The sequence below is a fragment of the Giraffa tippelskirchi genome, chromosome 6, assembly GCF_054371585.1.
Source record: "Giraffa tippelskirchi isolate mGirTip1 chromosome 6, T2T-mGirTip1v1.2.pri, whole genome shotgun sequence".
NCBI classification, from domain to species: domain Eukaryota; kingdom Metazoa; phylum Chordata; class Mammalia; order Artiodactyla; family Giraffidae; genus Giraffa; species Giraffa tippelskirchi.
Window position 1 is genome coordinate 93,921,630 of NC_137280.1, and position 285,506 is coordinate 94,207,135.

The window sequence follows — 285,506 nt, forward strand, 5'->3', positions numbered from 1 at the left end:
CACTATAGAGTAGGTCCTATTGTTTGCCTATTTTATATAGTCTGTAGATGTTAATCTCATACTCCTAATTTATCTCACCCTCCCCCCTTCCCCCTTTGGTAACCACAGGTTTTTTAAATCTATGAGTCTGTTTCTATTTTGTACATAAATAATTGTATATTTTTAGTTTCCACCGATAAGTGATATCATACAGTATTTGTCTTTTTCTGATTCACTTTGCTTAGTATGATAATCTTTAAGTCCATCCATGTTGCTGTAGATGACAAGATTTCATTCGTATTATGGCTGAGTAGTATTCCAGGGTGTGTGTGTGTGTGTGTGTGTGTACACATCTTTAGCCATTCATCTGTTGATGGTATTGATGGTGCGTCCCAATCCTTAGAAGGACACTACTCACATTGACTTAGGGTCCACCCTAATGACATCACTTTAACTTAATTAGCTCTTTAAAGAACCCATCTTCAAATATAGTCAGTGTCATGGATTCCTTCTTATCACAAAAGTGAGTGAATAAATCAATGAATTAATGAATGAATGATAGAAAGGGCTTTCTGGCAGGTTCTGATTTTATTCCAAGTATTCACTGCTTCTCCCTGGTTGAGGAGTAAACCTTTGCCAACTGATGTTTCTCTGGCCAATGAGATGTCTTCTTTTCATTCCCAAGAAGAAATATGAGGAAACCACTGAGTGGTCCAGTCATTTCTCTTTTACTCCTGCCGCAAGCCTGGCACATCCCAAGCCTGCAGTGCCTTCTCCTTCCAGAAGCTTCTTCTTCAGCAGAGTTGAGGCCGGTGGATGAAAGAATTATGCGATGTTGAGATGAGAAGTCATTTGTTACAGCAGCAATACTCAGCCTAAGGTGACAGATTTTTTTCTCCTAAGCGTTATTCCTTCAGGAAATCTACCAAAGATGTGACTTCCGGGCTTTCAAAAGCCTAAGGAAAGATTCTGGTGCTCACTTTGGCAGCACAAATATTAAAATTGGAACAGTTTCCCTGCGCAAGGATGACAGCAAATTTGTCAAGTGTCCCACATTTTTGACGTGGATGGACCTCGAGCCCTTCACTCAGTGAAGTAAGTCAGACAGAGAAAAACAAATATTGTGTATTAACACATGTATGTGGGGTCCAGAAAAATGGTATAGATGATCATACTCACAAGACAGAAACAAAGACACAGATGCAGAGAAGAGATGTCTGGACACCAGGGGGGAAAGGAGGGAGGGTGGAGTGAACTGGGAGATCAGGACTCACATAAACACACTATCAGTACTGTGTATAAAATAGGCAACTAATGGGAACCTGCTGTACAGCACAAGGAACTCTACTCAATGCTCTGTGGTGACATAAATGGGAAGGAAATCCAAAAAAGAGGGGATGTATGTATACACATAGCTGATGCACTTGGCTGTACAGTAGAAATTAACATAACATTGTAAAGCAACCTTGGCCGACAAAGATCCGTATAGTCAAAGCTACGGTTTTTCCAGTAGTCACGTACAGATGTGAGAGTTGGACCATAAAGAAGGCTGAGCGTCGAGGAATTTTTGCTTCCAAATGGTGGTGCTTGAGAAGATTCTTGAGCAAGAGTCTTGGACTCTGGACAGCAAGGAGATCAAACCAGTCAATCCTAAAGGAAATCAACCGTGAATAGTCATTGGAAGGACTGATACTGAAGCTGGAGCTCCGATACCTTGCCCTTCTGTCACGAAGATCTGACTCATTGGAAAAGCCCCTTATGCTGTAAAGATTGAGGGCAGGAGAAGAAGGGGTCAACAGAGCAGGAGATGGTTGGGTAGCATCACCGACTCAATGGATATGAATTTGAGCAAACTCCAGGAGATAGTGAAGGACAGGGAAGCCTGGCATACTGCAGTCCATGGGGTCACAAAGAGTCGGACACGACTTAGTGACTGAACAACAACAATCTGCGAGTGTAAAATTCTTTCCTGCCACATAGGAGTCCCATTTCCATATTTCAGGCCTTATTTGTTTTAATATTCTAAACTTTTTATTTTATATTTGGGTATAGCCAATTAACAAACAATGTTGTGATAGTTTCAAGTGAGTAGTGAAGGGACCCAGCCATATATATACATGTGTCCATTCTCCCCCAAACTCCCTTCCCATCCAGGCTGCCACATAACCTTTTGTAGAGTTCCATGTGCTATACACAGTAGGTCCCTGTTGGTTATCCATTTTAAATATAGCAGTGTGTACATATCCATCCCAAACTCCCTAACTATCCCTTCCTCCCATCCTCCCCCCACCATCCCACACCACTGGTAACCATAAGTTCATTCTCTAAGTCGTCAAAGTCTTATTTTAAATGACAGGGAAGGGTGACAGAGCTGGAAAGCAGGAATCAGTGAAGGGGCTTCTGTCTGTCCCAACCCCTTCTCCCATCATTCCCCTTGCAGGTCTGACACAGTCCATCCATTCATCATTTTATTGAAAGTGGTTGCCTGGAGGCCCACCTTCTCAAGGGGACCCAACAGGAAATCTATGTGTTATAAATTAACCATGGCAGGGCATCATCCCTGGAGCCCTGCCAGCTGGACGCTAGCCCTCCACAGTCCATCGCGGACTCTCAGCCTGCCAGGATCTGTCCCAGCTCCTGGCCCCACTGCCTGTTCATCCTGGCCTTGGAGCCTGGAATCTCTCATCTCTCTGCCAATGTGCCAAGGCTCAGCAGTACTCAGAATAGTCCTCTTCCACATAGTTGGAGGGGAACCAGCCAACCTGGAAAGAGACAGGAAAGCGATCAGGGTGGCCTCTCTGCACATTCTCCCCCTGTTTCTTGACACACCAGCCAGATTTCCTCCTAATTCGGGGCCTTTGCACCTGCTACAACTTCTACTCCAGAAAGTACCTCCCCCAGATACACCCTCAGCTGACCACCTGTACCTCCTCCTGTCCTTTACGCATGTGTCATCTTATCCATAAGGACTTCTAACCATCCTATTTAAGAACTGCAAACCTCACCCACCCCGACACTCTTTACCCCACTTACTACTTTTCCATAACACTTTTCACCATCTAGTTGATTATATATGTTACTTATTTATGGACTTGTTCTCTGTTCCCCCTCCCCTCACTACAACAGGGCAGGGATTTTTGTCTGTCTTATCCATCACTGAGTTCCAAAAACCTAGAATAGTTCCTGGAACACAGTAGATACTTAATAAATATTTGTTGAAAAGATAGATGGATGGATGATGGGTGGATGTATGAACAATGGATGGATGAATGGAGTGATGGATAGATGATGGAATGATGGATGGATGTTAGAAAGATGGATGGATGGATGGATGGATGGGTGGGTGGATGGATGGATGGATGGAAAGAACAATGGATGGATGGATGGGTGGATGAATTCTTTATAGCCCAGACCTTCCTAAACACCCCCAGAAGGCTTCCTCACACCCTATTTGTCCTCCACTGCACAATAAATTTACCCTCTATGGTTCCTAAAACTGTTCTCCTAAGCAATTATCCAGAGGTCACTTTTCATGTTTCCCTCTGGTAGAATTTAAGCTCCTAACTGCTATTACTATCTCCATTCAACAAGCAGTTTTTGAGAAACTGATACAAGCAAGGCAATATTCTGGAGACTAGAAATGCATCAGCAGATGAAATAAAGAAGACTCTCTGCCTTTGTGAGACAAAAATAAGAAGCAAAGAGAAGCAAAGTTTTCTGAGAAAATTTGAGTTCCCTCCTGAAAGTCCAAATTCAGGCAAAGAACACAGAAGGCAAAAGTAGTTGGTCTGCCTCTTCATTCATTCAATAAATGTTGAGCAACTACTATGTGACAGTCACTGTTCCAGGCACTGGTGACACTGAAGTGAATAAGACAGAGAAACTCCTCCCTTCAGGTTCCCCCAAACATGCCACTCACTCTCTCACCCCAGGGCCTTTGCACATGATGGTTTGTTTGCAACAGTTTCCCACGCTGGTCCCCCTCCCCCTCCCACTGTGACCTTTTTACCTGGCTGACTTTACTCATCCCTCAGTGATCAGCTTGCCTCTCAGAAGGTGTCCTGACCTCATCCAGGGTGAGTCAGGGGTTCCCTGGGGCTCCCAAGGTGCCTTACAATTCCCCATCTCATTCTTGACCACTCACTCTTATGAGGGTATGCTCACAGTTCTACACTTCCCACTAAACTATGAGTTTCATAGGGCAGTGATGGTACTGTGTTCCTTTGTGCCTCCTCGGCACCCAGCAGAATGGCACATAGTAAGTGCTCAATAAATAAATGCAAGATGCATACATGAAATCTCTGTCTCTTTCTCCCTTCCAACCAGGGACGCCCCCCTGCCCACCCTCTCCAGTCCACCATCCAGGACAGCCCCCTTGTAACTGCCGAGCCCCGCCCCAACTCACCCGGCCGTAGATCTCCCCTCGCCACCAGCCCTGCTGCCCCTTCTTGTTAAGGATCTTGATAATGTCACCCTCTTTGAGGGACAGCTCTGATCGGTCCCGGGCGCAGAAGTCATAGCGGGCTTTGGCCGTGCCAAAGTACTTGGTGCTCCCAGCTGTATGGCAGAGAGCAGACATGGGAAACAGCCCCCAGCAGACCCCTCCCACCCACCCACCACCTGCAGAGGACAATGCTCTCAGGAGAATGCGCTGGGATAAAGGACCCCTCAATGCTTCTTTCCACTGAGTGTTGGGCACCCTGTGTTCTGAGGGAATACAGCTGTCTTCCCAGAATCATTCTTCCAGCCCAACTAGCGTGCAAATTTAGAAGATATTACCATATATGATCTTTTAAATGTTTTGTATCTATTCATGCTTTCCTGTTGGCTCAGATGGTAAAGAACTGTTTGCAATGCAGGAGACCCTGGGTCAGGAAGATCCCCTGGAGGACGAAATGGCAATCCACCAGTATTCTTGCCTGGAAAATTCCATGGACAGAGGAGCCTGGTGGACTAGAGTCCATGGGGTCACAAAGAGCTGGACATGACTGAGCAACTAACAAACACACATATATATTCATAGTAAGAGAAACAGGAGAAAGATGTGGAAATTTTCATTCTAGATAATATTAATAGCATTAAGGAAGTCTAAGGGTTAAAAGGGAGAAGGCAATAGCACCCCACTCCAGTACTCTTGCCTGGAAAATCCCATGGACAGAAGAGCCTGGTAGGCTGCAGTCCATGGGGTCGCGAAGAGTTGGACACGACTGAGCGACTTCACTTTCACTTTTCACTTTTATGCATTGGAGAAGGAAATGGCAACCCACTCCAGTGTTCTTGCCTGGAGAATCCCAGGGACAGAGGAGCCTGGTGGGCTTCCGTCTATGGGATCGCACAGAGTCGGACACGACTGAAGTGACGCAGCAGCAGCAGCAGCAAGGGTTAAAAAAGAGAAGGAGAAGGGCTTCCTCTGGTGACCCAGTGGCTAAGATTCTATGCTCCCAATGCAGGGGGCCCAGGTTCAATCCTTGGGCAGGGAACTGGATCTCACATGTCACAACTAAGTGTTCACATGCCACAACTCAAGATCCCACATGTCACAACTAAAATGATCCTGGATGCCACAATGAAGATGGAAGAACCCATGTGCAGCCAAATAAATAAACAAATAGTATTTTTATTTAGAAACAACAAAAGAAAAAGAGAGAGAAAGGTAAGCAAGGGGGAAAGGGACACAGGAAAACTTCTCAAAGTACAATATTAAGTGATGTTGTAGAAAATTAGTTTGTAGTATTTCTGCATATAGGCTGATTGAATATATTTTCCAATAAGAAACATGTGGACAGAAACATTTATTTGATTGGGTGATGAGAACAAGGACAATTCTCATCTTAGAATCCTGATGTTGTGCTGGTGTTGCTTTCTCAAAAATATAGCTTTTTCAATGGGGAATTGTTATTTTATTGGCAAACATTTGAACAATAATTGATTTTTAAATCCCTCTTAAAATTTTTTTTGGACAGGTAAGAATTCAGATAATCACGATGGTGTGATCATTCACCTAGAGCCAGACATCCTGGAATGTGAAGTCAAGTGGGCCTTGGAAAGCATCACTATGAACAAAGCTAGCGAGGGTGATGGAATTCCAGTTGAGCTATTTCAAATCCTCAAAGATGATGCTGTGAAAGTGCTGCACTCAATATGCCAGCTAATCTGGAAAACTCAGAAGTGGCCACAGGACTGGAAAAGGTCAGTTTTCATTCCAATCCCAAAGAAAGGCAATGCCAAAGAATGCTCAAACTACCGCACAATTGCACTCATCTCACACGCTAGTAAACTAATGCTCAAAATTCTCCAAGCCAGGCTTCAGCAATACGTGAACCGTGAACTTCCAGACGTTCAAAGCTGGTTTTAGAAAAGGCAGAGGAACCAGAGATCAAATTGCCAACATCCACTGAATCATCGAAAAAGCAAGAGAGTTCCAGAAAAACATCTATTTCTTCTTTATTGACTATGCCAAAGCCTTTGACTGTATGGATCACAATAAACTGTGGAAAATTCTGAAAGAGATGGGAATACCAGACCATCTGACCTGTTTCTTGAGAAACCTGTATGCAGGTCAGGAAGCAACAGTTAGAATTGGGCATGGAACAACAGACTGGTTCCAAATAGGAAAAGGAGTACATCAAAGCTGTATATTGTCACCCTGCTTATTTAACTTATATGCAGAGTACATCATGAGAAATGCTGGGCTGGAAGAAACACAAGCTGGAATCAAGATCGCCGGGAGAAATATCAATAACCTCAGATATGCAGATGACATCATCCTTCTGGCAGAAAGCGGAGAAGAACTAAAGAGCCTCTTGATGAAAGTGAAAGAGGAGAGTGAAAAAGTTGGCTTAAAGCTCAATATTCAGAAAACTAAGATCATGGCATCTGGTCCCATCACTTCATGGCAAATAGATGGGGAAACAGTGGAAACAGTGTCAGACTTTATTTTTGGCGGCTCCAAAATCACTGCTGATGGTGATTGCAGCCATGAAATTAGAAGATGCTTACTCCTTGGAAGGAAAGTTATGACCAACCTAGATAGCATATTGAAAAGCAGAGACAGTAGTCTGCCAACAAAGGTCCATCTAGTCAAGGCTATGGTTTTTCCAACAGTCACGGAGAAGGCAGTGGCACCCCACTCCAGTACTCTTGCCTGGAAAATTCCATGGACGGAGGAGCCTGGTAGGCTGCAGTCCATGGGGTCGCTAAGAGTCGGACACGACTGAGCGACTTCACTTTCACTTTTCACTTTCATGCATTGGAGAAGGAAATGGCAACCCACTCCAGTATTCTTGCCTGGAGAATCCCAGGGACAGGGGAGCCTGGTGGGCTGCCGTCTATGGGGTCGCACAGAGTCGGACACGACTGAAGCGACTTAGCAGCAGCAGCATGTATGGATGTGAGAGTTGGACGGTGAAGAAAGCTGAGCACCGAAGAATTGATGCTTTTGAACTGTGGTGTTGGAGAAGACTCTTGAGAGTCCCTTGGACTGCAAGAAGATCCAACCAGTCCATCCTAAAGGAGATCAGTCCTGGATGTTCATTGGAAGGACTGATGTTGAAGCTGAAACTCCAATACTTCGGCCACCTCATGTGAAGAGTTGACTCATTGGAAAAGACCCTAATGCTGGGAAGGATTGGGGGCAGTAGGAGAAGGGGATGACAGAGGATGAGATGGCTGGATGGCATCACCGACTCGATGGACATGGGTTTGGGTAGGCTCCAGGAGTTGGTGATGGACAGGGAGGCCTGGCGTGCTTCGATTCATGGGATCGCAAAGAGTTGGACACGACTGAGTGACTGAACTGAACTGACTGAAGAATTCAGAAACTCCACCACCCATGTGACTTTTCCACTAAACGTACTCCAGAATGCACTTCAGCAAAATAAAATTTGAATCATAATAAGGAATTTTAAAAATAAAGGAAAGCATGGAAAATAAGAAATGTAGACAGTTTAAACGATGCTTGATAACAACTTTGCAAACTGAAATGCAATGGTGAAGAAAGAATTCCTAAAATGTAAGGCATGATTGTTTTCATTCACACAGAAAACCATAGCCAACATTCCAGAAAATTTCAACAAACCAGGTGAGTAAGCTATACAAAGGAAAACAGAAGTGAAAGAGTGCTAAAGATGTTGCCTTTCTGTGGGAGAAAGATTATTGTTGTTTTAGTCACTCAGTCGTGTGTGACTCTCTATGACCCCATGGACTGTAGCCTGCCAGGCTCCTCTATCCATGGGATTATCCCAACAAGAATACTAGAGTGGGTAACCATTCCCTTCTCCAGGGGCTCTTCCCGACCCAGGGGTGGAACCCGTGTCTCCTGCATTGCAGGCAGATTCTTTACCATCTGAGCCACCAGGGAAGCCCAGCAGAAGGTTATCGATACTGATTGATGCCTGATATTAATACAAAATTAAAGGCATAAAAGATACAGATGAACACCCTCCTGGTTTCTTGTCTCCTCATTTTCCCAAATAACGAAAGTAACCCCTTTCATCCAAGCAAATGGATATGCAGATCTCTCAGGAGCAAAGGGACAAACTGGAAGTGGGAAGGAGTTCAGACTCTTTCACAGATAGGACTTCTCCACGCCCACTGGAAGGAATGTCCTCAGCATTCCTGAACGTTCCCACCCACAACAGGAAGGAGCTGGCACTATAGGCCCCTCTCTGGAGGCCTCCTACCTGGTGGTTTGCTGATGGCTCTCCTCTCAGGCTCCTTGAAGGGGAACTGCAGGGTGGTGTCCAGCGACTTGAAGCAATCCTTCAGAGAGTTCTGTTGGTAGAATTCCACCAGCTCCTAGAAAGAGAACAGCAGGACACATGCTCTTCCAGAGGGTCAGCCCACAAGGGAGGGAGGCAGAGCTGGAAGGAACCACATCCAACTCCTTGTGTGAAACAGACCCCTCTTCTGCGCTCCCTGGCAACAGACTCCTTGAAAGCTCCCCATGACAGGGAGCTCACTCCCTTCCCAGACGCCAGGACCATTTTATGGGTAAGAAATCACATTGTCTCAAGACAGTTCTCCTAATATCCAGTTTGTTTCATGATAAACTTACCAAATAATCAACTTGCTTGACGATCAGTTCACCAAAACCAACACCACCCCCGCCCCGCTCCACCCTCTGGGTGTCAAGAGCTCTATTTTTACAAATATTTGTAATAATAATAAATGCTGTTTATTAAGCAACTACTGTGTGCTGGTCAGTGTGCAACCACACATCATCAAAATCTCTTAATAACCTAGAGGGGTGGAAGGGAGGCTCAAGGGGGAGGAGATATATGTATATTTATGGCTGATTCACATTATTGTATGGCAGAAACCAATATAACATTGTAAAGCAATTATGCTAATTAAAAATAAATATTTAGGGGCTTCTCTGGTGGCTCAGTGGTAAAGAGTCTGCTTGCCAGTGCAGGAGACATGGGTTCAATCCCTGATCCAGGAGGATCCCAAATGCCACGGAGCAACTAAACCTCTGTGCCACAACTACTGAGCCTGTGCTCTAGAGTCCAGGAGCTGCAAGAGCTGAGCCCACATGCCACAACTACTGAAGCCCAGGAGCCTCAGAGACCATGCTCTGCAACAAGAGAAGCCACCACAATGAGAAGCCTGCGCACCTCAACTAGAGTCTAACTCCTGTCTGCTGCAAGTAGAGAAAAGCCCGCACAGTAATGAAGATCCAGCCCCAATTTTTTTTTTTTAGTTTTAAAAAATAAATATTTTTAAAACTCTCTTAATAATCATGGGAGGTAAATACATTGATGAGTCCCCTATTTTATAGATGGAGAAACTGAGTCACAGAGAAGGCTCATCCAGGGTCATACAGCTAGAAAAGGACAGATCCAGAATTCAGTCCTAGGACAAGTGATAGAGTGTGGTAGCCAAAAGCTGGTCTCTATGCGAATGTGTGAAAGTTGCTCAGTTGTGTCTGACTTTTTGCAACCCAATGGACTGTACAGTTCATGGAATTCTCCAGGCCAGAATACTGGAGTGGGTAGCCTTTCCTTTCTCCAAGGGATCTTCCCAACCCAGGGATTGAACCCAGGTCTCCCAAATTGCAGCTGAATTCTTTACCAGTTGAGCCACAAGGGAAGCCCAGTCTCTATAATAAGACTCATCTGAAGTCAAGAGTCAGATGTGTGTCATTTATGACTATTTCTCCCACAAATGTTCAAGCTCATCCTAAGAGTAGGGGAGAAGGCAAGTCAAAATTAAGGGACATTTTGCAAAACAAAATATTTTATATGTTTAGGAGTTCTAGACTTCAAAAATGCCAGTGTCCTGATTCATGTTGATGTTTGGCAGTTAAAGTGAAAGTGAAAGTTGCTCAGTTATGTCCGACTCTTTGCAACCCCATGGACTATAGAGTCCATGGAATTCTCCAGGCCAGAATACTGGAGTGAGTAGCCTTTCCCTTCTCCAGGGGATCTTCCCAACCCAGGGATCAAACCCAGGTCCCCCACATTGCAGGTGGATTCTTTACCAGCTGAGGCACCAGGGAAGCCCAAGAATACTGGAGTGGGTAGCCTATCCCTTCTCCAGCAAATCTTCCCGAGCCAGGAATCAAACTGGGGCCTTCTGCATTGCAGGCGGATTCTTTACCAATTGAGCTATCAGGGAAGCCAGATGTTTGGCAGAAACCAATACAATATTATAAAGCAATTATCCTTCAATTAAAAATAAATACATTTAATTATTTTTAAAAATGCCAATGTCATGGGTGATGGGAGTGGCTTTCATTTTTTTTACAGAATATGGTCGGTTTATGTAATTGAAACATTTTTCCAGTTCACTACAAGTGTGAAAAAACACTCAAAACTCTGGTTGTTTATTTCATTTTTGTTGGATTAACACATTCTCTCACTTGGAAAACAAGCAGACAAAAAACACCGACGTAATGAAAGATCAAAGAAATACATAAAAGACTGGGGAGCTCTTGCAAATTAAGAGAGACACTAAGGAGATGAATGCATGCGTGATTCCCTTGATTACATCCTGGGGACGAAAAGGCTATAATAAACGTAACTGGGGCCATCAGGGAGCTTGGAAAATGCACTGTATTAGGTAATAATTTTGTATTAATGTTCAACTCCCTGACTGTGATAATGATACGGTGGTGAGGGGAAAAAAATTGTCTTGGCTCTTCAGATATGCAAGTACTTATAGGAAGAATTTTTAAAGTTTATTTTTAATTGGAGGATAATTGTTTACAATATTGCGCTGGTTTCTGCCATACAACAATGTGAGTCTGCTCTAAGGGTACATATGTCCCCTCCCTCTTGAATCTCCCTGCCACCTTCTACCCCTTCCCGCCTCTCTAGCCCATCAAAGTACCAGGTTGATCTCCCTGTGTTATACAGCGACTTCCCATTAGCTATCTATTTTGCACATGGTTCTGGAAGAGGGTATGCCAACCCACTCCAGTATTCTTGCCTGGAGAATCCCATGGACAGAGGAGCCTGGCGGGCTACAGTCCATGGGGTTGTAAAGAGCTGGACACAACTGAAGCAACTTGTTTCAATGCTCCTCTCTCAATTTGTCCCACCCTCTCCTTCCCCCACTGTGTCCACAAGTCTGTTCTCTATATCTTCGTCTCTAATACCACCCTGCAAATAGGTTCATCAGTACCATTTTTCTAAATTATATGAAGGATCTTGATATCTGCAAATTACTCCTAAATAGTGCAAAATAAATGTGTGTGTGTGTGTGTGTGTGTGTGTGTAGAGGCAGAGAGGGAGAGAAAGAAAGCAAAAGAGGAAGAATATTAACAACCAATCACTAAAACCAGGTGAAAGGCCCACAGATATTCATGATACTATTCCAGTAACATCTCAGTAATTTTTCAGAAATAAAAAAAATGGGGGGAGGAAAAATTTGAAGAATAAAAAGTCTGGGGGAGAAAACGATATGTGGAATGAATGAATAGTCCCTAACCTTTGGGGGGGGTTAAGGATCTGTTTGAAGCTCAAATGAAATTTGAGACACCTTCCTCAAAAAAAAAAAATGCAGATATATGCAAAATTCTAGATTTTTTTTCCAAACAATTCAAAGCTCCTCAAGGATCCACAGACTACGGGTAGGATCCATGAGCCTTATCAATGGGCTTAAGAGGTCTAAAAGATAGCCCAAAATTGCACATCACCAAATAGAAGCAAAAACACTTGAAAGGCCTCTGGATTCTCCATGAAATGGTCATTAAACAGATTAAGGAGAGCTAAATCTTTTTAAATTGGGGTATAGTTGCTTTACAATGTTGTGCTCATTTCTGCTATATAGCAATGTAAATCAGCTCTGTGTATACATACATCCCCTCTTTTTTGGATTTCCTTCCCGTTTAGGTCACCACAGAGCATTAAGTAGAGTTCCCTGTGCTATACAGCAGGCTCTCATTAGTTTTCTGTTTCACACATATTAGTGTATATATGTCAGTCCCAATCTCCCAATCCATCCCACTCCCCCTTTCCCACCTTGGTGTCAAAACATTGGTTCTCTATATCTGTGTCTCTATTTCTGCCTTGCAAAAAGAACTAACTCTTGATGTCTGACAAAAACAGAGACTCTGCCATTCTATGATACCAGATGAGAACAAAACCTCAGTTTCCCCCATCTGTGAAATGGGAACTCAGAGCTGAGCAAATGACCTGCAGTCCTAGTGATAATATGTCTGGCACTCAACAAGTGCTTTGCAAATGATCACTGCAGCTACTGTTGTTATTATTATTATTCTCATTGTTGGTGATTAGAAAAACAAGTTTAAAGCCAGTTGCTCCATAGTGCCTCTTGGAGTGGTTATTCTGGATGGAGGAAAAGAGATCCTAAGGTGGAGCCTCAGAGAGGGTCCAACTTAGTCTCTGAAAGACTGGGGTTAGGGATAGATTGACCCTTACCGTAAGCCCCCTGAAAGCTTTCTTCTCTGTAATCCGGTACAGTCCTTCTGCTGTCATGATTTTAATATGCTTGACTTCAACATTATACCTGCAAGCAGGGAAAGAAAGCAAGATGTCACTGAGACCTGAGTCGGGGAATTCAGGCCCATTTCCTGTCGAGTCTCAGCCCCAGGCTATAACCACCCCCCCAACCATGGAAGAAGGGTACTTGACTACTGGAGGGAAGGAGCAACCACTGGAACCCAACAGAATCCCTTCCCTGGAGACTTTGCTGTTCTAAGCCTTCATTTCTTCTTCTGTGTAATAGGAATCATCTTCCTTAACTCAGGGTTATTGAGAAGTCAAATAGACTCTGTAAGCAAGGCATCCTTCTAGAATAGATTGATTGAAATCTCCACTTCCACCAATATGAAGGACCATAGAATCTAAAGGATGTAGAGGAAGGGAATTCATTTCCACCAATATGGTGGACTACAGACTAGTAAGGACCCGGAAGAGACTTGAATTGGCAGGAGTGGTTCTGTCTACATGAAGAACTAGATAACCAAAAAAAAAATCTCCTACTTCATAAAACCCCTAGAAATGTTGAGAAAAGAATGCTGAACTCTTAAAAAAAAAAAAAGTAAGGGAAATCCCCCAAAGGACAAAATGAGGATGCAGCTTAAAAGTATGTGTCAATTCAATTTTGGCTGTGCAATGCAGCTTGCAGGATCTCAGTTCCCCAGCCAGGGATCAAACTCAGGCCCTCAGTAGTCCTAATCGTTGGAAAGTAAAAGTGTTAGTTACTCAGTCGTGTCCAACTCTTTGTGACCCCATGGACTGTAGCCCACCAGGCTCCTCTGTCCATGGAATTCTCCAGGCAAGAATACTGGAGTGAGTTGCCACTTCCTTCTCCAGGGGATCTTTCTGACCAAGGGATCAAACCTGGGTCTCCCGCATTGCAGGCAGGGCAGCCCCCACTGAACCACCAGGGAATTCCCTAGAGTGTACGTCTTGATCACATAGAAATACGAGATGACTTATTGTGTCCTTGTTGGGTAGAGAGTTGGCACTGAGACCCACCCTCATCCCAAAAGGCTGGACTGTCAAAAACCTACATCCTCAGGGGGAAAAAAGTGCTCTAGAAAAACTCCACCCATCAGCACAGCAGGGGCTATGTTAAAGCTTATTTGTCTCAGGCTCACAATAGAAAAGTCACATTTAAGAATTCATCACCTTAACCTCACCTTCTTATGGGTTTAGCGTTTATACTTAAACCACCTGTATAGACTGGGAAACTAAGGAATTAAACAAAACTATTTTAATCTGAAAAAGAAGTAAACTTGTTGGTGATTCCCAATGGAAGCAAACGCAAAATCTCTAGAGACCCAAGCAGCAAAGATACCCATGGGGAAAGCCCCACTTATCATCACAAGACAAAATGAAAAAACCAACAGGGAAACGAGTCACCGCAAGAAAGAAGCTGCACCCAAAACAAACAGAAAGGTAGGACAGCCAGGGTCTGCAAGACTTGGGTCCAGACTGCATTTCTGCCCCTTATGGCATCACCGATCAATGGACATGAGTTGGAGCAAACTCTGGGAGATGGTGAAGGACAGGGAAGCCTGGTGTGCTGCAGTCCACGGGGTCACAAAGAGACAGACACTACATAGCGACTGAACAACACCAAAGGGTATGCTTAATGTCCCCTCAGAGCCTTGCTTAAGAAGCATATCTTTTTTCTGTGGGTTACCAAACAATGAAAAGAAATAAAAAAAAAAAATTAAAAATACACAGGACCCTACAGGAACTCAATAAAAAGTGACTATTGTTAACGTGCAATAGTCAATCGTCTTGACAGGGACAGAGTAAAGGTACAAAATAGGTGATTAAACAGTCAATCCCACTAGGGGATTGTAAATAGAAAAATATGGGAGACCCCTGTAAGTAAGTTAATGATTACTCAAGAAAGCAGATTCGCTTAACCGCAAAACCAAGCAGGCTTGCTTAGCCACACAACCATGTAACAGAGGCTCAGGACATGCCCCAAAACAATAAAACAATGGTGGCATGAGCCCCACCCCCTGCCCAGTGAGCTCAGTAAGTTAATGAATCCTAGGACACGCTCTCTGCACACAAGAAGAACAATAATTTGCAGACCACATAGGGACAAGAAAACTCCCCTACTCAACCTGGGGGAGGAGGAGCTGATGCTGGAAGCAGGACATCTACTCAAGAAAGACAAAGAAGTTCTCTTCCCCCTCCCCACTTTTCCTTTGTTTATGAAATTGTAGCCCAGTGAGTTCTTAGGGCACAGCATTTCTGGCCTACCCATTTGTAAACCTCACAAGCATCCTATCCTAATAAGTCTTATCTATCACTTTGCTTCTCGCTGAATTCTTTTCCTGCGCTGAGACATAAAGGACTGGTCCTGGAGCTCTTCGGAGCCCCCGCAAACAATACCCAAATGGTTCATCCTTCCTAAGCACCTGAAGTGCTCAGCTCACAAAGGGAAACGAGCCAGGAAAGAAGAAATTACTTAATGCTGATGGCAAATTCTGCGGCATCCTTCACTCTCTGCCGCACCAAGAACGTCCCATCCGAGCGGTTGGTAAGAATGCTTTCCGCCCCGGCTCGCTCCATGGGGCCAGCGTACCTGTCAAGACATACCAAGAAGAGAGGTTTACATAACTCTGATAGGTAAACCTGGGGGAGACAGTGGCCATTAGACACCTGTAAGTCACACCCAAGCTTTCACAACTGGATTGCAGGAAACAACACAATCCTTCGGGTGTAGCTGTCTCAGTGTGATACAGGAAGAAATATATTTGTTCTCTATGTCCTCCACCCTCTCCTGGAATATAACTCCTAAAACCGTTGGAATCTCCAAAGTAATGTGTCTTTTTAAAATTTTTATTTATTTTTTATTTTTGGCTGCGTTGGGTCTTTGTTGCTGTGTAGGCTTTTCTCTAGTTGTGGCACACGGGCTCAGTAGTTGCAGCTCCCGGGCTCTAGAGCACAGGCTCAATAGTTGTGGCACATGAGCTTAGTTGCTCCACAGCATGTGGGATCTTCCCAGATCAGGGATCGAACCGTTTCTCTTTCCCTGGCAGGCAGATTCTTTATCTCTGAGCCACCAGGGAAGCCCAAAAAGTGTCTTTTTGTGTGCTAATAAGCTGCTTGGGGCTCTTTTTTTTTAATATTTACTTTTATTTACTTGGCTACCCTGGGTCTTAGTTGAGGCATATAGGATCATCCATCTTTGTCGCAGCTTGCAAACTATTTAGCTGCATGTGGGATCTAGTTCCCTGACCAGGGATCGAACTCAGGCTCTCTGCATGGGGAGCTTGGAGTCTTAGCCACTAGACCAGGGAAGCCCCCGGTGGCTCTTTAATAGCCTCAGGATGAGGGTTAGTAATCAGAAGAACCATGTGATTAGAGGCTTGAAATTTTCAGCCCCGCCCCACCTCCACATCTGCCGAGATGGAGGTTGAGTTCATCACTAACAACCCATAATTTAATCAATCTTGCCTGTATAAAGATGCTTCAACCGAACTCCAACCAAATAGTTTTGATTTTTTTTTTTTGCGGGGTTGAGGGGGCGGGATTCACAACCACCACCACTCCTCATGTGGGATCCTACTTCCTGACCAGGGATGGAACCTGTGCCCTCTGCATGGGAAGTGCAAAGTCTTAACCACTGGACTACCAGGGAAGTCCCAACCAAAGTGCTTGGAGAGATTCCAGGTTGGTGAACACAGAGAGATACCGGGGGTGGGGTGGGTGGGTGCAAGCCCAGAGAGGGCATGGAAGCCCTGTCCCATTTCCCCATACCTTGCCCCAAGCAACTCTTCCATCTGACTGTTCCTGATTTGAATCCTTTGATAATAAACAGGTAGTCTAGTAAGGAAACTGTTTCTACAAGTTCTGGGAGTTTGTGTTAGCAAATTACCAACCCTAAGGAGGGGGCTATGGGAAGCCCCCGTTTGTAGTTGGTGGGTCAGAAGTCTGGGTGACCCAGGCTTGTGATTGTGATCTAAAGTGGAGGGCTATCTCTTGAAGTGTGTTAGTCACTCAGTCGTGTCTGACTCTTTGCAACTCTATGGATTGTAGCCCGCCAGGCTCCTCTGTCCATGGGATTCTCAGGCAAGAATACTGGAGTGGGTTGCCATTTCCTTCTCCAGGTGATCTTCCCAATCCAGGGATTGAACCCAGGTCTCCTGCACTGCACATGGATTTTTTTTTACCATGTGAGCTAGGTAAACCAAGCTAGAAATCGAGCCCTTAATCTGTGGGATTTGTCACTAACTCCAGACAAATCATGTCAGAATCTAATTGAATCGTAGCACACCCAAGCTGGTGTCTGTAGAATTAGAGATTTGTTAGGTGTGGAGAAAAACACACACACACACACACACACACACATTTGGTTTCAGAACTGTTGAGAGTATGAGTATAGAAAAACAGGTGTGGGTTTTTTTTTTCCTTTTACTCTGAAATTTGGCATTTCTGGAAAGGTATTTACTGAGTATCCACTGTCTGCCCATCTTTGTGGTCACCAGGATGGAAATAGGATGAGGAGAGTGAGACACAGCCTCAGGTACAAAAGTTAAAGGGCAAGCCAAAAAACTCAGTCATCAGGATAAATAACAACAAGGAAAATAAGTAGCACTTTAATGCAATATTTTCTAAATTGCAAAAGCAGCCATACAAAGGAATGAAGTCCTGATTAAGTGCTACAAGGTGAATGAACCTTGAAAACATGGTGCTGAGTGGGAGAAGCCAGTCACAAAGGGCACACAGTGTAGAACTGCATTTACATGGAACACCCAGAACTGGCAAATGCATAGGGACAGAAAGTGTGTGCATGGTTGTCAGGGCTCGGGGAAGGAGAGGAGGGGTCACTGTTAACAAGGAGGGCATTTCTTTGGGGGGTAATGAAAATGTTTCAGAGCTAGAGAGAGGTGCTGGTTGCATACCATTGTGAATGTACTAAATATCGTTTAATATAAATGTGAAAAATAAATAGAGATATGACTATGAATATATTTATGCTGCAAGAGCAAATATACAACAGAAATAATATATATTAATTATAGATAATATATAATTATATATGATGCATCAGCAAGAATATGAATATATTAATAGCATAAATTTAAGTATATAACATAAAAATATACATTAACTATAGATAACACATAATTATAAGTGATATATAAATATGATGTCAATGTGTTTATGCTATAAGTATAAACATTATAATATATATTAACTATATACTATATAATTATAGACAGTATGTATGGAATTAGTATATAACATAAATAATATACACTAACTATAGATAATGCATTTATGATATAAATATGAATTATTTATTATATATAAAATGAATGTGTATGTAAATATATAACAATTTATATTATATACCATATAATTACAGATAATATATGTGTGAATATGCCTATATGCTCCAAGTGTGAATATAACATAAATAATATATGTTAATCATACATTTTTGTTGTTAAGTCGCTAAATCATATTTGACTCTTTGCAATCCCATGCACTACAGCTGGACAGGCTTCTTTGTCCATGGGATTTCCCAGGCAAGAATACTGAAGTGGGTTGCCATTTCCTTCTCCAGGGAACCTTCCCGACCCAGGGATCAAACCCGTATCTCCTGCATTGTCAAATATTGGCAGGCAGATTCTTTACTGCTGAGCCACCAGGGCTTCCCATATTATAAACATATAACCTAATATGTGTTAATTACATATATATAATTACATTGTATATTTTAATATATAACTAACTACATTATGCAATATATAATTATATTGATAAATGTGAATATGTAATATAAGTGTAAATAATAACATAAATGCCACTTTAAATGGTTAGTTTTATGTCATGTGAATTTTACCTCAATTTTAAAACTAAATTGAAAAAAAATCCATGATGAATAAAATGTCAAAACTTTAAATAAGGACAAGATCTGCCTCTGCACGTGCCTGGCTGACCACAGTTCACCTTTCCCTACTCTCAGCCCTGTCATATCCTGCCTTGATTTACAGTTTTGATAGTTTGCCCATCATAGTTGGTTTTTTCCCCCTTGCTTTTGTTTTTTTAAGACATCACATTAAAAGAGTATGGCTCTCAAAAATAAAAAAAGAGTATGGTTCTCAAAGTCTGAGTTTTTGACACCCCTTAAATCCTTGTTGCACCCAAAGCCAGGGTCTCTCTCTCTCCTCACCCCAGTTCCAGCCGTAGTGGCCTCTTTTTATCACATCTGACAGGGCAGGGATAGAGTGAGAACCCTGCCTCAGGTGAACACAGTTTAAACCCTGGATCTGCCACCCAGTTGCTCTGTGACCTGGGGAACTGAGTATGCTCCTCTCAGGCCTAATTTCCTTCTCTGAAAAGAGGAGATAAAACTGCCCATCACAGAGGAACAGTTTTGACAAAAGGCAAAGATGTAGTTGAAGCTCCTCATACGTGGTGGGTGTTCACCAGACAGGAGCGTTATTAGGCCCTTTGTGTAATAAGGTTGGGCTTTGAAGTCCGGCAGACTGGGGTTCGAATCCCACCTCTTTCACTTCCTTGCTTTGTGACACTGAACAAGTTACTTGCTGCTCTCTGAGTCTTGGTTTCCTCCACTGCAGAAAGAGATTAAGAAGAGCATGCTCTCAAAGCATTATTACAAGAATTGCCCTTAAAATGCTGACACAGTGGTCATAAAAACAATACCACAGTGCATCAAGTCTAAGATACCAATCATTGTAAAATACACCATGCTTTCATGGACAATTACGAAATAAAAATTACTGGCTTCCCTGGCTCAGATGGTAAAGAATCTGCCCAGGGAAGGGAATGGCTACCCACTCCAGTATTCTTGCCTGGACAGAGGAGCCTGGCAGATTACAGTCCGTGAGGTCACGGAGTCTGACACGACTGAGCGACTTAGCGTGCACACGCACCCATAAAATTAGGCAGAAGAACTGAGACACCACTAATTGTAAGAGCCATTCCTATGCCAGAGGCGTTAAACAGTGAGAGGGAAAAAATATGCATTTTACAATGGATGAAATGTGGTCATAACAGCTAATGCTAATAAGAACAGATAATAAAGTGCTTTTTGCATGTCAGGAATAGAGCTAAGCACTTTACAGGCTCGTGGAAACTTCTTAACAGCCCTATGAATCAGATATTATTACCAATCTGTTTTCCAGGGAGGAAAGCTGAAGCACAGAGAAGCTGAGTTACTGGCTAAAGGTCTAACCGGATAATGTTAGAGTCAGGATTGGAACCGAAGTCAGTGGGCTCCGAAGCAACTGTATAAACCTCCATCCCTCACTGTACTCTAAGCAGTAGGTTCTCAAAAAAAGGCAGGGGGAGAGGGAGAAGAAGCTCCCATTATATTGTCACCATCATTTTCTTTCCATTAGAACCTAATATCCCAAAGTCAAGGACCCTCTTTTGTCTGTGCTCTCTCCACAGCAGCCCCCAGTGTAGGGCTGGACCCAGTAGTTAATGCTCAAAGTTTGAAGAATGAATAACTGACTTGTTTGCAGCCCCTTGTGGCACCCCAATGTCCAGCCCAAACATCCACCCCAAAGCACCACAAGTTGAAAATAAGAAAGATGGTTCTACTCACCAGAGATGAACGGACAGGTCCTGAGGGGGACCCTGGGGACACAGACAGAGACCCAAGACTTAGGGAAAAGGGTTCAGCATGGCAACAGACTTCAGGACACTGCATTCATTCATTCCACTATCAAGTATTGGGTGTCTATTATGTGCCAGGCACTGTGCTCTTCTCTGGAAATACAGCCCCAGAATCCAATGCGAGAGATCAGTCCACCCCTCCCAAATGAATCAGCTTTAAAGGGGCAGCTACATGTGTAGGCAGAAACTGGAAAGACGTTCAGATCTTGACGTGTGAATGCCAAGTCCCACTGAAAGGATCCTGGCTCCTTGGGAAAATGGTTGATTCCAAGATTGGGGCAGAAAGAGTACAAGAGCAGTCTGCTCTTGTGCTAAAAAGTAAGGAAGGGCTCAGAGAACAATGAAGTTATGTCAAAAGGACAGAGGAGCCAGCCTGAAGGAGCTCCCACTGGTCCAGTGAACCAGTGAAGTTGCCCAGTCGTGTCCAACTCTTTGCAACTCCATAGACTGTAGCCAACCAGGCTCCTCCATCCATGGAATTTTCCAGGCAAGAGTACTGGAGTGGGTTGCCATTTCCTTCTCCAGGGGATCTTCCCCACCCAGGGATCGAACCCAAGTCTCCCGCATTACAGGCAGACGCTTTACTGTCTGAGCCACCAGGGAAGCCCTAAGCCCACTGGTCTAGGCCGGGACAATATTAAAATAAAAATCCAGGAACATTTCCTGAGATAGATAACACACAGATACACAGATAGACACATAGATGATTGATAGATATACAGATAAATACAAAGATGATAATTAGATACATAGATGATTGATACAGAGATGGATATATAGATAGATACATAAATAATGGATGGATACACAAGTACATAGATACACAGATGATTGATTGGTACATACATAGATACACAGATAAGTACATAGATGATTATTAGATAGAGCCATAGATAATTGATATATAGATGCAAATGGATACATGGATAGACACACAGATACATAGATACGCAGGTGACTGACAGATTCATAGATACAAAGATGATGGATTGATTGATTGATTGATAGATACATTCATACATAATACACAAATACATAGAAGAGACAGTTCTTTACAATAGAATATCAGCTAATAACTTAGGAGGAATGATGGAGTTAGAAATTCATAATGCAACTCCACAGTGGAGAAAGGACCCCAAGCCAAAAAAAAAGCAAAAGATATTTTTTGGGAAATTGGCAAAGTGTAAATACATACTCTGAATTATGTAATATATAATTTATATATTATAATTTCTAATTTGTGATAATTTATAATAATAGAATGTCCATGCTGAATTTCATGTTTTCAAAAATCATGTTATGAATATACAAGAGAAGGTTCCTGTTCTTGGCAGGTATTCAGAGATGAAAGGGGAAATGTGTCTGTAAACTTACTTTGAAGTGTCTCAAGAAAAAATAAATAATAGACATTTTCTAAATAATGTGTTCAGAGAAAGATGACAGAGCCAATGAGACAAAATGTTAACAATTGGTAATCTGACCAAAAGATATATGGGAGTTCTTTGCATTATTCTTATGACTTTTCTGGAAGTCTGAAATGACATAAAATGAAAGCAAAAAAAATGGGAGAGACTTTCTCTCTGCGGGCTCCTATGAGGGCTACAGAGCAGGCAGTGGAGGGGTGAGGAAGAATGAGGTTTGGGGAGAGTGGGGAAGATTTGCAGTCCTTCTCAAGATGAGGAAATCAAGAGAGTGGGAAACAGGTGAAGAAAGACAAGCGCTGGGCAGAGTGGTGGGCAGGTCTGCTCCCTGCGCAAGGAAGCACAGGGGACCTGGCCCCATAGAGGACTCTGTTTGGTGCCTCTGAAGGAATGCAGGGGTTGGCCAGCCTTCTGAACCCCTGTTCCTTCCCCAAGTGATGGAGAAGACCTTCATACAAGAAGAATCAAGGATGGAGGTTCTTTAAAAAACTAAAAATAGAGCTACCATATGACTCTGAAATCCCACTCCTAGGCACATATACAGAGAAAAACATGGTCCAAAAGGATACATGTACCCCAATGTTCGTTGCTGCATTGTTTACAATAGCCAAGACATGGAAGCAGCCTAAATGTCCATTGTCAGAGGAATGGACAGAGAAGATGTGGTACATACATAAAATGAAATATTACCCAGCCATTAAAAAGAACAAAATAATGCCATTTGCAGCAATACAGATGGAACTAGAGGTTGGCTTCTCTGGTGGCTCAGATGGTTAAGAATCCACCTCTAATGTGGGAGACCTAGGTTCGATTCCTGGGTCGGGAAGATCCCCTGGAGGAGGGCATGGCAACCCACTCCAGTATTCTTGCCTGGAGAATCCCCATGGACGGAGGAGCCTGTGGGCTAACAGTCCATGGGGTCACAAAGAGTCAGACATGACTGAACAACTAAGCACAGAGATTGTCATACTGAGTGAAATAAGTCAGACAGAGAAGCAGAGACATCATATGACATCCATTTTATGCTAAATCTAAAGGGACATGATACAAATGAACTTACTTACAAAACAGAAACAGACTCACAGGAACTTAGAGAATAAACTTATGGTTGCTGAGGAAAGGATGGGAGAAAGGGAGAGTTGGGAAGTTTGGGATGGACATGTACACCTTGCTATATTTAAAACAGATAACCAACAAGGATCTGCTGTATGCCACAGGGAACTCTGCTCAATGTTATGTGGCAGCCTGGATGGAAGCAGGGTTTGGGGGAGAATCGATACATGTATATGTATGACTGAGTCCCTTTTCTGTCCATCTGAAACTATCACAACATTGTTCACTGGTTATACTCCAAAACAAAATTAAAGGTTAACTTTAAAAAGTCATATGTTCATGTGTATGTAATAAAAACTAAAATGTGAAAAATAAAAATAAAAAGAAGAACCAAGGAGAAAAGGACTGGTCATCCTTCCCAGGGTGAACCCCTCTCTGGGCTCAGTCAGCAAGGTAGGGAGTGACATGCCATGTTGGGCAGCCCCTCCTGATCTCAGGAGCATTCCCCTCAATGCTGCCTGCCCTCATAGGACCCTCTCTGCACCCCCGGGCCCTCACTCCAACCAGACTGGGGCACTCACATGCACATAGGGCTTGACCCTATTGCAGGGAAACCAGCCAACTTCATTGGTAGACGTATTCCTCCCCTAAAAAGGTGGAAGGGAGAGACGGACAGAGAGGTTACAGGCAGCCACAATGCTTGTGTGTATCCATCTTTCACCCAACAGCCACTTTGCTTGGCCATCTATCTCTCCATCACCTGGAATGACCCAGAGAGGGACCAACCAGTATCAACTTCTGGGGATACCACCAGCCCAGAAGGGCCAGGTCAGCCCCAGAAATCCCCATAGACATCACCCTGTCCAGAGCAAACTTCTATTGCCGGAGTCCAGTGGGAGCATGACCCCATTCCCAAGGCCACCTACACCCTGACCCCACGTTCAGGTCTTCCCCATCATTCCCATGGCCCCAGCCTATACCTCCCACCAGTTCTGTTCGGCTTCAGCCTTAGTGAGCTCCACGATGTCTCCTGGGCTGAGGCGTAGAAAAGGTCCAATGGCTCCAGGGGGTGGGGGCAGCCCATAGTATTCCTGGTACACCTCCATCTTGGGCAGGCCTGAAGGGGAGAAGAGGTGATGATACAGTGAAAGTCTAGGACTTTCAAACCCAAGTCTCACCACCCAGCAGGATGGCAAAAGTTAAAAGGACAGACAATACCAAGTGGCGGCAAGGATGTGGTGCAACTGAAGTCACCTGGATTCCTGGATTCTTTTTTTTTTTTAATTTGAAGAAGTTTTTAATATGAAAAACATCTAAAATTTTTTTTTTGCATAAATGGGAAGGGTGACCACGACTCCACAGCTCATTCCTGCATGACTAGTAGGAACACACTTTGGAAAACTGCTGGGCAGTATTCACTAAAGCTAATTCCACTCATGAATACACCACCAAGACAAATGAAACACAGGTACCCAGAGAGTCATAGATGAAGAATGTTCACAGCAGCTCTATTCACAAGAGCCAAAAAATTGGCAACATACCCAATGTCTTTAAGAAGATGGATAAACACAGCATGAAATAACCATATCGTGGAATACAATACAGGAATAAAAAAGAACAAGTGACTGCTTCAAGCAGATACACTAATATGCTGTGAGAGTCCATGCTATACAACTTCATTTGTATGAAGTTAAAGGGCAGGCAAAACGAATCTATGCTGATAGAGGTCAGAAAATGGTTCCCTCTGGGAGACAGGACAGACTAGCAGCGAGTATGACAAGCACCATCCAATAAAACTTTCTCTGATGATGGAAGTGTTCTATAAATTGATCTGAGTGGTGGGTACATGAGATTCAGTGAGCCATACTCTTACAATTTATTCATTTTACACACCTTATGGTATGTATTTTCTATCTCAATAGAAATATTTCTGTCTCATAGAAAATTACATATATATTATGTATATTTCAATAGGAAATTATAGAAAATTACATATTTCTGTCTCAATAGAAAATGATAATTATATATATCCATATAAAATGGATATGAGCAAGAGTATGTATATATATATGCAAACATATATGTGAACATATACATATTGTTTAAGTATCTATGTGGTGGATATATATGCACATGCACACATTCATATATATTTTCTCCTATTGAGGACATCTGGGCTGTTTCTGGTTTTTGACCAATAAAGCTAATATATACTTTTTTTATAAAGCTGATTTTATACATATACATTATTACATTATATACATATATAGTATATATCATATATGTATTCCCACTGTTGACCATATTTGAGTTGTTTCTAATTTTTAACTATTACAAATAAAGCTGAAGTACCTATAGCTATAGATATAGAACTATAGCTATCTATAGATATTTATCTATCAAGATAGACAGATAGGTAGATAGAATGACAGATATGAAACTGAATCTTTACATTGATTCTGAGCAAAGAGTTTATTTTTCTTGGCCACACCAAGTTCTTTTTTTTTACTCTGTGGCCGCACTGTGCAGCATGCAGGATCTTTGCTCCCCGGCCAGGAATCAAATCCGCACCTCCTTCATTGCAAGGCAAATTCTTAACCACTGGACCACCTAGGAGGTCCCCCCTAGTTCTTGAATAAAGTCTTGCCCTACTCACCTCCTGCTTCCTAGGCTTTGCACATGCTGTTCCCTCTGCCTGGACCACTCCTGCCTCCTCATCCGTCTAACTCCACCTCATTTTTCAAGTGTCCACTTTAATGCCTCCTCCTCTGAGCAGCCTTCCCTGATGGCTCAGACTCATCAGGTCTCCCACTGTGATGCTCCGGAAAACCCTCTACTCTTACCACCTCAACTGGAATAACTTAGCCAAACCCTGTCTCCCACTATCCACCTGGGAGCTTTGGGAGGACAGGAAGTATCCTGTTTTTAGTCACCAATTTACCACAGAGGATATATACAATAGATGTTGAATAAAAATTACTCATCATGACTGTGATCCCACAGACACTGTTAACATATACATGAATCCATCCTTTCCACCACCACCCCCACCCCAGGCTAAAAAGAATTCTGGCTTGGTCAAACTGCATCTCCTGCTCCCTACCTTTCAGGTGGACTATGCTTTGCTGAAACCACCCTATTATGATAAGATTCTGTGACAGAATCAATGGGAGAGGGCATGAGGTATGCCCAGCCGGCTAAGACTGCAGATGGAGTTTGTCAGCAGACAAAAGGGGAGGGGGGCAGTGAATAATAAAGGTGAATGGGAGGGGGTGGAGGGATAAACTGGGAATTTGAGATGGACAGATGCACACTACTATATATAAAGAGATAAACAACAAGGACCTACTTATAATACAGGGAACTATATTCAATATCTTATAATAACCTACAATGGAAAAGAATCTGAAAAATATCTCTATAACTAAATCACTTTGCAGTATACCTGAATCACTGTAAATCAACTAAACTTCCATTTAAAAAAACACCTGTATACATAAAAAAGTGAATGGGAGGAAAGTGCATGGTAACAAGGATTGCCATGTTCCAAGCACCCCCTTCACAGTGTTTAAGCAAAGCTAATAACAAATTGACTTCACTATTTAAAAATTCCTTTCAAGTTTCCGGGACTAGAATTTGCTTTGTAAGTAGGATGTTATGTGGTCATTAACATAATTGTTGAGATCTCTCCCTGGGTCAGCATCACTGAGGCAAAGAAGAGATTTCTGCCCTGCACAGCGTCCCCTGCTGACTCACCCAGCTCATTCCTCTTTTTGTCTTGTGCCCGCCGATGTGGCTTATCCTGGAGGGAGAGACCAAAAAAGCAAGCATGACTATCTGTACCCAGTCTGGGGGTTCCTCGATCCTCATTTGCCTGCGTGTGTACCTGCTCAGCCACTCAGCTGTGTCAGACTCTTTGCAGCCCCAGGGACTGCAGCCTGCCAGGCTCCTCTGTCCATGGGATTTCCCAGGCAAGAATAGAGGAGTGGGTTGCCATTTCCTACTCCAGGGGATCTTCTAGACCCAGGGATCGACTGGGCATCCAGCCAAGAGCCACACCCACTGATAGAGTCTCCCAGGTCCTTCCTTCCCAACTCCTGCCCCAATTTTCCATGCACAGAAAGGAACATGGGGGTCTTACCTTCTTCATAGTTCCTGAATAATCTATGAGAGGGTAAAGGATATACTGGTTAGAATGGGGGGGACCCTCATGCAGAAACCCACCTCCCACCTCAGTCCCCTAGTACCTTGTCCATGTCGACCACACGGAGGGACCCTCCCAAGACACTCCTTGTGTGCAGGTGCTCGGCACCGTTGACAACGGTACCCCTGATAGAAAGTGCCTCTGAGATGCAAGGAGGAGGTAAAGGAAGGAGTCAGTGATGCTGAACAAACACAGACAATCATTTTGCCAACAACTTAAAGGGCCCCTTTGGGTTTTCTTTAGAGCAGAAGAGAGTCGGAGAAGCTGAAGATCAAAGGAGAGCCTCCCCCCTCCCAACTCAGGGGCATGATGGCCAGGGGAGCCCCTCATCTCAAAGAGGAAGGGACAGTCCACCCCAGCATCCAGGTCCATCCTCCCAGACTCCCACCTCAGCAGCATCTGGCAAGCCTTGCAGGATGTGGTCTCCTCAAAGGAAAACATCTGGAAGTCATGACCATTGGCAGTGGCATTCTCGGGGTAGATGTTGGAGCTGGTGAGGGAAGAGAATTCCATGCAGTGGAACAGGATTCAGCCATTAAATGGAATGAGGTACCAGTCCATGCTGCAACCTGGATGGATCAAGACCTCTTTCCTTTTTTATGGCTAAATACTATTCCATTGCATGGATATGCCCTATTGTGTTTCTCCATCCACCCACTGATGGACATTTGGATTGTGACCACCATTTTGCTATTATGAATAGTGCTGCAGTGAACATAGGTGGAGACAGAAAGTGAGTGAGTGGGTGCCAGGGACTGGGAGCAGGGAAAACAGGAAGTGATCACTGCTTGAGTGCAGGGTCTCATCTGGGGTTTGAAGATGTTTTGGAACTAGATAGAGGTGATGGTCGCACAGTATGAATTTTCTAAATACCACTAAATTGCGCATTTTTTAAAAAAAATTTTTTTAATGTGGATCATTTTAAAAGTCTTTATTGAATGTGTTACAATATTGCTTCTATTTTTTATATTTTGGTTTTTTGGCCACAAGGCATGTAGGATCTTAGTTCCCTGACCAGGGATTGAACTCACACACCCCTGCACTGAAAGGGGGAGTTTCAACCATTGAACCGCCAGGGAAGTCCCAGAATTGTGCACTTTAAAATGGCTAAGTTTTTGTTATGTGAATTTCATCTCAAGAAAGAGAAGGAGGAAGAAGACAAGGAGGAAGGCTTTCCAGGCTGGTGATGGAAAATCATGAACACTTGGCATTCTGGGGTTGCAGACTGTCTTTAAATCCTGTCCCTCCCATTTCCCAGAGGAAGAAACTGAGGTTCTGAGTGACCCCATGGCAGGGTGAGACTAAAGCCCAAAACTGCCTAAAGTCCTCTGAGGATGGAAAGATGGAGGAGGAAGGGGTCTCACATGGCCATCTCAAACTGCTCCATCCACTTCTTCTTTAGTTCCCGTGTCTTGAAGAACAGCTCATAGCCTTGGGCACCTTGGTCCTCAATCAGGAGGAACATGTGAGTCCACTGCAGAGAAGCAGGGTTCAAAATGAAGGCCCCCGCCCTGCGGAGGGTGGGACCACATGCCCATTGACCCTACTGCTCTGGGGAGGAAGGGGTCAAGCCAACTATAGCCTGTCTGCCTGCAGGATAGCCGTGTAAAGGGCTGCCCAGGAGAAGCAAATACACAGCCACAAATCTAGATTCATACACACGCATACTTATGCCTATGGCTGATTCATGTTGATGTACGGCAGAAACCAACACAATATTGTAAAGCAATTATCCTCCAATTAAAAATAAATTTAAATAAAACTTTTTAAAAATTAAAAAACAAAATCACACTTGGGACTTCTGTGGCTGTCTGGTGGTTAAGACTCTGCACTTCCACTGCAGGGGGCGTGAGTCTGATCCTTGATGGGGGAACTAAGATCCCACATGCCACGTGGCCAAAATAAATTAAAAAATTTTTTTTAATTTATTTATTTCTTTTAATTGGAGGCCAATTACTTTACAACATTGTAGTGATATTTGCCATACATTGACATGAATCAGCCATGGGTGTACACGTGTCCCCCATCCTGAACCCCCCTCCCACCTCCCTCCCCATTCCATCCCTCAGGGTTGTCCCAGTTCACCAGCTTTGAGTGCCCTGTTTCACGCATCGAACTTGGACTGGTGATCTAGTTCACATATGGTAATATACATGTTTCAGTGCTAAATCTCTCTCTCTCTCTCTCACACACACACACACACACACTGGCATTCCAAGGGCCAAGCAGAGAGCCCAAGTGGCATTGAGGGTCCCCAGCATTGGACTCCCCCAGTTACCACCTCCGAGCCTTACCTTCTTGTTGTCCCTCTCTCCGGAGGAGTCATCTCGAACCTGGAAGCTGTGCAGATTCACAAAGTCCTTGAGGTCGTAGGAGTCCCCTCGGCGCTTACAGATGAGCAGAGCTTTGTCAAGCAGGAAGGCATACCTGGAAGCAGTCAAGTGTCCCTGTCTGGCTCCTCCCTAAGTTCCCACCAGCTCTCCACCTGATCCCCTCCCACTTTCCGGGTCCACTCTGCTGTCAATCTAGGATTCTGGCTCTTCTTCTGCTGAGTGGCCAACTTGGCCACGCCTACCTGTCTATCTTGACCTCATCTATTTGATTCTTGCTGTTTCTGCTACCTGTCCTTCTTGGCTCTACCTACACAACCATGCTGAATCTGCCTCTCCTCTCAGTCTAGGCTCCACCCACTGGTCCATATGGCCCCACCCACCTACCTCAGATGGTAAAGAATCCGCCTGCAATGCGGGAAACCCAGGTTCGATCCCTAGGTTGGGAAGATCCCCTGGAGAAGGGAATGGCAACCCACTCCAGTATTCTTGCCTGGAGATTCCCGTGAACAGAGGAGCCTGGCGGGCTAAGGTCTATGGGATCGCAAAGAGTCGGACACGCCTGGGCAACTGACTTTTTTTTTTTTAACTTGTCTATCTAGAAATAGCACTAATCCCTTGCCCAGACTCCATACTAGATCTGTGTTGGCTCCACCCACCTGCCTAACCACTAGCCTGGCCCCGCCCCTGTCCAGGCTCCGCCCCAGATCCGAATTGGCTCCGCCCACCTGTCCATCTTGGAGCGCCTCTCCACCGAAGTTATCTTCAGCTCACCATCAATCTTGGGTCGGCCATAGTGGGCCAGAGACTGGTCCTACACAGCAGACAAGATGTCTGGCAAGGGGCCCCCAGGAAGACATGACACTCCCTCCCCATGTGGCCACACCCCGGCCCTCCCCGCCCACCCCCTCACCAGGTTCTCGATGGACAGCTGGAAGTTGGTAATCTGCCGCAGCGTCTCATTGTCCCGCTTCACCTCATTTACGCACTGTGCCAGGTCCTGGGGGTGGGGCAAGGGTGAGCCTGGGTGCCCCACCCCCAGCCCTATCCCCCACCTGGCAGGAGATAGAGGGTCAACCTCCAGCAGGGGGCAGCAGGAGAATGTCACTGTCCCCAAGGGGGATGCTGGGAATAAGTCATTTGAGGTACAGGTGTGTCCCCTGCTGTGGAGGGAGGGGGTGGCCGGTGGGTGTGGCAGTGCCTGGGTGGTATTCCCTGACTTAAACCCATGTGTGTCTGTGTGGCATCGCCATCCCTGTGTGTGACCACTCACCCTCATGGCATCTAGAGCCAACCGCAAGTTGTCCTTCTCCGTTGCATCCTGTGTGTGTTTCACCAGCTCCTGTGTGACCCACAGAGATGCATATTGCCTGGGCCTGCCACCTCCTCCTGGGGGGCCTTCCAAACAAGCCTGGCCCACCAGCTCCTTCTTCCTCCCTCTGCTGTCCCTAGAGGCTGGGGCACAGCCCGAGTGATCCCCTCCCAGAGACAGAAGCCCAGCCCCCAGGAGCCCTTGCAGGGAGACCTATGTGCCCCTAGAAGCCCATGCCTTCCCCTCTTTGTGCACCTGGAGAAGGAGGTGATATTTGAGCACTCGCTGCATGGGCACCATCAACAGGTCCCTTAAGGTGAACCTCCCGTTGTTTGCGCGCTGAGAACATTCCTAGGAGGTGGAGAAAGGGGTGAGTGAGAAGAGGTGGAGGCAGGTGGGGATTGTTCTAGAACCTGAAGCCTCTTCTCCCTGCTCCCCACGGAAATAAGGAAGAATGCCACGGGGTGAGGGGTGACCGGCTGGAGGCTTCCTGGGGTAGAGTTCCAGGATTCTTTGGCTGAGGGGGGCTCCAGAGAGGGAGGTAGACAGGCCTGGAGGGTCTCCATGATGGAGACCAAAGGAACTGAATGGACAGCAGACACTGGCCATCCCTCATCATCCCTGCTCCGTCTACGCTTCCACTAGACAAACGGATCCAGGTTGGAGTTCAGTCCAGGATCCATGCTCTCTCCAGGATCAGGGCTTGGCTGGGTGGGATCAGGGCTCTGTGTGAAGTTGGAACCCAGCCCAGAACTGGGGTTTGGCCCAGCCTTGGTGCGCAGCCATGGTTGGGTCTCTGGCTGGGGTTCAGTATGCCCTCTGAGGTTAGGTCAGTGTCAGGATCTCAGGCTGGTTCCAGGGCTCCATCCAGAGTGCAGGGTTCAGCTGGGGTCAGGGCTCAGCACTCTGGTCTATCTCCTCCTGCTCAGTTTCTTCCACTTGGCTTATCAGTACCTCCCTCCCCAAACCTTCAGCAGGCAGACCCCCGGCTGGGCTGCAGCTCAGTCTGCAGCTCAGTCTCTCTCCAGCTCAGTCTCCCCCTACTGCCCCCCAGAGAGTGGAAAGGAGTGAGAGAGCTTCCCCCTGCAAAGATGGAGCCCATCCCCTACCTCCAGCTTCATTTGTACATCCTCCCGGGCTGTGGCCACGCGGTCCAGGTGCTTGCTGGCCGACTCCACCTGGCTGCAGTAGCGGCCATAGATGAGGAACCTGCAGGAAGAGGACAGGCAGCCGGGGAATGACACTGGCACCAAGGTCAGGCAGATCTGGGTGTCAATCCTGGCCCTGTCTCTTCCCAGTTGGATGATGCTGAGCCTCATTCTCCCTGTCTGTAAAATGGGCATAACAATAGCACCTCCCACATATGGGTTATTGTAGCATTAAATGAGATAATGCACAAGAAGCTCTTAGTGGAGCACATGGCATATCATCTCTGCTTAATGTTCATTTATTTAATAAGAATTTATTGAACATGTATTGTGTGCCAAGATCCACATTAAGCTCTGTAGGATTCCCTGGTAGCCCAGCTGGTAAAGAATCCACCTGAAGTGCAGGAGACCCCTGTTCAATTCCTGGGTGGGAAATATCCACTGCAGAAGGGATAGGTTACCCACTCTAGTATTCTTGGGCTTCCCTAGTGGCTCAGCTGGTAAAGAATATGCCTGCAATGCAGGAGACCTGGGTTTGATCCCTTGATTAGAAAGATCCCCTGGAGAAGGGAATGGCTACGCACTCCAGTATTCTGGCCTGGAGAATTCCATGGACTGTATAGTCCATGGGGTCACAAAGAGTCGGACATGACTGAGAGACTTTAAAAAAAAAAAGCATCAATTTATTCGATCCTCACCACAACCCCAAAGAGGTACATTCTTGGATCACACTGATTTTAGAGATGTAGAAATAGAAGCACAGAAAGGTTAAGTGACTTTCCAGTGCCATACAGCTCACAAGAGGAAGAGCTAGGAATTTAACCAGAGATGAGCAGCCCTGTGCCCACAAGCAAAGAAAGAAAAGCCTTCTCTGTTTGGTGGTCTATGAGAGCAATGTCTCCCAAATGCCCAGCCTGGGCAGGGCAGGGTGACCTCCAGAGGTCTGGGCTGGCTGACTGGGTCTCACCTCTCCTTGTATTTGATGAAGACCTGGTAGAGGGTGGGTGCACTGGGGTTGGCTAGGGCTTCCTTCATCTCCTTTAGGAAATGGGTGTGCACACGAAGCAGGTCCTACTTGGAGGGAAGGGGTGAGGGTTGAGGTGGGAGCCTGGAGTTGGGGATGCTGGCTGGGAGAAGGATCATCCGCCCACCCTACTTGGTTCATCTCCCAACCCCCACACCTCAGGGACAGGTGAAGCCAGCAAACTATCCCCACTGGACAGAAGCCCAGGAAGGCAGGGATCAGTCAGCTCACCTCGATGTTGATGAAGATAATCTCGATGTCTTGGGGTTTAAGGAACCGCTGCAAGGGCTTCATAAAATGCTGTGGGGGAGTGGGGAGAGAAGGATGGAAAAGGGGAAGACTCCTCCTTCCAGGCCAGTCCCAGAGAGACAGAGAGGAGGAGACAGAGATGGAAAGGGACAAATAGAAACATAAGAGACTGGGAGAGAGAGATGTGTAGAGAGAAAGAGACAGAGGCAAGGAAACAGAGAAAAATGGAGAAAGTCCACACAAAATCCTGTCCAGGACTGTTCCACAAGGAATTTATCATCATAAATTCCCAGAGTGGAAACAACCCACGTGTCCATCGACAGATGAATGAATAACAAAATGTGGTCCATCCAGAAAAAGGAGTGAAGCACTGACACTCACTACAGTTCGGATGAACCTTGAAAACACGATGTTCAGCAAGAGAAGCCAGGCACAGAAGGCCACACAGTGAATGAGTTCATTTAGATGAAATATCCAGAATAAGTAAAGCCATAGAGACAGAAAGTAGGTTAGTGGTTGCCAGGGAGGGGCTGGGGGGAAATCGGAGTTTAAGGGGTGATGGTTATGGGGTATGGGGTTTCTTTGAGGGATGATGAAAATGTTCTAAAATTGGGAATTTCCTCTTTGTCCAGTGGTTAGGACTCTGTGCTCTCACTGCTGAGAGCCTGGGTTCGGTTCCTGGCCCAGGAACTAAAATCTCACAAGCTGCAAGGCCAAAACAACAGAAAAAGAAAGAAAATGTTCTAAAATTAAACAGTGGTACACAACTTTGTAGGGTTCCCAGGTGGTGCTAGTAGCAAAGAACCCGCCTGCCAACGCAGGAGACACAGGTTCAATCCTTGGGGCAGGAAGATCCCCTGGAGGAGGGCATGGCAACCCACTCCAGTATTCTGGTGTGGAGAATCCTATGGACAGAGGAGCCTAGCAGGCTGCAGTCAGTGCAGTCACAAAGAGTTGGACATGACTGAGCACCCATACAACACTGTAAATCAACTATACTCCAATAAATTTTTTTTAAATAAACAGTGGTGATGGTGGCAAACCCTTGTGAATATACCAGAAAATATTAAATTGTAGATGTTCAATGTCTGAATTGTATGGCATTTTGATTAAATCTCAATAAAATGGTTAAAAAAAGAGATAGCCAGGGACTTCCCTGGTGGTCCAGTGCTTAAGACTCCATGCTTCCACTGCAGGGGGCATGGGTTAGATCCCTGATTCAGGGAACTGAGATCTCACATGCCACATAGTGCAGCAAAAAGAAAAAAAAAGCGGAAGATGGCCAAAGGAAAAAGAGGAAGCAGAAAGTGAGAGGCAGTAATAGAGATAGATGGACAAATGAGGATACAGGAGAAGAGGGAGACAGGGATAAAGAGACACAGAAGGAGAGAAATTCCAACAGAGGAAGAAGTAGGGAGCAACACCGAGGGGACCAGAGACTATGAGACACGAAGAAATATGGAGCAGTGAGGACAGGAAAGATCCCCAAGCCCGTGTGTGGTGGATGATGCCTCTCCACTCTGCGCATGCGCCTGGCAAGGGCCAGGTCGGAGCATCACACCTGTTGGATGGAGCCCAGCGTGTCCGTGTACTTCTCCTCCGTCTGCTGGATCTCCCGCAGACAACAGCACCGCTTGTCATACTCTGTCATCTTGGGCTGAGAGCGGGGAGGAGAGGCTGATGTTGGGGTGTTCAGGGACACGCCCCACCCATGAGACTGCCCAACCCGATCCTGTGTCCCCCACACACCGGCATGGGTACCGGCTCCGAGCGCATGAGGTCCTCGTAGACCTCGTCACCCTCCGCCTCCTCGTTCTCCACGCAGTCGTACAGGTCCTCATCCTCCTCCACTGTGTCGCTGCAGGACGCGGAGTCAGGCGGAGCCAGGGAAGCCCCAGACCAGGGGCCCTCCGACACCCCAGGGAGAGGCCATATCCCCTCAGACCCCCACCCCCCATGGCGGGGCCTTGTCTCCTCAGACCATCAGGGCAGGATCATGGTCTCAGACACTCACTCGATCTGGTCGGACAGTCCACTGTAAATGTCTTCATCACCCACACTCTCCTCAGTGGGGAAGGGCCTGGGGGAGCCGAGATGGTGTGAGCAGAGACCCAGGGGGCCCAGGTGGGCAGGGGGCTTCAAGGAGGAAGATTAGGGCCAACGGGGTCCAGAGCTGTCGGCTCATGTAGTTACTCACATGATCCCCTTGTTCTGGGCAATCGGGGTCCAGGACAGAGCAGACAGGGTGTAGATGACCTGTGATGAGGGCCAAGGCTGCTCAGCAAGCCCCTTGCCCACCCACGTGCCAGAACACAGCCTCCAAGCACTTGACCTTGAGGTTAGACTTCATGTCCCTGGGAGACCAATTCAGAATTTTCCCACCTTCCCATGTCCCCACGTCAGCATGTCCACGTTCCCTTAACTGAGCATCCACCACTTGAACTCTTTGTTCTAGTCAATCGTCAACCACTCAGACAGAATGGGATGATCTTATTTCCAAGTTACAAAGGACCTAGGGCTCAGAGACGCACGGCCACATATCTGAGGTCACACAGCAAGTGATGGGACAGGGACTCAAACTGGGTTCCACGTGTTCCAAGCAAGGCTCTTTGCACCTGGGGTACAACTTGTTCTAGCCCAGCAACCCTGACAACCCTTGGTTTGTCCAGTGTAGACATTCATGGAAATGAATGAAATCCAGTCTTTGGGCTCTAGGTGTCCAGCTCACAGGCAGCTCAGTCCCATCTTACCTTGCCAAAATCCTGCACATCGAAGAGGTCGAAGGCCTCAAAGAGTTCACTCCGCTTGAGGCCAAACTTCTCGTAGCAGGTAGACAGGAAGGTGCGGATATTCTTAAGGCAGAGGAACTGTGGAAAGTGAAACGAGGTTGGAGGAAACAAAATGGGACAGGGGAGAAGTTGACTCCTGGCCATTGGGCTTGAGGTCTGGCACAGAAGAGGAAAAAGAAGGCACAGCCCCCTCTCAGGAAAGATCAAGCTGTACCTGAAGCCAGATCTACCCCTGCATTTTTTTTACGGAGGTAAAACTCATAAGATACAAAGTTAACCATTAACAGATAACCATCTGATGTATATAAACAATGGAATGTTACGCAGCCATTGAAAAGTAATGAAATTTTGATTTATGCTGCATCACAGATAAACCTTGAAAACATTATGCTAAGTGAAATAAGCCAAACACAGAAAGATGAAAGTTGTATGATACCACCTATACAAGGTCCCTAGAAAAGGCACATCCATAGAGACAGAAATTAGGATGGGGGCGTACCAGAGGCTGGGGGAGGGGATGGGGAGTCTGTGTTTAATGGGCACAGAGTTTCTATTGGGGATGATGAAAAAGTTTTGGATATAGTGGTGATGGTGACACAACATGATGAATGTATTAAATGCCACTGAATTGTATACTTACAAGTGGTTAAAATGGCAAGTGTTACTGTTTTATTTTATATATATATAATTTGTATATTTTCATATAAAATTTTATTTATATTTATAAAATATACTTATTTTATTTATATATAATGATAAATATGTATAGTTTACCACAATAAAAAGTTTAACCATTAACCACTTTATTCATTTTTTAATTAATTTTTATTGGGACATATTTGATTTACAATGTTGTGTTAGTTTCTGCTCTCCAACAAAGTTTTTCCGTTTTACATATACATATATCCACTCTTTTTTAGATTCTTTTCCCATTTAGGTCATTACAGAGTCTTTTTTTAGAGCAATGTAAAAATATTTTTATTTTCAAAAATAGTAGATGCAAGATTTAAGGTTGTCTAATACTATTGTACAATTGATCTTCAGGTTGTATACAAAATAACTGACACAGGGATACCCTATTTTTTTTTTATTGGAGGATAGATGCTTTACAATGTTTTGGCTATCTCTGCCATTACAGAGTACTGAGCAGAGTTCCCTGTGCTATACAGTAGGTTCTTATTAGTTATCTATTTTATAACCATTGAGTGGTGGTGGTTTAGTTGCTAAGTCATGTGAAACTCTTTGCAACGCCAAGGACTGTAGCCCTCCAGGCTCCTCTGTCCATGGAATTTCCCAGACAAGAATACTGGAGTGGCTGGCCATTTTCTTCTTCAGGGGGTCTTCCCAACCCAGGGATCAAACCTGTATCTCCTGCATTGCAGGTGGATTCCTTACCGCTGAGCCACCATGGTAGCCCATTATAACCATTAACCATTTTAAAATGTCCACCTCAGTGGCATTTAATGCATTCACAGTATTGTGCCATCATCACTCCACCTAGTTCCAAGACAATCTGTCACCCAAAAGGAAATCCTGCACCCACAAAGCACACACTTTGCATTCCTCTCTCCCTTCCCTTCTCCCTGGCAATCACTAGTGTGCTTTCTGTCTCTATGCTTTTATTTATCTATCTCCATCAATTGATACTGGGTACACAAAATGAGGCATAGCTAAGCAATAGAATACAACTCAGACACAAAAAGGGGTGAAGGACTGATGCATGCTACAAATAATCAAAAACATGTTCTGTAAAAGCTGCCAGACAGAAGGTCACATATTTTGTGGTTCCATTTATATGAAACATCCCTGATAACATTTATATGAAATATCCCTGATATTCCACTTATATGAAATATCCCTGCTACTGTATAGCACAGGAAATTATATTTAATATTTTATAGATAGAGTGCCTGATGTACTATGGACAGAGGTTCGTGACATTGTACAGGAGACAGGGATCAAGCCCATCCCCATGGAAAAGAAATGCAAAAAAGCAAAATGGCTGTCTGAGGAGGCCTTACAAATAGCTGGGAAAAGAAGAGAAGCCAAAAGCAAAGGAGAAAAGGAAAGATATTCCCATCTGAATGCAGAGTTCCAAAGAATAGCAAGGAGAGATAAGAAAGCCTTCCTCAGCGATCAATGCAAAGAAATAGAGGAAAACAACAGAATAGGAAAGACTAGAGATCTCTTCAAGAAAATTAGAGATACCAAGGGAACATTTCGTGCAAAGATGGGCTCAATAAAGGACAGAAATGGTATGGACCTAACAGAAGCAGAAGATATTAAGAAGAGGTGGCAAGAATGCACAGAAGAACTGTACAAAAAAGATCTTCACGACCCAGATAATCACGATGGTGTGATCACTCACCTAGAGCCAGACATCCTGGAACGTGAAGTCAAGTGGGCCTTAGAAAGCATCACTACGAACAAAGCTAGTGGAGGTGATGGAATTCCAGTTGAGCTATTTCAAATCCTGAAAGATGATGCTGTGAAAATACTGCACTCAATATGCCAGGAAATCTGGAAAACTCAGCAGTGGCCACAGGACTGGAAAAGGTCAGTTTTCATTCCAATCCCAAAGAAAGGCAATGCCAAAGAATGCTCAAACTACCACACAATTGCACTCATCTCACACGCTGGTAAAGCAGTCCTCAAAATTCTCCAAGCCAGGCTTCAACAATACGTGAACCGTGAACTTCCAGATGTTCAAGCTGGTTTTAGAAAAGGCAGAGGAACCAGAGATCAAATTGCCAATATCCGCTGGATCATCAAAAAAGCAAGAGTTCCAGAAAAACATCTATTTCTTCTTTACTGACTATGCCAAAGCCTTTGACTGTGTGGATCACAATAAACTGTGGAAAATTCTGAAAGAGATGGGAATACCAGACCATCTGACCTGTCTCTTGAGAAACCTGTATGCAGGTCAGGAAGCAACAATTAGAACTGGACATGGAACAACAGACTGGTTCCAAATAGGAAAAGGAGTACATCAAGGCTGTATATTGTCACCCTGCTTATTTAACTTCTATGCAGAGTACATCATGAGAAACACTGGGCTGGAAGAAACACAAGCTGGAATCAAGATTGCCGGGAGAAATATCAATAACCTCAGATATGCGGATGACACCACCCTTATGGCAGAAAGCGAAGAGGAACTAAAGAGCCTCTTGATGAAAGTGAAAGAGGAGAGTGAAAAAGTTGGCTTAAAGCTCAACGTTCAGAAAACTAAGATCATGGCATCTGGTCCCATCACTTCATGGCAAATAGATGGGGAAACAGTGCAAAGAATATCAGACTTTTTCTGGGCTCCAAAATCACTGCTGATGGTGATTGTAGCCATGAAATTAAAAGATGCTTACTCCTTGGAAGGAAGGTTATGACCAACCTAGGTAGCATATTTAAAAGCAGAGACATTACTCTGCCAACAAAGGTCCATCTAGTCAAGGCTATGGTTTTTCCAGTGGTCATGTATGGATGTGAGAGTTGGATGGTGAAGAACGCTGAGCCCCGAAGAATTGATGCTTTTGAACTGTGGTGTTGGAGAAGACTCTTGAGAGTCCCTTGGACTGCAAGAAGATCCAACCAGTCCATCCTAAAGGAGATCAGTCCTGGGTGTTGATTGGAAGGACTAATGTTGAAGCTGAAACTCCAATACTTTGGCCACTTGATGCGAAGAGTTGACTCATTGGAAAAGACCCTGATGCTGGGAAGGATTGGGGGCAGGAGGAGAAGGGGACGACAGAGTATGAAATGGTTGGATGGCATCACCGACTCAATGGACATGAGTTTGGGTAAACTCCAGGCGTTGGTGATGGACAGGGAGGCCTGGCATGCTGCGATTCATGGGGTCGCAAATAGTTGGACACGACTGAGCGACTGAAATGAACTGAACTGAACTGAACTGATAATGGGCTTCCCTAGTGGCTCAGTGGTAAAGCATCCACCTGCAATGCAGGAGACACAGGTTCAATACTTAGGTCAGGAAGATCCCTTGCAGAAGGAAATGGCAACCCACTCCAGCAGTCTTGCCTGGGAAAATCCTATGGACAGAGGAGTCTGGGGGGCTACAGTCTATGGGATCACAAAAGAGTCAGACATGACTTAGCAACTAAACAACAACAGCAACAACTCTGTGATTCTACAATATTTGTATTTGGGGATGCCTACTCTATGTGGTTGGGCACTCAGACTTGTTCCAGTCTCTTGGTAACCCTGTGGGGTTTTAATGCCCATTTTACCTAAAAGGAAGCAGGCTCAAAGAGGGAAGGAAAGTTGCCCAAGATTATTAACAGCAAGAGTGACTCTGTGGCTGGGAATTCCCTGGTGGTCTAGTGGTTAAGACTCTGTGCTTCCAGTGCAGGGGGCACAGGTTTGATCCCTGGTTGGAGAATTAAGATCCCACAAGTTGCAGAGGTGTGGCCAAAAAAAAAAATTCTATGCACAGGGAACTCTGCTCAATATTGTGTAACAACTTAAATGGGACAAGAATTTGAAAAAGAACAGATACAGGAATATGTATCACTGAATCACCTGACTATACACCTGAAATTAACACAACATTGTTAATCAACTATACTTCAATATAAAATGAGAAGTTAAAAAAGGAAAAAGAGTAAGCATGTGGCATAGAAAACACACTTCTGGTTATCAAAGGGGAAAGGCCGAGAGGGTGATAAATTAGGAGATGGGGATTTACAGATACACACTCTTGACTATAAAATAAATAAACAACAGGGACCTACTGAATAGCACAGGCAACTATACTCAATAACTTACAATGGAAAACTTGAAATAATGGAAAAAAATCTAAAAAAGAATATATGGCAACCCACTTCCATATTCTTGCCTGAAGAATCCCCATGGACAGCAGGTTACAGTTCATGGGTTCGCAAAGAGTCAGACACAACTGAGCAACTAAGCACAGCACATACATATATATATAACTATCATATTTGCTATGTACTTGAAACTAACAACACCGTAAAATTCTTGCCTGGAGAATCCCCATGGACAGAGAAGCCTGGCGGGCTACAGTCCATAGGGTCACAAAGATATGACCTAAGTGACTTAGCACGCACAAATCAACTATACTTCAATTTTTTAAAATCCAAATAAAAACAAACAAACAAAAGTAAGTCCATGGAAGAGCTGAAATTTAATTCCAAGATGGGGTGAATCTGGAGTCGATTTTCTTGACTATAACTTCATTGCTTTGCATGCAGTGGAAGTCACCATGAGCACCTGCCATGTGTTCCATTCTCAGAACTTTCTATATATTGTTCTAAATTTATGTATCTTCAAATAAATATATATATATATATATAAGGTAAGCAACAGGATGGTTTGATATACTTATTCATAGTGAAAGCATTACTACAGTCAAGCTAATTATCACTTCTCGCAGTCAACATGTTTTTGTGTGTAATGAATGCATTTGAAATCTACTCTTATAGCATATTTATGGTGTTCAATATAGTGTCACCAAGTACAGTCAAACAGTACCCTAGAGCTCCAGACTGACTCATCCTATGTTAACTTCAACTTAATAGCCTTTAACCAATATCTGCCCATTGATTTCCCCACCCCTACCCCCAGCTCCTTGTACTCATGGTTCTTCTCTGCTTCTGTAAGTTTTACTCTGTGTAGAGAGGTCAGCTCATCAAAATGAATTTAAAAATTAAACAGGAATGCTGCTACTGTGTGTGTCCCCATTAATTATAATGTTCGCTGTTGGTTCCTAACAGAAATTATGTTTTTCTTTTTCTTTTTTTTTAAATTGAAGTGTTGGTTGATTTACAATGTTGTCTTAGTTTCAGGTGTAAAACAAAGTCATTCAGATATAGATAGATAATTCTTTTTCAGATTATTTTCCATTATAAGTTTTTGCAAGGTCTTCTCTGGTGGTCCAGTGGTGAAGAATCTGCCTGCCTATGTAGGCGGCACGGGTTCAATCCCTGATCAGGGAAGATCACACATGCTGTGGAGCAACAAAGCCCCTGCACCAAAACTATTGAGCCCACATGCTGCAACTGCTGAAGTCCATGAGCCTAGAGCCTGTGCTCTGTGACAAGAGAAGCCACTGTAATGCAAAGCCCACATATCACAACTACAGTAGTCCCCATGGGATGCACCTAGAGAAAGCCAGCACAACAATGAAGACCCAGTGCAGCCCCCCCAAAAAAAATTAATAAAAAATAAGTTGTTATAAGATAATGAATATGGTTCCCTGTGCTATATAGCAGGTCCTTGTTGGTCATTTATTTTATATATAGCAGAGTATATATGTTAATCCCAAACTTCTAATTTATAGAAACATTTTTATCCATTTAAATAAGTTTATTTGTATTCCTAGCTTCTTGGAAAGTCTTTGTATTTGCTTATTTCATTGAATCAGGAATGGATGTTGACTTTAATTAAGTGATTTCAAACACCTGTACTAGACAAGCAAGTGTATTTTGTTCTTGATTCTATTAGAATAGTGAGTTATATTAATCGAATCCCCGATACTGAATCTTTGGTTCTTTTGAAGTAACTCTCAATTTTTCTCTGCATTTGAAAAAGGTAAAAATGAGTCACACAACATCTATGGGCTCTAAAATGTCAGTGTAAGACCCTGATTATAATTTCAGTGTCATTAATTCTTATGTACCTAAAAATTATAGATTTTTGGAGGCTATTCCACCTCAATATTTGTGAATATTTTGGCTTGCATGCATGTGGTCACATTTAAGTCAGATCAGAAATGATTAAAATAGTGAAAAGGGGAATTTATTTAAAATTTTTAAATATATATAATCATATTTATATGAGAGATACCATGGAATCCTTGCAATAATTACAAAATAATTATAATTATTATACTCATTTTGTAGATAAGAAAACTCAGGCAGGGACAGACACAGCTGGAGTACAAACTTAGCTGCATTTATGAATCAATTCAATACACAGTGTTCTCTGTATCTTTGTATCTCACACTTTCATCTTCAGATTGTATCTTCTTCTGAATTATTTCCACATCCACAGCCTACTTAAGCCATTCTATGTGGAACATGAACTTTAACATAAATGAATGTATTTAAGGCGAGAACATCCTACTCTCAAAGAAAACCAGGATCAAATGCTATAAACAGAAGTCAGTGTAAAACAAATATGATGTAAATAGTGTTATAAAATTTTAGCTGAAGGACTTCCTTGGCAGTCCAGTGGTTAGAACTCTGCACTCCCAATGCAGAGGGCTGGAGTTCGATCCCTGGTCAGGGAACTAGATCCCACATGCCACAACTAAAGATCCTGTGTGTCACAACTAAGATCCAGTGCTGCCACATAAACAAATACTTTTTTAAAAATTTAAACCTTTGTCTTAGGTAAAAAGCAAAACATTACACTTAAGAGCGAAATGCTGCAGAAATTTTCTTTGACATCAGAACTAAGGCAAGAGTGCCCACTGTTCATTCTTATTCATATTGCATGAAAGATCTTAGCCTGCGTTGTAAGACAAGACAAAGAAAGAAAAGGAAATTAGAAAAGACAGACATTAATGCTTAGTTTTGCAGATGATATGATTGTCAACATAGAAAGCCCCAAAGAACACACACATAAATAACTGGAATCAATAAAATAGCAATGTCACTGAATACAAACCCAACTTAGTGCATCACATATCAGCACGTCAACAACAATCAATCAGAAAATACGTTTTTTTTTTAAGATAACATTTGTGAAATATTCGAATAAGCCAAACTAAACTATGGTGATAGAAATCAAATCAGTGGTTGCTTCTGGGGTAGGGAGGGTAGAAGAGATTGACTCAGAAAGGCTGCAAGTGATGGAAAAGTTCCGTGTCTTGATAAGGGTGTGGGTTGCACAAGGGTACATGTTTGCTAGAACTGATTGAACAATAAGTTGAAGAACCGAGCGTTTCCCTGTATGAAAACTGGATTCGATTTTAAAAGGATAGCATCTCCCATCACCTAAAAAATGTAAAGGCTCACCGCCTGCCAGTTCAGGGACATGGGTTTAATCCCTGGGTCAGGAATATCCCCTGGAGTAGGTAATATATTCTCCAGTATTCTTGCCTGGGAAATAAACGGACAGAGGAGCCTGATGGGCTAGAGTTCATAGGGTCGCAAAAGAATCAGACACAACTTTGTAACTAAACAACAACAAAATGTAAAACAAACAACAAAGTTGGTTAATATCTAACACACCTAACAAAAGAAGTACAAATCCTTTATGAAGTAAATTATAAAATTTTATGGAAAGGTGTTAAGGAACATCTAAATAACTAGAGTGAAATATGTACTAATTCTTATCTAGAAAAACTCAATATTTTAAAATTTTCAGCCTTCACCAAAACTGAGCTATAGATTCGAGGCAAATACTATTAAAATCCCAGAATGACTTTTCATTGAACATCTTTTGTGTGACCATCACTGAACTCCAGGGCTCTCTTTAAAACTTACAATCTTTAATCCCTGGAGCCAGGACAGAGATCCTGGGATGGTAAGGTAGGGAACAGTATGGAGAATAAACTCCCACAGTGCCCTTAATCCAAAAGGATACAAGAAGGAAATTCTGTGGCAGTCCAGTGATTAGGACTCTGTGTTCTCACTGCTAAGGGCCCAGGCTCAATTCCTGGTTGGAGAACTAAGATCTCACACAACTCGAGGTGTGGCCAAAAGAAGGATAAGAGAAGATTCTCCTATTTGCTGTGTGTCTTTGGGAAAATCACCTCCCCTCTCTGAACTTGTTTCCTCACCTATAAAATGGGCCATCATAATGCCCACTGTGGCATGTTGTTGTAATTCAATAGAATAATCCATGTAAAGGGTTCAGCATGGTATGAGACCTCAATATCTGGAAATAATCATTATCATCCTTACTATCACCGTTGTTATCACCATCATGATTATCACATCATCAGTATTATGATTACCACCACCATAATCATCTTTATAATCATCACCATCAATATCATCACCATCTTCATCATCGTGACCAACGTCACCATTATAATCACCATTACCACCATCATCATCATTACCATCACCATCATCATCATTAACATCTTCATCTTCATGATCAATGTCTCCATCATAATCACTACTATTACCACCACCATCATCTTCATCATCACCATCAGCATCAACATCATCACCATCAACATCTTCATCATCATGATCAATGTCCCCATCATAATCACTTCTATTACCACCATCAACATCTTCATCATCATGACCAGTGTCACCATTATAATTACCACTACCACCATCATCATCATTACCATCACTATCACCATCATCACCATTAACATCTTCATCTTCATGATCAATGTCACCATCTTAATCAATACTACCACCACCATCATCATCATTGCCATCATCATCATCACCATCATCACATCAACATAGTCATCATGATCAATGTCCCCATCATAATCACTACTACTACCACCACCATCAACTTCATCATCACTATCAGCATCAACATCATCATCATCATCTTCATCATCATGATCAATATCCCCATCATAATCACTATTACTACCACCATCATCATATTCATCTTCATCATCACCATCAGCAGCAGCAATATCACCATCATAATCACCACTGTCACCACCACCACAATCACCAGCATCACCACAATCACTACCACTGCCATCATCATCACCACCATCATCATCACTATGATTGTATTCACCATCATCTTCTTAGCTCCAGCTGGAAAGCCCAAGAGCATTCACCGACCCATCAATTCTCAGAACTGGAAAAGACCTCAGGTATCCACTAGTCTCCAATGTTCATCACCCAGAAAGAGGAAAAAAATCCAGAGAGGAAGAACTTATTCAAGGTCACAAAGCAAGCTGGGTATCTCATAGCACCTCCCAGGTTTTAGTTCTATTCCTGCTGCCTACTTGTGCAGAGACCACTGGAAGTCCACGAGAATTCATGCTTTCTCTTCTATAATATGGAATTGCTGCTGGAAAGTTGACTGCCCAGCCAAAGGCTACATTTCTATCCCCTCCTGCAAGTGGGTGTGGCCATATGACTAGTTCCAGCCAATGGAATGTGAGTATTCACTATATGCATCATTTTCAGGGCAATGTATTTAAGAAGTGGAATTGCATTCTGCATACTTTCTTTTCTCCCGTTGTCTACAGACAGAAATGATGCTGAGACTTTGAGGGACAGCAAAGCCACAAATGAAAATAGTCTCTGAATCACGCCATCAGAAAAAACCTCCCTCCTGATACCAGGAGGAACATTGGACTACTAGGTGAACAGGAAATAAATTTCTATTGAATTAAGTCACTGAAAAGGCTTATTTGTTACAGCAGCTAGTGTTATCTCAATACAATAGCCTTAAGAGCCAGAGCCAGCTGTGGTCTGAATGATTCTCAGAGGCCCCATGACTGCCCACTCTAACTCTTCTTGTAATTGTTCCACTAATTACTCACATGGCAATAAACCAACAGCTGGAACCTGAGCTAAGAGCTCCTCTCACATCTGCTTAGTGGACTTCTGCTCATCCTTCAAGGCTCATCTCCAATATCTCTTCTTCCAGGAAGCCTCCCTCAATTTCTTCACCCAAGTGGAGTCCTCACCCTCATTCCCCTACCCTGGGATCTCTTAGTATGATGTCCCTCCCCACTCCTAAATGTTACGTATTTTATGTTTTACACCTTGTTCCTATTTTCCCTCTGCCTTAATGCCCCTTGTGATCATCAACAAATATTTTTCAGCTCCTACCATCTAGAAGGGGTTTCCAGATGGTACTAGTGGTAAAGGACCTGCCTGCCAATGCAGGAGATGTAAGAGATGCAGGTTCGATCCCTGAGTCAGGAAGATCCCCTGGAGGGGGGCATGGCAACCCACTCCAGTATTCTTGCCTGGAGAATCCCCATGGACAGAGGAGCCTGGCGGGCTACAGTCCAGAGGGTCACAAAGAGTTGGACACAACTGAAGCAACTTAGCACACACGCACCTAGAACAACCTGAGTAAGATGGTCAGAACCCTCCAAGACAATACACCTGGATGCAAACCCAAGTCTTCTCTGCAGCTCACCTGGGCAACCTTCCGCCATCACCTCCCTCCACTCAGCTCCTCCCCATCCTCCCCTCACCCACTTGGCCCTCCTCACTATTCCTAGAACAGTCAGGCAAGATTCAGCCCTAGGACTTTTGCACGGGGTTTCTCTCTTCCTAGAAGACTGTTCATCCCCTCAATTAATTTGATGCCTCCCTTCCTTGTCGCTTTCGGACCTCTGATGAAATGTCATTTCTCACGGTGACCTTCCCAACCACTCGATTTAAACTTGTAGGGAATTCCCTGGTGGTCCAATGGTTAGGACTTGGCGCTTTCACTGCCCTGAGTCCCGATTCGATCCCTAGTTGGGGAACTAAGACCCCACAAGCCGAGAAGCACGGCCAAAAAATAAAATAAAATTGTAACATACATGTATTTCACTTTTGCAATTTTTTAAAAATTGTATTTATTTATTTTTGGCTGCACTGGGTCTCTGTTGCTGCTCGTGGGCTTTCTCTAGTTGTGGCAAGTGAGGGCTAGGCTCCAGTTGCAGTGTGCAGGCTTCCCATCGCAGTAGCTTCTCTTGTTGTGCAGCACAGGCTCTAGGGCTCAAGGGCTTCAGTAGTTGCAACTTTCAGGCTTAGTTGCACTGCAGCATGTGGGATCTTCCTGGACCTGGGATCAAACTTGTGTCCCCTGCATTGGCAGACAGATTCTTAGCCACTTAGCAGATTCTTAACCACTGGACCACCAGGGAAGTCCTCACTTATTTATTTTGTGATTGTCTGTATTGTCTGTATTCCCCCACTCAAGTCCTTAGTGGTGGACATCAGCACCACGAAGGCAGGATTCTCTGTGTATTTAGTTCACTGCTGTGGCCTCAACAGCTAGTACAATGCCCAGCACACAGTCAGTGCTCAAAAAAAAAGTTGATGAAAGAATGGATCTCCATTTGACCAGTGGGAAAACTGAAGCTCAGAAAGGAGCTAGCCCCTTCCCAAGCCCACACAGGTAGAAGTGGGGAACCAGATACCAGCTCTGCAGGTCCAGAGGCGGCACTCCTCTCCCAACCTCTTCAAACCACACCAGGTTGCCTCGCGTTTCATGGTGCCACACTGCAGGCTGAACTACCTGGAAACCAGGGTGCAAAGGCACTTGGGAAATGTAGTTCCCTTTGATACAGAGCAAAGCAAAGAAGTGCAGGTAGGATCTGAGAGCAAGCAGGCTAATAACCCTCATAGAGCCTGAACAAGTGACTGCCTTCTTGAACTCAGTATGTTATCTCAGCTCCAATCCTTTGGCCACCTGATGCGAAGAGCCGACTCACTGGAAAAGACCCTGACGCTGGGAAAGACCACGGAGCAGTTAGAGGGGCTCAGAAGGCAATGGCACCCCACTCCAGTACTCTTGCCTGGAAAATCCCATGGACGGAGGGGCCTGGTGGGCTGCAGTCCAGGGGGTCGCTAAGAGTCGGACACTGAGCGACTTCACTTTCACTTTTCACTTTCATGCATTGGAGAAGGAAATGGCAACCCACTCCAGTATTCTTGCCTGGAGAATCCCAGGGACGGGGGAGCCTGGTGGGCTGCCGTCTACGGGGTCGCACAGAGTCGGACACGACTGAAGCGACTTAGCAGCATGTGACAGGAACCACATGTACCACTCTGCAGCCTGGCAGCCTTTGTGGGATGAGTCCAGACAGGACCTACAACAGAACAGATGGCCCCGTCTGGCCTGAGGGAGGAAGTTCTCTGCTGACCTCAGGAAGATCAGCTGAGCCTTAAGCCTCCCCACTCCCCACCCAGTCATGTGACATCTCAAAAGGGGAAAGGGGTTATGACTCATCAGCCCTCTGGGCTGGAGTAGGGCTAGATGAAGAACCGGGTTCCCTCCGACAGCAGGAGTGACTGAGGTTAGACCACTAGAAGGACTTCCTGGTAGCCGGAAGTGTGGGCAAAGGTAGCAAAGGACAGGAGGCCCTTTGAATAAATGGAGAAGGGGCCTGGGAGACTTATTTCCTCCCTGCTGGGGGAAGGGAGGCAACCCCCTCAGTTCCCCTCCTCCCTCCACCAGAACCTCAGAGCTGGGCTGGCATCTCGCCCATATGCAAATCAGCACCCAGACACTTCCCCTTTGCTTGCAGGTCCCCCACCATCACAGCCCTGCGCCGGACAAAGAAAGAGCTGGAAAGGTCCGCCAGTTCACCACCCTTTTTCGGGGAACTGGTGTGCAGCGATAGAGGTCCCTTGGGGTGTTGGATATGGGGGCGACGGGATGTAGGGGACATGGAGCAGGAGAGTCAGAAGCCAGAGTCGAGCCCACAAACAAGCAGAAACCAGCTCCCCCACCCCCACCCCAACCCCAGGGAGCCGACCGGAAACAGGAAATGCCTGTTACCAGGGCTTGCTCGGGGGAGACCGAGAAAGGGAGGCCCCGCTGCATTCAGCCCTTGCAGCCCCTTAATCTTGAGCTCGCAAGACTTCTTCCTGCAGACCAGAGAGGGTGGGCGTGCTGTGCATCCTTTTCGAAGCCTGCAAGCAGAGGTGCTGAGTATAAACGCCTCTTCCTGGCATTCAAAACCCTCCCTACTCCAGCCCACCTCTCTCTCCATCCCCTCCCCTCCCACTCTAGCACTCACTCAACATCTCACTACCAGTACAGGGGATCAGACAAACAGGATTTGACTCTCACCCAAGCCAACTGCAACCTGAAGGACCTTGGATGGGTCACTGCACCTCCCCGGTACCTCTGTTTCCTCATCGTCACCATGGAAATAAAAATACCAGTGAAATCTACACTCTATCCCCTACCCAACAGTCAGGGCCACACTTTCATTCAGCAAGCATGTGTTGAATGCCTACTGTATGCCAAATCCTGGGACTGGGCGGTGGCTAAGACAGACAGAACCTTGTCCCTACAGAGCTTACAGTCTAGTAGCGAGGCAGACACGGAGCAGTGGTCATTGTTTAGCTGCTCAGTCTTGTCCGATTCTTTGAGACCCCCTGGACTGTAGCCCACCAGGCTCCTCTGTCCATGGGATTTCCCAGGCAAGAACATTGGAGTGGATTACCACTCCTTTCTCCAGGGTATCTTCCCTGACTCAGGGATCGAATCCGCATCTCCTGTGGCTCCCACGTTGGCAGGCAGATTCTTTATCACTGTGCCACCTGGGAAGCCCCACTGCTTGTGTAAAAAGTATTATAAACCTATTACAGTACAGCACTATATAACAAATTGTGTCAGTTTTGGGTACCTGGTCTAACTTTGTTGGACTTTTGAAAAAATTAGACTTACAGGGAATGGAGCTTGTGTGTAGGGGACTTACTCTAAATATTATTTTAGAGTGTGTGTGGGGGGGAAAGTGTTCCAGGCAAAGGAAATAGCATGCAAGGGGTCTCTGATCATTCAGCCACTCATTCACTGATTAAGGAAATATTTATTGAGCAACTATTACGTTCCAAACACTGGTTTAAATGCCAGGGGAAAAAAAAAAAAAAGATTTACATCCCTGCCTGCATGAGGCTGACATTCTGGTAGGAGACAGACAACAAATATGTTACATGAGTGTGTATATAGCTTGTGTGTGTGTGTGTGCACGCACATGCACACTCAGTCATGTCCTACTCTTTGCAGCCCCATGGACTGTAGCCTACCAGGCTCCTCTGTCCATGGGGATTCTCCAGGCAAGAATACTCGAGTGGGTTGCCACTCCCTTCTCCAGGGGATCTTCCCAACCCAGGGATAGAACCCATATCTCTTGTGTCTCCTGCACTGGCAGGTGGATTCTTTACCAGTGCACGACCTGGGAAGTTCATATAGCTTATTAGGAGGTGGTAAATATCAAGCGAGAAAAGTAAGTAGGATAACGGGATGGGGCATGCCAGGAAGGGGTGCCATTCTAAATGAAGGGGCCAGAGAAGGCTCACTGAGAGAGTGACATTTGAATAAAGACTTGTAGGAGGACTTCCCTGGTGGTCCAGTGTTTAAGAATACACTTGCCAATGTAGGGAACATGGGTCTGATCCCTGGTCCAGGAGAATCCCACATGCCTCGGAGCAACCACAACTACTGAGCCTGTGTGCCTAGAGCCCGTGCTCCGCAACAAGAGAAGCCACTGCAGTGAGAAACCCGCACGCCACAATGAAAAGCAGCCCCTGCTTGCTGCAACTAGAGAAAGCCAGCGCACAGCAACAAAGACCCAGAGCAGCCAAAAAATAATAAGAATTTTTTAAAGTAAAAAAAAAAAAAGACTCGAAGGAGGGAATAATCTGGTTAGGTGTCCGGAAGAAAACCCTTCCAGGCAGAGGGAACAGCCAGTGCAAAGACCCTGAGACTGGACCCTGCCTGGTGCTTTGAAGGAAGAGGTTGGAGACCAGAGTGGCTGGAGCAGAGTAAGAAAGGGGGAGTGGGAGGGAGTGAGCCACGGGTGGTATCCGATGCTGATTTACAAAAACTGGGGCCATGTGAGGGAAATGGGGCAAGTGTTGCCATGGGAGCATCCCACCATCCTGCCGTTATCTCCCAGAGTCCCTGTGAGGGAAGCACAAATGATTTTTTTTAACATTTTAAAAAGATTTTCTTGATACGGGCCATTTTTAAGTCTTTACTGAATCTGTTACAACACTGCTTCTATGTCTTGGTTTCTCAGCCATGAGGCATGTGGGATCTTAGTTCCCCGAGCAGGGATCAAACCCACACCCCCTGCATTGGAAGGTGAAGCCTTAACCATTGGACCACCAGGGAAGTCCCAAGTACAAATGACTGATGTCTTTTGAAGCATTTTCTCCAACTCTCCCCTGGTCCCCCACTCAATCACAGCTAAGATTGAAGGCAACAGCCCCACATCTCTTGGGATGCTCAGATGCTGCAAACATCTGAGTGGGGGACCCCACTCAGAGTGGGGGTCACTCTGGGTCCCCGAAGCAAATAAGCACAAGACAGCCACCCCCAGGGAGAAGTTCTGGAAACCCCATCCTTTAAGGAGGCATGAAACCACTGTGGGTGTTCTTCCTCGATGAGAGGGAACTTGGAGGAAGCTGAAGAAGTAATCACAGAGGCAGATCTCTGATGGGTTATCTGAAGGAAAAAGATTAGCTGGGGGCATGTGACAAGGAGAGTCCTAAGAAACGAGATCTGGGTTTGATCTAAGAGTGAACAAGAGTCCAAAAGCAGCGGAGCCATTAAAGCTTAGGAGGACCCTGCCACTGGAAAGAAAACCATTGCTTATCATTGATTCTCAGGCAAAGAGCAAGAAAAGGAGCTTTCTTTAACTAAGATACCTGGTTGCTGGTCAGTCGCTAAGTCATGTCTCTTTTATGACCCCCATGGACTGCAGTAAACCAGGCTCCTCTGCCCTCCACTATCTCCCAGAGTTTGCTCAAGTTCATGTCCATTGAGTTGGCGATGCTATCTAACCGTCTCATCCTCTGCCACCCCTTTCTCCTTTTGCCTTCAACCTTCCCCAGCATCAGGGTCTTTTCCAGTGAGTCAGCTCTTTGCATCAGGTGGCCAAAGGATTGGAGCTGAGATAACACTCTGAGCTCAAAGAGACAGTCACTTGCTCAGGGTCTATGAGAGTTATTAGCCTGCTTGCTCTCAGATCCTGCCTGTCCTTCCTTTGCTTGGCTCTGTATCAAAGGGAACTGCATTTCCCAGGTGCCTTTGCACCCTGCCCTCCACGTAATTCTAGCCAATGGGAGGCCCAGGCAGGAGACCAGAGGGTGGAAGGAAGAGAGAAACCAGGGTATTTCTCCCTCTCTTGTTCTGCCTCTCTAGCAGCAAATATACCTCCTCCATGGTCTCGGCTCCCTGAAGACAGCTTTAGCATGAAGGTCTAGCTCCTGTTAAATGGTTCTGACCCCAGAGTCCCGGTGCTAACTACCTCCTTCTATTTTTTTCTTCAGTTTATGACTACTCTCTGGGTTACCTTAGTAGCAGGCATCCCTGGTGGTTCAGACAGTAAAAGAAGCTGCCTGTAATGCAGGAAACCTGGGTCAGGAAGATCCCCTGGAGAAAAGAATGTCTACCTACTCCAGTATTCTTGCCTGGAGAATCCCATGGAGAGAGGAGCCGGGCGGGCTACAGTCCATGGGGTCGCAAGAGTCGGACACGACTCAGCGAAATTAATAACTGTGCTTTCCAAAGATGGCAACAAAAATGCCACCATCCAGCATGTTCTTATGCAGTGTGACTTGTCAAATCCCCCTCAAGAGGTGGAGTTTGTTTCCCCACCCCTTGAATCTAGGCTGGTCTCAGCTACTTGCTTGTCACTGAGAATACAGCCAAGCGGCACCATATGATTCCTAATTAGGTCAGAAGAAACCTTCCAGCTTCTGCCTTGGTTTCTTAAGAAACACTTGCTCTCTCTCCACACTCCTTCTTGAAAGCCCAGTCACCATGTTGTGAGGAACCCCAAGTCACATGGAGAGACCACATGCCAGTTTTCCAGGTAAGATCTCCAGCTGAGCAGAGCTTCAAGTCATCCTAGCCTAGGCACTCCCACAAGAGAGTGAAGAAAGCTCCAGGTGCTTCCAGCTGCCAAATATTCAAGGTTTCTCCTCACAGAGCTGACAAACCATCATTACCATGCCCTATCTGAACCCCAGACTCACTAAATCTGTGAGAAGGATAACATAGTTATTGACATACATCACTTAGTTTGGGCTAGTCTGTTTCACAGTAACAGATAACTGAAATGGAGGTACCTAAGTCATAAGTACTTAGAACAACACTTGCAGGTAAGTAAGTGCTCAGTTAGTGAGAACTGTTTCTGTTGTTATTCATTATACTTTCTGAATCTTTTCCCATCCACTTCATTAAAATTATTGTTTTCAAACTACCAAAATCTGGGGAGTTCCCTGGTGGTCCAGTGGTTAGGATTCTGTGCTCTCACTGCTAGTGGCCTGGGTTCAATCCTTGGTCAGGGAACTAAGATCCCACAAGCCACATGGTGCTGCCAAAATAAATCATTAATTAATTAATTTACAACAGGGTTTCAGTTTCCAAGGAAGATACAGGTTCTCCTGGAAAAAGGAATTTATGACTACCAGTCATTCACACTTTAGTGAGAATTAACAAACTATCAAAGTGACAGGTGATGGAGATTTACAAAAAAAAAATTCCAAGTACCAAGACCTGGATGTGGATACACTTTCCTCTCTATGTCTCTTGACATTACATCCTTCTGGCCACTTGACACTACAACCTTATAAGGTAGGTACTATCCTTACCCTCAATTCAAAGGGGGGAAACCAAGTCACAGAGAGGTTCAGCAACTTATCCAAGATCGCAAAGTCAGGATTGGCACCCAGACACCCAGGCAACCAGAGTCCATGGCCCTCAAACAGGGTTTCTAGGTCTTAGCACGACTGATAATTGGGCAGCTATCTTGGGCATTCTTGCTGTTGATCAGTTGCAAAGTTGCATCCAATTCTTTGTGACCCCATGGATTGTAGCATGCCAGGCTTCCCTGTCCTTCACTATCTCCCGGTGTTTCCTTAAATTCATGTCCCCTGAGTCAGTGATGCTATCTAACCATCTCATCCTCTGCCACCCCTTCTCCTTTTGCCATCAATCTTTTCCAGCATCGGTGTCTTTCCCGATGAGGCTGCTCTTCACATCAGGTGGCCAAAGTTTTGGAGCTTCAGCTTCAGCATCAGTCCTTCCAATGACTATTCAGGGTTGATTTCCTTTAGGATTGACTGGTTTCATCTCCTTGCAATCCAAGGGACTCTGAAGAGTCTTCTCCAGCACCACAATTTAAGAGCATCAATTCTTCACCACTCAGCCTTCTTTATGGTCCAGCTCTCATGTCCGTACATGACCACTAGAAAAACCATAGTTTTGACTACACGGACCTTTGCCTTGGGCACAAGAGGACAAATAGCTACACCTCTGTTCTCTACCCACTCGTCACAGAACCACACCACTCCCTCCAGTGGTCACAGCCCAGAACATATCCAGGCATTGCCACATGTCTCCTGGTAGGACAGAGCTGCTTCCCCCCTACCCCTAGTTAAGAACAACTGCACTGTGACTCAGGTTCAATCCCTAGTCAAGATTGAAAAAAAAAAAAGGAACCACTGCACTAACCAGCATGCTGGGCTGCCTCCCATCTCTAGGGTCAGATGGCCCAATCAGAACTCCCCAAAAGCTATATCTCCCCCAGCCTTCCCATCTCAGCAAATGATACCCCATTTGTGTGGGTCCCTAAGCTACAAACTTTGCCTGACATCATCTGGCCTCCTCCTTTCAGTTATTTCCAGCCCTCCTCCATCCAATCTGTCAGCAAGTCTGATGAACCCAACCCCCCAAAATGGAAGGCAGATGCATTGTCCTCAGCTCCTTGCCCAAGCCCCCATCACGTCTCCCTGGAACCCCTCCATCAACTTCCCCCTCCCAGGTTCCCTTGCTGCCACCTCTATTGCCTTTAGAGTCCGGTCACCATAGAGCAGCTTAAAACCCTTCAAAGATTTCCGATCCCATTTAAATTCCATACACAGTTCCAAAGCATTTTCCAGTGAAGGGCCTTCCTCCCAAACATCATTTCCTTCCACCCCCTCCTTCACTGGCTCACCTTCTTCAGTCAGCAGATTCTTCATTCTCATCTGCCTGCTATAGGGCCATTGCACAGGCCTTCTCCTCCCTGTCCTCATGCTTCCTAGAGCTGGCTCCTCATTCTTCAGCTCTCAGCTTTCCTTGACCACCCTGCCCTATTTGCTCTTCAGCATCCTGAACCTTGATTTATTCCATCTGCAACACTTACTACTGTGTTTTATTGATTTTCAGGGGGTTGAAAGGAAGCCCCCAGATACATCCACATCAGGTCCTTGGCACCAGTGAATGTGATGTTATTTGGAAGAGGGCCGGGACAGGGGGTGGTCTTCCCCGGTTGCTCAGTGGTAAAGAATCAGCCTGCCAGTGCAGGAGACACAAGTTCGAGCCCTGACCTGGGAAGATCCTACATGCCACGGAGCAATTAAGCCCGTGCCCCATAACTACTTAAGCCTGTGCTCTAGAGCCTGGAAGCCGCAACTACTGAGCCCACATGCTGCAACTACTGAAGCCCATGCACCCTAGAGCCCATGCTCCACAACAAGAGAAGCCATTGCAATGAGGAGACCGTGTACCCCAACTAGAGAGCAGCCTCTGCTCGCCACAACTAGAGAAAAGCCTGCGCAGCAACAAAGACCCAGCATAGCCAAAAAAAAAAAAAGACCCTGTGCTTCCAATGCAGAGGGTGTGGATTCGATTTTTCTAAAAATGACTTTGCAAAACATCATAAAGGATATCAAGGTGAGGAGATTATTCCAGATTATGAGATGGACAGACAGACAGGCATAAAGGACACAGTCACGTGAAGATGGAGGCAGAGGCTGGAATAACACAGCTGCAAGCCAAGGAATGCCTGGAGCCAGTCGAAGCTTGAAGATGCAAATAAGGGATTCTCCCCTATAGCCTGGAGTTGGAACAAGATGCTGCTGACGCCTTGATTTCCAACCACTGCCCTCCAGAGCTCTGAGACAATATAGATGTTGTTTCAAGCCACCCAGTTTTTGTGACTTTGTTACAGTGGCCACAGAAAATGGAACACAGGCGGCCTTCTCTCCCATGAGGCCACCAACTCAGGAGAGCAGAAAGGAAATCTGTGGTGTTTTTTCCCATCGCCCCAGTCATCAGCACCATGCTGGTTGCCCGGTAATAAAATAAAGGAATATCTAACTTGAAGAAACTCTCAATCTCATCTTTATGCCAGCCGGTAATTAATTGTTCATTTCTCTTTAGATTCTGTGCCACCCACCTCCCCCTACTCACCTCCCTCTCCCACCCACCTCCCACCTCTCTGACACAGGAAGCTCACTCCCTCCAAAACAGTGGTTCTCCCAGGGGCAATTTTGCCCCCCAGGGTATATTTTGAAATGCCCAGGGACATTTTGTTGATCCCACCCTAGGAGGGAAGAGTGGGTGAAGGTCAGGGATGCTACTCAACTTCCCACAGTGCACAGGCAGCTCCCAGGACAGAGAATGAAATGCCAGTTTCAGCACTACTGATACTGAGAAACTCTGGACTCAGTTTAGCACTTGATACCAAGATAAACATCGATGGATCAACTGTCTCTTGACTTCTCCCTGCTTTTCTGGTAACCATCCCTCAATTTCCCTGGGATGAAACAGCCCCTCCCCTAGTCTAGTTCCTTTGGGTAGAGTTGACTCCCTCACCAGTGCCAGGAATGGGCATGTGATCTGGCCTGATCAATCAGACCATGCATTCTCCCAGCAATGGGTTAAGGATTGGACATGTTACCCCCTCCCCCAAATGATCATGTCCAATGAAAGAGAGATCTGGGGTTCGGGGGCGATTAAATTGACCCTCTCATTTTCCACTGGACACAGAATTGTGGGAATAAAAATTCAGAACATCTGGACACTCATATCTACCTCCATGAGGGCAAAGAATGACTAAGATGGAGGAAAACACTTCAAAGAAAACAGAGTTAAGAGATGGAGGGCAATGGGTAGAGAGAGGAGGGTTCCCGAGATATTGTCGAGACCCTGGATCCAGCTGGACCTAAAGGCCTTCTCTCCCAAGCTTTTCAGTTATGTGAGGTAATAAATATTATTTTTGACTAAGCCAGTTTCGGTTGGGTTTTCTGTCACAAGATCTAAGACTCTTGCTCGAAACTTCTGCAGATTAAGCTCAGAATTTCCTCAAACCTTAAACTTCTCCAACTGAACATCCCTTATTTCTTCAAGAACACTGTTCCCCCAAGGGACCTGACTTTCATGTTCCTCTTAAAGTCCAGGTCTCAGAACACTGCCCTTGATATCAAAGGAGGGCAGTCCATCTCTGCAAGGTAGTCAGATCGTTAGAATGTAATATAGTGAGATTGTTAGAAACCCAAATATGCGCATCCAACATACCCTCGGGTCCTGCCCACTTCCTGGCACCATTAGTTTTAGCAAGAGAGAAACAGAACTCCTTTTGGCCCCTGAAATATACCCTGACTTCCCACAGTCAGTTGGCATATCACCTCTTCCAGGAAGCCTACCCTGATTGTTTCTGGGACTTCTCTTCTCTCTGGTGCCACAGTGCCCTGGGTGCCACCCACCCATCACTGAGTGTGTTACTCTGTGTCTTAACTGCCTACTTCCTCATCTGTTTCCATAAGCTGCAAATGGTCTGTGTCTCATCCATTGTGGGACTCTCCATTGCCTAGTGAGTGGATCAAGTACAAAGAAATGTCTCTGAGGTGGGTGGCAGTCTCATCACCATTACTATTTTTGTTATTATTGCTATTATCATTGGCTTCATTTGCCCCATTTTACAGACAAGAAAACCAAACATGAGAAAGCCGAGGCAACTGCTTGAAGTCATGTAGCCTGGAACTAGTATAGGCAGGATGATCTCAGGTAATTCATTCTCAATCATCGGTTACCAACTACCACTAACTAGTCATAAGCACTCAACAAATACCTACTAAATCAGAGATGGATCAGCAAACTCTGTAAAGAGGCAGACAGTAATTTAGTTTTTTTGGCTTTGCAGGTCATAGTCTTTGTCTAGGTCACAGAGAGCAGCCACAATGTAATGACAAGTGGGCAAGACTTTGTATCAGTTAAACTCTGCTTACAAAAAGAGGCAGACAGCTGACGGTTTATAGGGTGCTGACCCCTGTATTGAATGACTGAATGAATGAGTATCTGATCAATGTTTTATTGAGTGGGGGTTCCCCGGTGGCTCAGGGTAAAGAATCCGCCTGCCAGTGTGAGAGATGAGAATTCAATCCCTGGATCAGGAGAAGGATCCCTGGAGAAGGAAATGGCAACCCACTCCAATATTCTTTGCCTGAGAAATCCCATGGACAGAGGAGCCTGGCAGGTTATACAGTCCATGGGGTCATAAATCAGTCAGACATGACTCAGCAACTGAACACCAATAACAATTTTATTAAGCACCTACAATGCGCTGTCCTAGGAACTGAGGACACAATTGTGAACCAAACAGACAAAAAGCTTTCCCCTGATATTCCAATGGGGGAAGCAGATTATAACCAAATAAGCTAAAAAACTATGGTAAGCCTGGGGCTTCCCTGGTGGTCCAATGGTTAAGAATCTGCCTTCTAACACAGGGGTCACAAGTGTGATCCCTCATCCAGGAAGATCCTACATGCCGCAGGGCAACGAACCCCCTGCCCCAAAACTACTGAGCCCACAGTGCCCTGGGTTACCCCATGCATCACAACGCATGCCACAACTAAGACTCAACACAGCCAAATAAGTAAATAATTCTTTAAAGTTAAAAAAAAAATCAATGGTAAGTCAGCAAGTGCTAAGTACTACTTTGTTGTTGTTTGGTCACTAAGTCACGTCCAACTCTTTTGTAACCACAAGGACTATAGCCTGCCAGGCTCCTCTGTCCATAGGATTTTCCAGGCAAGAATACTGGAGTGGGTTGCCATTTCCTCCTCCAGGGGATTTTCCCAACCTAAGGATCGAGCTTGCATTTCCTGCATTGGCAGGCAGATTCTTTTACCATTGAGCCACTTGGGAAGACCCACTAAGTATTACAGAGGAAAATTTAAAAAGGGAAGAGAATAGAAGGTGTTGTGACAGGGGTTGGGGGGTGGCAGACAGGGCAGGGGATGCAATTTCATATAGAGAAATCAGCAGAAATCTCTCTGATAAGAAACCTTCAGGAGATAGGAGAACAACCAGGGTATATATCTGAGTGGAAGAGTGATTTGTGGAGAAAGACAGAAAGTGCAAAGGCCCTGGGGCTGAATTGTATCTGGTGAGTTCTAAGAACAGTTAGGGGGACCATGTGGCTGCAGTAGGGTGAGGGAGATGAGAGCTGAGAGGCGGGCAGAGACCAAATGCATAGGCTCTTATGGATTATGCTGAAGATTTTGCCTTTTGCTCCCAGGGGATCCATGCATGGGAGGGCTGAGAGCAAGGGAAGGGCTAGGGGTTTCCAGCATCCTCCATGAAGTCCTGAAGGGTGACATTTCCTGGTACTGGGCCCAGAGAGGAAGTCAGTGAACAGAACAGAATGGAATGGGAGAGAAGGCATGGCACCAAATATTGACGCTCTCAGGCTTCCATCCCCATCAGCCCTAATGGGCATGTTTAGATGAGGTCTTCCACTCAACCCAAGCCAACCCACTGGGCTGAGATTTCCTTGTACCCAGGCCCCACTCTGTCCCCAGCTGAATCCCTCCCCGTGGCTCTGGTCCATGTCCTCCTTCTTCCTCATCTCACAGAGGTTTCCTCAAAGCCAGCCCCCTCCAAACCTACATCACTGAAGTCAGCTAGGCATCACCCAGGGGTCCTCTGTCACTGCCTTCTCTATATCCACCCAATCCATTTCCTTGTCCTCCCTGGCACAGAGCTAAACTACATTCCCAGCCTGTCTTGCAGTTGGATGGGACCACATAAGCAAGTTCTGGCCAACAGAACAAGGATGGAGGTGATGGTGCCACTTCTGGGTGTGGTCCATGAAAACCTCCCAGGGTTTCCCTCCTTATCACTCTCTCCTTGCCTTCTGACTCCAAGGGTTTCAGGGAGGGTGGGGCCATGAGGCAGAAGGAGCCCAGGTCCTGTAGGGACTTTGTAAAGAATGGCTGGGCTTCCCGGGTACCTCAGTGGTAAAGAATCCACCTGCAGATTCAGAAGACATGGGTTCGATCTCTAGTCCGGGAAGATCCCACATGTCTTGAAGCAACTAAGCTGGTATACCACAACTACTGACCCTGTGTTCTAGAGCCTGAGAACCACAACTACTGAGCGTGCGAGCCCCAGAGCTTGAGTTCTGCAGCAACAGAGGCCACAGCAATGAGAAGCCCTTGCACCACAACTAGAGAGTAGCCCCTGCTCACTGAAACAAGAGAAAAAGCCTGCGCAGAAACTAAGACCCAGTACAGCCAAAACATAAATAAATAAAAGAAATATATATAAAGAAGGAATATTTTATTAATCCCCCAGTTAACCCAAACCAGATTGTGATATAAGCCAGAAGGAAATTCTTTAAGCTCACTGAAGAAATATAGTTACTACAGCAACTAACATTTTGCACCCTGACCTGCACCACATCCTACAGGCAAGCTCAGACCCACTGAAATCAAATTAGCAAAAAGAATGACTCTCACTAATTTACATGCTATATATCAATCATATGTCAATCACCGTGATAAGAATTTAGCCTACATTATCATTCTGAACCTTCACACAACCCTGAGATAAAAATGCTGTCCACACCCCCATTTTGTAGATAAGGCTCAGGTAGATTAAGTCATCTTTTTCTCCAAGATCACAAGGCTACTAAGTACCTGACTTGAAATTCAGAACAGCTCAATATATAAAGAGTTCCTAAAAATCAATAAAAAAAAAGGGGGGCAATAGTCCTAGAAGGGAAAAACATGGGCAGATGAAATGAACAAATATTAGTTTGCAGAAAGAAAATAAAAATAATTCTTATAAGAAAGGATGCTCAGTCTTAGACTAAGAGAAATGTAAACTGAGTCATAATGAGCTTCATTTATCACCCAAGTTGGCAAGACTCCAAAAGCTTAACAACTGTTGGCAAGGCAATGAAGAAACCAGCATTCTCACTGTTAGAGGTAATGTAATTGGAACAATGCATATGGGAACAACCCCATACAGAGAACAATTTGGCAAGATATACCAAAAGGACAGACTCACCTGCTTTGAACCAAGAAACCCTTCGGAGAATTCATCCCATGGATATACTTGCTCATGTATCTGGCTGCAATAACAGCATTTATATATAACTAGATACTTTTCTTGTTCTTGATAGTAACTCATTTATCCTTCACAACAATACTTTCACATAAGGACTTATTATCTCCACTTTAGAGATGAGGAAACGGAAGCACAGAGAGGTTAAGTAACATGCCCAAGGTCACACAGTAGAGAAGCCGAAAAACAGTTCATTGACAGGGTTACTGATCACAGTAAATGTGTCAGAACAAAAGAAGTGCCCAGCAATTGGAGTGATGGTAAAATAAACCATTGTCCAGCTGGGCCATGGAATTGAGTTTAGAGTAAGTTAACAGTAAAGATTCTAAAAAAGAGAGAGAGAGTAGGGATACTGAGGGACTTCCCTGGTGGTCCAGTGGTTGAGTCCATGCAGGGGGCATGGATCCAATCCCTGACTGGGGAAGTTCCACATGCCAACATAGGGTGGCCAAAAAGGAAAGAAAAAAGAGTAAGGATCCTGAGGCCAGGCTGCCTAGGTTCAAATCTCTGACTTTGTCACTTTCAAGCTGGCTACCCTGGGGCTAGGGACTTAACTTCTGTGTCTCAGTTTTTGCAGATGCAGTGTCCGGATTAAGTCAGTGTGTAAAAAGTGTTTAAACCAAGGATCAGCTCACTTTTTCTACAAACATCTAGATAATAAATGTCTTCAGCACCATAGGCCAGATACTCTCTTCGTCAGTTATTCAACTGTAGAATTGTAAGTGGAAATTGGCCATAGATAATACATAAACAAATGGGCATGGGTGTGTGCCAATAAAACTTTATTTATAAAGCATCCTGTGGTCCAGATTCAGCCTTCTTGTTGTAGTTTGCCAGCCCCTAGTTCAGAGGAATGCTTGACATATGGTTAGCCCAACACAAGTAGTTTGTTTAGTAAATGGACAATCTAGAATATCCTGCAGTCAATTTTTTACACATGATCTTGGCCAAAAGGCCGAGAAGCAATGTTGCAGTCATTTTTTTTAAAGAATGGGAACACTGTATGAATTGATTTAGAAAGACAACCAAGGTGATGATTAAAGAGACGAAAGCAGGGTATAAAGATAGTATGTTCTGTCTTTCACAGAAAGAGAGGAGTGTAGTTAATAAGAACCTAAATTTCTATGTGCATAAGAAAATTCTGTAAGGATATATAGTCAGCTTAAAAAAAAGTAGTCACTTATGGGCGAAAGTAGGACTTGGGTATCTGAGGAAGATGGCCAGAAGTTACATGTTTCTCTGCGCACCTTTTACGTGTTTTGATCTTTGAACGATACACACATATTATTTAACTAAAGAATCAAATATTTTAAAGATTCTACCAGGCTCTCTGTCTCCCAGCACAGGGTTTCTCAAAGTCAGCCCTGTTGACATTGGGTGCACGTGTGTTCAGGCTTGTCCAACTCTTTGAGACCCCATGGGCTGTAGCCTGCCAGGCTCCTATGTCCATGGAGTTTTCCAGGCAAGAATTCTGGAGTGGGTTGCCATTTCCTCCTCCAGGGGATCTTCCCAACCCAGGGATGGAACCCGCGTCTCCTGTACTGGCAGGCAGATTCTTTACCACTGCACCACCTAGGAATCCCACTGTTGACACTGGGGCTGGATAATTCTCTGTTGTATGTGAAATCGTCAGATGTTGTGCAGCATCACCAGTCTCTATCCACTGGATATCGGTAGCAGCTCCCAGAAGTGACAACCCAGACTGACGCTGCCGAAGGTCCCCTGCTAGGGGAGCAAAACCACCCCAGTTGAGAACCACTGCCCTAACCCAAACTGCTACAAGCTATGCCATGTTACCAACCCTCCCATTTTCCCTCATCTTTCCTAAGAAGACTTTTTAGCGAGAGTGTATTGTGGATTTGATCCCTGGGTTGGGAAGATCCCCTGGAGAAGGGCATGGCAACCCACTCCAGTATTCTTTCCCGGAGAATCCCATGGACAGAGGAGCCTGGCGGGTTGCAGTCCATGGGGTCACAGAGTCGGACCCAGTTGAAGCGAAGCGACTGAGCACAGCACAGCACATCAGGTGTTGACACTATGCCGAGCGGTATTGAAATGTTACAGCAGTCCTCCCCTCAAAGGTGCCATTTTTAGCCACAGTTCACAGATGGGGAAACTGAGGTTCAGAGAGGTGAAACCAGGAAGTGGTGCAGCCGGGATCTGAGCCCAGATCTGGCGCCTCTGAGCCACCACCACCACCTCCAGCTTCAGCCCACCCCTCCTGTTCTAACCCTCTCACCCTCTCCCTTCCCTGCCTCTACAGTCTGGGTTGTCACTTCTGGGAGCTGCTACCGATATCCAGTGGATAGAGACTGGTGATGCTGCACAACATCTGACAATTTCACATACAACAGAGAATTATCCAGCCCCAGTGTCAACAGTGGGATTCCTAGGTGGTGCAGTGGTAAAGAATCTGCCTGCCAGTACAGGAGACGCGGGTTCCATCCCTGGGTTGGGAAGATCCCCTGGAGGAGGAAATGGCAACCCACTCCAGAATTCTTGCCTGGAAAACTCCATGGACATAGGAGCCTGGCAGGCTACAGCCCATGGGGTCTCAAAGAGTTGGACAAGCCTGAACACACGTGCACCCAATGTCAACAGGGCTGACTTTGAGAAACCCTGTGCTGGGAGACAGAGAGCCTGGTAGAATCTTTAAAATATTTGATTCTTTAGTTAAATGCCAGGACTTATTGGCTGGGGATGGAAGCACAGAGAGGTTAAGTAACATGCCTAAAGTCACACAGCGGAGGAACTGAAAAAAATATTCATCATCTTGGCTCCAGTGATCACCCCCATTCCCAGTATAATCAGCTCTCCTGTCCTGGTGGGATCTTTCCCACAATGACGGTCACATTCATCTCTTCCTCTCTACTTCCTCAGCTTTAAGGTTTCATGTCTGCCACCCAGAATTTGGGCTCCCAGAGACAGCAAAGAGTGTCTGGCCACCCCTGTGGCCATCTGTGATGACATCGTCCTCTCTCTGGGTCTCAGATCTCAGAGGGACCATCCAGTGTGGAGACCCACTTCAATCTGACCTCACCCATGAACTATGCCCACACAGCCAGCCCATTCACTGCCCCGTAGCACAACTATGTGGCCACTGATCTGCTCCTACCTTGGGGCCTTTGCCAGGAGCTCTGTTTCCTTAGACTCACCCAGCTCTTCCCTCACTTTGCCCAGGTCTCTGCTCAAATGTTACCTCGTCAGGGAAGCCTCCCAGACCTCATATGTGAAACTACAGCCCCACACTCCCAAGCCCCCTTTTCCCCAGACCACCTACCACTCCTGACAATGTATATGTTGCCTTATTTGCCCACTGTCAGTGTTTCCCATTAGAATGCCAGCTCTTTGACAATGGGGGGGTTTTTTTTGGAGGGGCGGGGAGTACTTTATTTATTTTTGATCATGCTGCACAGCATGTGGGATCTTAGTTCCCGGACCAGGGATTGAACTCATGTCCCCTGCAGTAGAAATATGGAGTTTTAACCACTGGACCACCAGGGAAGTCCTGACAACAGGGGTTTGTGTGTATCTTTGTCCCACTGTCTCAGCACCATGGATGAATGAATGAACGAATATGCTCTTCCCACTCTACCCAGGAAAGAGTGGAGCAAAAGCAGAGGAACTCTAAAGAGGAAAAGAGAAACTGAGAAGCATTCCAATTCCAGACTCCACACCTTTATTTATGGCATTGTGTGTCCCCCACCCCATCCCACCCCCATCAGGAGCCCTCCTTTTTCTCTCTCTGCCCTTCCATACCTCACTGGCAGTTCATAGCCCTGGCTTAAATCTGTTGTTGGACAGGAACTTGCAAACTTAAAGAGGCTGTTCTTGGGGCACCTCCCTTTGGTTTAAAATGACCACACTTTAGCTTCCCGCACATGGCCCCACTGTGAACAGGGCACAGGACTGTGCTTCGAAAGAAGATAAAATGCACAGGGCAGGAAGGCCCAGAGCTCCCAGATGGGGAGGATCATGGAACACCCTTGCCCAGTGCAGGGTCTGACAAAGCTAGGCACCAGAGTCAGAGCAATAAGAAAACTCCTACTCACTCTTCAAAACCCAGCACAAATGTCCCCTCTTGTATCAAGCCCAACTCCCCCAGGCAATGTTTTGCCTTTGCTCCAGGGCCCTCAGCCCAGAATTTTTTCCCTCTGTCTCAGTCCTGACAACACAGGGCTAGGGAATGTCTGTCTCCCCCAGTCTGGGAACTCTTTGAGGGCCAGACTGAGACCTGGGTCCTTGGCATTGACCAGCACAGAAAATCAGGATTCATTAGTCCCTGCAGCTGCCCTCCTAGAGGTTAATGCCACACCCCGCTGCCCTTTATCAGAAACCAGCTGTAGGGAAGATGCAGGCAAGGATGGAAGTTCATCTTTAGGTCTAACCACTTTCCCATTAGTGGCTATTGAAGCCACACTGGGTCTCGATTGCCCACAGGTCAGAGGCCTGACTGATCCGAGGGCTACTTCCTTCTGTGTGCAAACACATGTAGGCATAATTGGGATGTCCTGTGGCCACAACAGCTGGCCGGGGTGGGGGGCTCTCTGGGGTTCCCTCATTCTTTCAGGAAGCCTGCCTGCACTCAGGGAGGTTGAGCCACCCACCTCTCCCACGCGTGGGCCTGTCACCAGGAAACACCCCCAGGGACCCCTCCCTGATCACTTTCTGCCCCTCCCCCCATCTGCACGTGGCATCTCAACCCAGAAAAGAGGCAGTGCCCCAGGCTGCCCTCCCATCTATCCCCAGAAAGGGCCCCCCCACCAGCCAACTGCGGCTCCAGACAAGGCTTTCATCCTGGGGTGGGACCTGAGGGCTGGATGGCTAGTGTCCCCTCAGATTCCCAGGGCAGGCAGGGCACCCCCAACCACCAGCCATTAGCAGACATTACTTTTCATCCAGTGCTCAAGAGGCCAGAGGGAACCAGAGAAGGTACAACAGAGAGAGAATCCAGTCCAGTGACCTCCCCCACCCAACCGCATTCAAATAGGGATTTGAATATATTTCCTGAGCCGGGGAGGTTGAAGTCAAATCCACCACCCCCTGAACCCCGGAGCCCTTGTAGAAATCCCTACAGAGAAAAAGCAGCTATTTCTAGGTTCCCCCAAACCCCAGGAACCCAGTCTCAGGGCTCTTTGGGACTGGGTCCTGCCTCAATGTACCTCTTGGGATGGACAGAACTAGGAAGACCAGAGTCCCAGACCTATAGTCCCCCCACCCTCCCCATGCTGCCCCAGGCCCCGGCAGGAAGCCAAGGGGAAGATGTGAGGGGAAGGAAGGGGCCCAGGGCCCAGGAGGAGGCGACGCATGTGGGGGAAGGAATAGGAGGAGGCCCTTCCCCCATAGCCAGAATCTTAGGGGGTTGCGGGGTCAAGGGAGTCCAAAACCTCAGGTGCCCTATCTGCCACCCAGGAGATTCCTAGGGCCCCCTCTGGACCCTTAGCAAGTCTCTTTTGGGATCTAGATCTCCAGCGGAGTCAGCCTGAGGTTTTGGACTTGGCTTAACCCCAAGTTTGCCAGTTTTCAGCCTAGACGTGGGAACCCATTCCTGTTAACCTTGGGGGGGCCCACCCCTGAATCTTCAGTGTTAGGATCCCCACATATCCCCCATGCCAGGCCCAGAGTGGGGGCCAGCCTCCTCTCTTCACTGCTGGTCCAGAGGTGCAGTGCATCAGTCTCCTGGGTACCAGCCTGGGGTGCCTCCCGCCACCCACCCTCCGGCAGGCCTGCCTGTGTCCTGTCTCACCTGGGACATCTGGGGACGCAGGTTGACTTCCCGAAGGTTGATAGCATGGGGCAGCAGGTTGTTGAGCAGCTGGCACAGAAGGACGCCATCCCGGAGGGCCTGCGCCAGCTCGCACACCTGGGCTCCATCCCAGGTCACACGGTGGCTGGGCGGTAGCACCCGGCACTGGATGAGCCAGTGGGTGCACTGGCGCCACAGCTCCATGGCCGCTGCCTTCCCAGGCCAGTCCGCGCACCCTCGAGGCCTCCTCCGCCCGCCCGCCCGCCCGTCTGCCTGCTTGCCTCTGCTAGCTAGCTACCACTTCCTCTTTTTTGCCTGTAACTGTCGCCCTGAGAGGGGGTGGAGGAGGAGGAGCCGTGGGGTGGGGGCGGGGGGAGCACCTGCAGGCTAGCCCCAGCCCAGCCCCCTTTCAAGCAGGACCCGGCCTCTCTTTCGTCCACAAGCTAGCACCAGGGCATCTGGGCGTGGGGACAGGGTAATTAGGCGGAGGCCCGCTGCCTTCCTCTGCACGCAACCCAAGAGCGGTACCACCTCAGGAACATACTCAAAATCCGCCCTCTTCTCACCCCTCCCTCCTTCACCTCCTTGCTTGGCCAGCCCTGCTCCTTACTAACCTGGACCAGTCTCCTCCACCTCATCCCCAGGCTCCCATTCTCACCCACCGCAGTCTGTACCCACCCCCCATGAGAGGGTGCCTGTGAACACCCCAGTCAAGCCACTGTGTCCCACAGCCCCCCTCGTTGGGAGTAAAAGTCCTGCCTGTACACCACAAGGCTCTTCCCTTATCTCTTCCACTCTCTCCTTCATTTGCTCTCTTCCACTCAAACAGGTCTTCCTTAATGTTCCCCCAACCCACGAGGTCACCCCAAAATCTTGCCCTAGAGTCCTGCCACAGGGCCTTTGCACATGCTGGTCCTCTGCCTCAGACAGCTCCATGGCTCCCTCATCTTCCGCAAATCTTAGCTCCAGGCCACCTTCTCATGAAGTCTTCCAAACCTCTCCATTTCAAATCACAGTCTTTATTCCCCACTCCATCACACCCTGTCCCACTCCCTCCCCCCACATTAATCCCTGATTACCAGTATTCTTGCCTGGAGAATTCATAGACAGAGGAGCCTGGTGGGCTGCAGTCCATGGATTACAAAGAGTTGGACACGATTGAGTGACTTTCACTTTTCACAACACTACTGTCCCAGAAACCTGATATTTTATTATGCTTACTTTTTTCATTGTGTATTTGGAAATTTGTGTCTATGTTAAAACCAGCACCTGGCACATATATATATGTTCCACAAGTATTTGTTGAATGAATGAATGAATAGTTAAAAGCTCTATTGGCTCTATCTTTGACATTTATCCCATGGCTCTGGCCACCATCATCTTATAGACTTCCATAATGTCGTTCATTCATTTAGCAAATATTTGCATCCCAAAGAAAGGCAATGCCGAAGAATGCTCAAACTACCGCACAATTGCACTCATCTCACACGCTAGTAAAGTAATGCTCAAAATTCTCCAAGCCAGGCTTCAAGGCTTCAACAGTACGTGAACCGTGAACTTCCAGATTTCAAGCTGGATTTAGAAAAGGCAGAGAAACCAGAGATCAAATTGCCAACATCTGTAAGATCGTTGAAAAAGCGAGAGTGTTCCAGAAAAACATCTACTTCAGTTTTATTGACTACGCCAAAGCCTTTCACTGTGTGGTCACAGAAAACTGTGAAAAAATCTTAGAGAGATGGGAATACCAGACCACCTGATCTGACTCCTGAGAAATCTGTATGCAGGTCAAGAAGCAACAGTTAGAACTGGACATGGAACAATGGACTGGTTCCAAATCAGGAAAGGAGTATGTCAAGGCTGTATATTGTCACCCTGCTTATTTAATTTCTATGCAGAGTACATCATGAGAAATGCTGGACTGGATGAAGCACAAGCTGGAATCAAGATTGCCAGGAGAATTATCAATAACCTCAGATATGCAGATGACACTACCCTTATGGCAGAAAGTGAAGAACTAAAGAGCCTCTTGATGAAAGTGAGAGGAGAGTGAAAAAGTTGGCTTAAAACTCAACATTCAGAAAACTAAGATCATGGCATCCAGTCCCATCACTTCATGGCAAGTAGATGCAGAAATAGTGAGAACAGTGGCTGACTTTATTTTGCTGCTACTGCTGCTAAGTTGCTTCAGTCGTGTCCGACTCTTTGCGACCCTATAGACGGCAGCCCACCAGGCTCCGCCGTCCCTAGGATTCTCCAGGCAAGAATACTGGAGTGGGTTGCCATTTCCTTCTCCAGTGCATGAAAGGGAAAAGTAAAAGTGAAGTCGCTCAGTCGTGTCTGACTCTTAGCGATCCCATGGACTGTAGCCTACCAGGCTCCTCCATCTATGGGATTTTCCAGGCAAGAGTACTGGAGTGGGGTGCCATTGCCTTCTCCGGACTTTATTTTGGGGGGCTCCAAAATCACTGCAGATGGTGACTGCAGCCATGAAATTAAAAGACGCTTGCTCCTTGGAAGAAAAGTTATGACCAACCTAGACAGCATATTAAAAAGCAGAGACATTACTTTGCCAACAAAGGTCTGTCTAGTCTAAGCTATGGTTTTTCCAGTAGTCATGTATGGATGTGAGAGTTGGACGGTGAAGAAAGCTGAGTGCCGAAGAATTGATGCTTTTGAACTGTGTTGGAGGAGACTCTTGAGAGCCCCTTGGATTGCAAGGAGATCCAATCAGTCCATCCTAAAGGAGATCAGTCCTGGATGTTCATTGGAAGGACTGATGTTAAGCTGAAACTCCAATACTTTGGCCATCTGATGCGAAGAACTGACTCATTTGAAAAGACCCTGATGCTGGGAAAGATTGAAGGTGGGAGGAGAAGGGGACAACAGAGGATGAGATGGTTGGATGGCATCACCGACTCAATGGACATGAGTTTAAGTAAGCTCCAGTAGTTGGTGAGTGACAGGGAGGCCTGGCGTGCTGCAGTCCATGGGGTAGCTCAGAGTCGGACAAGACTGAGCGACTGAACTGAACTTCTGTCTTGTAGCCCTTATCATTACCTGAAATCATGTGGTCTACGAGGTCTCTCTCCCGACCTCCTCCCCACTAGACTGGGAATATTCATTCTCCTCAGCCCCCTCTATCTCACAAGCCCCCACTCAACCTCACCACTCCTGGGATTTTAAAATTATTGTAACCACCAGGGTGCGCTAGAAACCTTCATTGGACATAACCGAGTTGTGCACCAAAACCAGGCTGGTCAAGGAAAAGACACTCCTCAGCCTATCCTGAGACTGAAGTCTCTTCCCCATTGGCAGGTGGGAAAGCCCAGCCTGGAAATTCCCAGATTTATGATTCTACAGACACCAAAACTTTCTTCCCCAGGCATCCGTGACTCTCTATGCGTCAATTTCCTCATCTGTAAAATGAGTGACAGTAAACTTCACTGTTTAGAAATATGGTAGGGATCAGAGATGGTGGGGCTGCAAAGATCAGAGGAAGACAGGATAGAGTTCCAGGGCTCCAGGCTTGAATCCCACCTCGGCCAATCACAAGCTGAGTCAACCTTGGGCAAACGGGCTTAGTTGCCCCACGCCTCAGTTTCTGCATCTAGAAAATGAGGTGATGAAAATAGGACCCATCTCATTGAGAGGTCTGTGTAAAAGTAGAATTGTGGAGGCAGGGCAAACAAGTATACAGTAAGCACTTAATGAATGTTAGCTGCAGCTACTGCTTTCAGTTCTGTTGCTATTACTACGCACCCTCAAAAAACTTGGCCAGAGGGTCCTATTTCTGGTTCCAGATCCCCCCCACACACACACCTTCCTCACGCTTGTCTCCAGGCAACAGAATGGAAGCCGCCTTCCCCTCCTTCCCTCCACCTAGGAAACCACCTGAATGTTTGCCCCCCACGTCCCGCTAGATTCTAGATCAAGTCCTACGGTCTGTTACTGGGAAAGACTGTCGTGTTTTCCCGCATCTCTCTCCACAAACCCGACACCCAATGTGCGGTTCCTTCCGAGAAACCCAGGGGGGCAGTCTGGAGGAAGCGCACTCTGCCACGTCACAGCCAGCACCACTCCCGGTCGTGTGAGATAGCCCGTAAAGGCCGCCCCGCCCCTGCCCGGAACAGAGGGGCTAGGAGACATCCCTTGCCCCGTCTCAAGGGGTCAGGGGCTCTTAAGACCAGCCTGTGGCCTTAAGCGGAAACAAGGGACAGGGCTCTAAGGGCGGGACTAAAAGAGGGGTGACTAGATGAGTGGGCGTGGTCAGTCTGAGGGGGCGGGGCAAGTTTAAGGGGGCGGGTCCACTAGTAGGAACTAAAGGAGTTCCCCAGGGAGCGTGACCTACGGGAAGAAGGTTCATCCAAGGGGGCGTGGTTAGCGAAAAGAAAGTTTATAAGGGGCGGGGCGATAACAAGGGGCGGGGCGAGAAGTTACAGTAGGAGAAAGGGCGGGGCCTGGAGGGGAGGAGTTTAAAGTGGGCGGGACCAGGTGATGGCGCTCGGTTCCCTACAGGCGCTGCCGGGGAAGGCTGGACCTGGCTGGGGCGGGGAGGGAGGGGTCGGGAGACGCAGAGCCTCAGGCCTCCGCCCGGCCCCAAGTTCTTGCGAGCTCCGCGGGTCCCGGCCCAGGTGAGTGAGGGGCCCCAAGCACAGCCAGGACAGGGAGATTTGGTGGGGGTAGGGAGTTCTCTTTTCCAGGTGGGGCCACCTGCTCTCTGGAAGAATCTAGGTGTCTGTCCACGCGCGTCCGCGAACGTAAAAGGGGTCACCTGATTGGGTCGCTGTGCATCATGCGTATCCGTGTACCTGGGCGCCCTCCTCCAAGCGTATTTTCTCTGCAACATGGACAGCCTCCCTGCTTCCATGCCTGAGCAATCTTTTTAAACCACAAACCAGATCGTGCCCCTCTCTCACTTCATACCTTTCCGTAGCTCCTCTTCCATCCCACCGAAACGAAAATTCGAGGTCCACCAGTTTCTGCATCGTCTCTACCTAACCTCACTGCTCTCCACTTCGCTCGTGGCTCACAGCATTGTCATACCTGCCTCCTTGACGATGTAAAATATAAAAAGCAAGCTCTGCACCTTTGCCCTCCCTGTATACCCCTCACCTGTACTGCTCTTTCTTCACATCTTTGCTTAACTGTTCCTTACCCCTGGTAAGGAACATGAGCTGACATGAGATCTCAGCTCCCATGTCACTTCGTGGAAGACAGCCTTCTGACTACCTATTCATATTTAAGATAGCCTCCCCTGGCCAGCCTCTCTTTACATCTCCCTGTCTTATCACCTTCGTTGTTCACCCTTAGACATTATCTTCTTCATTCATCGTGCAGTTATTTGTTTTGTGTGTCTCCTCCACCGGAGGGGCCTTGGTCTCATTCATCACTGTTTCTCCTTGGCACACAGTAACCAGTCAGTGTTTTGCTCACGTTTGAGTCTCCGTGTCCATCTATGTCCCTGTCTCATGCAGGTGGTTGCCCCCTACAGGAGTATATGGTCGATAGAAGATGAATAATCCCTTCCCTTCTTTCCCCAAACTTGCCTCTCACCCACCTCCTCTCTTGATTTCTGCTGCCTTCCTCTCTCTCCTGCCCAGATACCCAGAAATTATTCCAAACGATGAAGGACAGGTGGATGACTTAATTGGCCTGTAGCTGTCCTGTGACCACTCTGAGCTCCCCCTGAACAAACCAGTCAGTGATGCACCTTCACACCCACTAAGGGGCACGTAAGACAGAGGACGCTGGAGTCAGGGGACTCTTAAAACCAAGGCCAGACCAGGCCCAGCTGACAAACAGGAAGTGCACAGGTATCCGGGAGACACACCTGGTATTCAGGTATGTGGCGCTTGGAGCCAAAGCTCTGCTCAGCTCTCCCGCCCCTTAAGCCACCTCAGACCAGTCTGGGAACCTCCTAGCCCTTTCAGGCCCTCAGCCCAGCTGACTCACGTCCTAAAAATCCTCGTGCTGTTTCCCTGCAGACCTGCCAGGCCCAGAAGGCCCTGGGGGTAGGGGAAGCAAGACACTTTCCCCACCACCACCTCCCACTCCCTCTCCCCCTCTTCCTTCTCATCCAGAGCAGTTTTTTCACCAGATACTTGAGAGACAAGGGGCCTGAGGCATGCGCGATGATCAAGGGGTCCTAAGTTTGATCACAGTAATAAGGAAGTGGATCAGCTCCAAAATATGAAAACCTGCAGATGTCTATTTGCTGTTTGCTGACCTGTCTACAAAAATGTGACCTTTTAATGGTCTTTTAAAATGGGTTTCCCCACTGGCTCAGTGGTAAAGAATTCACTTGCAACCCAGGATTTGGCTGGAGACACAGTTTGATCCCTGGGCAGGGAAGATCCCCTGGAGGAGGAAATGGCAACCCACTCCAGTATTCTTGCCTGGAGAATCCCATAGACAAAGAAGCCTGCCGGGCTACAGTCCATGGGATCGCAAAGAGTCAGACACCACTGAGCGACTGAGCACACAAAATGACCTTATTGGAAAGCCACGCATGGGTTAGATTTTTTTGTACAATCTAAGAATCCTTGAGTGTGCCTACAGTCCAATGAGATGCTATGGGTTTTAGTAGATTTAATTCTCCCCAGCCTGGAGTTTATTTCACCCCAAGAACCACCCAGCTTGAGACTTCCCTGGTGCTCCAGTGGCTCTGCTCTCCCAAAGCAGGAGGCCTGGGTTCCATCCCTGGTCAGGGAACTAGATCCCACATGCTGGAACTAAGAATCAATGGAGCCAAATAAATAATTTTTTTTTTTTTTAAAGAACCACCTGAATTGGTCCCTTAAAATCCTCCCAACCTTTACCCACCCCCCACCCCGAAGACCTTCCCAGGTCACCCTATAGAAAAATCTTAACTCCACCGCTTGAATTTTCCTATCAGATCCCTGGTTTCATTTTTCCTCTTAGTTCTCTCTGATCTATCTTAGGCTTCCTTTTCTACTCACTTATTTTCCTAATCTCTGTCTTCTCAGCTAGAAGATGCCTAAGGGCAGGAATCTTGGTCTGCGTTGTTCATTGCTAGGTCTCTAGGGCCTAGAAGGGGCTCCCGGCACAGAGTGGGTACCTCATATTCTTTTGAGTCAATTTGTTAATTAAATTCCAGAAAACATAGCACTATGTCATCTGCATTAAAAATTGCATTACATTTGAGATCATTGTCTTCTTCCTTTGCAAGAATCCCAGTGAATTTACATGACTGTTTTCATGAAATCACAGCCTATTCTAAATTAAAGTTAGGGACTTCCCTAGGGGGTCTAGTGGTTAAGACTCAGCAATTCCAAAGCAGGGGGTCCGGTTTGATCCCTGATTGGGGAACTAAGACCCCAGATGCTGCATGCTGCTGCTGCTGCTAAGTCGCTTCAGTCGTGTCCGACTCTGTGCGACCCCATAGACGGCAGCCCACCAGGCTGCTCTGTCCCCAGGATTCTCCAGGCAAGAATACTGGAGTGGGTTGCCATTTCCTTCTCCAATGCATGAAAGTGAAAAGTGAAAGTGAAGTCGCTCAGTTGTGTCCGTCTCTCCGCGACCCCATGGACTGCAGCCATGGCATAACCAAAAAATAAATTAATTAAAAATAATAAATTAAATTTATTCACTTCATGCTTAGTCGCTCAGTCATGTCTGACTCTTTGCAACCCTTTGGACTGTAGTCTTCCTGGCTCCTCTGTCAATGGGATTTTTCAGACAAGAATACCGGAATGGGTTGCCATTTCCTACTTCAGGGGATCTTCATGACCCAGGGATCGAACCCACATCTCCTGTGTCTCCTGCATTGCAGGTGGCTGCTTTACCCACTGAGCCATCCAGGAAGCCCCAAAGTTACTCATAGCTTGAATTTAATCTGATATATGTATCAAATATAACTCATATAATTTATAATTAAAAATATATAATCTGACTATGGGTAACTTCTTTAACTTAATATAAATATATATTAACATATATTTTAAATATATTTATATTTAGAATATAAAATACACAAATATTATATGTAAATATTTCAATACATTTATATATAATTATATAAACATGCTGTATATTAAAATATAATATATATATACATATACAGAGAGCATTGCATTTTATGGCTTGATAAGATGTGGGCTGTTGTTTTCAAACTATGAGGAACATGAAAGGGCTGACCAAGCCATTCAGGAAGCAAGAATATTATTCCTGTTTTACAGATGAGGAAGACTGAGGCCTGTTGGAAGTACAAAGCACAGCCCCTGTACCCTCTGCCCCCGAGAGCTCCATGCAGGTGCCACAAGATGGAGAGGACTTTGTGGGCCAACCCTGGTACCACGGCCCCCTGTCCCGCCAGGTACCACTGCCTCCCACAGGACCACATACCATCTGATGGGGAGTCTCACTCATCTTTGACTTATTGGGGACTCCTGGGTCCCAGATAAGGGCCTTAGGGTCAAAATCTATCAGAAAGAGTGTCTTAAGGGCTGAGGATTGTTTTGCACTTGTTGGTCTATGTGGGATGTCACTTCTTAGCTTTAAATTATCACTTCCTTTGGGATGGTGTTGAAGAAGGTGACAGGAGTTGAAGAGGGTACTAATGACTCCTCAAACCACCCTTTGACCCTACTTGTCTCTCTCTCTCTCTCTCTGGATTCCAGGCCACCTGTGGCCGCCAGGGTCCCATCTCCCTCTCAATTCAAAGCACCTCACTCTCATCTCCAACTTAGGAGTCACCTTCAGGAATCCCAGGACTTGAGACATCTAATCAAATCATGGGAGGCAGTGTAGCTTAATGGTGAAAATCCCACACTTTAGCCACAAACAGCCTGAGTTCAAATCCTATCCCTACAACTTATATTGGATGTAAACTAGAGCAAGGTAGTTGATGTCTCTGGACCTCTGTTTCCCCATCTGTAAAATGGGCATAATAGTACCTACCTCTTATCCTTGGTAAAGGATGAAGTGAGTTCATACATTTTACACTTAAAACAGTGCCTGGCATATAATAAGGGCCAAACAAGTGTCCTTTGCACATATTGTACAGTCCCCAGCCTCCATCAGCAGCTCTGCTTTGTCCCTCTATGATGTTGTGGCCCTCAGGCCCTGTTTTCAGCCACCATAGCTGGCATGATAGTGCTCCATTTTTATAAAGGTGAATTTCAAGGCCATGGTCTGTTTGGAAGAACCTAGCAAATGGCTTTTCTGAAAGCCATATTTGCATAACAAGCTTGGCACATGTCACCAGGTTGGAAGTTGCATGAGTCAGCGTCATCTAGTGGCTGTAACAAACATTCCCACACTGTCAACAACTCCATCAACATTTAAGGACTAGTTCACGTCACAGTCTAAGAGGATGCAGAGCTTCAAAAGGAGTCAGACCCAAGCCCTTTCAGTCTTCTGCCTCCACTATCCCCCAGGGCTCTGGGGGCATCAACTGACAGATTCAGGACGAAACCTGTAGGATTCTGCTAGACTATTTCATGGGCCAAGTCTGACCATTCCCCACAGTACTCCTCCCACATCCCATTGGTCAGATCTTGTCATACAATGGTTAACCGCAAGGGAGCCTGGGAAATATAGTGCGGAAGTATGCCCACTAGAAAAGAAGACCTTGTTTGGCTCAAAACTACCCAGTCTCTGGGGTGGCTTTTCTTGGGCGGGGGCGCGGTCGGGAGTCTCCATTAATTACTGATATGTGCTCATGCGTAAACCCCTTGCCCCCCCGATCCTCCATCCCTAGAAGGCCGAAGACCTTCTCCAGCAAGATGGTGACTTCTTAGTTCGTGCGTCCAAGTCCCGTAGGGGCCAGCCTGTGATCTCCTGCCGCTGGCGGGGCTCAGCCCTGCACTTCGAGGTGTTCCGTGTGGCCCTGAGGCCCCGGCCAGGCCGGCCCGCAGCCCTCTTTCAGCTAGAGGATGAGCGTTTCCCCAGCCTGCCTTCCCTGGTTCGCAGCTATGTGATTGGCCAGCGTCCACTGTCCCAAGCCACAGGGGCTGTGGCCTCCAGGCCAGTGCCACGGCAAGGACCAATTCGACGCAGCTTTAGTGAGGACACCCTTCCAGACAGCCTGGCTCACACAGAGCCACTCAGGTATTCACAGGCTCTCTACATCCCAAAGACACCCAACACCCCCCAGGGTTCTCCACCTCGACTCTGTCCACTGTTGACATTTGTAGCCAGATTATTCTTGGTTGTGGGGGGCCATTCTTTGCATTGCAGACTGTTGAACAGCATCCCTGGTCTCTATCTACTAGATGCCAGTAGAATGCTCTGCACCCCACACCTTAGTTGTGACAACCAAAAAATATCTCCTGACATTGCCAAGTGTTCCCTGGGGTTAGCAAGCACCCTGGGGGATCCCCTGGTTCTGAATGATGGGATTTTCTGGGATTGGTGGAGGCTATATGTTATCTAACTATCTGCTTGGAGTAGGACAACATATCTCCCTCATCTCTGTCCCCCAGGGATAGGAAGCGGAGCGATAGTCAGCCTGCAGGTTTGGAGCATATGTGGCGGCCACCAGAAGACCCCCCTGGACCAGGTAAAGGGTATTCCAGGACAGGACATAGCTCAGAAATTCCTCTGCTATGCACTATCCAAGTGACACTGGGCAGGTGACAACCTGCTGGGAAAAAAGGATGGTGATGCTCTCAATGTTGTCACAGTGACTAAAACACACACAGGAACTTTGTAGGTGCTTAAAACTATGGGTTTACAATGATTCCAAGAAACCCGCCATGCTCTAACCATAGCTAACCTCTCTAATAATTCCATCCCTCATCCCCTCTTCCCTCCGGCCACACAGACTTCCTTTCAATTGCTGGTTGTTGTTGTTGTTCAGTCTGCTGGAACCTTGTACATTTGTTCCTGCCTCAAGGCCTTTGCACTTGCTGTTTTCATCATTGGAAAGCTCATTCCCTAACCTTTACCTGACTGACTGTTTCTCATCTAACAGGAGTTCCTCAAAGCAGCTAACCCTGACCATCCGACATAAAGGAGGAGCTCCCCTTGTGCCCTGACTGCCCTGTCGTCTCCCATTCAACATGAGCCCTCACTGTGTGTGTCAGACACTATACTAAGTGCTGAGATACATCAATGAACAAGAAAGACAAAGATCCCTGCTCAAGTGGAGCCAACATCCTATTAGAGAATGAAGGACCATGAACAACAGAAATGAGTCAATTTGTTGTTCAGTTGCCAAGTCGTGTCCACTCTGTGATCGCATTGACACAGCACACCAGGCTTTTCTGTCCTTCACTGTCTCCCAGAGTTTGCTCAAATTCTTGTCCATTGACTCAGTGATGCTCTCTAACCATCTCATCCTCTGTTACCCCCTTCTCCTTTTGCTTTCAATCTTTACCAGCACCAAGGTTTTTTCCAATGAGTTGGCTCTTCCCATTAAGTGGCGAAAGCATTGGAGCTTCAGCTTTAGCATCAGTCCTTCCAATGATCATTCAGGGTTGATTTCATTTAGGATTGACTGGTTTGCTCTTCTTTGCTGTCCAAGGGACTCTCGAGTCTTCTCCAACACCACAATTTGAAAGCATCAATTATTTGACACTCAGCCTTCTTTATGATCCAACTCTCACATCCATACATGACTACTGGAAAAATCATAGCTTTGACAATACAGACCTTTGTCAGCAGAGTGATGTCTCTGCTTTTTAATATACTGTCTAGATTTGTCATAGCTTTCCTTCCAAGGAGCAAGCTTTTAATTTCATAGCTGCAGTCACCATCCGCAGTGATTTTGGAGTCCAAGAAAATAAAATCTGTCACTCCTTCTACTTTTTCCCCTTCTGTTTGCCATGAAGTGATGGAGCCAGATGCCATGATGTTTGTTTTTTGAATGTTGAATTTTAAGCCAGCTTTTTTATCCTCCTCTTTCACCCTCATCAAGAGGCTCTTTAGTTCCTCTTCACTTTCTGCCATTAGAATGGCATCATCTACATATCTGAGGTTGTTGATATTTTGCCTGGCAATCTTGATTCCAGCCTGTAATTCATCCAGCCTAGCATTTCACATGATGTACTATGCATATAAGTTAAATAAACAGGCTGACAATATACAGCCTTATGTCACTCCTTTCCCAGTTTTGAACCACTTACAGTAAGATTCTAACTGTTGCTTCTTGTCCAGCATACAGGTTTTTCAGGAGACAGGTAAGGTGGTCTAGTATTCCTGTTTTTTTAAGAGCTTTCCACAATTTGTTGTGTTCCACACAGTCAAAGGCTTTAGCATAGTCAATAAAGCAGAAGTAGATGTTTTTCTGGAATTCCCTTGCTTTCTCTATGACCCAACAAATGTTGGCGATTTAATCTCTGGTTCCTCTGCCTTTTCTAAACTCAGATTTTATATCTAGAAGTTCTCGGTTCACGCACTGCTGAAACCTAGCTTGAAGGATTTTGAGCATAACCTTACTACCATGAGAAATGAGTGCAATTGTATTGTAGTTTGAACATTCTTGGAGAAGGAAATAACAACCCACTCTAGTATTCTTGCCTGGAGAATCCCATGGACGGAGGAGCCTGGCAGGCTACAGTCCATGGTGTCACAAAGAGTCAGACACGACTGAGTGACTTCACTTTTGAACATTCTTTGGCATTGCCCTTCTTTGGGACTGGAATGAAAACTAACCTTTTCCAGTCCTGTGGCCACTGCTAAGTTTTTCAAATCTGCTAATATATTGAGTACAGCACTTTAACAGCATCATCTTTTAGGATTTGAAATAGCTCAGTTGGAATTCCATCACCTCCACCAGCTTTGTTTGTAGTAATGCTTCCTAAAGCCCGTTTGACTTCACACTCCAGGATGTCTGGCTCTAGGTGAGTGACCACACCATCATGGTTATCCATGTCATTAAGAACTTTTTTTGTACACTTCTTCTGTGTATTCTTACCACCTCTTCTTAATAGCTTCTGTTTCGCTTAGGTCCTTACCATTTCTGTCCTTTATTGAGCCCATTCTTGCATGAAATGTTCCCTTGATATCTCCAATTTTCTTGAAAAGATCTCTAGTCTTTCCCATCCTATTGTTTTCCTCTATTTCTTTGCATTGTGTTCATTGAAGCAGGCCTTCTTATCTCTCCTTGCTATTCTCTGGAACTCTGCATTCATTTGGGTATACTTTTCCCTTTCTCCCTTGCTTTTCACTTTTCTTCTTTCCTCAGTATTTGTAAATCCTCCTCAGACAACCATTTTGCCTTCTTGCATTTCTTTTTCTTTGAGATGGTTAGGGTCACTGCCTCCTGTACAATGTTACAAATCTCTGTCCATAGCTCTTCAGGTACTCTGTCTATCAGATTTAATCCCTTGAATCTGTTTGTCACTTCCACTGTATAATCATAAGGGATTTGATCTAGGTCATACCTGAATGGCCTAGTGTTTTTCCCCTACTTTCTCCAATTTAAGCTTGAATTCTGCAATAAGGAGCTGATGATTTGAGCCACAGTGAGGTCTAGGTCTTGTTTTTGCTGACTGTATAGAGTTTCTTCATCTTCTGCTGCAAAGGATATAATCAGTCTCATTTCCATATTGACCATTTGGTGATGCCATGTGTAGAGTCGTCTCTTGTGTAGTTGGGAAAAGGTGTTTGCTGTGACCAGCACATTCTTCTGACAAATCTCTGTTAGCCTTTGCCCTGCTTCATTTTGTACTCCAAGGCCAGACTTTCTTGTTACTCCAGGTATCTCTTGACTTCCTACTTTTGCAACCCCCTATGATGAAAGAGCATCTTTTTTGGTGTTAGTTCTAGAAGGTCTTGTAGGTCTTCATAGAACGGTTCAACTTCATCTTCTCTGGCATTAGAGGTTGGGGCATAGATTTGAATTACTGTGATGTTGAATAATTTGCCTTGGAAACAAACCAAGATCATTCTGTCATTTTTGTGATTGCACTCAAGTGCTGTGTTTCAAACTGTTTTGTTGGCTGTGAGGGCTACTCCATTTCTTCTAAGGGATTCTTGCCCACAGTAGTAGATATAATGGTCATATGAATTAAATTTGCCCATTCCTGTCCATTCTAGTTCACTGATCCCTAAAATGTCGATGTTTACTCTCTCCATCTCCTGCTTGACCACATCCAATTTACCTTGACTCATGGTGTGCTGCAGTTCTTAGGGTCACAAAGAGTTGGACACACCCTAGCGACTGAACAGCAACAACAAATGGATCTAACATTCCAGGTTCTTATGCAATATTGTTCTTTACACCACTGAAGTTTACTTTCACCACCAGGCACATCCACAACTGAGCACCATTTCCCCTTTGGCCTAGCTGTTTCATTCTTTCTAGAGCTATTAGCGATTGCCCTCCCCTCTTCCCCAGTAGCATATTGGATACCTTCTGCCCTGAGGGACTCATCTTCTGGTGTCATATCTTTTTGCCTTTTCATACTGTTCATGGGGTTCTCACGGCAAGAATACTGGAGTTGTTTGCCATTCCCTCCTCCAGTGGACCACTTTTTGTGATAACTCTTCACTGCGACCCATCTATCTTGGGTGGCCCTGCATGGCATGGCTCATAACTTCATTGAGTTATGCAAGCCCCTTTGCCATGATAAGGCTGTGATCCATGAAGGGGAATCAATTATGCTTTGGGTTAAAAATGAAAAGTAGGACAGAGCAAGGAGTATTACAGTTTTTCGTAGTAGTCAGGAAAGGTCTCATGGAGAAATACTTGAAGGGGATGATGGAGGGAACAATGTGAATAATAGGGTGAGAGTGGCCCAGACAGAGAGAACAGTCAGTGCAAAGGCACTAGAACCAGAACAAGAGTTTGAACTGTTCATTGAACCAAAAAGAAGTGAGTGTAGCAGAAACAGTAAATGTTTAGTAGATACAGTCTCCCAAAAGTCTGTGTGCAGTTTTAAGTTAATAACCTCAGAAGTAAATATACCACAAACTTAACAGATGACATCATTCGAAAGTTTGATAAATTCAGTTTCTTTGAGGCATATGTAACTTTGTGAATTTTGAGTGACATATTTTTTTCATTTTAATTTTGTGTGGTCAATGCTTACCGTCTTCAATCAGAGGAGCAAAAAGGAAGAGTTCAGACTTAAAATGTAGTATTCAGAATTGGCAGAACTACACCCATGTCAGAGAAAGTTCATTCTCAGACCATTGGTAGGTGTCTAGCATTGATGTTGGTGAAGCTGTTCAGCTTCAAAGCTGCACCAAGCTAATTTAGGACACCTGGTTATTGGCTGAATGAGTGCAGGAACCAGGAGGTTGGTAGCTTAGGAAGCCATCACCCCAGCCAGCTATCTTCTCTATGTACCTCTTTCTCCCCCTCTTGTATGACCCCCAGGAGCCTCCACTGTACCTGCATCTGGCCTACCTCGGACAGGTAGTGACCCCGTGATACTAAAGACCCCAGTTCCCTTGGGGTCCGTTGCTGACAGTCTCAGGGCCTCTGATGGTCAGCTTCATGCCAAGGCTCCAACCAAGCCACCTCGAACACCCTCACTGATGCTGCCTGATGCCTCTGGACGCCCCCCGACGTACTGTGAGCTGGTGCCCCGAGTGCTCAGGGTCCAGGGACCGCCCCCTGGCCACAGCTGCCCAGAGTCAGAGGTGCCCTGGTGGGAAGCCGAGGAGGAGGAAGAGGAGGACAGATGTTTTGCAAGACCGCAGGCTGAGGTCTCTTTCTGTCTCCCTGACACCCCCTCCTGCCTGCTGGGCTCCCAGAATCGGCCTCTGGAACCCAAAGTCCTGCATACTCTCCATGGCCTGTTCCTGGAACACCATCCTGGGAGCACAGCTCTCCACCTGCTATTAGTGGACTCTCAGGTGGGTCCCCTACCAGGTTTTCCCTCCCCGGGTAGGGCCTGAAGCCAGGGCATGACCCAAACCCACCTCACACCCATAGACTCACTCTGCTCCTTTAACGTCCCTACTCTTAACCCGCCCCCATCGCCAGGCAACAGGCGTCCTGGGAGTGACCAAGACTCAGAGGGGCGCCATGGGGGTCGCCTCTGGTCTGGAGCTGCTCACACTTCCCCACGGGCATCGCTTGAGGCTGGAATTGCTGGAGAGGTGAGCCAGCCACCTGAAATCCCCAGGGTCTTCAAACCTCCTCCCATTCGCGGTTCCCCAGGGAGGAGGGGAATGGGCAATGCCGCCGACTGTCCCTCCTCACCCCCGCATCGCAAACCTCCCCACTGCCCCCAGACCCTTGCCCTCCGCCTCTACAGGCTCGAGACGCTGGCGTTGGCGGGGGCGCTGGCAGTGCTGGGCTGCGCAGGGCCGCTGGAAGAACGCGCGGCCGCCCTGAGGGGCCTGGTGGAGCTGGCCGTGGCGCTGCGGCCAGGGGCGGTGGGGGACCTGCCCGGACTGGCCGCGGTGATGGGCGCCTTGCTCATGCCCCAGGTGCGTGGGAAGCAAGGGAGGAGGCCGGGGCGCAAGTGATGGGGAAGAATGAAGGGAAGGAGGGCTCAGGTCTCTTCCTCCAGGTGTCGCGTTTGGAACGCACATGGCGCCACCTGCGAAGGAGCCACACGGAGGCTGCGCTGGCCTTTGAGCAGGAGCTGAAGCCGCTGATGCAATCGCTGAATGAGGGCGCAGGTGAGTGGCGGCTTTCGAGGAGTGATAACCCTAACCAGAATCTGGATTCACCCCTAAGCCCCGCCCCTGGGTCTCTCCTAGGCCACGCCCCCTGCCTAGGCCCGGCCCCTGACTCACATCCAGCAATGCGCTAGGCTCTGGCCTCCCGGTCTCGCGCCGAACCCTTGCTTCTGTCCCGGGCTCCCCCTCGGCTGTACGAGCCGCCTGCATTTTCGATCCTAGGCTCCGCCCCTTAATCGAGGCTCCGCCCCCCGCGCCCTTGCCCCCGCCCTCTACGAGAGACTCTGCCCTGGACCCAATCCCTAGGCCTGTTCTAGGCTCCGCCCTGGCTCTAGGCCACACCCTTGTCCTCCTCTGGTCCAGGCTCGAGCCTCCGTGTCTGACCCAAACCCCGCCCGCTGCCCTGTCCTAGGGTGCCCTGGCCCCAGTGTATGTCGCATCCTCTTCACCCTAGGACCCGCACCCCGCCCCTAGCCCAGCCCAGACCCTTCCAACAGGACCCAGCGATCCCGGCGAGGTGGCGCTGCCGCACGTGGCACCCGCGGCGCGCCTGCTGGAGGGTGAGGAACTCCCGGGGCCCTTGGACGAGAGCTGCGAACGGCTGCTGCGCACCCTGCACCGGGCGCGTCAGACAGCCCGGGACGCGCCCAGATTTCGGGAGGCGGCGGCGCAGCGCCTGCGAGGTGAGCGCCTCCCCTTCGAGGGGTTGCCAGAGGATCCCCACTTTAGGAACAACCTGCATGCTCCAGCGCGGTGCCCCCAAACCCACCGGACCAGAGACTAGACTCCTGTCTAGTCAAACTGGGCGGGCCCCGGTCCCAGGGATGTTCTCACCCCCACACACGCCACCGCCACCTGCAGCGTTGACGGGCACAGCGCCCTCTGCCCCTCGAAGCCACGCCCACAGGGCCACACCCCCCACTCTCCCACCTGGGAAGGCCCTACCCCCAGAGGGTCTCAATTCCCCGCAGGAATGCGCAGCTCCCTCCAAAATGGCTCAGACCATCACTCTGGCAGAATAGCGGCCCCACTGTACTCAGAACCACACTTCTCTCCTGTCCTGGGGCAGCCCTGCCACCGGAATCCCCCACCTGGATGGTTCCTTAAGACCCTTCTCCTTCCAACATGGCCCAACCTCCTCCTCCCAAGTTTGTCGCGCAGGGTGGCCCCAAATTCCACCCTCAAGGCAGCTCCATCTCCAGGTTCTACCCCTAAAGTAGGGGGCACCCTGATGTGGCCCCTGGAACAGACTGGCCCCCATGCACCCTGGCAGAGCCCTCATCGATCAAGCCCTTCAGCCACCCCCCCACCCCCACTCCTGCAGACCCCTCCCCAGCTAACCCTGTCTGGTTGTTCAGATAATCTGGGGCAGAGTCCCTCCTGGGTCAAAGTCCAGAGGGAACCAGGCAGATGTGGGAGGAGCAAGGCAGGTGCCTGGGCCCTGCCCCGGGTTCACCTGGCCTCGCCCCCAGGATTCCGGCCCAACCCGGAGCTGACAGAGGCCCTGACCACTGGCTTCTTGAGGAGGTTGCTCTGGGGGAGCCGAGGGGCTGGGGCGCCATGGGCCACACGACTCGAGAAGTTCCAACGCGTCCTCAGCATCCTCTCACAGCGCCTGGAGCCTGACCCTTGAAAGCACAAACCCCCTTCTCACGCTGGGATACCCAAGAATCTGGGGACCCCTAATGGAGACCAAGGAAGCCGCCCAAGTTTCTTAACCCAGCCAAATGCAGCGGGGACCTGCACCCTGCCACACAGAAGGAGTGGACCGGTTTGCAAGAACCCACCTTGCACCCTAAAAAGGCATGTGGATCCTGGGAGTGGGCAGCTCTTGCCTTATACTAGAAGACCCAGATGTCTGGAGGCTCTGCACACCCCACCCCACCCCTACCCCACAAGTGGTGAATGTGGGTCTCTTAATGTTAAAGATAACTTGAAGATCTGTCTGTAAGAGGCCAGAGTTCAAGTGTTTTAAAACCTGTGTGACTTCTATCAGATCACTTGACCTCTCTGTGCCCAGTTTCAATATAAAAGTGAGACTGTATTTTCTAGGGGTTATCATGGGGATGAAAACTCAACGTTTGAATGAGCTTCTGGGTGGAAAATGGTTGGCACACAGTAGGTCCTAAGCAGATGTGAGCTGCAGGGAACACCAAAGGGGTGACATCCAGCACCCCCTTCCATACCGGAATCAGACAAGCACTCGACTCCCAGCAAGGAGCAGTTTGTCCAAGGTGTACCCAGGTTCATTGCCACTTCCTCATTCCCCGCGTGGCCCTTAAGGAGGGTGGTGTTTGAATATCCAGCCCCAGTATTCAAACCTCCTAATAAGCCACATACTCCAAGAGTTTTTCATCACTTTTTATATAAAACAAAATGACCCTAGCCGAGCGGCAGGAAGAAAAAAGATTCGAAACATGAGTATGTACATCAATGGTAGAAGGCACAGCGGGTCCATCTGGGGAGAGGAGTGAGGGGGTGGGGGTGGGGGGCAGCAGGTTACACAGGTCTCAGCCAAAGCCACGGGGGCAGAAATAAAGTGCGTAGGTCCTGGGGCCCCCCGTGGCCCAGAAGCAGCAGCCAACAGCCCCCCTCTTCCCGCTTCCAGCAGGGTTCAGTTGAGCATGACGCGGAGGTAAGAGGTGGGCACATAGCCCTCACCTCCCTGTTTCCGCCTGACCCGGGTCCACCCGTCGCCTTTGTCTTCTTCCATGAGACTGAGGTCCTCGCCCTCAGCCATGGAGATGGTGCCCTCGCTGGACCCTGTCACGGAGCGGCAGTGGGCTCAGGTCTGCTGGAGGCGGATCTTAACAGAGCCCAGCCCCAAATGCCACCTTCCCCTACCCCCCCGCCAAAGTCATCAATGTACCACCCAGGCTGTCCATACCTTCAAAGTGGTAGATGGCCACACAGTGACCAATGGGGGAGGCAGGCTCCTCCTCAAATTCTTCATCAAACTCCGTGTAGATGGGGGCGTCCTGACCCTCCTCAGAGGGGTGCTCTTCAGAGCTGGTTGGAGAAGGCAAAGCAGTGAGAACAGGTACCCCTTACCAGGGTCCAGGGTCTGGGGACAGACCCACCCTGGCCTCCCTGCTCACCTCTCCTTGTTCTCTTGCAATCCATTGTTGCTGTTGCTGCTGCTGTCTGGCGGCGCGCTGGCTGGGGGGTCTGGAGGCCGGGTGTGCCGGCCCAGGGTGTCTCCCCGGTTGCTTAGGACCCGGCTCTCAGCTTCTGCCAGCCAAGCCTGAGAGGAGGGGACCGCACACTCAGCTCCAGGGCCAGGCTCTGGGGTCAGCCCACTCTGGGCCTGGAGGTTTCCTGAGATCACCCATGTACACCAGAGGCAGTGATGAGAAACAGCTGGAGCCCCCACCACCTACACCTCCCTTTCCCTCATTCTCCCCCCTCCCCACCAGGCAGTGACTCAGCCAGGCCTGCCGGCCCCGCCTCTCCCCAGGGTCTGCCCTGACCTCATACTTCTGTACTTCCAGTTTCAGCCGTTCGATGTTGTTCAGGGTTTCCGTGATCCGGGGTTCCAAGCTGGCTGGGTCTCCCATCTGGGGTGTCTTTTCATACACATCCTTCATTTTCTTCAGGGCCTCCCTAGGGTGAGACAGATGGAGGAGAAAGAAATCCATGTGATTTAACAAACAAAAAAAGACGGGCTTTGCTTCAGGGAGCTCAGCCAATGTGTCATAGCCTGGATTCAAATCCCAGAGCGGGCATTTCCTAGTTGTTCCAAAACTGTGTCTCAGTAGGCTTGTCTGTGAAAGGAGAATAATGGTATCTATATGTGTTGTGAAGATGAGAGCAGTGCCTTTACTGGAATATAACTATACTGGAGTATAGTTGCTGTACAATGTTGCGTTAGTAAAGTGAATCAGCTCACATGTATACATATATCCCCTCTTTTTTTTGGATTTCTTTCCCATTTAGTCCACCACAGTGCATTGAGTAGAAGTCCCTGTGCTATATACAGCAGGTTCTCATTAGTCATCTATGTTATACGTAGTAGTGTATATAGGGGGCTTCCCAGATGGCGCTAGTGGTAAAGAACCACCCATGCAAGAGATGCAGGACATGCGGGTTTGATCCCTGGGTCAGGAAGATCCCCTGCAGAAGGAAATGGCAACCCACTCCAGTATTCTTGCCTGGAAAATTCTATGGACAGAGGAGTCTGGAGGGCTACAGTTCATGGGGTTGCAAAGAGTCTGACATAACTGAGCAACTAACACTTTCACATTTTCACACTGAGTGCATATGGCATACCAGAAACCCATTCTAGGCATTAGAAATACAGCACTAAACAGAATTATGTGGATTCTACCTCTCTCAGGTAGGATACACATTGTCTCCTATGTGTATCACAGTCTCTCAGGCAAACAGGAATTCTAATGATCCATGTAAGGAGTTAGAAACTCTATAAACGCTAGGTATTATTATTTTCATTAGTCTCCTGTCCCTGCTTCCTCCATGCTATATATACAGGCGATAATTGTTACATGCATAGACCTCTGGAAGATGACAAACCTGGGTTAAACTTCTTCTCAGTCCTAATACCTGATGCACATTACAGATGAGGAAACTGGAAAGAGCTAGAATAAAGGCCAGTCCATTTGAACTCCAGAGCATGCACCTGTAACCCCAACATCATAAAAATCTCAGGAATGGGGACTTCTCTGTTGGTCTAGTGGTTAAGAGTCTGCACTTCCCCTGCAGGGGGCGCGGGTTCCATCTCTGGTTGGGAACGAAGACCAAGGATGCTGCCCAGGATGCTGCTTGAGGTGCAGCCAAAAATTTAAAAAAAAAACAAAAAAACGAAACACTCGGGAACAATAATCAAATGGAACTTTACACCAATAAAAGCCATTTTGTACAAGGAGTTCTGTGCAAAACAGCAAAATATCATTTGGCTGCCTATCTGCAAGTGGCAAACGTCATTCTTATTATGTAAGAGGACTGGGAAGAGAATCTTGCTGCTTGGAAAGTGTGAGTAAAGATTTTCTTTTTTTTTTAATCTGGCAGGTTTTTTTATTGTTAATATTTTAAATGTTTTGAGTTATTAAATGAAAAAACCATGTGCTTTTTTTTCTTTTTGCCAATTAATGGAGTGAATAAGACACATAGATGTTATTGATATTGAACCATCTTTGCATTACTAGGCTAACCCCACTGATCATGGGGGTTTTTTTGGTTTTTTATTATTATTCTTTATTATGCCATATACATAATATAAAATTTGCCATTTGTGCTATTTTTAGGTATACAGTTTCATGGCATTAAATTCATTCATGGAGTTGGACAATCACCATCACCACATGATGTAATACTGTTTTTAATACATTGCTGGACTTGGATTGGCTAGGATTTTGCAATCTAAGATTGTTAAGTTAATTAAATAAATCCATAATTTTATTTTCTTGAGTTCTTGCTAACTCAGTTTTGGAACTGAGATTCCACCAGCCTCCTAAATGAGCTGGCAGCTTTCACTCTTTTTTTCTTTCTCAATCTTTTTGGCAGCATGTGGGATCTTCATTCTCTGACCAGGGATTGAACCTGTGCTCCCTGCATTGGCAGCACAGAGTCTTAACCACTGGACCTCCAGGGAAGTCCCTTTCACTCTTTTTCTGTTTCCTGGAATGACTTGTACAAGGTGGGAAGTAACTATTTCTTCTACCTGCAGTTCACCTATAAGCCCATTGGGGCCTGGGGTTTGTTAGAGAGATCTTTGGGTGCCATTTCAATGTGATTCATTTATCCTTTCACCTTGTTCCTTACCTGCTCAGCCCCTCACCTTACCTCTGGTCCATCTCCTTCTGTAGTTCACGGTTCCGTTCTTCCAGCTGCTGCTGCAGTCGCTTTCTCTGCTGCTCTGGGGGCAAGTGGCTGAAATCCTCAGTCACCACTGTCTGCAAGGTGGAAGAGAACTGAGTTCCGGAACACAGAGTTTGAGCTCCCAGATCTAAGATAGGCCTAAGATACACCGAGTCCACCTTCCTCCCTGCCCAAGGTTCTTGGGGGGCAAGGCCATGCACAGAGCGAAGCAGGTCCGGGTGGGGCCTTGGAAGGAGGGGGCCCAGCCAGCGGCAGGAAGCGAGCCCAGGGTCCCGCCACCCGGCCGCTGGGCGGGCTGGGGCCGCCCCCTCCTCCTCCCCCGGAGGCCTCACTTACCCCACGGCTGCCTCGAAGGCTGCGGAAGGATGCTAGCCGCGGTTTGACCGACTTACTGATCTCGCTCAGTATGGCCAAGGGGTCGAGGCCGGAGCGGGGGGACGGGGGTCCGTTAGGTAATGCCGAGGGCAGGGGGCCCCCCAGGGGGGAGAGAGGTGGGGGGCACAGCTACCGGCAGGGGCCAGAGAGGGCATGGGTCAGAAGGGTCGGGAGGATGTAGAGAACAAAGACGGATGGACGGACGGGTGGACGGCGGATGGACGCAATAAAGAAAAAGAAAAAAAAAAAAAACCAAATGGAGAAAAGAAAAAAAAAAGTAAGAAAACCACAACTCAAGATGCACAATCACACACACAGAAAATGCATGCAAAGAGCAACACAAAAATCTGGGAGGTGGCGGGAGGGCATTAGATTGTGAGCCAGAAGGCCAGACCCCTCCATCTCTATCCCCCAACACTTCCCACTTCCCTTGTATTCTATGTCCAGTTTCTAGAATGGAGCCTGGGGGCACAGGGAGGCCCATGTTTCTCTACCCCATCCCCACCCCCAGCTTTCTGGGCTCACAGTCTAGAAGGTGGAAGGAGAGGCATGCAGAAATCAAGGTCTCAGACAAAAATGGGGCCATAGATGTCAAGGGCAAGCTAAGAGAAGGGTCAAAGGCATGAAATACCAAAAGGGCTACAGCCAGGGTTTAAGCTAGAGGATTCAAAGTATACATCGACAGGGATCGAAAGTATGAAACAGGAGTCAAAGGTATAAATTGGGCAGAGGAGGCGGTTGTCAAAGGTATAAACCAGAGGTGTCCAGGTATGTGCCTGACATTGAAAACCAAAAATCCCCAAAAAAACCAGCCTGAGGGTAGGGCGCCCAAAGACTCATCAGAGAGTTGAAGAGATTCAAGGGGAGTCCCTAGGGATGGTGTCCCAAGCCCTCACCTAGCCCTGAGCCCCAAAGCAGGTCTCTTTTCTCAGCCTCCTGAGAAGCAGCAGACAGACGCCACAGGCCCTCCCCCCTCAATCCGCACCCCCCCCCAGCCTCGGGGGACTCCCAGACCAATGGCCCAGCAGCCTTCCTTCCCTCCAGCCCGGGCCAGCAGCCAAGAGGAAAATTCCTGCCCGGGACTCAGCGTTCCGGCGGCTGGGGCTGACTCAGTGTGGGCCCCCGCTGTCCCCACTCACACCCAGCCCTCCACCCTGAGGGCCCCGGCCCCCACCTTGTTCTTCTTGCCGAATGGCCAGCGCTTAGCCCGGCTGCGGCTCGTGCCTCGGAGCTCTGGCCGTCCATCAGAGGGGGTACCCAGACTGCTGTCCGAGGGCACGCGGTTCATGGGCTGGCTAAAGTCTTCGAATTCCACGTCACCCGGGCGGGCAAAGCCTGACTTGTGCAGCTCAATTAGGACCTGGGAATCCTGGGGATGGTGAGGGGCAATCAGGGGCAAGCCTAGGGGCCCAGCCTTCCGACTCCTACTTCTGCACACCACCCCCAAACACTGCTTGTCCCCCGTGGTCCACTGCCAGGACCAGGCACCCACGTTCTTGGCATTCACAGCATCTGCGGCCACCTTCATGCCCTCCAAACACTTGGCGATGATGGGCACCACCTCTAGCTCGGTCTCTGACAGGAGTCCGTAACCAGCCCCCAGGTGGGTGGCCCGCCGCTCGTCCATGTCCTGCAGCTTCTGTAGAGATGGGGGGCACAGTTCTCAGGGGCATTGATCGAGGGGCTGGTGGCAGAGTGATTCCCTCCCGAGCATAATGGAGCCCCACACTGACCACAGCCCCAAACCCAGTTTAGCAGGGAAAACACAGAATTGAACACAGAGACTTCCAGCTCAGTGTGGTCAGGGGAGAAATTTCAGAGGCCAGGGAGATGTCAGAGAGGGATTTAAGGCCCTCCCCTTGCCTAGGGAGTCAGGAAAGTCTTCTCAAAGGAGGTGAAAATGGAGCCAGGAAGGGACTTCCCTGGTGGTCCAATGGCTAAGGTACTGCATTCCCAATGCAAGGGTCCAGGTTCAATCCCTGGTCAGGGAACTAGATCCCACATGCTGCAACTAAGACAAGGTGCAGCCTAATTAATTAATTTAAAACATATACAAAGAAAAAAACAGAGCCAGGAATTTCAAGAAAAAAGCTGACCCAACACAGATACTGCCAGTCTCAGGGTTGGGATAGAAAGTAGAGTACAAGGCTGAAACAGAAGAAGAGAAATTTGAGATCTTTCAGAGGATTTGTTAGAACTGGAGCTTGGAAGAATGTAGGAATTACAAAAGGAAAGAATGACATTCCTGGCAGAAAGAACAGCTTGAATAAAATCAGAGAACACTTTGACTATTTGATTCTAACTCCTTTTCAATTTAGAGATTAGGGCATTACAGTTGGGGTTTTGACAAATGTGTAGGAGTTGGTTAACTCTGGGGTTCTCTAGGGAAGGTGGGACTGGGGGGTTGTAGCACTCACATCAAATATCTGGGGCATCTGGGAAAAATAGAAGTGAGACTGGTCACGGTTGAAGCGCTGTAGTTGGGCTGCATACTCATTTTTGCTTTCTTCTGCCATGTGACTCCGAAGGTGGGCTTGTTGTTTGGCCTGAGGAATATAGAGGTGGGGGGAGGGTCATAGCCCAGATCTGGCCTTGCCTAACCCTGACCCCCAAGCCTGTCTCAGACCCCACAGGCACCTTCTCCACATCTGCCTTGGTGGCGTTGATATCCTGGTCAAGCCTCTCAGCGGTCTGGGCTGCCTTCTCAGCCTCCCGGCAGTCCCGTTCAAATTTACGTTTACTCTGTGTTGGGGACAGAATCGGAATGACGGAGCTGCCTGCCACGGTTTCAGGGACTGGGGAGATGCCACGCAGCAACCGGGAGTCGGAGTGGTGACAATAGGCAGGTTGGAAACCCACAGGAGAGGAGGGGTCCAGGCCAGCCGAAGTGGATCGACAACCCTCACCCAGCTGCTCGGGGCCAGAGCCACGCTTCTCCACACCCACAGACTCACATTCTCCAGCTGCTTGAAGCCACTTTCCAGCTGCTGCTGGGCCCGACGACCTTCTTGGAAGTGCTATGGGACGAGGGGGCGATAAGGCTCACCCTGATGTCAGGGGACCCTCGGGAAGCCCCAGAGAAGGGATCACCCACCATCTTTCTCTCCTGTTTCATCTCCTGCGAGTACTTGGCCAGCTCGAGACATACACGCACGCTGAGGTTCTCGGCCACCAGCTCCCGCTGGCCAGCAAAATCATTCACCTCCTGCAGAATCTGCACGAAGGACTGTTGCTGGCTGAACCTGGGGTGGGGTGGAGGGGGGGACAGGGGCTGGGGGTCAGGACCCCTGGGAGCCACATGCCCCCAGACCCACCTCCATATGAGAAAGCGTGAGCCCCAAGACATTCACCCCAGAAGCAACGATTAATTCTGGCCCACACCCCCAACCCTCAAGGGGGACACAGAAACTCAGAATTCTCAGAACTTGGGGAGGTCTTAGAAAGGGGATGCGATGCTTACACCATCTTTTTGTATCACCCTTGTGGTGTCAGTAGCAGCATCGTATAATCAAATACTATAAATGCTTTTGTAAGAAGCATTAGTATTCACATAAGTGAGATAAAATCCAAGAAGACCCTAATGAACTTAATTAACTTCATGTCAATTCAGGTCTTGAGATTGCCTCCAAACAAGCGACCAGAAAATCTTTTGGGGGTTTCTGGAACTGGAATAAAATGAAACGGGCCAGGCACTGTTTTAACACATTATCTTAATCTTCATATGAGCCTCTACAAGGACATCGTCATCCCCAATTCACAGGAGAGGAAAACCGAGGCTCACACCATGAGTCACTTGCCCAGAGTCACTCATTTAATAACTGTGGGAGCCTCTCCCATTTAATAGCTGAGGGAAAAGGAGGCTGAGAACTGAAGTCAAGTGTCCAAAGCAGTTCGGCTGGAAAGTAGTGGATTTAGAATTCCAAGCCAGGTAATTCGGTTCCTGCATCCAAGCTCACACCTCTAGGTGGAACTGGGGTGAAAAGTGAGGGATCTGTTTGCGGGAAGCCCAGCTTGAGAGAGAGAGAAGTGGGTCCCATACCCCCCTGCTCTCCCAAATCTAGCCCTGTATCCATCCGGTGTTCGTTCTTACTTGGATTCAGGGTCATCTTTGGCAGGTCTTTTGGGCATGTATTTTTTCACCAGGCTCCTACGGAGAGAGGCAGGAAGGCTGAGCCCCCAGTCCTCCAACCGCTCCCCTGAACCCCAGGGCGCGGCCACCCTAGGGTCTCACCGCAGCTGCTTTGCATAAGCCTGCTCCACCTCTGTCCGCTCTTTCACAAACTTCACGTATCTGTCCAACAGGTCCAGACCCCACTGCGTGTGCCGCTCGAGCACCTCAAACTGATCCTAGCAGGGGGATTGGGAGGACCGAGGTCAGGACCCGGGGACCCCACAGCCGCCGACCCAGCGGCAAGGGAGCCTCCCAGCTCCGAGCTCCAAGAAGGAGTGGCTTCCCGGCCCCGCCCCGGAGCGGCGCGGGGGGAGGCAGGAAACCGGCGGGAACCCCCTCCCCTTCCCAGGAAGGGCCAGGGAACTGAGGCGGGGCCCCAGCCGGACTACAGGGTCCCCTCTCCCGGCGTCCAAGAGGGGTGTGGAATGGGACAAGGCCACTCCCCCTGCCCCGGGTCCCCTAATCCCCCCCAGATTCCGGAAAATCCGGCCGGCCTGGCGTGAGTCAGGGCCAGAGGGGCAGGGTTCCCTGCAGCTTGGGGGGGGGCCCAGGATGGTCGAGCGCGGGCATCAGGTTCCCCCAGTAGCCACGCTTCCCAGGGTCCCCCCAGGGGCGACTCAGTTTTCTTCACTGACTCCACTTTACGTCCAAAAGAAATCCCAGAGTTGGTGTGGGAGGGACGATCTAGTTAACCCAGGGCGCCCAGGAACCCAGGAGTGCCACCGCCCCCAGAAAGAGGAGGGATCAGAGGTTCCGGTTAGGAAAGGGGGAAAAAATTCTGGGGCTTCCAGGGCATAGGTTCGAGGCGATTGGTGGCGGCCCCTCCCAGTGCCTAAGGAGGGCTGGGGGAGGGGGCTGAGGCCGAGGATCGCAGCCCCCTCCCCCTACAGTGTCCCAAGCCCTAATTGTAGATTAGAGGCGACGTGAGGGCGGTCTGGACTTCCAGGTCCCACGTGGGGTTGTAAGTGGCCAGAGGGCCCCCTCCCCCGCCCCAGCTGGACAGGCGGACGGCGGGCAGGGACCCAGGGGCCGTAAGATAAGCCGCCGGCCCAGTCAGGGCGCTCAAAATAGGTGACCTCTCCCGGCTGCTCAGGCCTGGTCCCAGGACTTCTGCCCTCCTCACTATGAACCCCGTACCTCAGTTTCCCTACGCGGCTCCTGAAAGGTCCCCCTCCGCTCCGGGGCGTCCTGAACCGCCCTGGGAAACTCCGCGGAGAGAGGGGATTCCAGGGGTCGGTGGAAGGGAACGCGCAGAGATCCCGCTGGGGTACTGCAGGGGCAAATCGTGGGTCTGGACCCCAGGAAGGGAGGAACTTGGAGTCAAGCGGAACGGACTCACCCACAGTTCGGTGCCCCAATCCATGCTGCTCCCGCCGCGGCCGACGCCTCCGCCGCACCCGGTCCCTGCCGCCGCCGCTGCCGGGAGACTCAGCCCAGGGCGAGGAGCCCGACCCCGCCCCGCTAAGGCTCCGCCTACTCCAGGCTCTGCCACGCCCCATACACTCTGCCACGCCCCCGCACTCTCGGAGCCCTGGCACGGCCCCCTGAAAGAGAGACCCCCCCAAGGAGGCGGAACCCAACGGACGCCCCGCCCCTTCTTAAAGGAATGCGCGCCACCCGACGCCACTGGACAGACCCCTTAAAGGACCCCCATCCATTTTCCAAATCCCCTGGGACCCTTTTGTCCACCCCATCCCTGACCTGCCCTGGACGGTTTTTCTTTTCCTCTTTCCTTTCAATCATTCATTAAACGGCCAAGACACTAAAACCCCAACCCAAGAGGTTTTCTCCCCACTCCATCGCAGGCAGAACTGAGGTCACCCCGCTCTTGCGGGCCAGCCTGGCTCCAGATGTCTACGTTCGTCCCACTAATGGTCTGGTCCCTCCGGCCACAGGGCGGATGGAAGGACTTCGATCCTGTCCAGGACGCGCCTCCGCCAAGGCCGGGTCCATTAGCGCCCCCAACCGCATCCTGCCTCCCTCCCTAAAGTCTACGCCGGGAAACTGAGGACGGGCTGTCCTTGGGGCGCCAGGCCCAGGCCTTTCCTCGGCTCCCGTACAACTTGAGGTTGCACCTGCCCATTTCCCAGTCTCATCCATTAAGGCCCAATCAGGTTTAATAGTTTGCACAGACCCTAGGATTCCTACTCCACCACTCCCCCGCTCCTCGAACCCTTGGGCTTGGAAGTCTGTCACCTCTCTCATAAAAGTCAGTTCACACACTGTTAATCCCTTTGAGGTACTGGGATGAAAGGGGAGAGATCCAAGCAGCAACCTCCCCCCACTCCCATCCTCTCCTGCCTTTGGTGCTTTCTCTCTGGTTACAGAGGTGACAGTCGCCCTGCTGGGGCTCAGGGCTTTAGACCCCCTGGGACAAGTCAGGCTCTGAGCCCCGTCTTCCAGAACACAAGAAGTACACAATACGCCTAGGAGGATAGATAGCTCCAGTAACCCACACTGGGATCGACAGCTCTGCGGGGACCTGGCCCCACCTGCTGGTGGCTTCCGAGTTAGGAAACTGCAAACTGCAAAATAGACTTGGGCTCCCGAGGTTAGATGAAGAAGGAAATGGCAACCCACCCCAGTACTCTTGCCTGGGAAATCCCATGGACAGGGGAGCCTGGCAGGCTACAGTCCATAGGGTCACAAAGAGACACGACTAAGTTACTGAGCATGCATGCCAGAGGTTAGAGGGTCAGATCGAGTCAGAAACTCAACCTGGGGTCTGGAACTCAGCGGCTCAACCTGGGAGTTAGAGTCTCAATTGAAATTGGGATTCATCCCAGGTGGGCACCACAGTTGGGATGGGACCTGACTGGGATCAGAGGCTTAGGAGATGGGTGAGCCACCAGTCGAAGGCCTGGGACTCAAACGAAGGTCCACAGGTCTGTCCTAATCTGAGGTCAGGGCTCAGTCTTTATCTGAGATCCGTCTAGGTGTAAACTCAGCCAGAGATTAAGGCTCAGTATAGGCTGAGAGTAGAAGGGGATGGGAGAGCTCCGTTTCAGCTGAGGTCAGGGCTCAGCTGCAGGTAGGCGCTCAACCTGGTGTTGGGGTTCAGCCTGAATCAAGATTGTCCTGGGTTCTGGGTATGGGAATCCAACCAGTGGCCTCACTCCAGGATAGAAGCTTTCGCCTAAGCCTGGTAACTCAGTCTGGGATCACTGGTCATTCCAGGGTCATGATTTAGCTTGGAGCCAGGTTTTGGCCACTCGATGGATCAGCCAGATTAGGAAAACAAGACAAGCTTTAGCAAATGCAAGTGTTTACCAAAAGCCTGAGCTTTGGCTGGGAGCCACATCCCCAGGGGAAAAAGGGGAAGTCTGTTCTTAGGGATACTGGCAGATGTAGTTTATTGAATGCCCCCAGTGAGTCGTTTGCTGCCCCACCCCCTCCATCCTTGCATTCTGGGTAATGTAGTTCTGAACGGATCTGTCAGTTAAGAGTGGGTGGAGGAATTCCTCTTCAGGGAAGGATATCAGATCCATCACAATTGGTTGGATGAACTGTTTATCAACTTACATCCGGGACAATCTTTCTAGTGATTGGTGGGCGTGAAGGCGGGGTTAAGCAATATTAGCATTCCCATTCGGGATCGGTGCTGTCTATTTGGTGTCTTACAGGGGGCGGGCACGAGAGGAGACAATCGGTGATTGGCTGGGAGGGCTCAAAAAGCAGAAGGGTCGGCCCCCACCATGCGGCGATTGGCTCATCGGTAGGCGGGCCTGGGGGCGTCAGAGGCGGTGTCAAGGGAGGCGGTAGCTCCAGAGATGGCAGTGAGCGAGAGGAGGGGGCTCGGCCGTGGGAGCTCCGCGGAATCGGGGCCGTGGCTACTTCTGCTGCTGCTGTTAGGCGGTTCCTCTGGACGCATTCACCGGCTGACGCTGACGGTGAGTCCTGCCGCCTGGCGGTCTGGGGTGCGGGGCGCAGCTTTGGCCCGGAGAAGCCCCTATCTTGGAGTGGTCTCGTCCTACCTCCCCCGCTCCTTATGCGGGATGGAGAGGTCCAGCGCCCCCTACTTCAGGCCAGGAGTGGTCTCGCCGGAGGATCCCCCTCAGTGGTTCTTTTGAAGTTGCTTGGCAACTTGCTTGGCAAGTTGCTGCGCTGGGGTTGTCCCTTGCCCACAGCGGGTGGGGCTTCACCCCTGGGGACCTAGGACTCTGAGGCCTTTAAATTCTTGGGATCGGTTTGGGGCTGCTAGGGACCCTTGACACCGCCCAGGGAAGTCCCCGGGGGTCCTAGAATGGGGGTACTAATTGGGATCTTGGGGACTTAGTTGGAATCTAAAAGTTTTCCGAGAAGTGAGAGGCAGGCTCCCCAAGATGCGTAACTCTGCTTTATGGGTGATGCTCACCTCGTAGGGAGAATTCCACGTATCCCAGACCTTCTCTTCCTGGACTCTCCGAATGGTGGCCAGAGGATCCGGAGCCATTCTGTGCTTACCTGGAATTGGTCTGGGGTCATGACCTACAGGGGTGGCCTTCTCTTCCTCTCCCGTCACCCTCTGAACCTGTCCTAAATACAGCGATACCGGGAGAGGCCGAAGCCCTTGGCGGAACCTCGTGCCAGAGCCCTGGGGCTGGGCTGGTGGGAAATCTGAATTGTCTCTATTTCCTTGGTCTCCGGCAGGGGGAGAAGCGAGCAGACATCCAACTGAACAGCTTTGGTTTCTACACCAACGGCTCCCTGGAAGTGGATCTGAGCCTCCTGAGGCTAGGCCGCCAGAATACAGAAGAGAAGGCCCCGCTGGTGAGGGGCTTTGGGGAGTTTGCTGGAGGAGGGAGAGGTGCACGAGTTTCTGAGCCCACCCTCTCCCCCCGCCAGTTCTGGATTCACATCCTAACTCTGCCTCACCCTTGTGATCGTGGGCAAGTCTCTGAGTTTCTATTTGCTCATCTGGTAGGCTGCAGCCCATGGGGTCACGAAGAGTCAGACACGACTGAGCGACTTCACTTTCACTTTTCACTTTCATACACTGGAGAAGGAAATGGCAACCCACTCTAGTATTCTTGCCTGGAGAATCCCAGGGCCGGAGGAGCCTGGTGGGCTGCCGTCTATGGGGTCGCACAGAGTCGGACACGACTGATGCGACTTAGCAGCAGCAGCAGCAGCAGCAACTGAGGAATAATTTCTCAGGCTATATGTGCTAGGCACTGAGCTGGTGAGAGGGGAGCCTACCAGTGAACAGGACAGCCCCAGTTCCTGCAGTCAAAATAAGAGGCTAGTGTTATTGAACACCCGCTGGGTACCCATACACTGCAAATCAATTTCCACGAGTCTGTTCCATCATAGCCACCTTTCAGGGTTGTTGTGAAAATATTAGACCTGTAAACCGAATTTTACAGGCGTTTGTACAGACTCAGAGGTATGTGACTTACTCAGACTCCTAAAGCTTGGTTATAGATCCAAGTGTGTTAGATTCCAGAGCCCAAGGCAGGAAGCTGTAAACATTCTATTTATTTTTTACATCATCATTTTAAATGGGGGTGGGGGGCAGAGGAACCAGCAAAGGTGTCCTGGAGGAAATGACATCCCAGTCGAGTGGTTAGGAGTTAAAGGAAGAGGATTGGGGTGCTGGGAGCAAGTGGGAAAGGTCAATGAATGCAGGATCTCCCCCTTACTAGGTATTAAGGAAATTCAAGGTTATGTGTCTATTGCCACTGATAGAGGTCCCTGCTGGCATCCCTCATCTCACAGTCCCTTTTCTTTCCACTTGCCAGGTGGGGTTCAGTCTGACCCGGGTGAGATCTGGCAGCATTCGCTCCTACTCAGTGAGTGGTAGGGGTGGAAATGGGGAGAGGAGGGTGGAGGGGCAGAGAGGGTAGAAGGGGAGAGTTGTCTGTCAGCCTCTGAAACTCAAAGGCCCCTGTCCTCTCCCAGAGAGGAAGGGAGAGACTCACCCTTATCCCAGGGAAGGGGGAGGGGTTGGGGAGGGAGACAGGGTGGGACTGGACCAGTGGGTGGGGGTAACCAAAGCTGCCTACTGCCCACCCTCCAGAACCGGGACTCCCATGAGTGTCCTCTCCGGAAAAACAGTAGCAGCCTCCTGGTTCTCTTCCTCATCAACACCAAGGATCTGCAGTGAGTACAGGGGCTACCCTAAAAATCCATCACTGGGGTGTCCCTGGTTGTGATACCCATGTGAGCTGATCAGGTGGAATGAGAACCAGCCAGAAAGAACCTTGATGCCTTTGGAGAAAGCCACTCGCTTTTGTTGTTGTTAAATTTTATTTATTTATTTATTTTTGGCTGCACTGGGTCTTTGTTGCTGCACGTAGGCCTTCTTTACTGGTGGCGAGCAGAAGCTACTCTCTCTCTACTCAAGATGCTCTGGCTTCTCATTCCTATGGCATCTCTTATTGTGGAGCATGGGCTCTAGGGCATTCAGGCTTCAGTAGTTGTGGCAGGTGAGCTCTAGAACGCAGGCTCAGTGGTGTGGTGCATGGGCTTAGCTGTTCCGTGTATTAGGGGATCCTCCCAGACCAGGGACTGAACCCATCTCCCCTGTATTTGGCAGGTAGATTCTTTACCACTGAGCCACCAGGGCAGCCCTCCCTGGTGGTACAGCGGATAAAAATCCACCTGCTAGTGAAGGAGAGGCGGATTCGATCTCTGGATCAGGAAGATCCCCTGGAGTAGGAAATGGCAACCTGCCATTCTTGGCTGGAGAATCCCATGGACAGGGGAACCTGGAGGGCTACAGTCCATTAGGTCACAAAGAGTTGGACAGAACTGAAGCGACTTAGCATGCACACACGACCAGGGAAGCCGACAGCATTTTCTTATTAAATAAGGTGTACTTCAGTAGAATGAATGACTCGGTGTCACGGGAAGTGACAGATAATCCCTGGTGCTGGCAACACAGGGATGTGGCAGCCATCTTGATGGATGGTGGCCAAATGCTGCCACTTGATGACCACGATAGAGCCCCCCCAGAGAGGAGACCCTGAGGACCCAAGTGGCCATTGAGTCCCTCAGCACAGCTGGTGTGCCTGACTTCAGCCTTCAGCCTCCCACATCATCCCCAGGGTCCAGGTACGAAAGTATGGGGAGCAGAAAAAGCTATTCATCTCTGCTGGGCTCCTCCCGGAATCGCCCTCCGAACCAGGGCTCCTGAAGTCAGAGCACATGGTCACCCCCAAGGTGGACCACGGTGAGTCGGGCTAGGAGGAGTGGGTGGGCAGGGCTCCTCCACATACCCCCCCATCGTTCTGCTATCTGTCCATCTCTGATCTCACCTGTGTTTCCCCAGAAGGGACCACTGCTGCACCCAACAAGGCTAAGTTGAAACCCACAGGGTCACAAGGGGACCGGCAGGTATGGCAAGCCAGGGCAGGAGAGAGGAAGGCCCCACCCCCATAGGGGGCAGCTGATGCTCCATGGAGGTACTCTTTCCCCCCCAGGGTGTCAGTGGGAAGGACCAGGAGCTAGTGTTGGGTCTGGGCCACTTCAACAACTCCTACAATTTCAGTGTGAGTGTCCAGGGGTGCCTGCAGCCCCTCGCCTCCGCAAGGTGGGGATGCCCCCAAGCTGAGGTCCCCTCTCCCCTCTGTCCACCCCACCTCTCAGTTCCATGTCGTGATCGGCTCTAGGGCCGAGGAAGGCCAGTACAACCTCAACTTCCACAACTGTGACAACTCAGTGCCAGGCCGGGAGCAGCCATTTGACTTCACAGTGAGTGGAGGGGGAGGGCAACGGGTTCATGGAGCCCTCACTGCGGGCCAGGTACCCCATGTGCATCAGGGAGACCGGAAATCTGAGGATCAGAAATGAGAGAACGGAACCTGGTGACTCACACTCAGGGCCCAGCACATCTGGAGCTAGCCTGCAACCCCTTGTCCCCCACCGCCAGGTAATGATCCGGGAGAAGAACCCCGAGGGCTACCTGTCAGCGGCGGAAATCCCTCTTTTCAAGCTGTACATGGTCATGTCCACCTGCTTCCTGGGCGCTGGCATCTTCTGGGTGTCCATCCTCTGCAAGAACACGTAATGCCCTTGACCCTGGGGGTCCCCCACCTCCTGTCTTCCCACTTTCCCACCCATGCCCCTGACCAATGCCCCCTCTCTTCTGTCCCTCATCTCCCCTCCCCCACCAGGTACAACGTCTTCAAGATCCACTGGCTCATGGCAGCCCTGACTTTCACCAAGAGCATCTCTCTCCTCTTCCATAGTGTGAGAGTCTGGGGCCAGGAACAGCGCGGGGTGGGCTGGGGTCTCCAGGGCCAGGAAAAAGCCCCTACAAGCCAGTCCCCAAATTTCTGCAGACTCTGGGCTGGAGAGTTCCATATGTCCATCCGAGTGTCCATCCATTTTATCACTGTAGCCAGATTTCCATCCAGCCCTTCTGTCCAGCTGTGATGGCTCACCTTTCAGTCCAACTGTCCGTGGGTCCAGCTGTGACTGTCAACCAGGCCGATTGTCTTAACTGTCCATCCAGCTGACTATGACAGTCCCTCCATTGTCAACAGCTGTGACTCTCTCTTTCTCTGTCCACTGGCCATCCTGATTGGAACTGTCTGTTCCTGTCCCCTTCCTGGTCATCCATCCAACAGTGATTGTGCATGTTCCCAAACCACCATCCATCCACCCTCCCCACTCCCCTATCCATCTGTCTGACTGTCCATCCGTCCACCCACCTCCAGATCAACTACTACTTCATCAACAGCCAGGGCCACCCCATCGAAGGCCTCGCTGTCATGCACTACATCACGCATCTGTGAGTGCCCCTCTCTGCCCGGCAAGGTGGTGGGGAGGCAGACAAGGGAGGGCTGGGCCCCCAGCGTCTCACCACACCTCCTACCTCCCTCCGCCAGGCTGAAGGGTGCCCTCCTCTTCATCACCATCGCCTTGATTGGCTCCGGCTGGGCCTTTGTCAAGTACGTGCTGTCGGACAAGGAGAAGAAGATCTTCGGGATAGTGATCCCACTGCAGGTGCCTACGGAGGCCCCAGGGGCGGAGCCGGTGGGCGTGGCTACGCAAGCCCAGTCCGCCCACTCACCTGTCCTGTCCCCCGCCCCGCAGGTCCTGGCCAACGTGGCCTACATTGTCATCGAGTCCCGCGAGGAGGGCGCCAGCGACTACGGGATCTGGAAGGAAATCCTCTTCCTGGTGGATCTCATCTGCTGCGGCACCATCCTCTTCCCCGTGGTCTGGTGAGGACCCCCACCGGGCCCCTCCCTCCGTGGACACTGGAGGGGGCAGTGCTGACTGCCCCCCGTGTCCCTCACTACGTCCCAGGTCCATCCGGCATCTCCAGGACGCGTCTGGCACTGATGGGAAGGGTGAGGCTGTGCCCGTTGCCCTCGGTTGGCTGCTGGTCCCTCTTGCTGACCCTTGGATGCTCCTCCGATCCCCCTCTGACCGCCTCTCCTCCCACTTACCTTCCCTTGCACATTCCTCTCCACACACTGCCCCCAAATGTCCTCTCCTCCACCCCTGACCCCGTCGTCCTGCCCCTAGAGTCCTTCCCTTGACCCCCACTCTCTGTGCCTACTGTTCAGTGGCAGTGAACCTGGCCAAGCTGAAGCTGTTCCGGCATTACTATGTCATGGTAGGAAACCTGTGCTCGATCTCGGGAAGTTGGGAGGCAGGGGTGGGGGGTAGGGAGGGGCGGACGACAGCCAGCTCATTAGCAAGCACACCCACCCTAACCCCTCCATCTACAGTCTCTTGGAGCCCGGCCCCCCTGCCCTCCACTGATAATCCCCTGGCCCCCACCCCAGGCATCCCCAGTGGTGCCGGAGGTCTCACCCCCCAGTGGCCCTGTGTGCACCCACGTCCCTGCAGGTCATCTGTTACATCTACTTCACACGGATCATCGCTATCTTGCTGCGGGTGGTCGTGCCCTTCCAGTGGCAGTGGCTGTACCAGGTGAGCACAGAGGCCCCAGGAGGGGCGGAGAGTGAGCCAGACAATAGCGGTGGAGGCAGGGGGTGTGTGCCTGACACTCCCACTGCGCCCCCTCTACCCCTGAGGGGATGAGACCACCGGGACCCTTGGGGACGCCTAGGGTGGGTGCCGGGGAATTATTGGTGGAGGGCAGGGGGGCCGGGCTTCAAGGGACTGCAGATGGAGGAGTTAGGGTGGGTGTGCTAACGAGCTGGCTGTCATCCGTTCCCCTCACCCACCCCCCACCTCCGCCTCCCAAACTTCCCAGCTCTTGGTGGAGGGCTCCACTCTCGCCTTCTTCGTGCTCACGGGCTACAAGTTCCAACCCGCAAGGGATAACCCCTACCTGCAGCTACCCCAGGAGGATGAGGAGGACATGCAGATAGAGCAAGTGTGAGCCCTAGGGCTGGGGTGGGTGGGGCTTTGGCAGCGAGGGAGCGGGGCCGGGCTCTGGGTTGGGTGGGCGGGGCCAGGAGGCTCTTGGGTGGGTGTGGTGGGCCTGAGTGGGTGGGCCTAGGCAGCGGGGGTGGGGCCAGACTCAAAGCACAGGTGGGTGGGATCTGGGCGGGGCCGGGAGGCTCGGGGTGGGCGTGGTGAGCTTCGAGGGTGAGACTTGGCTCCCCGCAGCTCCTGGACCACCTCCTTACTCTCTGCCTATAGAATGACCGATTCTGGGTTCCGGGAAGGCCTGTCCAAAGTCAACAAAACAGCCAGCGGGCGGGAGCTGTTGTGATCAGGTCCCCACCTCGGACAGTCCTTCGTCCTTCTTCCTCCTCGTCTCTTCACACATTCCCCGCTCCGGCTTCTCCCAAAGACCGTGAGGGGAGGAGGGGGCCGGTGCTCACAGGACATCCAGCATCCTGGGCCCAGAGTTCCTGGAGCCCGTTCAGAAGACGACAGACAGCCCCCATCCCCCACAGATGCTGAGCACCATGGCCCCACCCCGGGACCACCCCCCCCACTTGCAGCTGTACAATAATGACCCATCTGTTTTGCTACCCTGGTTTCTTGCCTTTTGGAGGGATTGGAGAGCACGTACAGAGGCTGTTTGGAATTTAGAGACCCCGGGTGGGGATGGGGGCAGGGGGTGAGGTTGCAGTACCCATTACTTTGCACATTCAATAAATATCAATTGAGCCACCACTGCGTGCCTGCCCCACACAGGACACAGCAGTGACCACAACCCACCCCAAATCCCAACACTTAAGTGTCTGCTTCCAGCACACGGTCTTGACCCTGGGGAGTCAGAGGTGAGCAGAGAGAGAAGAAACGGATGCACAGGCCCAGATGAGGGGACCGCCTGTACAAAGGCTGGAGGGGAGGAAAAAATGGTGATTGGATGACCGCAAGTGGCTCAGTGTCATATCTTTTTGCCTTTTCATACTGTAAAAAATTTCTCTCACAATGGAAACAGTGAGAGACTTTATATTTTTGGGCTTCAAAATCACTGCCGATGGTGAATGCAGCCATGAAATTAAAAGATGCTTGCTCCTTGGTAGAAAAGCTATGACCAACCTAGATAGCATATTAAAAAGCAGAGACATTACTTTGCCAACAAAGGTCCATCTAGTCAAAGCTATGGTTTTTTCCAGTAGTCGTGTATGGATGTGAGAGTTGGACTATAAAGAAAGCTGAGCGCCGAAAAATTGATGCTTTTGAACTGTGGTGTTGGAGAAGACTCTTGAGAGTCCCTTGGACTGCAAGGAGATCCAACCAGTCAATCCTAAAGGAAATCAGACCTGAATATTCATTGGAAGGGCTGATGTTGAAGCTGAAGCTCCAATACTGTGGCCACCTGATTGGGAGAACTGACTCATTGGAAAAGACCCTGATGCTGTGAAAGATTGAAGGCAGGAGGAAAAGGGATGAGATGGTTGGATGGCATCATCGACTGGGTGGACATGAGTTTGAGTAAGCTCGGGGAGTTGATGATGGACAGGGGAGCCTAGCATGCTGCAGTCCATAGGGTGGCAGAGTCAGACACGACTGAGCGGCTGAACTGAACTGAAATGAGGTGGCTCAGGCTGAGAAAGCCTCCAGGGTCTTTAACTCAAAAACTTATGAAGCACAGAAAGACTGTTTAACTTGCCCAAGGTAACAGCAAAATGTTGGAAGGCTCAAGACTCAAAACATCAGCAGTCTGGTTCCAGAGCTGCCCTTTACCATGGTATGCACTGCCCGCTTTGCACCCAGACTCTTGCCCCCAAGCCTCTTGACCTTGCCCGCATTTGCTGTGCAGCCTGTTAAGTAGCTTAACCTCTCTGTTACCTTTCATGTAAAATGGGGACCCCAGAGAGCTGAGTATCACACATCATGATGGGAATCTGGCTCAGCACAGTGCCCTGCAACACATCCTGACCATTTGTGAATTTCCCCCAACCTCAAGGAGTGCAGATTAGAGGTGCACCTGCGCACACATCTGTGCACACACCTGTGGGCAGGCGCCCATGATGCATCTTGCTCCACCCCACTTCACCCTTCATCTAGAGCACTCAGAACCTCTTCTGGAGCCCTGAGAAATATTCCTCGGTGGGGACCGCAGGCATGGATGGGCCAGGGGGAGGCAATCAGGCTGGGGTCAAGGCTTTCTGCAAGCGGAAACAGGTCCAGCTAGGGCCCAGATAAATATATATAGCCCAGCCAGACAAAGAAGGAAGTGGGAAGGCATTACAGGCTGAGGGAATTCTGCAGCAAGGTGATGCCCAGAACAGTTTGCAAGTTCCTCTGCAGGTCTAGTGGGGGTCGGGGGGGGAGGGCAAGAGCAACTGGCAGAAGCCTAAAGGCAGGCAGACATTCTTGGACTTTATGCTGGGACCCACGGGAGCCAAGAAGAGTTTAAAGCAATGAGGGACTTGGTTGTCCAGGGATGATGTTTTATTCTTCGTGTGTATTAGGGCATATGGCTCTCCCAAGTTGTCCCCTCCCTAATCCCCACAGCCTGGGAATATGTCCCCTTACATGACAAGAGGCACTTTCCAGGTATGATTCAATTAAGCATATTAAAATGGGGAATGATTCTGGATTGTTCAAATGGATGCATTGTCATTACAAGAGTCCTTGTAAGAGGGGGGCACTTCAAAGGTGGCTCAGATGGTCAAGAATCTGCCTGCAATATAGGAGACCCAGGTATGATTCCTGGGTCAGGAAGATCCCCTGGAGAAGGGAATGGCAACTCACTCCAGTGTTCTTGCCTGGAGAGCCCCATGGACTGAGGAGCCTGGTGGGCTATAGTCCATGGGGTCGCAAAGACCTGGACACAACTCAGTGACTAATACTAGGAGGGTCAGGATCAGAGAATGAGATGTGATGGTAGAAAGTGATGTGGGGTTTTTCGTTTAGTTGAGTTTTTTTTTGTTTTGGTTTTTGGCTGTGCCAGGTCTTCGTTGCAGCATGCAGGATCTTCAATTTTTGTTGCAGCATGTGGGATCTTTAGTTATGACACTCAGGATCTTTTATTTGCTCCCTGTGGGATCTAGTTCCCCAACCAGAGATGGAACTCAGGCCCCCTGCATTCAGAGTGCAGAGTCTTAGCCAGTGGACTGCAGAGAAGTCCCTAGAGTCATGAATTTTGAAGATGGAAGAAGCCATGAGCCAAGGAATGCAGGTAGCCCATAGAAGCCAGAATAGCCCTGGTACAGATTCTCCCCTAGAACTGCCAGAAGAAACACAGCCCTCCTGACACCTGAAGAATCCACCTGCCAATGCAGGAGACTTGAGTTCGATCCCTGGGTCGGGAAGATCCCCTGGAGAAGGAACTGGCAATCCACTCCAAAATTTTGCCTGAGAAATCCCACGGACAGAGGAGCCTGGTGAGCTACAGCCCATGGGGAGAGCCTAAACAACAACAATAGCACCTAAGGCATTCAGAATAAACAAGATGTGCAAAGTTAAGATGCATAAAATCAATAAGATGCTGCCACTGAGAGGTTCACAGTCATTAGCATGTATTCCGGTATTATGCATCATAATTTTGTAGAAGGAATGCAAAGTTGTGTTTTAGAAAAAAATCCCCAGGGACTTCCCTGGCAGTTCAGTGGTTAAGACTCCACACTTGCAGTTTGAGGGGTGCAGGTTCAATCCCTGGTCAGAAAACTAAGATCCCACATGCTGCGCCATGAGTCTAAAGGAAAAAAAAATCCCCAGTTGCTGTGGACTAGATGACCTGGAAGAGATGAGTTTACAGCAAGGAGGCCAGGGACCACAGGGGTGGAAAGAAGGATGGATGGGGAGAGACAACCGAGGAGTCCCAGGGAGGATTACAGGGGATGAGGGAGAGGGAAGAAGAGAGAACTCTGGCTTGGAGGCCTGGAGGGGCTGTCACTGAAATAAGGCAAGAGAGAGGAGAAGCAGATGTTAGTAAAAATAAAAATACAGTTCAAGTACATCCTGCATGCACCAAGTGCTGGGCGCCTGTCTGAGCACTAGCTTGCCTGATGATATGTGCTGTCACCCCAAAACTCAGAGGGAGGTTCCATAGGTGCAATGTCTAATTTAAAGATGAGAAACAGAGGCTGGGAGAAGGCAGAGCTGGAGTCAAAACTTCTGGCTTGGAATTCCCTGGTGGTCCAGTGGTTAGGACTCCACTGTCATTGCCAATGGCCTGGGTTCCATCCCTGTTTCGGGAACTAACATCCTTCAAGCTGAGTGGCACGTTCAAGAAAAAAAAGAAAACACCCCTGGCCCCTGCATCCCCCAAGGTGGAGGGTTCCTGGTGTCTCTGCTTGCATATGCATGAGTAGGTGGGAAAAAGGAGACAAAGGGCAAATGGATAGGTTCCACCAGGTCAAGGTTAACCCAAGTTAATGAGTAACAAGTAGTGGGGAAGAGGGAGCCTAGGCTGCTGGTGGGGGAGGTGGAGGTGGTGCCAGGCTCTGGATCCTGGAGAGAAATTCCCAGAAAACACTGTAGCACCCATCCTGTAATGGGTGGGGGTGAAGGGTGAGTAAGATGGATGTCCGTTGCTCCCAGGTGTGGCCATGCCTATGTGGGGAAAGGGTGGGGTTGGGGTGCAGCCAGGAGATAACAGTACTAAGGCAAATGCAGGGGACTGAAATGGAGAGGGGCACCTGGGCTTCCGTCACTCAGAAATCAAGCCCATTTCTACCCCCCATTCTATTTGCACTCTAGATAGGGTTGCCAGACAAAATACAGGATGCCCAGTTAAATCTGTATTTCAGATAAGTAACAAATATTTTGGGTTTCTCTGGTGGTAAAGAATCCACCTGCCAATGCGAACAGCTCGAGTTCAATCCCTGATCCAGGAAAATCCCCTGGAGAAGGAAATGGCAACTCACTCCAGAATTCTAGCCAGGGAAATCCCATGGACAGAGGGCCCTGGTGGGCTACAATCCATGGTGTTGCAAAAGAGTTGGGCACAACCTAGCAACTAAACAGCAACAAGCAAACATATTCTGTGTAAGAGTCTCCTAGAGGGGCATCCCTGATGGTCCAGTGGTTAGGACTCCAGGCTTCCAGTGCAGGGGGTCTTGGGTTTGTTTCCTGGTTGGGAAACTAAGATCCTGCAAGAGCATGCCATGGCCAAAAAAAAAAAAAAAAAAAAAAATCTCCTAGATATTCCACTTAAGAACCTGCCCAGGCAGCCTCGCTCCTCCTGGGTCCACATCAGGAATGCCTCCTCTTTCTTCTCTGCTGGCTTATCTTTCCCATCATCCCCCTCCCAAACTTCTGGATGCAAATATCCATTCCCCTGAAAAAAGCCTGGAAGAATTCCTCTTGTTTCCTTCCCTCCCAGGAGACCTTGGTTCACTTTCACCTCCATCCCACTGGTCACCTCCTGGATGTCATGGGTAGGACCTTTCTCAGACCTCCACCACTGTGGGCATGAGCCTTCCCTCCAAGCCCAGGACTTCAAGGCATCTGTGTGTACTTAGTCGCTCAGTGTCCGACTCTTTGTTACCCCATGGACTGTACCCCACCAGGCTCTCCTGTCCATGGGATTTTCCAGGCAAGAATACTGGAGTAGGTAGCCATGCCCTCCTCCAGGGGATCTTCCGACCCAGGAATCGAACTCGTGTCTCTCACAGCAGCTGAGTTCTCTTAACTGTCAAAACAGCAGGAACTGGGACTTCCCTGGCGGTCCAGTGGTTAAGACTGTGCTTTGAATGCAGCGGGGGCAGTTTCGATCCCTGGTCGAGGGATCTAAGATCCCACCTGCGTGCTGCACGGTGTGGCCGAAATAAAAAAATAAAAAGCAAAGCAGCAGGAACTGCCATCAGTTCCATTGTTCAGATGGACTAACTGAGGCTCTGAGGGAGGGGCAGGAAACCTCACAGGGAGAGCGAGGTCAGCAGGAATTCCTTCTCAAATTCTTGATTCCTTGACAAATCACAGAGCCCTAAGGCTTAAGTCTATAACGGGACCAGGAAACGGGGTGAATATTTTGGCGGGTGGACAGGGGAGAAAGATAAAGAAAGTATTGGGGAGTGGAGGATCCTAGCAGGTGGCCACATCTCAGTTTCAGAAGTTGAACCCCAGTTCTGTAGAGTAAGCAAGTGTTTGCCTCCCCCTCCTCCTCCTCCTCTTCCAAAGAAAGGGTGTCGCAATCAGATCAGACAGAGGCCAGGTTTGTTCTGTTTCTCCACGCCTCCCCCTACTCGGGACCGGGGGCATGGCCAGGGAAAGAGCGTGGTTTACAGGAAATCAGAGTGAGGTCCCTGTTAACCCCTTCAAGGAGTCTTTGGAAAACAGCCCTCTGGGCTTCTGAATCCTCCATCTCTTCAGGGCTCTAGATCCCCCATCCTCCCTACACCTGGCTTCACATTCCCCTCATCCCCCAGAGGCTCAACTTACAAGCAAATTAAACTTACACTGAGGCAAAAATCCAGTTTGGACAACATGCCCTTAAGTGGGGCGGTGGGCCGGGGGTGGGGCGGGAACAAGGAAATTGGCAATTTTGTGCAAGACTGGCGAATATGCAAATCAATATAACTATGGAGGGGAATTTAGCAATATCTAGCAAGGTTATTGTTAACACACAGCCTTTGATCAAAATTATCTTTCTCATTGTAGTAAGAACCCTTTGAAGTTGCTTGCTGTTATAACCCCTTTACAGGAGGAAACTGAGGCTCAAGTAGTTATCAGTAATTTCCCCAAGGTTTACCAGTTAATAATCATGAGAACTGGGCAAGAACTGGGCAATAACTGGGCAATAATGCAGATTACTGTCTGGAGGGAGCATGGTTTTGTAACAATAGGAAGTCTGTCTGTCCATCAGTAGGTGACTGGTTACTTTCACTGCCTGTAAGAACAAGGAAACTCTCTATGCTCTGATAATGAAACAATCTCTATGGTATATTGTTTATGAAAAAGCAAGGTGTAACCCAGGGAGACCAGGAAGAAGAGTGTGTAGAGCTTTCTGATATTTGTTTTTGAAATGTGTGAATGTTCGCAAATGTATAATATACCTCTGGAGAGAAACATGAGACTTGATCACATGGTCATGTCTGAGACCCTGATGGCTAGCAACAAGAGCAGGAGGAAGGTTACCTTTTAGATATTGAACCATATGACTATATTACCAATTTGTATGCAACAAGTTAAATACAATTTTTAATAATAATAATATCCTAAGAGGATGTTTTTAAATTTATTGTTTAATTGGAGGATAATTGCTTTACAATGTTGTGTTGGTTTCTGCCATACATAAACATGAATCAGCCATAGGTATACACATGTCCCATCCCTCTTGAACCTCCCTCCCCTAAGATGGTGTTGATGTAACACAAAAGCTAGCCATGGAATTTTCCTCAATTATGACTTTTTAAAACCGCACAGCCACTCAGGCCTCTTGACAAGAGTAGGTGAAGGGAATTCCAGGCTCTCCTTGCCCTAGAAAACATTCTCACTTGGATAGTGAACTCCTACACATACTTCAAAGCCCAGTTGAAATGTCCCTTCCTCCAAGAAACCTTCCCTGACTCTCCAAGAAGCTGAGTCTTTCTCCACTGGAGAAAACACTCCATGGGGCTAGGAGCATTGATGCTGGACTCTGTCCCCATCCCCCAGCCCCATGCCAACATGGAAGATTCTGGAAGTGGGACTTGAGATGCTAGCACAGAGATGGACTCACAGGAAGAGTTTGGTGAATAAATGCATGCTGAAAAGTAGACTGAGGGCCAGGCCTAGATATCTGGAGTTGGGAGCAAGGGGTGGCTCTTGGCCCTCTGCTTTCATCTACTACCAAGTGGATGTAACAGGGAAAGGTCCCTGATCACCAGCTGGCCATGACCCCAAGGGAGGCCTGAGCAGGAAGTTGTTGTGTCCCTGTAGCTGAAGAACATGGCCCCGGGTTACTTATGCCAGGCATGCTGGCCCTACAGATTGAAAAACTTAGGACACAGTATTGAGAAATCTGGGGCAGTCCCAGGGAGGGGGGAGGCTGCGGGGAGTGAGGGCTGGTCGGAGGAGGGAGGAAGGCAGGAGCCAGATAAAAGGCAGCCTCCAGCAACCTCAGCTCACTCCCCCTCCTGCCCTCTCCCTCCATCCCTCCATCCCTCCATCCCTCCACTGCCCCAGCACCATGCAGCCCACCTCAGGTCCCAGCCTACTGCTGCTGCTTCTAGCCAGTCTCCCCATGGCCCTGGGGGACCCCATGTGAGTAGTCACAGCCTGCCCCGAGAAAAGGCTGCTTCAGAGATGGGAGTGTGCATTTGTGGTACGCGGCCCTGTATGTGTAGGGCGTGTGCTCGGTGATGAGTGATTCTGCAGGGGAGGTGATTTGGCGTCCTGGACATTTGACCGTTGTAGATTCTGGGAGTTTGTAGTTTCAGGTTTTAAGGGTCTAGAGGTTTCGCGTGGGTGTATGTGGCTGAGGGCGTGGATCTGGGTCTGGGGTGCCACAGGTTTAGGGAGAAGTTTGGGATGTTCTGGGCTGCCCTGGTGGCTCAGCAGATAAGGAATCCGCCTGCAATGCAGGAGACACAGGAGACACGGGTTCGATCCCTGGGTCGGGAAGATCCCCTGGAGGAGGGCACCAGCAACCCACTCTGGTATTCTTGCCTGGAGAATCCCATGAACAGAGGAGCCTGGCCGGCTACAGACTAGAGGGTAGCAAAGAGTCGGACATGATTGAAGCCACTTAGCACATAGCACATATGGTGTTCCAGGGTTGTTTAGAGACTTGGGGTGTTTTAAAGATTTTGGGATTAGAGCTCCTGGAATAAGTGGGTTCAGTGGTGAGTTTGGAAGTCTAGAGTCTTGGAAGAGTTGGCACCTCTGGTTTTGATGTTCAGGAGTTGATGGGATGTGAAGCATCGCCCCCGCCTCCCCCCAGCTGTCTGCCGGTCACCAGATCCCCTGTGAGAGCAGGGACTGGGGCAGAGCGCTCATCCTGGGGAAGCGCTGGCATCTCGGGCTTCCGGGGATGACAGCTCCACGCCCCATGCTCCCCTCCGGCAGGTATTCCATGATCACCCCCAACATCCTGCGTCTGGAGAGCGAGGAGACGGTGGTGCTGGAGGCACACGGAGGACAAGGGAATATTCAGGTCTTGGTCACCGTCCACGACTTCCCGGCCAAGAAACGAGTGCTGTCAAACGAAAACACCCAGCTGAACAGCGACAATGGCTACCTGAGCACCGTCACCATCAAGGTGGGCGCACCAGGGAACCCAGTCCCGCTGATGCCGCACCAGCTCTTAGAGTCCTCCACCCGGCTGAGCCCCTTCTCCCTCTCTGAGTTCCACCCACACTGACTGAGCCCCGCCCCTTCCGAGTCTCCCCGCCCCCCATCTGGGCCCTCCCTTTTCTGAGCCCCTCCCCACTGCTTCATCCAGTGCTTTCTCTGAGCTGTCTCCACCTTCTTTTTTATTTTAAATTAATTAATTTATTTTAATTGGAGGACAATTACTTTACAATATTGTGATGGTTTTTGCCATACATCAACATGAATGGACCACGGGTATACATGTGTCCCCGCATCCTAAACATCGCTTCCACATTGCTCCCCACCCTATCCCTCCGGGTTTTCCCAAAGCACTGGCTTTGGGTTCCCGGCTTTAAAAAAAATACTGGAGCATAATTGATTAGCAATGTTGCAGTAATTTCAGGTGTACAGTCAAGTGATTCAGTGATACATATACATGTATCTATTCTTTTTCAAATTCTTGCCCCATTTAGGCTGTTACATAATATTGAGCAGAGGTCCCTGTGGCATACAGTAGACCCCCTGATCTCTCTCAAGTCCGCCTCCTTCCAAGCCCGAGGATCTCTGAGCCCTTTCCCATTTCTGAGCCCTGTCCCTCCAAGCCCCTCCCTTTGTAAGCCCTCCTCTTCCTTCAAAGGCCCTTCCATCTGACTCTTCTCTTTGAGTCCCTTCCCCTTCTGAGCCCTCCCTCCTCTGAGCCCCCTGTCTTACTCCCCCTTCCCATCCCTCGCTCTGACCTCCAGCCCCTCTCTTACCCTTCCCCCATCTCAGTACCCCGTTACTCCCCAAATCTGGGCAAACCAGAATTGATGGGCAGGTTGTGTCGTGAAGAGGGGCAGGTGGAGCAGACTCCTAATGATCTCTTGGTTCATGCCCAGATTCCGGCCAGCAAAGAGTTAAAATCAGACAAGGGGCACAAGTTCGTGACTGTCGTCGCGACCTTCGGGAATGTCCAGGTGGAGAAGGTGGTGCTGATCAGCCTTCAGAGCGGGTACCTCTTCATCCAGACGGACAAGACCATCTACACCCCAGGCTCCACGGGTAAGGGGCGGGGAGGGGTGGCTGGAGAGGGCGGGATTGGGGAGGGGCAGGGCTGGGGGAGGGGCAGAGCCTCACCCAACTCTCTCTTTCTCTCCCACCACCTCTCAGTCCTCTATCGGGTCTTCACTGTCGACCACAAGCTGCTGCCCGTGGGCCAGACGGTTATCGTCAGCATCGAGGTACCAGCCAACCGGGGCCCCAGACCTACCCGGGGCTGAGACTAAGGGAGAGACAAAGAGATTGAGACAGAGAAAGAGCCACCCGCGGAGACCCAAAGTCAAAGAGAGGCACAGAGAGAGGTCGAGAGAGAGGGTGGGGACCCAGGGAGACCACGTGGGGCGATGCTTGCTTGCGCCCATGGGTTCTAGCTCCAGATAGACGCCCAGTCACTGTGTGACTCTGGACAGGTCACTTCACCTTTCCGAGTCTGTTTCTTCATCAGAAGATTTGGATGATGACAGACACTAATTCTCTAGTGCAGCCAGAGGGCGCTCGTGAGCACTTGAGTTAGGCGCTTGTCCCCTCCTCTGCCCCCAGCCCTCCAGGGCTCCCACTTCCCTGAGAACAAAATGTCAAGTCATCCTGCACCCCACAAGACTGCAAGACCTACCCCATCCCCTCCCTGCCCTCGCTTCCTCCCTCTCTTCTCCTCGGCTCACTCTGCTCCAGCCACACACCCAGTCTCCTCAGGCACAGCCCTGCCCCAGGGCCTTTGCATGGGCTATTCCCCCTACCCAGAAAACCCTCTTCCTGGAAATTTCCACACAGACCGCTCCCTCACCTCCTTCAAGTCTTTGTTCCCAGTTTTACAGTGAGATCTCACTGAGTGCCCTGTAAAATCACAACACCCCCTCTCCTTCTGGCATCTTGTAAACTGGATCTATCCATTTTATTAATTGCACCTTCCCCTAACCTCCACTGAACATAAATTCCAAATGGAGGGGAAGGGGTTTTCTGTTTACAGCATGCTTGGCGCGTAGTAGGATAAATAAAAACTTACTGGAAGGAGCGAGGGAAGGAGAGGGGAGAGAGAAGCAGGGAGAGATGGGGAGGGAACCATACATGTAGAAGGAAGGGAGAGAGAAGGGAGAAAGACTGGAGCGTGTCCTCCTCTGGGGATCTTCCTGAGTATTTATTGAGATTACACAGAGCTAACAAGGACCAGGTCCTGAAGGCTGTGAGCTGGCTTTAGAGACTTTGGGGTCTAGAGGGAATAGGACACACATCTCCCCTAAAGGCACAGTGCTCAGCTCCCAGCAAATGTCACCTCATACCAACAAGAGCATGTTATCCACAGTGACCCCCATTTCCAAGAGAAGCCAGAAAACCGGATTTGTATATGATGTCTCCTGATGTTTAACTCTTGGCAATGCATGAAATCACATGTGTATGAGGTCGAGCCATGCAACATTGCTATGTCAAAAAGGCAAATGTGGGCAGTTATGTGTGGTGTATGTATGTGCTAATCAAATGCTTAGCACAGGGTCCTGCATCACGATAGATGACAAATGCTAGTTATTATCATTTTTAACATTTATTTATTAGGTTGTGTTGCATCTTAACTGCAGCATGTGGAATCTAGTTCCCTGACCAGGGACCGAACCTGCAATTCCTGCGTTGGGAGTGTGGAGTCTTAGCCACTGTACCACCATCAGGGAAGTCCCAAATGCCAGTTATTATTTGTTCTTGGAGAGACACTGATCATCATCAGCTCTTGCCTATATTAACATGTCCCAAACCAGTGACATAGGAGTAATAATTATCTTTTTCTAGATGTGCGCATTGAGCACAGAGAGGTTAAGTAACTTGCCCAAGGTCACACAGCTTGTAATCGGCTCAGTGGGGATTTGAACCCAAGCTGACTGGCTCAGGGGCACATTCTTCACCACTGCCCCTGTGGACCTAACACAGAGAGAATGTCCAAACACAGACAGGGAGGGGAGAGCCAAGAGGCAAAGCCTCATCTCTGAATAGCCATTTCTCTCTCCATCTTCCCACAGACCCCCGATGGCATCCTTGTCAAGCGGGACTCCCAGTCTTCTCACAACCAGTTTGGCATCTTGGCCTTGTCCTGGAACATTCCAGAGCTGGTGAAGTATGTCAGGCCCTCCAGGAGGGGGTTTGGGGCTTCCCTACTCCAGGAGAGGGAGTGGGGGATTGCCAGGTCTATCCAGATCACAAGCCTACCTTCCCCACAGCATGGGGGTGTGGAAGATCAAAGCCCACTATGAAGATTCTCCGCAGCAGGTCTTCTCTGCTGAGTTTGAGGTGAAGGAATATGGTAAGAGGACCAGGGAGCTGGAGTTAGGGGGTGGGGGGAGGGGGGAGTGCATCATGCTGGGCCCAGTGCTTGTCCCCCACCAACATGATCTGTCCCCCCAGTGCTTCCCAGTTTTGAGGTCCAACTAGAGCCTGAAGAGAAATTCTACTACATTGATGACCCAGATGGCCTGAAGATCAACATCATTGCCAGGTGAGGGGCAGCGGGAGGGGCCAAGTGGGGGGAGGGGCTCAGCCGAGGCCAAAGCTAGTTTGGAGGAAGACTCATCTGCAGAGGCAAGAATCTGAGACAGTCCCTGCATCGCAGGTTCTTGTACGGGGAGAACGTGGAAGGAACAGCTTTCGTCATCTTTGGGGTCCAGGATGGTGACCGGAGAATTTCATTGACTCAGTCCCTCACCCGTGTTCCGGTACCTAACAGAGGCCCTGTCTGGTCTCCTCCACTCTGAACACCCTTCCTGTCTCCTGTCATCTGAGCCCACCCCCCGGACCCTCCCCCCAGGGCCCCCCTCCGCCATGACCCCTTACTGTCTCCCCCAGATCAACGATGGTAATGGGGAGGCCACACTGAAGCGTCAGGTTTTGCTGAATGGAGTACAGCCCTCCCGAGCTGATGCCCTGGTGGGCAAGTCCATATATGTGTCCGCCACCGTCATCTTGCAATCAGGTGAGGCCCAGTCTGGGGGCGGAGGCCCAGAATGAAAGGGGGATCCAGTCTGAGGGGGGAGGTCCAGTCTGAGGGGGGAGACCCAGAATGAAGCGGGGGATCCAGTCTGAAGGGGGAGGTGCAGTCTGAGGGAGAAGGCCAAGAATGAAGGGGGCAGGATCCAGTCCGACAAAGGAGGTCTCGTCTGAGAGAGGAAGCCCAGAATGAAGGGGTCGGGGGTCCAGGCTGGCAGGGGAGGTCTAGTCTGAGGGAGGAGGCCAAAATGAAGAGGGGGTCCAGGCTGGCAGGGGAGGTCTAGTCTGAGAAAGGAGGCCCAGAATGGTGAGCAGAGGGGTCAAGTCTGGCAGGGGAGGGCCAGTCTGAGGGAGGAGGTATAGAATGAAAGGAGGGATCCAGTCTGACAGAGAAGGTCTACTCTGAGGGAGGAGGCCAAAATGAAGGGGGGGTCCAGGCTGGCAGGGTAGGTCCAGTCTGAGGGAGGAGGCCAAGAATAAAGGCAGGGTCCAGTCTGACAGGGAAGAACCACTCTGGGGCATAAGACCCAGTGCAAGAGGGGAGACTCATTCTGAGGGTAGACGTTCAGCATGAAGGTGGAATCAGGTCGATGGGGGAGATACAGTCTAAGGACAGAGGCCCAGTACGAAGGCAGAGTGCAATCTGACGGGGGAAGCCTGGTCCTGAGGGATGGCCCAGGAGCCCACCCTCACGGCTGGCCCCCCTCAGGCAGCGACATGGTGGAGGCGGAGCGCACCGGGATCCCCATTGTGACTTCCCCCTACCAGATCCATTTCACCAAGACCCCCAAGTTCTTCAAACCCGCCATGCCCTTCGACCTCATGGTGAGACCCTGGGCAGGACTGCACCCCTTGACACTGCTCCTGAGCATGATCACATCTCTGGGTCTGCCTGAATGCCCTCCACCTGCCCCTGTACCCACAGGTGTATGTGACAAACCCCGACGGCTCCCCCGCCCGCCACATCCCGGTAGTGACCCAGGGCAGCAATGTGCAGTCCTTGACCCAGGATGACGGCGTGGCCAAGCTAAGCATCAACACACAGAACAAACGGGAGCCCCTGACCATCACCGTGAGTTCTGGGCCAGCCTCAGGGGACTTAATTTTGTAGAGTGGGGTCCTAACATGTGCACAAAAGGATCGTGTCCTGAGCATAGGGTGGGATCCTTTCATCTGCATAAAGGGATGTGCCATCCACAGAGATGTTTTCGTTTGCATAGAAGTGCTCTTTTTATGTTTTCATTTATTTGATTGAAGTAGAATTGACTTACAATGTTGTGTTAATTTCTGCTGTACAACAAAGTGATTCAGTTAGACATATACATATTTACATTCTTTTTCATATTTTTTTCCATAATGGTTCATCATAAGATATTGAATAGAGTTCCCTGTGCTGTACCATAGGGCCTTGTTTATCCATTCTATATATAATAGTTTGCATGCACAGATGTGTTCTCATCTGCACAGCAGGGTCCTACCTTCTAGATGTCTTCTGCCCAGATGTCTTTTTATTTTAAATTATTTATTTATTCATTTTTGGTGGCACTGGGTCTTCGTTGCTGTTTGCCAGCTTTCTCTAGTTGTGGTGCTTGGATTTCTCATTGAGGTGGCTTCTCTTTGTTGCAGACCACAGGCTCTAGGGTGCATAGGCTCAATAGTTGTGACACACAGGCTTAGTTGCTCCACAGCATGTGTGATCTTCCTGGACCACGGATCGAACCCATGTTCCATGAATTGGCAGGCAGATTCTTATCCACTGTGCCAACAAGGAAGTCCTTGCCTAGACATCTTATATGGACACTTTTGATGGCTTTGGGCCCACCTGGATCACTCGGTCTCCTCCCCATCTCCTTAAGATCCTTAACCTAATCTCATCTGCAGAGTCTTTCTCTTTACGTAAAATACCCTGGTCTCAGGGGGTTGGATTTAGATGTGTCTGGAGAGGGTGGGTGGGCATCATGGCATCCGTCTTTCCCTGACTAGGTACGCACAAAGAAGGACAATATCCCCGAGGCGCGACAGGCCACCAGGACCATGCAGGCCCTACCCTACAACACCCAGGGGAACTCCAATAACTATCTGCACCTCTCTGTGCCCCGAGTGGAGCTCAAGCCTGGGGAGACTCTCAACGTCAACTTCCACCTGCGCACAGACCCCGGCCAGCAAGCCCAGATCCGCTACTACACCTACATGGTCCGTGGCTTTCTAGAACTCCCAGCATCCCCGGGAGCCCTCATCCATCCCAGATCCACCCCCACCCCACTCCCACCCATTCTCCCGCTCACTTTCCTGATCCTTATACCAAACTGTCCCCCCAGGTCATGAACAAGGGAAAGCTGTTGAAGGTGGGACGCCAGGACCGAGAGCCTGGCCAGGACCTGGTGGTATTGCCCTTGACCATCACATCAGACTTCATCCCTTCCTTCCGCCTGGTGGCCTATTACACGCTGATTAATGCCAATGGCCAGAGGGAGGTGGTGGCCGACTCCGTGTGGGTGGATGTCAAGGACTCGTGTATGGGCACAGTAAGCTCCCTGGCACCTCTCTTTGCCCATCTGGGGACCCTCCGCCTGGCTGTCCCTCTCCCCGTCTTGTGCCTCTGGCTCTGTCTCTCTCCAACCATTTGAGACCATGCCTCTCCCCCATTTCCGAGTTTCTGCCTCTCCTCCTTTTCTATCTCATTCTTTCTTCTATCTCTGTTTCAGCCTCAGTTTCTTCTTTTTTTTCTTGATATGGACCATTTTTTAAAGTCTTTATTGAATTTGTTACAATATTACTTCTGTTTTATGCTTTTGGTTTTTTGGTTGGGAGGCAGGTGGGATCTTAGCGCCCCAATCAGGGATCAAACCTGTACTCCCTGAATTGGAAGGTGAAGTCCTAATCACTGGACTGCCAGGGGAGTTCCCTTAGTAGCTTCTTTTTCTCCCAGTTTTATTGAGATGTAATTTACACACAGCACTAACTTTAAGGTGTAGAGCATAATGATTTAACTTAGGTACATCATAAGTGATCACCACAATAAGTTGAGTGAACACTGATCATCTCATAGAGATATGAGATTAAAGAAGTAGAAAAAAAAATCTTTCCCCTTGTGAGAATTCAGGGTTTCCTCTAACGACCTTCCTATATAATGGCACAGCAGGGTTAATTACATGTATTTATTATGTTGTACATTACACCCCTGGTACTTATAACTGAAAGTTTGTTTTTAACCACCTTCATTCAATTCCCCCTCCCTTTAGCACACATCTGATCTCTTTTTCTATGAGTATGTTTGTTTGAAGTATAATTGACCTATGGTGGTGGTTACTCGCTAAGTCATGTCCGACTCTTTGCAACCCCATGGACTGTAGTCTGCCAGGCTCCTCTGTACATGGGATTTCCCAGGCAAGAATACTGGAGTGGGTTGTCATTTCCTTCTCCAGGGGATCTTCTCAACCCAGGGATCAAACCTGGGTCTCCTGCATGCAGGCGGATTCTTTACAGACTGAGCTACAGGGAAGTGCCTAATTGACCTATGCCACAATGTTAGCTCCTGGTGTACGACATTTGTACAATTCAAATATCAATATATGATTCGCTATTTCTGTGTGTTTCAAAATGCTCACCACGGTGAGTCCTGTTAGTAACCACATGTCACCATAGAAAGATCTTATGCGGTGATTGACTATCTTCCTCACACTGTATTTGATCCGTATGACTCATTTATTTCATAAGTGGAGGCTTGCACTCAGTATCTCTCTTGCTCCTGGTTTTCTCTCTTTTCTTGATTTTCTGCCTGATGCCAGTGGCTTGCTTCTTCCTCTCCCCTTTCAGTCCAGCTCAAGATCTCCTCTGTCTTGGGCTTCTTGGGGTCCTACAGGGCTGACTTCCCCCTCCAACCTGCTCCCCTCCCATAGCTGGTGGTGAAAAATGGTGGGAAGGAAGAGAAACACCATCGACCCGGGCAACAGATAACCCTGAAAATCGAAGCTGACCAGGGGGCCCGAGTGGGGCTGGTGGCCGTGGACAAGGGCGTGTTTGTGCTGAATAAGAAGAACAAATTGACCCAGAGTAAGGTATGCCCCAGAGTCGCTGAGGTTGGTTCAGAGATGGCATTAGGTTGAGGTGGGAATGATGCTTGTTGTCGTTCAGTCACTCAGTCCTGTCCAACTCTTTTTCAACCCTGTGGACTGTAGCCCACCAGGCTACCCTGTCCATGGCATTTCCCAGGCAAGAATACTGGAGTGGGTTGCCATTTCCTTCTCCAGGGGACCTTCCCCACCCAGGGATGGGACCTGTGTCTCCTGCATTGGCAGGCATTCTTTACCACTGAGCCACCTGGAAATGGTGCTGGAGAGGAGCAGATGGGTTGAGCATAGAGGTCCGAATGAATGTTGACACCGGGATGGGTTGAAGTCAAGTTGAGGATGAGAATGTGGGTGGACAAGGGTCCACGTTGGAGATGGTGCTGGGAATGGACGAAGTCCAGAGTCCGACTCTGGATCGTCCATCGTGGCCTGCCGGCTGGGGGAGCAGGATAAGAATGGATGGAGTGGAGCTGGATGGACAAGTTGGCCAGAGTGTGGCGGCACTTCTGACCCGCCGCCTCCACTCCACCCCGCAGATCTGGGACGTGGTGGAGAAAGCGGACATTGGTTGCACCCCAGGCAGTGGAAGAGACTACGCCGGCGTCTTCAACGATGCAGGACTCGCCCTCAAGACCAGTCAGGGCCTAGAGACCCAGCAGAGGGCAGGTGAGGACGCAGGGAGAGGCAGGGCAGGCGAGGAGCAGGGCCTCCATCCCCCAGATACTGAGAGCAGGCTAAGGGCGGGGCTCTGGGGTGCAGGTCCGGGTGTTGAAGTTCCGCCTCCACCACCATCTCGCAAATCACTTCTTTCTGAGCCTCGGTATGGGCCGCAATAACACCCCAACATCACTGCGGGGGTTGGGGGGGGAGGCGGCTGTGGGGAGGAAACCAAGGACACATAGTAGGTGCCTAACCCATCTAGTTCCCCCTTCCACCTGCCTTTAGAACCGCAGTGCCCGCAACCAGCCTCCCGCCGACGTCGCTCGGTGCAGCTCATGGAGAAGAGGATGGATAAAGGTGTGCTCCCTCTGCTGGTCCCCACCCATTCTGGATCCCAGCCAGAGAGGGAAGGGGAGGGTCTCACCGTGGGGAAGTTCTCCCTGGGCTGTGTCCTGAGTGCCTGCTGCTTCGAGGCCGGAGCTGAGGGCGCGCGGGACGTTGTGGGGGGGAATCTGTGTTCCCATAGTGGGTCAGTACAGCAACGATCTGCGCAAGTGCTGTGAGGACGGCATGCGGGACAACCCCATGAAGTTCCCGTGCCAGCGCCGCGCCCAGTTCATCCTGCAGGGCGACGCGTGCGTCAAGGCCTTCCTGGACTGCTGCGAGTACATCGCTCGGCTGCGGCAGCAGCACAGCCGCGACGGCGCCCTGGAGCTGGCCAGGAGTGAGTCCTGTGGTGGGGAGGGCGGGCCTGTTCGAGGGGGTAGGAGGAGCCTGTCCGAGGTGGGAGGAGGAGCCTATCCGAAGAGGCGTAGGAGGTGCCCGTTCAAGGAGGGAGGTGTCCAGTCTTAGGGGGAGGAGGTGCCTGTCTGAAGGAAGAGGAGGTCCCTATCCAGCGAGTCCGAGGTGGAGAGGAGGCCTGTACAGAGAGGGAGGAAGACGTGCCTGTCTGAGGGAGGAGGAGATCTCTACTGGGGGAAGGAGATCCCTGTCTGAGAGGGAGGATACGCCTGTCAGTAGGGGAATAACGTCCTGTCTGAGGGGTATGCGGGCCTGTCACAGGTGGAAGAAAGTGCCTGTCTGAGGGAAGAAGGACCTAGTCTAGTGGAGAAGACTCCTTACCTGAGGTCAAGGAAATTTCCTGCCTGGGTGGATTGGCCTGGGCCTGGCCCTGGCCCCAGACACTCTGAAGTTTGGCTTTACCAGTGCCCAGGACACCCCTCCCTCCCATGGTCTGAGGGAACGTTCTAGAAGATAGAGCTGGTCACACTAGTCCCATCTCTCTGAAGTTTGGCTTTACCAGTGTCCAGGATTCACATGGTCTGAGGGAACATTCTCGAAGATAGAGCTGGTCACACTAGTTGCCAGTAGGAAGACCGAGATGGGTTCTAAGCTTGCCTTTACCAAAGAAAACTAATTCATGTTGCCTTCTTAAGAGACCTGCTCAACCTTTGCCCAATATTCGTTCATTCATTCATTCATTCAGTTCTGGGTAGGACATGTACACAGTCAAAACTCTACATCTCAGGCCACATCAATCTTAAGCAAAGCCAGGACTTCTCTTAGAAGCCCCTTTTAAGCAAAATCAGAATGGTCTCACCACAAAGTGGCCTTTATAGAACTGACAAGAGTCTCCACTGCCATCTGTTGAGAGACAGAGGAGCCCGGTGTGGCCTGATCCCACCATTATTCAGTTTTTTAAATTTTTGGTTATGCCTTGTGGCATGTGGAATCTTAGTTCCCTGATCAGGGATTGAACCCGTGCCCCCTGCAGTGGAACTTCAGGACCTTAACCACTGGACCACCAGGGAAGTCACTCTCCTTTTCTTTTTGTTTTTTAAAAATGTCTTTTAATATGTCTTAATTAGAGGACTTCTCTGCCAGAATGGGGTTTGTTGAAACTGAGTTATCTGCAGACATCTCTCAAAGGCAGCCATTGCCAAAGTCAAATATTTCTGAATTCCTGTAGCTGGAAAACTAGCAACCCCTTCAACCTTCTACTCCACCAAAAACATAATGATTCCCAACACACATGAGCACAGAATTCTACCTTCAGTCTCTTTGCAAATTATAATGACTTGGCATGCTACTCTCTGCTCCAGTGACCCAAGACTTTTCTTTCGCAAAGAAGAAATTTAGACAATGTGTGTATGATTTACACACACATGGATTACTTTTTTTTCCCCCCAGCATTGTGTCATTCCTTTAGCCAACTGGGGGTGAGACAGAGGGTTGATTAAGAGTTAGTATCCCAAAGGCACTTTGATATATTATTCCAGAGTATTGGGCTTACCTTGTGACTCAGCTGGTAAAGAATCTGCCTGCAATGCAGGATACCTGGGTTCGATCCCGGGGTTGGGAAGATCCCCTGGAGAAGGGAAAAGCTACCCACTCCAGAATTCTGGCCTGGAGAATTCCATGGACTGTGTAGTCCATGGGGTCGCAAAGAGTCAGACACCACTGAGCAACTTTCACTTTCTTCACTTCATGGGTGGATTTAAGTATCTATGGAATTCCACCTACTTTGCGGTTAGGCAGAAAAGTGAAAGTGTTAATCGCTAAGAGTCTGACTCTTTGTGATTCCGTGGCTGTAGCCCACCAGGTTCCTCTGTCTATGGGATTTCCCAGGCAAGAATACTGGAGTGGGTAGCCATTTCCTTCTCTAGGGGATCTTCCCAACCCAGGGATCGAACCTGTAACTCCTGCATTGACAGGCAGATTCTTATCATCTGAACCACCAGGGAAGCCCTAAAACCAAATTAAAATCTGTTCATCATTATTTGAGGAAAGCCCAGCCAGGATTGAACTCTATTGTAGCCCAGCTTTGTGTACTTGCTGATGGGGTCAAGACGGCTTTTAAGGGCCACTGTCTCTTTGGCAATCTCCATCAAGTCCGGGGAATCTCTCAGCTAGCCACATTGTTTTCAGGATAGACTTAACCATCACATGGTTAACATAACACAACAGGCATGGGCCAGTGATGCTTTTAGAGGCTCATTCATGCAAACATTTTCATTCTCTTGAAAATCAAAGAAAGGGAAAAAAAAAAAAATCAACCCAATGCAGTGTGGCTTATTTTCACCTTTATACCAACACTGTTGTAAAATATGACTTTTAATATTTTTTTTATGGAGAAAGGAGCCTCTAGGGGGCAAAAGTGCCTAGGATCGCTGGAAGTGATCATGTGACCTTGGGTGTGTCCACGCTAGGAATCCCTCCAGGGGATTATAAAGATAAATATCTAAAAGGGAGAGTGGAGGGAGCAGGAGGGGGAATTCTGTCTGTTTTAACCCCCCACCTCCACCCACAGGTGACCTGGATGATGAAATAATCCCAGAGGAGGACATCATTTCCCGAAGCCAATTCCCCGAGAGCTGGTTGTGGACCATCATTGAGGATCTTAAACAAGCAGACAAAAATGGGTAAGGCTGGGTTGTCCCCACTTAAACCTATTCCCAAGCCAGCTTCTATGATCACCCCAGATTGGATACCGCATTTGCATGCACCTTAAACCCCCTTCTTTTGTGGAATCATGGTGGAAGCACACAACCCAGCCTAGAAAAATCGAGCTGGGGCTACCTAAATGTACCCATCTCCAGTCCCCTTCCAACCCTGTCCCTTGGGGCCCCTCCCTACCTGCTCTCCCCCTGCACCCTGATAGATGTCTTCTCCTAATGCCCCCTCCCCCTCCACTTCTCCCTGGACCAGAATCTCCACGAAGCTCATGAACGTGTTTTTGAAAGACTCCATCACCACTTGGGAGATTCTGGCCGTGAGCTTGTCGGACAAGAAAGGTGAGAGATGATGGTGGTCCGGTCCTCAGAGGCTGGGACCCCAGATCCCCTGAGAATTTTCTCATTCCATAATGACAGATCTTTTGTTTCCTGGTGGCTGACACTTTGCCCTGGTTACTAGAGAGGGATTAGAGTGCAGAATGTGAGTGACATCGTGATTTTGTAAATAGACTTTATTTTTAGTGCAGTTTTAGTTCGGAGCAAAATTGAGAGGATGATGCAAAGAGGTGCATCGTTTTTCCCACCACATACACAGCCTCCCTCACCATCAACATTGTAACAATTGATGGACACATCATTATCTTTGCTAGTTCTTAGCTGACATTAGGGGTCACTCTTGGTGTCATATGTTTCTGTGGGTTTGGACAAATGTATAAAAACACAGGTGGTGCAGTGGTAAAGAATCTGCCTGCCAAGCAGGAGATGCAAGAAAGGCAGGTTCAATCCCTGGATCAGGAAGATCCTCTGGAATAAGAAATGGCAACTCGCTCCAGTATTCTTGCCTGGAAAATTTCATGGACGGGCTACAGTCCATGGAGTCATAAAGATTTGGACATGATTGAGCGATTGAGCACATACATGCATAAAGACATATATCCACTGAATCATACAGAATTATTTGCTATATGATAAATTATTCTATAATATCATATAGAATAATTTGCTACAAGAACTTGGTAGGGGTGATGTTCCCATGATAGTGAGTAAAGCAATTAAGAAAAAATAAAAGAGGAAGTGGGATTAAGTGAGTGATTGAAACATCAGTGGTTAGGCTGTGAAACACAACAAAAAGGTGTATGCGTACCCTCCCCCCCACCACTGCCACCAAGGGCTGCGTGTGAGACCCTGACAAACCCTAGTCAAGTATGAATGATTTAGAGCTGGTCTGGGAGTGGGGCAAGGAGAATGAGGCACTGGCTTTGAATGCAAAATTAAGTGGGTGCCAAAAAACTCAGTCATCAGGATAAATTGTATTTTCATGCAATAGTTTTTAAAAAAATCAAAATGAATGCCAAAAAAAAAAAAATCCATGATGTACAAAATACCCAGTTTTATATAAAGACCAGCGCTGTGTTGAGCCCTGTTGGAGCTTGAAGCCAAAGGAAAGATGTGTTTCATATACATATTTTCTGTCCATTTCAAAGGTTATTTTTTCCCCCAGAGCATTAAAGTAGTTGAAAAACTATTAAAAACACTAAAAAAATCAGATGTATTAAAACTCACAGCATTAAGTGTATTTCATTTATACCACACCCAGTTACTCTAGTATAAATTTGTTTAGTTATAATTTATCATAAATCATACTTCAGTGTCATTTTACTTTCCTGGCTTCAAGACTTTTAAATCTGCTTCTTTGCTTATCTTGCTTTTCATGGAAGGAACTGTGATTTTCTGATAATTTCTCTTGAACAAGTGATGATGGCAGATGAAATCATATACACAAGGCACATAGTTTTCCTTCTGCCTGGGACTCCAAGACCACTCAGCACAGTTCTAGTTTGGGGTCCCCATCCCTGTTTCAAATCAGGGCATCTTCATATTTGCCTGTTGTACATTTCTGTATACCAAGGTTCCGTTTGAGGTTTCCTTTACCTGAGGTTTCCTGCAGCTTGAAAAAAAAAGTGTTAAAAACTACTGTTAGACCCTTGCCCCCTAAGCATGTTCCCTGGACTAGTTGCAATCTGGTAAAGGAGCTTTACCTGGGAGTTTGTTAGACATTCAGTATCTTTTTTTTTTAACTTTTTTATTTTATATTGAAGTATAGCTGATGAACAGTGTTGTGATAGTTTCAGGTGGGCAGTGAAGAGACTCAGCCATACATATCCATGTATCCATTCTCCCCCAAACGCCCCTCCTATCCAGACTGCCACATAACATTGAACAGTTTCCTGTGCTATACAGTAGGTCCTTATTTGTCATCCATTTACAATATAGCAGTATGTATAAGCCATTCAGGCTTCCCTTATGGCTCAGTCAGTAAAGAGTATGCCTGCAATGCAGGAGACCTGGGTTTGATCCTGGGTTGGGAAGATCCGCTGGAGAAGGAAATGGCAACCCACTCCAGTATTCTTGCCTGGAGAATCCCATAGACAGAGGAGCCTGGCAGGCTACAATACATGGGGTCACAAGAGTCGGACATGACTTAGTGACTAAACCACCACCATAAGACATTCAGAAATCTTGGTTACTCCTGACCTGCTGAGTCAGACATGTATTTTGTTACTTGATTCCTGGGAGACTTGTATGGCCATGAATGTTAGGAAACTTCTTCCCTCCACCAGCATTTCTCAACCTCCTCACTGATGTGATTCTGGGCTGGGTCACTCTCTGTGGCAGGAAACTGTCCTGTGCAATATGAGATGTTGATAATCTTCATGGGCTTTATCTGCTAGATTCCAGTAGCAACCCATTCCCCTAGCTGTGCCATTCAAAATGTCCCAGGGGAGCTGTGCAGAATCCCTGTGGTTTTTACATCTTGCCTGTGACATCTTTTCAACGTTATTAACTCATTGAATGCTCACAACTACCCTATGAGATTGGTACTATAAATGAGAACACTGAAGCTAGGGAAAGAAGGTGACTTTTCCAGAGTCACCAGTGAATGAAACTTTTAGGAATCCAAGCTTCAGAATAAAGATTGTAGCCTTGTAACCAATAGAACAGGGCTTCCCAGGTGGCGCTAGTGGTAAAGAACCCACCTGCCAATGTAAGAGACATGAGAGATGCAGATTCAATCCCTGGGTCAGGAAGATCTCCTGGAGAAGGAAATGGCAACCCACTCCAGTATTCTTGCCTGGAGAATCCCATGGACAGAGGAGCCTGGCAGGCTACAGTCCAGAGTGCTGCAAAGAGTCAGACAAGACTGAAGCAACTTAGCATGCATGCAACCAATAGAACTTGAAAATTTTAGACTTAAGAGCTATTACAGGGTAAAGAAAGAGTATCATTAAAAGTGGAGTGCTTCCCAAGCCCAAGTCCCTGGGTCCAAATCCCACATCTTTCTCTGGGCAGCTCTGTGGCCTTAATCAAGTTACTCAGCCTCTTGATGCTCATCCATAAAATGGGCACAACAGAAAGAGTAACTACTCAAAGTGTTGGGGTTTTATAATAGTTATAATAGTACCGGACACATTGTACATGTTCAATGAGTGTGAACTATTATTTTTATTATTGGAGTCGAGCATATTTTAGGGGTCAAAGAGTAAATGCTTTTCGGAGATGTATAGACGCTTCTTTAAATGACACAAATCAGGTATCAGAAGTCAATTCTTTTTTAAAAGATATTTCTTTTTATTTATTTATTTGACTGCACTGGCTCTTAGCTGTGTCATGTGAGATCTAGTTCCTTGACCAGGGATCAAACCTGGGCCCCCTGCATTGGAAACCCAGAGTCTCAGCCACTGGACCACCAGGGAAGTCCCTTTTTTAAAAATAGAATTATGGTTGATTCACAGTGTTGTGTTAGTTTCTGGCTTAGTCATTTCAAGAGATTTTCTTTTTGTCCACACCATGCGACTTGCAGGATCTTAGTTCCTTGACCAGGATCAAACCCCCCCAACCCCCCATCCCCCGCCACGATGTTACGTCTATGTGTGTGTGCTTAGTGCTTCAGTCACGTCCCACTCTGAGACCCCATGGGCTGTAGCCCATCAGGCTCCTCTGTCCACAGGATTTCCCAGGCAAGAATTCTGGAGTGGGTTGCCATTCCCTTCTTCAAGGGAATCTTCCTGACCCAGAGATCGAACCCAGGTCTCCTGTGTTGCAGGCCGATTCTTTACTTTCTGAGCCACCAGGAAAGCCCCCATATTATGTCTATGGGCTTCTGCGAGATAGCTCCCACGGTCAAGTGTAAGCACTGAGACATTGGTAGGGGCAAGAATTTGGACCCAGTCCACCCTGCCCATTCCTCTAACCCCTCTCCTGACACTCTGTTCTGTTTCCACCCCGGGCAGGAATCTGTGTAGCTGACCCCTATGTGTTCTATTTCTATCCCGGACAGGGATATGCGTGGCTGACCCCTATGAGGTCACTGTGATGCAGGATTTCTTCATTGACCTGCGTCTGCCCTACTCGGTGGTGCGCAACGAACAAGTGGAGATCCGAGCGGTCCTCTACAACTACCGGGAGGCGGAAAATCTCAAGGTGCGTCCCTGGTGCAACCGAGGCATGGAGGGTGGGGGTACTTGGGGGAGCGAGTCTGTGGCATGTTTTCCTGACCCCATACTCTCTCTTCCTGGCAGGTGAGGGTGGAATTGCTCTACAATCCAGCCTTCTGTAGCCTGGCCACCGCCAAGAAGCGCCACCAGCAGACTATAATGATCCCAGCCAGGTCCTCGGTGGCAGTGCCTTACGTCATTGTGCCCCTGAAGGTTGGCCTCCATGAGGTGGAGGTCAAGGCTGCCGTCTACAACCACTTCATCAGTGATGGTGTCAAGAAGACCCTGAAGGTCGTGGTGAGTCCTGCCCCCTTGTCCTTCAGGAGAGGCTCCTGTTCTCCCAGTGCTGTCAACCCAACTTGGAGATCCAGGCCCACCATAGGAGATTCAGGAGTTCTGGAAGTTTGGAAGGAGGGCCGGGATTAGGGTGAGGGAAGTGGGGCATTATTCTTGGGCACAGAATTTTTAGGGGACACCCAAAAACCCAGAGATCAATAATATTTTTTCACTAAAATATATTTTAATATCAAATATGACATCTTGTAACATTTTAGCACAGGAGTTTTCTTCTGACTTTAAAAATCTTGGGAGCAGTTCCTTGGTGGTCCGGTGATTAGGACTCAGTATTTTCACGCTGTGGCCCTGGGTTTGATCCCTGGTCAGGGAACTAAGATATCATAAGCCACACAGCATAGCCAAATAAACAAATAAATAAAATTTAAAAATCTTGAGAAAATATATTTCACGGAGCAAATATTGCAAAGGAATAATATACAATTGCAAGAACTAGGACACTTCTGTTTTTACCTGTGAGTCTTACCCTTAAACTATGCATTGACACACAACAAAAAAGAAGACCCATGAAAAAAAACTCAACCCAGAAAAAAAGAAATATGCATTAACAGTCATATTTCTGTTACTGTTATCTATAGTGTTGAACATTTTCAAATATAATAGACAAAATCATCAACCAAAATGAAAGGATTTTAGCATCTTTCATGAATACTTTAAAGCAAACATGAGATCATAAACAAGATCAATAATATTTTAATGCAATATTTTAAGAAATTAAAATTCATTCCCAAAACCCCTGCAATAGACAAACTATCAAAATTTTAGAGACAAATTTGATGGTGTCGAGCCATGTCATATTGATGCCCAAAGCAAAAGAAAACTGAGTTGTGCCTGTGTATATTTTTTATTGGTTATTTTTTCCCAAAAAACATTACAGTAGCTGAAAAAATATTGAAACATTGAAAACCAAATTTATCAAAACTGACAGTAAGATTTCACATTGAAATGTTTTATTTATACCCAAATCATAATTTATTATCATTTTTCTTTCCTGGCTTTAATGGAAGCAAACATATTTTTTCAACTACTTTAATGTTCTGGAATAAATCTAACCGTTAAAATAATATATTTAAAAAATTACATGAAAGTGTGTATTAGGTGCACACATTTTCCCTCTTGCTGTGAATTTCAATATGATTCAACACAGGCATTGGTGGGAAGAAACCAGTAGTGTGCTGGAGCCTGTGTTACCCAGCTCCCTGGATCCAGTATGTGTACCACTTCCCAAGTCTGTACTCACTCATGGTGGTAGCTTGAAATCCATCATGGTGGAGATATTTACACCAAGGAAATTGGCAACACTACAAATCAAGAGCTTTTCTTCCTAGAGAGCTGGATGTTACATATTGATGAATACTACACCAGAAGGAACTCAGTCTGCGAAGGAAAAGATGAGAATCACTCCAGGCAAAAGGAGAATGGGTTCTGTGAAGGCAAAAGCAGCCACTGTCCTCCATGGAGGCTTATGTGCATAGACACATGAGAGCTTGTACTGGGCCTTTGACTCTAATTAAGATGCCCCTATTTTAATTGAGCACTTACTGTCTGCTAGGCACTGTGTTAAGTAGTTATGTACATTGTTTCATTTATTTTTCCTTTTTCCTTTATTATTTATTCTTGTTTACCAGCTCAAAAATTTTCTTTTACTTTTAAATTATTTGTTTTAAAATTTTTATTTTATTTAGCCCATTAAAAGGCATTGGATTAAAAACAGACTCTGGAGCCAGACTATTAGGTTCAAACCCAAATTCTGTTCTACTTGCTTTGTGACCTTGGGCAAGTTATTTTACCTGTCTGTTCCCCAGTTCCCCCATCTTTAATATTTATTTATTTGGCTTAGTTGTGGCACAGGGATCTTCTTCTCTAGTTGTGGCACATGGGCTCAGTAGTTACAGCACGCGGGCTTGTTTGCCCCACGGTATGTGGGATCTTAGTTCCTTTACCAGGGACCAAACCCATGTACCCTGCATTGTAAGGCAGATTCTTAACCACTGGACCATGAGGAAGTCCCTCCCCCATCTGTAAAATGGAAGTGATAAAAGCAGTACCCATTCCAGTGGGTTGTTGTGAAGATTAAATGAATTAACCACAGGAGAGCAATCATCTAGGCATATAGAAAGATTTCTAAAGGTCTTGTTACTTCTTTATTAATTTGAACTTGCACAACAATAGGCATGAGGTAGATGTTTATATTACCTCCTTATAAAGATGGACGATGAGGCACAGAGAGGTTAAGTAACTGACTTCCAGTCACACAGCTAAGATCGTGTGGAGGCCCTCATGCCTTATGCTACAGTAATCCCCAGAACAGGAACATGACTGACTGTCTGTCCTCTCATTCATGCAACTCCCCCTGCCCCCAACACCATCCAGCCAGAAGGAATAAAAGTCAACAAAACTGTGGCCATTCGCACACTGAATCCAGAACATCTGGGTGACGGTGAGTCAGCCACGGCAGAGGGAGTGAGGCCTGGGTGGTGGTGATGCAGAATGGGGTGGGAGGGGGCTGATGCAATCCGTGTCTCCCATTCACCCCGCAGGGGGAGTGCAGCGAGAGGAAGTCCCAGCTGCAGATCTTAGTGATCAAGTCCCAGACACCGAGTCAGAGACCAAGATCCTCCTGCAAGGTGAGATGCCCTTGGACCCCAACCCCAGGATACACAGAACAGTGTTGGGAGGAGAGTCATGACCCAAGAGTTGGGAGCCCAGTTCCATCTACTCTCACCCCAGGGGTATTTAACCAATGTGTCTCCTGCCTCCTCTTCAGCTAGAACCCCTCCTCGAACCACTTCATAGAAGGCTCCAGGCAGTACTTAGTTCAGTAAACAGCTTTTGCTGATAAAGAGGTTTACATGAGCAATATAGTTCAAGAGCAGAAATTCCAGATCTAATTATCTCAGATGGAGAACTGGGGCAAGACAGAGCTAGAAAGGCACCTTGCATGTTGACAGCTGTAAAGTTTGGGGAGGAGACTCTATCATCTGTGATAGGAGCGAATAATAGTATTGATATCTAAGGGTTGGTAGGGGGTTTAAATGAGATACTATATGGTATTCTCTTAGAACAGAGCCTGGGGAATAGCGTGAAGCCTGATAAAAGTATTCATGACTGTTGTTACCGCTGGTGGAACCAGAGGAGCCAGGGCCCAGAGTTCCCCTGTGAAGCACAAGCCCACTCCCACCCCCCACAAATGCAGAATCCCCTCCAGCCATTCAGCCACGAAGCATCTCCATCATTCACATGCCCCCAGCTGTCCCTGAACCCTCTGGCCCTAGCTGGTCAGAGCCTGAAAAGTCTTGAAGCAGCCGTGGACTTGAGTGCCATCCTCCTGACGGGTTGCAGGGACTCCTGTGGCCCAGATGACGGAGAACGCCATCGACGGAGAGCGGCTGAAGCACCTTATCCAAACCCCCTCGGGCTGTGGGGAGCAGAACATGATTGGTATGACGCCCACAGTCATCGCCGTGCACTACCTGGACAGCACCGAGCAGTGGGAGAAGTTCGGCTTGGAGAAGCGGCAGCAGGCCCTGGAGCTCATCAGAAAGGGTGCACTTCCTACCCGTTCCTCTGAGCCTGCTCCATCCCTGAGCCCCGCCCCTCTGTCCTTGCTCCGCCCCTGAGCCCCACCCCACTGAGCCTGCTCCACCCGAGCCCCGCCGCTTTGCTACTGCTAAGTCGCTTCAGTAGTGTCCGACTCTGTGCGACCCCATAGACGGCAGCCCATCAGGCTCTGCCGTCCCTGGGATTCTCCAGGCAAGAACACTGGAGTGGGTTGCCATTTCCTTCGCCAGTGCATGAAAGGGAAAAGTGAAAAGCCGCCTCTTTGAGCCGGCTTCATCTCTGAGCTCCCTCCAACTCCTGAGACCCCGCCCCTCTCGGGGTCCCGCCCCTCCTCTGAGACTGCCCCCTCCCCCCTCTCTGAGCTCCCTCTCTCGCTGAGGCCCCCTTGAGCCTGAGAACCCATTTTGAGAACCTCTTCTCTCTGAATAACCTCTCCTCCAAGAATTCCTTCCCCCTCTCTGATCTTCCCACGTTCTGAGTCCCTTTTTAGCTCCTCGTCCTCCCACACACCCGCCCCCTACCCAGAGCCCCTCTTTCCTCTCTAGACCACTGTCACGCTCTTCACAGAATCATTATCCTCTCTCTAAGCCCCTCCCCTCCCTGGAGGGCCTACATCCACCAGCCACCCCCTCCACTAAGCCTCTGGTGACATTTCTCTCTTCCCTGCAGGGTACACCCAGCAGCTGGCCTTCAGACAAAAAAGCTCAGCCTACGCCGCCTTCAAGGATCGGCCGCCCAGCACCTGGTGAGTCTCCAGGATCAGCTTGCACATCCTCAGCCTTTCACATCCCCGAGCAGGCCCTGGATCTCGGCCTGGGGTGGTCTAGGTAGGTCTCCACCCAGAGTCAAGGTACCAGCTCTCTGAATAATCAGCATGCCGTGCTGGGTTATGAGCTTGAAGGAACCAGGCCAGGCCGGGCCCCACTCTGCTCATTGGTTGGCTGGGATGCCAGTCTCCGGATCCCAGAGCCAATTGGCTCACGTTTGTACCCACTCCCAGGCTGACAGCCTACGTGGTCAAGGTCTTTGCACTGTCCGCCAATCTCATCGCCATAGACTCCAAGGACCTCTGTGAGACCGTCAAATGGCTGATCCTGGAGAAGCAGAAGCCTGATGGAATCTTCCAGGAGGATGGGCCCGTGATACACCAAGAAATGACTGTAAGAGGCAGAGATTCGGGGCAGGCTAGGGGAGAGGGCACCAGAGCATCACAGGACGGACTGGAGAAAGACTCCACTATCCATCCACTGCCCAACTCACTGCGTGCGGGGACAGGGAAATAAGGGAGCTGAGAGTGTCCCTCCTCCCTTTCAAAGACCAGAGACCTGCAGGATCCGGTGCAGAACGAAACCCCCTGGCTCCCTGTTGCTCTTAAACATAGAACTCCTTAGAGCTATGGTCCCCAGGCCTGCAACATCAGCAAAATTACCTGCAAGCTTTTAGAGATGCAGAATGTCAGAAATTCTCAGGCTGGACTCCAGGTGCACTGAATCAGACGCTTTGGGGGCAACGTCTAGGAATCCGAGTTTTAACACCTTTCCACCCCCACCAGGTGTGCTTAAGTTGGAGAATTGATGCCTAAGCCTGACCTTTCAGGCTTCCAGCCTTGTAGCCTTACCCACTTCTCTCCTCATTCCATCTGTACTGCTAGGAGCCTTGCTGTCCTTTGCACATGCTGTTCCTCCTGCCTAGCATGCTAAGCCCCACCCTCTTTGAGAGTTGACTTCTCCTCTCTGCTCGGATTGTGGTTCCAGCTGTCATCCCTCAGGGACACTTTTCCACGACTGAGTCACACTCCCATAGTCCATTCTCAATGCCACATCCACTTCTGCACAGCACTCATCACTTTCTAATTATATATCTGTTGATGAGCTGGTTGGTTCCTATCTGTCTCCCCTAGCAGGCCACGAGGGCTGGGGCTAGAATCCGGTCTTCATCCAACATCTCATCCACAGAACCAGCAACATTTGCAGGATGAATGAATGAATACTAAAGAGCCTGGCCCTTCTGGAGAGACACTGGGGAGAGACCCAGCCCTTGCCTTGACCCACTGAGCCTACAGGGGGCGTAGGTTGACATGTGAAGACATTGGTGACCCTGTCTTTGCTTCCATGCTTCTCCTCTAGGGTGGCTTCAAGGACGCCAGGGAGAAAGAGATGTCCCTTACAGCCTTTGTTCTCATCGCGCTGCATGAGGCTAAAGACATTTGCGAGGCACAGGTCAACGTAAGTGCCCCCGCCCTCCCCTCCCACACCAAGGACACACCCACCTGAGGTGAGATGTTGCTTTCAGGCCATCTTCAGTGCTCCCAGTGCAGTAACAGTCACCACAGTGGCCATAATATTGTCTAACATTTATCTGGCAATTAACTAAGATCCCAGGTGGCTCAGTGGTTAAGAATCTGCCTGCAACACAGGAGACGTGGGTTTGATCCCTGGGTAGGGAAGGTCCACTAAAGAAAGAAATGGCAACCCACTCCAGTATTTTTGCCTGGGAAAGTCCATGGACAGAGGAGCCTACAGTCCATGGAGTTGCGAAAGAGTTGGACACAACGGAGCGACTAAACAGCAAGAGTCTCATATGTTCAATTCCTGTAATCCTTGTAACAGCCTAAGAGGTAGGCTACTCTTATTGCCTAAGAGGTAGGCTACTCTTATTGCCTCCAGTTTACAGAAGAGACAACTGAGGCACAGAGAAATCAAAGATTGGGTCTTTTCTGCCTACTTTACCATTTTCAGAGAGTTGTAGCCAAACCCAGCAAAAAACCCCTTCAGCTTGCTTTCCACGAGACTCTTACATTCATATTCCTGTGTGTTAGTCACTCAGTCATGTCCAACTCTTTGCGACCCCATGAACTATAGCCTGCTAGGCTCCTCTGTCCATGGGATTCTCCAGACAAGAATACTGGAGTGGGTTGCCATTCCCATCTCCAGGGGATCTTCCTGACCCAGGGATCGAAACTGGCTTTCCTGCATTGCAGGCAGATTCCTTACCATCTGAGCCACCAGGGAAGCCCTTCATATCCTTATGGCTTCCCTAAAGAAAACTGAGGACACAGAACTAAAAATGGAAGGAAAATCCTTCCTGGAGATCCCTAAGGGAATTCTTAAAGGGGTCCATGTACATGACCCCAAAGGATTACCCAGTGGCTCAGTAGTAAGAATCTATCTGAAGTGCACAGAAGACACAAGAGACGTGGGTTCAATCCCTAGATTGGGAAGATCCCCTGCAGTAGGAAATAGCAACCCACTCCAGTATTCTTGCCTGGGAAATCTCATGGATGGAAGAGCCTGGCAGGATACAGTCCAGAGCGTCTCCCATAGGGTCACAAAGAGTCGGTCACGACTGAGCATGTGTGACCCCAGAAGGGAAAGAATTAAAAATTGTTGGCTCTTTGCTGTCCCCTATTCCTCTAGTTTTTGTTCTGAAGCAGAGAAGCTTAGAAAGACAGGCTCCTGAGAGTCTGTAATCACTCCATCTGCTTTGCTCTGGGGTTTTGAGAGTGGGTTGTTTGACTTTTAGTTTCCCTAGTACGGAACTTCAGGATCTCCCTTTCAGCCAGCTGCTTCTTCCTTCTTAGGACCCCAGAAAAGAGATGGAGGGGAGGGGGCTGCTACCGTTAATGCTGGTGACCTTTAAACCAGGTTTTCCTCATTCCAATCTTGGAGATTTGAGAGAAATTATAGTAGAAAAGAGCACCAGGACTGTGAGGTCAGACAGAATTGGCCTCAAATCCTGACTCTCATGTACCCTTTGTCAGGCCTTAGTGTGTGCACTTGTAAAATAGGTATAATAATTTTTGCATTTTTAAGGACTCTCTGAGTTGTCCCAGAGGCCATATGTGTGTCCTAGTTGTCATATATGTGACTAGAGTGTGCAAAAATAAGGGAAATTTATTTTAGGGATCTAAGAATTTATAGAGTTCAAAAATGAAAGTAGGGATCTGGTGGTCCAGTGGTTAAGACTCCTTGTTTCCACTGCAGGAAGCATGGGTTCATCCCTGGTTGGGGAACTAAGATCCTGCTTGCCATGCGTTGCAGCCTCAAGGACTCTGCCAAAATGCTTTGTTCTTCATGTCCCTTCTTGCCCAATAATTCATCTTTCCCTGCCACCCAATCTGCCTGGCAGACCATAGCTGTCTTCCTTGAGGAAATAGTCAGACCAAGGCTAGAACTTTCGGATTCCCAGTGAAGGACTCTGATTGGTTCATCCTGGGTCAGGTGATCATCCCTGGCCCAATCAGCTGAGACCAGGAAGTAGGTCTCAGTGGGCAAATATGGCTGCTTCTATTGTGGCCATGTGAATGAAAGGGAGGAGGTGTTCTTACAACAGAGGATAGATGTAGGAAGGTAGTCAAAAGGGTTGTTTCTACTACAACACAACATTTTCTACAATACAGCAACATTAAAGTAAAGTATGGCATAGGCGGTAGAGCCAGACCGATGGTATTTAAATCAATAGGATGCTACCCAGCTTGTGAAAGCCAGTTGTTAAATTTCTAGGAGTTTGCAAGCTGGTTGCTGAACACAATCATTGTTAAAAATTAAATCATATAAGCTCACACTGCAAAGATTACACACTGAAAACAGGTGATAAACTTAAAATGTATCACTTCCTAAATATTTTGCTACCTTTTATCATTAATCTCGGGGTTATTTATGTCTATTGTATCTGTATATTGGAAATATTATATTATGTTGTTCTACTGTTCCTCTCTTCCCAAATCTACAGTCAGCGATGCCACATTGGTGGGTTGAAATCAGGCATCGTATTGACACCATGGAAATCAGCAAACACTTCAAGTCATGTCTTCCCTTGGTCCCCATCTTTCTGTGTCACAGTATTTAGTCTGTGCAGTAGGATAATGATGAAAGTAATGCCTGTCTCATAGGATTTTATGAGATTAAGTGAGCAGCTATATGACTGGGACTTTGTAAGAGCTAGCTGATAATGATTGAATATGAGATATTCCCTTGGTGTGCTGAATCTGGCTCATACTAGCTCATGAGTGCCTGTTGGGAGTATGTCTTCCCCACTCTATGTTCAAGGACATCACAGTGGTTACTTGAAATTGACCCTGGTGGAAGTTTTTATACCATTGTAATTGGCAATTTATTGGGTTGGCAAAAGTTCAGGTTTTCTGTAACACCTTACAGAAAAGCCTGAATGAACAACTAGTACCACACTCCTGGCCCCCCGCCCAGTCCTGTGCCTCCACTGGAGAGCTGGTTGTTTAATATTCACCAGCACAGCACTTGGTATTTAGACACACACACCGCACCACACAGACACACATGCACACAGAGCACATAATAGGTACTCAGCAACAAAGCAGCTCACAATGGAAAACCCTCAAACATAGATCCAAGGCAAATAGGTCCCAATGACAAAAGCCACCTGGTCCCAAAAAGTGATATTCATCAGTTGTCTGTAACAGCAATGATCCCGACCAGAGTACCCAACCCTCTTTGTCATAGAGCTTGGGCCGCAGCATCACTAAGGCAGGAGACTTCCTTGACGACCACTACAGAGAGTTGCGAAGACCATATACTGTGGCCATTGCTGCCTATGCCCTGGCTTTGTTGGGCAAGCTGGAGGATGACCGCCTCACCAAATTTCTGAATACAGCCAAAGGTGAGGGGTAGCCTGGAGCAGTAAGGAGGGACCCATGGCTGGGGACTGAGGGTGGCCCTCTTGAGCTGGGGTGCATGGCTTTAAGCTGCACTGGGATGGACCTCTCCAAGCTTAACTGGGATGGATGGCTCTGTGGTGTGATAATTTCTCCTTGTAAGCCACACAAGAAGGCTCACTGCATAATTCATTCAACCATGTTGAATGCTGTGTGTTGAGCACTTGCTGTGACCCAGCAGTGAGGTGTGATTAAGACCATGAGCACGGACATCAAACAGATCTAAATTGAAATCCCACTCTGCCATTTTCTCACTGTCTGACCTTGTACAAGTCACTTAACCTCTCTAGACCTTAGTTTCCTCATCTTCAAATGATACCTAGGGCTTCCCTAGTGGCTCAGTGGTCAAGAATCTGTCTGTCAGGAGATTCCTGGGTTCAATCCTTGGGTCAGGAAGATCCCTGGAGAAGGAAATGGCAACTCACTCCAGTATTCTTGCCTGGGAAGTCCCATGGACAGAGGAGCCTGGCAGGCTTCAGTTTATGGAGTCATAAAAGAATCAGTTCAGTTCAGTTCAGTTCAGTCGCTCAGTCGTGTCCGACTATTTGCAACCCCATGAATCGCAGCACGCCAGGCCTCCCTGTCCATCACCAACTCCCGGAATGTACCCAAACTCATGTCCATCGAGTTAGTGATGCCATCCAACCATCTCATCCTCCGTCATCCCCTTCTCCTCCTGCCCCCAATCCTTCCCAGCATTAGGGTCTTTTCCAATGAGTCAACTCTTTGCATGAAGTGGCCAAAGTATTGGAGTTTCAGCTTCAACATCAGTCCTTCCAATGAATACCCAGGACTGATCTCCTTTAGGATGGACTGGTTGGATCTTCTTGCAGTCCAAGGGACTCTCAAGAGTCGTCTCCAACACCACAGTTCAAAAGCATCAATTCTTCAGTGCTCAGCTTTCTTCACCATCCAGCTCTCACATCCATACATGACGACTGGAAAAACCATAGCTTTGACTAGACAGACCTTTGTTGGCAGAGTAATGTCTCTGCTTTTCAATATGCTGTCTAGGTTGGTCATAATCTTCCTTCCAAGGAGTAAGCATCTTTTAATTTAATGGCTACAATCACCATCAGCAGTGATTTTGGAGCCCCCCAAAATAAAGTCTGACACTGTTTGCACTGTTTCCCCATCTATTTCCCATGAGATGATGGGACCAAATGCCATGATCTTAGTTTTCTGAATGTTGAGCTTTAAGCCAACTTTTCACTCTCCTCTTTCACTTTCATCAAGAGGCTCTTTAGTTCTTCTTCACTTTCTGCCATAAAGGTGGTGTCATCTGCATATCTGAGGTTATTGATATTTCTCCCAGCAATCTTGATTCCAGCTTGTGTTTCTTCCAGCCCAGCATTTCTCATGATGTACTCTGCATAGAAGTTAAATAAGCAGGGTGACAACCTACAGCCTTGACGTACTCCTTTTCCTATTTGGAACCAGTCTGTTGTTCCATGTCCAGTTCTAACTGTTGCTTCCTGACCTGCATACAGGTTTCTCAAGAGACAGGTCAAATGGCCTGGTATTCCCATCTCTTTCAGAATTTTCCACAGTTTATTGTGATCCACACAGTCAAAGGCTTTGGCATAGTCAATAAAGCAGAAATAGATGTTCTTCTGGAACTCTCTTGCTTTTTCGATGATCCAGCGGATGTTGGCAATTTGATCTCTGGTTCCTCTTTCTTTTCTAAAACCAGCTTGAACATCTGGTTCATGGTTCATGTATTGTTGAAGCCTGGCTTGGAGAATTTTGAGGATTGCTTTACTAGCGTGTGAGGTGAGTGCAGAGACATTACTTTGCCAACAAAGGTCTGTCTAGTCAAGGCTATGGTTTTTCCAGTGGTCATGTATGGATATGAGAGTTGGACGATGAAGAAAGCTGAGTGCTGAAGAACTGATGTTTTTGAACTGTGGTGTTGGAGAAGACTCTTGATAGTCCCTTGGACTGCAAGGAGATCCAATCAATACATCCTAAAGGAGATCAATCCTGGGTGTTCATTGGAAAGACTGAGGTTGAAGCTGAAACTCCAATACTTTGGCCACCTCATGTGAAGAGTTGACTCATTGGAAAAGACCCTAATGCTGGGAAGGATTGGGGGCAGGAGGAGAAGGGGAAGACAGAGGATGAGATGGTTGGATGGCATCACTAACTCGATGGACATGGGTTTGGGTAACCTCCGAGAGTTAGTGATGGACAGGGAGGCCTGGCGTGCTGTGATTCATGGGGTCACAAAGAGTCGGACACGACTGAGCGACTGGACTGAACTGAACTGAGATGAGTGCAATTGTGAGGTAGTTTGAGCATTCTTTGGTATTGCCTTTCTTTGGCATTGGAATGAAAACTGACCTTTTCCAGTCCTGTGGCCGCTGCTGAGTTTTCCAGATTTGCTGGCATATTGAGTGCAGCACTTTCACAGCATCATCTTTCAGGATTTGAAATAGCTCAACTGGAATTCCATCACCTCCACTAGCTTTGTTCGTAGTGATGCTTTCTAAGGCCCACTTGACTTCACATTCCAGGATGTCTGGCACTAGTCAGATACCACTTAATGACTAACGGCAACAATACTCTAATATTATAATTATCTCAAGGGTAATTAGATTTCAGTAAATAATACCATAGGGAATTTAGCACAGTGCCTAGCACATAGTGGGTAGCTAATCATTGGTTCCAGTGATGGCACTGTATCATGTTTGTACTCACTGATATCTCAAGTATCATATAAATACCAAAGTGGTTTAACATGACAAAAGTATGTTGTTGGTGGACAGCTCTCCTCCATACAGTGACGCAGGGATCCAGGTCTCTATCTTCTCATGGTTCTGCCATTCTGGGGCCTCAGAATCTTGCCCATTCAAGCTGAAAGGGAAATAGGAAGATTGTGCAAAGGGTCTAGACTTAGAAGAGGCCCAATCACTGCTGTGCACATTCCATTGGCCAGAGCTTAGTCATGTGGCCATACCTACCTGCAAAGGCTTCTGGGAAATGTAGTCCAACTGTGTGCCCAGGGAGAGGAGGTTATCTTCCTCTTGGTTCTCAGTGACAGTCTCTGCCATCATAACTGTCTTAGGCACTTGGGACACCACCGTGAGTACAGCACAGCCCTTGCCATTATGGCCTCACACTCTGATTGAAGAAAGAAACGAGTTAATAGATTACTATAGAGTATCAGCGGAGAAGGTAATGGCACCCCACTCCAGTACTCTTGCCTGGAAAATCCCATGGACGGAGGAACCTGGTAGGCCACAGTCCATGGGGTCGCTAAGAGTCGGACACAACTGAGCAACTTCACTTTCACTTTTTCCTTTCATGCACTGGAGAAGGAAATGGCAACCCACTCTAGTATTCTTGCCTGGAGAATCCTAGGAACGGTGGAGCCTGGTGGGCTGCCATCTATGGGGTCACACAGAGTCGTACACGACTGAAGCGACTTAGCAGCAGCAGCAGCAGCAGCAGCATAGAGTATCAGAGTGCTGGGATGGGAGAAGCACAGGATCCTTTGAGAGACAGGAGTAAGAGGGACCTCCACTCAGTCTTGGGGTGCCCACTAATTGTGCAGGGTGGGTAAGAATTAACAAAGTAGATGGAGAAAATGTACTCTATTTAAAGGGAACAGAATATACAAAGGCTCAGAGGTAAGAATGTGTGTTTCAAGTTTAGGAAATCTCCCACAGTGGGGCTGCAGTGCAGAACTCACATGGAGGAGTGAAGGTGGATGAGGGAAGAGAATGAGGCAGGAGCCAGCAGATTGAGGACCTAGAATGTGGACCAGGACACCTGAACACTGAGAGGTCTAGGCTATGAGTCTTTTTTTCCTGAGCTTTCTCTGAGCTGTTTACAGGATGCACAGAGCAGTGAGCATTGGGGGTGGGGGATTCTCCCTGCAGAAAAGAATCGCTGGGAGGAACCCAACCAGAAGCTCTACAATGTGGAGGCCACGTCCTACGCCCTCTTGGCTCTGCTGGCACTCAAAGACTACGACACTATGCCTCCTGTCGTGCGCTGGCTCAACGAGCAGAGATACTATGGAGGTGGTTACGGCTCCACGCAGGCAAGTAGTCCACACATACCGCCCCCCCCCCACCCAGTAACTGCATCCCAACCTCCTCTGGCCTCCCATTAGCCTTCTGAAGAAAGCACTGAGACCAAGAGAGGCAGTGCTTCTCTTCCATCAGCTAGGATGATTGGAATGAAGTCAAGAATCTTTTTTTTTTTAATTGCAAACCCATCTATGGGTTCTAGACTACATTCTGGATGCTCCGAGCTGTGTTCCAAGCCTCCCTTTCCCTCTTGGTGTCTAGATCATATTCTCAGGGCCCAGGTTCAGGTGTGAACCTCTCTCGCCCACTATGGGTTCTAGACCATGTTCCCAGTGCCCCTTCTTATTCTGTCTCACTGATGGGTTCTAGATCATGTTCATTTCACCAGGCCCCCAGTGTTACTCTGTCTCACTGGTGGATTCTAAATTAGATTCTTAATGACCCTACACCATTATCCAAACCTCTCTGTCCTTCTAGAAGGTTCTAGATCATGTTCGCAGTTCCCTATTTTATTCGTCTCACTAGTGGTTTCTAGCTCATGTTCATTTCACCAGGCCCCCAGTGTTACCCTGTCTCATCAGTGGGTTCTAGACCAGGTTCTTAATGACTCTGCAGCATTATCCAAGGGGCTTCCCTGGTGGCTCGGCAATGAAAGTATCTGCCTGAAATGCAGGAGACCCGAGTTCGATCCTTGGGTTTGGAAGATCCCCCGGAAAAGGGAATGGCAACCCACTCCAGTATTCTTGCCTGGAGAATTCCATGGACAGAGGAGCCTGGTAGGCTACAGTCCACGCAGTCACAAAGAGCTGGACACAACTGAGCAACTAACACCTCACACACCATTATCCAAGACTCTGTCTCCCACTGGTGGGTTCTAGATCACATTCTAAGTTCCATTAGGCTTCCAGTGTTACCACATCTTATTGTGAGTTCTAGACCAGGTTCTTAGTTATTCTAGTCTCTGATGGGTTCTAGACCATGGGTTCAGTAACCTCAAACCCCAGGACTCAGGCTCCAGTCTAACCCCTTTTCTTTCTGGTGGGTTCTCAATCACACTCGCAGTGTCACTTTGGGGTTCTAGATCAGATGCTTAGTGTTCCGAGATTCCAGTTTCATTCTTTCATTTCATGAGTGGGTTCTCCTGCATTTCAGGCAGATACTTTCATTGCTGAGCCACCAGGGAAGCCCCTTGGATAATGCTGCAGAGTCATTAAGAACCTGGTCTAGAACCCACTGATGAGACAGGGTAACACTGGGGGCCTGGTGAAATGAACATGAGCTAGAAACCACTAGTGAGATGAATAAAATAGGGAACTGCGAACATGATCTAGAACCTTCCAGAAGGACAGAGAGGTTTGGATAATGGTGTAGGGTCATTAAGAATCTAATTTAGAACATTCTCAATCCTCTACCAATGCTTGTCTTAGACTCTCTCCTCTGGATGTGTCAAGAGCACCTTCTCGGTGTGGCTGGACTTTCTGTCTTATGTCTGTACACTCTGGTGGATTCTAGCCATGTTCTCAGTGTCTCTAAGCTCTGGTCTGATCTATCTCACTCAAAGAGTTCTAGGACATGTCCTCAGTATCCGACCACCCCCCAATCATATTCTCACCCTCTCTGGTGGGTTCTAGGTCACTGCCTCAGTGCCCAAGGTCTGAGTCTCTTCATCCCTCGGTGGTTCTAACCACTTTCTCAGTCACCCAAATTCACCCCCTTTCTCTGTCATGGGTAACAGGCCACTTTCATGGTGTTCCAAGCCTTGGCCCAATACCAGAAGGATGTTCCTGATCACAAGGAGCTGAACCTGGATGTGTCCATCCACCTACCCAGCCGCAACGCTTTGGTCAAGCATCGTATCCTCTGGGAATCTGCCAGCCTCCTGCGCTCAGAAGAGGTAAAGTCACCTGGCCACACCCTCATCATTTTCATCCCCCATGCCAGCCAGACTTTCTAGGAGGCAGGAGGGAGGGTCAATGACCATTACAAATGGGGGAAGGCTTGGTTCCAAATATTCTGTCTTCTCTGTCCCCACTCCTTGCAGACTAAGGAAAATGAGCGTTTCACAGTAAGAGCTGAAGGGAAAGGACAAGGCACCTTGTCGGTAAGAAATGGGAGCCCACACCTTCTTGACCCACCCCCTTCTCTAGGCCCCTCTGCTCCAGTATCCCCTTTCCTTCCCAAGTCAAATGGACTGACACCTCATCTCCCCTCCCACCTCACCAGGTAGTGACCATGTACCATGCCAAGCTCAAAGGCAAAGTCTCCTGCAAAAAGTTCGACCTCCAGGTTTCCATACAACCAGCCCCTGAACCAGGTAAAAGAAGTAGAGACCCTATCTGTTACCCTTCCCCCAACCCTGTCCTTATGTCTGCCTCCCTCCTGGATCAGAACACAGGGACTACACCCCTCCCCTGCCCCACCACCATCCATCCTTCTGTTTTCTGTGTTTCTAGTCAAGAAGCCTCAGGATGCCAAAGGTTCCATGGTCCTTGACATCTGTACCAAGTAAGAGATGGTTCACTGGGATTCATCTTGGCCATCCCTCTGGCTCTAGCAAGACTTCTTACAAATAATAACTGTGATGCTTAATGCTTTCTGAGAGTATATTGCGCACCTAGTCCTGTGCTGAATACAGGACAAGAAGTCCTCACTTTGCATGGCAGTGTGAGATTAGCAATGTGGTCTTGATGTCTGAATACGGTGCTGGGGGACTGGTGACGTTGAATTAGACCATGGTAACAGAATCATCGGAGAAGGCAACGGCACCCCACTCCAGTACTCTTGCCTGGAAAATTCCATGGATGGAGGAGCCTGGTAGGCTGCAGTCCATGGGGTCGCTAAGAGCCGGACACGACTAAGCAGCTTCACTTTCACTTTTCACTTTAATGCATTGGAGAAGGAAATGGCAACCCACTCCAGTGTTCTTGCCTGGAGAATCCCAGGGATGGGGGAGCCTGGTGGGCTGCCGTCTCTGGGGTCGCACAGAGTCGGACATGACTGAAGTGATTTAGCAGCAGCAGCAACAACAGAATCATACAAAGTGAGACCTGCCCATGTTCATTTCCTAGAACTGAGGCATAGAGAGGTTAAGTAACCCATCAGATATTACAGAGAGCTGGGATTTGAACCCAGGCCAGTTGGGTTCCAGAACCTGAAAAATGAATCACCTTGATCATTATGTAGCTTTTCCTGTATTCCCTTTAGGAGAATGTTTCCTACATTTGAACCTCCCTCTATACTCCTATGTGGGAACTAGAGGCCTCAGTCTCTGATATGACCCCCTTGTCCAGGCACTGACCCCACCTTGGGGGCCAACCCCCTCTTCCTCTGCCCCATCCAGGTACCTGGGAGACCAGGATGCCACTATGTCCATCCTGGACATATCCATGATGACAGGCTTCTCACCTGATATTGATGACCTCAAACAGGTATGAAGACCTTGGGCTCAGGGGGTGGGATCCATGGGCAGGAGCCCAGGGTCTGGAAGAAGCTGGAGTGGCAGGGGGAATGGGGATGCAGGAGGGATTTTTACAAACCACATCCTTCCTCCAGCTGAGCACTGGTGTTGACAGATACATCTCTAAGTATGAGATGAACAGAGACTCCAACAAGAACACACTCATCATCTACCTGGACAAGGTAAGGCTTCCATTGGGATCCTGAACCTCTACCTGGCTGACCTTTCCTTCTCCACTGGCCTTGTGCCCAGGTGGGGCCAGGGAGACGGGGTCTGGACTGCTGGGTTTGGGAGGACAGGGGCTTGTAAAACAAGGCCAACCCACCTTCTGTAAACATCTCACCTTCTGACCACTCATGTCGCAACCGCATTTTTCACTTGTCCCCTCCAGGTTCTTCTCACCAGAGTCTTAAACAACCACTGGGGGCAAAAAACCCACTTGTGGTTTAAAAAAAAGCAGTGCTTGATGGAGAGAAAGAACTTCCCTTGTTCCCCAGCCGTAGCATTTCACTCGTCTGTTATTTTCTCCCCATTCTTCCCTTGTTCTATTTATTCCCTTGTTTTATTTATTGATTTATTTGGCAGTGCTGGGTCTTCATTGTGATGCATGGGCTCTTAGTTGTGGCATGCCACAACTACTGAACCCACGTGCCATAACTGGAGAAGTCCATGTGCCGATTTACAGTCCGACCAACAGTGCACAAGGCTTCCCAACATTTGTTATTTGTGTTCTTTGTGATGATAGCTATTCTGGCAGGTGTAGAGGCTATCTCATTGCAGGTTTGGGGTTTTCTTTTTTTTTCTTTTTTTTTTGGCTGAACTGGGTCTTCTTTGCTGCACATGGGCTTTCTCTAGTTGCAGCAAGTGGGGGCTACTCTTTGTTGCAGTGCACAGGCTTCTCATTGTGGTGACTTCTCTTGTTGCCAGAGCATGGGCTCTAGGGCACAGGCTCAGTAGTTGTGGCGCATGGGCTTAGTTGCTCCGCGGCATGTGGAATCTTAGTTCCCCAACCAGGGATTGAACCCACATCCCCTGCATTGGAAGGTGCATTCTTAACCACTGGACCAGCAGGGAAGTCTCTGCCCTTGCTCTCTTTCTCTCTACTATGACTTTTCTCCAAATATATGTGTCATCACATATACACATGTATATGTATCAATATGGGGCTTCCCAAGTCGCTCATTGGTAAAGAATCCACCTGCCAATGCAGGAGACTCTGGTTTGACCCCTGGGTGGGGAAGATCCCCTAGAGAAGGAAATGGCAACCCACTCCAGTATTCTTACCTGGGAAATCCCATGGACAGAAAAGAGCCTGGCAGGCTACAGTCCATGGGGTTGCAAACAGTTGGACGCCACTTAATGACTAAACAACAACGTGTCAGTACATATATGTGTATATCTGTCTCCTTCCTCCCTCCTTCACTCCCTTTCTCCCTCTTTTCTTTCTTTCACTCTAATTTTTCCAATTTTATTGAGATGTAATTGACGTATAACACTGTGTAGTTTTAACGTGCACAATGCAATGACTTAATATATTTATATACTGAGAAATAATTACCACAATAAGATCAGTTACATCCACCCCCTACATAGTTATAATGTGTGTGTTGAGAACGTTTTAAAGATCTACTCTTTTGGCAACTTTCAAGTGTCTAATGCAGTCTTCTTAACCACAGAATGTTTTTAAGGACATAGATAGCAGTCCTTGGCCAGAGCTCACATGGCCACAAGGAACTGAAACATGCTGAGAAGTGCAATCTAGCTGTGAGCTTTGGCAGGGGGGTGGGGAGGTAATGAATTTGATGAACTGCTTATTAATCTTTTGTCAAAGATTCCTGCCCACTGCCACCCCCTCCCCATCTTCCCCACCTAGATCCCTCAGTTTCTCCACCACTTTCCAACCCCCAGGACCCCATGCTGGACTTCCTCCCATGTTGGCCCTCCCCTTGACCAACCTCCTCCTTCTTCCCAGGTCTCACACACAGTGGAGGACTGTCTGTCCTTCAAAGTTCACCAGTACTTTAATGTTGGACTTATACAGCCTGGGGCAGTCAAGGTGTACTCCTATTACAACCTGGGTGAGCAGTTGTCCTAGGACCTGGGATCTGGGAGTTAGAGTCTGGGGGTCTTGGGGATCTGAGGGTTAGGAGTCTGGTGGTCCCCGGGTCTGGGAGTTGGGAGTCTGGGTGTCCCAGAGCTGGGGACCTGGCATCTGGAGGTCTGACCGACTGGAATTGGATAACTGAGCCTCCAGGTGTGGTGTCTGGGGCGGAGGCCCTACCCTCTGACCACTCCCTATCACCTCTGCCGCAGATGAAACTTGTATCCGCTTCTATCACCCGGATAAGGAGGACGGAATGCTGAGCAAACTCTGCCACAAAGATACCTGCCGCTGTGCAGAGGGTGAGTGCTCAGGCGCCAGGAGGGTGGCCACACCCACTGGACCCCGGCTCCCTTGGGGTGGGGGGTTGACCCAAGAGGGCTGGACCAGGGGACCAGGCATACCCATGGGTGGTGGGTGCCCTGAACAAGAAGTGGGTCTTAGACCGTGTGCCCCGCCCACCCCCAACCCACCCCTCAGAGAACTGCTTCATGCACCACACGGAGGAGGCAGTCACTCTGGAGGACCGGCTGGACAGGGCCTGCGAGCCGGGCGTGGACTATGGTGAGTGGGGCGCCAGGCGAGGGGCCAGGAAAAGGCGCACACATGCGTGCTTGTGTGTGAGCACCAGTGTGACAGTGGGTGTGGTCCTGGCTGCGTGTGGTGACTGTGGTTGTGGGTGACTGGTGTATGTCTGTGTGTGTTGTGAGGGGCCCTGACTGCACGGGGAGACATGGTCGTGAATGGGATGGGTTTGTGGGCATGTGTGTGACAGGTGGTTGGGAGTGGATGTGGTTGTGTGTACCGCCATGTTGTGGGGAACCCATGGGTCACGGTGGGTATGAGTTGCTATCGTTGTGCCTCCGAGGGTGGTTGTGGAGGGCTGTGATTGTGTGCATGGCTGTGAGTGTAGCCGGCGTGTTATACTGCGGTGAGGGGGGTGGCTAGCAGGGACGTGAGCATGCCTGGCTGTGATCATCGCTTGGGAGGAGCCAGGTGAGGGCGCCCCACAGACAGCCCTGCCCAGGACGCCCCGCTGTCCTCCCCACCCCTCAACAGTGTACAAGACCAGACTTATCCAGAAGAAGCTGGAAGATGACTTTGACGAGTACATCATGGTGATAGAGCATATCATCAAATCGGGTTAGTCCTGTGTCTACTGTCTTTCCACCTCCCCCTTCCCCCAGCCCCTCCCCTTCTCCTCTCCCAACTCAGCTTCCCTTGCCCTCCCCACCCCTCCCTCTCCCTCCCCCAGCTCAGCTTCCCTTCCCCTCCCTCCCCATACCTAGTCCCTCCCCGAACCCTACCCCAGTTCAGCTTCCCTTTCCCTCCCCTCCAGGCTCGGACGAGGTGCAGGTTAAACAGGAGCGCAAATTCATCAGCCACATCAAGTGCAGGGAAGCCCTTAAACTGAAGGAGGGGGCACACTACCTCGTGTGGGGCGTGTCCTCTGACCTGTGGGGCGAGAAACCCAAGTGAGTTCCCGCCCCGTGCCTTCCGGAGGCCGCCTCCTCCCACCCCCCCGCCCCCTCCTGACCCTTCTGTCTTCCCGCAGCATCAGCTACATCATCGGGAAGGACACCTGGGTGGAGCTGTGGCCAGATGCTGAAGAATGTCAAGATGAGGAAAACCAGAAACAGTGCGAGGACCTGGCCAATTTCATGGAGAACATGGTCGTCTTTGGCTGCCCCAACTGATCCCACACACACACCCTCACACACACACTGTCCACCTAATAAAGCTCCAGTTCTATTTCACATGTGTCCCAAAGTCTGGAGGTCTTTGAAAGGGGGGCAGAGGCAGCTTCGACCCCCCACTGCCTCACTTGCTGCTCAGCTCCATCCTACTTGACCTGATTCCCACTTCATTCCCTCCTGCAGTTCACCTTCACGTTCACGGGCTTCCTTGTCTCCAGTGCCCATGCCTGCCTCACCTGGTCCTAACCGGAAGTGCGTTTGCCTCTTCCCTGCATTGCAGGTGGATTCTTTACCAGCTGAGCCACCAGGGAAGTCCCAGAATACTGGAGTGGGTAACCTATCCCTTCTCCAGGAGAAGCTTCTGACCCAGGAATCCAAGGAGGGTCTCCTGCACTACAGGTGGATTCTTTACTAGCTGAGCTTCCCTGACCAGGGATTGAACCCTGCATTGGGACCATGGAGTCTTAGCCACTGGACCACAAGGGAAGTCCCTCTTCGTGTTTTCTTACCAGCATCTTTGCCTACATCCTCACCTGGGTATTTACCTGGCTTCTTGCTTGCACCTCCCCCTGCATCTCTAATTGTGTCTTCAGCATCAGAACACTCCAGTCCTTCTCTGCCTTCTCACCCTCATGCTCATCTGTATCCTTAGCTCCCATCCTCACCTGTTGGGACCTTCATCGCATTTGCCCTCCTCCTCAGTTCACTTTCACTCCATTTCTTGTCTCACCTGCACCCCATGTGCCACCCTCTAGACTTACTCTCCCGGTCACCATTTTGTAGATGGACCTGAGCAGACTGGTGGGGTTGTGTGAGGCGGCTGGGCCGGGAGGGGGCGGTCACAGGCAGGTCAGGGTGATGTTTCCGCCTTGAACCCTGAGAGACCAAGCCAGAGATATGATTCATAAGTGAGCGATTGCGGAAGGAGTGCAGGGGCTCTTGTGATCACAGCTTCATCAGAAACACATGGTGAGGTAGCAGCCACAGAGGGTGAGGCCACCAGCTGCCCAAGGGCCCAAGTGCCTATCCACCTGTGGCCCCTTGAGGATGGTTGAGGGTGAGATCCAGGCTCCAGCTCTTGGTGAGGCCATCACAGGAAAACACCCCTGAACCTGGAAGTCACCGCTGCACAGCCCCCTTCCCCTAAGACCCCAGGTTCTGGAATTCCCCACCCCCTCAACTCCAGGAATGTGAGGGGAAATTGACTCATAGCCCATCCCTACTCCCTCCAGTCCCGGATTGCCAGAGACCCCTGTCAAGGGGACACTCAAAAATCCTCCTTACTCACTAGGTGTCCCAGCTGATGTTTACCAGCCACTCCCCACCCCACTGCTCTCCTTCGTGGACAGTTTCTCATTTCTTTTCACATTCATTTCTCCTTCCTTCTGGCTTGGAATTCAAGTTCCTCATTTCTTTAATGCATTGGGTGTTTTTGTTTTGTTTTTTGATTTTTTTTTTTTCAGCATCTATGGTTCGAGGCTGTGAACATATGGTTTGAGGATCTCACATTTCTGAAGATAGCATGGAGTTGATTTCAGACAGTGAGAGTGTCCAAAAAAGAAAGAACAGGGTGATGTGGAAAGCCTGCCTGTGATGGAACCACCTTCAAAGTCATTTAGATTGAGGGATGGTTCAGTTTAGAGGTCAGTTTTTGCTAGGCTATGGTGACCAGTTGTTGGGTTAAACACCAGTCTAAATGTTGCTATGAAGGTTTTTTTTTCCTTGAAATTTTTTTTACTTTTTTTGAAAACTGGGCAGATCACTAAATATCCACATTTACAATAAACAAATACAGTAACAGTAACTCACACTAAAACAAACCATATTGGAGAAGGAAATAGCAAACCACTCCAGTATTTGTGTCAAAAAATCCCATGGACAGAGGAGCCTGGCAGGCTAGAGTGCAAAGGGTCACGTAGGTCGGTCAAGACTGAGCAACTAAATACGTACGTGGCTGATTCATTTTGCTGTATGGCAGAAATCAACACAACATCATAAAGCAATTATCCTCTAGTTAAAAATAATTTGAAAAAACATATTTCTGATAGTCGTTATTTTTCTCTTTGGGACTGTTTTCAAGGTTTCTTTTGTTAATATTTATATATTTATTTGGCTATGCCAGGACTTCAGTTGCAGCATGTGGAATCTAGGTTCCTAACCAGGGATGGGCCCCAGGCCTCCTGCACTGGGAGTGCAGAGTCTTAGCCACTAGACTACCAGGGAAGTCCCTGTTTTCAAGGTTTTTGTCTCAAAAACATGAATGTCCCAATCCAAAGGCTCAAAATAGGCCATCTTTTAAACAAAGAGGCAATGATTGACAAAGGGCTATGAATACAACATGTAACCAGTTGATACAGACCTAATAGGATTTGTCAAAATCAGTCATATCTAATAACACACCTGAAGTGTTCTTGTATAAAATACCATGTGAAGAAAAGAAGACTTTATCAATGTCTAAAAAAAGTGGGTTTGTTTATAGACAATCTGACAAGTTATCATAAGAAGTATTTCCTGAGACGTCCCTGGTGGTCCAGTGGTTAAGACTCCAAGCTCTCAATGTAGGAGGCACAGGTTTGATCCCTGGTCAAGGAACTAAGATTCCACATGCCGCGCAGCAAGTCCAAAAAAAAAAAGTTTTCCTGAGACATAAGTTAATGCAACATTATTCTTGAACCCTTTCAGTTTGACGTCCCACTCAATAAAATAGCTGAGGATCTGAAACTGAGAAAGTATATTTGAGTACAAACAGCTTGTGAAACTTAATACATTTTAAACTTTTTTTAAATTTATTTTTTAATTGGAGGAAAATTACTTTACAGTGTTGTGTTGGTTTCTGCCATGTGGTCTTTAGCGCTCAGTTCAGTTCAGTTCATTTCAGTCGCTCAGTTGTGTCTGACTCTTTGCAACACCATGAATTGCAGCACGCCAGGACTGTCTGTCCATCACCAACTCCCGGAGTCTACCCAAACTCATGTCCATCGAGTCAGTGATGCCATCCAGCCATCTCATCCTCTGTCCTCCCCTTCTCCTCCTGCCCCCAATCCTACCAAGCATTAGGGTCTTTTCCAATGAGTCAACTCTTTGCATGAGGTGGTCAAAGTATTGGAGTTTCAGCTTCAACCTCAGTCTTTCCAATGAACACCCAGGATTGATCTCCTTTAGGATGTATTGATTGGATCTCCTTGCAGTCCAAGATACTCTCAAGAGTCTTCTCCAACACCACAGTTCAAAAGCATCAATTCTTCGGCGCTCAGCTTTCTTCACCATCCAACTCTCACATCCATATATGACCACTGGAAAAACCATAGCCTTGACTAGACGGACTTTTGTTGGCAAAGTAATGTCTCTGCTTTTCAATATGCTGTCTAGGTTGGCCATAACCTTCCTTCCAAGGAGTAAGCGTCTTTTAATTTCATGGCTGCAATCACCATCAGCAGTGATTTTGGAGCCCAAAAAATAAAGTCAGACACTGTTTGCACTGTTTCCCCATCTATTTCCCATGAAGTGATGGGACCAGATGCCATGATCTTAGTTTTCTGAATGTTGAGCTTTAAGCCAACTTTTTCACTCTCCTCTTTCACTTTCATCAAGAGGCTCTTTAGTTCTCCTTCACTTTCTGCCATAAGGGTGGTGTCATCTGCATATCTGAGGTTATTGATATTTCTCCCAGCAATCTTGATTCCAGCTTGTGTTTCTTCCAGCCCAGCGTTTCTCATGATGTACTCTGCATAGAAGTTAAATAAGCAGGGTGACAATATACAGCCTTGACGTACTCCTTTTCCTATTTGGAACCAGTCTGTTGTTCCATGTCCAGTTCGAACTGTTGCTTCCTGACCTGCATACAGGTTTCTCAAGAGACAGATCAGATGGTCTGGTATTCCCATCTCTTTCAGAATTTTCCACAGTTCATTGTGATCCACACAGTCAAAGGCTTTGGCATAGTTAATAAAGAAGAAATAGATGTTTTTCTGGAAGTCTCTTGCTTTTTTGATGATCCAGCGGATATTGGAAATTTGATCTCTGGTTCCTCTTCCTTTTCTAAAACCAGCTTGAACATCTGGAAGTTCACGGTTCACGTATTGCTGAAGCCTGGCTTGGAGAATTTTGAGCATTACTTTACTAGCATGTGAGATGAGTGCAATTGTGCGGTAGTTTGAGCATTCTTTGGCATTGCCCTTCTTTGGAATTGGAACAAAAACTGACCTCTTCCAGTCCTGTGGCCACTGCTGAGTTTTCCAGATTTTCTGGCATATCGAGTGCAGCACTTTGACAGCATCATCTTTCAGGATTTGAAATAACTCAACTGGAATTCCATCACCTCCACTAGCTTTGTTCGTAGTGATGCTTTCTAAGGCCCACTTGACTTCACATTCCAGGATGTCTGGCTCCACATTCCAGGATGTCTGGCTCTAGGTGAGTGATCATACCATCGTGATTATCTGGGTCATGAAGATCTTTTTTGTACAGTTCTTCTGTTTATTCTTGCCACCTCTTCTTAATATCTTCTGCTTCTGTTAGGTCCATACCATTTCTGTCCTTTATTGAGCCCATCTTTGCATAAAATGTTCCCTTGGTATCTCTAATTTTCTTGAAGAGATCTCTAGTCTTTCCCAATCTGTTGTTTTCCTCTATTTCTTTGCACTGATCGCTGAGGAAGGCTTTCTTATCTCTCTTTGCTATTCTTTGGAACTCTGCATTCAGATAGAAATATCTTTCCTTTTCTCCTTTGCTTTTCGCTTCTCTTCTCTTCCCAGCTATCTGTAAGCCCTCCTCAGACAGCCATTTTGCTTTTTTGCATTTCTTTTCCATAGGGATTGTCTTGATCCCTGTCTCCTGTACAATGTCACGAACCTCTGTCCATAGTTCATCAGGCACTCTGTCTATCAGATCTAGTCCCTTAAATCTATTTGTCACTTCTACTGTATACTCATAAGGGATTTGATCTAGGTCATAGCACTCAGTCGTGTCCTACTCTTGTGACCCCATGACTGTAGCCCTGAAGAGTCCTCTGTCCATGTGGATTCTCCTAGCAGTAATATTGGAGTGGGTTGTCATGCCCTCCTCCAGGAGATCTTCCCAACACAGGGATTGAACCCAGGTCTCCTGCATTGCAGGCAGATTCTTTGCCATCTGAAGCACCAGAGAAGCTCTGTTTCTGTCATACAACAATGCAAAATTGGCCACAATTATGCATATATCCCCTCCTTCTTGAGCCTCCCTCCTCTTGCCCCACCCCACCCCTCTAGATCATCACAGAGGACCAAGTTGGGCTCCCAGTGTTATACAGCAACTTCTCATCAGCTATCTGTTTTACACATGATAGCATGCATATATATATATATATATATATATATATATATATATATATATATATATATATCAATGCCTCTTTCTCCATTCATCCCATTCTCTCCTTCCCTCCCTGTGTCCACAAGTCATTTTTTTTCTTTTTTGCACTATCAGCGGGTCTTACTGAACTAACAACCAACTTGCCTACTCCATATGCATTTCAGATGGGCGAGGCTTCTCTGTACCGGAGCCTGTATTGTCTTTGATCCTATGCTCAAGGTTGTCTAACAGAATAGTTTTCTCCCCATTTTGCAGTACTTTAGCCTTCCTATTAGCAAAAGAGGTGACCAGCCCCATAGGCCAAAGGGACTACAGTCACAGGATGGGGATTTCCTCTTACTTTTTGTATTTTGACCAAGCTGTATGGCATATGGGAGGGAGCTTAGTTTCCAGACAGGGATTGAACCCATGCCCCCTGCATTGCAAGTGCAGAGTCTTAACCACTGGACCACCAGGGAAGTCCCTCCTCCTCTTACAATTTTTTATTTTGATGTTGGGAATTCTTTTGTTGTTGTTTGAGTTTGGGGTTTGATTTCTTGCTTGTTTGGGGTTCTTTTTGTTTGTTTGTTTGTTTGTTTTTAATTGGAATAAGAGCTTCCCAGTTGGCGCTAGTGGTAAAGAATCTGCCTGCCAATGCAGGCGACACAAGAGATGTGGGTTCAATTCCTGGGTGGGGAATATCTGCTGGAGGAGGAAATGGCTACCCACTCCAGTATTCTTGCCTAGCGAGGAGTTCCATGGACTGAGGAGCCTGGCAGTTTACAGCCCGTGGGGTTGAAAAGAATGGGACACGACTGAGTGACTGACACTACTACTACTACTAAACTTGACTTACAGTGTTGTGTTCAGATGTTTGGGACTCCTGGTGCCAAGTCTATTTACTTTATTGTTTTGGGTTTGAGTTTATACACCCTTTATGTGTTTCCTGTCTAGAGAAGATCCTTTAGCATTTGTTGGAGAGCTGGTTTGGTGGTGCTGAATTCTCTCAGCTTTTGCTCATCTGTAAAGGTTTTGATTTCTCCTTCATATATGAATGAGATTCTTGCTGGGTACAGTAATCTGGGCCATAGGTTATTTTCTTTCATCACTTTAAGTATGTCCTGCCATTCCCTTCTGGCCTGAAGACTTTCTATTGAAAGGTCAGCTGTTACCCTTATGGGAATCCCCTTGTGTGTTATTTTTTGTTTTTCCCTTGCTGCTTTTAATATTTGTTCTTTGTGTTTGATCTTTGTTAATTTGATTAATATGTGTCTTGGGGTGTTTCACCTTCTGGGTTTCTTGGACTTGGGTGATTATTTCCTTCCCCATTTTAGGGAAGTTTTCAACTATTATATCCTCAAGTATTTTCTCATGGCCTTTCTTTTTGTCTTCTTCTCCTGGGACTCCTATGATTCGAATGTTGGGGCGTTTAACATTGTCCCAGAGGTCTCTGAGGTTGTCCTCATCTCTTTTAATTCTATTTTCTTTTTTCCTCTGTTTCATTTATTTCTACCATTCTATCTTCTACCTCACTTATCCTATCTTCTGCCTCCGTTATTCTACTGTTGGTTCCCTCCAGAGTGTTTTTGATCTCATTTATTGCATTATTCATTATATAATGACTCTTTTTTGTTTCTTCTAGGTCCTTGTTAAACCTTTCCTCCATCTTCTCAATCCTTGTCTCCAGGCTACTTATCTGAAACTCCAATTTGTTTTCAAGATTTTGGATCATTTTCACTAACATTATTAGGAATTCTTTATCAGGTAGATTCCCTATCTCTTCCTCTTTTGTTTGATTTGGTGGGCATTTATCCTGCTCCTTTACCTGTTGGGTATTTCTCTGCCTTTTCATCTTGTTTATAATGCTGTGTTTGGGGTGGCATTCCCATATTCTGGCAGTTTGTGGTTACTCTTTATTGTGGAGGTTTCTCACTGTGGGTGGGGTTGGACGAGTGGCTTGTCAAGGTTTCCTGGTTAGGGAAGCTTGCATTGGTGTTCAAATGGGTGGAGCTGGATTTCTTCTCTCTGGAGTGCAATGAAGTGTCCAGTAATGAGTTTTGAGATGTCAATGGGTTTGGTGTGACTTTGGGCAGCCTGTATATTGAAGCTCAGGGCTATGTTCCTGTGTTGCTGGAGAATTTGCATGGTATATCTTGCTCTGGAACTTGTTGGCCCTTGGGTGGTGCTTGGTTTCAGTGTAGGTATGGAGACGTTTGATGAGCTCCTATCGATTAATGTTCCCTGGATTCAGGAGTTCTCTGGTGTTCTCAGGATTTGGACTTAAGTCTCCTGCCTCTGGTTTTAAGTCTTATTCTTACAGTAGCCTTAAGACTTCTCCATCTATACAGCACCGATGATAAAACATCTAGGTTAGTGATGAAAAGTTTCTCCACAGTGAGGGACACCTGGAGAGGTACACAGAGTTACCTGGTGAAGAGAAGAGGGAGGAGGGAGATAGAGGTGACCAGGAGGAGAAGAGGGGGAATCAAAAGGGGAGAAAACAAGCTAGCCAATAATCACTTCCCTATGTGCTCTCCACAGTCTGGATCCCTCAGAGATGTTCACAGAGTTACACAAAGAGAAGAGGGAGGAAAGAGACAGAGATGGCCAGGAGGATAAAAGGGGGAATCAAAAGGAGACAGATTCAGCCAGTAATCAGTTCCCTAAGTGTTTTCCACAGCTCGGAACACACAAGAAGATTCACAGAGTTGGGTAGAGAGGAAAAGGACGAGGAGGGAGAGAGAGGCGGCCTGGTGGAGAAAAAGGAGAGTCAAAAGGGGGAGAGAGCAATCAGGCCAGTGATCTCGCGCCCAAGAAAAAATGGGTACTGAAGATTGGGTTCTTAAAGGTACCAAGTTGATAACAAATACCAAAAAGCAAAGATTAAAAATCTAGAGTAGAGGATAGATTCTCAAAAATACAATAGTAAAAAAACAAAGTCACAAAAATTATAATATATAAATATATGTATATATATATGAAGTTTGCTTTAAAAATAGGGTCTTTTTTTGGCAAGGTAATAGTAGGTTATAAAAAGGAAAATTAGAGACATCAAAACAGACACAGATAAATAGAACAGTATTATGGACTCTATGGGTTAGGGCAAGGGCGGGATGATATGGGAGAATGGCATGGAAGCATTTAAATTATCATATGTGAAACGAATTGTCAGTCCAGCTTCAATGCATGATACAGGGTGCTCGAGGCTGGTGCACCAGGATGACCCGGAGGGATGGGATGGGGAGGGAGGTGGAAGGGGGGTTCTTGAAGGGGAAAACATGTACACCCATGGTGGGTTCATGTCAATGTATGGCAAAACAAATACAATATTGCAAAGTTAAAAAATAGAAACTAAACTAATTTTAAAAAATAAATAAATAAAAAAGATAAAGAAAAAAGAAAAAAAGAAAATTAAAGGAGTAATAGAGGACTTAAAAATAAAAAAAATTTTTTTTTCTAATGATAATAGTAAAAATATATCTAAGACTTTCTCTGGAGTTGTTGCGGACAGTGTGGGGTCAGTTCATTTTCAGGTAGTTCCTTGATCCGGCTTATACTTCTCAAGGTCTATAGACCCCTTCCTATGTAGACGGTGTTAACTACAGGGTTTTAATCTATTGCACCTGTCACTTGCAAAGCAGTTCCCTCTGTTTATTTTAGCTTCTTCTGTTTGCTGGTCTCTTCAGTGTCTAATTTCTGCCCTTACACAAGGGGGGTGGTGGTGGTCACTTTTTTTAGGCTCACTTGTTCAGTCGTGCTGTGGGGAGGGAGGAACACTGCAAATAAATAACACTGGCGTCTGTGGGGAGTGCTCGCAGTGTTTCAGCCACACTGGGTTTGCCTCTACTCACAGCGTGTGTACTTTCCCAGTCTACACTGCTCAGGCTCTAGGTTGCTCGGCCGGGAACTGTCTGATGTGGGCTCAGTGCTGCATGCACTTCCCAGGCCTAAGCCTCTCAGGTTCAGGTTCTTGGGTACTCCACAAAGGCGCAGACTTGGTTGGGCCTGCGTTTTGTGCCCATCCCAGGTCCCAGCAGCTCAGGTGACCAGGTGCTTGTCGAGCATAGTCGCGTCTAATCGCCTCCCCCGTCCCAGCCGCTCAGTTTTCTGGCTGTACAATGGGCGCGCCTTCTCAGATGTGCCGTGTGTCTCTTCTGGGGAGCTGATGTCTGGCTGCGACCCTCCCGGTGGATGTCCACTGTCCAGAATCACAAAAGTTTTGGTTAGCAACGAAGTCTGCTTGCAGTTTGGTATAGGATGCCTCTCTGGGGCCGCGATTGCCCGTTCCAGCTCTTGCTGCCCTCCCCTGCCTGTCTCCAGCGGAGGATGGGCCGGCCCGCAGCTGGCTAGCTCTGCTCAGTCCTTTGTTCTGTGAGGGGGCCTAGCAGTGTCTTAGGTTAAGACTTTTCATGGGATAGCTATTCCACAGTCTGGGTTGCTATCTCAAGCTAGTTCCCTCGGTTGCCCTCGAGGCATTCAGACCCGGTCATTACCCAAAGCAATGCAGCCCGCAGGTCCCTGTCCAGCCCCCACTTGCTAGTGGGGGATGCGAGCATCTGGGCCGCTGCTCTGCTGGGATTTGCTGTTAGGCAGGTAATCTGTGGGTTTTAATTATTTATTTATTTTTCCTCCTAGTTATTTTGCCCTCTGAGATTCCAAGGCTTGCCACAGACCCGCTGGACAGAGTGTTTCCTGGTGTTTGGAAACTTCTCTCTTTTTTAAGACTCCCTTCCAGGGATGGATCTCCATCCCTACCTCTTTTGTCTCCCTTTTTATATTTTGTCCTACTTCCTTTTGAAGACAATGGGCAGCCATTCTGGGTTCCTGATGTCCTCAGCCAGTATTCAGAAGTTGTTTTGTGGAATTTGCTTGGCATTCAAATGTTCTTTCGATGAATTTGTGGGGGAGAAAGTGGTCCCCCGGTCCTGTTCGTCCACCATCTTCTGTGTCTCCCCTGATGCCAAATCTAGTGCAACTTGTTCAGGACCTGCTGTTCCCAAGGAACAGATAAAGGACTTCTTCGTGACTGATGCACAGAAGAAAAACTTAACACACAATAACATAAGTTAGTTGTTACTAAATCACGTCCTAGTCTTTTTCTGTGCTTCCACAAGCAGATCACATCTTCTTCAGTTTGCCCATGCCTCCAGCTCTTTTGTAGTTTTAACTCTGCAACGTCCACGGTGCCTATGTACAGAATCAGTTAAAAAGACTGTCAAATTCCTTTTCTCTTGAAAGTAAATGTCATTCAGTTGCGTCCGACTCTTTGCTACCCCATGAAACTATACACCCCATGGAATTCTCCAGGCCAGAATACTGGAGTGAGTTGTCATGCCCGCCTCCAGGGGATCTTCCCTACCCAGGGATCGAACCCAGGTCTCCCAACCTGCAGGCAAATTCTTTATTGTCTGTGCCACCAGGGAAGCCCAAGAATACTGGAGTGGGTAGCCTATCCCTTCTCCAGTGGATCTTCTTGACCCAGGAATTGAACTGGGGTCTCCAGCATTGCAGGTGGATCCTTTACCAGCTGAGCTACCAGGGAAGCCCCAGAGCAAACAGTTGACCCTGACATGATCAATTTTTTAAAAAAATTTTTTATTGGAGTAGAGTTGATCTACAATGTAATGTTCGTTTCAGGTGTACACAAAAGTGAATCAGTTATATGTATACATATACCCACTCTTTTTAGATTCTATTGCCATATAGGTCATTCATTACAGAGTATTGAGAAGAGTTCCCTGTGTTATACAGTAGGTCCTTACTAGTTATCTATTTTACATATTAGTGTGTATGTTGATCCCAAACTGCCAATTTATCCCTCCTTTCTATTTACTCCCTGGTAACTGTATGTTTGTTTTCTACATCTGGGACTCTATTTTTACTTTGTAAATGAGTTCATTTGTACCATTTTTATGATTCCACACATAAGTGATATCATATGATGTTTGTCTTTGTCTGACTTACTTCATTCAGTCTATATCTAGGTCTATCCATGTTGCTGCAAATGGCATTATTTTATTCTTTTTATGGCTGAGTAATATTCCATTGTATATATGTCCCACATCTTTTTTATCCATTCATCTGTCAATGGACACTTAGGTTGCTTCTACATCTTGGCTATTGTAAATAGTGTTGCAATGAACATTGGGTGTATGTATCTTTTCAAATGATAGCTTGCGCCAGATATATGCCCAGGAGTGGAATTGCAGAATTGTATGGTAGCTATATTGTTAGTTTTTTAAAGAACATCCATACTGTTCTCCACAGTGGATGTACCAATTTACATTCCCACCAAACAGTGTAGGACGGTTTCCTTTTCTCCATAGCCTCTCCAGCATTTATTCTTCATGGATTTTTTGATGATGGACATTCTAACCCATGGGAAGTGATACCTCAAGGTAGTTTTCACTTGCATTCCTCTAATAATTAGTGATGCTGAGCATCATTTCATGTGCCCTTTGGGCTATCTGTGTGTCTTCTTTGGAAAATTTCTATTTTTCACCTGGTCCCAGGTGTATCTGAAGGATTACCTTTCGTCACTCTCTGCTATCACTTGTAGGGGGTGTTCTAGATCATCCTTGTGATTTGCAGGTTTGTTGGGAGAGGGACCTTGGGAAACCAGTACCACTGTGGAGAGGTTGTGGGTTACCAGGATGTCTCCAAGAGCTGGTCCCTCCCTTGACTGCAGGAAATCATCCTGGAGCCCTGCCCATGATGCCTGGCAGGCATCTGCAGTGGCAGCACCGCACTCTGGATCAATTTCTTGCTGCTCTGTATGGACCAGGGTGCTGTTGTGACCAAGAACTCCTTATTCACACAGTTTCTTAATCCTTCTGGGATGCAACTTGTGATTGCCAGGTAGGTCTCTGCTCACTCTACCATGCCGTGGGAGGTGTACAAATGAGAGATCTTTCAAGGACCCTGAGCAAAGCTGTAAGGCTCCAATCAGTGCACTTCCAAGGGCCACCCCTCTATTCTGCCTTCCTTGAGGTTTGGAGCTAAGAATTTCTCATCCACCAGTCCCTCAAGTGTCTCATTCAATGGGATGCTCCATACCTCATCTGCTCTTTTTTTTTTTTTTCCAAAACACTTCAAATTTTACTCTTGGTAGGAAAGTACTTCATAATCACCGTGTTGGTAGAGAAAAGCACACAGCCAATAGCTCATTCTTAGCACAGCCTACAGCTCATCCTTTAAAACCAGAACAGCCAAGTGAAAAGTCAGTATTTTTTTTTTTTTTTTTACTGAAAGTCAGTATTATTTTTACCTCAAAAATTAAAACCCAAAGAGAAAAAAAAAAATTAAGGTACACATTGGGAACGGAACTACTGTAGTTTTTGTTTCTAGGGATGTGACATCCACGTTTTCTGGTCAGTGATGTTCTACCAAACATTGTGCTAAAGCAGTGTACGAAACCCAAGCAGACAGATGACCAGTGAGGCTGTCTGCTATCTCCGACTGGTGCTGAGGTCGACCAGTGGAACACTATCATGATGAAGTTATTATGACAGCAAGAAGGGAGTGCAGAGGGCATCCCTGGTGGTCCAGTGGTTAAGTGTCCTCCTTGCAATGCAAGGAACACTGGTTTAATCCCTGGCCTGGAAAGATTCCACATGCCATTGAACAACTGAATCTGTGCACTACTACTACAGAGCCTACACTCTGGAGCCCACGAGCTGCAACCACTGAAGCCCATGTGCATAGGGTCTGTGCTCTGCAACAAGAGAAGCCCCCACAATGAAAAGCCCTCGCCATTCAATGAAGAGTAGACCCCGTTCGTTGTAACTAAAGAAAGGCCGAGTGCGCCGACAAAGACCTAGTGCAGACAAAAAATAATTTAAATAAGTACATACAACCTTTTTTTTATTTTAAAAAGGAGGAAGTGCAGAGCCCTTACTGCAACAGAAAACCTAAAAAGCTGATTTACGTAGAAAGCGTTTTAAGCAAACTTGTGCAAACACTAACATGCTTGAAGAAAACGATGCCTTTTAGTCTACTTGCACCATGCATTCATTAGTGTCAGTAAAATAGGACCACCTGCTTTAGGTTAAAGTCATTGTTGGGGTGGTGGTTATGTCCATTGAGATTATAGTGCAAGGAGACCACAAGGAGACTGCTCTGATAACAGTAAGTCCTGAGGGGCATAGACCATCTGCAGGACCAAGGACTGCTCAATCCTGTCCTGCAAGTAAGCGTCATAAAATATGATGCTGAGGGACTTCCCTGATGGTCCAGTGGTTAAGGCTCCGAGCTCCCAATGCAGGTGGCCCAGGGCCGATCCCTGGTCAGGGATTAAGATCCCACATGCAGCAACTAAGACCAAAGAAGGATATATATATATTTATTTAATTTCTTTTTTTTTTATTAATATGAGCGTGAACACAAAATGTCTGCCCCCTGCAACGGAAATCCATGAGGTCCAGCATCTCTCCGTGGATGTGGCCTGCCGCCCAGGTCAGCTTGATGTTGTGTAATGGTGTGCTTTCAGCATAGCCTGGAACAGCACCGAGTTCTGTCAGGATAGACTGAGGATGCGGCAGATGGTGGAGCCTCTTCCACAGCTGCTTAGGAGATGTTTAAACATGGGTAATTTCAAGCTCGCCCTGCAGCCTTGATGCCTATCTGCAGGGTCACTTCAAGGGCCTTGAAATTCTAGAGGTCCTCCCTGATGAGGGTGATGATGTGATATATCATGGCACCATGGGGGATCTTTGTTCTCTGACCAGGGATTGAACCCATGCCCTCGGCAGTGAACCCGTGGATTCCTAACCATTGCACCACCAGAAGTTCCCTTAATGTCTTTTCTTACTTCAAGGGACAGCCCTTCTGTAAAGGGCTATACAGTAAATATTTTAGTCTTTGAGGACCAAGAGATAAAATTAAGGCTATTAAGAAGGTATTCATAAAATGAAGGATGCTTCCAGCCTGCCTTATGCCCCATTTGCTTGGGATGGGCCACCCAAGGTTGGAAGACAGCATTCATGTCTAACGGCTGGAGACATTCTCCAGATGAAGAGTGATGGGCCCGAGGCTTGGAGATTGTCAACTACAAATTGTCACTTGCCAAGGGCATTTGCCACCTGCCCCTGTGGAGATGGAATCCTATGCTGCTGCAGTTGCTGACTCTCAACATGCCCGGAAGGCAGTTTAGGATGGACAGTGAGACATTCTGTGCTCCAGAGAAACCGATGGGACAGGGCTTTAGATAGTTAGATAATTTCAGAAACTGATTTCATGATCCCAATCCTTGTATCTCCTCACATCTAGTGAGTGAGTGTTAGTTGCTCAGTTGTGTCCAACTTTTTGCGATCCCATGAACTGTAGCCCTCCAGGATCCTCTGTCCATGGAATTTCCCAGGCAAGTATACTGAAGTGGGTTGCCATTTCCTCTTCCAGGGGATATTCCCGACACAACAATCGAACATGGGTCTCATTCATTGCAGATGAATTCTTAACTTATATCTAGAAAAGCACTAAATCCCTTCATGGTGACATCAGCTCCTCATGACTAGCAGAAAACCTCATGTAAAACGAGTGCTTGATTGCACTGAACTCCCCCTTCACCAAAATCTTATATATTGACCTTCTTTGACGACTGCTCTTTGAAGCAGTCTCTCAGAGCTATCCAAGGTGCTGTCTCCTACGCTGCAGTCCTCATTTTATCCCAAATAAAACGTAATTTACAATTCTCACGTTGTGCATCTTTTTTAGTAGACAAGATCCAGGTGAGTGGAGAGGGTGTGAGATGACCACCAAGGCCAGTTTCTCTCTGCTCCAGTGATGCCCAGGTTCCAGCCAACCTCTGTTTCCCAAGGCCGGGCGGTCTCATCTGGGTGAGCTGGCCGGAGTTGAAGCAACATGCTGAGTCACCAACCCCCAGAATCAGAGGCACCCAGTCAATGCCTAGTAACTGCCAACAGAAGACACACCAACATGTAGGTGGCAGCCCATGTGATGATTATGCAGCCCAAGCTTGCGCTGCTCACCACACGACAGGCCAACTAACCAAGAGAAGTGTTGAGGCAAAGAAGATGACTTTATTCGGAAAACTGGCTGACCCACAAGATGGCAGACTAATGTCTCAAGGTAACCATCTTGCTGGGGTCTAGATGCCAGGTTATTTTATAGAAACAGAGAGGGAGAGGAGGTGAGGAAGTAAAGTAAAAAGACCATTTACCTTGCAAAGTAGGAGGGGGTGTGTTAATTTCTTCTTTTCTTGCAGCCATTCACAGGAGGGCAGGGTCAGATTATCTCTTGTGAGCCAAACAAAGGCACTTTAGTTCAAGTCAGGCAGAGGGGCAGGGTCCTCTGAGGCAGTCCATAATGTATCATTACAAGAACAAAAGTAAGAAAAGCAAGTCACAGTTCGCGCCAGCTCACCCAGATGAGACATCTGAGGCAGAATCAGTTCTTCCCTGCAAGACAATCAGCTATGAAGCCTGGATAGTGGTGAGTGTTGGCTGCCATTTAGGAAGCCAGTTGGAAGCAAAGTGGGGAACACAGACCAGAGGAAGGTGCCCCATCTGGGACACCAGCACACTAAAGTGTGAGGCCCCTGAGAGCAGCTCCTGTGGCTGTACAGAAATGTAAGCCTGTCCTGACTCTGCCCACGGGCCACAATCTGTGAACCCTCATAAGCTCAATGTGAGGTCATTGGAAGATTTGTACGGATGTGATAATTGGACAGCTGCGGCTGCGCAGCTCAGGGGCGGCAGCTGCACAGAGCAGGAGCCGCCACATTGCGGCGACTGCACAGCGCTGGGGAGGTGGCTGCGTGATGCAGGGGTGGTGGCTCCGCGGTGCAGGGGTGGCGGCCATGCGGCTCATGGGTGGTGACTGCGCGGTGCAGGAGCGGCCGAGAGGAGCTACCCCACGTCCAAGGTCAGGAACAGCGGCTGAGAGGAGCTACCCCAAGTCCACGGTCAGGACCGGTGGCTGAGAGGAGCTACCCCAGGTCCAAGGTCAGGAGCAGCAGCTGTGAGGAGGTACCCCATTATCAAGGTAAGGAGCAGCGGCTGCGCTTTGCTGGAACAGCCCTGAAGGGATACATGTCCAAGGTAAGAGAAACCCAAGTGAGACAGTAGGCCCTGAGAGAGGGCATCAGAGGGCAGACAGAGTGAAACCACAATCAGAGAAAAGTAGCCATTCTGATCACAGGACCACAGCCTTGTCTAACTCAATGAAACTAAGCCATGCCGTGTGGGGCCACCCAAGATGGATGGGTCATGGTGGAGAGGTCTGACAGAATGTGGTCCACTGGAGAAGGGAATGGCAAACCACTTCCGTAGTCTTCCATTGAGAACCCCATGAACAGTATGATAAGGCAAAAAGATAGGACACTAAAAGATGAACTCCCCAGGTCAGTAGGTGCCCAATATGCTACTGGAGATCAGTGGAGAAATAACTCCAGAAAGAATGAAGGGATGGAGCCAAAGCAAAAACAACACCCCGCTGTGAATGGGACTGGTGATAGGAGCAAGGATCGATGCTGTAAAGAACAATATTGCATAGGAACCTGGAATGTTAGGTCCATGCATCAAGACAAATTGGAAGTGGTCAAAGAGGACATGGCAAGAGTGAATGTCAACATTCTAGGAATCAGTGAACTAAGAAGGACTGGAGCAGGTGAATTTAACTCAGATGACCATTATATCTACTACTGTGGGCAGAAATCCCTTAAACGAAATGCAGTAGCCATCACGGTCAACAAAAGAGTCTGAAAGGCAGTACTTGGATGCAATCTCAAAAATGACAGAATGATCTCTGTTCGTTTCCAAGGCAAACTGTTCAATATCACAGTAATCCAAGTCTATGCCCTGACCAGTAATGCTGAAGAAGCTGACGTTGAATGATTCTATGAAGATCTACAAGACCTTTGAGAACCAACACCCAAAAAAGATGTCCTTTTCATTATAGGGGACTGGAATGCAAATGTAGAAAGTCAAGAAACAGCTGGAGTAACAGGCAAATTTGGCCTTGGAGTACACAATGAAGCTGGGCAAAAGCTAATAGAGTTTTCCCAAGAGAACACACTGGTCATAGCAAACACCCTCTTCCAAAAACACAAGAGAAGACCCTACACATGGACATCACCAGATGGTCACCACTGAAATCAGATTGATTATATTCTTTGAAGCCAAGATGGAGAAGCTTTATACAGTCAGCAAAAACAAGACTGGGAGATGACTGTGGCTCAGATCATGAACTCCTTATTGCCAAATTCAGACTTCAGTTGAAGAAAGTTGGGAAAACCAACAGACCATTCAGGTATGACCTAAATCAAATCCCTTATGATAATACAGTAGAAGTTAGAAATAGATTTAAGGGACTAGATCTGATAGACAGTGTGCCTGATGAACTATGAAAGGAGGTTCATGACATAGCTACAGGAGACAGGGATCAAGACTATCCCCAAGAAAAAGAAATGCAAAAAAGAAAAATGGCTGTCTGAGGAAGCCTTACAAATAGCTGTGAAAAGAAGAGAAGTTAAAAGTGAAGGAGAAAAGGAAAGATATACGCATTTGAATGCAGCGTTTTAAGAACTTCCAGATGTTCAAGCTGGTTTCAGAAAAGACAGTGGAACCAGAGATCAAATGGCAATCATCTGCTGGATCATTGAAAAAGCAAGAGAGTTCCAGAAAAATATCTATTTCTGCTTTATTGACTATGCCAAAGCCTTTGACTGTGTGGATCACAATCAACTGTGGAAATTCTGAAAGTGATGGGAATACCACACTGCCTGACCTGCCTCTTGAGAAACCTGTATACAGGTCAGGAAGCAAGTTAGAACTGGACATGGAGCAACAGACTGGTCCCAAAAGGAAACGGAGTACGTCATGGCTGTATATTGTCACCCTGCTTATTTAACTTATATGCAGAGAACATTATGAGAAACGCTAGGCTCGAAGAAGCACAAGCTGGAATCAAGATTGCCGGGAAAAATATCAATAACCTCAGATATGGCGATGACTTAACTCTTATGGCAAAAAGTGAAGAAGAACTAAAGAGCCTCTTGATGAAGGTGAAAGGAGAGAGCGAAAAAGCTGGCTTAAATCTCAACATTCAGAAAACTAAGATCATGGCATCTGGTGCCATCACTTATGGCAAATAGACAGGGAAACAGTGGAAACAGTAGCTGACTTTATATTGGGGGTCTCCAAAATCACTGCAGATGGGGATTGCAGCCATGAAATTAAAAGACGCTAACCAACCTAGACAGCATATTAAAAAGCAGAGACATTGCTTTGTCAACAAAGGTCCATGTAGTGAAGGCTATGCTTTTTCCAGTAGTCATGTATGGATGTGAGAGTTGCATTATAAAGAAAGCTGAGCGCCAAAGAATTGATGCTTTTGAACTGTGGTGTTGGAGAAGACTCTTGCGAGTCCCTTGGACTGCAAGGAGATCCAACCAGTCCATCTAAAAGGAGATCAGTCCTGGGTGTTCATTGGAAGGACTGATGTTGAAGCTGAAACTCCAATACTTTGGCCACCTCATGCGAAGAGCTGACTCATTGGAAAAGACCCTGATGCTGGGAAAGATTGAGGGCAAGAGGAGAAGGGGATGATAGAGGATGAGATGGTTGGATGGCATCACTGACTCGATGGACATGAGATTGGGTAAACTCCGGGAGTTGGTAATGGACAGGGAGGCCTGGCGTGCTGTGATTCATGGAGTCGCAGAGTCACACACGACTGAGCGACTGAACTTAACTGAGAATTGGACCATAAAGAAGGCTGAGTGCCAAAGAACTGATGCTTTCAAATTGTTGTACTGGAGAAGACTCTTGAGAGTCCCTTGGACAGCAAGGAGATCAAACCAGTCAATCCTAAAGGAAATCAAGCCTGAATATTCGTTGGAAGGACTAATGATGAATCGAAGCTCCAATAATTTGGCCACCTGATATGAACGGTTGACTCTTTGGAAAAGGCCCTGATTTTGGGAAAGATTGAGAGCAAGAGGACAAGCGGATAACAGAGGATTGAGATGGTTGGATGGCATCACTGGCTGAACAGACATGAGTCTGAGCAAACTCTGGGAGATAGTGAGGGACAGAGAAGCCTGGCGTGCTGCAGTCCATGGGGTCACAAAGAGTCAGGCACAACTTAGTCAATGAACGACCACACAAACATGGAAGTTATGAGAGCTGACTTACGTGTTTAAAAGCTGATGCCAGGGGATTTCCTTGGAGGTCCAGTGGTTCAGACTTCACGTTTGCACTGCAAGGGGCATGGGTTCAGTCCCTGGTTGGGGAGCTAGGATCCCACATGCCCCATAGTGTGACCAAAAAATTAAACTATAATTTTTTTTAAGGCTGATGCCAGCAGTTCCTGTCCTAGGTATATACCCCAAAGAATTGTGACCTGGAACCCAAACACATGCACACACATGCTCGTAGCAGCTTTTTTTCAAAATAACAAAAAGGTGGAAATAATGTAGTAATGGAAATATCCATTAATGGGTGAATGAATAAGCAAAATGTGGTTCATCTACACACTGGAATATTACTGAACCTTAACAAGGAGTGAAGCACTGAACGCATGCTACAGTGTGAATGAATCTTGGAAACATTATCTTCAGTGAAAGAAGCCAGAAACAAAAGACCACATAGTGTGTGTTTCCTTTTTTTTTTTCTTAAATGTCCAACACAGGTCAATCCATAGAGCAGGAAAGCGGACTCGTAGTTGCCAGAGTCTGGGGGTGGGGGAGTTGGGGAATGACTTCTTGATGGTTATAAGGTTTACCTTTGAGACACTGAAATGCTTTTAACTAGGTAGTGTTGTATAACACAGTAAATGTACTAAATAGCACTAAGTTGCTTGCTTAAAATGATCCATTTTGGGACTTCCCTGGTGGTCCAGTGGTTGAGAATCTGCCTTCCATTGCAGGAGACACAGGTTCAATCTCTGGTCAGGGAACTAAGGCCTCAGGGCAACTAAGCCCTCAGGCAGCAACTAGAGAGGCCTGTGCACCACAATTACTGAGCCCAAGAGCCACACCTAGAGAAGCCATAGTACCACAGTGAAGACCCAGCACAGTCAAAAAAAATTTTTAATATAAATAAATAAACAGTTTATTTTATGTTGTGTGAATTTACAACAATAAAATAAAACAGAAATAAATAAGCAAGGCCATACTAGCTTGAGGGTGGAGAATGAATCATAAGATGGCATGAGGCAACGCAGTGTATCCAGCTGGGAAGCTACTGTCCCAGTGCAAGCAACAACTGATGGGTTCCTTAGTGTTTTAGTCTGTTGGGGCTGCTATAAGAAACTACCCTAGACTCAGTGGCTTAAACAACAGACATCTATTTCTCACAGTTCTGGAGGCTGGAAGTCTGAGACCAGGGTGTCTGCATGGCTGAGTTCAAAGCAAGCCCTCTTCCTGGCCTGGCCCCCATCCCTCTGTGTCCCCACACAGCAGAGAGGGAGACAGAGCATATCTCTCACAACTCCCCTTATAAAGGCACTAATCCCATTCAGGAGGGCTCCAACGTTGTGCCCTTGTCTTTCCCCACCTCTAAGGGGCTCCATCTCTAAGTACCATCACTTTGGAGATATTCACATATCAATGTAGGAGCTGGGGAACAAACATAATCTATAGCACCTAGGGTGGTAGCGGTGAGGATGGAAATGGGTGGCTGGATTTGGAATCTGGTTTGGAGGTTGAATCCATAGGGCTTGCTGAGGGTGGAACGTCATGACAGGATGGAGGAGAGGTCCAGGAGGGCTCCCAGGACTTAGCTTTAGTTAACTGAGTGGACAGTGATTCCACCTTCTGACTGTGAGTTTCAGTGGGACTTCACTGGTAGTCCACTGGCTAAGACTCCACACTCTGAATGCAGGGGACCTGGGTTTGATCCCTGGACAGGGAACTAGATCCCACATTCTGCAATTAAGATTTTGCATGCCACAACTAAAGATCCTGAATGATGCAAAGATGATAAAAGATCCCACATGCTTCAACTAAGAGCCAGCACAACCAAATAAATAAATAAACACTTAAAAACAAACCACACGCAAAAAACTTGCATTCATGCACACAGGAGTGTGTACAGGCACACAAGCACACTCAAGCATGGGCATGCACATGCACCTGCACACATCTGCATGCATACACTACACACATAGGTGCACACTTGCAACTACACACACATGCATCCACACACTCGTGCACACACATTATCACACCCACACACATGTACACACACAAACCACTCTTTGTGGGCATTTGCTATTGCTCGAATCACCATTTCAAGCACTCTATAGTATTTTCTTACTTACTACGCTGGTCTTTCTCACTCTGCTAGAATAAGAGTGTTTTAAGACCACGGACATCTGTCTCTCTTGCTCACAGCTGTGCCCCCAAACCTAGAACAGTACCTGGGACACAGGAGGTGCTTAGCAAACCTTTGGTGACCAAGGGAATGATGCCGAGGTGCTCAGCAAACACTTGGCAACCACGTGGTTGATGCCATCAGAAGGGAAAGCTGGGGCTTTTCGTCGCCTGTCCTCACCTGAGTCACGTCTCCAGATGCCTCTGGAAAGTGTGAGAGGCTCTGAGTGAGAGTGAGGTGGGGCCAGCCTGGGGGTGTAGGGATGACAAGAAGGAGAGGAGGGTGTATGGGGGAAGGAGAGGGGCCGAGCCCCAGCTCTACAGGCAGCCCCGGGACCCACGAGTGCCTGTCGGCATTGTGAGAAGCCCAGGCTTGCTGGGCAATCGTGGTTTCCTCCCTCCTGCCTGCAGGATTCATCTTGGGGCCTCATCCACTCAGGCATGGAAGAGACAGTTGTGAGGCCCTCAATATTCATGGTGGATGGACAGATAGACATCCCATTCAGGAGGCTGGGGTGCAGCCGCAGGAGACAGCCCTGCAGTGCTGCCCAGCTGGGACTGGGCCTCATGCTGCTGTTGGTGGTGGCTGGACTGGCTGTCCAGGGCTGGTTCCTGCTGCAGCTGCACTGGCACCTAGAGGCGGTTGGCACCCCTCTGCAGGTAAGCACCACTGAAGTTGGGGTGGGGATCTCCAAGCCAATGTCACTCAGCATCTGTACGTGTGTGTGTGCAAGGATGGAGGACAGACTAAGAGCAGTCCCAGGCAAGCTAATTCACCTCCGGAACCTCAGTTTCCCCATCCATGAAATGAGCATGATCATGAGTCTCCATAGGGAATAAAACAGAATATTGTGTGTGTGGCACAGGCAAGCATTCAATAAATGGGAACTGACTTTTTTTTTAAATTGAGATATAATTGACACAGAACATTTAAGGTGTACAACATATTGATTTGTATATAAATACTGCAATGGTATCACATAATTATAATCTCTTTTAGTGATGGGAACTAACAAAACCTAGGTGTTTAGGATCGGGCTTCTCAGGTGGCTCAGTGGTAAAGAATCCACCTGCCAGTGCAAGAGACACAGGACATTCGATTTCGATCCCTGGGTCAGGAGGATCCCTTGGAGGAGACAATGGCAACCCACTCCAGTATTCTCGCCTGGAGAATTTCATGGACAGAGGAGCCTGGTGGGCTGCAGTCCATGGGGTTTCCAAGTGTCAGACATAACTGAAGCGACTGAACATGCATACCTCTAGGATGCTTAATGTTTTATGAAACAGTTGTGTTTTCTGTATCCCCCAGAACCACCATCCTGACATGGCTAGCTGTTTGTTTGTTTTTAAAAGATTTACCTGACTCCTCAGTTTGACCACTTTTTAAAATACTTTATTTAAAAAAATTTGGGGGGGGCATGTCGCACAGCAGTGGGGTCAGACCTTCGCCCTTAATTGGAAATTCAGTCTTAACCGCTGGACCACCATGGAAGTCCCTGACCTAGCTAGTCATTATCAGCAGTACCCTGATCACCACAACTGGGGCTGTCAGTAAGCCACTTTTCTCAGGCTGTGAGCATGTCTCTCTGCATCAGTTTCCTATGACCGTGGATGTCTCTGCCACACCTGTAGGTCTGTGTGTCCCATGCCATGCCCACACAGTCTCGGCCTTTTGTTTCTAGGTCATTTTTCTCCTCATGGCTGGACCTGATGGCCACAGGCCCACTTGGACCTGTGCTGCTATCCCACACACATGTACCACAAAGCTACTTCCTCACTCATCTACAACCTGTGTATTGACATTGTGTGTCTTTTTTACTGGGTCTCTGTATGCGCAGACCCAAGTGAATCTGTAAACTCTGCACCTATGTATCTGCCTCCATGTGTGTTTTGTCAGTGTGTCCATGTCTGTGTCCATGTGTCTGTATTCACATGTTTGCATTTATTTACAAGTGTCCACCATTCAGGTGACTGTGTGTCTTCTGTGTTTGTGTGCGTTAACTCACTTCAGTCCCGTCCGACTCTGCGACCCCATAGTCCGTAGCCTGCCAGGCTCTTCTGGCGCTGGGATTCTCCAGGCAAGAATACTGGAGTGAGTTGCCATTTACTTCTCCAGGGATCGCCATTGCCTTCTCCAGTGGGTTGCCATTTCCTGATCCAGGGATTGAGTTCCCTAGCACTTATGTAACAAACACTTCTATAACGCTTGTTCTGTGCCAGGTATTTTAATACACTTTTCACATGGGAATTGAAACCAGGCATTTTCCATGTGTCCATTTACAAGAGGGGAAAACTGAGGTCCTGGCTGGTTAGGAGCCTGCTGGGTGGCAGGGAGTAGGGGTGGGGCATTCACGTGGCCTTGGAGTTGACGGAGGGTGATGTCTGTGCCCATGGTCTGCGTGTGCCTCTCGGCCACGAGTCTGAGTGATGCCAGGGCGTGGGCCCCACAGATCCTCACCATGGGGCTGCTCTGTACTTTCAGGACAAAGGTGCGGAACCCTGGGAGCTGCTGTTGTGAGGTGAGTCAGGGTCCTGGTCCCCCCCCTCCAAGAGGTGACGGTATGGTTCCCAGGTTGCCCCCACCCCGTCAATCCGTTGCCCAGTGCAATTTGCACAACTGGCCCAAGCCCCATGGAGCCCCTCCCCAGGCCGGAGAAGCAGAAGCTTGGGTCATTCTGGAAAGAGTGAGGTTGACACCAGGAGGTGGACTAGATGACCCCTCTGAAGGCTGGCCCTTTACCCCCCAACGCACCCCTTCGCCTCTGACCTCTGATTCGCTCTCTCCAGAGCGGAAGTCCCAGCAAGCCAAGCCAGTAGCACACCTCACAGGTGAGGGGGCCCTCAAGTCCCGGCAGAGGGTAAGAGGGTTCAGTGGGTCCTGGGGAGATCAGACAGGCATCCCAGCGGTAGCTGAGTACTCCTTTATTCATTAGTTCTTCAAAGCTGCCCAGAGCACAGACACTGCCTGAGTCCACGAACTTCTAATTTCATTTATTGAATAAACCCTTGTAGGGTGCTTACTCTCTGGCTCACACTGTGATGGGCTTTCCACCTCTTCATTCATTTGATCCTTAGCCAGGACTATTCATAGCTCCATTTTCCAGAGAGGGAGACTGAGGCATACAGAGGTTATAAGGCTGCTAGGCCATGATGTGTTTTGCTTAAATCCTTAGTTCTGCCACTTAACGATTTCTGACGATTTGGGTGAATCGATTGCTCTGTGCTTCGGTTTTCCCGCCTGCAAGAAGGGGGTGAAAGCGTTAAGATGGAGGATAAGCAAGTTATTTTGCCGCTTACTGTGCTTGAGTTCCCCTACGTGTAAAGTCAGGATAAAGTGAGTGCATACATTTAAAGCCTAGCCCAGAGCAAGGTGGCTCTCAGAGAGAGCTGGCGACTGGCCCGGGGTCCCGCTGTGAGCCGGGGACGTGCGCTCACCAGCCCTGCTCTGTCTCCCTCCACAGGGGCCCACTTCAACCTGACTCGAAGCAGAGGCCCGCTGCTGTGGGAGACGAAACTGGGCCTGGCCTTCTTGAGGGGCCTCAGCTATCAGGATGGGGCCCTGGTGGTTGCCCAGGCTGGCTACCACTACATCTACACCAAGGTGCAGCTTGGTGTTAAGGGCTCATCCCAGGAATTGACCAGCGGTTGCCTGCCCATCACCCACACACTCTACAAGCGCACAGCCCGCTACCCCAAGGAGGTGGAACTGCTGGTCAGGCAGCAGTCACCATGCCGGGAAGCAGGCAACTCCCAGGTGTGGTGGGACAGCAGCTTCCTGGGCGGAGTGGTCCACCTGGACAAGGGGGATGAGGTGGTGGTACGCATGCCGGGAGAGTGCGTGGCTGAACTCCGCGACGGCACACGTTCCTACTTTGGGGCCTTGATGGTGTCAAGTACGAGGTCGCGGCTGATCTAACGTGCATCTCCGACAAGTAAGAGACCTCAGAGGAAGCCTCAGGATACAGAAAAACACGAGCGGAGGTTTTTAGAGCGGGCCTGGGTGACACCCAAGCTTGACAGGTGGAGAGCTCAGTGGAGACCTGCCAGGAGGAGAACCCAGCTGCCTCAAGAACCAGCAGGCACCTCCGAAGGACCAACGGAGACTGCAGGCCCTGCCGTAGACAATACTGAGGACACAGACCCAGAGACTGGGGGTCTGTTAGTACTCAGGCAGGGGGTAAAGCTGATCTTGATGTTCAGGAAGGGGTGAGGGGTGGGTATTTATACTTCTGATTCAGATCAAAGGGACATGATGATGGTGGTGGTGGTTGGCTAAGACAGGAAATTGTATGTATACTTTTGATTCAGATTAAAGTAGGACATTGCTATCTGGGGAGTTGACTGAGAAGAGAAAATTTCTTAACACCCTCTACCCTCTCACTAGTGTGGGCAGAATCTGGGGGGTGGCAAGGATTTATCATCAAGACTCACCCATCCTGGAGAGCCCAGCCCAGCCCAGCCCTACCCATTGTCATAGTCATGACCCAAGTTCCACCCATGGGGCTTGTGGCCACACCACAGCCTGCCACACCACACGAAGCTACACTCAGAGAAACAGGCATAGGAACATGCTGGGAGGTGTTCAACAACCAGCTGTCCCAGGAGGGGACACCCATTTCCATGGTGTAAATATTCCCTCTGTAGTTGGTTTCTGGCTCCCAGTGTATATCACCCACAGGTTGGCTGACCCCTAGCACTGCTGTTTCAGCACCCAAGCGAGAGCCTGGTTCACGGGCACTTAGAAAATGTTTCTAGAGAGAAAGAGAAAGAGAGAGTGAAAGAAGGAAGGGAGAAAGGGGAGGGAAAATGAAAGAAAGGTGGAAAGAAAGAAAAGGTGAGAGAAGAGAAAAATGGATAGATAAAGACAGAAAAGAAATAAAGGTGGAAAGAAAGGATGGAAGGAAGAAAAGGTGAGAGAAAGGTAGAAAGAAAGGAAGGGTGAAAGAAAAGAAAGATGGATTGATAGAGAAAGAAAGAAAAGGTGGAAATAAAGAATGGAAGAGTGAAAGGAAAGAAAAAGAAAGAAAAGGTAGAAAAAGTGAAAGAAATAAACTGTCATCGCAGCTACAGCATCCCAGAGAATCACAGTGAGGGACACCCAGAGAGGTACACAGAGTTACATGGAAAAGAGAAGAGGAAGGAGGGAGATATAGGTGACCAGGAATAGAAGAGGGGGAGTCCAAAGGGGAGAGAGCAAGCTAGCCAGAAATCACTTCCCTATGTGCTCTCCACAATCTAGATCCCTCTGAGATGTTCACGGTGTTACATACAGAAGAGAAGAGGGAGGAAGGAGACAGAGTTGGCCAGGAGGATAAAAGGGGGAATCAAAAGGAGAGAGACATATCCAGCCAGCAATCAGTTCCCTAAGTGTTCTCCACAGTCCGGAACACACAAAGAGATTCACAGAGTTGGGTAGAGAAGAAAAAGGTGAGGGAGGAGATAGAAGCGACCTGGTAGAGAAAAAGAAGAGTCAAAAGGGGGAGAGAGCAATCAGGTCAGTGATCTCACTCCCAAGTAAAAATGGGTACTGAAGTTTGGGTTCTTAAACGTACCAGGTTGATAACAAATGCCAAAAAGCAAAGATTAAAAATCTAGAGTGGAGTTAAGATTCTCAAAAATACAATATTAAAAAAACAAAGTCACAAAAATTATAAAATATATATACATGAAATTTGTTTCAAAAATAGGGTCTTTTTTTGGCAAGGTAATAGTAGGTTATAAAAATGAAAATTAAAGGAGTAATAGGGGACTTAATATTTAAAAAAAATAAAAAATAAAAAATTTTTTAAAAATTAAAAATATGATAATAGTAAAAATATTTCTAGGACTTTCTCTGGAGCTGTTGCAGACAGTGTGGGGTCAGTTCATTTTCAGATAGTTCCTTGATCGGGCATGTACTTCTCAAGGTCTATAGGCCCCTTCCGATGTATTTGGTGCTTACTACAGGGTTTTAATCTATTGCACCTGTCGCTTCCAAAGCAGTTCCCTCTGTTTATTTTAGCTTCTTCTGTTTTCTGGTCTTTTCAGTGTTTAATTTCTGCCCTGACACAAGGGGGGTGGTGGTGGCCACTTTTTTAAGGCTCACTTGTTCAGTCGTGCTGTGGGGAGGGAAGAATACTGCAAACAAATATCACTGGTGTCTGTGGGGAGTGCTTGCAGTGTTTCAGCCGCACTGGGTTTGCCCCTGTTCACGGCATGTGTGCTTTCCCAGTCTACATTGCTCAGGCTCTAGGTTGCTCTGCCGGGAAATGTCTGATGCGGGCCCAGGGTTGCATGCACTTCCCAGGTCTAAGCCGCTCAGGTTCAGGTTCTCAGGTACTCCACAAAGGCGCAGAGTTGTTTGGGCCTGAGTTTTGTGCCCGTCCCAGGCCCGAGCAGCTCAGGTGACCAGGTGCTTGGCGAGCACAGTCGCCCTCATTTAAAGGCTTCACCTTATCACCTCCCCCATCACAGCCGCTCGGTTTTCTGGATGTACAACGGGTGCGCCTTCTCAGGTGTGCCGTGTGTCTTTTCTGGGGAGCTGATCTCTTGCTGCGACCTTCCCGGCAGATGTCCACCATCCAGAATCCCAAGAAGTCTTGGTTAGCAACGAAGACCTCTTGCAGTTTGGTATAGAATGCCTCTCTGGGGCTGCGATTGCCCTATTCTGGCTCTTGCTGCCCTCGCCTGACTGCCTCCGGCGGGGGATGGTCCTGCCCGCAGCCAGCTAGCTCTGCTCAGTCCTTTGTTCTGTGAGCAGGCCTGGCTGTGTCTTCGGTTAGGGCTTTTCGCGGGATAGCTATCCCACAGTCTGGGTTGCTATCTCAAGCTAGTTCCCTCAGATTGCCCTCGGGGCATTCAGACCCGGTCCTTACCCAAAGCAACGCAGCCCGTGCTTCCCTGTCCAGCCCCCGCTTGCTAGTGGGGAATGCGGGCATCTGGGCTGCTACTCCGCTGGGAGTAGCTGTTACACAGGTAATCTGTGGGTTTTAATCATTTATTTAATTTTCCTCCCAGTTATTTTGCCCTCTGAGAGTCCAAGGCTCGCCACAGACCCGCTAGAGAGAGTGTTTCCTGGTGTTTGGAAACTTCCCTTCCCAGGACGGATCTTCGTCCCCACCTCTTATGTCTTTGTTTTTATCTTTTATCTTTTATATTTTGTCCTTCCTCCTTTCGAAGACAATGAGCAGCCTTTCAGGGTGCCTATGTCCTCTGCCAGCATTCAGAAGTTGTTTTGTGGAATTTGCTTGGCGTTCAAATGTTCTTTCGGTGAATTTGTGGGGGAGAAAGAGGTCTCCCCGTCCTATTCCTCCACCGTCTTATGTGTCTCCCCTGATGTCAAGTCTAGTGCAAGGTGTTCATGACCTGCTGTGCCCAAGGAACAGATAAAGGACTTCTTGGTGACTGATGCACAGATGAAAAACTTAACACACAGTTACAGAGGTTGGTTGTTACTAAATCACGTCCTAGTCTTTTTCTGTGCTTCCACAAGCAGATCACATCTTCTTCAGTTTGCCCATGCCTCCAGCTCTTTTGTAGTTTTAACTCTGCAACGTCCATGGTGCCTATGTACAGAATCAGTTAAAAAGACTGTCAAATTCCTTTTCTCTTGAAAGCAAATGTCACTCAGCTGCGTCCGACTCTTTGCTACCCGATGGACTGTACAGCCCATGGAATTCTCCAGACCAGAATATTGGAGGGCGTAGCTGTTCCCTTCTCCAAGGGTCTTCCCAACCCAGAAATCAAACCCAAGTCTTCCACATTGCAGGAGGATTCTTTACCACCTGAGCCACCAGGGAAGCCCAAGAATACTGGAGTGGGTAGCCTATCCCTTCTCCATTGGATCTTCCTGACCCAGGAATTGAACCAGGATCTCTTGCATGCAGGTGGATTTGTTACCAGCTGAGCTACAGGGAAGCCCCAGAGCAAACAGTTGACCCTGACATGATCAATTTTTTAAAAAAATTTTATTGCAGTAGAGTTGATCTACAATGTAATGTTCGTTTCAGGTATACAGCAAAGTGAATCAGTTATATATATACATATATCCACTTTTTTTTAGATTCTATTCCCGTATAGGTCATTCATTACAGAGTATTGAGAAGAGTTCCCTGTGCTCTACAGTAGGTCCTTACTAGTTATCTGTTTTACATACTAATGTGTATGTTGATCCCAAACTCCCAATTTATCCCTCCTTTCTATTTCCTCCCTGGTAACTATATGTTTGTTTTCTACATCTGGGACTCTATTTTTGCTTTGTAAATGAGTTCATTTGTACCATTTTTTTTTATTCCACATATAAGTGATATCATATGATATTTGTCTTTGTCTGACTTACATCATTCAGGCTGACTATCTCTAGGTCGATCCATGTTGCTGCAAATGGCATTATTTTATTCTTTTTATGGCTGAGTAATATTCCATTGTACATATGTCCCACATCTTTTTTATCCATTCATCTGTCAGTGGACACTTAGGTTCCTTCTACATCCTGACTGTGGTAAATAGCGTTGCAATGAACATTGGGTGCATGTGTCTTTTCAAATTATAGCTTGCGCCAGATATATGCCCAGGAGTGAAATTGCAGGACTGTATGGTAGGTATATTGTTAGTTTTTTAAAGAACATCCATACTGTTCTTTACAGTGGATGTACCAATTTACATTCCCACCAAACAGTGTAGGAGGGTTTCCTTTTCTCCATAGCTTCTCCAGCATTTATTCTTCATGAATTTTTTGATGATGGACATTCTAACCCATGGGAAGTGATACCTCAAGGTAGTTTTCACTTGCATTCCTCTAATAATTAGTGGTGCTGAGCATCTTTTCATGTGCCCTTTGGGCTATCTGTGTGTCTTCTTTGGAAAAGTTCATCTATTTTTCACCTGGTCCCAGGTGTATCTGAAGGATTACCTTTTGTCACTCTCTGCTATCACTTGTAGGGGGTGTCCTGAACAATTCCTCTGTTTGCGGGTTTGTTGAGAGAGGGAGCCTGGGAAACCGGTGCCACTGTGGAGAGGTTGTGGGTTACCAGGATGCCTCCAAGAGCTGGTCCCTCCCTTGACTGCAGGAAATCATCCTGGAGCCCTGCCCATGATGCCTGGCGGGCATCTGCAGTGGCAGCACCGCACTCTGGATCAATTTCTTGCTGCTCTGTATGGACCAGGGTGCTGTTGTGACCAAGAACTCCTTATTCACACAGTTTCTTAATCCTTCTGGGATGCAACTTGTGATTGCCAGGTAGGTCTCTGCTCACTCTACCATGCCGTGGGAGGTGTACAAATGAGAGATCTTTCAAGGACCCTGAGCAAAGCTGTAAGGCTCCGATCAGTGCACTTCCAAGGGCCACCCCTCTATCCTGCCTTCCTTGAGTTTTGGAGCTAAGGATTTCTCATCCACCAGTCCCTCAAGTGTCTCATTCAATGGGATGCTCCATACCTCATCTGCTTTTTTTTTTTTTTCCAAAACCTCAAATTTTACTCATGGTACAAAAGCATTTCAAAAGCGCCATGTTGTTAGAGAAAAACACACAGCCTATAGCTCAACCTTTAACACAGCCTACAGCTCATCCTTTAAAACCAGAACAGCCAACTGAAAAGTCAGTATTTTTTTTTTTTTAACTGAAAGTCAGTATTATTTTTACTTGAAAAATTAAAACACAAACAGAAAAAAAAAATGAAGGTACACATTGGGAACTGAAGCACTATGGTGTTTGTTTCTAGGGATGTGACATCCATGTTTTCTTGTCAGTGATGTTCTACCAAACATTGTGCTAAAGCAGTGTACGAAACCCAAGCAGACAGATGACCAGCAAGTAGGTTTGCTACCTCATACTGCTGCTGAGGTCGACCAGTGGAACACTATCATGATAAATTTATTTTGACAGCAAGAAGGGAGAGCAGAGGGCTTCCCTGGTGGTCCAGTGGTTAAGTATCCTCCTTGCAATGCAAGGGACACTGGTTCAATCCATGGCCAAGGAAGATTCCACATGCCATGGAACAACTGAATCTGTGCACTACTAGTACACAGCCTACACTCTGGGGCCCACGAGCTGCAACCACTGAAGCCCATGTGCATAGGGTCTGTGCTCTGCAACAAGAGAAGCCCCCACAATGAAAAGCCCTCATCATTCAATGAAGAGTAGCCCCCACTCGTTGCAACAAGAGGAAGCCCGAGTGCACCAACAAAGACCTAGTGCAGACAAAAAATTATTTAAATAAGTACATACAACCTTTTTTTTATTTTAAAGAGAAGGAAGTGCAGAGCCCTTACCGCAACAGAAAACCTAAACAGCTGATTTACGTAAAAAGCGTTTTAAGCAAACTTGTGCAAACACCAACTTGCTTGAAGAAAAGGATGCCTTTTAGTCTACTTGCACCACGCATTCATTGGTGTCAGTAAAATAGGACCACCTGCTTTAGAGTAAAGTCATTGTTGAGGGAGTGATTATGTCCACTGAGATTATAGTGCAAGGAGACCATAGGGAGACTGCTCTGATAACAGTAAATCCTGAGGGGCATAGACCATTTGCAGGCCCAGTGACTGCTCAATCCTGTCCTGCAAGTAAGCATCATAAAATATGGTACTGAGGGACTTCCCTGCTGGTCCAGTGGTTAAGGCTCCGAGCTCCCAATGCAGATGGCCTGGGGCTGATCCCTGGTCAGGGAGTTAGATCCCACATGCGGCAACTAAGAACAAAGAAGTATATAATTTCTTTTCTTTTTTTTTTTTTAATATGAGCCCGAACCCAAACTGCCTGCCCCCTGCAACGGAAGTCCATGAGGTCCGACATCTCTCCATGGATGAAGGCTGCTCCCCCGGATCAGCTTGATGTTCTGTAATGGTGTGCCTTCAGCATAGCCTGGTACATCCGCGAGTTCTGTCAGGATAGCCTGAGAATGCGGCAGATGGTGGAGCCTCTTCCACAGATGTTGATGGGATGTTTACACATGGAAGATTTCAAGCTCGCCCTGCAGCCTTGATGCCTATCTGCAGGGTCACTTCAAGGGCCTTGAACTTCTCGAGGTCCTCCCTGATGAGGGTGATTATGTGATACATCATGGCACCATGGGGGATCTTTGTTCTCTGACCAGGGATTGAACCCATGCCCTCAGCAGTGAACGTGTGGAGTCTTAACCACTGCACCACCAGAAGTTCCCTTAATGTCTTTTCTTACTTCAAGGGACAGCCCTTCTGTAAAGGGCTATACAGTAAATATTTTAGTCTTTGAGGACCAAGAGATAAAATTAAGGCTATTAAGAAGGTATTCAGGGCGGCGGCGGCGGCGGCGGTGGCCGGGTCGCGAGGCTCTGCGCTGCAGGAGGGCCGCGGGCGCCGGAGGTGGAGGAAGACGGGTGCCCCTTCGGCTCGAGGACAGACTCGCGTAGTCGTCAGTCATTTAAGCTGAGTGCATTGTGATTTCCAATAATTGAGGCAGTGGTTCTAAAAGCTGTCTACATTAATGAAAAGAGCAATGTGGCCAGCTTGACTAAGCCGCCAGCGTGCGCAGCACGGGCAGGACGCACCCGGGTCTCGACGGACTTGTGCATGTTAGCTGTCTAGATTTATGTCAGGTTTTTAAAAACTCTGGTCTTTTAAAGTAGTCCTAACCACTTTACTATGGAGACGTGTGAGAGCCCCTCTCCTCTCCCGCGCGAGCCCGCAGGAGGAGTGGCGATGGAGGACCGTGCTTGCCCCCTCCGCGCGCTGCCCCGTGGACAGTCTCCACCACCTCCCCTGCAAACGTCCAGTGATGCAGAGGTAATGGACGTTGGCTCTGGTGGTGATGGACAGGCCGAACCCCCTGCCGAGGACCCGCTCAACTTCTACGGAGCTTCTCTTCTCTCCAAAGGATCCTCCTCTAAGGCCCGCCTCCTCGTAGACCCGAACTGTAGTGGCCACAGCCCGCGCACCGCGCGGCACGCACCTGCGGTCCGGAAGTTCTCCCCTGACCTTAAGTTGCTTAAGGATGTAAAGATTAGCGTGAGCTTTACGGAGAGCTGCAGGAGTGAGGACAGGAAGGTGCTGTACACAGGAGTGGAGCGCGACGTGCGGGCAGAGTGTGGCCTGGCCCTCAGCCCTGTCAGTGGGGACGTGCATGCTGGTCCCTTTGGCGGGAGCGTGGGGAACGGGGTAGGCACAGGGGGTGAGAGTGCGGGTAAGAGAGATGAGGAACATGAGCTGGATCAGGAAAAGAGAGTGGAGTATGCAGTGCTCGATGAGTTAGAAGATTTTACTGACAATTTGGAGCTAGATGAAGAAGGCGCAGGCGGGTTCACGGCTAAAGCGATCGTGCAGAGAGACAGAGTGGACGAAGAGGCCTTGAATTTCTCCTATGAGGATGATTTCGACAACGATGTTGATGCTCTTCTGGAAGAGGGCCTCTGTGCTCCCAAAAAGAGGCGGATGGAGGAGAAATACGGAGGAGACAGCGACCACCCATCGGACGGGGAGACAAGCGTGCAGCCAATGATGACCAAGATTAAAACCGTGCTCAAAAGCCGTGGCCGCCCGCCGACGGAGCCGCTGCCCGACGGCTGGATCATGACGTTCCACAACTCGGGAGTGCCCGTGTACCTGCACCGGGAGTCGCGGGTGGTCACCTGGTCCAGGCCCTACTTCCTGGGGACGGGGAGCATACGGAAACACGGCCCTCCCCTGACCAGCATCCCCTGCCTGCACTATCGGAAGATGAAGGACAGCGAGGAGCGGGAGCGGGGCGCAGGGCCCCCCCCCCCAGAGCCGGAGCTGCCCCCGGACGAGCCCGACCCCTTGGGGGCCGACGTGGGGCCCCCGGATGAGAAGGACCCGCTGGGGGCCGAGGCCGCGCCCGGGGCCCTGGGGCAGGTGAAGGCCAAGGTGGAGGTGTGCAAGGACGAGTCGGTCGACCTGGAGGAGTTTCGGAATTACCTGGAGAAGCGCTTCGACTTTGAGCAAGTGACCGTGAAGAAGTTTAGGACGTGGGCTGAGCGTCGGCAGTTCAACCGAGAAATGAAGCGAAAACAGGCTGAGTCGGAGAGGCCCATCCTGCCTGCCAACCAGAAGCTCATCACGCTGTCTGTGCAGGACGCGCCCACAAAGAAAGAGTTCGTCATCAACCCCAACGGGAAGTCCGAGGTGTGCATCCTGCACGAGTACATGCAGCGCGTGCTCAAGGTCCGCCCCGTGTACAGCTTCTTCGAGTGCGAGAACCCAAGCGAGCCATTTGGTGCTTCGGTGACCATTGACGGTGTGACCTATGGATCTGGAACGGCGAGCAGCAAAAAGCTGGCCAAGAACTAAGCTGCTCGCGCCACGCTGGAGATCCTCATCCCGGACTTCGTCAAGCAGACGTCGGAGGAGAAGCCCAGAGACAGCGAGGAGCTGGAGTATTTCAACCACATCAGTATCGAGGACTCGCGGGTCTACGAGCTGACCAGCAAGGCCGGGCTGCTGTCCCCCTACCAGATCCTCCACGAGTGCCTTAAAAGAAACCACGGGATGGGAGACACCTCCATCAAGTTTGAAGTGGTTCCTGGTAAAAACCAGAAGAGAGAATATGTCATGGCGTGTGGCAAGCACACAGTGCGCGGCTGGTGCAAGAACAAGCGTGTTGGGAAGCAGTTAGCGTCTCAGAAGATCCTGCAGCTGCTTCACCCTCATGTCAAGAACTGGGGGTCCTTGCTGCGCATGTATGGCCGCGAGAGCAGCAAGATGGTCAAGCAGGAGACCTCGGACAAGAGCGTGATCGAGCTGCAGCAGTTCGCCCGCAAAAACAAGCCTAATCTGCACATCCTGAGCAAGCTGCAGGAGGAGATGCGGCGGCTGGCAGAGGAGCGGGAGGAGACAGGCAAGAAGCCCAAGATGTCCATCGTGGCGTCTGCGCAGCCTGGTGGTGAGCCCCTGTGCACCGTGGACGTGTGAGGTCGGCAGCCCGGCTTGGGGCCGCCAGCTCACTGGGAGATCTGCCTGTGTGCCCTGCCACCCTGGGCCTCTGGTCCACGGCCCCCGCCGCCGTGCATCTGACAGCAGGCCCACGCAGCTCCTCCCAGGGGCCACCTAAGGTCCAGGTGGCCGTGTTCCGGCCTCCACCCACCTGCCGCACAGGCGGACGCGGACAGCCGGGAGATTGCTGTGGGGCTCCGTTTGTGTGGACAGACCCTGAAGGTTTTCATGAATTTTCTATGTAACGTGCACTGACCAGAAGTGATAGCTGATGACATGAAATGCAAACGCCGCGCACCCCTGGCTCCCACAGGCATGTAGGGACCCAGGGAGAAGGTGCAGGCTGGTACCCCTCCCCTTCTAGCCTCCTGGGTTTTCCTTTTTTTCTGAAAAAGTTAACAGTAGGAAGGAGTATTTAAAAATGAACAGGATTTAGTATCAGAACTATTTTTCAGAGGTTGCAGGCAAACCACCAAGGTGATTTTTCTTCACCTAGAAAGGCACTGTCTGTGGGCGTGGGCACTGCCCTGCCTGCTTGCTGTCCTGGCGTCCGCTTAGTGCCCTGAGCACACCTTGGTAGATACTGAGGCCCCTCACCTTTGCTGGCCTCTGCTAATTTTTTACTAAATTTTTGCAGTCCAGTCTGTCCACCCATCGATTTTTAAAGCTTTTATGATATTTTAGCGTTTGAAAAGAAGCTTTTACAGTGCGGGTAGAAGATAGGTGTGGAATCTTGTAGCATATGTGAACAGTTAATGCATTTTAGCTTGTGGACTTATTTAAAAAGAGGAACTGAAGATGCTCACGCTGGCGCAGGCAGACCTCGACTTTAAGTGTGGCCGTGCGGTGTGACCTGACGGTCCCCATGGACAGGGGGCAGGTCTGTCCCACCCCAGGTCCCGGGGCAGCGCTGCTGTTCTGACCCTCGGCCGTGGAGCCTTCAGAATGTCCCCCCACGTGACTGAGGTCGGCACCTTGTGGACCTTTGTAAAACAATCCATGAATCAAGTCGCTGTAATTATACACTCGCTTCTGTCCTGTCCCGTCAAAAAAAAAAAAAAAAAAGAAGGTATTCATAAAATGAAGGATGCTTCCAGCCTGCCTTATGCCCCATTTGCTTGGGATGGGCCACCCAAGGTTGGAAGACAGCATTCATGTCTAACGGCTGGAGACATTCTCCAGATGAAGAGTGATGGGCCCGAGGCTTGGAGATTGTCAACTACAAATTGTCACTTGCCAAGGGCATTTGCCACCTGCCCCTGTGGAGATGGAGTCCTATGCTGCTGCAGTTGCTGACTCTCAACATGCCCGGAAGGCAGTTTAGGATGGACAGTGAGACATTCTGTGCTCCAGAGAAACCGATGGGACAGGGCTTTAGATAGTTAGATAATTTCAGAAACTGATTTCATGATCCCAATCCTTGTATCTCCTCACATCTAGTGAGTGAGTGTTAGTTGCTCAGTTGTGTCCAACTTTTTGCAACCCCATGAACTGTAGCCCTCCAGGATCCTCTGTCCATGGAATTTCCCAGGCAAGTATACTGAAGTGGGTTGCCATTTCCTCTTCCAGGGGATATTCCCGACACAACGATCGAACATGGGTCTCATTCATTGCAGATGAATTCTTAACTTATATCTAGAAAAGCACTAAATCCCTTCATGGTGACATCAGCTCCTCATGACTAGCAGAAAACCTCATGTAAAACGAGTGCTTGATTGCACTGAACTCCCCCTTCACCAAAATCTTATATATTGACCTTCTTTGACGACTGCTCTTTGAAGCAGTCTCTCAGAGCTATCCAAGGTGCTGTCTCCTACGCTGCAGTCCTCATTTTATCCCAAATAAAACGTAATTTACAACTCTCACGTTGTGCATCTTTTTTAGTAGACAAGATCCAGGTGAGTGGAGAGGGTGTGAGATGACCACCAAGGCCAGTTTCTCTCTGCTCCAGTGATGCCCAGGTTCCAGCCAACCTCTGTTTCCCAAGGCCGGGCGGTCTCATCTGGGTGAGCTGGCCGGAGTTGAAGCAACATGCTGAGTCACCAACCCCCAGAATCAGAGGCACCCAGTCAATGCCTAGTAACTGCCAACAGAAGACACACCAACATGTAGGTGGCAGCCCATGTGATGATTATGCAGCCCAAGCTTGCGCTGCTCACCACACGACAGGCCAACTAACCAAGAGAAGTGTTGAGGCAAAGAAGATGACTTTATTCGGAAAACTGGCTGACCCACAAGATGGCAGACTAATGTCTCAAGGTAACCATCTTGCTGGGGTCTAGATGCCAGGTTATTTTATAGAAACAGAGAGGGAGAGGAGGTGAGGAAGTAAAGTAAAAAGACCATTTATCTTGCAAAGTAGGAGGGGGTGTGTTAATTTCTTCTTTTCTTGCAGCCATTCACAGGAGGGCAGGGTCAGATTATCTCTTGTGAGCCAAACAAAGGCACTTTAGTTCAAGTCAGGCAGAGGGGCAGGGTCCTCTGAGGCAGTCCATAATGTATCATTACAAGAACAAAAGTAAGAAAAGCAAGTCACAGTTCGCGCCAGCTCACCCAGATGAGACATCTGAGGCAGAATCAGTTCTTCCCTGCAAGACAATCAGCTATGAAGCCTGGATAGTGGTGAGTGTTGGCTGCCATTTAGGAAGCCAGTTGGAAGCAAAGTGGGGAACACAGACCAGAGGAAGGTGCCCCATCTGGGACACCAGCACACTAAAGTGTGAGGCCCCTGAGAGCAGCTCCTGTGGCTGTACAGAAATGTAAGCCTGTCCTGACTCTGCCCACGGGCCACAATCTGTGAACCCTCATAAGCTCAATGTGAGGTCATTGGAAGATTTGTACGGATGTGATAATTGGACAGCTGCGGCTGCACAGCTCAGGGGCGGCAGCTGCACAGAGCAGGAGCCGCCACAGCGCGGCGACCGCACAGCGCCGGGGAGGTAGCTGCGCAACGTAGGGCGGTGGTTCCGCTGTGCAGGGGTGGCGGCCACGCAGCATATGGGTGGTGGCTGCGCGGTGCAGCAGCAGCTGAGAGGAGCTACCCCACGTCCAAGGTCAGGAACAGTGGCTGAAAGGAGCTACCCCAAGTCCACGGTCAGGACCGGTGGCTGAGAGGAGCTACCTCAGTTCCAAGGTCAGGAGCGGCAGCTGTGAGGAGATATCCCGTTATCAAGGTAAGGAGCAGCGGCTGCGCTTTGCTGGAAGAGCCCTGAAGGGATACATGTCCAAGGTAAGAGAAACCCAAGTGAGACAGTAGGCCCTGAGAGAGGGCATCAGAGGGCAGACAGAATGAAACCACAATCAGAGAAAAGTAGCCATTCTGATCACAGGACCACAGCCTTGTCTAACTCAATGAAACTAAGCCATGCCGTGTGGGGCCACCCAAGATGGATGGGTCATGGTGGAGAGGTCTGACAGAATGTGGTCCACTGGAGAAGGGAATGGCAAACCACTTCTACAGTCTTCCATTGAGAATCCCATGAACAGTATGATAAGGCAAAAAGATAGGACACTGAAAGATGAACTCCCCAGGTCAGTAGGTGCCCAATATGCTACTGGAGATCAGTGGAGAAATAACTCCAGAAAGAATGAAGGGATGGAGCCAAAGCAAAAAGAACACCCCATTGTGGGTGGGACTGGTGATAGGAGCAAGGTCTGATGCTGTAAAGAACAATATTGCATAGGAATCTGGAATGTTAGGTCCATGTATCAAGGCAAATTGGAAGTGGTCAAACAGCACATGACAAGAATGAACGTTGACATTCTAGGAATCAGCGAACTCAGATGGACTGGAATGGGTGAATTTAACTCAGATGACCGTTATATCTACTACTGTGGGCAGGAATCCCTTAGAAGAAATGGAGTAGCCATCATAGGCAACAAAAGAGTCTGAAATGCAGTACTTGGATGCAATCTCAAAAACGACAGAATGATCTCTGTTCGTTTCCAAGGCAAATGATTCAATATCAGGGTAATCCAAGTCTATGCCCCGACCAGTAACACTGAAGAAGCTGATGTTGAACAGTTCTATGAAGACCTATAAGACCTTTGAGAACCAACACCCAAAAAAGATGTCCTTTTCATTATAGGGGACTGGAATGCAAAAGTAGGAAATCAAGAAACACCTGGAGTAACAGGCACATTTGGCCTTGGAGTACAGAATGAAGCAGGGCAAAAGGTAATAGAGTTTTGCTAAGAGAACACACTGGTGACAGCAAACACTCTTCCAAAAACACAAGAGAAGACTCTACACATGGACATCACCAGATGGTCAACACTGAAATCAGATTGATTATATTCTTTGCAGCCAAAGATGGAGAAGCTCTATACAGTCAGCAAAACCAAGACCGGTAGATGACTGTGCCTCAGATCCTGAACTCCTTATTGCCAAATTCAGACTTCAGTTGAAGAAAGTGGGGAAAACCAACAGACCATTCAGGTACAATCTAAATCATTTCCATTATGATCATACAGTGGAAGTGAGAAATAGATTTAAGGGACTAGATCTGATAGTGTGCCTGATGAATTATGAATGGAGGTCCATGACATTGTAGAGGAGACAGGGATCAAGACCATCCCCAAGAAAAAGAAATGCAAAAAACCAAAATGGCTGTCTGAGGAGGCCTTACAAATAGCTGTGAACAGAAGAGAAGTTAAAAGCAAAGGAGAAAAGTAAAGATACACCCATGTGAATGCAGAGTTCCAAAGAACTTCCAGATGTTCAAGTTGGTATAAGAAATGGCAAAGGAACCAGAGATCAAATTGCCAACATCTGCTGGATCATCAAAAAAGAAAGAGAGTTCCAGAAAAACATCTATTTCTGCTTTATTGACTATGCCAAAGCCTTTGACTGTGTGGATCACAATCAACTGTGGAAATTCTGAAAGAGATAGGAATACCAGACCATCTGACCTGCCTCTTGAGAAACCTGTATACAGGTCAGGAAGCAAGTTAGAACTGGACGTGGAACAACAGACTGGTCCAAAATAGGAAAAGGAGTACGTCAGGGCTGTATATTGTCACCCTTCCTATTTAACTTATATGCAGAGTACAACAGGAGAAACGCTAGGCTCGAAGAAGCACAAGGTGGAATCAAGACTGCCGGGAAAAATATCAATAACCTCAGATATGCAGATGACACCACCCTTATGGCAGAAAGTGAAGAAGAACTAAAGAGCCTCTTGATGAAGGTGAAAGTAGAGAGTGAAAAAGCTGGCTTAAAGCTCAACATTCAGAAAACTAAGATCATGGCATCTGGTGCCATCACTTATGGCAAATAGATGGGGAAACAGTGGAAACAGTGGCTGACTTTATTTTGGGGGTCTCCAAAATCACTGCAGATGGGGATTGCAGCCATGAAATTAAAAGACGCTTACTCCTTGGAAGGAAAGTTATGACCAACCTAGACAGCATATTAAAAAGGAGAGACATTGCTTTGTCAACAAAGGTCCATGTAGTGAAGGCTATGGTTTTTCCAGTAGTCACGCATGGATGTGAGAGTTGGAATATAAAGAAAGCTGAGCGCCGAAGAATTGATGCTTTTGAACTGTGGTGTTGGAGAAGATTCTTGCGAGTCCCTTGAACTGCAAGGAGATCCAACCAGTCCATCCTAAAGGAGATCAGTCCTGGGTGTTCAATGGAAGGACTGATGTTGAAGCTGAAACTTCGATACTTTGGCCATCTGATGCAAAGAGCTGACTCATTGGAAAAGACCTTGATGCTGGGAAAGATTGAGAGCAAGAGGAGAAGGGGAAGACAGAGGATGAGATGGTTGGATGGCATCACTGGCTCTATGGACATGGCTTTGGGTAAACTCCGTGAGTTTGTGATGGACAGGGAGGTCTGGCGTGCTGTGATTCACGGGGTCGCAAAGAGTCGGACACGACTGTGTGACTGAACTTAACTGAGAATTGGACCATAAAGAAGGCTGAGTGCCAAAGAACTGATGGTTTCAAATTGTTGTGCTGGAGAAGACTCTTCAGAGTCCCTTGGACAGCAAGGAGATCAAACCAATCAATCCTAAAGGAAATCAAGCCTGAATATTCATTGGAAGGACTGATGATGAATCGAAACTCCAATACTTTGGCCACCTGATATGAAGGGTTGACTCTTTGGAGAAGGACCTGATGCTGGGAAAGATTGATGGCAAGAGGAGAAGGGGATAACAGAGGATTTAGATGGTTGGATGGCATCACTGGCTCAACAGACATGAGTTTGAGTAAACTCTGGGAGATAGTGAGGGACAGAGAAGTCTGACGTGCTGCAGTCCATGGGGTCACAAAGAGTCAGGCACAACGTAGTGGCTGACGGACAACACAAACATGGAAGAGATGAGAGCTGACTTAAGTGTTTAAAAGCTGATGCCAGGGGATTTCCTTGGAGGTCCAGTGGTTCAGACTTCATGTTTGCACTGCAAGGGGCATGAGTTCAGTCCCTGGTTGGGGAGCTAGGATCCCACATGCCCCATAGTGTGACCAAAAAATTAAAGTATAATTTTTTTTTAAGGCTGATGCCAGCAGTTCCTGTCCTAGGTATATACCCGAAAGAACTGTGATCTGGAACCCAAACACATGCACACACATGCTCATAACAGCATTTTTCAAAATAACAAAAAGGTGGAAATAATGTAGTAATGTAAATATCCATTAATGGATGAATGGATAAGCAAAATGTGGTTCATCTACACACTGGAATATTACTCAGCCTTAACAAGGAGTGAAGCACTGAACACATGCTACAGTGTGAATGAATCTTGGAAACATTATCTTCAGTGAAAGAAGCCAGACACAAAAGACTACATAGTGTGTGTTTCCATTTTTTTTTCTTAAATGTCCAACACAGGTCAATCCATAGAGTAGGAAAGCGGACTCGTAGTTGCCAGAGTCTGGGGGTGGGGGAGTTGGGGAATGACTTCTTGATGGTTATAAGGTTTACCTTTGAGACACTGAAATGCTTTTAACTAGGTAGTGTTGTATAACACAGTAAATGTACTAAATAGCACTAAGTTGCTTGCTTAAAATGATCCATTTTGGGACTTCCCTGGTGGTCCAGTGGTTGAGAATCTGCCTTCCATTGCAGGAGACACAGGTTCAATCTCTGGTCAGGGAACTAAGGCCTCAGGGCAACTAAGCCCTCAGGCAGCAACTAGAGAGGCCTGTGCACCACAATTACTGAGCCCAAGAGTCACACCTAGAGAAGCCATAGTACCACAGTGAAGACCCAGCACAGTCAAAAAAATTTTTTTAATATAAATAAATAAACAGTTCATTTTATGTTGTGTGAATTTACAACAATAAAATAAAACAGAAATAAATAAGCAAGGCCATACTAGCTTGAGGGTAGAGAATGAATCATAAGATGGCATGAGGCAACACAGTGTATCCAGCTGGGAAGCTACTGTCCCAGTGCAAGCAACAACTGATGGGTCCCTTAGTGTTTTATTCTGTTGGGGCTGCTATAAGAAACTACCCTAGACTCAGTGGCTTAAACAACAGACATCTATTTCTCACAGTTCTGGAGGCTGGAAGTCTGAGACCAGGGTGTCTGCATGGCTGAGTTCAAAGCAAGCCCTCTTCCTGGCCTGGCCTCCATCCCTCTGTGTCCCCACACAGCAGAGAGGGAGACAGAGCATATCTCTCACAACTCCCCTTATAAAGGCACTAATCCCGTTCAGGAGGGCTCCAGCTTTGTGCACTAGCCTTTCCCCAAAGCTCCACCTCTAAGTACTATCATGTTGGAGGTATTCAAATATCAATGTAGGAGCTGGGGAACAAACATAATCTATAGCACCTAGGGTGGTAGCGGTGAGGATGGAAATGGGTGGCTGGATTTGGAATCTGGTTTGGAGGTTGAATCCATAGGGCTTGCTGAGGGTAGAACGTCATGACAGGATGGAGGAGAGGTCCAGGAGGACTCCCAAGACTTAGCTTTAGTTAACTGAGTGGACAGTGATTCCACCTTCTGACTGTGAGTTTCAATGGGACTTCACTGGTAGTCCACTGGCTAAGACTCCACACTCTGAATGCAGGGGACCTGGGTTTGATCCCTGGACAGGGAACTAGATCCAACATGCTGCAATTAAGTGTTCAGATGCCACAACTAAAGATCCCAAATGCCGCAAAGATGATCAAAGATCCCGCATGCTTCTACTAAGACCCAGCACAGCCAAATAAATAAATAAATACTTAAAAACAAACCACACAGAAAAAATTTGCATGCATGCACACAGGAGTGTGTACAGACACAGAAGCACGCTCAAGCATGGGCATCCACATGCACCTGCACACGTCTGCATGCATACACTACACACATAGGTTCACACTTGCAACTACACACACGTGCATCCACACTTGCACACACATAATCACACACCCACACACATGTACACACACAAACCACTCTTTCTGGGCATTTCCCATTGCTCGAATTACCATTTCAAGCACTCTATACTATTTTCTTACTTACTATGCTTGTCTTTCTCACTCTGCTAGAATAGAAGTGCTTTAAGACCATGGACATCTGTCTCTCTTGCTCACAGCTCTGCCCTCAAACCTAGAACAGTACCTGGGACACACGGGGTGCTTAGCAAACCTTTGGTGACCAAAGGAATGATGCCGAGGTGCTCAGCAAACACTTGGCAACCACGTGGTTGATGCCATCAGAAGGGAAAGCTGGGGCTTTTTGTCTCCCGTCCCCACCTAATTCACGTCTCCAGATGCCTCTGGAAAGTGTGAGAGGCTCTGAGTGAGAGTGAGGTGGGGCCAGCCTGGGGGTGTGGGGATGACAGGAAGGAGAGGAGGGTGTGTGGGGAAAGGGGAGGGGCCAAGCCCCAGCTCTAAAGGCAGCCCCGGGACCCACGAGTGCCTGTCGGCATTGTGAGAAGCCCAGGCGTGTTGGGCAATCGTGGTTTCCTCCCTCCTGGCCTGCAGGATTCATCTTGGGGCCTCGTCCACTCAGGCATGGAAGAGACAGTTGTGAGGCCCTCGATATTCGTGGTGGATGGACAGATAGACATCCCATTCAGGAGGCTGGGGTGCAGCCGCAGGAGACAGCCCTGCAGTGCTGCCCAGCTGGGACTGGGCCTCATGCTGCTGTTGGTGGTGGCTGGACTGGCTGTCCAGGGCTGGTTCCTGCTGCAGCTGCACTGGCGCCTAGAGGCGGTTGGCACCCCTCTGCAGGTAAGCGCCACTGGGGTGGGGGTGGGGATCTCCGAGCCAATGTCACTCAGCATCTGTACGTGTATGTGTGCAAGGATGGAGGACAGACTAAGAGCAGTCCCAGGCAAGCTAATTCACCTCCGGAACCTCAGTTTCCTCATCCATGAAATGAGCATGATAATGAGAAACCATAGGCAATAAAACAGAATATTGTGTGTGTGGCACAGGCAAGCATTCGATAAATGGGAACTGACTTTTTTTTTTAATTGAGATATAATTGACATAGAACATTGTGTAAGTTTAAGGTGTACAACATATTGATTTGTATATAAATACTGCAATGGTATCACATAATTATAATCTCTTTTAGTGATGGGAACTAACAAAACCTAGGTGTTTAGGATCGGGCTTCTCAGGTGGCTCAGTGGTAAAGAATCCACCTGCCAGTGCAAGAGACACAGGACATTCGATTTCGATCCCTGGGTCAGGAGGATCCCTTGGAGGAGACAATGGCAACCCACTCCAGTATTCTCGCCTGGAGAATTCCATGGACAGAGGAGCCTGGTGGGCTGCAGTCCATGGGGTTGCAAAGTGTCAGACATAACTGAAGCGACTGAACACGCATACCTCTAGGAAGCTTAATGTTTTATAAAACAGTTGTGTTGTCTGTATCCCCCAGAACCACCATCCTGACATGGCTAGCTGTTTGTTTGTTTTTAAAAGATTTACCTGACTCCTCGGTTTGACCACTTTTTAAAATACTTTAATTAAAAAAAATTTGGGTCATGTCAATGTATGGCAAAAACTATTACAATATTGTAAAGTAATTAGCCCCCAACTAAAATAAATAAATTTATAAAAAAAAAAAAATTGGGGGGGCATGTCGCACAGCAGTGGGGTCAGACCTTCGCCCTTAATTGGAAATTCAGTCTTAACCGCTGGACCACCATGGAAGTCCCTGACCTGGCTAGTCATTATCAGCAGTACCCTGATCACTACAACTGGGGCTGTCAGTAAGCCACTTTTCCCAGGCTGTGAGCATGTCTCTCTGCATCCGTTTCCTATGGCCGTGGATGTCTCTGCCACACCTGTAGGTCTGTGTGTCCCATGCCATGCCCACATGGTCTCGGCCTTTTTGTTTTCGGGTCCTTTTCTCCTCATGGCTGGACCTGATGACCACAGGCCCACTTGGACCTGTGCTGCTATCCCACACACGTGTACCACAAAGCTACTTCCTCACTCGTCTACAGCCTGTGTATTGACATTGTGCATCTTTATTACTGGGTCTCTGTATGTGCAGACCCAAGTAAATCCATAAACCCTGCACCCATGTATCTGCCCCCATGTGTGTCTTGTCAGTGTGTCCAGGTCTGTGTCCATGTGTCTGTATTCACATGTTTGCATTTATGTGCAAGTGTCCAGCCATTCAGGTGACTGCTTGTCTTCTGTGTGTATGTGTGCTAGGTCACTTCAGTCCTGTCTGACTCTGCGACCCCATAGACTGTAGCCTGCCAGGCTCCTTTGGCCCTGGGATTCTCCAGGCAAGAATACTGGAGTGGGTTGCCATTTTCTTCTCCAGTGATGGCCATTGCCTTCTCCAGTGGGTTGCCATTTCCTGATCCAGGGATTGAGCTCCCTAGCAGCAGCAGCAGCAGCACTTATGTAATAAACACTTCTATAATGCTTGCTCTGTGCCAAGCATTGTAATACACTTTTCACATGGGAATTCAAACCAGGCATTTTCCATGTGTCCATTTACAAGAGGGGAAAACTGAGGCCCTGGCTGGTTAAGAGCCTGGTGGGTGGCAGGGAGTAGGGGTGGGGCGTGCACGTGGCTTTGGAGTCGACGGAGGGTGATGTCTGTGCCCGTGGTCTGCGTGTGCTTCTCGGCCATGAGTCTGAGTGATGCCAGGGTGTGTGCCCCATAGATCCTCACCATGGGTCTGCTCTGTACTTTCAGGACAAAGGTGCGGAACCCTGGGAGCAGCTGTTGCAAGGTGAGTCAGGGTCCTATCCCACCCCACCTCCCAGAAGTGGACGTTATGGTTCCCAAGCTGCCCCCACCCCCTCAGTCCATTGCCCAATGCAATTTGCACAACTGGCCCAAGCCCCACGGAAGCCCCTCCCCCAGGCCTGAGAAGCAGAAGTTTGGGTCATTCCGGAAAGGGTGAGGTTGACACCAGGAGGTGAACCAGATGACTCTTCTGGAGGCTGGCCCTTTACCCCCACCCGCCCACTTTCACCTCTGACGTCTGATTCTCTCTCTCCAGAGCGGAAGCCCCGGCAAGCCAAGCCAGTAGCACACCTCACAGGTGAGGGGGCCCTCAAGTCCCGGCAGAGGGTAAGAGGGTTCAGTGGTCCTGGGGAGACCAGACAGGCACCTCAGTGGTGGCTGAGTACTCCTTTATTCATTAGTTCTTCAAAGCTGCCCAGAGCACAGACACTGCCTGAGTCCACGAATTTCTAATTTCATTTATTGAATAAACCCTTGTAGGGTGCTTACTCTCTGGCTCACACTGTGATGGGCTTTCCACCTCTTCATTCATTCGATCCTTAGCCAGGACTATTCATAGCTCCATTTTCCAGAGAGGGAGACTGAGGCATACAGAGGTTATAAGGCTGCTGGGCCATGATGTGTTTTGCTTAAATCCTTAGTTCTGCCACTTAACGATTTCTGACGGTTTGGGTGAATCGATTGCTCTGTGCTTCGGTTTTCCCGCCTGCAAGAAGGGGGTGAAAGCGTTAAGATGGAGGATAAGCAAGTTATTTTGCCGCTTACTGTGCTTGAGTTCCTCTACCTGTAAAGTCAGGATAAAGTGAGTGCATACATTTAAGGCCTAGCCCAGAGCAAGGTGGCTTTCAGAGAGGGCTGGCGACTGGCCTGGGGTCCCGCTGTGAGCCGGAGACGTGCGCTCACCAGCCCTGCTCTGTCTCTCTTCACAGGGGCCAACTTCAACCTGGCTCACAGCGGAGGCCCAGTGCTGTGGGAGACAAAACTGGGCCTGGCCTTCTTGAGAGGCCTCAGCTATCGGGATGGGGCCCTTGTGGTTGCCCAGGCCGGCTACTACTACATCTACTCCAAGGTGCAGCTGGTTGGTAAGGGCTGCTCCCAGGGATTGACCTGCGGCTGCCTGCCCATCACCCACGCACTCTACAAGCGCACGGCCCGCTACCCCGAGGAGGTGGAGCTGCTGGTCAGCCGGCAGTCGCCGCGCGCACAAGCAGGCGACTCCCATGTGTGGTGGGACAGCAGCTCTCTGGGCGGAGTGATCCACCTGGACGAGGGGGATGAGGTGGTGGTACGCGTGCCGGACGAGTGCGTGGTCCGACTCCGCGACGGCACACGTTCCTACTTCGGGGCCTTCATGGTGTGAAGGACGTGGTCGGGGCTAATCTAACGTGCGCCTCCGACAAGTAAGAGACCTCAGAGGAAGGCTCAGGATACAGAAAAACATGAGCGAAGGTTTTTACAGCGGGCCTGGGGGACACCCAAACTTGACAGCTGGAGAGCTCAGTGAGGACCAGCAAGGAGGAGAACCCAGCAGCCCCAAGAACCAGCATGCACCTCCGAAGGACCAACGGAAACTGCAGGCCCTGCTGTGGGCAACACTGAGGACACAGACCCGGAGACTGAGGGGTCTGTTAGTCCCCAGGCAGGGGGTAAAGCTGATCTTGATATTCAGGAAGGGGTGAGGGGTGGGTATTTATACTTCTGATTCAGATCAAAGGGACATGATGATGGTGGTTGTGGTTGGCTAAGACAGGAAATTGTATTTATACTTTTGATTCAGATTAAAGTGGGACACGGGGGTCTGGAGTGTTGACTGAGAAGAGAAAATTTCTTAACACCCTCTACCCTCTCACAAGTGTGGGCAGAGTCTGGGGTGGTTGGGGGCGAGGATTTATCATCAAGACTCACCCACCCTGGAGAGCCCAGCCCAGCCTTACCCATGGTCATAGTCATAACCCAAGTTCCACCCATGGGGCTTGCAGCCACACCACAGCCTGCCACACCACACGAAGCTACACTCAGAGAAACAGGCGTAGGAACATGCTGGGAGGTGTTCAACAACCAGCTGTCCCAGGAGGGGACACTCATTTCCATGGTGTAAATATTCTCTCTGTGGTTGGTTTCTGGCTCCCAGTGTGTATCACCCACAGGTTGGCTGACATCGAGCACTGTTGTTTCAGCACCCAAGCCAGAGCCTGATGCACAGTCGCTTAGAAAATGTTTCTAAAGAGAAAGAGAGAGTGAGAGAAGGAAGGGAGAAAAGGGAGGAAAAATGAAAGAAAGGCGGAAAGAAAGAAAAGTGAAAGAAGAGAAAGATGGATAGATAAAGACAGAAAAGAAATAAAGGTGGAAAGAAAGGAAGGAAGGAAGAAAAGGTGAGAGAAAGGTAGAAAGAAAGGAAGGGTGAAAGGAAAGATGGATTGATAGAGAAAGAAAGAAAAGGTGGAAATAAAGCAAGGAAGAGTGAAAGGAAAGAAAAAGAAAGAGAAGGTAGAAAAAGGGAAAGAAATAAACTGTCATCACAGCTACAGCATCCCATAGAATCATAAGCTCAGCCACTCCTTGACAACCATAGACACATACACACCAAACATCCGATTCTCACACAACCTGGAAGTCCTAGACAGCAGAGCAAACCCTCAGTCACAGACACTGCATTACAACCACATATGACACAGTCACACACAAGTCATTATCACAGCTCCAGTCACCCACACTGGGCCATTCAGTCACACCACGTATGATACTCGGGATGTTACGCTTCTCATGTCAGACTTCCGCATGCCGCGTCACGGTCACACCCATCACACACACTCGCAGCCTCACAATGACAAACACACAAACACGCATAGCCAGTTCTTCCCAGCCACCTCACATCCTGGGGTGAGGACCAGACTTAGTCTGTAGCCTTTGGACCACTGGCCTTGTAAATAAATGCTGAACATTGCAGCTGGTCTGTCTAGTTCTTAGGGGGCAGGTGGCTCATAGAGGCCCAGGGACAGATGGAATGACCCACAGAGGTCACTTTTACAGCTGAGAACTCTGAACCCAGCTGACCCAACTCCATGCAGGAAGTTTAGCGGGGAAGCCAGAGACCTGGTTCCCAGGTGTGCCTTAGCCTCAAATCCACAGTTCCTGAGAAAGCAGAGACTACACACTTCAGTACCCTTCTTGCCAACATTCAGCACAGACTGGCACTCTACCCAGCCAGCTGGGAGCTTGGGGTAACAGGGCATCCAAGAGTGTGGGGAGGGACAGGTAATGATATGCTTACAGACCTGATGCTTTATGCAAATGAGCATGGACCCAGGAAGCAAGGTTTCCCTGGACCCTAGGATCACAGCTAAGACCCCAGAGGAGAATGAATCACTCTTGTTATTGTTGACACAGTTGCCTGGTAAAGAGGTGAAGGGAATCAGCTTTGCCATCTGATGGTCTTGGGTTCCAAGTCTACTCTGTCATTTCCTGGCCATGTGACACAGGAGCAAACCCCATCACCTCTCAATGCCCAGTTTCCTTATCTGTGAAATACTAGGTAACAAGGATTCTCACCTCCTGGGTTTATGGTAAAGATGAAATCAGATGAGGAGGGACTTCCCTAGTGGTCCAGTGGCTAAGATTCTGCAACTCCCAATGCAGGGGGCCCCGGTTCAGTCCCTGGTCAGGGAACTAGATCCCACATACCGCAACTGAGATTTTGAATGCTGAAACTAAAGATCCCTCATGCCACAACTAAGACTCAGTGCAGCCAAATAAATAAATTTTTTTTTAATAAAAGAAACACAATGAATTTTAAAATCAGATGAGGAAAAGAAAACACTTGGTATGGTGCCTGGCATGCAGGAAGAGATCCGTAAGTACATGAGTGTCATTTAGAGATATTAAGGAGATCATCTGTCAGGCATGTCCCCTGAACCAGGCATCTTGTGCAAGTCACATCTTTTTAATTTATTTTTTAAATGAAGGATAATTGCTTTACAGAATTTTGTTGTTTTCTGTCAAACATCAACATGAATCAGCCATAGGTGGCGAGTAACATCTTTATCTGCACCTCTGGGCAGGAGTTGCTGTTGCCCCCACTTTCCAGATGCAGTGACCAAGGCTCAGGTGCCTCCTCCACCTGACTCTGCCCACACCAAGGGCACCCAGCTTCATGCCTCCCTGGCTGGGCTGGTGGGAGGTAAAACAGCCCCAGGGGCCCAGCCTCCACCCATGCTGGAGTTTCCTTTACTCTCTTCGTGGTCTTTCTGTTTCCGTGGCTTTGATGAGAAGACCGGTGTGTGTGTGTGTGTGTGTGTGTGTGTGTGTGTCTAGGGGCACTCATCAAAGTCACCGGCAGCCACCAACATCTGCCTGGGGATGGAACCTCTACGGAGTTGAGTCTCCTAAGATCACCTTTGGGAGGGGCTTTGATTTCAGATAAAGTGTGGGAGCAGGAAGCCCCCAGCTCAGGCCAGTGACCTATTTACAACTTCTTAGAAGTCTATCTACTTGATTTCCGCTAACACCACCAGTATCTTTTCAGATTTCACCCTCTCCCCACCCCATCATCTCTTTCTCAATACCCAAAGTCTCCTGTCTTCATTTGATACCACCCCCCCACCCCCAGCCCTGGAACAGAAAACTCTTCTCCTTCTCCCCATCTCTTTCCAGGATCCAGAGGTAACAGAAGGAAAAATCATAGCGATTAAATTGTTTCCTACTTTCCTGTGATGACACTATGCCCCTCCCTGCTGTGTTATTATGGCATACAAACACTGAGATGCATCGTCTCCAAGAAACAGAACCTACATGATTGGGGAAGAAGCTGCATGCCATGTGGCCCAAACAAACAAATAAAAATAAAGTATCAAAACTTAAAGAAAACCTTTTCTGATTCTTTTCAGTTATTACATAAGGTGATCTTAACGTCTGTAGATGTAAGATCATGTCTAATCACTGAGTGTGTTTTTCAAACAGCAGTTAGTAGCCAGTGTTTAAAGGTTACAAAACTTTGCACATGGACAAATCGAGATTTCTTGGCAAGTTGGGGGCTGTGACGACAACCCAGGTTGGGTAGCAGTTGTCCCCTGTGGAGAGAGCATCAGCTCACTAACTCACCAGTCTCCACTCCTCTCCATGGTCTTCCACTTGAAGACTGAATGTCAGTTGCCTTTCATCATCACGTCTGCATGACTGTTTTTCTTAAAATAATAATGATCTTTAATTATAGGTCATACTAATGCATGCACTGTATGCCAGGCACTGTGCTAAGTGCATTGCTGTTGTTGTTGTTGTTCACTCACTAAGTCGTTCGTGTCTGACTCTTTGGGACCCCATGGGTTGCAGCGTGCCAGGCTTCCCTGTCCTTCACTATCTCCTGGAGTTTGCTTAAACTCATGTCCATTGAGTCGATGATGCTATCCATCCATCTTCATCCTCTGTTGACCCTTTCTCCTTTTGCCTTCAGTCTTTCCCAGCATCAAGGTCTTCTCCAGTGAGTCAGTTCACCACAATTCGAAAGCATCAGTCGTTTGGTGCTCAGCCTTCTATGATTCACAGTGACAATGATCCTATTTGGGGTGGGGTGGGGGAGTGTACTGTTTTAATACCCATTTGATAGATGAGGAAATCGAGGCACAGAGAGGTTAAGTCATTTCTCCATCAAAAGTGGGAACGTATATGACAGCCTGAGATGACCATGAATTTCAAGAAAATTGAGGGTTCCTAGTTGTATTGGTTTCCTGTTGCTGCTTAAGGCAATACTAAATTGGTTATCTTACAGTTTTGGAAGTCAGAAGCCAGAAATGAGTCAAGTCTGAGTCCCTTCGCTGTTCACTTGAAACTACCACAACATTGTTAATCGGCTACACCCCAATACAAAATTAAAAGTTCAAAAAAAATAAGGAATTAGAAACATCAAAAAAAAAAAAAAAGAATGAAGGAGGGATCTTGTCTGATTCTTTTTTTAATTTATTTTTAATTGAAGGATGATTGCTTACAGTATTGTGTTGGTTTCTACCAAACATCAACATGAATCAGCCATAGATTTACCTATATCCCTCCCATCGTCTGATTCTTAAGCCACACAAGCACATGTTTCCCAGCTTCTTCTGATCCACCCACTCCCTGTTTGTGTCCCTATAGTCTCTCTAGAGTGGTGCATTCTCTGCTACTCCTGAGCCTTGCTCAGGAGGCCGGTATTCAGGCCGGGTTTAGGTACAGGAAACTCTTTGAGGCGCTCTGTGGCTTCAGCTGCCCAGAGACACCATTGAGTCATTTCCTCTTTGGGGACCTGCAGTCTCTCTGCAACGGGGAACAGGACTCCAGCCTCTTCTAGTTTTCAGTCCCCTTTCTCCAGAATTTCTCAGGGGGAGGGGGGTTTTCCCCTTTCCAGGGTAGTTTTCTCCAAAAAGCAGAGCACAGGAACTGCCCACCCTGTAATGAATGCTGAATTGTGTTCCCCCCAGAATTCATTTGTTGAAGTTCAAACCCCAGTATCTGCCAATGTAACTATATTTGGAGATGGCGCCTTAAGGGAGAAAATTAAGATGATTTGAGTGGGCCTTAATCCAAGGTGACTGGTGTCCTTATAAGAAGATCTTTTTTGATCCACCTCCTGAAGTAAGGAAAATAAAAACAAAAATAAACAAATGTGACTTAATTAAACTTAAAAGCTTTTGCACAGCAAAGGAAACCATAATCAAGATGGAAAGACAGCCCTCAGAATGGGAGAAAATATTTGCAAATGAAGCAACTGACAAGGGATTAATATCCAAAATATACAAACAGCTCATGCGACTCAATATCAAGCAAACAAACAACTCTATCAAAAAAAGGGGCAGAAAATATAAACAGACACTTCTCCCAAGAAGACAGATGGCCAAGAGGCACATGAAAAGATGTTCAACATCACTAATTATTGGTGGTGTTGTTCAGTCACTAAGTCATGTCTGACACTTTGCGACCCCATGGACTGTAGCCCACCAGGCTCCTCTGTCTATGGCATTTCCTAGGCAAGAATGGGAGTGAGTTTCTATTTCCTTCTCCAAGGGATCTTTCTGGATCAGGGATTGGACTCATGTCTCCTGCATCGGCAGGTGGATTCTCTACCACTGAGCCACCAGAGAAGGCCATCCATAGACAGAAGAATGGATAAAGAAGATGTGGCACATATATATAATGGAATATTACACAGCCATAAAAAGGAACCAAACTGTGCCATTTTCAGAGACGTGAATGAGCCTAGAGACTGCTGTACAGAGTGAAGTAAGTCTAAAAGACAAAAACAAATATATATTAACACATATATGTGGAATCTAGAAAAATGGTACATATGAATCTATTAGCAAGGCAGAAATAGAGACACACATGTAGAGAACAAACATATGGATGCAAAGGAGGGAAGGTGGGGTGAGATCAATTGTGAGACTAGGATTGATATATATTGTCAATATTATATTGATGTATATTGTTTATACTGTGTATAAAATAGATTACTAGTGAGAACCTACTACACAGCACAGGAAACAATACTCAATACTCTGACCTAAATGGGAAAGAAATCTAAAAAAGAATGGAGATATGTGTATGTATAACTGATTCACTTTGCTGCACACCTGAAACTAACACAACGTTGTAAAGCAACTATACTTCAATGAAAAAATAATTTAAGAAAAAGAAGAGATTAGGACACAGACACACACAGAGGTAACACCACGTGAGGACACAACGTGGTCTCTGCAAACCTAGGAGCAAGGCTTCAGAAGGTACCAACCCTGCTGACACTGTGATCTTGGATTTCCAGCCTGCAGGACTGTGAGAAGATACATTTCTGTTGTTTAGGTCATTCTGGCTGTGGTCCTTTGTTATGGCAGCCCCATGAACTAATAGATCATCCTAACCCTCCCCACAACCCCATTACCTGGGGAGAGTTAAGATGTGCCAAGTGTTGGGCTTCCTCGGTGGAAGCCTCGGTGGGCTCAGTGGATAAGAATCTGCCTGCCAATGCAAGAGACATAGGTTCGTTCCCTGGTCCAGGAAGATTCCACACGTCCCGGAGCAACTAAGCCTGTGTGCCACGACTACTGAGCTTGTGCTCTAGAGCCCGGGAGCCATGACTACTGAAAGCCCACGTGTCCTGAAGTCCATGCTGTGCAACAAGAGAGGCCACTGCAATAAGAAGCCCATGCACTGCAATGAGAGAGTGGCCCCTACTCGCCGCAACTAGAGAAAAGCCCCTGAAGCAACAAAGCAGGGTCAAAAATAAATAAATTAAAAAAATTTTTAAAGATATGCCAAATGCTGAGTTGAGTGGCTCCTGGCACAACTAGGTGCTCAGTAAACACTGTCCTTCGTTGTTGGGCTTCCTCAATGGCTCAGCAGTAAAAAAAAAAAAAAAAAAAAAAAACCAGCCTGCAATGCAGGAGACACACAGGAGCAATGCAGGAGACACACAGGAGATGAGAGTTCGGTCCCTGGGTTGGGAAGATTCTCTGGAGGAAGATGTGGCAACCCACTCCAATATTCTTGTCTGAAAAATCTCACAGTCAGGGGAGTCTGGCGGGCTACAGTCAATGGAGTCACAAAGAGTCAGACACAACTGAGTGACTGAGCACATACATCGTTGCTGATGCTATTATTTATTTCTCCTGTCCCCTTCCCGTTCAGGTAGTAGTTGACTTTGCATCTTCATTTCTTCACAAAAGAGATGGTGGAAAGCAGGAACCACATACTAGTCTCCTCCTGGCATTGATTTCCAAAAAGCACAAAGTGATGAAGAGGTTTGAGGTTTGGCCAGAACTTGAGGGAGGGGTGGAGATGATTTTGAAGAGCCACCCCGGCTTCAGAGCTTCCCACTGAAGTCCCTGTCATTGGAGCCCAGCTCTTCCTTCTGCCGAGTCCCGCTGCCCTCCCACGAGCTGAACCTGACAGCATTCTACAATTAATTAACCTCCAGCATGCAAATCTCCCTTTCAGTGTCTGTTTTGCAGAAACCCAAAATTGATGCTTTCAATCTGTGGTACTGGAGAAGACTCTCAAAAGTCCTTTGGACAGCAAGGAGAGCAAACCAGTCAACCCTAGAGGAAACCGACCCTGAATATTCATTGGAAGGACTGATGCTGAAGGTGAAGCTTAATACTTTGGCCACCTGATGTGAAAAGCCAACTCATTGGAAAAGATCTTGATGTTGGGAAAGACTGAGGGCAGGAGGAGAAGGAGGCAACAGAGGATGAAATGGTTGGATAGCATCACTGACTCAATGGACGTGAGTTTGAGCAAACACCAGGAGATGGTGAAGGACAGGGAAGCCTGGTGTGCTGCAGTCCATGGGGTCGCAAAGAGTTGGACATGACTGAGCAACTGAACAACAACAAATCTTTCCAGAGTGGTCTCAGCTAACATAGACAGACCCTGCTCCTGCTACAAACTCAGAGACATCCAAATAAAGTCTAATGAAATATTACAACATACAGGGACTTCCCTAGTGGTCCAGTGGCTAAAACTGAGCTCCCGAAGCAGAGGGCCCGGGTTTGATCCCTGGTCAGGGAACTGGATCCCACATGTGGCAACTAAGACCCGGTGCAGCCAAATAAATAAATAAAAACAATTTTACAAAAAATTTTAAATATATTACAATATATCAATGAATTTGAAGAAAGAAACATCCCTAGCTGCTCCTGGGAGAGAGAAGTTAAAGCCAGAGTGACAATGCAGGGGCTGTTGTTCTATAGATTGGGGTGGGAGGGTTAGTCCGAAAAGTGGACTCTGGGGGTGAAAAATGGGGATCTGGTATCCCTTGGGGACAGCAACATGGCTCTGTTGTGGCTCAGAGGCTGAGGAAAGGAAATTGGGGCCCCTGCCCAGAAACTGAAGCCTAGAAATGTAGTCCATTCTGATGAAGGAGGTCTAGAAAAAACTCTACTTATTGTGGGGGGGGAGAAAAGTCGCCCACAGGGGATGGAGACCTTAGACCTTCTGCACCTGTTAGTGCAGCTGCAGTCTCTGTAGAAAGCACAGGAACCAGAAAGTGAGCCCTGTGGGGGCAGGGAATGTGTCCATCCGGTTCCTCTCTTTACCAGGACACGACAGGTTCTCAAACCATCACGGCTGAGTAAATTACTTTGATAGAATGTTACAGAAGTGACATTCCAGGAATTCCAGAATCTAGTCTTCAGGAAGCCAGGACTAATTGAGAGAATGCATTGACATATACACACTATCATGTGTAGATTATGATAGATAACTAGCAGGAAGCTGCTGTATAATACAGGGGGTTCAGCTCGGTGCTCTGTGGTAACCTAAAGGGGTGGGAGGGAGGCTCAAGAGGGAGGGGATAAATGTATACTTATAGCTAATTCATGTTGTTGTACAGCAGAAATGAACACAATGTTGTAAAGCAACTATCCTCCAATTTTAAAATATATCCAATGATAAACCATAATGGAAAAAAATATTTTAAAAAGAATGTATATATACATGTACAACCGAATCACTTTGCTGTATAAAAATTAACAACATAGTAAACTGTATATCAATAAAAATAAATGAATTAGGGAAAAAAACTAAACTTAAAAAAAAGGAGGCCAAGCGGCTTGCAACGTTTGCCTTCTCAGAGACCCGAGTGGCCGTGTGAAGAAGTACAGTTGTCTAATGAGAGACGATGGGTGGCCAGAGAGCCCTGGAGGACGAACGATATGAGAGTAAGTCCTTATAGTTAACACCAGCCCCAGATGAACTGCCTGGATCCACAGAGCTGAAACTAACCATCCCTGTCAAGCCCTGTTGGGTCAATTTGCAGGATTATGAGCAAATAAAACACTTGTTGTTTTACACCACTAAGTTTGGGGTGACGTTCTGCATCAGTAGGTAACTAGTAGACTGTGCAAGCCCTTTTCTATAACCATACAGATAGGTAGGCAGACAGATAGAGAAGCATAGATGGATAAATAGGTAGATGTTTAAATGGGTGGATAAATGATGAATGAATGGGTAAATGAGTGAAAGTGGATGGGTGGGTGGATAGATGGATGGATAGCTGAGTGGATGGATATGTTCATGGATGGTTGGATGGATGGATGGATAGTTGAGTGGATGGATGGATGGTTGATTGGATGGATAAATGAATGGATGGATGGATGTGTGGATGGGCAGTAGATAGATGTGTGGGCAGATTGAATGTATGAATGGCTAGATGTACAGATAAAAGAGTGACTAAACGGATGATGAATAAATGTATACAAATGTATTCTAAATCAAACTCTAACCTCAGTAAGAACCTATTTTGGCAAACAATAAACACTAATTCATATCATGCAGGTATCCATTGTAGATGTACTCCAATCTTAGATCAAAAATCTGTATAAGTAGGAAGCCCCTCTAAAAATACCCAGGGCTAATATGTATGCTCCATGAGATCACAAACAGTTGGACATGACTGAGTACACATGCACGCAATATGTATGCCAGATTTTATCTAGCTTAGAGGATGCAATAAGTTGTCACAGGTCTATCATCCTGATGGCTGGAAAGTCCTCTGAGAGCATCTTTCATGTCTCAGGAGGAAGCGAGGCAGATGATAAACTATTCCAAGGGCTGATGTGTTTATACCAATACTAGTACCACACTGCCTTCACTAATATGATGAGTACAATAAGCCCGGCTATCTAGGAAGACAAAGCTTTTCTTATTCTACATCTTCAGGATTATCTTGGTTACGTACAGTCCTCTACTCTGCTTGTCAAATTCCATGAAAACCAAAGATGAGGTTGTTATTAGAACTGCATTGAGACATATATAGGTAGGACTGGCTTGTGTTGTGGTATGGGAAACCCAGCACAATATGGTAAAGCAATTATCCTCCAATTAAAAAATTTTTTTTAATTTAAGAAAAGGACTGCATTGAATCTGGAGATCAAATTGGAGAGTACCGACACCTTTGTACCACTGAATTATCCAATCAATGAGCATGGTATAACTCTCTTTTTATTTAGGTCCTCTTGAATGTTTCTGTGGCCACTGCTGAGTTTTCCAAATTTCCTGGCATATTGAGTGCAGCACTTTCACAGCATCACCTTTGAGGATTTGAAATAGCTCAACTGGAATTCCATCACCTCCACTAGCTTTGTTCATAGTGATGCCTTCTAAGGCCCACTTGACTTCACATTCCAGGATGTCTGGCTCTAGGTGAGTGATCACACCATCGTGATTATCTGGGTCATGAAGATCTGTTTTGTACCGTTCTTCTGTGTATTCTTGCCACCTCTTCTTAATATCTTCTGCTTCTGTTAGGTCCATACCATTTCTGTCCTTTATCGAGCCTACCTTTGCATGAAATGCTCCTTTGGTATCTCTAACTTTCTTGAAGAGATCTCTAGTCTTTCCTAATCTGTTGTTTTCCTCTATTTCTTTGCACTGATCGCTGAGGAAGGCTTTCTTATCTCTCCTTGCTATTCTTTGGAACTCTGCATTCAGATGGGAATATCTTTCCTTTTCTCCTTTGCTTTTCGCTTCTCTTCTCTTCCCAGCTATCTGTAAGGCCTCCTCAGACAGCCATTTTGCTTTTTTGCATTCCTTTTCCATGGGGATTGTCTTGATCCCTGTCTCCTGTACAATGTCAAGAACCTCTGTTCATAGTTCATCAGGAACTCTGTCTATCAGATCTAGTCCCTTAAATCTATTTGTCACTTCTACTGTATACTCATAAGGGATTTGATCTAGGTCATACATGAATGGACTAGTGGTTTTGCCTACTTTCTTCAATTTAAGTCTGAATTTGGCAATAAGCAGTTCATGATCTGAGCCATAGTCTGCTCCTGGTCTTGTTTTTGCTGACGGTATAGAGCTTCTCCATCTTTGGCTGCAAAGAATATAATCAATCTGATTTCGGTGTTGACCATTCGGTGATGTCCACGTGTAGAGTCTTCTCCTGTGTTGTTGGAAGAGGGTGTTTGCCATGACCAGTGTGTTCTCTCAGCAAAACTCTATTAGCCTTTGCCCTGCTTCATTCTGTACTCCAAGGCCAAATTTGCCTGTTACGCCAGGTGTTCCTTGACTTCCTACTTTTGCATTCCAGTCCCCTATAATGAAAAGCACATCTTTTTTGGGTGTTAATTCTAAAAGGTCTTGTAGGTCTTCATAGAACCATTCAACTTCAGCTTCTTCAGCTTTACTGGTTGGGGCATAGACTTGGATTACTGTGATATTGAATGGTTTGCCTTGGAAACGAATAGAGATCATTCTATCGTTTTTGAGATCGCATCCAAGTACTGCCTTTCAGACTCTTTTGTTGACCATGATGGCTACTCCATTTCTTCTAAGGGATTCTTGCCCACAGTAGTAGATATAATGGTCATCTGAGTTAAATTCACCCATTCCAGTTCATCTTAGTTCGCTGATTCCTAGAATGTCGACGTTCACTCTTGCCATCTCCTGTTTGACCACTTCCAATTTGCCTTGATTCATGGACCTAACATTCCAGGTTCCTATGCAATATTGCTCTTTACAGCATTGGACTTTGCATGTATCACCAGTCACCTCCACAGCTGGGTATCGTTTTTGCTTTGGATCCATCCCATCATGGTTTCTGGAGCTATTTCTCCACTGATCTCCATTAGCATATTGGAAAAGGTCAGTTTTCGTTCCAATCCCAAAGAAAGGCAATGCCAAAGAATGCTCAAACTACCGCACGATTGCACTCATCTCACATGCCAGCAAAGTAATGCTCAAAATTCTCCAAGCCAGGCTTCAGCAATACGTGAACCGTGAACTTCCAGATGTTCAAGCTGGTTTTAAGAAAAGGCAGAGGAACCAGATATCAAATTGCCAATATCTGCTGGATCATCGAAAAAGCAAGAGAGTTCCAGAAAAACATCTATTTCTGCTTTATTGACTATGCCAAAGCCTTTGACTGTGTAGATCACAATAAACTGTGGAAAATTCTGAAAGAGATGGGAATACCAGACCATCTGACCTGTCTCTTGAGAAACCTGCATGCAGGTCAGGAAGCAACAGTTAGAACTAGACATGGAACAACAGACTGGTTCCAAATAGGAAAAGGAGTACGTCAAGGCTGTATATTATCTCCCTGCTTATTTAACTTATACGCAGAGTACATCATGAGAAATGCTGGGCTGGAAGAAACACAAGCTGGAATCAAGATTGCTGGGAGAAATATCAATAACCTCAGATATGCGGATGACACCACTCTTATGGCAGAGAGTGAAGAAGAACTAAAGAGCCTCTTGATGAAAGTGAAAGAGGAGAGTGAAAAAGTTGGCTTAAAGCTCAACATTCAGAAAACTAAGATCATGGCATCTGGTCCCATCACTTCATGGGAAATAGATGGGGAAACGGTGCAAACAGTGTCAGACTATTTTTTGGGCTCCAAAACCACTGCAGATGGTGATTGCAGCCATGAAATTAAAAGACGCTTACTCCTTGGAAGGAAGTTTATGGTCAACCTAGACAGCATATTTAAAAGCAGAGACATTACTTTGCCAACAAAAGTCCGTCTAGTCAAGGCTATGGTTTTTCCAGTGGTCATGTATGGATGTGAGAGTTGGATGGTGAAGAAAGCTGAGCACCGCAGAATTGATGCTTTTGAACTGTGGTGTTGGAGAAGACTCTTGAGAGTCCCTTGGACTGAAAGGAGATCCAACCAGTCCATCTTAAAGGAGATCAGTCCTGGGTGTTCATTGGAAGGACTGATGTTGAAGCTGAAACTCCAATACTTTGGCCACCTCATGCGAAGTGTTGACTCATTGGAAAAGACCCTAATGCTGGGAAGGATTGGGGTCAGGAGGAGAAGGGGATGACGGAGGATGAGATGGTTGGATGGCATCACTGACTCGATGGACATGGGTTTGGATAGACTCCGGGAGTTGGTGATGGACAGGGAGGCCTGGCATGCTGCAATTCATGGGGTCGCAAAGAGTCGGACACAACTGAACGACTGAACTGTTCTTAACTGAACTTAATGTTTCTGAATAATAAGTAATAATATTCTGCATAAATATCGTGTACCATTTTGAGATTTATTTCTAAGTGCTTTACATGTGTTTGTACTATAATAAATCTCATCTGTTTTTTAAATGATATTTTCTAACGTCTGTTGCTGGTATATATCATGCAATAGATGTTTGTAATCATCACAATAATATTGAAGAAGAAGTCCCTAAAATGGGCATCCTTGTCTTATTTCCGATCTTTCAGTGAATGCTTTTTAATGGTTTTATCATTAGTGACGAATCTACTGTAGGGTTTTTTAGGTGGCCCTAATTAGATTAAGTGTAGAGAAGTAAAAAGCAAAGGAGAAAAGGAAAGATATTCCCATCTGAATGCAGAGTTCCAAAGAATAGCAAGGAGAGATAAGAAAGCCTTCCTTAGCAATCAATGCAAAGAAATACAGGAAAACAACAGAATGGGAAAGACTAGAGATCTTTTCAAGAAAATTAGGGCTACCAAGGGAACATTTCATGCAAAGATAGGCTCGATAAAGGACAGAAATGGTATGGACCTAACAGAAGCAGAAGATATTAAGAAGAGGTGGCAAGAATACACCGGAGAACTATACAAACAAAGATCTTCACGACCAAGATAATCATGATGGTGTGATCACTCACCTAGAGCCAGACATCCTGGAACGTGAAGTCAAGTGGACCTTAGAAAGCATCACTATGAACAAAGCTAGTGGAGGTGATGGAATTCCAGTTGAGCTATTTCAAATCCTGAAAGATGATGCTGTGAAAGTGCTACACTCAATATGCCAGCTAATCTGGAAAACTCAGCAGTGGCCACAGGATTGGAAAAGGTCAGCTTTCATCCCAATCCCAAAGAAAAGCAATGCCATAGAATGGTCAAACTACTGCACAGTTGCACTCATCTCACATGCTAGTAAAGTAATGCTCAAAATTCTCCAAGCCAGGCTTCAGCAATACGTGTACCGTGAACTTCCAGATGTTCAAGCTGGCTTTAGAAAAGGCAGAGGAACCAGATATCAAATTGCCAACATCGCTGGCTCATTGAAAAAGCAAGAGAGTTCCAGAAAAACATCTATTTCTGCTTTATTGACTATGCCAAAGCCTTTGACTGTGTGGATCACAATAAACTGTGGAAAATTCTGAAAGAGATGGGAATACCAGACCATCTGACCTGTCTCTTGAGAAACCTGCATGCAGGCCAGGAAGCAACCGTTAAAACTGGACATGGAACAACAGACTGGTTCCAAATAAGAAAAGGAGTATGTCAAGGCTGTATATTGTCACCCTGCTTATTTAACTTACACGCAGAGTACATCATGAGAAACACTAGGCTGGAAGAAACACAAGCTGGAATCAAGATTGCTGGGAGAAATATCAATAACCTCAAATATGCAGATGACACTGCCCTTATGGCAGAAAGTGAACAGGACCTAAAAAGCCTCTTGATGAAAGTGAGAGAGGAGAGTGAAAAAGTTGGACTAAAGCTCAACATTCAGAAAACTAAGATCATGGCATCTGGTCCCATTACTTCATGGGAAATGGATGGGGAAACAGTGGGAAAAGTGGCTGACTTTATTTTTGGGGGCTCCAAAATCACTGCAGATGGTGATTGCAGCCATGAAATTAAAAGACGCTTACTCCTTGGAAGGAAAGTTATGACCAACTTAGACAGCATATTAAAAAGCAGAGACATTTCTTTGCCAACAAAGGTCCGTCTAGTCAAGGCTATGGTTTTTCTAGTAGTCATGTATGGATGTGAGAGTTGGACGGTGAAGAAAACTGAGCGCCGAAGAATTGATGCTTTTGAACTGTGGTGTTGGAGAAGACTCTTGAGAGTCCCTTGGACTGAAAGGAGATCCTACCAGTCCATCTTAAAGGAGATCAGTCCTGAGTGTTCATTGGAAGGACTGATGTTGAAGCTGAAACTCCAATACTTTGGCCACCTGATACGAAGAGGTGACTCATTGGAAAAGACCCTGATGCTGGGAAGGATTGGGGGCAGGAGGAGAAGGGGACGACGGAGGATGAGATGGTTGGATGGCATCACCGACTAGATGGACATGAGTTTGGGTAAACTCCGGGAGTTGGTGATGGACAGGGAGGCCTGGCGTGCTGCAATTCATGGGGTCGCAAAGAGTCAGACACGACTGAGCGTCTGAACTGAACTGAATTAGGTTAAGAAAGATCCCTTTCTGTTCCTAACTTCCTAAGAGATCTTTTTAAAACATAAATAAATGTTGAATTTTATTAAATGTTTTCTCTGCCTCTCTGAAACTACCACATGATTTTCCCCTTTAGAGTGACAATGTTGTGAATTCTGTTCCTCAGTGTTCTAATGTTAATCCAATCTTTTATTCCTGGGACAAATCCAGTTTGATCATGATATATGTTTAATACATTATGAATCTATATTTTATAGAGGGTTTTTGCATCTCTCAGTTTAAAAGGGAGATAGTCTGTGGTTTTTCTGACTCATATTATCCTTGTCAGGGTTTGGTATTAAGGCAGTGCTGACCTCATGAAAGAAACTGGGTGTGTGGGGTTTTTTTCCTGTATTCTGAACTAGTTTGTATATGGTTAGCATTATTAGTTACACAGATACTTATTAATAGTTGGACTCTTTTGTAAAAACATCTGGATCTGGTGCCTTATTTGTGAGGAGAGTGTAAGTGTGTGGGTTTGTGTATGGGAAAGTTTAAATTTATTACTCAATGTCTTTAATGACCTTTCAATTCTTTGTTGTTGTTCAGTCGCTAAGTCATGTCCGACTCTTTGTGACCCCATGAACTGCAGCACATCAGGCTTCTCCGTCCTTCACTATCTCCCAGAGTTTGCTCAAACTCATGTCCATTGAGTTGGTGATGCCTTCCAACCATCTCAGCCTCTGTGACTCCCTTTTCCTCCTGTCCTCAATCTTTCCCAGCATCAGGGTATTTTCCAATGAGTCAGCTCTTTGCATTAAATGGCCAAAGTATTGGAGCTTCAGCTTCAGAATCAGTCCTTCCAATGACTATTCAGGGTTGATTTCCTTTAGGATTGACTGGTTTGATCTCTTTGCAGTCCAAGGGACTCTCAAGAGTCTTCTCCAACACCACAGTTCAAAAGCATCAGTTCTTCGGCACTCATCCTTCTTTATGGTCCAACTCTCACATCTGTACTTGGCTACTGGGAAAACCACAGCTTTGACTTTAGGACCTTTGTTAGCAAAGTGATGTCTCTGCTTTATTTCATTTTTTAGACATGTTTTTTAGTGATTTGGGTTAAGTTACATTTTTCCAGAAATGTGGATATTTTATCTACATTTTCTCAGTGATGGGTGAATAGATGTTATATTGGTGAATAAAATGTTCATCATTCTCTATGTCTTAATGCTTCTTCAATCTCTGCAGCCTCAGTAATTATGTCCCCTTTCTCAACGATAATACTTTAAAAAAATTTTTTTTAATTTATTTTTGACTGTGCTGGGTCTTTGTTACTGTGTGCAAGCTTTTCTTTAGCTGCAAAGAGCAGAGGTTACTCTCTAGTTGTGGTGCATGGGGTTCTCATTGGAGTGGCTTCTCTTGTTGCAAAGCACGGGCTCTAGGCATGCCAGCTTCAGTAGTTGCGACTCTTGGACTCTAGAGCACCGGCTCAGTAGTTGTGGCACTAGGGATCAGTTGCTCCGAGGCTTGTGGGGATCCTCCAGGACCAGGGATGGAACCTGTGTTTCCTGCATTGGCAGGAGAATTCTTTACCATTGAGCCACCAAGGAAGCTTCTGTTTTCTTAATGCTTCTTCAGCCTCTGCAGTCTCTATAATTATGTCCTCTTTCTCATTTACAATATTTCTAATTTGAAGTTTATCACTTTTCTTCTTTTCAAAACGCTAAATATTGTTCATTTTAATTTTTTGAGGAATCATCATACTGTTTTTCCATTCTGGCTACACCATTTTACATTCCAACTGGCTCTTCAAATACTTGTTGTGTACTTTTCAGAGGGTCTCTGCATGTTTCATGATCAAGCTTGTTTATTGTGTTGTTCAAATCTAGATCATTACTATTTTTAAATTGAAGTAGAATTGATTTACAATGTTTCAAGTATACAGCAAAGTGATTCAGTTGTAGGTAGATAGATAGAAAGATAGATAGATATATATTTTTTCAGATTATTTTCCAATATAGGTAATTACAATATACTGAACACAGTTTTCTGTGCTATAAATAGGTCCGTGTTGATTATCTATTTTATATGTAGTAGTGCATATCTGTTAATCCCTAATTTCCAAATTATCCCTCCCTCCCTTTCTCTTTTGGTAAGCATAAATTTGCTTTCTATGAGTTCAGTTCAGTCACTCAGTCGTGTCCGACTCTTTGCGACCCCATGAATCGCAGCACGCCAGGCCTCCCTGTCCATCACCAACTCCCGGAATGTACCCAAACTCATGTCCATCGAGTTAGTGATGCCATCCAACCATCTCATCCTCCGTCGTCCCCTTCTCCTCCTGCCCCCAATCCTTCCCAGCATTGGGGTCTTTTCCAATGAGTCAACACTTCGCATGAGTTGGCCAAAGTATTGGAGTTTCAGCTTCAACATCAGTCCTTCCAATGAACACTCAGGACTGATCTCCTTTAAGATGGACTGGTTGGATCTCCTTTCAGTCCAAGGGACTCTCAAGAGTCTTCTCCAACATCACAGTTCAAAAGCATCAATTCTGCGGTGCTCAGCTTTCTTCACCATCCAACTCTCACATCCATACATGACCACTGGAAAAACCATAGCCTTGACTAGAAGGACCTTTGTTGGCAAAGTAATGTCTCTGCTTTTAAATATGCTGTCTAAGTTGGTCATAACCTTCCTTCCAAGGAGTAAGCATCTTTTAATTTCATGGCTACAATCACCATCAGCAGTGGTTTTGGAGCCCAAAAAATGAAGTCTGACACTCTTTCCACTGTTTCCCATCTATTTCCCATGAAGTGATGGGACCAGATGCCATGATCTTAGTTTTCTGAATGTTGAGCTTTAAGCCAACTTTTTCACTCTCCTCTTTCACTTTCATCAAGAGGCTATTTACTTCTTCACTTTCTGCCATATGGATGGTGTCATCTGCATATCTGAGGTTATTGATATTTCTCCCAGCAATCTTGATTCCAGCTTGTGCTTCATCCAGCCCAGCATTTCTCATGATGTACTCTGCATATAAGTTAAATAAGCATGGTGACAATATACAGCCTTGACGTACTCCTTTTCCTATTTGGAACCAATCTGTTGTTCCATGTCCAGTTCTAACTGTTGCTTCCTGACCTGCATACAGGTTTCTCAAGAGACAGATCAGATGGTCTGGTATTCCCATTTCTTTCAGAATTTTCCACAGTTCATTGTGATCCACACAGTCAAAGGCTTTGGCATAGTCAATAAAGCAGAAATAGATGTTCTTCTGGAACTCTCTTGCTTTTTCGATGATCCATCAGATGTTGGCAATTTGATCTCTGGTTCCTCTTCCTTTTCTAAAACCAGCTTGAACATCTGGAAGTTCACGGTTCACGTATTGCTGAAGCCTGGCTTGGAGACTTTTGAGCATTTCTTTACTAGTGTGTGAGATGAGTGTAATTGTGCGGTAGTTTGAGCATTCTTTGGCATTGCCTTTCTTTGGGATTGGAATGAAAACTGACCTTTTCCAGTTCTGTGGCCACTGCCGAGTTTTCCAGATTTGCTGGCACATCGAGTGCAGCACTTTCACAGCATCATCTTTCAGGATTTGAAATAGCTCAACTGGAATTCCATCACCTCCACTAGCTTTGTTCGTATTGATGCCTTCTAAGGCCCACTTGACTTCACATTCCAGGATGTCTGGCTCTAGGTGAGTGATCACATCATCGTGATTATCTGGGTCATGAAGATCTTTTTTGTACCGTTCTTCTGTGTATTCTTGCCACCTCTTCTTAATATCTTCTGCTTCTGTTAGGTCCCTACCATTTCTGTCCTTTATTGAGCCCATCTTTGCATGAAATGTTCCCTTGGTAGCTCTAATTTTCTTGAAGAGATCTCTAGTCTTTCCCATTCTGTTGTTTTCCTGTATTTCTTTGCATTGATTGCTGAGGAAGGCTTTCTTATCTCTCCTTGCTATTCTTTGGAACTCTGCATTCAGATAGAAATATCTTTCCTTTTCTCCTTTGCTTTTCCCTTCTCTTCTTTTCACAGCTATTTGTAAGGCCTCCTCAGACAGCCATTTTGCTTTTTTGCATTTCTTTTCCATGGAGATGGTCTTGATCCCTGTCTCCTGTAGAAGGTCACTAACCTCTGTCCATAGTTCATCAGGCACTCTGTCTATAAGATCTAGTCCCTTAAATCTATTTGTCACTTCCAGTGTATAGTCATAAGGGATTTGATTTAGGTCATATCTGAATGGTCTAGTGGTTTTGCCTACTTTCTTCAATTTACGTCTGAATTTGGCAATAAGGAGTTCATGATCTGAGCCATAGTCTGCTCCCAGTCTTGTTTTTGCTGACTGTATAGAGCTTCTCCATCTTTGGCTGCAAAGAATATAATCAATCTGATTTCAATGTTGACCATCTGGTGATGTCCTCGTGTAGAGTCTTCTCTTGTGTTGTTGGAAGAGGGTGTTTGCCATGACCAGTGCGTTCTCTTGGCAAAACTCTATTAGCCTTTGCCCTGCTTCATTCTGTACTCCAAGGCCAAATTTGCCTGTTATGCCAGGTGTTTCCTGACTTCCTACTTTTGCATTCCAGTCCCCTATAATGAAAAGGACATCTTTTTTGGGTGTTAGTTCTAAAACGTCTTGTAGGTCTTCATAGAACCATTCAAGTTCAGCTTCTTCAGTGTTACTGGTCTGTGAGTCTATTTCTGTTCTGTAAGTAAGTTTATTTGTATCATTTTTTAAAAAATTCCATGGGATTTCCCTGGTGGTCCAGTGGCTAAGACATTGAGCTCCCAGTGCAGGAGGCCTGGGTTCAGTCCTTAGTCAGGGAACTAGATCCCACATGCTACAAATAAGAGTTTGCACACTGCAACTAAAGATCTATGATCCCATGAGCCACAACTGAGACCCGGCACAGCCAAATAAATAAAACACACATATAAGTGATAGTGTGTGATATTTGTCTTTCTCTGACTTCACTTCACTTATGATCATCTCTAGGTCCATCCATATTGCTGCAAATGTTATTATTTCACCTTTTTTATAGCCAAGTAATATTCTACTGTGTATATGTACCACATCTTTATCCATCCATCCATCGACATTTAGGTTGCTACCATGTCTTGGTTATTGTCAGTGGTGCTGCTATGAACATTGGAGCACATGTATTTTTTTCCAATTACTTTTCATCTTCTGTGGTATATCCTCACTTTTTGTCTGGTTAGGGTATCAGTTGCTAAGAAGGATGCTGTAAAAATCTCCCACTTTGGTGATGTGGTACCTAATGTAAGGTATTTTAGATACCCCGCCCTCCATTTCAGGTCTTCAAATTCTTTGGAGCATTTTACATCAATTCAGTTCAGTTCAGTTCAGTCGCTCAGTCGTGTCCGACTCTTTGCGACCCCATGAATTGCAGCACTCCAGGCCTCTCTGTCCAGCACCAGCTCCTGGAGTCTTCCCAAACCCATGTCCATCGAGTTGGTGATGCCATCCAACCATCTCATCCTCTTTCGTCCCCTTCTCCTCCCGCCCCCAATCCTACCCAGCATCAGGGTCTTTCCCAATGAGTCAACACTTCGCATGAGGTGGCCAAAGTATTGGAGTTTCAGCTTCAACATCAGTCCTTCCGTTGAACACCCAGGATTGATCTCCTTTAGGATGGATTGATTGGATCTCCTTGCAGTCCAAGGGACTCTCAAGAGTCTTCTCCAACACCACAGTTCAAAAGCATCAATTCTGCGGTGCTCAGCTTTCTTCACTGTCCAAATCTCACATCCATACATGACCACTGGAAGAACAATAGCCTTGACTAGACGGACTTTTGTTGGCAAAGTAATGTCTCTGCTTTTAAATATGCTATCTAGGTTGGCCATAACCTTCCTTCCAAGGAGTAAGCGTCTTTTGATTTCATGGCTGCAATCACCATCTGCAGTGATTTTGGAGCCCCCCAAAATAAAGTCTGACACTGTTTGCACTGTTTCCCCATCTATTTCCCATGAAGTGATGGGACCAGATGCCATGATCTTAGTTTTCTGAACGTAGAGCTTTAAGCCAACTTTTTCACTCTCCTGTTTCACTTTCATCAAGAGGCTCTTTAGTTCTCCTTCACTTTCTGCCATAAGGGTGGTGTCATCTGCATATCTGAGGTTATTGATATTTCTCCCAGCAATCTTGATTCCAGCTTGTGTTTCTTCCACCCCAGCATTTCTCATGATGTACTCGGCATATTTACATCAATAGCACATTTCAATTGAAACTATCCACTTGTTTGAGTACTTTGGTTGATTCTTGCTTTATTTATTGTGATAACGTTATTAAGCATATACACATTTAGAACTGTCATATTTTCATGACAGAGACTTAGTTATACCTAGTAAGGCTTCCTACATTAAAGTCTATGCAGTCCAGGACTACCGTGGTGGTCCAGGTGTTACAACTCTGTGCTTTCTCTGCAGGGGGGCAGGTTCCATGCCTGGTTGAGGAACTAGGATCCCACATACTGCATTGCACAGCTTAAAAAAAAAAGTCTATGCCATCCAATAATAATAGACTTAAACAAACTTTCTTTCTGGCAGTTTACATCCTTTATCTGGAAACTTGTTATATTGTGTAAGTTTAAATGCAAGCAATATGTTCGTGGATCTTAATTTTTCTTAGCCAGCCAGAAAATATTTGTCTTTTAATTCAAGTATTGTACTGATCTCCTGGAGGAGGGAATGGTGACCCACTCCAGCATTCTTGTCTGGGAAATCCCATAGACAGAGGAGCCTGGCGGGCTAGAGTCCAGACAGTTGCAAAGAGTTGGACATGACTGGGCAAGCACACTCCCCCACACTGTACTGATGCTGTCCAATAGCAATGTAATGTGTGCCATCTGTCTAATTTAAATTTTTCTAGCAGCCACAATCAAAAGGTATACAAAATGGTGAAATTCATTTTAATAACATGTTTTATTTAACAACATATCCAAAATGTTATCATCTCAAAAAAGAATCAGTATAAGATAAGTAATATTTTACTTTTTCAAAATCCCAGGTCTACAAATTTTGGGGTGCATTTTACACTAACAGCACACCTCAGTTCAGACCATCCCCATTTCAAATGCTCAGTTGTGACATACGGCTTGTGGCACTGTTTGGACTCATGTAGATTCAGACTATCTACTTAATTGCAGTTCCTAATGTGTTTGGATTTATTAGGTACTTTCTGGTGGCCCCTCAGTTGCTATATTTCTTTTTCTCACCTTCTTTGCCTTGCTTGGAATTTTGGTCATTCCACTTTTCTCTTACACTTGTTTAGAAGTTACACATCCTGTTTCTGCTCTTCTGGACATTTTCTGAGACACTTTATTGTTTAATTAATGTTTTATTGAAGTGTAGTTGATTTACATTGTTGCATTAGCTTCTGTAGACACTTTAATTTAGAAACACAGGGCAGCGGTCCTAAGATGGCGGAGGAATACGACAGGGAGACCACTTTCTCCCACACAAATTCATCAAAAGAACATTTGAACGCCAAGCAAATTCCACAAAACAACTTATGAATGCTGGCAGAGGACATCAGGCACCCAGAAAGGCTGCCCATTGTCTTTGAAAGAAGGTAGGACAAAACATAAAGGATAAAAAGAGAGGCAAAAGAGGTAACGACAGAGATCCGTACCGGGAAGGGAGTCTTAAAAAAGAGAGAAGTTTCCAAACACCAGGAAACACTCTCTCTGGCGGGTCGGTGGTGAGCCTTGGAATCTCAGAGAGCAAAATAACTGGGAGGAAAAATAAATAATTAAAACCCACAGATTACCTGCCTAACATCAACTCCCAGTGGCGCAGCAGCCCAAACGTTCGCATCCCCTACCAGCAAGTAGGGGCTGGACCAGGAGCCGCGGGCTACATTGCTTTGGGTAAGGACCGGACCTGAATGCCCCAAGGGAAATCTGAGGGAACTAGCTTGAGATAGCAACCCAGACTGTGGGATAGCTATTCCCACCTAAGACACCACCAGGCCCGCTCACAGAACAAACAACTGAGCAGACCTAGCTGGCTGCAGACTGGCCTATCCCCTGCCGGAGACAGGCAGGCGAGGGCAGCAAGAGCCAGAAGCGGGCAATCGTGGCCCCAGAGAGGCATCCTATACCAAACTGCAAGCACACTTTGTTGCTAACGAAGAATTCTTGGGATTCTGGATGGTGGACATTTGCCAGGAGGGTCACAGCCAGAGATCAATTCCCCAGAAGAGACACACGGCACACCTGAGGAGGTGTGCCCATTGTATACCCAGAAAACAGCGGCTGGGACAGGGGAGGTGATAAGTCACAGCCTTCAACTGGGGGCGACTGCACTCGCCAAGCACCTGGTCGCCTGAGCTGATCGGCCCTGGGAAGGGCACAAAACGCAGGCCCAAACAAGTCTGCTCTTTTGTGGAGTACCTGAGAACTTCAACCTGAGTGGCTTAGACCTGGGAAGTGCACGCACCCCAGGGCCCGTATCAGACAGTTCCCAGCAGAGCAACCTAGAGCCTGAGCAGTGTAGACTGGGAAAGCACACACGCCATGAGGGGGGGCAAACCCAGTATGGCTGAAACACTGCAAGCACTCCCCACAGACGCCAGTGATATTTGTTTGCAGTGTTCCTCCCTCCCCACAGCACGACTGAACAAGTGAGCCTAAAAAAATTGACCACCACCGCCCCCCTTGTGTCAGGGCAGAAATTAGACACTGAAGAGACCAGCAAACAGAAGAAGCTAAAATAAACAGAGGGAACTGCTTTGGAAGTGACACGTGCAATAGATTAAAACCCTATAGTAAGCACCGACTACATAGGAAGGGGCCTATAGACCTTGAGAAGTACAAGCCAGATCAAGGAACTATCTGAAAATGAACTGACCCCACACTGTCCACAACAGCTCCAGAGAAAGTCCTAGAAATATTTTTACTATTATCATTTTTTTAATATTAATTTTTTTTATTTTTTATGTTTTAATTTTTATTTTATTTAAGTCCCCTATTACTCCTTTAATTTTCATTTTTATAACCTACTATTACATTGCCCCAAAAAAAGACCCTATTTTTAAAGTAAACTTCATATATATATATATTTTATAATTTTTCTGACTTTGCTTTTTTAATATTGTATTTTTGAGAATCTAACCTCTACTCTAGATTTTTAATCTTGGCTTTTTGGTATTTGTTATCAACTTGGTACCTTTAAGAACCCAATCTTCAGTACCCATTTTTACTTGGGAGAGATCACTGACCTGATTGCTCTCTCCCACTTTTGACTCTCCTTTTTCTCCACCAGGTGGCCTCTATCTACCCCCTTTCCCTTTTCTTCTCTACCCAACTCTGTGAATCTCTTTGCGTGTTCTGGGCTGTGGAGAAAACTTAGGGAACTGATTGCTGGCTGGATCTGTCTCTCTCCTTTTGATCCCCCCTTTTATCCTCCTGGCCACCTCTTTCTCTTTCTTCCCTCTTATCTTCTGTGTAACACTGTGAACATCTTTGAGGGATCCAGACTGTGGAGAGCACATAGGGAAGTGATTACTGGCTAGCATGTTCTCTCCCCTTTTGATTTCCCCCCTCTTCTCCTCCTGGCCACCTCTATCTCCCTCTTCCCTCTTCTCTTCTCCATGTAACTCTGTGTACCTCTCTGGGTGTCCCAAACTGTGATTCTCTGGGATGCTGTAGCTGTGATGACAGTTTACTATCATCAAAGTTTTTGCTTATTATCAGTAAGCAAAAACAGTTTACTATTCTTTCCCTTTTTCTACCTTTTCTTTATTTTTCTTTCCTTTCACTCTTGCTTTATTTCCACCTTTTCTTTCTTTCTCTATCAATCCATCTTTCCTTTCACCCTTCCTTTCTTTCTACCTTTCTCTCACCTTTTCTTCCTTCCTTCCTTTCTCTCCACCTTTATTTCTTTTCTGTCTTTATCTATCCACCTTTCTCTTCTCTCACCTTTTCTTTCTTTCCACCTTTCTTTCATTTTTCCTCCCTTTTCTCCCTTCCTTCTCTCACTCTCTCTTTCTCTTTCTCTCTAGAAACATTTTCTAAGTGCCTGTGCACCAGGCTCTAGCTTGGGTGCTGAAACAACCGTGCTCGATGTCAGCCAAGCTGTGGGTGATATACACTGGGAGCCAGAAACCAACCACAGAGGGAATATTTACACCATGGAAATGGGTGTCCCCTCCTGGGACAGCTGGTTGTTGACACCTCCCAGAATATCCCTACGCCTGTTTCTCTGAGTGTAGCTTCATGTGGTATGGTAGGCTGTGGTGTGGCCACAAGCCCCATGGGTGGAACTTGGGTTATGACTATGACCATGGGTACAGCTGGGCTGGGCTGGGCTCTCCAGGGTGGGTGAGTCTTAATGATAAATCCTCGCCCCCAACCTCCCCAGACTCTGCCCACACTAGTGAGAGGGTAGAGGGTGTTAAGAAATTTTCTCTTCTCAGTCAACTCCCCGGACCCCCATGTCCCACTTTAATCTGAATCAAAAGTATAAATACAATTTCCTGTCTTAGTCAACCACCACACCATCATCATGTCCCTTTGATCTGAATCAAAAGTATAAATACCCACCCCTCACCCCTTCCTGAATATCAAGATCAGCTTTACCCCCTGCCTGGGGACTAACAGACCCCCCAGTCTCCGGGTGCGTGTCCTCAGTGTTGTCCATGGCAGGGCATGCATTCTCTGTTGGTCCTTCAGAGGTGCCTGCTGGTTCTTGGGGCAGCTGGGTTCTCTACCTTCCTGGTCCCCACCGAGCTCTCCACCTGTCAAGTTTGGGTGTCCCCCAGGTCCTCTCTAAAAACCTTCGCTCGTGTTTTTCTGTGTCCTGAGGCTTCCTCTGAGGTCTCTTACTTGTCAGAGATGCACGTTAAATTAGCCCTGATCACGTCCTTCACACCATGAAGGCCCTGAAGTAGGAACGTGTGCCGTCGTGGAGTCGGATCACATGCTCGCCTAGTATGCGTACCACCACCTCTTCTCCCATGTTCAGGTGGACTACTCCGCCCAGGAAGCTGCTGTCCCACCACACCTGGGAGCTGCCTGCTTGTCTGCCCGGTGACCACTGGCTGACCAGCAGCTCCACCTCCTCGGGAAAGCAAGGCGTGTGCCTGTAGAGTACGTGGGTGATAGGCAGGCAGTCGCCGGTCAATCCCTGGGAGCAGCTCTTACCACCCAGCTGCACCTTGGAGTAGATGTAGTAGTAGCCGGCCTGGGCAACCACCAGGGCCCCATCCCGGTAGCTGAGGCCTCTCAAGAAGGCCAGGCCCAGTTTTGTCTCCGACAACACCGGGCCTCCGCTGCCAGTCCAGCTGAAGTTGGACCCTGTGGAGGGAGACAGAGCAGGGCTGGTGAGCGCACGTCCCCGGCTCACAGCGGGACCCCAGGCCAGTCGCCAGCCCTCTCTGAGAGCCACCTTGCTCTGTGCTAGGCTTTAAATGTATGCACTCACTTTATCCTGACTTTACAGGTAGGGGAACTGAAGCACAGTAAGTGGCAAAATAACTTACTTATCCTCCATCTTAACGCTTTCACCCCCTTCTTGCAGGGGGGGAAACCGAGGCACAGAGCAATCGATTCACCCAAACCGTCAGAAATCGTTAAGTGGCAGAACTAAGGATTTAAGCAAAACACATCATGGCCCAGCAGCCTTATAACCTCTGTATGCCTCAGTCTCCCTCTCTGGAAAATGGAGCTATGAATAGTCCTGGCTAAGGATCGAATGAATGAAGAGGTGGAAAGCCCATCACAGTGTGAGCCAGAGAGTAAGCACCCTACAAGGTTTTATTCAATAAATGAAATTAGAAATTCGTGGACTCAGGCAGTGTCTGTACTCTGGGAAGCTTTGAAGAACTAATGAATAAAGGAGTACTCAGCTACCACTGAAGTGCCTGTCTGGTCTCCCCAGGACCCACTGAACCCTCTTACCCCCTGCCGGGACTTGAGGGCCCCCTCACCTGTGAGGAGTGCTACTGTCTTGGCTTGTTGGGGCTTCCGCTCTGGAGAGAGAGAATCAGAGGTCAGAGGTGAAGGTGGGGGGGTGGGTAAAGGGCCAGCCTCCAGAGGAATCATCTAGTCCACCTCCTGGTGTCAACCTCACCCTTTCCGGAATGACCCAAACTTCTGCTTCTCAGGCCTGGGGGAGGGGCTTCCGTGGGGCTTGGGCCAGTTGTGCAAATTGCATTGGGCAATGGACTGAGGGGGTGGGGGCAGCATGGAAACATAACGTCTCCTCCTGGGTGAGGGGGTTTGACCAGGACCCTGACTCACCTTGCAACAGCTGCTCCCAGGGTTTCGCACCTTTGTCCTGAAAGTACAGAGCAGCCCCATTGTGAGGATCTGTGGGGCTCACATCCTGGCATCACTCAGTCTCGTGGCTGAGAGGCACACGTAGACCACGGGCACAGGCATCACCCTCCGTCGACTCCAAGGCCACGTGCACGCCCCAACCCTACTCCCTGCCACCCAGCAGGCTCCTAACCAGCCAGGACCTGTTTTCCCCTCTTGTAAATGGACGCATGGAAAATGCCTGGTTTGAATTCCCATGTGAAAAGTGTGTTACAATGCCTGGAACAGAGCAAGCGTTATAGAAGTGTTTATTACATAAGTGCTGCTGCTGCTGCTAGGGAGCTCAATCCCTGAATCAGGAAATGGCAACCCACTGGAGAAGGCAATGGCGATCCCCGGAGAAGAAAATGGCAACGCACTCTAGTATTCTTGCCTTGAGAATCCCAGGGCCAGAAGAGCCTGGCAGGTACAGCCTATGGGGTCATAGAGTAGAACAGGACTGAAGTGACTTAGCGCACACACACACACACAGAAGACACACAGTCACCTGAATGGTGGACACTTGTAAATAAATGCAAACACGTGAATACACATGGACACAGACCTGGACACACTGACAAGACACACATGGAGGCAGATACACGGGTGCAGGGTTTACGGATTCACTTGGGTCTGCGCATACAGAGACCCAATAACAAAGATGCACAATGTCAATACACAGGCTGTAGATGAGTGAGGAATAGCTGTGTTGGTACACATGTGTGGGATAGCAGCACAGGTCCAAGTGGGCCTGTGGTCATCAGGTCCAGCCATGAGGAGAAAAATGACCTGGAAAGAAAAAGGCCGAGACCATGGGGGCATGTCATGGGACACACAGACCTACAGGTGTGGCAGAGACATCCACGGCCATAGGAAACGGATGCAGAGAGACATGCTCACAGCCTGAGAAAAGTGGCTTACTGACAGCCCCAGTTGTGGTGATCAGGGTACTGCTGATAATGACTAGCCAGGTCAGGGACTTCCATGGTGGTCCAGCGGTTAAGACTGAATTTCCAATTAAGGGCGAAGGTCTGACCCCACTGCTGTGTGACATGCCCAAAAAATTGTTTTTAGTTAAAATACCTTACAAAGTGGTCAAACTGAGGAATCAGGTAAATCTTTTAAAAACAAACAAACAGCTAGCCATGTCACGATGGCAGTTCTGGGGGATACAGACAACACAACTGTTTTATACAACATTAAGCTTCCTAGAGGTATGCGTGTTTAGTCACTTCAGTTGTGTCTGACACTGCAACCCCATGGACTGCAGCCCACCAGGCTCCTCTGTCCATGAAATTCTCCAGGCGAGAATACTGGAGTGGGTTGCCATTGCCTCCTCCAAGGGATCCTCCTGACCCAGGGATCGAAATCGAATGTCCTGTTTCTCTTGCACTGGCAGGTGGATTCTTTACCACTGAGCCACCTGAGAAGCCCGATCCTAAACACCTAGGTTTTGTTAGTTCCCATCACTAAAAGAAATTATAATTATGTGATACCATTGCAGTATTTATATACAAATCAATATGTTGTACACCTTAAACTTACACAATGTTCTATGTCAATTATATCTCAATTTTAAAAAAAGTCATTTCCCATTTATTTTTTTTAATAAATTTATTTATTTTAGTTGGGTGCTAATTACTTTACCATATTGTAGTGGTTTTTGCCATACATTGACAGGAATTAATCCCTGCCTGTGCCACACACACAATATTCTGTTTTATTGCCTATGGAGACTCATGATCATGCTCATTTCATGGATGAGGAAACTGAGGCTCCGGAGGTGAATTAGCTTGCCTGGGACTGCTCTTAGTCTGTCCTCCATCCTTGCACACATACACGTACAGATGCTGAGTGACATTGGCTTGGAGATCCCCACCCCCACCCCAGTGGCGCTTACCTGCAGAGGGGTGCCAACCGCCTCTAGGCGCCAGTGCAGCTGCAGCAGGAACCAGCCCTGGACAGCCAGTCCAGCCACCACCAACAGCAGCATGAGGCCCAGTCCCAGCTGGGCAGCACTGCAGGGCTGTCTCCTGCGGCTGCACCCCAGCCTCCTGAATGGGATGTCTATCTGTCCATCCACCACGAATATCGAGGGCCTCACAACTGTCTCTTCCATGCCTGAGTGGACGAGGCCCCAAGATGAATCCTGCAGGCCAGGAGGGAGGAAACCACGATTGCCCAACACGCCTGGGCTTCTCACAATGCCGACAGGCACTCGTGGGTCCCGGGGCTGCCTTTAGAGCTGGGGCTCGGCCCCTCCCCTTTCCCCACACACCCTCCTCTCCTTCCTGTCATCCCCACACCCCCAGGCTGGCCCCACCTCACTCTCACTCAGAGCCTCTCACACTTTCCAGAGGCATCTGGAGACGTCAATTAGGTGGGGGACGGGAGACAAAAAGCCCCAGCCTTCCCTTCTGATGGCATCAACCACATGGTTGCCAAGTGTTTGCTGAGCACCTCGGCATCATTCCCTTGGTCACCAAAGGTTTACTAAGCACCTCCTGTGTCCCAGGTACTGTTCTAGATTTGGAGGCACAGCTGTGAGCAAGAGAGACAGATGTCCGTGGTCTTAAAGCACTCGTATTCTAGTGGAGTGAGAAAGACCAGCATAGTATGTAAGAAAATAGTATAGAGTGCTTGAAATGGTAATTCGAGCAATGGGAAATGCCCAGAAAGAGTGGTTTGTGTATGTTCATGTGTGTGTGTGTGTGACTATGTGTGTGCACGTGTGGATGCACGTGTGTGTAGTTGCAAGTGTGCACCTATGTGTGTAGTGTATGCATACAGATGTATGCAGGTGCATGTGCATGACCATGCTTGAGTGTTCTTGTGTGTCTGTACACACTCCAGTGTGCATGCATGCAAGTTTTTTTGTGTGGTTTGTTTTTAAGTATTTATTTATTCATTTGACTGTGCTGGGCCTTAGTTGAAGCATGTGGGGTCTTTGATCTTCTTTGCGGCATTCGGGATCTTTAGTTGTGGTATGCGAACTCTTAGTTGCAGTATGTGTGATCTAGTTCCCTGTCCAGGGGTCAAACCCACATCCTCTGCATTCAGAATGTGGAGTCTTAGCCAGTGGACCACCAGTGAAGTCCCGTTGAAACTCACAGTCAGAGGGTGGAACCAAGGTCCACTCAGTTAACTAAAGGTAAGTCCTGGGAGTCCTCCTGGACCTCTCCTCCATCCTGTCATGACGTTCCACCCTCAGCAAGCCCTATGGATTCAACCTCCAAACCAGATACCAAATCCAGCCACCCATTTCCATCCTCACCGCTACCACCCTAAGTGCTATAGACTATGTTTATTCCCCAGCCCCTACATTGATATGTGAATACCTCCAATGTGATGGTATTTAGAGGTGGAGCCTCTTAGAGGTGAGGAAAGGCTAGGGCATAAAGTTGGAGCCCTCCTGAAAGGGATTAGTGCCTTTATAAGGGGAGTTGTGAGAGATATGCTCTGTCTCCCTCTCTGCTGTATGGGGACACAGAGGGATGGAGGCCAGGCCAGGAAGAGGGCTTGCTTTGAACTCAGCCATGCAGTCACCCTGGTCTCAGAATTCCAGGCTCTAGAACTGTGAGAAATAGATGTCTATTGTTTAAGCCACTCAGTCTAGGGTAGCTTCTTATAGCAGCCCCAACAGACTAAAACACTAAGGGACCCACCAGTTGTTGCTTGCACTGGTACAGTAGCTCCCAGCTGGATACACTGCTTTGCCACGTGCCATTTTATGATTCATTCTCTACCCTCAGGTTAGTATGGCCTTGCTTATTTATTTCTGTTTTGTTTTATTGTTGTAAATTCACACAACATAAAGTGAACCGTTTATTTACTTATATAAAAAAAATTTTTTTTTGACTGTGCTGGGTCTTCACTGTGGTACTGTGACTTCTCTAGGTGTGGTCTTGGGCTCAGTAATTGTGGTTCACAGGCCTCTCTAGTTGTTGCTTGAGGGCTTAGTTGCCCTGAGGCCTTAGTTCCCTGACCAGGGATTGAACCTGTGTCCCCTGCAATGGAAGGCAGATTCTCAACCACTGGACCACCAGAGAAGTCTCAAAATGGATCCTTTTAAAGCAAGCACCTCTGTGCTACTTAGTACATTTACCGTGTTGTACAATACTACCTAGTTCAAAAGCATTTCAGTGTCTCAAAGGTAAACCTTTTAACCATCAAGAAGTCATTCCCCAACTCCCCCACCCCCTGACCCTGGCAACTACGAGTCCACTTTCCTGCTCTATGGATTGACCTGTGTTCGACATTTCAAAAATAAAAAATGGAAACACACTCTTCGTGGCCTTTTGTGTCTGGCTTCTTTCACTGAGGATAATGTTTCCAGATTCATTCACACTGTAGCGTCTGTTCAGTGTTTCACTCCTTGTTAAGGCTCAGTAATATTCCAGTGTGTAGATGAACCATATTTTGCTTATCCATTAACCCATTAATGGATATTTCCATTACTACATTATTTCCACCTTTTTGTTATTTTGAAAAATGCTGTTACGAGCATGTGTGTGCATGTGTTTGGGTTCTAGATCACAATTCTTTCGGATATATACCTAGGACAGGAACTGTTGGCATCAGCCTTAAAAAAAATTATAGTTTAATTTTTTGGTCACACTATGGGGCATGTGGGATCCTAGCTCCCCAACCAGGGACTGAACCCATGCCCCTTGCAGTGCAAATGTGAAGTCTGAACCACAGGACCTACAGGGAAACCCCCTGGCATCAGCTTTTAAACTCTAAAGTCAGCTCTCATCTCTTCCATGTTTGTGTTGTCCTTCAGCCACTACTTTGTGTCTTACTCTTTGTGACCTCATGGACTGCAGCATGTCAGGCTTCTCCGTCCCTCACTATCTCCCAGAGTTTACTCAAACTCATGTCTGTTGAGCCAGTGATGCCATCCAACCATCTCAAACCTCTGTTACCCTGTTCTCCTCTTGCCATCAATCTTTCCCAGCATCAGGGCCTTCTCCAAAGAGTCAACCGTTCATATCAGGTGGCCAAAGTATTGGAGCTTCGATTCATCATCAGTCCTTCCAGTGAATATTCAGGCTTGATTTCCTTTAGGATTGTATGGTTGCATCTCCTTGCAGTCCAAGGGACTCTCAAGAGTCTTCTCCAGCACAACAATTTGAAAGCATCAGTTCTTTGGCACTCAGCCTTCTTTATGGTCCAATTCTCAGTTAAGTTCAGTCACTCAGTCGTGTGTGACTCTTTTCGGCCCCATGAATCGCAGCACGCCAGGCCTCCCTGTCCATCACCAGCTCCCGGAGTTTACCCAAAGCCATGTCCATCGAGTCGGTGATGCCATCCAACCATCTCATCCTCTGTCTTCCCCTTCTCCTCTTGCCCTCAATCTTTCCCAGCATCAGGGTCTTTTCCAATGAGTCAGCTCTTCGCATGAGGTGGCCAAAGTATTGGAGTTTCAGCTTCAACATCAGTCCTTCCATTGAACACCCAGGACTGACCTCCTTTAGGATGGACTGGTTGGATCTCCTTGCAGTCCAAGGGACTCTCAAGAGTCTTCTTCAACACCACAGTTCAAAAGCATCAATTCTTCAGCGCTCAGCTTTCTTTATAATCCAACTCTCACATCCATACGTGACTATTGGAAAAACCATAGCCTTCACTACATGGACCTTTGTTGATAAAGCAATGTCTCTGCTTTTTAATATGCTGTCTAGGTTGGTCATAATTTTCCTTCCAAGGAGTGTCTTTTAATTTCATGGCTGAAATCACCATCTGCAGTGATTTTGGAGACCCCCAAAATAAAGTCAGCCAGTGTTTCCGCTGTTTTCCCATCTATTTGCCATAAGTGATGACACCAGATGCCATGATCTTAGTTTTCTGAATGTTGAGCTTTAAGCCAGCTTTTTCACTCTCTTCTTTCACCTTCATCAATAGACTCTTTAGTTCTTCTTCACTTTCTGCCATAAGGGTGGTGTCATCGGCATATCTGAGGTTATTGATATTTTCCCCGGCAATCTTGATTCCAGCTTGTGCTTCTTCCAGCCTAGTGTTTCTCCTGATGTACTCTGCATATAAGTTAAATAAGCAGGTTGACAATATACAGCCCTGACGTACTCCTTCTCCCTTTTGGGACTGGTCTGTTGCTCCATGTCCAGTTGTAACTTGCTTCCTGACCTGTATACAGGTTTCTCAAGAGGCAGGTCAGGCGGTCTGGTATTCCCATCTCTTTCAGAATTTCCACAGTTGATTGTGATCCACACAGTCAAAGGCTTTGGCATAGTCAATAAAGCATAAATAGATATTTTTCTGGAACTCTCTTGCTTTTTCGATGATCCAGCAGATGCTGACAATTTGATCTCTGGTTCCTCTTCCTTTTCTAAAACCAGCTTGAACATCTGGAAGTTCTTTGGAACTCCGCATTCACATGGGCATATCTTTCCTTTTCTCCTTTGCTTTTAACTTCTCTTCTGTTCACAGCTTTGTAAGGCCTCCTCAGACAGCCATTTTGCTTTTTTGCATTTCTTTTTCTTGAGTATGGTCTTGATCCCCGTCTCCTGTACAATGTCACGAACCTCCATTCATCGTTCTTCAGGCACTCTGTCTATCAGATCTAATCCCTTAAATCTATTTGTCACTTTCACTGTATAATCGTAAGGGATTTGATTTAGGCACTTGAATGGTCTGGTGGTTCTCCCCATTTTCTTCAATTGAAGTCTGAATTTGGGAATAAGTAGTTCATGATCTAAGCCACAGTCATCTCCCAGTCTTGGTTTTGCTGACTGTATAGAGCTTCTCCATCTTTGGTTGCAAAGAATATAATCAATCTGATTTCAGTGTTGACCATCTGGTGATGTCCATGTGTAGAGTCTTCTCTTGCGTTTTTGGAAGAGGGTGTTTGCTATGACCAGTCCATTCTCTTGGCAAAACTCTATTAGCTTTTGCCCTGCTTCATTCTGTACTCCAAGGCCAAATTTACCTGTTACTCCAGACGTCCAGACGTTTCTTGAATTCCTACTTTTGCATTCCAGTCCCCTATAATGCAAATGACATCTTTTTTGGGTGTTGGTTCTAAAAGGTCTTGTACGTCTTCATAGAACCATTCAAGTTCAGCTTCTTCAGTGTTACTCGTCGGAGCATAGACTTGGATTACCATGATATTGAATGGTTTGCCTTGGAAACGAACAGAGATCATTCTGTCGTTTTTGAGGTTGTATCTAAGTACTGCATTTCGGACTCTTTTGTTGCCTATGATGGCTACTCCATTTCTTCTAAGGGATTCCTGCCCACAGTAGTAGATATAATGGTCATCTGAGTTAAATTCACCCATTCCAGTCCATCTGAGTTCGCTGATTCCTAGAATGTCGACATTCACTCTTACCATGTCCTGTTTGACCACTTCCAATTTGCCTTGATGTATGGATGTAACATTCCCTGTTCCTATGCAATATTGTTCTTTACAGCATCGGACCTTGCTTCTATCACCAGTCCCATCCACAATGGGGTGTTGTTTTTGCTTTGGCTCCATCCCTTCATTCTTTCTGGAGTTATTTCTCCACTGATCTCCAGTAGCATATTGGGCACTTACCAACTCGGGGAGTTCATCTTTCAGTGGCCTGTCTTTTTGCCTTATCATACTGTTCATGGGGTTCTCAAGGGAAGACTGTAGAAGTGGTTTGCCATTCCTTTCTCCAGTGGACCACATTCTGTCCGACCTCTCCACCACGACCCATCCACAGCATGGCTTAGTTTCATTGAGTTAGACAAGGCTGTGGTCCTGTGATCAGATTGGCTAGTTGTCTGTGATTGTAGTTCCATTCTGTCTGCCCTCTGATGCCCTCTCTTACCGCCTACCGTCTTACTTGGGTTTCTCTTACCTTGGACATGTATCCCTTCAGGGCTGCTCCAGCAAAGCGCAGCCACTGCTCCTTACCTTGGACATGGGGTATTTCCTCTCAGCCACTGCTCCTGACCTTGGACCTGGGGTAGCTCCTCTCAGCCGCTGTTCCTTACCTTGGTCGTGGGGTAGCTCCTCTTGGCCACTTCTGTGCCGAAAGCTGCCGCCCCTGCGCAGCACAGTCACCGTGCAGCCGCTGTGTGGCCGCCTTCCCTGCGCCGTGCAACGGCCGCCCCTGCACCACGCAGCCACAGCTGTCCAACTCTCACATCCGTATAAATCTTCCAATGACCTCACACTGAGCTTATGAGGGTTGACAGATTGTGTCCCACGGGCAGAGTCAGGATAGGCTTATATTTCGGTACAGCTACGGGAGCTGCTCTCAGGGGCCTCATACTTTAGTGTCCTGGAGTCCCAGATGGGGCACCTTCCTCTGGTCCCTGTTCCCCCCTTTGCTTTCAAATGTCTTCCTAAATGGCAGCCAACACTCACCACTATCCAGGCTTCATAGCTGATTGTGTCGCAGGTAAGAACTGATTCTGCCTCAGTTGTCTCATCTGGGTGAGCTGGCGGGAACTGTGACTTGCTTTTGGAACTGTGACTTGATTTTCTTGCTTTTGTTTTTATAATCATACTTTATGGACTGACTGCCTCAGAGGACCCTGCCCCTCTGCCTGACTTGAACTAAAGTGCCTTTGTTTCGCTCACAGAGAGATAATCTGACCCTGCCCACCTGTGAATGGCTGCCAGAAAAGAATAAATTAACACAACCCGTCCTACATTGCAAGATAAATGTTCTTTTTACTAGACATCCTCACCTCCTCTCCCTCTCTGTTTCTATAAAATACCTGGCATCCAGACCCCAACAAGATGGTTACCTTGAGACATTTGTCTGCCATCTTCTGGGTCAGCCAGTTTTCTGAATAAAATCATCTTCTTTGCCTCAACACCTCTGTTGGTTAGTTGGCCTGTCATATGGTGAGTAGAGTAAGCATGGGCTGCGTAATCATCACATGGGCTGCCACCTACATGTTGGTGTGTCTTCTGTTGGCAGTTACTAGGCATTGACTGGGTGCATCTGATTCTGGGGTTGGTGACTCAGCATGTTGCTTCAACTCCGGCCAGCTCAACCAGATGAGACCACCCGGCCTTGGGAAACAGAGGTTGGCTGGAACCTGGGCATCACTGGAGCAGAGAGAAACTGGCCTTGGTGGTCATCCCACACCCTCTCCACTCACCTGGATCTTGTCTACTAAAAAAGATACACAACATGAGAGTTGTAAGTTAAGTTTTATTTGGGATAAAATGAGGACTGCAGCGTAGGAGACAGCACCTTGGATAGCTCTGAGAGACTGCTTCAAAGAGCAGTCGTCAAAGAAGGTCAATATATAAGATTTTGGTGACGTGGGAGTTCAGTGCAATCAAGCACTCATTTTACATGAGGTTTTCTGCTAGTCATGAGGAGCTGATGTCACCATGAAGGGATTTAGTGCTTTTCTAGATATAAGTCAAGAATCCACCTGCAATTCAGGAGACCCGTGTTCAATCACTGGATCGGGAATATCCCCTGGAAGAGAAAATGGCAACCCACTTCAGTATACTTGCCTGGGAAATTCCATGGACAGAGGATCCTGGAGGGCTACAGTTCATGGGGTCGCAAAAAGTTGGACACAACTGAGCAACTAACACTCACTCACTAGATGTGAGGAGATACAAGGATTGGGATCATGAAATCAGTTTCTGAAAATATCTAACTATCTAAAGCCCTGTCCCATTGGTTTCTCTGGAGCACAGAGTCCCTCACTCTCCACCCTGAACTGCCTTCAGGGCACGTTGAGAGTCAGCAACTGCAGCAGCACAGGATTCCATCACTGCAGAGGCAGGTGGCAAATATCCTTGGCAAGTGCCAATTCGTAGTTGACAATCTCCAAGTCTTGGGCCCATCACTCTTCATCTGGAGAATGTCTCCAGCAGCTGGACACACATCCTGTCTTCCAATCCTGGGTGGCCCATTTCGAGCAAATGGGTTACAATGCAGGCTGGAAGCATCCTTAATTTTATGAATACCTTCTTAATAGCCTTAATTTTATCTCTCGGTCCTCAAAGATTAAAATATTTACTGTATAGCCCTTTAGAGAATGGCTGTCCCCTGAAGTAAGAATAGACATTAAGGGGACTTCTGGTGGTGCAGTTGTTAGGACTCCATGCTTTCACTACCGAGGGCATGGGTTCAATCCCTGGTCAGAGCACTAACATCCCCCATGGTGCCATGATGCATCACATCATCACCCTCATCGGGGAGGACCTCGAGAAGTTCAAGCCCCTTGAGACTGACCCTGCACATAGGCATCAAGGCTGCAAGGCAAGCTCGGAACTGACCATGTGCAAACATCCCATCAGCAGCTGTGGAAGAGGCTCCACCATCTGCCGCATCCTCTGTCTATCCTGACAGATCTCGTGGCTGTACCAGGCACTGCTGAACACACACCAGTATACAACATCAAGCTGATCCAGGGGAGCAGCCAGCATCCACAGAGAGATGCTGGACCTCATGGACTTCCGTTGCAGGGTCCAGGCAGTTTGGGCTCAGGCTTGTATTAAATAAAAAAAAGAAAGAAAGAAATTAAAAAAAAATTATATATATATATATATATATATATATATAGACACTTCTTTGGTGTGAGTTGCCACATGTGGGATCTAATTCCCTAGCCAGGGATCGGCCCTGGGCCACCTGCATTGGGAGCTCGGAGCCTTAACCACTGGACCAGCAGAGAAGTCCCTCAGCATCATATTTTATGACCCTTACTTGCAGGACAGGATTGAGTAGTCCCTGGGCCTGCAGATGGTATATGCCCCTCAGGACTTACTGTTATCAGAGCAGTCTCCCTGTGGTTTCCTTGCACTATAATCTCAACGGACATAATCATCACCTCAACAATGACTTTACTCTAAAGCAAGTGGTCCTATTTTACTGACACCAATGAATGCATGGTGCAAGTAGACTAAAAGGCATCCTTTTCTTCAAGCAAGTTGGTGTTTGCACAAGTTTGCTTAAAACACTTTCTACGTAAATCAGCTGTTTAGGTTTTCTGTTGTGGTAAGGGCTCTGCACTGCCTTCTCTTTAAAAAAAAAAAATGATTGTATGTACTTATTTAATTTATTGTTTGTCTGCACTAGGTCTTTGTTGCTGCACTCGGGCTTTCTCTAGTTGCAACGAGCTGGGGCTACTCTTCATTGCATGGCAAGGGCTTTTCATTGTGGTAGCTTCTCTTGTTGCAGAGCACAGACCCTAAGCACATGGGCTTCAGTGGTTGCAGCTCCTGGGCTCCAGATTGTAGGTTCTGTACTTGGGGTGCACAGGTTCAGTTGTTCCATGGCATGTGCAATCTCCCCAATCCAGGGATTGAATCAGTGTCCCTTGATTGCAAGGAGGATACTTAACCACTGGGCCATCAGTGAAGCCCTCTGCACTCCCATCTTGCTGTCAAAATAACTTCATCATGATAGTGTTCCACTGGTCGACCTCAGCAGCAGTATGAGAGAGCAAACCTACTCGCTGGTCATCTGTCTGCTTGGGTTTCGTACACTGCTTTAGCACAATGTTTCGTAGAACATGACTGACCAGAAAACATGGATGTCACATCTCTAGAAACAAAAACCATAGTGCTTCCGTTCCTAATGTGTACCTTAATTTTTTTTTCTGTTTGTGTTTTAATTTTTCAAGTAAAAATAATACTGACTTTCAATAAAAAAAAAAAATACAGACTTTTCAATTGGCTGTTCTGGTTTTAAAGGATGAGCTGTAGGCTGTGTTAAAGGTTGAGCTATAGGCTGTGTGTTTTTCTCTAACAACATGGCGCTTTTGAAATGCTTTTGTACCATGAGTAAAATTTGAGGTTTTGGGGGTAAAAAAAAAAGCAGATGAGGTATGGAGCATCCCATTGAATGAGACACTTGAGGGACTGGTGGATGAGAAATCCTTAGCTCCAAACCTCAAGGAAGGCAGGATAGAGGGGTGGCCCTTGGAAGTGCACTGATCAGAACGTTTCAGCTTTGCTCAGGGTCCTTGAAAGATCTCTCATTTGCACACCTCCCACGGCATGGTAGAGTGAGCAGATACCTACATGGCAATCACTACGTTTCATCCCAGAAAGGTAAGAAATTGTGTAAATAAGGAGTTCTTTGTCACAACAGCACCCTGGTCCATATAGAGCAGCAAGAAATTCATCCAGAGTGTGGTGTTGCCACTGCAAATTCCCACCAGGCATCATGGGCAGGGCTCCAGGGTGATCTCCTGCAGCAAAGGGAGGGATCAGCTCTTGGAGGCATCCTGGTAACCCACAACCTCTCCACAGCCACACAGCCTCCCCACGCTCCCTCTCTCAACAAACCCACAAAACACAGGGATGGTCCACAACACCCCCTACAAGTGATAGCAGAGAGTGACGAAAGGTAATCCTTCAGATACACCTGGGACCAGCTGAAAAATAGATGAACTTTTCCAAAGAAGACACACAAATAGCCCAAAAACCGCATGAAAAGATGCTCAGCATCGTTAATTTTTAGAGGAATGCAAGTGAAAACTACCATGAGGTATCACTTCCCACGGGTTAGAATGTCCATCATCAAAAAATCCATGAAGAATAAATGCTGGAGAGGCTATGGAGAAAAGGAAACCCTCCTACACTGTTTGGTGGGAATGTAAATTGGTACAGCCACTGTGGAGAACAGTATGGATGTTCTTTTAAAAACTAACAATATACCTACCATACAATCCTGCAATTCCACTCCTGGGCATATATCTGGTGCAAGCTACCATTTGAAAAGATACATGCACCCAATGTTCATTGCAACGTTATTTACAATAGCCAGGATGTAGAAGCAACCTAAGTGTCCATTGACAGATGAATGGATAAAATAGATGTGGGACATATATACAATGGAATATTACTCAGCCATAAAAAGAATAAAATAATGCCATTTGCAGCAACATGGATGGATCTAGAGATTGTCAGACTGAATGAAGTATGTCAGACAAAGACAAATATCATATGATATCACTTATACATGGAATCTACAAAAATGGTACAAATGAACTCATTTACAAAGCAAAAATAGAGTCCCAGATGTAGAAAACAAACATATAGTTACCAGGGAGGAAAAAGAAGGGAGGGATAAATTGGGAGTTTGGGATCAACATACACACTAGTATATAAAACAGATAACTAATAAGGACCTACTGTAGAGCACAGGGAACTCTTCTCAATACTCTGTAATGAATGACCTATATGGGAATAGAATCTAAAAAAGAGTGGGTATATGTATACATATAACTGATTCACTTTGCTGTATACCTGAAACGAACATTACATTGTAGATCAACTCTACTCCAATAAGAATTTTTTTAAAAATTGATCATGTCAGGGTCAACTGTTTGCTCTTGGGCTTCCCTGGTAGCTCAGCTGGTAAAGAATCCACCTGCAATGCCGGAGACCCCAGTTCAATTCCTAGGTCAGAACGATCCCCTGGAGAACGGATAGGCTACCCACTCCAGAATTCTTGGGCTTCCCTGGTGGCTAAGCTGGTAAAGAATCCTCCTGCAATGTGGAAGTCTTGGGTTCGATCTCTGGGTTGGGAAGACCCCTGGAGAAGGGAACAGCTACCCACTCCAGTATTCTGGCCTGGAGAATTCCATGGGGTGTATAGTCCATGGGGTAGCAAAGAGTCTGATGGAATTGAGTGACATTTACTTTCAAGAGAAAAGGAATTTGACAGTCTTTTTAACTGATTCTCCACATAGGCACCATGGACATTGCAGAGTTAAAACCACAAAAGAGCTGGAGGCATGGGCAAACTGAAGAAGATGTGATCTGCTTGTGGAAGCACAGAAAAAGACTAGGATGTGATTTAGTAACAACCAACTTTTGTAACTTCCAGATGTTCAAGCTGGTTTTAGAAAAGGCAGAGGAACCAGAGATCAAATTGCCAATATCCGCTGGATCATCAAAAAAGCAAGAGAGTTCCAGAAAAACATCTATTTCTGCTTTATTGACTATGCCAAAGCCTTTGACTGTGTGGATCACAATAAACTGTGGAAAATTCTGAAAGAGATGGGAATACCAGACCATCTGACCTGCCTCTTGAGAATCCTGTATGCAGGTCAGGAAGCAACCGTTAGAACTGGACATGGAACAACAGACTGGTTCCAAATAGGAAAAGGAGTATGTCAAGGCTGTATATTGTCACCCTGCTTATTTAACTTATATGCAGAGTACATCATGAGAAATGCTGGGCTGGAAGAAACACAAGCTGGAATCAAGATTGCCGGGAGAAATATCAATAACGTCAGATATGCGGATGACACCACCCTTATGGCAGAAAGTGAAGAAGAACTAAAGAGCCTCTTGATGAAGGTGAAAGAGGAGAGTGAAAAAGTTGGCTTAAAGCTCAACATTCAGAAAACTAAGATCATGGCATCTGGTCCCATCACTTCATGGGAAATAGATGGGGAAACAGTGCAAACAGTGGCTGACTTTATTTTTGGGGGGCTCCAGAATCACTGCTGATGGTAACTGCAGCCATGAAATTAAAAGACGCTTACTCCTTGGAAGGAAGGTTATGGCCAACCTAGATAGCATATTTAAAAGGAGAGACATTACTTTGCCAACAGAAGTCCATCTAGTCAAGGCTATGGTTTTTCCAGTGGTCATGTATGGATGTGAGAGTTGGACGGTGAAGAAAGCTGAGCGCCGAAGAAGTGATGCTTTTGAACTGTGGTGTTGGAGAAGACTCTTGAGAGTCCCTTGGACTGCAAGGAGATCCAATCAATCCATCCTAAAGGAGATCAATCCTGGGTGTTCATTGGAGAGTCTGATGTTGAAGCTGAAACTCCAATACTTTGGCCACCTCATGTGAAGGGTTGACTCATTGGAAAAGACCCTAATGCTGGGTAGGATTGGGGGCGGGAGGAGAAGGGGACGAAAGAGGATGAGATGGTTGGATGGCATCACTGACTCGATGGACACGGGTTTGGGTAGACTCCGGGAGTTGGTGATGGACAGAGAGGCCTGGCGTGCTGCGATTCATGGGGTCGCAAAGAGTCGGACACGACTGAGCGACTGAACTGAACTGAACTGAACACCTAAAGCAACTAAAAAAGGAAGAAATTAAGAACCCTGGGGTTAGTAGAAGGAAAGAAATCTTAAAAATTAGGGCAGAAATAAATGCAAAAGAAACAAAAGAGACCATAGCAAAAATCAACAAAGCCAAAAGCTGGTTCTTTGAGAAGTTAAATAAAATTGACAAACCATTAGCCAGACTCATCAAGAAACAAAGGGCGAAAAATCAAATCAACAAAATTAGAAATGAAAATGGAGAGATCACAACAGACAACAGAGAAATACAAAGGATTATAATGAAAGGTTATTGCTGAACCACGAAAAGACGCTTGGATTCTTGGCCTCCAGAGGAGAAGAATTCAATCCGGGGCCAGAGACGAGGCTTGATCACTCAGAGCTTTTGTGTAATAAAGTTTTATTAAAGTATAAAAGGGATAGAGAAGGCTTCTGACATAGACATCAGACGGGGGACAAAAAGAGTACCCCCCCTGCTAGTCTTCAGCTGGATGTTACATAGTCACTAGCAGTTTGTTAATGAAAGAAAGGAATGTCTTAAAACTCAGAATGGCACCAGGCCCCTCATCCATAAGATGTATTTGGGGATAATCTTGGCACCAGACAGTCATCCCGGGCCATAAAATGATTGACTTGAATCTTGTTGAAAGGCAGATTACCATACAAATAGTTTCGTTTACATAGATTAGGGGAACAATGTCTGAGTATAACATACTGGTTTGTCAAGTAGGTTCTGAGCCATTAGGCAGAACTGACTTGGAGACAGAGTTTGGGGTAAATGCATAGTACATTAACATAGCTTAAGACAAACATTTCCATAAGAAAAATGCATTGGTTAACTCAAGGTTTGAGAATAGTTAACTTCAGGTGAAACCAGGTGCCATTATGGCAACACAGTATTTTAAGAGAAACCTCTTTTAAATTTGTATAGAGAAGGGAAAAATATATTGCTAGTTTGCTTCCTCCTGCCGCTTAAGAGAGAGATAAAAATGTCTGACACTTGCAGCCTATTTCCTCCATTTGGAGACCCGTGGCCTTCCTGCCTGTTACCCTCTCATTCCCCCCTTTTCTTTTAGGAGAATTATGTTGCCTAAGGAAAAGGGGCGTCATTCTCATTCCATAACTGCTTCCGAGCTGACAAGGGGTGTTGTCCCTAAATTGGTGAGGCAACATATTCTCCTAACCCTCATATTGAAGATTTCTGATCCAGGGGCCCCAAGTAGTAGTTGGAAGAAGCTGCAGCAGTAGCAGGAGTTTGAGCAACCATTTGTAACTTAAAAGCTTTCATGCGACTAGAAATAAATCCAGTTACACAGTTACAAACGCAGGGAGCAAACAGCAAAAACAAAACAATAAGAATTATTGTAATTAAGATAGTTTTCCACCATAGGGAACTAGTTAATGTCTCACAAAGTGAGGCAATTGAGGCTTCAGGAGTATCCATAGCCCCAATCATCTTGTTCATGTGTTTAGTAAAATGAGTAACATTAGTGCTCATATCAGGTATATATGTTCAGCATTGGGCATGAATAATGGCACAAGTTCCTCCTTGCACAGCTGTCAGAACATCTAAAGCTAATCTGTTTTGTAAAACCATCTTTCTAATTTGTGCTTGTTCAGCATTAAGAGCTGAAATAGCTTTTTGAAAATCTTGTAATGCCTGTTGAGTAAAATTAGTCAAAGCATCCACTTGTAGCATAACATCTGTAGTTTCCAAAGAGGGAACAAACACTGCAGCCAAATAATCATACCAGTGAAATACAAACCTTGCCCACTGAGTTTTAAGGTGGGGTAAATTAGCAGGCTTTTCTGGAAGCTCTGAAAATATAAAGCTGTGAGTAAAGGCTAGACCTAGGGTGCATCTCCCCATCCAACCAGGGGGAAGCCGTGCCCATAGATAAGAGCCACATATCCAATAAGTCCCGTTTGGAGCAAGCCAGCGTGACTGAGATATCCAGTCCCAATTAGCGCCTGGCCAGACAAAGGGAGGACCTGAATTGGGGTTGGAAAACACAAGAATGATTACGTTGCATATTTCCTGAGGCAAAAATCCCAATTGTTTCCAATCATAATTAAGTTGTTGGCTAACTTTTGGGGATGTTTGTTCCCAGCATATAGGGGCAGTAGATATTAGACGTCCTTTTTCAGGAGTTAGCCATATAACCTCATCCCATATTTGATAAACGTCAGGTAAGAAAACCATTAGACCTAGACCTATTTGCCTTATGTGTAGCAAAATAGTCATTAAACCGAGACAATGTATAATCAAAATTAAAAGTCACCTTATGTCCCTAGTTAAAGTACAAAGTGTTACACCAGTCCATCTTAGGGTTGTTAGATGTCATCAGTTTAGGAAGAAGCATCACATGCGATTGTTGTTGAAGGTATATGCAGACTTGGAGAAAGTCTTTTCCTTGAAGTGGAGATGTCCACCATGGGAAGCCTTCCACGGATGAAGAGGGGATCGCTCCGCAGACCCAGCAGTTAGACCGATTATGAAATGCCACGTAGGAGCGAGCCCAGGACAGGAAGGCATTGTCTTGAGGATCAAACGGCAGACTCAGGATTTTTGGAGTCAGCAGAAATAGGCTCACATATATTATCAGGCCCATCTGAAAAGTACAAAGTCAGAGCATAGAAAGTAAAGACATAAAATGAAGTCATTTAGTTCTGGTCAGGGTGCCACCTCTTAACTCAAGTGTGATGTACCCACGAGTCAATTCCTGGCACTTTGACAGCTGTGAGAGAAGAAGGAATAACCTGGTAAGGGCCTTCCCAGAGGGGCTCAAGGGCTTGGCCCCCAAACTCCAATGTTTTTATGAGGACCTCGGTTCCTGGCTCAAATAGAGGCTTGCTGGACTCAGAGGCTGGGTCAGGAGTCGTCTCCCGGAGTTCTGTTAATGCCTGTTGAAAAGCTGAGAGCTGAGTTACATAACTAGTTAATTCCAAGGCTTCAGGGTGTACAACAATGTCTGTGTGTAAGAAAGGCCTTCCATAAATACATTCAAAGGGGGACAGTCCCTCCTTTATGGGGTCAGTTTGAGCCCTCATTAAAGCTATGGGTAGGACTTTAATCCAATTGTCCTGCGTCTCTTGAGTTAATTTGCGCAGATGTCTTTTGATAATGTCATTAGCTTTTTCAACCTTTCCTGAGGATTGGGGTTTCCAGGAACAGTGTAAGTGATATTCTATTCCTAGAGCTTTAGATACCCCCTGAGTTACAGCAGTCTTAAAGGCGGAGCCATTATCACTCTGAAGGCTCCGTGGCAGTCCAAACCTGGGGATAATTTCATGGATTAAAATCTTTACAACCTCTTTAGCCTGTTCACTACAACAAGGAAAAGCCTCAATCCATCCAGTAAAAGTATCCATCCAAACTTGAAAGCAAGAATATCCATTAGCTTTTGGCATATGAGTAAAATCAATTTCCCAGTCCTCTCCAGGATACTTTCCACTTCATTGTAATCCAGATTTTGCTAGCTTTTCAGTCTTTGGGTTAGTTTTCTGACAAACCTCACACCTTTTGATAATGTTCTTTAAAGTTTTCATTACATTTTTACCTTCAAACAAACAAGAAGCCATCTGGTAAGTACTCTCTACATCCATATGAAAACTGTGGTGTAAACCCTTGAGAATTTTCCACTGGGCACTTTCAGGAATTATTAATCGTCCATCCTCGGACTGTAACCATCCTTTATCAGTAATCTTTGCTCCTCTTTTCTGATGTCTTTCTAATTCTTCTTCAGTATATTGTGGTTTTTCCTGTTCCACAGGACGGACCTGTCCAGATCAAAGGCGTCTGCAGTGAAGGGGTTTCATAAAATGCTGCTTTTCTGGCTTGACAGTCAGCCAACTGGTTACCTTTGGCTACTCTACTCCCATCCCTGCTGTGCCCTTTGCAATGCATAACAGCTACTTCTTGAGGACAATATAGAGCAGTTAAAAGTCTCTATCTCTCTGAAATGCTTAACAGGTTCTCCTGTTGCTGTTTAAAACTGTCTTTCTTTCCATACTGCAGCATGAGCGTGTAAAGTCAAATAAGCATACTTAGAATCAGTGTAGATATTTACCCGCTGCCCTTTGCTTAACTTGAGAGCTCGGATCAGAGATACAAGCTCCACTAACTGAGCACTAGTTCCCTGGGGGAGAGATTTTGCTTCTAAAACCTGTTCAACAGTCACCGCGGCGTAACCTGCTTTATGCTTTCCATCCTGAACAAAAGAACTGCCATCTGTAAATATTTCCATGTCAGGATTGTCTAATGGGGTATCCATTAGATCTTTCCGAGCTGCATAGTTTAAAGTTAGAAATTGGGAACAATCGTGATCAGGTGTTTCATTTTCCTTCTCAGGAAGGAAAGTGGCAGGATTTAAATTTCCACACACTTTAAGCTTAGTTACTGGTCCTTCTAACAACAATGACTGATATTTAAGAAGCCTATTGTCTGTCATCCAAATATTAACCTTAGAATTTAAGATTCCACTCACATCATAAGAAGTCAGTACAGTAAAGTTTCATTCATTAATTATTTTTAAAGCTTCAGGTGCTAATAAAGCCTCTGTCCCAATCACTCTTAGGCAGTGGGGCCACCCACGTGAAATTACATCTAATTTTCAGCTTAGATAAGCAATAGGTTGCTGGTGAGGCCCTCAGAGTTGTGTCAAAACTCCCAAGGCCATACCTTTTCTTTCAGTGACAAACAAATTAAATTCTGACCCTGTGGGCAAGCTCAAAGCAGGAGCTTGCAGGAGAGCAGTCTGAAGAACCTTAAAAGCCTTTTGAGTATCTGGAGACCAAATCAGTTTGTCGGTTTGGGCCTGCTGAGTTTCAGCTATAAGTTTATATAAAGGCCGGGCAAGTTCCCCATAACCCAGAATCCAAATGCGACAGTAGTCTGTGATTCCCAAAAATCCTCTCAGTGGTTTTAAAGTCATAGGTAAGGGATGATTTAGTATAGGTTTAATTCTCTCAGGGCCTATGGCCCTAGTCCCTTCTGATATGATTAGGCCCAGATATCTAACAGATTGTTGACAAAGCTGAGCCTTTTCTCTTGATGCCTTGTAACCACAGCCTGCCAGAAAGTTTAAGAAATCTTCTGAGGCTCGTGAACAAGCTTCCTCTGTCTCAGCACAGAGCAAAATATCATCTACATATTGTAACACCACCGCTTCGGAGCTATTAAAATTTTGTAGATCCCATGACAAACTTTATTCAAATAAGTGAGGACTGTCACGAAATCCCTGGGGCAAAAACGTCCAGGTTAACTGAGAAGCTGGGTGCGTAGGGTCTTCAAAGGCAAATAGAAATTGACTTTCCTCCGCCAAAGGCACTGAATAGAAGGCATCTTTTAAATCAATTACTGAAACATTTGGCTCATTCAGGAATTTCAGACAATAGAGTATAACGATTAGGCACCACGGGGTGTAAAGGAACTACAGCCTCATTTATTATTCATAAATCTTGAACTTGTCTCCATTTACCATTTGATTTCTTTATACCGAAAATAGGAATATTGCATGGACTGTTACAGGGAATTAATAGTCCCTGCTCCTTCAAATTCTCAATGATGGGTTTTAACTCTTCCTTAACCTCAGGTTTCAGTGGATACTGCTTCTTATGTGGAAACAAGTGCGGGTCTTTGAGCTTGACAACTACAGGAATAGCATTTTGGGCTCGACCCACAGATTTTCCATCAGCCCATACTCTAGGATTTACATTTTGTTCAATTAAAGGGAGAGAAAGGGAGGGCTCCATATTCATGAAAACAGAGGCATGGACCTTGCTCAGCACATCCCTCCCCAAAAGGGGTGAGGGAGACTCTGGCACGATCAGAAACTCCTGTGAAAATAGCACAGAGTCTCAGTTATAGCTTAAAGAACAACTAAACGAATCACCAGTCCAGGTTCGATGCGTGATACAGGGTGCTCGGGGCTGGTGCACCAGGATGACCCGGAGGGATGGGATGGGGAGGGAGGTGGGAGGCGGGTTCTGGAAGGGGAAAACATGCACACCCATGGTGGACTCATGTCAATGTATGGCAAAACAAATACAATATTGTAAAGTTAAAAAATAGGTGAATAAACTAATTAAAAAAAAAAAAGAACAACTGAAGTAATACCTTTTGGCTCGTCCAGACAGTCCCATTACGGAAGTGGATTGGGAAGAAAGTGGGCCAGGGGCTTCAGTAAGCACAGAGTAAGTTGCCCCAGTATCTAAAAGGAAATTGATGGATTAGCCCCCCACAGTTATTAATACCCAGGGTTCCTCAGGTGTAGTTAGGACGGGAGCTTGTGTGGGGGCCTCTGGGCACCTTCAGTCCTGACTGTCTTGAGAGTCCAACCCCTGAGACCTATGCCTCTGGGGGCAGTCTCTCCTCCAGTGTGGTCCCTTGCAGACCGGACATGGAGCTGGGGGCAGCTTAGATGCCTGAGGGCAATCCTGCTTGAGGTGCCCCTCCTTTCCATAGTAATAGCAAGCCCATCCCTTTTCACCTGGGTCCCTCTGGGCATTTTTCTCAGGCTGTTTAAGAATGGTTCTCATAGCCATTGCGAAGGCTTCCGCCTGTTCCTTTGTCTTTTTCTGCCTTTCTTTCTTTTCCTCATATTCCCTACCATAATAGACTGTCTGAGCCAGTTGTAACAGATTATCTAAAGACTGGTTTGGTCCATACGCCCGTTTTAATGGCTTACAGCGGATATCTGGAGCCGACTGAGTGAGAAATCTATCCTTTAAAATCACTTTTTCCTCTTCACTTTCGGGACCTATCTCAGTGAATTTGCGAAGGGCTTCTCTCAGTCTATTTAGGAATTTACCAGGAGCTTCCTTCTCCTCCTGTTCTATGTTTGCCAACTTGCCATAGTTTAAAGGCTTAGCACACGCCTGCCTGAGTCCTTCAAGAATACATCTGACAAAATGACTCTGATCCCATCTTCCTTTAGCTGTGTTGTAGTCCCAATCTGGTTCTGTAATTGGGACAGCCTGATTCCCAGTGGGGAGGATGGTTATCTCTTCCTCCCTCTTCCCTACTGATTCATTACCAAGCCATTCATCTCCATAAGCAACCACTTTCTCCAAAACTCGACTTTTTGAGTCGGGAGTCAGCGTTTGTCCCAAGATATACATCACATCCTTCCAAGTAAGGTCATAAAACAGAGTAATGCCTTTGAAAGTGCTAATATATTTTTCTGGGTCCTCTAAATAGTCTCCCAGATCTTCCTTGATTAGTTCAAAGGAGTGAGGCTGGAACTGTTAGCTCCCATCTGTAAGAGAGAAAGAAAGTGACCAGCGCCATCTTTCTACCGGAAGCGTCCCTCCCTGCTCTAGATGGAAGTGTAGACAGACTTTCCACCAAAGCTTTTCTTTCCTGGTTGGATTTAGCCTGTCTCTTACCGATGCAGGCATTATACTCGTCCCTCCTGGTTCTACCACGGAGACGGGGTGGGGATGCACCAGGGGTAGACATGATGGCATGCCTGACTGACATCCAGCTCTTCGCCCTTAAAACCTTGCTTGCCTCTGATGCCACCCGGGGTGCAATCAGAGTAACCTTCCGGAATGCCTCCCAGGCTAGACATCAGATGGGGGGCATAAAGAGTACCCCCCTGCTAGTCTTCAGCTGGATGTTATATAGTCACTAGCAGTTTGTTAATGAAAGAAAGGAATGTCTTAAAACTCAGAATGGCACCAGGCCCCTCATCCATAAGATGTATTTGGGGATAATCTTGGCACCAGACGAGTCATCCCGGGCCATATAATGATTGACTTGAATCTTGTTGAAAGGCAGATTACCATACAAATAGTTTCATTTACATAGATTAGGGGAACAATGTCTGAGTATAACATACTGGTTTGTCAAGTAGGTTCTGAGCCATTAGGCAGAACTGACTTGGAGACAGAGTTTGGGGTAAATGCATAGTACATTAACATAGCTTAAGACAAACATTTCCATAAGAAAAATGCATTGGTTAACTCAAGGTTTGAGAATAGTTAACTTCAGGTGAAACCAGGTGCCATTATGGCAACACAGTATTTTAAGAGAAACCTCTTTTAAATTTGTATAGAGAAGGGAAAAATATATTGCTAGTTTGCTTCCTCCTGCCACTTAAGAGAGAGATAAAAATGCTGACACTTGCAGCCTATTTCCTCCATTTGGAGACCCGTGGCCTTCCTGCCTGTTACCCTCTCAATAAGAGACTATTATCAGCAACTATATGCAAATAAAATGGAAAACTTGGAAGAAATGGACAAATTCTTAGAAAAGTACAACTTTCCAAAACTGAACTAGGAAGAAATAGAAAATCTTAACAGACCCATCACAAGCATGGAAATTGAAACTGTAATCAGAAATCTTCCAACAAACAAAAGCCCAGGACCAGACAGCTTCACGGCTGAATTCTACCAAAAATTTAGAGAAGAGCTAACACCTATCCTACTCAAAGTCTTCCAGAAAATTGCAGAGGAAGGTAAACTTCCAAACTCATTCTATGAGGCCACCATCACCCTAATACCAAAACCTGACAAAGGTGCCACAAAAAAAGAAAACTACAGGCCAATATCACTGATGAACATAGATACAAAAATCCTTAACAAAATTCTAGCAAACAGAATCCAACAACATATTAAAAAGATCATACATCATGACCAAGTGGGCTTTATCCCAGGGATGCAAGGATTCTTCAATATCCACAAACCAATCAATGTAATTCACATTAACAAATTGAAAAATAAAAACCATATGATTATCTTAATAGATGCAGAGAAAGCCTTTGACAAAATTCAACATCCATTTATGATTTAAAAAAAAAAAACCCTCCAGAAAGCAGGAATAGAAGGAACATACCTCAACATAATAAAAGCTATATATGACAAACCCACAGCAATCATTATCCTCAATGGTGAAAAATTGAAAGCATTTCCCCTAAAGTCAGGAACAAGACAAGGGTGCCCAGTCTCACCACTACTATTCAACATAGTTTTGGAAGTTTTGGCCACAGCAATCAAAGCAGAAAAAGAAATAAAAGGAATCCAGATCGGAAAAGAAGAAGTAAAACTCTCACTGTTTGCAGATGACATGATCCTCTACATAGAAAACCCTAAAGACTCCACCAGAAAATTACTAGAGCTAATCAATGAATATAGTAAAGTTGCAGGATATAAAATTAACACACAGAAACCCCTTGCATTCCTATACACTAACAATGAGAAAACAGAAAGAGAAATTAAGGAAATAATTCCATTCACCATTGCAACAAAAAGAATAAAATACTTAGGAATATATCTACCTAAAGAAACAAAATACCTATATATAGAAAACTATAAAACACTGGTGAAAGAAATCAAAGAGGACACAAACAGATGGAGAAATACACTGTGTTCATGGATTGGAAGAATCAATATAGTGAAAATGAGTATACTACCCAAAGCAATATGTAGAATCAATGCAATCCCTATCAAGTTACCAACGGTATTTTTCAGAGAACTAGAACAAATAGTTTCACAATTTGCATGGAAATACAAAAAACCTCGAATAGCCAAAGCAATCTTGAGAAAGAAGAACGGAACTGGAGGAATCAACCTGCCTGACTTCAGGCTCTACTACAAAGCCACAGTCATCAAGACAGTATGGTACTGGCACAAAGACAGAAATATAGATTAATGGAACAAAATAGAAAGCCCTGAGATAAATCCACGCACCTATGGACACCTTATCTTTGACAAAAGAAGCAAGAATATACAATGGAGAAAAGACAATCTCTTTAACAAGTGGTGCTGGGAAAACTGGTCAACCATTTGTAAAAGAATGAAACTAGAGCACTTTCTAACACCATACACAAAAATAAACTCAAAATGGATTAAAGATCTAAACGTAAGACCAGAAACTATAAAACTCCTAGAGGAAAACATAGGCAAAACACTCTCCGACATAAACAACAGGATCCTATGACCCACCTCCCAGAGTAATGGAAATAAAAGCAAAAATAAACAAATGGGGCCTAATTAAAATTAAAAGCTTCTGCACAACACAGGAAACTATAAGCAAGGTGAAGAGACAGCCTTCAGAATGAGAGAAAATAATAGCAAATGAAGCAACAGACAAAGAATTAATCTCAAAAATATACAAGCAATTCCTGCAGCTCAATTCCAGAAAAATAAACGACCCAATCAAAAAGTGGGCCAAAGAACTAAACAGACATTTCTCCAAAGAAGACATACAGATGGCTAACAAACACATGAAAAGATACTCAACATCACTCATTATCAGAGAAACGCAAATCAAAACAACAATTAGGTACCAATTCACGCCAGTCAGAATGGCTGCTATCCAAAAGTCTACAAGCAATAAATGCTGGAGAGAGTGTGGAGAAAAGGGAACCCTCTTACACTGTTGGTGGGAATGCAAACTAGTACAGCCACTATGGAGAACAGTGTGGAGATTCCTTAAAAACCTGGAAATAGAACTGCCATACGACCCAGCAATCCCACTGCTGGGCATACACACTGAGGAAACCAGAATTGAAAGAGACACGTGTACCCTGATGTTCATCGCAGCACTGTTTATAATAGCCAGGACGTGGAAGCAACCTAGATGTCCATCAGCAGACGAATGCATAAGGAAGCTGTGGTACATATACACAATGGAATATTACTCAGCCATTAAAAAGAATACATTTGAATCAGTTCTAATGAGGTGGATGAAACTGGAGCTTATTATACAGAGTGAATTAAGCCAGAAAGAAAAAACACCAATACAGTATACTAACGCATACATATGGAATTTAGAAAGAGATAACCCTGTATGCAAGACAGCAAAATAGACACAAATGTATAGAACAGTCTTTTAGACTCTGGGAGAGGGCGAGGGCGGGATGATATGGGAGAATGGCATTGAAACATGTAAATTATCATACGTGAAATGGATCGCCAGTCCAAGTTTGATGCATGATACAGGGTGCTCGGGGCTGGTGCACTGGGATGACCCAGAGGAATGGGATGGAGAGGGAGGTAGGAGGGGGGTTCAGGATGGGGAACACATGTACACCCATGGCAGATTCATGTCAATGTATGGCAAAACCAATACAATGTGTGAAGTAAATAAATAAAACTGGAAAAAAAGACTATAAAAAAATTTAGAAACACAATCTAACAAAAGTCTGTCTTTATTCAGTCTTCATCTCCAAAAGCCTCCAAAATGGTCTGCCTGTTTCCACTCTCGCCCCCTACAGGCCATTCTCCATAGAGCAGCTAACATGAGATTTTTGGTAAACTTTTTTTTTAATATGTAAAATGTACAAAATCACATAAAGACATCTATTTAACCAAAAACATTTTAGGATTAAAAAAGTATTTTTAAACTATTTCAGAAATGAAAATTACTAATCAAAGGGAACAAAAGTCAACTCAAGTATCACAGAGAAGCAAAGAGTAACCAAATTGTAAATTCACTTTTTAAAAACATTGTTTAAACTCTTTAAAAAGTTGTTAAATATTTAAACAAATGTCCATCAACAGAAGAGTGGATAAAGAATATGTGGTACATATATACAATGGAATATTACCCAGCTATCAAAAAGAATAAAATAATGCCATTTGCAGCAACAATGGATGGACCTAGAGATTAAAATACTGAGTGAATTAAGTCAGACAGAGAAGGAGAAATATTGTGTGATATCACTTATATGTGGAATCTAACAGAAGAGATACACAAATGAACTTATTTACAAAAGAGAAACAGACTCACAGACTTAGAGAGCAAACCTATGGTAACAGGGCAGGATGCAGGGGAGGTTTAGGGAGAGGAATAGTTAGGGAGTTTGGGATTGACATGTACACACTGCTGTATTTAAAATAGATAACCAGCAAAGATCTACTGTATAGCACAGATAAATCTGCTCAATATTCTACAACCAAATTGGGAAAAGAATTTGAAAAGGAATAGATACTTGTATATATATAACTGAACTGCTTTGCTGTACACTTGAAACTAACACACTGTTAATCAGCTATATTCCAATATAAAATAAAAAGTTAAAAAATAAACAATTTGCATTTATTTTTTAACTGAGGTAGGACTAACATACAAAACAGCCATACATGTTTAATGTATATATTTCTATGAATTTGAAGATAAATACCCTTAAAACCATCACCATAAACAATGCTACAAACTTAACCATCACCTCTAAATGCTTCTTTTCAGTATTTTTTGTGATAATTTAATATAAGATCTACTCACATAGAAAAATGTTTAAGTATACAATACAGTATTTTTAACTATATGCATTATGCTGTGCATGCTAAGTTGCTTCAGTCGTGTCCAACTCTGTGACCCTATGGACTGGGGTCAGCCAGGCTCCTCTGTCCATGGGACTTCCCAAGCAATAATACTGGAGTGAGTTGCCATACCTTACTCCAGGGAATCTTCCTGACCCAGGTAGCCAACCTGTGTCTCTTATGTCCCCTGCATTGGCAGGTGGGTTCTTTACCCCTAGTGCCACTTGGGAAGCCCTCATAATGCTATATAGTAGATCTTGGGACTTATTCATCTTCCATAACTGAAACGCTGTACCTGATAAACAGTAACTCTCCATTCTCCCTCCCTGAACCCCTGGCACCCACAATTCTATATCCTGTCTATGAATTTGACTACAAATTCCTCACATATATCCCTCACAATATATGTCCTTCTATGTCTGGCTTATTTCAAGTAGCATTATGACCTCCAAACTCATCCATGTTGTAGCAAAGGGCAGAACTTCCTTATTTCTTAAGGCTGTAAAAGACTCTATTGTGTGCATGTATATATATATATATATATATACATATATATACATGTAATATTTCCTTTATCCATTTATTCATTGATGATCACAGAGGTTGTTTCTATAGCTTTGCTATTGTAAACAACTCATCAATGAATGTTAAAGTACAAGTATCTCTTTGAGATCCTGATTCTAATTATTTTGAGTTTATGTCCAGAAGCAGGACTGCTGGATGGTAAGGTAGTTATATTTTTAGTTTTATGAGGAGCCTCCATACTGTTTTCCATTTGGGATGCACCATTCTGTATTTCCACAAACACACACACACACACACACACACACACACACTACCAAGCTATTGATTGGGATTTCACTGAATCTATAGATCAATAGATGTTGATGTAGAATTAATGTTTTCATGGGGACTTCCCTGGCAGTCCAGTGGTTAAGATTCCATGCTGCCAATGAAGGAGACACAGGTTCAATACCTGGTCAGGAAACCAAGATCCCATGTGCCATGCAGCATGGTTAAAAAAAGAAAATGTTTTAACAATATTGTCTTCCAATCCATGATCACAGTATATTTTTCTATTTGTTTAGATTTTAATTTTCTCAGTAATGCTTTTTTTATTTGCATTTGTGTTTATTCTGTGTAGAATTCTTGCACTGCTCCCATTAAATTCAATCATAGGTATTTGATGTTTTTTGATATGATTGCAAATGGCATCATTTAGAGTTGTTGGTGCCAGGAAACACAAGTTGATTTTTATGTTTTGATTTTATATCCAGTGACTTTGCTATATAAATTATATATTAAATCTGTGTATAGATTTTTTTCAGTTTTCTACATATACAATAATGTGATCTGCAGATAGTGACTTTTATTTCTTCCTTTACAGTTCTTTTGCTATATTCTTTTGTCCTATTGTACTGACTGGGACCTCCAGTGCAATGTTTTTTTGTTTTTTTTTTTAATAATTTATTTATTTTAGTTGGGGGCTAATTACTTTACAATATTGTAATAGTTTTTGCCATACATTGACATGAATCAGCCATGGGTTTACATGTGTTCCCCTTCCTGGACCCCCCACCCACCTCCCTCCCCATCCCATCCCTCTGGGTCATCCCATTGCCCCGGCCCTGAGCCCTTGTCTCATGCATCGAACATGGAATGGTGTTCTGTTTCACATATGATAATATACATGTTTCAATGCTATTCTCCCAGAACGTCCCACCCTCACCTTCTCCCTCAGAGTCCATAAAATTGTTCCATGCATCTGTGTCTCTTATTCTGACTCGCATATAGGGTTATCGTTACCATCTTTCAAATTCCATATATATGCATACATTATCACATACAATAATGTGATCTGCAGATAGTGACTTTTATTTCTTCCTTTACAGTTCTTTTGCTATATTCTTTTGTCCTATTGTACTGACTGGGACCTCCAGTGCAATGTTAATAAGAAGTGGTGACGTGTGTGTGCATGCTAAGTCACTTCAATCGTGTCTGACTCTTTGTGACCCTACAGACCGTAGCCCACCAGGATCCTCTGTCCATGGGATTCTCCAGGCAAGAATACTGGAGTGGGTTGCCATTTCTACTCCAGGGGATCTTCCCAATCCTGGGATCAAACCCGCATCTCTTACATCTCTTGATTTGGCAGGCGGGTTCTTTACCACTAGTGCCACCTGGTAAGCTAGAAGCAGTGATAGTAATTCCAATTTCAATACCCCACCCTTAAGTATGTTTTTGCTTTAGATATTTTATTGATACTCTTTAGCATAGTAAGGATGCTATATGCTTTCAAACTATGGTGCTGGAGAAGACCCTTGAGAGCCCCTTGGACAGCAAGGAGATCAAACCAGTCAATCTTAAAGAAATCAACCCTGAATATTCATTGAAAGGACTGTGGTGAAGCTGAAGCTCCAATACTTTGGCCACCTGATGCAAAAAGCTGACTCACTGGAAAAGACCCTGATGCTAGGAAAGATTGAAGACAAAAGGAGAAGGGAATGGCAGAGGATGAGATGGTTAGATATCATCACCAACTCAATGGACATGAATCTGAGCAAACTCCAGGAGATAGTGGAGGACATGGGAGCCTGGCATGCTGCAGTCCATGAGGTCACAAAGAATCAGACATGACTGAGCAACTGAACAACAATAATCTATTTCTAGTTTGCTGCAAGTTTTTGTCATTAAAAGTTGTTAAATTTATCAAATGCTTCCTCTGCATCATTTGAGATAATTTTATTTTTCCTTTATTATGCTCATATGATTAATTACAATAGTTGATTTTTGAATGTTAAACCAACCTTGCATTCTTGGAAGAAAGGTCATGATTTACTACTCTTTTTACATATTACAAACACCTGCTCAAATTCATAAGAACTTTTGCATGTGAGTTCAAGAGTAAGATTGATCTCTAATTTTCCTGTCTCATACATCTTTACTGGGGCTTTATTTTAAGGTTATGCTGGTGTCACAAGATGAATTGAGAAAAGTTCTTTCTTCTTCAAACACAGGGATACTGTGTGTAATACTGGTGCTATGTCTTCACTCTTAGCAGAAATCACAGTGAAGTCATCTGAGCTTGTAGTTTTCTTGGGCCCAGTTCTTAATTACAGAGCCACTTTTTAAAATATGTGTAAGATTATTTACATTTTCTATTTCTTTTGTTTGTTTGTTTTTAGTTATGGCATGCAAACTCTTGGTTGCAGCATGTGGGAGATAGTTCCCTGACCAGGCATCAAACCCAGGCCTCCTGCATTGACGGCATGGAATCTTAGCCACTGGACCAACAGGGAAGTCTCTCTATTTCTCTTTGTGCCCATTTTAGTAAGTTGTATTTCTCTAGAAAGGTCTCTATTTCATTTTAATTTTCAAAGTTGTTAAAATAAAGTTTTTTAAAAATCCTCTCATATTTTAATGAGTATAAGACCTTATGTATGTATGTAAGACAACCCTTTATCTTTCCTAATATTGGTTATTGTGCTTTCTCTCTTTATTACTCAATGTTGCCAGAAGATTATCCATTTTATTTATCTTACCCAACAACTGGTTTTGTCGATTTTGTTGATTATTTCTGCTGCAGTTTTTCCTATTTCATTAATGTTTGCTCTTATCTTTACTATTTTCTCCCTTATATTTTCTTTGGACTTAATTTGGTCTTTTTTAAAAACTTCTTTAGGTGCTTTAAATTATAGTTAATTTTCAGTCTTTCTTTTTTCTAACACATACATTTAAGGCTATAAATTTCCCCATAAGCAAAGCTTTAAACACATCCAAATTTTTCCATGTTACAATTTCAGTATCATTCAGTTCAAAATAATGCAGGATTTCCACTGTGATTTATTTATTTATTCTTTGGGTTTCTAAGGAATGTATTACTTAATTTCAAAATGTGTAAGTAATAAAATTAAACAAAGAAACTATGGTTCATTCACAAGAAAAAAGATCTCAGTAAAAACTTCCCTGGGGAAATCTACACATTGGAATTACTAGTCAAAGACAAGAAATTAACTGTCTTGGATGTGCTTAGGAAAACGACTAAAGTAAATCAGTAAGATGTATACAAACAAAAGGAGAATATCAATAAAAAGACAGAAACTATGAAAATGAACCAAGCAAAAGTTCTGCAGCTTAAAACACAATAATTGAAATGAACATTTCAATAGAGGGGCTCAACAACAGATTTGAACAGGTAGGAGAAAGGATCAGCAAACTTGAAGATAAGGTAGCTGAAATTAGCAAGTACAAGCATCAGGTATAGCAACATACACATCATAAACATAGTCCATAAGAAAAGAGAAAGGTACCCCCAAAAGACTGAAAGAAATAATGGCCAAAAAATTTCCTAAGTCTGATGAAGTATATGAATACACAGATCCAAAAATTTCAAAAAACTCTAAGCAGGATAAATTCAAAGATAGCACATTATAGTCAAATTCCTGAAAGACATATTATAGTCAAGTTGCAGAAAGACAAACTTCTGAAAACAGCAAGAAAGAAGCAATTATCATGTACCAGGCATCCTCATAACAGTTGATAAGACTTCCCTGGTGGTCCAATGGTTAAGAATCTACCTTTCAATGCAGGAGACACAGGTTCAATCCCCAGTCAGAGAACTAAGGTCTCACATGCCACAAGGCAACTAAGCCCACATACCACAACTACGGAGTCCACAACTAGAGAGAAATCCATTCCTAGCAAGGAAGATCTGAGGCAGCCAAATAAATAAATATTTTTTTAAAAAAGATAAACAGCTGAAAGGAAAAACACCTTTCAACTAAGATTTCTTTACCCAGCAAACTATCTTTCAGAAAGAAAGGAGAAATTAAGATATTTCCAGATAAACAACAGCTGAGAAAACTCACTCCCAGTAGCCCTGCCTTAAAAGAAATGCTAAAGGAAGCTCTTGGAGCTGAACAAAAGCACCTGAGATAGTAACTAGAAGCCATACGAAGAAATAAACACCAGCAAAGATAACTACTTAGGTAAAGGTAAAAGCCAATGTTATCATTTTGGTTCATTTGTTGTTGTTTAGTAGCTAAGTCATGTCCGACTTTTTTTCACAGGACACCATGGACTGTAGCCCGCCAGGTTCCTCTCTCCGCTGAATTTCCCAGGCAAGAATACTGGAGTGGGTTGCCATTTCCTTCTCCAGAGGATCTTCCCGACCCAGGGATCGAAGCCACGGCTCCTGCATTGCAGGTGGATTCTTTACCACTCAGCCACCAGGGAAGCTCATTTGGGTTCATAACTCCTCCTTTTTTTATATATTATTTAAAAGGCAAATGCACAAAACAATCATCATAAACCTATTTTAAAGGGAACACAAAGTATAAAGATGCAGTCCGTGACACTAACAATATAAAGAGGAGTGTCACACTTGAGACGAGGCCGGCTCTCCAGGCTGTGCACCTTGAAGGCCCCACTTGGCACTGCAGCCGCGCCTCACAGCTGCCAACTTGACCTTCATCCACACTGCGCCGCCAGCTCCAGAGACAGCGTCCACGTGCCCAGACCCAGGACACAGCTGCTCTGCCAGCACCTTAAGCAGCAGCGACCACTGCAGCCTCATGGAGTCCGTAGGCACCGACTGAAGCCGCCACCATTCTGCCACGCTGCAGCTTTCCCGCCAACTTTGATGGACAGTGAAGTCGGTCTGCGGCCACCAATCAGGAGTGTGTTGAGGGAGTCAACCAATGGTCAGCGTCGGGAGGCAGGGCCACTAGGCTGGAAGGACAGTACCCCAGGAGTGCACACAGGTAAATCAAATAAATGCCCCCAAGCTGGGAATGAATGGATGAAATAAAAAGGAAAAAAATAAATGACGAAGGGAGATAAAAAAACTCCCTGTTGGAAATTCCCCAGCAGTCCCATCATTAGGACTCTGAACTTCCATTGCAAGGGCCACAGGTTCAATCTCTGGTTAAGGAACTAAGATCCCACAAGCTAGGTAGGATATGACCCAAAAAAAACACCAAAACTCCCTGTTTCCAGGAACCTTAAATTTTGGTGTGCATGTGAATCACCTAGAGAATGTAAGCGTTCATCTTTAGGTTGCGTTACCTAGTATGCTTCTCTGAGGCTAGGAAATACTAGCAAATACTAAAATGAATAGTAGCGATACCGAGCCTTTGTTTATTGAGAGTGATGGAGAATTTGAGTAGAGAGTTAAGGCTAGAAAGAGCGACAGGGACAGCCACTAAAATTGCCCTTTCTTTTATTACTATTTTTATTTATGATACCTTAATAACATTATAAAATAATTTTTAAATTGATAAGATATATAAAACTTCCCTGGTGGTCCAATGGTTAAGACGCCGCACTCCCAGTACAGGGAACACCGCTTCAATCCCTGGTCCAGAGAGATCCCACATGCCTGAAGGGAAACTAAGCCCACGGCCACAACTACTGAATCCCAAAGGCCATAGAGCCTATGCTTGACAAAAAGAGAAGGTCCTTCAAAGAGAAGCCAAGGTAAGTCAACTAGAAAGTAGCTACCACTCCCCACAACTAGAGAAATTCCACCAACAATAATGAAGACCTAGCACAGCCATAAATAAATATATAAATTTTTAAAAGTTAGTAAGATATATTACTATAATTCTTCACAAAAGAAATATTTATTGTAGAAAATTTAGAAAAGGAAATCTAGTATAAGAAGAAAAGATGGTGAAAATCATGGAGATATCTATCCACTGTTACTGTTTGAATGTATTAGCATCCAGTCTTTAAAATATATTCAGGTGTATATGTATTTTTATATACAAATTGTTTGTATATTGTTTTCACTTAATAATAATAATATATATATTTCCATATCAACAAAAAAGAGGGGTAGAGACAGATGAATAGGAGCAAAGTGTTTTTATACTATTGAAAATGTTAGTACTATTAAAACTAAGTTGTTTTAACCTTGCTATGTTAATTGCAATCCCCAAGACAACCACTAAGAGAATAATTTTTGAAAAGAAAAGAAAGAGGAAAAAGAAGGGCAATCAAAAACGGTACACTTCAAAAACTCAGTAATACCGAAAAACAGGCAGTAATGGAGAAAATGAGGAACAAAACAGACACAGAAAACAAACAGCCAAATTGTAGAAGGAAATCCTTACATATCAGTAATTGTTTTAAAAGCAGATGGATTAGGGACTTCCCTGGTCTAGTAGCTAAGACTCCCAATGCAGGGGGCTTAGGTCCCATTCTTAGAGAACTAAATCATTCTTAGTCAGGAAACTAGGGAACCACATGCTGTAACTAAGAGTTCGCATGCTGCAACTAAAAAAAAAAAAAAAATCCCATATGCCACCACTAAGACCTGGCACAGCCAAATAAATAAATAATAAAATAAAAAGTAAATGGATTAAACTTTCTTAAAAGGCAGAGGTTGGGATATTGAATAAAGAAACACAGTTCATCTGTCCACAAGAGAGTCACTTTAGCTACAAAGACACAGAGAGGTTGAGTGTAAAAAGATAGAAAAAGATGTTTAATCTAAATAGTACCAAAGGAGAGCTGGAGAGGCTATATTATTGTCAGACAAAATAGACTTTAAAGTTAAAAAATAAATACAAAGCACGAAGAATGCTACATATTGGTGAAGGTTCAATGTGGTACGAAGATATGACACTTATAAGCATATACATACCTAACAAAAACAAGACCGAGAGCTAACTGTGGCTCAGATCATGAACTCCTTATTGCAAAATTCAGACTTAAATTGAAGAAAGTAGGGAAAACCACTAGACCATTCAAGTATGACCTGCATCAAATCCCTTATGATTACACAGTGGAACTGACAAATAGATTCAAGGGATTAGATCTGATAGACAGAGTGCCTGAAGAGCTATGGACAGAGGTTCGTGACATTGTACAGGAGGCAGTGATCAAGACCATCCCCAAGAAAAAGAAATGCAAAAAGTCAAAACGGCTGTCTGAGGAGGTCTTACAAATAGCTGAGAAAAGAGAGAAGCTAAAGGCAAAGGAGGAAAGGAAAGATACACCCATTTGAATGCAGAGTTCCAAAGAATAGCAAGGAGAGACAAGAAAGCCTTCCTCAGTGACCAGTGCAAAGAAATAGAGGAAACCAATAGAATGGGAAAGACTAGAGATCTCTTCAAGAAAATTAGAGATACCAAGGGAACATTTCATGCAAAGATGGGCACAATAAAGGACAGAAATGGTATGGACCTATCAGAAGCAAAAGATATTAAGAAGAGGTGGCAAGAATACACAGAACTATACAAAAAAGATCTTCATGATCCAGATAACCACAATGGTGTGGTTACTCACCCAGAGCCAGACATCCTGGAATGCAAAGTCAAGTGGGCCTTAGGAAGCATCACTACGAATAAAGCTAGCGGAGGGGATGGAATTCCAGTTGAGCTATTTCAAATCCTAAAAGATGATGCTGTTAAAGTGCTGCACTCAGTATGCCAGCAAATCTGGAAAACTCAGCAGTGGCCACAGGACTGGAAAAGGTCAATTTTCATTTCAATCCCAAAGAAAGGCAATGCCAAAGAATGTTCAAACTACCACACAATTGCACTCATCTCACACGCTAGCAAAGTAATGCTCAAAAGTCTCCAAGCCAGGCTTCAACAGTACATGAACCATACAGTACATGAACAACTTCCAGATGTTCAAGCTGAATTTAGAAAAGGCAGAGGAACCAGAGATCAAACTACCAACATCCACTGGATCATTGAAAAAGCAAGAGAATATCAGAAAAACATCTACTTCTGCTTTATTGATTACGCCAAAGCCTTTGACTGTGTGGGTCACAACAAACTGTGGAAAATTCTTCAAGAGACGGGAATACCAGACCACCTGATCTGCCTCCTGAGAAATCTGTATGCATGTCAAGAACTGGACATGGAACAACAGACAGGTTCCAGATTGGGAAAGGAGTACATCAAAGCTGTATATTGTCACTCTGCTTATTTAACTTATATGCAGAGTATATCATGCAAAATGCTGGGCTGCATGAAGCACAAGCTGGAATCAAGACTGCTGGGAGAAATATCAATAATCTCAGATATGCAGATGACACCACCCTTATGGCAGAAACCGAAGAAAAACTAAAGAGCCTCTTAATGAAAGTGAAAGAACAGAGTGAAAAAGCCAGCTTAAAACTCAACATTCAAAAAATGAAGATCATGGCACCTGGTCCCATCACTTCATGGCAAATAGATGGGGAAACAATGGAAACAGTGACAGACTTAATTTTCTTGGGCTCCAAATTCACTGTAGATGGTGACTGCTGCCATGAAATTAAAAGACACTTGATCCTTGGAAGAAAAGCTATGACCAACCCAGACAGCATATTAAAAAAGCAGAGATATTACTTTGCCAACAAAGGTCCATCTAGTCAAAGCTATGATTTTTTCCAGTAGTCACGTATAGATGTGAGAGTTGGACCATAAAGAAAGCTGAGCACCGATTTTGAACTGTGATGTTGGAGAAGACTCTTGAGAGTCCCTTGGACTGCAAGGACATCCAACCAGTCCATCCTAAAGGAAATAAGTCCTGAATATTCATTGGAAGGACTGATGCTGAAGCTGAAACTCCAATATTTTGGCCACCTCATGCAAGAACTGACTCATTGGAAAAGACCCTGATGCTGGGAAAGATTGAAGACAGGAGGAAAAGGGGACAATAGAGGATGAGATGGTTGGATGGCATCACCTACTTGATGGCCATGAGTTTGAGCAAGCTCCGGGAGTTGGTGACGGACAGAGAAGCCTGATGTGCTACAGTCCATGGGGTCGCAAGGAGTTGGATATGACTGAGTGACTGAACTGAACTGAGCACATCTAGCAAACTGAGCATACCCAAAATATATGAAGCAAAAATGGTATTGAAGAAAAAATAAAAAGTTCTACAATAACATTTGGAGATTTTTAATGTACCATGCAATAACCAGATAGATCAATAAGAAAATAGAAGACTTGGGACTTTCCTAGTAGTCCAGTGGCTAAGACTCCATGATCCCAATGCAGGGGGCTCGAGTTTAATCCCTGGTCAGGGAACTAGATCCCATATGCCACAACTAAGACCTGGCCTGCCTGTCTGCTAAGTTGCTTCAGTCATGTCTAACTCTTTGTGACCTTATGGACTGTAGCCCACCAGGCTGCTCTGTCCACGGGATTCTCCAGGCAAGAATACTGGAGTGGGTTGCCATGCCCTCCTCCAGGAGGATCTTACCGACCCAGAGATCGAATCCCTTTCTCCGGCATTGCAGGTCGATTCTTTACTGCTGAGCCACTGGGGAAGCCCCAAGACCTGGCACAGCCAAAGAAATAAATAACTTTTTAAAAGAAGAGGAAAATATAAGATGAACAACAACATAAACCAATTAGGCCTATCACATATATAGAACACTCCACCTATCACCAGCAGAATACACATTCTTCTCAAGTACACATGAAACATTATCCAAGACTGACCATATATCAGGCCTGAAACAAATCTTAATAATTTAAAAATATGTATACAATTTTAAAAGGTTAATTTCCATTTACAGCTATTATAAAATATCAGCTATATTTCCCATATTGTACAATACATCCTTAAACTTATCTTGCACCCAACAGTTTGTACCTCGCACTCCCCCACACCTATATTCCACTCCCCGCCACCATTGCTAAACAGAAGTTTGTTCTCTATATCTGTAAGTCTGCTTCTTTTTGTTGTATTCACTAGATTGTTGTATTTTAAGACTCCGCGTGTAAGTGATATTATACAGTATTTGTCTTTCTCAGTCTGACTTATTGCACTTAGCTTAATAAATCTTAAAAGGTTGAAATTATAGAGTATTTTTTTCAATCACAATAGAATAAAACTAGTAATCAATAAGAGAAGGAAAATTGGACATTTCACAAATATGTGGAAATGAAGCAACACAATCTTAAACAACCAATGTGTCAAAGAAGAAATATAATGAAAATGAAAACAAAGCATACCAAACTTACAGGGTATAGCAAAATAAGTCCTAAGAGGAAAATTCATAGCTATAAATGCACCTATTTAAAAAAACTCAAATCAATAACCTAATTGCACACCTTAAGGAACTAGAAAAGTAAAGCCAGAGCTATCAGAAAAAAGGAAATAATAAAGGTTAGAGCAGAGATAAATAAAATAGAGAACAAAAAAAGACAGAGAGAATCAGTAAACCCAAAAGTGATTCTTTTAAAATACCAGCAAAATTGACAAATATTTAGCTAGATTCACTGAAAGGAGAGAGGGAGGAGGGGAAGAGAAGGGGAGGGGACTCAAATTACCAAAATTAGAAATAATCTGGGGACATCCCAGTATTCTCACCTGGAAAATCCCAGGGACAGTGGAGCTTCATGGGCTACAGTCCATGAGGTCACAAAGAGTCGGACACCACTGAGAAACACACAAACACACACACACACACTATTGATTTTGCAAAAATAAAAAGGGTTATAAGAGAATACTATGGATAGTTCTGAGCTTCCCAGGTGGTGCTAGTGGTAAAGAACCCCTTTGCCAACACAGGAGACATAGGAGACATGGGTTTGATCCCTGGGTCAGGAAGATCCCCTGGAGGAGGGCATGGCAACCTGCTCCAGTATTCTTGCCTGGAGGATCCCCTGGACAGAGGAGCCTGGTGAGCTATAGTCCATAGGGTCACAAAGAGTTGGACATGACTGAGGTAACTTAACATCACACATGAATAGCTCTATGCCAACAAACTTAATAACCTAGATGAAATGGACAGATGCTTAGAAATACACAATCTACCAAAACTGACTCAAGATGAAATAGAAAATCTGAATAGACCTATAGTAAGGAAGGAGATTTAATCACTAATCAAAAATCTCCCAACAAAGAAAAGCTCAGATTGGATGGTTTCAGTGGTGAATTTTGTCGAACATTTAATGAAAAATTAACACCAATCTCTCCCAAACTTTTCCAAAAAAAAATATTGAAAAGGAGGGAACACGTTCAAACTCATTCCGAGGGAGTCCAGGTTTGGTTCCTAGTTAGGGAACAGGATCCCACGTGTGGCAACTAAAGATCCTGCATGCCACAACAAATGATGGAAGATCCTGAATACCACAACTAAGCCTGGTACAGCCAAATGGACAAAAGTAAAATAATTAAATATTTTTAAATCAAAATATAAAATAGTAGCAAACCATATAGAATAACGGTAGCATATTGAAAGGTGCTTCCTGGGTGGCTCAGTGGTAAAGAATTCACCTACAATGCAAGGGATGCAGGTTGTATCTTTGGGTGGCAAAGATCCCCTGGAGAAAGAAATGGCAACCCATGCCAGTATTCTTGCTTAGGAAATCCCAAGGACAGAGGAGTCTGGTGGGCTACAGTCCACGGGGTTGCAAAGAGTTAGACACAACTTTAGTGACTAAATAACAACAGCAGGTATATTAAAAGGATTACACAATATAACCAAGAGAGATTCATTTTCAGAGTGGAAGAATGGTGTGGCCTATAAAAGTCAGTCAGTGCTATACACCGCATTTTTTAAATGAAGGAAAAAGACATATTATCATCCCCATTGATGCAGAAAAAGCTTTTGACAAAATCCAACACCTTTTCATGATAAAGACACTCAATAAACAAGGAATACAAGAGGACATTCTTAACATGATAAAGGCCACATATGAAAAACTCACAGCTATATCATATTTAATGACGAATGACTGAAAGCTTTTCCTGTAAGATCAGGAATAAGACGATTACAATTTACCAATTCTATTCAACATAGTACTGCAAGTTCTAGCCAGAACAGGTAGGTAAGAAAATGATATAAAAACCATCCAAATTGAAAAAGAAGTAAAATTATCTCCATTTACAAGTGACATAATTTTATATTTAGAAAAATCTTTAAAATCCACTTTAAAAAGTTAGAGGTAATAAAATGAATTCAGCAAAATTGAAGGATATAAGATCAACATGTACACTGGTTGTATTTCTATATAATAGCAATTTGCCATCCAAAAAGGAAATTTAAAAATCAATTCCAGTTACAACAGTATCAAAAAGAATGAAATATTTAGGAATAAATCTAACCAAGGGGAAGAAAACTGGAAGCTCTAAAACACTGTTGAAGAAAATTAAAGAAGACCTAAATAAATGGAAATACATCCCATGTTCACGGATGGAAAATTTTAAATTGTTAAGGTGGCAATAGTACCCAAAATGGTCTGCATATTCCATGCAATCCCTGCCAAAAATTTGTGCAAGCATAGAAAATTGGAATTCATATGGAATTTCAAGGAACTTCAAATACCCAAAACTGTCTTGAAAAAGAGCTGTAGGATTCACATGTTCTGATTTTAAAATGTACCACAAAGCTACTGTAAGTAAAGCAGTGGGGGTACTGACATAAGAATAGACATATAGACCAAAGAAATAGAAGAGTGAAAAACTAGAAATAAACTCTCATATATATGGTCAACTGATTTTAGATAAGGGTGCCAAGACCATTGAATGGGGAAAGAACAGTCTTTTCAACAAATGGCACTGGGAAAACTGAATATCCACATGCAAAAGAAGTAAGTTGGACTGTTAACTTATAGCATATCCAAAAATTAATTCAAAGTGGATCAAATACCTAAACTTAATTAAAACTATAAAAATCTTAGAAGGAAGCAAAGGGGAAAATATTTGTGGCATTAGATTTGGCCATGATTTCTCCTTTTCCTTTTTAATGACTTTACCAACATATAATTCACATATCTTTGGGCACTTCCTTATGTTGGGGCCCTGGTTTGAGAAGCAGCCAATGACTGGTCACATTCAAAAATTCTTTATTAAACTCGCTATTCATGGGGTAGAGGTCACGCATCTCTAGTCAGGCTGTGGTAGTTTGGTTATTCTTGGTTTACATAAAATCTGGAAGGAAACTGAAGCATTGAGAACATGGAAAGAAGCTACACCTACATAGCATGCAAATGAAGCAATCCTAGCTACCCACTCCAGTGTGGACAGATGTCAAAAAAGCATGGCTGAGCAAAAGTTTTGGGGTCAAGGTTGCCCTCTTCACATTGTACTTGTTGCCCAGGCATCTTCCTTGTAAAGAAGTCTGACAATGATTCCTGATAAGCATAGTCATCCATACATCAGGGGGCGGGGGAAATCTTAAAGACTTCACTCCACTCTGGCTCAATAATCATACTTTCCTACTTCTGTCCCTTACCTTTCCCTCCTCCAGATCTTGGGTCCATAGAAGGCACCAACCTTTTGTTTAGGGTTCCCATAGTCATGAGATGACCCCCAGATCTGTGCTCTTCCAGCTGACTCTTCACCAGCACACCGTTCCTGGAGAACCTAGAACAGAAAAAGGTCAGTGCTTTCTTCTTTTTGTCTGCCTTGTCTCACCACATAAATGATTAAGCTTTAACTGTTACTTTCATTTTAACTCATCTTAATGGGCTCCTTGGCATGAAGTGATGGGGCCGGATGCCATGATATTAGTTTTTTGAATGATGAATTTTAAACCAATTTTTTCACTCTCCTCTTTCACCTTCATCAAGAGGCTCTTTAGTTCTTCGCTTTCTGCCATTAGGGTAGTGTCATCTGCATATGGGGGGAAAATGGAAACAGTGATGGACTTTATTTTCTTGAGCTCCAAAATCACTGTGGACAGTGACTGGAGCCATGAAACTAAAAGACTCTTGCTCCTTGGAAGAAAAGCTATGACAAACTTAGACAGCATATTAAAAAGCAGAGACATCACTTTGCCGACAAAGGTCGTATAGACAAAGCTATGGTTTTTCCAGTAGTCATGTATGGATGTAAGAGTTGGACCATAAAGAAGGCTGAGTGCTGAAGAATTGATGCTTTCAAACTGTGGTGCTGGAGAAGATTCTTGAGAGTCCCTGGGATTGCAGGAAGATCAAACCAGTCACTCCTAAAGGAAATCAACCCTGAATATTCATTGGAAGGACTGATGCTGAAATTGAAGCCCCCAAACTTTGGCCACCTGGTGTGAACAGCCGACTCATTGGAAAAGACCCTTTTCCAAAGAATGAGGGCCAGAAGAGAAGGAGCAACAGAGGATGACATGGTTGGATGGCATCACTGACTCAATGGACATGAGTTTGAGCAAACTCTGGGAGATACTGGACAGGGACAGGGAAGCCTGGCGTACTACAGTCCATGGGGTCACAAAGAGTCAGAAACGGCTGAGTGACTGAACACCATCACCACCAACAACAAATGGGTTACTTGGACAATACCTGGCAGCTCAGCTCTCTCCAGCTCATTTGAACTGTTGAATTGGGCTTGTGCTTTTCAATCACCTTCTTGTAACCTGGTTGAATGCCAAATGTCACATATAAAAAATTAGGCAAAATATGAGTCCCTTGAACCTCCCTGGTGGCTCAGATGGTAAAGCCTCTGCCTACAATGCGGGAAACCCGGGTTCAATCCCAGGGTTAGGAAGATCTCCTGGAGAAGGAAATGGCAACCCACTCCAGTATTCTTGCCTGGAAAATCCCATGGACGGCGGAACCTGGTAAGCTATAGTCTATGGGGTCACAAAGAGTTGAACAAGACTGAGTGACTTCACTTTGAGTCCCTGGAAGATGTAACCACTCATCTCCAGAGAGGATCTTATTTTCCTTTTTTTTTAAAGCTGCTAAACTGGAGCCCCTAGCTTTTCCAGACCTCTTTAATTCCCCGAGAAAGAAAGAGAAGTCGCTCAGTCTTGTCCGACTCTTTGCGACCCCATGGACTGTAGCTGACCAGGCTCCTCTGTCCATGGGGTTTTCCAGATAAGATTACTGGAGTGGGTTGCCATTTCCTTCTCCAGGGAATCTTCCCAATCCAGGGATTGAACCTGAGTCTCCTGCACTGCAGGCACACTCTTTACCATCTGAGCCATCAGGGAAGCCTTTTAATTCACCCAGGGATTGAGTTAATCTGACCCTGGAGCCATTAATCGCTGTGAGAACTGTACTGAGTTTTGCTCACTCTACTAAATGCCTCAGGAGTTCTCCAGGGCCCCTTCTCCTCCGTGGACCTAAACTCATTTTTTTGTCTCTCCAGCTTCCTAAGTATGTCGAAAGCTCCACTTACTTCCTCCGCCTTTGAGTCATCTCTTGCATAACGTGTTGATCGACCCCCATGTGAAAAGTAGGTGCAAACCTCTGAATCTCACACTACATCTTGGCTCTACAACAATTCTCAGTCTTGCTTGCCCTCCCAATGTATCCAAACAGATTCTTTTCATATATGTCATTTAGGTTTTCTAGCAGCTCGGATGGGCTGGGTGGGAAGGGGGAGTGGGGGAGACCACAGGCTCCGAATTTTGAAAACAGAATGTGCCATTTTAAAAAACCACAAAAACCATCACAATATTGTAAAGTAATTATCCTCCAATTAAAATGAATTAATTAATTTAAAAAATAAAAATCACCTAAGAATAAAAAGAAGAAAAGAAAAAAAAGAGCTGCAGGAAGAAAGGTGAGAACCTCACACCTCAGTATTTTAACTCCCCAAACTAGAGGCTCAATATTTCCCCTCAAAATTCTTTCTCAGATTTGCTTTGGGATCCACAGGGAAGGAAGAGTCTTACAGTCACAAGTCAACTTTAAATGACTATTACGTTTGAAAAAGATTGAAATATACCTTTTTGGGGGGAAAGAGGGGAAGCCTTAGTGTTCATTCAGAAAAGCCAAAGGAATTCCACGTGCCTTTTATGTCCTAGTGAATTGCGTAAACTTTATTTTTGCTGAAGAGTGTATGTTTAATTAATGTTGTGTTCTCATACCACTTCTTGAGAAGGAGATTCAATTTGAAATTGTATCATTTCCTTCCAAATGAAGGGCAGGTGCTTAGTTAAAGAAATAACTGATGACATTTTTCAAACCAATAAAAAGGAAAAACCAAAGGCTGTGTGACACTGAAAATGAAAATAAGGGTGATGAAATTATAGCAACAGAGTAACATATTATTCCTCTGTTACTTAAAACTTAAGTTTGAGATATGTAACATGAAATTCTATTGATTGTGGAAAGACTATGTCATTGTACTCTCCTGTGGTTATGGAAATTAATACGTTTATAGCTGCATATTGATTGAGCTATAAATATGCCTTTGCAACCTTTCCTTACTGTATTGTTTGCCAGGGGCCGCTATTAACCAAGTACCACAAACTCAATGGCTTAAAACAACAGAGATTTATCCACTCATAGTTCTACAGACCAAAAGTCAAAGATCGACATGTTGGCAGGACCGTGAAGATTGTAGAAGAGGTTATTTCCAAGTTTCTCCTAGCTACTGATGGCCATCCGTGGCATTCTTTCATTTGTAGCTGCATCTCCTATGTTTCTCCTTTAACCTCACGCTGCTACTACCCTCAACGACGTTTCCGATGCCGGGAGTGTGGGTTTCCCCCCACATCACACAATTCTCAGACACCAGCTGGCCGTCTTACGATTCAACTCAATTCTGACACTTTCTACCCAGGTCAGAACTCACAGGTTAAGTGAACTCAGTTCACAAGAACCCCCCTGCCAACTTCAGATGCCAATTTTTTAATATTTATTTTTATTTATTTGGCTACACCGGGTCTTAGTTACGGCATGTGGTGTCTTTGTTTCGGTAGGCAGGATGTTTTAGATCATGCGTGTGGGATCTAGTTCAAAGCCGGGTCGCCCTGCATTGGGAGCACAGAGTCTTAGCCCACCACCAGGGAAGTCCCTCAGAAGTCCCTAAGTCCAGGTTGTCATTTGTGCTTCTGACTGCAGGGCTACAGCTCAGAGGTTCTGACGACCCTTTCCTTGGTTTCAATTAACTTGCTAGAGTGGCTCACAGAATGCGGAAGGATATTTTACTTACCATATAAGAAAAGATATTTTGTTACCAGATTATGGATTTATGATAAAGGGCTATAGCTCAGGAACAGCCAGAAGGAAGGGATGCACAGGGCATGGTGTGGCGAAAGAGCATGGAGCTCTCTCTAAGCACACCACTCTTTCCAATGTCCACGTGTTCACCAACCCAGAAGTTCTTTGAACGCCAGCCTTTTGGGTTTTATGGGGGCTGCATTACCTAAACATGATTGGTTCAGTTGTTAGCGATTGATTCAGCCTCCAGCCTCTCTCTCCGTCTCAAAGATCAGGGGGTGGGATTGAAAGTTCCAACCTGCAAATTATGTAGTTGGGTTCCCTGGCAAGCAGTCACCTCCACTAGGGGCTTTCCAAAAGTCATCTCATTAATAACTAAAGACACCTACGTCAAACTCCTCATGTAGGAAATTCCAAGGGATTTTAGGAGTAGTGTACAGGAACAGGGGATGAAAACCCAAGTATATATATTTCTATTATGAATCAGAATATCACAATCTGTTTCTCTTCTCTTCTTATAAGACTACCATCCTGGTTGGATTGAAAGCCCATTCTAAAGACCGCATCTTACATTTTTCATTATAACGGCAACAACACCGGTTCCAAATAAAGTATTCACAAGGACCAGGGGTTAGGACCAGAACAAATCTTTTTTTAGGGACACAATTTAACCTATTATGAAGTGAAGTGAAAGTGAAAGTCGCTCAGTTGTGTCCGACTCTTTGCCACCCCATGGACTATACAGTCCATGGAATTCTCCAGGCCAGAATACTGGAGTGGGTAGCCTTTCCCTTCTCCAGGGGATCTTCCCAACCCAGGGATCGAACCCAGGCTCTTACAGTCACCATAAACTTAAAAGACTCTTGAAGGAAGTAGACAAGGTGAGGAATGATGAAACAGTGAAAAATACAAAGACGGTTGTGGGAAATTCCGTGATTTCACTGCTGAGGGCCCGTGTTCAATCCCAGTTGGGCAACTAAGATCCCACCAGCTGCAGGGCGCAACCAAGAAATGATGGTTATGCGTCTCACCATCAGATTCGGCCGTTGGTATTTTAAACCATCATAGCAGTGCTGAGGCTATTTGTTTCCCTTTCGTGTTTTTCTTTAGTTACTCTTCAATGCCACAGGGTAATCCCCTTTTCCCTTCTAAACGGCACTTTACACAGTTCAAGGCGTTCTGCCTCTTCAGTATTATCTGTGACTTCAAGCAAAGTCAGATTCCACACATTTAGGGGCAATTTTGATACAGTTGTGGCTTCTCATCCCCATATTAGTACAGAACTGATTTGAAATTACATTTGTGCATCCATTTGCATTGTCCAAGATCTGGGAGCTAATGGAAAGTGGTTTTCAGGAGTCTCTTGGGGGTGCCAATGATCCTTGGCATCTTGCCCTAGGTGTTGGGGACATAACTGTGTTCAACTGTGAAAATGAGTCAAACCTGTATACTTATAATATATGCACTTTTCTGTCTGTATGTTACGCTTCGATAAAAACTTTCTCCAACTTCATTGAGATATGATTGGCATATAACACTACATAAGCTTAAGATGGACAAGGTGATGAATTGATACACATATACATTGCAGAATGATTACTATGATAATGTTAGTTAACACATCTATCGCCTCACATAATTATAATTTTTGTTTGTGTGGTGAGAATATTTCAGATCTACCCTCTTAGCAGCTTTTAAATATATAATTATATTATTGATAATGACTGTCACCACACTGTTCATTAGACCCCCACGACTTACTCATAACCAGATGTTTGTTTCATTTGACCAACATCTTTTCATTTTCCCCACCTCTCAACCCCTGGTAACCCCCATTCTGCTCTCTGTTTTTCTGAGTTTGATTAGTTTAGATGGCAAAAAGTTGACACTTTTGTTTTTGGTTGTAATAGAGTAACAGGGATCAGATTTACCCACTCACCTTAAACAAGTAAAACACTGTCCAGATTATTTCCATGATCACTGAGAAGAGATAAATGGGATTAAGTAAAGATTTCTTAACCACAGGAGTTCCCTGGCAGGCCAGTGGTTAGGACTTCACACTTTCACTGCTGAAGTCCAGGTTCAGTCCTTGGTCAGGGAACTAAGATCCTGCAAGCTACATGGTACGGCCAAAAAAACCTACTTCTGAATAAGGACACTAAAAACATGAACCATAAAAGAGTGATCTAATGGACTTCACAAAAATTAAAAAATGTTTGCTCTTCCAAATACACAATTAAGAAAATAAAAACTCAATCATAGAAAGAATTTATTTTATATCATGCATCTAGAGATGGATTTTTTAAATTATTTTATTTATTAAACTATAGTTGACTTACAATATTGTGTTAGTTCCAGGTGTACAGCTTCAGATTCTTTTCTATTATATTGAACACATTTTTGTAAGATATTGAAGATATAGTTCCATGTGCTATGCAGTAAATCCTTGTTGTGATCATCTTTTAATTATTAAACAGTAACTCCTTTTTATTTTATTGACGGCAACACCAAAGAAGAATTTCAGAGACTTGAAATGTATTATTGCTTTAGTATAGTTCCCTCCTTAATGGAATCCATTGGAAGAACCAATATATTTGGGTAAAGATTCAGTTTTGATCCTACTCACTTTAAATATGACATTTGATTACTGGTAGTGGTCAAATTTCAAATGCAATTGATTGAATGAATTAATTCATACAACAGATATTTCTTGGGAGTTAGGCACTCTTTCGGTTATTAGGGATATAATAGTGGAAAAATACGCCAAGATTCCTGCTTTCATGGAGCTTATATTCTGGTGAAGGGAAACAGAATGATAAACATAATAAATAAATAAATGATGTAGTATGTTAGAAAGTGTTAAATCCTATAGAAAAGGCATGGGAAATGCAGAGGGGTAGGTATAGTACTTTTAAATAGAATGGTCATGGCAGGTCCCAGAGATGGATTTGAACCCAGAATATATTTTACAAATTCTTACAACTCAGTAATTAGAAGACAAAACCTCAGTTAAAAAAAAAAAAACTATCAAGAAATTGGATACAAATTGTCCCAAAATGAGATACCCACATGAAAAGGTGCTCAATATCACTAGTCCTCAGGGAAGTGCAAATTAAAATACAATAAATTGGGACTTCCCTGTTGGTCCAGTGGCTAAGACTCCACCCTCCCAATGAAGAGGGCCCAGGTTCGATCCCTGGGCAGGGAATTAAATCCTACATGCCCTGACAAAGAGTTCGCATGCCCCAACTAAAAAAGATCTTATGTGCCGCAAAGAAGATCAAAGATCCCAAGTGCTGCAACTAAGACCTGGCACAGCCAAATAAATTATTTTTTGAAAAATACAATAAATTGCCACAAGAATGACTAAAACTAACCTTACAAACCATACCAAGTATCATTGAGGATGTGGAGGAAAGAGAACTCTCATTTGCTGTTGATGAGATAGATTGAGATATGGGATGGACACTTGGGGAAAGTTTCTTACAGAGTTAAACATACACCTACCATATGACCTGCAATCCCATTCCTAGGAATTTTTCCAGAGAAATGATAGCACATGCCCCGATAAAGACTTATACACATTATTCATACCATCGTTATTCATAATAGCCCCATAACTTCACTGGAGGTTCAGTGGTTAAGATTTTACACTCCTGGGGCTTCCCTGGTGGTCTAATGGTTAAGCAACCACCTGCCATTTCAGGGGACACTGGTTCGATCCCTGGTCCAGGAAGATCCCACATGCCCATGTGCCATAACTACTGAGCCCACGTGCCACAACTGCTGAGCCCGCACTCCACAACAAGAGAAGCTACCTCAATGAGAAGCCCAAGCACCACAATGAAGAGTAGCCCCTGCTCACCATAACTAGAGAAAGCCTGTGTACAGCAATGAAGACCCAGGGCAGCCAAAAATTAAAAATAAATTAAAAGAAAAAAAAAGATTTCATGCTCCCAATGCAGGGGATATGGTTTCAACTTCTGATCTTGAAACTAAGAGCCCATAAGTCATGCAGCCATAAATAAATAAGCAAATAAAACAGTTTCTTTTTTAATAATCTAATGGCCCCAAACTGAAAACAACACAAATGCCCATCAGCTGATGAATGCACACACAAAAAAGGGAAGTGCATCAACATTTCGGAGCACTATTCAGCAATAAAAAGGCACAAAATATTGATACACATAACATGGTGGACACATCAAAATCAAGATGCTAAGAGAACTGTGTCAAGCATGAACGATTACATACTGCATGATTCTCCTTATGCAAAATTCTTGGACAGGTTAAACTATAGGAGCAGAAGGTAGATTGGTGGCTGCCTAGGGATGGATTCTAGAGAATAACCACAACAAGGTCAAGAGATAACTTTTTGGGGCTACATAAATGTTCCAGAGTTTGATTGTGGTGCTGTTGTATGATCCTACACATTTTTTAAATATGTATTTATTTATTTGGCTGCCCCAGGTCTTAGTTGTTGAAGACCTTAGGATCTTCAATCTCCACTACAGCACTTGGGTTCTTTAGTTGAGGTACATGGGCTCCATTTGGCTGACCAGGGATTGAGACTGGGGCCTCTTGCATTGGGAGCATGGCATCTTAGCCACTGGACCACCAGGAAAGTCCCTGACCTTCCAGATTTGATAAAACTCATCACACCGTACACTTAAAATGGATGAATTTTATTGTATATAAATTATCTCTCTATTAAAAATAAACCTTCACATTGATGGTGGCAAAAAGTGAAAATAAAGAGTACTGATGAGTTCATTGAGCAGTTAAACCTCGTCAGCAGGGTCTTATTCTGTAATGAAATTACTACTCAGTTGACCTTTGAACAACCTGGAGATTAGGAGCACTGACCCTCCACTCAGTCAAAAATCTGAATATAATTTATAGTCAGCCTTTGGTACAGATGGTTCTTGCATAACTGTGGTTCTCTGTACACTTGGTTCCACATCCACAGATTCAATCAACCTTTCTCTGATCCCATTGTATTCATATCAGAGAGGCAGCAGTGAGCAGTGGCTTGAATCAAAAACTTTGTTCCCTTCCCAAGAATTGAACTCTGGGTAGCCTGATGAAAACCAGAAATCCTGGCCACTAGACCAGCAAGGGTAGAGGCTAGAAGCAAAATTATCCTGGCTCTCTCCTCTCTTTCAAAGTAATAATTTTTCAAAGAGGCAAAAACTGTAAAAACAGGTGCAAAGTTTTTTTATTAGAGACACAGTACCACAAATGGGAAAGCTTGCAGAGAAACAGGTTCTTTAAGACAGAAACAAGGTAGAGATACACAACTGGAGAGAAAGAATGTGGGCACCCCCTCTAACGAGGAGGAGTACAGTAAAGAGATGGTTAAGTCATTTACATAACACAGTTCTGGGTCTTTGTTTTGTTGTTGTTCAGTCGCCAAGTCGTGTCTGACTCTTCACGACCCCATGGACTGCAGCATGCCAGACCTCCCTGTCCCCCACCATCTTCCAGAGTTTGCCCAAGTTCTTATCCATTGCTTCAGTGATGCCACCCAACCATCTCATCCTCTGTGGTCCCCTTCTCCTCCTACCCTCAATCTTTCCCAGCATCAGGGTCTTTTCCAATGAGTCGACTGTTGGCATCAAATGGCCAAAGTATTGAAGCTTCAGCTTCAGCATTAGTCCTTCCAACAAGTATTTAAGGTTGATTTCCTCTAAGTTTGACTGGTTTGATCTCCTTGCAGCCCAAGGGACTCCCAAGAGTCTTCTTCAGCACCACAGTTTGAAAGCATCAATTCTTCAGTGCTCTGCCTTCTTTATGGTCCAACACTCACATCCATACATGACTACTGGAAAAACCATGGCTTTGACTATACAGACCTTTGTCAGCAAAGTCTTTGATTTTTAACACACTGTCTAGGTTTGTCATAGCTTTCCTGCCAAGAGTCAACTGTCTTCTGATTTCATGGGTCTTTGTCTACCTTTGGCCAATTATCTGGTTTCATTTCCCATACCTGACCTGTCCCAGGACCCTCCCCAACATGCATGCAAAACTTTTTTCCAAGACCGATTCCAGCCCAGCCTATGGGGGTTCTTGGCATCACCTATTATGGGGTGGCAGTCCCTCCTTTTTGACCCCTTTGGAATCTTTCTGTGCATGTGCAGTGTCTCCCTTGCCCCCAGGATCAGAAATATGTGACCTCTTGTTATTTTATTCCAACAGGGTTTAGCCCCTCTCTGTGGCTGCCATGACTTTTAAAATGTCCACAGGCTGAAAAGTCCAGCTATTGTACCCTGCTCCAGTTGCTATTTCCACCTTGAAGTAAAAACAAGAGGCTAGTTAAAAATATCTAGCCTAGAGCCTGCCTACCCACTTCCTCAGGAGATGCAAACAGGAGGCTAGTTGTAAATGCCAAGCATGGAACCTGTCTGTCTCCACTCTCATACTGTATGTAGCATTTGCAATTGAAAAAGTATGCACTCATGCATAAATGGATGCATGAAGTTCAAACCCATGCAGTTCAAAGGTCAACTACCCTTTTCTCCAAAAAAGTAACCACCGTTAGTCAACTTTCCCTTTCCTTGCCATTGAAGATCACGCCCAAAAGGGTGACCCTTCAAATTCACATCTCTCTTGCTTACCCCCGTCTCAGTCACACAAATGGCATACTAGTGGGTTCAGATTCTTCAGGAAACCGACTAGCTTTTCACACATTCAGAACACTGAATGTGAGGTCATATATATTTTTTAAAATGAGTACAAATTTTGTCAGTCATACCTCGGCAAAGCTGGGAGTAAGTCTTTAGAAATTGAAAAATCAACTTAGTTTCTATTTCTCAGGTCTCAGCTTCAGCTTTCTGGCACTCTGCCTACAGAAATAACCTCAGCAATTTCTTCCTGTTTTACGTACAGATGCCACTTCTCCCATGAAGAAATGGGATCTACACCTCATCTCCTTGGATCTGGGTTGATCTTTTTGATTGGCTCTGACCAAAAGAATACAATGGAAGTGACATAGTGCCTATCCCAGTTCTAGGTGCTAGGAGAACTGGCAGCTTCCACTTTTTGCCTTCTTGGGTTCCAGCCACCATGTTAAACAAGTTTGGGAGAATTGGGGAAGACAGTTTGTCAGTTTCTTACAAAACTAGACATACTCATATCATATAATCTGGTAATCACATTCCTTGGAATTTATCCAAAGGAATTGATAACTCACGTTCACATGGAAACCCGCATGCAGGGACATACAAGGACTTCCCTGGCAGTCCAGTGGTTAGGACTCCGCACTTACACTGTCAGAGTATGGATTTGATCCTTGTTAAGGGAGCTAAACTTCCACAAGTTGCTTGGCACAGCCAGTAAGAAGGACAATAGTAGTGCTAGTGTAATTATAGCTGCCACCACTCCCTTACTACAGCTAGCCTTGTGCTAAATACTTTACAAATATTAACTCATTTAATCTTTTTTTTAAAATAAATTTATTTATTTTAGTTGGGGGCTAATTACTTTACAATATTGTAGTGGTTTTTGCCATACATTGACATGAATCAGCCATGGGTTTACATGTGTTCCCCATCCTGAACCCCCCTCCCACCTCCCTCCCCATCCCATCCCTCTGGGTCATCCCATTGCCCCAGCCCTGAGCATTTGTCTCATGCATCGAACCTGGAATGGTGTTCTGTTTCACATATGATAATATACATGTTTCAATGCTATTCTCCCAGAACGTCCCACCCTCATCTTCTCCCTCAGAGTCCATAAGACTGTTCTATGCATCTGTGTCTCTTATTCTGTCTCACATATAGGATTATCGTTACCATCTTTCAAATTCCATATATATGCATTAGTATACTGTATTGGTGTTTTTCTTTCTGGCTTACTTCACTCTGTATAATGGGCTCCAGTTTCATCCATCTCAATAGAACTCATTCAAATGTATTCTTTTTAATGGCTGAGTAATAGTCCATTGTGTATATGTACCACAGCTTCCTTATCCATTTGTCTGCTGATGGACATCTAGGTTGCTTCCATGTCCCGGCTATTGTAAACAGTGTTGCGATGAACACTGGGGTACACGCGTCTCTTTCAATTCTGGTTTTGTTTTAATCTTTATAACAAGTCTATGAGATGGATGGCATTATTATCTTCAAGGAACTGAGGCACAGAGAGATTAAGTAACTTGCCCAAGGCCACAGAACTGGTAAGGGATTAAGTCAGAACTCAAATTTAGGCTCTGGGTTCAGAACTAATGAGGCTTCCCTGGTGGCTCAGATGGTAAAGCGTCTGCCTACAATGTGGGAGACCTGGGTTCGACCCCTGGGTCAGGAAGATCCTCTGGAGAAGGAAATGGCAACCCACTCCAGTACTCTTGCCTGGAAAATCCCATGGATGGAGGAGCCTGGTAGGCTACAGTCGATGGGGTCGCAAAGAGTTGGACACAACTGAGCGACTTCACTTTCACTTTCAGAACTAAGGTAAGAAAAGTAAGATGAGTCATTAGTACAGGGTCAGACCCAATCTTTATTTGGAGTGAAGGTGCTCAAAAAGTATGAACTTCTTGTTATAAAAATAATCATGGGGCTATACTATGCAACACGGTGACAGTAGTTAAGAAAGAAGGTGAAAGCATTAGTCACTCAGTGACTAATGTTCCATTATTTGCAAGCCCATGGACTGTAGCCTGCCTGGCCCCTCTGTCCATGGGATTTCCCAGGCAAGAATACTGGAGTGGGTTGCCATTTCCTCCTCCAGGGGATCTTCCCAACCCAGGGATCAAATCCAGGTCTCCTACATTGCAGGCAGATTCTTTACCATCTGAGCCATCAAGGAAGAATACTGTATCATATATTTGAAAGTTGCTAAGAGAGTAAGATCTTAAAAGTTCTTGTCACAAATTTAAAAAATGTAAAAATTTAAACATATTGTTCATGTATATTTTTTGCCCTAATTTTTTATTTTAAAAAATATTGTACTAGAATATTATTTATATTGATCATTGGATTTGGGGGTGGTTTAGTTACTAAGTCATGTCCAACTCTTGTAACCCCATGGACTGTGGCCTGCCAGGCTCCTCTGCCCATGGGATTCTCCAGGCAAGAATACTGGAGTGGATTGCCATTTCCTTCTCCAGGGGATTTTCCCAACCAAGGAATCAAACCCGGGTCTCCTGCATTGCAGGCAGATTCTTTACTGTACCCCCTTAAATTTTATCCCTGAGTGCCTGCCTCACTCATTTCACTCTGTGAGACTGGCTGGCTTTAGAATCTAAAATTTTTAAATTTATTTCTTTAACTGGTTGACCAGACAGCATGTGGGATCTTAGTTCTCTGACTGGGGATTGAAACCCCGCCCCTTCCCCTACATTGGAAGTTAATTCTGGATCACCAGGGAAGTCCCAGAATCTGAGCTTTTAGACTCTGGGTTGTACAATCTCATCTCTCCCTAGTGGTTCTGAAGCAGGAGGCGGATGGGCCCTGGACTGAGAAGCTAGAGTTCATCCCCTGTGGACAGAAACTCCATAACAGCAGGAGCAAGAGAGGAACTGAGCCCTGCCCAGATAAGAGATAAAAGACCACACACTCCTCATTCTCCAAGTCGAAGCTGCTGCTGCTAAGTCGCTTCAGTCGTGTCGAGGAGACCTTCCCAACTATACATGTGCAGGAAGGCTCCTTGGAGGTCAAAAAAGAGTGGGCGCCATCTCACTGTAAGTGATGTCAACCTACCCATAGGCCTCTTTGCTAGAATCCATCTTAGCTAAGAGATGCGTATGCACATGGAAGGACCCTGAGATACACCCAATACAGGCTCAGAACCAGGCAAAGCAAGATGATTGGCCAAGAGTTTCCCTGGCTATCCAGTGGTTAAGACACGGGTTTTCACTGCTATGGGCCCAGGTTAGATCCCTGGTCAGGCAACTAAGATACCACAAGCCAAGCAGTGGAGACAAAAAAAAAAAGCAACAAAAAAGATTTCCCACAGAAACCCGGAAGAAATATCCCATAAAAGTGATTCAAACTACCTCAAGGGTGTATGCACATGTCTATGCACATGTACCCTTTTTCCTCCTAATAAACACTTTACTTGTTTCACTACTTCTGTCTCTATGTGGAAATTCATTTCTGCACAGCTGATGGGCCAGGACCTTGTCACCAGCCTCTGGTCCCCCGTGGTCTAGTGGCTAGGATTCAGTGCTCTCACTGCCCCAGCCTGACTTCAGTCTCTGGCCTGGAACTGAAATCCAGCTTCAAGCCACTGCAAAGCCAAATGCCCTGGAGATGATGAAGTGAAGTGTTTAGTTCCTCAGTAGCGTCTGACTCTTTTACAACCCCGTGGGCTGTAGCTCACCAGGCTCCTCTGTCCCTAGGATTTTCTAGGCAAGAATACTGGAGTAGGATTACCTTTTCCTTCTCCAGGGGATCTTCCTGACCCAGGGATCAAATCCAGGTCTCTTGCATTGCAGACAGACTCTTTATCATCTGAGCCACCAGGAAAGCTCCCCTGAGATCTTATTTGGTGCCAAAACCCAGGGATTCTAAGTGAACCACAAACTTCACCCAGCTGCGGCTTGAAGCCTCTGGCCTTCCCTCTTGCCCTCTTTCTCTTGCTCTCTGCTTCACTTTCTTTTCAAGACCCACTCCTCAAGCCTTCTGGTCCTGACCCCCATATGGCATTTTCCACTGTGGCCAACTCCACTTCCTCCAGGAGTTCCCCTTCACTCCAGACCTTGGCAGTCTATACACTGCAATGGATAGACTACTGAGCTGGCCAGTTTCAAGAAGACCATGATGCTCCCCTTCAAGAATATCTCTGGTGAACTTCCCTGATGGTGCAGTGCATAAGAATCCGTCTGCCAGTGTGGGGGACATGGGTTCAATCCCTGATCCAGGAAGATCCCACGTCAGGAAGCAAATAAGCCCATGCACCATGGCTTTTGAGCCCCTGCTCTGGAATCTTGGAACCACAGTGACTGAAGCCCACGTGCATAGAGCCTGTGCTCCGAAACAAGAGAAGCCACTGCAATAAGAAAACCCCATACAACAACCAAGAGTAGCCCTCGCTCGCCGCAACTAGAGAAAACCCGTGCACAGCAAGGAAGACCCAGTGCAGTTGTAAATACAGAAAGGAATAAATAACAGATCACATTAAAAAAAAAAAAAGAAAGAATACCCCTGGCAACACAAACATCCTCTATCAAGGACCAACCCCCCTCGCCTCCATGTGCAAAGTACCAGGGAAGTCTGTCAGGGATCGATGGGAGAGTATAGGATGCTCAAAATCCCATCAAACACAGAATTCAAAGGAAATACAGAGGACACTCTGAGTCTCCTTCCAGGTGCCTCCTAAGAATGTTTCTGGGATGCTGGACTTCATTTCTGGGAGCACCGTTAAGCCAGAGGGGCTGAGAAAGGGAAAACTTAGGTCCTGCTGTAACGTTGTTGTTCTTCAGTTGCCAAGTCATGTCCAACTCTCTGCGACTCCATGGGCTGTACCACTCCAAGCTACTCTGACTCCCAGAGTTTGCTCAGATTCATGTCCGTTAAGTCAGTGATGCTATCCAACTATCTCATCCTCTGTTGCCCCCTTCTCCTTTTGCCTTCAATCTTTCCCAGCATCAGGGTCTTTTCAGATGAGCTGACTCTTCACATCAGGTGGCCATAGGATTGGAGCTTCAGCTTTAGTAACAGCCCTTCCAATGAATATTCAGGGTTAATTTCCTTTAGGAATGACTGGTTTGATCTCCTTGCTGTCCAAGGGACTCTCAGGAGTCTTCTCCTGCACAATTCAAAAGCATCAGTTCTTTGGTGCTCAGCCTTCTTTATGGACCAACTCTCACATCCATACATGACTACTGGAAAAACCATCGCTCTGACTATATGGATCTTTGTCAGCAAAGTGATGTCTCTGCTTTTTAATATGTTGTCTAGGGTTGGTCATAGCTTTTCTTCCAAGGATCAAGCGTCTTTTATTTTCATGGCAGCAGTCACCATCTAAAGTGATTTTGGAGCCCAAGAAAATAAAGTCTGTCACTGTTTCCATTGTTTCCCTATCTATTTGTCATGAAGTGATGACACCAGATGCCATGATCTTCATTTTTTGAATGTTGAGTTTTAAGCTGGCTTTTTCACTCTCCTCTTTCACTTTCATCAAGAGGCTCCTTAGTTCCTCTTCACTTTCTGCCATAAAGGTGGTGTCATCTGAATATCTGAGATTATTGATATTTCTGCCAGCAGTCTTGATTCCAGCTGTGCTTCATCCAGCCTGGCATTTCACATGATGTACTCTGTATATAAGTTAAATAAGCAGAGTGACAATACACAGCCTTGATGTACTCCTTTCTCAGTTTGGAACTAGTCTGTTGTTCCATGTCTGGTTCTAACTGTTGCTTCTTGACCTGCATATACGTTTTGTCAGGAGAAGGATAGAGTGGTCTGGTATTTCCATCTCTTGAAGAATTTTCCACAGTTTGCTGTGATCTATACAAAGACGCTTACTCCTTAGAAGGAAAGTTATGACCAACCTAGACAGCATATTAAAAAGCAGAGACATTACTTTGCCACAAAGGTCCATCTCATCAA

The 285,506-nt window shown here is 46.4% G+C and overlaps 8 protein-coding genes, 1 long non-coding RNA gene and 4 pseudogenes across 32 annotated transcripts; 7 read left to right on the forward strand and 6 right to left on the reverse strand.

The window, feature by feature from the left end:
• Window positions 1–2,434: 2,434 nt before the first annotated feature.
• VAV1 (vav guanine nucleotide exchange factor 1) lies at window positions 2,435–67,916 on the reverse strand. Of its 3 annotated transcripts, XM_081499315.1 has the most exons (27): window positions 67,632–67,916; window positions 36,065–36,181; window positions 35,512–35,570; window positions 35,329–35,394; window positions 35,064–35,172; window positions 34,876–34,971; window positions 33,297–33,365; window positions 33,009–33,112; window positions 32,003–32,102; window positions 31,149–31,244; window positions 30,855–30,923; window positions 30,495–30,581; window positions 30,310–30,395; window positions 29,546–29,678; window positions 28,616–28,725; window positions 27,640–27,741; window positions 27,295–27,392; window positions 27,189–27,211; window positions 26,804–26,849; window positions 24,028–24,164; window positions 23,629–23,694; window positions 20,503–20,534; window positions 15,385–15,501; window positions 12,867–12,954; window positions 8,661–8,775; window positions 4,385–4,536; window positions 2,435–2,741 (listed from the first exon to the last, which is right to left on the reverse strand). In XM_081499315.1, the coding sequence occupies exons 1-27, from the start codon at window positions 67,833–67,835 to the stop codon at window positions 2,688–2,690; spliced, it is 2,535 nt and encodes an 844-aa protein (XP_081355441.1). In that variant the 5' UTR covers window positions 67,836–67,916; the 3' UTR covers window positions 2,435–2,687. The 3 variants fall into 3 exon arrangements, with proteins under 3 accessions (XP_081355441.1, XP_081355443.1, XP_081355442.1); XM_081499317.1 differs by lacking the exon at window positions 34,876–34,971; XM_081499316.1 differs by lacking the exon at window positions 23,629–23,694.
• A 4,189-nt stretch (window positions 67,917–72,105) lies between these two features.
• SH2D3A (SH2 domain containing 3A) lies at window positions 72,106–86,171 on the forward strand. Of its 6 annotated transcripts, none has more exons than XR_014056505.1 (11): window positions 72,106–72,262; window positions 73,232–73,472; window positions 75,830–75,966; window positions 77,353–77,702; window positions 78,077–78,153; window positions 82,921–83,402; window positions 83,533–83,648; window positions 83,807–83,981; window positions 84,065–84,176; window positions 84,631–84,859; window positions 85,649–86,171. XR_014056505.1 is itself a non-coding variant. In XM_081499337.1 (11 exons), the coding sequence occupies exons 3-11, from the start codon at window positions 75,898–75,900 to the stop codon at window positions 85,807–85,809; spliced, it is 1,728 nt and encodes a 575-aa protein (XP_081355463.1). In that variant the 5' UTR covers window positions 72,179–72,262; window positions 73,232–73,472; window positions 75,830–75,897; the 3' UTR covers window positions 85,810–86,171. The 6 variants fall into 6 exon arrangements, 5 of the variants coding, with proteins under 5 accessions (XP_081355462.1, XP_081355463.1, XP_081355465.1 ...); XM_081499337.1 differs by having other exon boundaries at window positions 72,179–72,262; window positions 84,674–84,859; XM_081499339.1 differs by lacking the exon at window positions 73,232–73,472 and having other exon boundaries at window positions 72,197–72,262; window positions 82,921–83,186; window positions 83,301–83,402; window positions 84,674–84,859.
• Window positions 86,172–86,524: 353 nt separating this feature from the next.
• On the reverse strand, window positions 86,525–95,997 carry TRIP10 (thyroid hormone receptor interactor 10). Of its 5 annotated transcripts, none has more exons than XM_081499319.1 (15): window positions 95,897–95,997; window positions 94,618–94,733; window positions 94,477–94,533; window positions 93,481–93,628; window positions 93,341–93,403; window positions 93,024–93,128; window positions 92,804–92,932; window positions 91,879–92,025; window positions 91,561–91,755; window positions 90,348–90,515; window positions 89,976–90,085; window positions 87,647–87,779; window positions 87,275–87,420; window positions 87,064–87,185; window positions 86,525–86,939 (listed from the first exon to the last, which is right to left on the reverse strand). In XM_081499319.1, exons 1-15 carry the CDS (start codon window positions 95,918–95,920, stop codon window positions 86,791–86,793), a joined length of 1,812 nt encoding a protein of 603 aa, XP_081355445.1. In that variant the 5' UTR covers window positions 95,921–95,997; the 3' UTR covers window positions 86,525–86,790. The 5 variants fall into 5 exon arrangements, with proteins under 5 accessions (XP_081355445.1, XP_081355447.1, XP_081355444.1 ...); XM_081499321.1 differs by having other exon boundaries at window positions 86,525–86,967; XM_081499318.1 differs by having other exon boundaries at window positions 89,976–90,103.
• A 2,320-nt stretch (window positions 95,998–98,317) lies between these two features.
• GPR108 (G protein-coupled receptor 108) lies at window positions 98,318–105,443 on the forward strand. Of its 12 annotated transcripts, none has more exons than XM_081499327.1 (18): window positions 98,318–98,447; window positions 99,187–99,306; window positions 100,278–100,328; window positions 100,556–100,638; window positions 101,586–101,710; window positions 101,810–101,874; window positions 101,961–102,029; window positions 102,127–102,231; window positions 102,410–102,543; window positions 102,654–102,729; window positions 103,200–103,273; window positions 103,371–103,488; window positions 103,579–103,709; window positions 103,795–103,838; window positions 104,058–104,107; window positions 104,315–104,427; window positions 104,714–104,838; window positions 105,106–105,443. In XM_081499327.1, the coding sequence occupies exons 1-17, from the start codon at window positions 98,328–98,330 to the stop codon at window positions 104,829–104,831; spliced, it is 1,596 nt and encodes a 531-aa protein (XP_081355453.1). In that variant the 5' UTR covers window positions 98,318–98,327; the 3' UTR covers window positions 104,832–104,838; window positions 105,106–105,443. The 12 variants fall into 12 exon arrangements, 11 of the variants coding, with proteins under 11 accessions (XP_081355453.1, XP_081355450.1, XP_081355451.1 ...); XM_081499324.1 differs by having other exon boundaries at window positions 104,344–104,427; XM_081499325.1 differs by having other exon boundaries at window positions 101,813–101,874; window positions 104,344–104,427.
• A 7,410-nt stretch (window positions 105,444–112,853) lies between these two features.
• On the forward strand, window positions 112,854–151,747 carry C3 (complement C3). Its single transcript, XM_081499342.1, has 41 exons — window positions 112,854–113,058; window positions 113,863–114,055; window positions 114,987–115,149; window positions 115,258–115,328; window positions 117,150–117,244; window positions 117,348–117,430; window positions 117,532–117,622; window positions 117,737–117,839; window positions 117,970–118,096; window positions 118,820–118,935; window positions 119,036–119,182; window positions 120,094–120,303; window positions 120,429–120,635; window positions 122,010–122,168; window positions 122,717–122,846; window positions 123,126–123,197; window positions 123,367–123,564; window positions 126,151–126,262; window positions 126,549–126,634; window positions 130,635–130,777; window positions 130,876–131,088; window positions 133,519–133,585; window positions 133,686–133,772; window positions 134,488–134,691; window positions 135,376–135,451; window positions 135,707–135,866; window positions 136,833–136,931; window positions 140,184–140,340; window positions 144,280–144,443; window positions 146,168–146,326; window positions 146,474–146,533; window positions 146,656–146,746; window positions 146,886–146,937; window positions 147,773–147,860; window positions 147,985–148,071; window positions 149,862–149,967; window positions 150,203–150,292; window positions 150,471–150,554; window positions 151,050–151,133; window positions 151,330–151,465; window positions 151,546–151,747. Exons 1-41 carry the CDS (start codon window positions 112,985–112,987, stop codon window positions 151,685–151,687), a joined length of 4,986 nt encoding a protein of 1,661 aa, XP_081355468.1. The 5' UTR covers window positions 112,854–112,984; the 3' UTR covers window positions 151,688–151,747.
• LOC145509868 (uncharacterized) lies at window positions 121,797–123,566 on the reverse strand. Its single transcript, XR_014056506.1, has 2 exons — window positions 123,265–123,566; window positions 121,797–123,054 (listed from the first exon to the last, which is right to left on the reverse strand). It is a non-coding gene; the product is annotated as an uncharacterized LOC145509868 (long non-coding RNA).
• Window positions 151,748–163,541: 11,794 nt separating the features above from the next.
• Window positions 163,542–167,833, reverse strand: LOC145510864 (C-terminal-binding protein 2 pseudogene; annotated as a pseudogene).
• A 5,956-nt stretch (window positions 167,834–173,789) lies between these two features.
• LOC145510865 (tumor necrosis factor ligand superfamily member 14-like) lies at window positions 173,790–177,469 on the forward strand (annotated as a pseudogene).
• A 4,788-nt stretch (window positions 177,470–182,257) lies between these two features.
• On the reverse strand, window positions 182,258–184,874 carry LOC145510866 (C-terminal-binding protein 2-like; annotated as a pseudogene).
• Window positions 184,601–188,307, forward strand: LOC145509721 (microprocessor complex subunit DGCR8-like). The gene is made up of 2 exons (XM_081499008.1): window positions 184,601–186,508; window positions 186,608–188,307. Exons 1-2 carry the CDS (start codon window positions 184,945–184,947, stop codon window positions 187,225–187,227), a joined length of 2,184 nt encoding a protein of 727 aa, XP_081355134.1. The 5' UTR covers window positions 184,601–184,944; the 3' UTR covers window positions 187,228–188,307.
• A 7,805-nt stretch (window positions 188,308–196,112) lies between these two features.
• On the forward strand, window positions 196,113–200,220 carry LOC145509103 (tumor necrosis factor ligand superfamily member 14-like). Of its 2 annotated transcripts, none has more exons than XM_081497057.1 (4): window positions 196,113–196,424; window positions 198,364–198,400; window positions 198,674–198,715; window positions 199,347–200,220. In XM_081497057.1, exons 1-4 carry the CDS (start codon window positions 196,206–196,208, stop codon window positions 199,775–199,777), a joined length of 729 nt encoding a protein of 242 aa, XP_081353183.1. In that variant the 5' UTR covers window positions 196,113–196,205; the 3' UTR covers window positions 199,778–200,220. The 2 variants fall into 2 exon arrangements, with proteins under 2 accessions (XP_081353183.1, XP_081353184.1); XM_081497058.1 differs by having other exon boundaries at window positions 196,113–196,326; window positions 198,371–198,400.
• Window positions 200,221–224,679: 24,459 nt separating this feature from the next.
• On the reverse strand, window positions 224,680–230,050 carry LOC145509869 (tumor necrosis factor ligand superfamily member 14-like). The gene is made up of 4 exons (XM_081499343.1): window positions 229,739–230,050; window positions 227,782–227,818; window positions 227,469–227,510; window positions 224,680–226,836 (listed from the first exon to the last, which is right to left on the reverse strand). The coding sequence occupies exons 1-4, from the start codon at window positions 229,955–229,957 to the stop codon at window positions 226,406–226,408; spliced, it is 729 nt and encodes a 242-aa protein (XP_081355469.1). The 5' UTR covers window positions 229,958–230,050; the 3' UTR covers window positions 224,680–226,405.
• Window positions 230,051–237,974: 7,924 nt separating this feature from the next.
• LOC145510867 (C-terminal-binding protein 2-like) lies at window positions 237,975–240,139 on the forward strand (annotated as a pseudogene).
• The last annotated feature ends 45,367 nt before the right edge of the window (window positions 240,140–285,506 follow it).

Bases quoted from the DNA above. Each gene is read 5' to 3' on its own strand.
- LOC145509869 (XM_081499343.1), bottom strand. From the start codon at position 229,957: ATGGAAGAGACAGTTGTGAGGCCCTCGATATTCGTGGTGGATGGACAG. The intron at 227,819-229,738 runs GTAAGCGCCACT...CTGTACTTTCAG, and splicing joins CGGTTGGCACCCCTCTGCAG to GACAAAGGTGCGAAACCCTG. The intron at 226,837-227,468 runs GTGAGGGGGCCC...CTCCCTCCACAG, and splicing joins GACAGTAGCACTCCTCACAG to GGTCCAACTTCAGCTGGACT.
- LOC145509721 (XM_081499008.1), top strand. From the start codon at position 184,945: ATGGAGACGTGTGAGAGCCCCTCTCCTCTCCCGCGCGAGCCCGCAGGA. The intron at 186,509-186,607 runs GCGAGAACCCAA...CCAAGAACTAAG, and splicing joins CGTGTACAGCTTCTTCGAGT to CTGCTCGCGCCACGCTGGAG.
- SH2D3A (XM_081499336.1), top strand. From the start codon at position 75,898: ATGCAGGTGCCACAAGATGGAGAGGACTTTGTGGGCCAACCCTGGTAC. The intron at 77,703-78,076 runs GTATTCACAGGC...TCTGTCCCCCAG, and splicing joins GCTCACACAGAGCCACTCAG to GGATAGGAAGCGGAGCGATA. The intron at 84,860-85,648 runs GTGAGCGCCTCC...CCTCGCCCCCAG, and splicing joins GGCGGCGCAGCGCCTGCGAG to GATTCCGGCCCAACCCGGAG.
- LOC145509103 (XM_081497057.1), top strand. From the start codon at position 196,206: ATGGAAGAGACAGTTGTGAGGCCCTCGATATTCGTGGTGGATGGACAG. The intron at 198,401-198,673 runs GTGAGTCAGGGT...CTCTCTCTCCAG, and splicing joins CTGGGAGCAGCTGTTGCAAG to AGCGGAAGCCCCGGCAAGCC. The intron at 198,716-199,346 runs GTGAGGGGGCCC...CTCTCTTCACAG, and splicing joins GCCAGTAGCACACCTCACAG to GGGCCAACTTCAACCTGGCT.
- GPR108 (XM_081499324.1), top strand. From the start codon at position 98,328: ATGGCAGTGAGCGAGAGGAGGGGGCTCGGCCGTGGGAGCTCCGCGGAA. The intron at 98,448-99,186 runs GTGAGTCCTGCC...GGTCTCCGGCAG, and splicing joins TTCACCGGCTGACGCTGACG to GGGGAGAAGCGAGCAGACAT. The intron at 102,232-102,409 runs GTGAGTGGAGGG...CCCCACCGCCAG, and splicing joins AGCAGCCATTTGACTTCACA to GTAATGATCCGGGAGAAGAA.
- TRIP10 (XM_081499318.1), bottom strand. From the start codon at position 95,920: ATGGATTGGGGCACCGAACTGTGG. The intron at 93,404-93,480 runs GTGGGTGATCCC...CTCGTCCCATAG, and splicing joins TGAAACAGGAGAGAAAGATG to CACTTCCAAGAAGGTCGTCG. The intron at 92,026-92,803 runs GTGAGTGCTACA...CCATCTCTACAG, and splicing joins AGATGCCCCAGATATTTGAT to AAGCTGCAGGACATGGACGA.
- VAV1 (XM_081499315.1), bottom strand. From the start codon at position 67,835: ATGGAGCTGTGGCGCCAGTGCACCCACTGGCTCATCCAGTGCCGGGTG. The intron at 34,972-35,063 runs GTGTGTGGGGGA...CCCCGCTCTCAG, and splicing joins CGGAGCCGGTACCCATGCCG to CCCAAGATGACAGAGTATGA. The intron at 27,742-28,615 runs GTGAGACCCCTT...TTCCCTCACCAG, and splicing joins GAGCAGTTTGAGATGGCCAT to CTCCAACATCTACCCCGAGA.
- C3 (XM_081499342.1), top strand. From the start codon at position 112,985: ATGCAGCCCACCTCAGGTCCCAGCCTACTGCTGCTGCTTCTAGCCAGT. The intron at 120,304-120,428 runs GTCCGTGGCTTT...CTGTCCCCCCAG, and splicing joins TCCGCTACTACACCTACATG to GTCATGAACAAGGGAAAGCT. The intron at 136,932-140,183 runs GTAAGTGCCCCC...TCTTTGTCATAG, and splicing joins TTTGCGAGGCACAGGTCAAC to AGCTTGGGCCGCAGCATCAC.